At 37.6% G+C, this 288358-nt stretch overlaps 2 protein-coding genes across 3 annotated transcripts; both read left to right on the top strand.

The window, feature by feature from the left end:
- The first annotated feature begins 76333 nt into the window (after positions 1-76333).
- On the top strand, positions 76334-261543 carry LEKR1 (leucine, glutamate and lysine rich 1). Of its 2 annotated transcripts, XM_043595049.1 has the most exons (13): positions 76334-76408; positions 80256-80345; positions 93704-93918; positions 149120-149239; positions 154187-154362; positions 163214-163399; positions 198561-198642; positions 207523-207600; positions 207936-208139; positions 229121-229214; positions 241630-241794; positions 244689-244988; positions 258888-261543. In XM_043595049.1, the coding sequence occupies exons 2-13, from the start codon at positions 80298-80300 to the stop codon at positions 259299-259301; spliced, it is 2082 nt and encodes a 693-aa protein (XP_043450984.1). In that variant the 5' UTR covers positions 76334-76408; positions 80256-80297; the 3' UTR covers positions 259302-261543. The 2 variants fall into 2 exon arrangements, with proteins under 2 accessions (XP_043450984.1, XP_043450983.1); XM_043595048.1 differs by lacking the exon at positions 93704-93918.
- On the top strand, positions 156668-157172 carry LOC122491812 (H/ACA ribonucleoprotein complex subunit 3-like). Its single transcript, XM_043595050.1, has one exon. The coding sequence runs from the start codon at positions 156735-156737 to the stop codon at positions 156927-156929; it is 195 nt and encodes a 64-aa protein (XP_043450985.1). The 5' UTR covers positions 156668-156734; the 3' UTR covers positions 156930-157172.
- Positions 261544-288358: the final 26815 nt, after the last annotated feature.

Genomic DNA, 288358 nt, shown 5'->3' with positions numbered 1-288358 from the left:
CTTTAGAAACTAGAAAAAGAAAAGTACACTCAAGTTACGCATAAGCTAAGGAAAGAAAATAATAAACATTAAAACAGAAATCAGTAAACTTAAAACAGAAAAACAATAGGGAAACATTAATAAAACCAAAAGCTGATTCTTTGAGAAGACTGATAAAATTGATAAACCTCTAGCCAAACTGACCAAGGAAAAAAGCGAACAGATGTAAATTACCAATGTCAGGGACAAAAGAAGGGATATCATTATAGACCCCTAAAATATTAACAAGATTATAAGAGTATATTATTAACAGCTCTATACCCAGAAATTTGATAATTTATATGAAATGGATTCCTTGAAAGAAACAAATTACTAAAGCTCACTCAAGAAGAAACAGATAAACTGATAGTCCAATATCTATCAAAGAAATTTAATTTGTACTTTAAAAACTTTCCACAAAGAAATCTCCAAGCCCCAAAATTTTTACTGTTGAATCCCACCAAACTTTGAACAAAGAAATAGTATCAATTAAACACAACTATCTTCGAAAATAGAAGAGGAGGAAATCTTCTCAATTCATTATATGATACCAGATTACTCTAATACCAAAGCCAGACATGGCCATCACGAGGGAAAAAAAAAAAAAAACTACAGAACAATATCCCCCCATTAACATAGGTGGAAAATGCCCTTAAACCCTTTACCAAAACATTAGCCAATTTAAAGCAGCATATAAAAAAGATATTCATTACCAAGTGGCATTGGTCTCAGATATGTGAAACTGGTTCAACATTTGAAAATCAATCAATGGAAGTCACCAAATTAACAAACTAAAGAAGAAAATGGATGCAGACCAAGCATTAACAAAATTCTAGCCTCATTCATGATTAAAACTCTCAGCAAAGCAGTAGCAGAAACTTCCTTAACCTAACAAGAGACATCTACAAGAAACCTATAGCTAATATCATACTTAATAGTAAAAGACTGAATCCTTTTCCCCTAAGACAGGGGAGAAGGCAGGGATATTTATTCTCTTTCAACATAATACTGGAAGTCCTAGCCATTACAATAGGACAAGACAGAAATAAAAGGCTCTCTTCATAGATGACTTAATTGTCCATGTAGATATTCCTAGAGAATCCATACAAAAGTACTAATAAATCTAATAAAGTCTCAGGAGATGATCTAAAGGTAGTGCATACAAATCAATGATAGTACTATATGCCAGCACTGAACAATTGAAATTCAAAATTAAAATAACAATAGTATTTACAATAGCACCAAAAAATGCCCAACTTAGGTATTACTCAAAAAAAAAAAAAAAGATGAAGAAGAAAAGAAAAGATAAAGATGTGGGAGGCTGCAAAGAACAAAACACTAAAGAAAAAAAAATCTAGGAAGACCCAAATAAATGGAGAGATAGACTATGTTAATGGATTAGAAGATTCAGTATTATCAAGATGTTAAGTATCCCCAATTTATTGCATAGATTCAATGAAGTTCCAGTCAAAATTTCATCAGGCTTATGTATACATATTGCATCTAAGCCTGTATCTCATATCTCATATAAAAACTAACTCAAGGGGCACCTGGGTGGCTCAGTCGGTTAAGCGTCCGGCTTCGGCTCAGGTCATGATCTCACGGTCTGTGAGTTCAAGCCCCGCGTCGGGCTCTGTGCTGACAGCTCAGAGCCTGGAGCCTGCTTTGGATTCTGTGTCTCCCTCTCTCTCTGACCCTCCCCCGTTCATTCTCTGTCTCTCTCTCTCTCAAAAATAAACATTAAAAAAAAATTAAAAAAAAAAAACTAACTCAAAGTGGATCATAGATCTAAAATCTTAAACACAAAACCATAAAATTTCTCAAAGAAAAAGTAGTAGAAAAATGACATGCATGACTTTGGGTTAGGCCAGTGATTCTGAACAAAGTTATCTTTATACCCCAGGGAACGTTTGACAATGTCTGAAACATTTTTGGTTGTTATGAAATGGAGTGGAGGTGGGGCTAGTAGGTAGAGGCCAGGGATGTTGCTAAACATTCTAAAATGCACAGGACAGTCCCCGTCCCAATGAAGAATTATTCAGTCCAAAATGCCAATAGTGCTGACATCAAGAAATCCTGAGTTAGACAAAGTTTTTAGATGTGACAACAAAATCACAACCCATGAATGAAAAAATTGATAAACTGAACTGTATTAAAATTTTATTTTATTTTATTTTATTTTATTTTATTTTATTTTATTTTATTCTATTCTATTTTTTTTGACCATATTAAAAGTTTTACAAATGAGGGACACCCGGCTGTCTCACTCAGTAGAACATGCAACTCTTGATCTCAGGGTTGTGAGTTCAAGCCCCACATTGGTCAAAGAGCTTACTTAAAAAAGTTTTTTTTTCCCCCTCTGTAAAAACTTCTGCCTTTTTGATTAAAAGAAAGAAAAGAAAAGCAAACTGGGAGGAGGTATTTTTAAATCACATCTGACAAGGAACTTGTAACCAGAATATACAAAGAACTCATAAAAGTCAACAGTCAGAAAACAACCCAATGTTTAAAAACAGGGAAAAGATCTGAACAGATATCTACCAAAGAACATATTCAGACACAAAACAAGCATAAGAAAAAATGTTCCACATCATTAATCATTAGGGAAATATAAATTAAAACCACAGTAAGATAACACAATATGCCAATTTGAACACTTGAAATGTAAAAACCTGGCAATACCAACTGCTGGTAAAGCTGTGGAGCAGCTGGAACTCTCGCATATTGCTGGGGCAGATGCAAAATGGTGAAAAAGCAGAATGGTCCAGCCACTTTGGGAAACAGTTTGGCCATTTCTTATAAACACGTACCTACCATAGGACCCACTCTGAGGCATGTAGAAAAAAAAAAAAAAGGAAAAGAAAAGAAAGCATGGTCACGCAGAAATCTATTAGTAAATATTCATAGCCACTGTAAAAATTGGAAACAACCGGGGGCACTCTGGTGTCTCGGTCGTTTCAGCATCCAACTTCGGCTCGGGTCACGATCTCACGGTTTGTGGGTTAAAGCCCTGTGTTGGGCTCTGTGCTGACAGCTCAGAGCCTGGAGCCTGCTTCAGATTCTGTGTCTCCCTCTCTCTCTGCCCCACCCTTTCTGGCACTCTGTCTCTCAAAAATGAATAAATGTTAAAAAAAATTTAAAAAAAAAAAAATTTTTTTTTTAACATTTATTTATTTTTGAGACAGAGAGAGACACAGCATGAAAGGGGGAGGGGCAGAGAGAGAGGGAGACACAGAATTGGAAACAGGCTCCAGGCTCTGAGCCATCAGGCCAGAGCCCGACGCGGGGCTCGAACTCACGGACCGCGAGATCGTGACCTGGCTGAAGTCGGACGCTTAACCGACTGCGCCACCCAGGCGCCCCCAAAAAAATTTTTTTTAATTGGAAACAACCCAGATGCACCACAAATTGTAGTGCAACCATTTAATAGAATGCTAACCAGCAATAAAATAGAATGGACGATTGATTCTCCAAACAACATGCATTTTGCAAAGTGAAAGAAGCCTGACCCAGAATGGTTTGATTCTATTCACATGACACTCTGAAAAGGGCAAAATCATAGAGAAGAAAGCAGGTGAGTAGTTGACAGATCGGGGTGGGGGGGTGGGGGGTGGGGGATGGGTTGTCTATAAAGGAGTAGCAGGGGAACTTTGGGGTAATGGAATTGTTGTGTATAGGGCTGTGGTTCATAATACCACTCTATGCATTTGTCAAAACTGATAGAACTGTACACCACAAAAAGTGAATTTTACTACATGTGGGAAAAAAAACCCTACCAGGATGTGGGAGAAAAGATGGAATGCAGATGGTGACAGATACGTTTAACTTATTACAAATTAATCACATGAGCGCACTGAAGGGATGGAGAAGAAAAGAGCTGACCTAAGTAACTTTGGAAAACAGCATTTTGATTTGATATAGAGCTGAATTAGCAAACATAGATACGGCACTTCTCTTGTTTCTCATGGGGGGATGGGTTAGAATTTCTGACACTACTTATTTTGTATACTTGGATTAAACAAAAAACTAAATATATTGTAGATAGCGACAGCCAGGTTTGTCACTGTTGCAGGAAGAAGTTACACAGGACTCCTGTGGTGCTCAGTTGGATTCAGAGATATTCAAACAAACACATGTTTTAGATGTTAAATTAAAAAAAATAAGTATATACAGATAAATTAGTACAGAATTACAGGCAAGTGTGTATGCATGAGTTAGTTATCTACACACACACACACACACACGCACACACACACACGTCCTAGCTCTATCCACTGAGAGGGGTTAGAAACAGTAAGAAATAGAACACCTAACTCCCAATGGTATTGGTTTCTAAATACTACCTTCTAGTAAAAAGAATCACAGATCCTTACAGAACTGTTTTATTCCAGGGTGGGGCAGTGGACATAAACATAAGCCTAAGTGTAAGCATTTTGTGATGTTTGAACGTAAGGAAACACTTAAAAAAGAAAAGGAATATTAAAAATGCACGGGGAATCTGAAAAAGCTGGCAGTAATCAAAGCTGGAAAAATTTGAGCATCAAAATAAAAAGCAATAGTACAATATTAGATTATAACAACAAGAATAAAATAAATGTCCGTGAGTCCACATAGATAAAAATAAATGATTATATAGATAAATGGGAGAGAAGGGACAGCTCTTCTTTAGAGAAGAATACCAATTAATAAACATAGACAGCATGAGGGAAATAGAAAATTCCTAATATGACAGACACCACAGTAATAATTACAGGCAGGATCCACCAATGTATTCTAAAAAGAGAGGGCAAATGTTTAAATACAGCCAAGATATTTGCATACCATCCAAGTATCTTTGTGCTCGTTTTTCAACTCTTCTTTGACTCCAAAATTATTTTGGAATAAAAATTTGAAAAAATTAGGGGACATAAAAATATTTAGTCACATGGAAAGATGATTATGAGGTATTAAATTTTAAAAAGCAGTTCCAAGTTAGTGTGCCCCCAAACACACACACACACACAACCAAAATTTGAGACATAGCTATCTCTTGGTGGTGGCAATGGAAGTGATTTCAGTTTAATGTTGTTGTTATTAGTATTATTACCATTTGTCAGTATTTTATAAAAATTTCTACAATGACCATGCATCAATATTAGAATAAAAAATATTTAAAACGGTTTTTGAGGGATGTATTACATATCTTCTGTATTTTACATTGTGTTGAAAACAATAGTGGATGCTGTCCAAGTGAATTCTTGAATTGAAGCACGGTCTTGCTGTTTATTCCCTCTTGCAAAACAGATAACTATCTCCTTAATTTATATTCATATACAGCACCTTAATGCTTTGCACAAAATACTCAGTAACAGTTGAATTTTAATTTTTTTATTATGTTTATTTATTTTGAGAAAGAGACAGGGTGTGGGTGGGGGAGGGGCAGAGAGGGAGAGGGAGACACAGAATCTGAAGCAGGCTCTGGGCTCTGAAGTCGGACACCCAACTGCCTGAGCCACCCGGGGGCCCCGGTAATAGTTCAATTTTAAATATAGGTTCTGCCGTATTTCAATGAGTATAAAACGGAGTACACCTGAAAAAATAAATTATATATACATACCATTTGATACACAGAAATAACAGAAACCATTTAGAGCTGAGTATGTAACAGCGTTTGGTATGCTAGGCGCTATTCTAAGCACTTTACAGGTATGAACTTATGTAGTCCTCACTACAACGCAAAGGTGGCGGGGGGGGGGTACTCTCATCCCCATTTTACAGATAAAGAAACCAAGGCATAGAGATTAAGTAATTTGAACAAAATCATGCTGCTGACATGTAGCAGGCAGCAATATAAAATAATTCTATATTCATTATCATTTTACTTACAGTAACTCATTGAGTCAGGTATCATTACCTCAAATATCAGATACAGACCCTGAGCTCAGAGAAGCGATTAGTGCCAGCTAAAAGTGACAGAACGAGGACCCTTGATCACAAACCTCATGCCTTGTCAGCAATAGCATGCTGCTTCATGCATTAACATAAAGTGGGCAAACCCAAACAGGAAATTACTAGAGAACTGTCAAAACAAATCCCCAGTGGAGAATTCCAAACGTGGATTAGTTCTTTCTCAAGTCTGCTTAAATTTCACACCATCCACCTGCATGGTTTTTTCTTCCCTACCAGCGGAGAATGGTGACATGGCTTATTCTCTGGTTCAGATCAGAGAAGTTTGGAGCACCATAATCCCCAGCGAAGCTACATATTCATTTGCAGAGATTTTCTTCTTCTCCTTTAGATTAAAGAGGCAGTGAATGGTACAATCTTGCCTCTCTTCCTAGGACTCTGAGAAAGTCATTGTGGGCATTCTCAGGCAAAAAGAAAGTAACTTCATTTTTTAGAAAGTAATGCTGTGTTGACAAGTTGGCAGGACTAGCCTTGTTTGGAGAAGAATGTGCAGAAAACCTGAAAGATAATTAGTGTGTGGTAACCTAACAACACACAGCAGGGCTGTAGTGTGCCTGACAGAGGCAGATGTGGCCACACAATTCATTAACATTGTACAGGTTATGTTTCTGATTCTGTGTCTCCCTCTCTCTCTGCCCCTCCCCCGTTCATGCTCTGTCTCTCTCTGTCCCAAAAATAAATAAACGTTGAAAAAAAAAATTAAAAAAAAAAAAAGAAAAAAAAAGAAAAAACATTGTACAGGTTAATTCCAGTGGGACAATCAGAGAAGGCTCTAGAACCTGGATAGAACTCAAACTCAGACTCTGATCTCAGCAACAGTGCAATAGATCTAAGCCACCACCTTGGGCTTGGGGATTAGACAAGAATTCCTCATAAATCTATTTTCTTTTCTTTGACAATCATCTATATTGCCCATTGTGATGGAGGAGAGTAATGACACAGATAGTCAAAATAAAGGAGAACCTTTTTTAAAGGATTTTATTTTTAAGTAATGTCTACACCCAACATGGGGCTTGAACTCAATCCTGAGATGAAGAGTTGCATGTTCGACCAACCGAGCCAGCCAGGAGCTCCTAAAGGAGAATTTTAACACTAGCTTTACAATGCACCATACAATGATTCCATCATGAAGCTTACCTTTTAACTTATATTTTGCTTAAGTGTCAGTTAAAATCACAGGTGTTTCCAATTTTACAGAGTGAATAAATTTTAGTAAATTGCTTATGAAGTGGCTATTAATGTAATTCCATTCTGCTAATGATTTCTTTTAATAAAATTAAAGTTACATTTCACTGGAGGGAGTAGGACTGATATTTTTGTATTTTAAAATGCTTTATAGCACTTTAAAAATGTTCATTACTCTCCTATCCCTATTTTCTCCCATCCCCGCTTTCTTTGTTCTCCCTTCCATGCTTCAGCCCAAGGAACTCCTTTGGTAGATCTCTTTCTGCTATTTATAGTTTCCAATAGAGCTAGGATGCATTATCACACATAGCCAATAGGTGCTGTTCTAAAATATGAGGGGCCCCAACCTGGGATATCCATTTACTGATTCTCTAGCTCAAATAGGTGCTGCATTCAATAAGTCCACGGGTTTTGAGAATCAGATGAATTTGTTTATAATGCGACACTGTAGTGTGTATTCTCTGATCCTAGCAACTGATGGCGAGGGAAGCAATTGAGCATTATGCTAAGCAAACAGGGAAAGCCAAGCTGTTGCTAAATATTTTCCAAAAGTCTCTTTCTATGTGGCTAATCAGCCAACAGATAAACAAGTGACTTTGAATCTTTTTTAAAAAATTAAACAAGGGGCGCCTGGGTGGCTTGGTCGGTTAATCGTCCGACTTCGGCTCAGGTCATGTTCTCACGGTCTGTGAGTTCGAGCCCCGTGTCGGGCTCTGTGCTGACAGCTCAGAGCCTGGAGCCTGTTTCCGATTCTGTGTCTCCCTCTCTCTCTGCTCCTCCCCTGTTCATGCTCTGTCTCTGTCTCAAAAATAAATAAACGTTAAAAAAAAAATTAAACAAGAACAGAATTTTTCCTAGATTGCATGCCTAGCCCGTCAGAGCAACACGGAGCTACTTGCTAAATGTCTGTAGCCCCTGTCTTTAGCGGAAGGAAGAGAACAACTGAAACTTCTGTTTATTGCTGTGGGCCAGAGTGGGGTGTCACTGAACTGATCAATGCCACTGTGTGCCTTGGATAGAACTCCAGCCTTCCAGCAAAGGATTGCTGTATCTTGCCAGGATTTTGTGTTGAGCCATGATGTGCTTTTTCTTTCTACCTGCCTTCTCCTGACTATCAGAATGGAGTAAGCTGGCTTAAGTAACTCCTTTACACTCCTACATCTCTTATTTTCTGGACCAAGGCACAATCATTGTGAGCCCTCTCTCCTACCCTTCCAGAGAAAAAGGAACGAAAATCCCCAACATAAAGCTTATTACTGGTTCCTGCCCAACATGGCTTCTTGTCCCTAGTGAACTTGGGTAGCTCAGTGAGAATGAGACATTGCCCAAAGCCGACTCCATTCAGCAAATGGCGTAGGCTTCCTGGCTTCATTTCCTCAGCTCTGGAGCTCATCACGCCATAAACCACAGGGACTTTGTAGGCATGTTATTGTATTAGCAGCATATGGAGAATACTCATGGAACTCACATGCAGAACGTGTGATGTCAGAGCAGTTTACATGAGTCCAAATTTTGTGCAGCTGTTAGACTCAGATGTTTCATTTCATTTTTTATGTCAGCACCATCCCAATAAATCCACTGATCCCGAGACTGAAAAGTAAAGAGAGTTCTGTGTGCTCACATGTGTTTCGGAGCTGCAGAACTCTGCACCCCATGTGCATGGACCTGGTCTCGCTACCAGGGGTCGCATCAGAGCCTCTGCTCCTGTTCTCCTAACTGCAGGGCAAGCATGGCTGTGGAAATCAACAGAAAAGCAAATACAAAAGGGCAGCAGGCTTCACAGAAATGAGAAACTACTCCCTAGGATCGGATGTGTTCTTAAAAATAGATTCTTGCAAAGGGAAATTTCAGGAAAGACATTGCAGTTTCTTTAGAAGGCACTTGATAGAAACCATGCACCCAAACTAATTAGTTTCTGACAAGGAAATGTGTTTGCTAACAAGTGTCCCTGACTCTACCTCTTAGAGAATCAGCAAGCCTGTCTTGGGTTTGCCTTAGTCAGAGTAAGATGAATCACTGTCTTTCACCAGTAAAGGAAAACCTTCAAAGGTTGCCACCCAAATAATACTGATCTTCAAAAATAAGTAGTTCTCAACATTTCCTTGGAATTAAGCATAGAAGACTACACGTATTTTTTTAAATGCCTGGATTTTTAGATTTATATATGCTATTTATGACTCCTCATAATATGACTACATGTGTTATTTAAAAATAAATGCTGAGAACTGTGGATTTCCTGTGATTCATTTTGGATAAGTTGTGGCTCTTCATGGTTTGGTGAAAAAACAGAACTTCGAAGATTAAAAAAAAGAGAGAGAGAGCAAGAACTCTCTGCTTTTCTGGACTGGCGCAGGCACAGTTTCTGGGCCTAAGTTAAGAACTGATATAAGGTCTATTTTTCCTCTTTGCCCCATCCTCATCACTCTGCTTTAAGGTTTTTCACAGCCTCATCTCCATGCCTTGTGACGTGACAGAGAAAAGCTTTGCAAAAGCTTAGTGGCCCGTGGGAAAGTGGCTCTTGCCTAAGAAACATTGTGGACTTGCTCGTTTGACGTCTCTCCCCTACTCATCGTGTTCTGCTGTCTGGATTTTTTACGAATTCAGAAAAAAATAAATCAAAACTATTCTATCTTCTGAAGAAGGGAGAACACATTCAGCTGCAACACGCTGCGAACATTTTAGGGCCTGCGTCTCATTCCAGATGCATGGCGTGCCTAGCTACTTGAGACTTAAACTCCCCTGCCGTGCTCCCTAAGCAGGCACAGAGAGCAGATTTCGTGAGCTCCTGGGCACAGTTTAGACCCTAGCTCTTAATGCTCAGTCATTAAAATTGCTATAGGGGATATAACTCTATTGGGTGTTATTTGGGAAGATCACACTGAGCGGCATCTTCCTAAATATGGTTTGGAGAAGGACTGGATTTCAATTCAGCAACAAGGATAGGGGGTCTCTGGAGTGAGGCTTAATCAGTTTGGTTTGGAAGACGCTGCCCTTTGAGCAGAAAGCTTTGCTCCGTTGCACCATCAGCTTCAATGATTCCCGAAACTCTCTAGACCTGGAGAGAGATGCTAAAGGGTTCATGATCCTTTCTGAAATTCAGGGCTGGCTAGGGGCACTTGGGTGGCTCAGTGAGTTAAGCGTCCAACTTCGGCTCAGGTCACGATCTCACTTTTTGTGAGTTCAAGCCCCATATCAGGCTCTATGCTGACAGCTCAGAGCCTGGACCTTGCTTCGGATTTTGCGTCTCCCTCTCTCTCTGCCCTTCCCCTGCTCATGCTCTGTCTGTCTCTCTCTCTCTCAGAAATAAACATTAAAAAAAAAAAAAAAAAGAAGAAGAAATTCAGTGATGGCTAGATGTTTTATATTAACCAGGCTAGGTGAATCGTGTAGCAGCCCATGGCAGACAAGCAATTGCTGGAAATTCTCATGTAGGAAGATCAGAAGATTTGCATGAAGGCCTGGTGACAATTGTAGCAACTATACAAACTGCTCAAGTGTGAAAGTTAAACTCTGTGAAAGGTTCAACTCTTGGTGAATGAGACCCTTCTGAATTTTTGGCTCATTTTTTTATGACTCATGCCTCGTAAGACTAAGCTGTCATCGTTCTCTTAACAGTCATATTGTTTTCCATGTGATAAATATATATTCATTTAATGAAGACATGTAAGAATTTGCAGCATAAAAAATCTGCATGTATGCCTGATTTCTGGAGGTGGTTTTATTCCTATATTATTGCTTTGTTCTTGTATCTCTCACTCTCAAACCCTCATGCCCTTAAAAGATCACTCATCTTTGAGTTGAATTAATCCACTAACTCTTTCCTTACAGAAAACCTCCAGGCTGTTCCAACCCAGGGAATAAGAGACTCAATACCTGATATTAAACATACATAATAGCACATAAAAGTTATAGGTGGACTAATCGACCTCCTTTTTAAAGCCACCATTGACTAAATGTGCAGCTTATATGGTAATCTAACTTACAATAGCGATTTCAAGTACTTGATGTGTTCTTCCTTAAAATTATATACTCAGTTGTCAGTTTTCAAGTACCAAGTTTTGGTTTAGAAATATGGTCACTGAAGACCTAGGACCTTCCTGTTTTGTTTTAAATCTTTTTATTTATTTATTTTTTTAGAGAGGGAGAGAGTGTGCATGTGAGATGGTGTGGGGGTGCTGCTGAGGGGGTGGAATAGAGGGAGAGGGAGAGACAGAGAATCCCAAGCGGGCTCCATGGGAACCTGATGTGGGGCACGATCTCATGATCTCGAGATCATGACCTGAGCCCAAATCAAGAGTCAGATGCTTAACCGACTGAGCCACCCAGGCTCCCCCTTCCTATTTTGTTTTAAAATTGGTTAAAAATGCACTGTGGAACCAAGAGGGGACATTTAAGTTGGAAAAAGAGTTGATTGATTTCTTCATTCCAGAAACATAGGAAGCCATGACTGCATTTGCTGAAATGGTGAACAAAGGTAGCATGTGTGAAACCAAGGTAGGTGCTTTTGGTAGGTGCAATATCCAAAGGTGAATCCCAAGGCCAGCAGACAGAAAGACTTTTATGAGTTCAATGAGCAGCACATGGAATAGTTAAAGTTATAAATGAAGAGGTGGCCCAGGCTCAGGTAGCTTATTGGCAAGTTCTAGCAAGGCTTCAAGATACAGACAATTCTTACATTACATGATCTGTTTAGGAGCATAGAAAAAGATGGAAAGACTCTAAAGATGGCTAAGTACTCCACCCAAAATCTCATTGAAATGACACAAAAAATATAAAAAGTAAAAATAATTGACAACAGAGCTAAGAAAACAAAGGTACCATTAGGAGGCTCAGAACAGTGAGAAATTCTTGAAAAGTATAGGAGATAAGGGTGCCTGAGTAGCTCAGTTGGTTAAGCGTCTGACTTCAGCTCAGGTCATGATCTTGCAGTCTGTGGGTTCGAGCCCCACGTCGGGCTCTGTGCTGACAGCTCAGAGCCTGGAGCTGCTTTGGATTCTGTGTCTCCCTCTCTCTCTGTTCCTCCTCCAGTCACACTCTGTCTCTCTCTCAAAAATAAATAAAAAATTTTAAAAAAGGAAAGTATATGAGATAAAGCTGGCAGACAACCTCCCCAAACAGGAAAAAACCCTAAAGCTCAGGAGATGAAAAGAAGACATTTAAAAAAAAAATGTTTTTAAGAGAGAGAGAGAGAGAGAGCGCCAGTGAGCCAAGGGCAGAGAGAGAGATTCTCAGGAGAGGCAGAAGGAGAGGAAGGGGAGGAGAGAGAGAGAAGCAGGGCTCACCTGAAGCGGGGCACGAGCTCACTGATGTGGGACTCACCTGCTGTGGGACCTGAGCCGAAGTCAGATGCTTAAGGACTGAACCACCCAGGAACTCAAAGAAAACATTTTCTAAAGGTGAGTTTTTTTTAGCAGAACTCCAATAGAAGCCCAAGATTAGGTGTAGCAGATGCTCAAAAAAAGAATGGACCATAAGCGGGGACAGGTAATTATTTAAATTTTACAAATGAACTTCATCTGAATCTCCATCTCAGGAGAGTTGCCTGGTGTTTGTCGCTAGGGTCAAGCCAGCAATATAGCTTTCTAGATGGAAGTGGGGGCTTTCATGTAGAAAATTCTCAGAGTGGATCCTCAGACCAGAGAAGTAGATGAAGGCTCTAGATAATCTAGAGTTAAGATCAGTGAATGAAGCCCTGCATCCAGATGGCAATTTACTTGTAGACCTTAAATGAAAGTTCACCTGATCCCACACCTACCTCCTTCCCAGCCATTATCCCTATAATCAGAATCTGCCTTTCAAGTGGTGGAGGAATAGGGATTCTACCGTCAGTTGGAGAACTAACCACCAATGAAACAGAAGGTTTTTAGAAATAGGTAATAATAATTTTAAGATAAGTTTAGTTAAGATTCTCTAAGAGATCCAAAAATATTGAATTCATTAAGCAACAACAAAACAGACTATTATGAAAGATAATTGGTTCCTAAAAACTAAGTAAGACATTATTTTTTATTATAATTTTTTTAAGCTTTATTTATGTATTTTGAGAGCAAGGGAAGCAGCAGGGGAGGGGCAGAGAGAAAGAGAGAAAGACTCCCAGGCAGGCTCCCTGTTGTCAGCGCAAAGCCTGATGTGGGGCTTGAACTCATAAACCATGAGATCATGACCTGAGCCGAAATCAAGAGTTGGATTCTTAACCAACTGAGCTACCCAGGTGCCCCAGACCCAAGTTTTTTAAAAGAAAAATTGAAAATAAGTATTTATTTAAAGAATCTAATAAAAATAAAAATAGTAAACATTTTGAAAATGCAAAAGAAAATGAGAAATCATACAAAATAAAAGCAGAAATTAATTGAAAAACTAGCAAAAATTAAGCTAACATGAAAATTCCATAGAATACAAAGCTGATTCCTTGGAAAGCAAAATGCAAGGTAAACTTTTGGGTAATTCCAATAAAAAAATAGCACAAATAACTAATATTAGTAATGAAAAAAGGAGAATTAATTATAGATAGAGATTTAGCAAGTCAAAATATATTGGAAGAATAAAATACTATAACTAATTTGTGTTTACCTAAGAATGCTATAATGGCTTAATAAATGTTGGGAAATCTGTTACGCATTTATAAAATAAAAGAGAAAATCCATATGATCATCCTGATAGACACCATAAAAGCATATTAAAAATGAATGCCTATATCTTTTGAAAAGTGTTAGCAAGTTAAGACTAGAAGGAAAACTTTCTTACTTGATATCAGATACTACAGGAAATATTATCTGTTATGGTAAAACATTAGAAGCAATCCCATTAAATTCAAATTAAAAAAAACCCCACAAAGATATTTGTAATTATCGTTACTATTTAAGAATGTATAGAGTTAGGGCACCTGGGTGATTCAGTCGGTTAAGTGTCTGACTCTTGATTTAGGCTTAAGTCATGATCTCATGGTTTGTGAGATAGAGCCCTACACTGGGCTCTTCACTGATAGTCTGACAGCATGGAACCTGCTTGGGATTCTGTCTCCCTCTCTCTGTGTCCCTCCCCCACTCACACAAGCACACGTGCTCTCTCTCTCTCTCTTTCTCTCTCAAAACAAAAAACATTTTAAAACTCTTTTAAAATAAAAAAAAATGTATAGAGTCAATATAATAAGGCAAGAAAAAGATTAGATATAAGTGGTAAAAATAAAAATAAAAACTATTATTATTTGTAGTTATAAAAATCTGCTTAGGAAATCCAAGATAACTAATTGGAAAAAAATAGAACGAATGAGTAAAAATTTACTAAAGTGGACAGATATTAGATCAACATAGAAAAAACAAAATGCTTTCCTATAATTGGTCACCAATGACCAATTAGAAGATATAATGGAAATAAGTGCAACTATAATAGTAATAAAACACTGTATAGATGACCTCCCATAGAAGAGAATAAACCTAACAAGAACTATGCAGGGCCCACATTCAGAAAACTATAAAATTGAACCCAAGAGGACATTCGAATGATGGCAGAAATGCCCATGTTATTGGATGGACAGACTCGAGATTATAAAGCTATTGATTGTTTATTGATTTAATAAATGCTAATCAAAACCTTTAGTATTTTTTAAAATGAAACTTGACATGCTCATTTAAAGAAAACCTAGAAGGCAAATGGTAGGAATAGCTAAGAGAGAGTTGAAAAAGAACAAGAGAAGATAACTTGACTCACCGAGTAGAGCTTTCCAAACATAAATATAAAGCTGTAGTAAACATAAAACGTGGTTTTAGCACGGAAATAAATCAACAGTTCAATAACATGGAATGGAAGGTCTGAAAATAATTTGTCATAAATAGGTAGGTGAAGGACAGGTTTTTCAGTATATGTATAGTTTAATAACAAAGGTGGCATTTTAATGGGAGGAAAAGTAGATTATTTGCTAATTGGTATTAGAAAATACTATTCAATTAGAAGAAAGTAAAGTATATTTTACCCCACACAATAATGAATTTCATATTCATTGAGTTGAATATAAAAAGTATTCAAAGTAAAAAAAAAAGAATGTTTCTATAATTTGGGGGAGTAGAAGGATATCTTTAAACAATATATAAAAGTAAAAATTGGGGCTCCTGGCTGGCTCAGTCAGTTAAGCTTCTGACTTTTTACTTCTGCTCAGGTCATGATCTCAGTTTTTGATTTCAAGCCCCATATCAGGCTCTGTGCTGACAGTGCAGAGCCTACTTGGGATTCTGTCTCCTTCTCTCTCTGCCCCTCTTTTGCTTGTTCTCTGTCTCTGTCTCAAAATTAATAAAAATAAACTTTAAAAAAACCCTACAAATCAAGAAGGACAAAGATTGACAAAATTGATCACAGACATTTTTAATATATCAGTATGGTTAAAGACTCTGTAGATATAGTTATGGGAGAAAATACTTACCACGTACATAAGAGACAAAGGATTACTACATATATGAAATATTCCTGTAAGTTGGTAAGAAAAATATTCAAGGATTATGAGCAGATAATTTAGAGAAAAAATACAAATTGCCAAGATTCCAAGCTAGTAATGAAAGAGATGCAAAGTCAAATGCCTAGGTTTGGGGATGTTTTGTTTTGTTTTGTTTTGTTTTTTGTGATCTATTATTATTATTATTATTATTATCATTATTATTATTGTATTTATCTTGCTTAGTGTTCTCTGAGCCTCCTGAATCTGTCAGTGGTTGGGGGGTGGGGGTTGCTGTCTGTAACTCATTTTGGAAAATTCTTAGGCATTATTTTTCAAATATTTCTTCTGCCCTATTGTCTTTTCCTTGCAGGATTCTAATCACACATGTTAACTCTTTAAAAAAATTTTTTTTTAATGTTTTTTTTCAACGTTTGTTTATTTTTGGGACAGAGAGAGACAGAGCATGAACGGGGGAGGGGCAGAGAGAGAGGGAGACACAGAATCGGAAACAGGCTCCAGGCTCCGAGCCATCAGCCCAGAGCCTGACGCGGGGCTCAAACTCACAGACCGCGAGATCGTGACCTGGCTGAAGTCGGACACTTAACCGACTGCGCCACCCAGGCGCCCCTTAAAATTTTTTTTAATGTTTATTTATTTTTGAGACAGAGGGAGACAGAGCGTGAGTGGGGGAGGGGCAGAGAGAGAGGGAGACACAGAATCTGAAGCAGGCTCCAGGCTCTGAGCTGTCAGCACAGAGCCTAATGCGGGCCTTGAACCCACGAACCGCGAGATCATGACCTGAGCCGAAGTTGGACGCTCAACCAACTGAGCCACCCAAGCGCCCACACATGTTAACTCTTTTGATATTGTCCACAGTTATCAAATGTTCTGTTTTTGAAAATTCTGTTTTCTCTTTGCATTTCGGTTTGGGAAGTTTCTATTGAGCTACCTTCAAATTCACCAATTCTTTCCTCACTATGTCCAGTAGACAAGCCCACTGAAGACATTCTTCATTTCCATGACAGTTTTTCATTTTTAGTATTTCCCTTTGATTCATATAGTTTTCACCTCTTTGCTGACATTACTCATTTGGTCTTACATGCTATCTATTTTTCTTTTCTTTTATCTTTTCTTTTCTCTTCTTTTCAAGTTTATTTATTTATTTTGAGAGAGAGAGAGAGAGAGAGCGTATGAGCAGGGGAGGGACAGAGAGAGAAGGAGAGAGAGAGAATCCCAAGTAGGCTCTACACTGTCAGTGTGGAGCCCAACACGGGGCTCGAAGTCACTAATGGTGAGATCATGATCTGAGCAGAAACCAAGAATTTGAGGCTTAACGAACTGAGCTACTCAGGTATCCTCTATTTTTCTATTAGAACTTTTAACATATTGGTCATAGTTATTTTAAATTCCTTGTCTGATAATTCTATCATCTGTGTCATATCTAAATTGATTGTGATGCTTGTTTTGTCTCTTTAGACGGTTTCTTCTTGTCTTTTATTATTTATTTATTTATTATTTTTTTTTTTTAATTTTTTTTTTTAACGTTTATTTATTTTTGGGACAGAGAGAGACAGAGCATGAATGGGGGAGGGGCAGAGAGAGAGGGAGACACAGAATTGGAAACAGGCTCCAGGCTCTGAGCCATCAGCCCAGAGCCTGACACGGGGCTCGAACTCACGGACCGCGAGATCGTGACCTGGCTGAAGTCGGACACTTAACCGACTGCGCCACCCAGGCGCCCCTCTTCTTGTCTTTTAATATGCCTTGTAATTTTTTTGTTGAAGCCAGATATGTTGTATTAGTAATAGGTACTGAGGTAAATAGGCCTTAAAATGAGGATTTATGTTAATCTGGCTTAGAGTAGGCTATATTTAATGTTTGTTGTAGTTATAAGTTCCAAATTCCTCTAGTGTAGTTATTTTCATGTCTTCTCTTCGTTCTAGGGGTTCCCTTTGTTCTCAGAGAGTCTGGGTCTTGTGATTCTCTCAGTTGTAATCCACTGGGGGCTTACTGGTATGGTGGTAAGATGTGGGGGAGGGGAAGTGTTCGATAATCTTCTGATTAAATCTCAGTCTTTTGGTGGGCCTGTGTCTTGGAAGTTTGGCCTTCATAGGTGTTTCTGGCTCTCTCTTAGGATCCTCCTCCCTTAAATTCCATTCCTATTGGCTGGTTAACTATGTTTTTTGGGGTTTGTTGTTGGTGAAACTGAAAGCCTAGGTGCTGGAGGAGGGTGGAAATCCTGGCCTCCAGGTGGGACAAGCTCTCTGTAATGTCCCAGGAGGGTAGACCTGTCTTATAGAGAAGGACCCAGGAAGGTTGTACCATTGCTACCTTTCCCATCCCCCTGTCAAGGCCAACAGGGGACTTTCCTCAGATCCTCACCATGAGGATCCTAGGGAGGAAAGACCTCAACATTGCAGGGCCCCCACATGATTAAGGCCCCAGACGTTTCTCACTGTCACGCTAGTCCCCGCTCAGCCTCCAGCAATTCATCACAATTACTCGTGAAGTGAAGTGGTCTCACCCTTATCACTCCAGTGGCTTTTGTTGAATCTCTCGGGATACACTTGTCTCTCCTGATTTCAGAGTATGGTTTGAGTTGAAACTTCAATTCTCTGATGGATCGAAAAAAAGTCACTGATTTTCAGTTTGTCCAGCTTTCTTTGTTATGAGGACGGGAAGGGTGGCTTCTAAGCTTTTTACATGTCAGAGTGAAAACCAAGAGTCTGCAAACTGAAACGAAATCCCATTTTTTTGCCTACCAGATTGACAAACTTAAAGAATGATTATATTCAGTAGTAGAGAGAGAGGAAGGAAGTGAGCATTCTCCTATGGTGCTGATAGGAATCTGAATCAGGTGTCATCTTTCTTTTCTTTTTAAAAAATATTTTTAATGATTTATTTTAATTTTTGAGAGACAGAGCACGAGCAGGGGAGGGGCAGAGAGAGAGGGAGACTCAGAATCCAAAGGCAGGCTCCAGGGTCTGAGCTGTCAGCAGAGTCTGATGCGGGGCTCAAAACCACAAATGCGAAATCGTGTCCTGAGCTGAGGCTGGACGATCAACGAACTGAGCCACTCAGGCGCCCTGGGTGTCATCTTTCTCAAAGGCGATTTCACATTATCAAAGTTTACGATGCACAACCCCTTTGACCTAGCAGTTCTACTTTCAGGATTCTATTCGACAGATAAGCACACACAAATGTGAAAATACATATGTACGAGAACGTTTATGAAATAATTGCCCTTAATAGCCATAAATTGTATAACCCACTAAAAACATAGGTAGATTAATATAGTAAAATGATAGCACATCCATGACACATTGCTACCTGAAAAATATCAAGTAGCAGAATAGTATGTGAATACGTTATTATCTTTGTAAAAACAAAACAAGCGAAACATTGGCGCCAGGGTGGGTGTGCATAAACATGTATTTGTGTATGCTTAGAAAAGAGTCTGGAAGTATAGACATCAAATTCCAGAGTTCAATAGCTTCTCCTCTAGCAAGGAGGAGAAGTTTCCCGTTTTAGGCCAGAGTTAACACGTTCTGAAGCAAACATGTGTTACTTTTATAATTAAAAACGCAAACACAAAGGAAGCAGACCCTGCTCCTCAATTAAAGAGAAAGCCGTCTGGGAAAAGATGGCAATAACCTTTAGTCCATATTTCTAAACAATTCTAGGAATCTTAAACAAGTTACATTTTTGTCTGAGTAAAAAACCTCTTGGGAATGTCGTAGGGAAGGAAAGCCACTTCTCTGCCAGTGGAATGGGCTGGTTAACCTTAGCCTGTTCAAGAGTGAGTGCAGGCACTGTGTCCATCTTACTTGTCATGGTCACTCCAGCATCTACTCTATGTCAAGCACTTAACAGGGTCTCAGTATATATTAGTCGAGTTAATAAATTAAACAAACAAAGACAACTCTTCTGTGACAAATTACTATACCATACACAATTGGGAAATCTGGCAAGCAGTTGATTAGAAGTTTTTCCTGTTCTTACCGAGTTTAGATACTAGACTCAAATTCTAGAATTTAAATAGGAAGTTATTAGCACCATAGCAATGTTGAGGAAATTAGCCAGACTGAAAAAGAGTGCTGCTCATTGACTGAGAATCTTTCTCATATTGAAATAGCCGTAGAAGTTGCCAAGGTAATTTTCCCTCTGCCAGCTCGCCAAAAGGATCACCAACTCAGGAAATGACCTAAATGTTTAACATTTTAGTTTTAATTTTTACATTCAAAAAGTAATGTAGCCAATGGGGCCAGAGTCTGGAGGACCTGGGGTTTCTGTGGGTTAGAGTGTGTCACCACAGGCTCTGGGATAAAAAGAGAGAGGGGAGACCAAGGCTTATTGAACACCTCCTAACTACTCACTGAGGCACTGGATTAGTCACTCAGCACATGCTACCTCATTAAATGTCACAACAAGCTTGTGAAGTGTTGTCATCATTTTATAGATGAGGAAACTGGGACGTGGAGAACTTGGGTAACCCATCTCAGGGCACACAGGCAGAAAATGGCTGAGCTGGGATTTGAATATAGTTGGGCCTGGCTCCAAAGCCCATGGTCACCTCTGGAGCCACTGGACTCTGTCCTGGTTGGTGTTGGCATGGCTCGCCTATCATGTTAATATGAGAGCAGTCCCCAGAAGACTCCTAAAGGCTTGGTTACTGAGAACTGACTAGATTGGACCATCACCTTCGTGGAACTAATCCAGAGATTTTACACACAGATGTAAGATCCCCACCCCATCTTTAAATTCTAGAAGCTAAGGGGAAATGACTCAGTATTGCCAAACAGGACTCTCCACATGGTAAATAAACACAGGTGTGTGCTGTATATTCCCCCAAATTTGTCCCAGGATATAGAGCAGCACCCACCCCCCCCCACCCCCCACTGAGACAAGTCACAGTTCCCGAAGAACTGCTTACAAGGGTGTCAGTGATGCGGAGACAGTCACTTGTTATAAATACCCTCATGGAATAAAGATCCTCATTTACTTTTCCATAATATTTGCTAACTCAGATGAAATGCTTTTCATCTTTATTTTCACCACAGCGGAAAGTTGACATATCAGAGTGCTGCAGTTTTCAGCATGTTTATGCCACCTTAGATTCTTTCCCTAATGTATTTCATGTCCAGTGTTTGGCCTCCCTTTACAGCATGTTAGGTACTATCTCTGTTTCCATGACATGCTGCCCTGACCCTCGAATGTTAGAGTGCATCATGGCCTGGTCCTGGGCTTCCTACTTTTCTCTCCTCCCATAGCTTTACATATTTTTCACAAGCTGATCACATATTTTATTTCACATGAAATAAAATACTTTCATCTCCCCAGCTCTCATGCCTCCAGTCCGACATCCAACAGAAATCTCCCATATAAGAGAGCTACAAAGAGTTCTCGCTTCCTACCTTCACCTCAAGCCTATTCCTCCCCTCCACCCTGAATCCAATTCCCTATCCCATGATGCTACCATCCACTCCATTGTTCAAACCTTAGCGTTTTCCTGGTTTCCCACCTTTCCCTCGCCCCATATCTAAGTCTTCAGCAAGTTTGGAAGTTCTGCCTCCAGAATATCTCAAATCCATCCACTTTATTTCATGTCACTGCCGGTATTAAGCCACCAATCTCTTGCCTCAACTACTCTAAGCTGGTCTCCTTGCTTATTATTATTATTGCAGAATAATAACTTTAAAACATGAATAATATGAACGTATTGCCTGAAATCTTGAAATGTTTTCCAGTTTTACTTTACCATGGCCTACAGGACTTGCCTTATCCAGCCTCTACCTACCTATACAACTTCATGTCCTGTATCTCTTTTAAGTCACAGCCCTGCAGTCCCATTACCCTTCTTCCTATTCCTTGAACCATGCCAAGCATTTCCCTTGGGTTTCCCTGGATGCTCCTCAGATTTTCCCCCCAGACTCTCCATGGATGGGACTTCCTCATTATTCAGGTCTCAGTTTACATGTTACCTCCTCAATGGTTCTGCCATGATCACCTTAAAGTAGTTAGCCTTTACTTTGCCGGTCATTCCCTCTCACACATCCTATTTTGGTTTTTTTAATAGCAATTATAATTATCTACAATTATTTTTTCAAGTACCTGTTTATTGTTTGCTTCCCCCTGTAGAAAGACCCCCCCCCCCTCCCCACATGAGCAGGGATTGTTTCTTGTTCAGGGCTATATCTCTAGGACTAAGACTCTGTCTTTTACTGTAATAGTATAAGTTGCCAGGGCAATTTTCTTGTCTGCCAGCCTACAGAATATTAGATCACTGACTCAGGACATGACTTAAATAATAATATTTAACTTCTAATGTTTGCATGAAAAATAATGTAGTAAATGGGGCCTGAGTTAAGATTCTAAATCGGAATCAGATTCGCAGAGAATAGGTGTTCAAGAAGCGTGTTGACTGTTAAAGGCACTATTGCTTGAATGTAAATCCAAAGGAGTGAAATGCTGCCCTTTACTAACCTGAGGCTATAATACCAATGAAAGAACACTGTACTCATTTTACAACATTCTAATTAAATAAAGAATTCTAGCTTGTATTTAAAACACATTGCACTATGTCACGACTTACTGTCACATCCGTTGAAAACTGCAAAACACTGACCGCTTGAATTCATCCAAAGAAGAAGAATATGGGGCAAATCTGCCTTCCTAATAGTGACCAGCTGCCCTTACCGAACCTTCCTGCTTGATTCTCATCACTTTGAATGTCTAGCATCACTTCTAAAAGCTGAGATGGCCAAATATGGGCTTCCCTAATTAGGGACCTCCCCCTCACCTTGAAACAGTGCCTCCCGGTTAGCTAAACCGGACTGTGGTAGTCCTGGCTCCTAGCTAATAAGCTGGCAGTAAAGAGGGCTGGTTGCCTTTTGAACAATGCCTTTCCTAAGCAGAGGCCCATGGTGAGAACTCATCCCTCTTGGTAGGGGTGGAAGCATTGATTTTGCTCTTTTATTCCCCCTCACGAACAGTACTATATTATTTATTCTTGTTACTCACTTGTTATCACTTGTTATCTAAAAGCAAAGATGCAAAATGCTGAAACACCACAGAAGCCTGAGGTTTCCTTCTGCCTCCGAAGGAGGACTTCTAAATAGAGGCATTTTATAAACAGCTGCATGTTCTTTTGGAGAGGAAATTGGAGGAGCTGGCTGGCTGAAAAAATGAACCTCAGAGCTGTATGATGTCTTTTCTCCTGATAAGTTATGGGTAAACCTGAAGGAGCAGAGGAGACAAGTGGCCTTTTATTATCTGCAAACTAAGCCCAGGGAATGTGGGATGGCCTGGAGCAACTTCTCCAAATTGAAGTGGATCTTCTCTAACTTTAGGTTAAAAAACAACAATATAAAATTAAAAACGGTCTGGATAAGTTGTAAGGAGGAGCCATTCATTTCCGTTAGATTTCTCCTGATTAGGTCTGTGGATCAGCTAAATTGGGGAGAGTTGTCTTTTGCAGGGTGGAAGAGATTTATTTCAGAATTCTACGTCACCAAAGAGTGCAAAATGAGTTCAAGTCAGATTCCACATAGATCTGGAGGAAGGAGAACATACAAATCATAATGAATGAAGTAGAGAAAGATTTCCTGAGGAGTCACAGCAGTTACATTCTTTGGGCTATTTTTTTTTTTTAAATCTGGATAGGGGGATGCAAGATGAGTTACACCTGCAAGGGAGTTAGGCTCTGCTGTTTGTTCTTGAGACTGAGAGAAGCCAAAAACGAATCTGAGTTTAGTTGAGGTTTCTGCACATTATCAGAACGAAAACACATAAGGTCATAGAAATTCAGAGTTAGAGAAGGCTTTGAAGATATGCTACCCAATTTATAAATGAGGATACAAGTCCAGCTTTTGGCATGGAAACTGACCATCCCCAAACTAGAAGTCAAGTCACTTTTAGGTTCACATCACTTTTCCCTTAATCTCTTTTCTGTCTACCTCTCTCTTCTTTAAGTTGGAAATTCTCAACCTACTTGAGACTAAATTGGTCTGATTTAGCTTAGGAAAGGATCTGGTTGGACTTCATGTTCTAGTTGGAGACACATCCACAATTACAAAATGTAAAACCAATTAGGAAAGCAAAGTTCAATAGAGGGGACTTGTACTTAGATTTTCATGAGTGTTTCTGTTTTGTGTGTTAAGGGATTTCTTTATTTCTGGGACATTTCCAGATAGAATGAAAAGAACTCTGGTATGATTCAGTGGTGATGGTTTCAATTGATTTCAATTTCTATCAACAGGCTCATTATATATTATTCTGTTCCTCAAACCCCAACCAGCCCATCTTCAAAGTCAAATGCCACCTATTTGTTTCCTGCCTCTGTATACTCAATGAGAAGCTGGAGACAATGAAGTTTCAGGCATACAGGTCCACTGAGTCTGGAATACTTGGATTTTAACGTCTTGATTTGCAGGTCATTAGGGAAATATTTAAAATTATTGTGAGTCAAATTATTTCTAAAGACATGACGACCCCAAAACCATCCCCTAGAAGTCAGGCCCACCATCATTGAAGCCAACTGAGAAAAATGAAAATTCCTTTTTTTTTGCTAACTCGTACTCTACCTTTCTCTAAGAAAAAGAAAAAAATAACTATCTTTAACAAGAAAACAAGCGCTTTCCTCAAAAAAGTGCTCTACTGCATTACTCGTAATAATGAACATTGGAAACTATCTTAAAGTCCAATAATAAAGTAGTGATTAGGTAAATCATGGCATATAACCTACATAAAGTATTGTGCACAAGTCCAAGTTGATAATTAGGGAAACTACAGCAATATGGAAATATTTATTCAATTATTATGCGTTGCCTATCTACTATATTCTAAAACTCTTCTGGGCAGTGGAAATAAAGGAGTACCTCAAATAGCTTACATTGTAGTAGAGGAATCAGACATGGACAAGCATTTCAAAAAGAAAGGACTGTGAAGACTGAGGGTGAGATGTGTGTTCTGAGGGCTATAAGCCATTCAGTACTGCTGGGAAGACGGAGGTGGGGGTGGGGTACAGAGGGTACAGGGTGGGAGAGCGGAGCCAGAGAGGAAGACATGGGCCAGATTGAGGGGGTCTTGGGGTTTATTCTGTAGATAAAGAAGTGTTATTGTAAGTTTTAGCAGGATAAAATGCATGCTACTATAGTCATGTATTCATTCATTCATTCATTCATTCACTTGATTATTTGTTAATTCAAGGATCACTTGTTGAGTGCATTCATTGTGATAAACACAGGTATTATAAGGATGAATAAAACATGATCTCTACCTCTGAGAGGCTAACAACCTTAGAGGTGGGACACTCTCATACAGGAAAATCATTGTAATCCTGTGATAATCAGCACTTCAAAGGAGCCACCCACAAGGTGCTATGGACGCACAAAAGTAAATGCTGTGATGGGGAGGGGGTGGATGAAATGGTCCCAAGAGTCTCTGTAAGGGAGGAAAAACTGGCTTCCCTCTACCCATTTGGGTTTATTGGCTGATGCTCTGTAAATGAGATTGAGAGAAAAAATTTTATTAGTGCATGTATTGCCAATGTGCACAGGAGTGCTCTGTGATGAATAACTCAAAGGGGGGTGGTTAGAACTTGGCCCTCATAGAATTTTTAACAAAAGCACATAATTTTTTAAAAAATATTTATCAGCTTTATTGAGATATAATTCACATGATAAAGTTCCACCTTTTATTTTATTTTTTTAACGTTTATTTTTGAGACAGAGAGAGAGCATGAATGGGGGAGGGGCAGAGAGAGAGGGAGACACAGAATCCAAAACAGGCTCCAGGCTCTGAGCTGTCAGCATAGAGCCTGACGCGGGGCTTGAACTCACTGACTGTGAGATCATGACCTGAGCTGAAGTTGGACGCTTAACTGACTGAGCCACCCAGGTGACCCAGTTCCACCTTTTAAAGTGTATAATTCAATGGTTTTTAGTATATCCACAGAGTTGTGTAACCATTGCCATCACCTCAAAAAGAAACGACTCACACCCTGGCATTCACTGCCCATTCTGCTGCCCCCTGACCCCTGGCAATCATTAATCCACTTTCTGACTCTAGGAATTTACCTATTCTGGACATTTCATATAAATGGAATCATACGATATGTGGTCTTTTTGTCTGGCTTCTTTCACTTAGCATGATGTTTTCAAAGTTCATCCATATTATAGCGTGTATCAGTACTCCAGTCCTTTTTGTGGTCAAATAATATTCCACTGTAAAAACTGTACCATATCTTGTTTATCCAAAGCACAATAACTTTTTAAGAAAGTGACAAGATGAAGGAAAAGGACTAACAGATAACAAAGGATAGGTAGAAAAGTTTGTTACATAGGGGTGCCTGGGTGGCTCAGTTGGTTAGGCAACCAGCTTCAGCTCAGGTCATGATCTTGCAGTCTGTGAGTTCGAGCCACACGTCAGGCTCTGTGCTGACAGCTCAAACCCCTTCGGATTCTGGGTGTCCCTCCCCTGCGCATGCTCTATCTGTCTCTCAAAAATAAAGATTAAAAAAATTTTTTTTTAATTAAAAAAAAAAGTTTGTTATGTAGATTCCTCTAGGTGGTTAACTTCTGTCCTTCCCCTTAGAGAGGGGCAAGGGGGACACCCTAACAAATTTGTATTTTGCTTTTAGGCAAATAGGTGGAGGGTGGAGACCTTTTTTCCTATCTGTTTCTTCTCAGTTGCCTTCAGCTCAAAATAATCCTTACATCAAATATTTTGGGGTGGCATATTCTGCTACCCATCACTTAACTGGGACAAATCAGTCAGGAAAACAAAGCAAAACAAACAACCAAACAAAAACAACCAAACAAAAAACACATTAAGAATGTCAATAGAGACAGTTTAATATAGGGAATCAGTTAACCAGATCTTAGAGAGAATTGAAAATACAAAAAGGAAACACTGAGGTTTCATAGAGATAGTAACTTCAGGAAGCAACAACCACCTCCTAGGTCTGAGCAAACAAGGAAGACACTGGGGTTATAGGTTCAGAAGCTTAGCGATGTACCACAGAGAGAGGGGACCCAGGCCTCAGAGGAGGGGATACTGGCCAGCTGGGGCTGGCACAGTGACAGCACAGGAAAAGCAAGCAAATAGGAAAGAACAGGTCTATTCAACTTCCTTGTGCCTTCTGGCTCCCGTTAGCACCCCCTATTGATGAAACCAAAAGGAATTCGGCTGACAAAAGAATAAGGTGGTTTGTGTAGTTTCAACTCCAACATCACAAAAGAGGGAAGAGAAAGGTAGGTTTGGAGCTGACAGAAAATAGCTTAGTCTCCAGTGTAAGGGTTGAAATCTTATAAAGTGAGGAAGCCAGCTTAAAGGGAGGGCACTGCAGGTAGAAAGAAACCACATGTGCTGAGGCATGATGCCATCAAAGGGCTTGGCACTCTTGGGAATTACAAGTACTGATAGCCATTGTCGTTGGAATGCAGAATGCATTGGGAAAGTATTGAGCAGGGCAACTGGAGTGATTGAAAGGGACCATAGGTAGTCTAAAGGGCAGGGAATCGCATGCTAAAAAGCAACGCAGGATAATATTTTTAAAATATCTCTTGCTATATTTTTCCCTTTCAGTCATTCAGGTTTTTTCTTGTTTTTTATTTTTGTTGTTTTTAACCCTCATAGTCACTAAGAATAACCTTCAATCTGAGGCTTTTGGTCGTAGGGAAGGGAAGTACTTGATATAGCACAGAACACATGGGTCATTGCCTACATTTTTGAATTTCAGAATAGTTGTTTTTAAGTCCCTAAGGAAACAAAATAGCCTGAGGACAAGCCCTTTTGATTTGCAAAAGTATGCCTTTTTGCAAAGAGAAAAAGGTTGACTCAAAACTCCAAAAGCTCTATCAAGAGACAAGAAACCAGAGTTTCTTCTAAGTAGGCATAGAGTAGAATACACAGGATAGGATATAAGGCAAGTTTGTGTTCCACGGGACAAAAGAAAAGCCTTCACCAGCAGAGAGGAGGAACCGACCGCAATGTCAGATTCCAGTGTTCTTGCTGTGTTCATTCCTCACCCCCCACGTCTGGGTCAGATCTGGGCAGGGCAGTGTGTGTGTGTGTGTGTGTGTGTGTGTGTGTGTGAACTTCCTGAGACATTTAACATTTAACTCTAAGTCCCAGAACAAAAAGTCTATTCCTCATTTCCCCACCTCCAGCCTGTTCAACTGCTCCACACAGAAGCCTGGTATTAGCCTGGGGCCGTGAAGGTACCTTAAGATGGGTCTGGGATAGTATATCCCCAAACAATATAACGAATGGTTTTCTTGCTTATGAGCTTTACAAAATGGTAGAGACTCTGTGTGTGGAACTTAAGTTTTCCATATTATTTCATGCAGCTGCAGTGCATTCACTTACATTTAAATGTAGTGAATTGTGAGACTATTCTATAATTTGTTAATCCATTTTCTGGTCAATGGATATTTGTGTCCTTTCTTGTTCTTACTCTTAGGGACAGTGAGGCTATGAACATGGCATCCACCTCATTAGGGTTTATTCCCCGGGTGGAACTGCAGGGCTCTAGGCTATATGATTGTTCAGTTTTGTAAGATAATGATAAGTTTTCCAAGTTAGTTACACCAATTTGAATTCTCAGCAGTATTTTTAAGAGTTTCTGTTGACTACATTCTTTCCACTACCCAGTATTTTCTGATTTCTTAATTTTGTCAGTCTAGTGAATGTAAAATGTTATCCCATTATCATCTTAATTTCCATTTTCTTAAGTATTAAGGTCAAACATCTTTTCATGTGTCTATTTGCCAATAGGGATTTCTCTTCTGTGAACTTCCTTTGTACATCTTTTGCCTTTTCTATCAAGTCACTTGTCTTTTGATATTGATTGGTAGGAGATCTGTAGATATTCTGGATTCTAATCCTTTGCTAGTTACAGTTCTTGCGAACACCCTTCCTATCTTAGTTTGTGGCGTGAGTTTTCACTTTCTTAATAGTGTCTTTTGAGAAACAGATGTTCTTAATTTTAATTTGGTCAAATTTATCAGACTTTTCCTTTTCTTTAATGGTTAAAACTTTATATCTCTTATTTAAGAAATTCTTCTCTACTCTGAGGTTATAGAATTTTCTCCTAAAAGTTTTTAAATTGTGCCATTTATTTTACATTCTCAATCCACCTATAAATTCGTATTTCAGAATGGTGTGGCATAGGGATTGAATTTTACTCTTTCTGTATGGATGATCAATTATTCCATTTATTGAATAATCTGCCATGCATGGCTATGCATATCCATATATCAGTGTTCCATAACTACTTTTGAATTGTAACATGTCTTGATATGTAAAAAACTTGATTTGGTCTTAAAGAGTAATTTGGCCATTCTTGGCCCTTTGCTTTTCTATATGCTTTTTAGAGTCAGTTTGTTAATTTTTAAGAAATAATCTGTTTGGATTTTTACTGGAATTGCATTGAATCCATTCAATCTTGACTCACTCCATTCTGGCTTCAGTCTCCAGGACTCCACTGCAATGATCTTGCCAAAATCACTGAAACTGTCCATATTACCAATCCAATGGATTTTTCTTCATTATCATTTTACTTGGCCTATGAATGGTAGTCAGATAAGAACTCTTTCCTTTTTTGAATCAGTTTATGCGCCGGGCTTCAGAAACATTACACTGTCCTGATTTTCCTCCCTGATTTTCAGTTTTTATAGTTGGCTTTTTGCCTTTCTTGACATCTGAAAGTTGGAGTGTCACTGGGCCTGGTTTTCAATTCTCCCTCCTTACTTCTCTTCTGGCCCTTTGGCTTTCAATCTATCTGCTGATATATATGGCTTTTTACTATCTGCTGATACATAACTGACCTGAGCTTCAGACTCATGGACCCAGTTGCATAACTGACTTTTCCAGTTGAACTCCAAATAGGTATTGTACACTAAATGTACATGAAAGTGAACTCCTAACTAATGTTCCTATCCCACTCTAAGTAAATACCTCTATCATACACCCAATTGCTTAACCGCCAAAATAAGGATCCCAATCATTCTGGGGTCCTCTTTCTCTCATCCTCTGTATCTAATTCATCAGCAAGTTTGCAGGTGCTACTTCCAGAATGCATTTTGAATCCATCCACTTTACGCCATCATCCGAGCCTACATCACCATCCTCTCTGTTTTTCACCACTGCAATAGCCTACTAATGGGTCTCTATCCTTCTGTTCTTGTCCCATCTTAATTTGCTCTTCACTAAGCTGTAAGAGTAACCTAAGGGTTACGTCGGAACACGTCCTGTCTCTGCTTAAAGTCCTCCAAAGTCTTCCTGTTGCACGTAAAATAAAATCCAAACTCCTCACCATGGCCTGCAAGGCCTCACGAAGCTGACTCCTGCCTACCTCTTAGGCCCCTGCTGGCGCATCTCATTCTCATAGGCCTCTGTTAGCCTCTGCAGATGTTCGAAGCTCTTCCTCATGGCAGGGCTTTTGCATGTGCTGCACCTGATGCCTTCAGCTCATTGCATGGCTCTTACCACCTCATCGTTCTTCTCTCAGCTCAAATATCCCAGAGGCAACTTCTCCTATCCCAAAACGTCTGGAATGATTTTGTTAATGTATTGGTTTATATATTTATTTCTGATTAGCATTAAGTTCTTTGAGGACTGGGGCCTTGTCTGTCTTGTTCATCATTATATTCCCGGCACCTGGAGCAGCACTTGACACGTGGGAGGTATTCGATAAATATTTACTGAATGGGTAAAAGCTTCTCCCAGAGGGAGTGTGTGGGGTGAGAAGGGAAGAGGGCAGATGACTGAGGCTTATAGACCAGTTTACCTTTTTTTCCCCCAACCACTATGCAAAAAAAAAAAAAAAAAAAAAAAGGGCAGGCAGGCAAATGGACTTGGTATAGAAAGAAGCAAAGAAAATTATAAACAACTGATGTGTTAAGGTGTGTTAATGGTATTTCCTTCCTTCTATTATTGCTGGTATGCTATTTGTGTAATAAATCCAAATTCGCAGAGAATATTAACTTCTTTGAGTTCATATATTCTTATAATGAGATGGGCTGTAGTCAGCTTATTAAACCACTTTATATTTATGATTTTGGAAGAAGAAATGAAACCTATAAGAAAGTGTTCATCTGGATGTTCTCTTTCACCTTGTCTGACAGTCTAATTTGTGTCCCAAATACTGAACTTACACATTTGTTGCAAAATCCAAAATACTACCTTATGTTAAGAATGCAGTTCTTTAACTTATACATTTCATGTCTAATCTATGTTGGAGAAGGAGGGGTTGAAACAATTGTCAATACGTTATTTTTCTTTCAGTTTTAATTATTGTCTTAGTAATGTTTTGGTTGGGTGTATAATGAAAATGTACTATGGCTACTATAACATTCTGTCCAACAATTAGAATATGCTGGAAGAGTCATAAATGATAATAAATACGTACTTGTAGTTTTTACTTATTTATTTAACAAATCCATACATAGTGCTTACCATGTCCCACGCACTGTTCTAAATTCTTTTTTTTTAAGTTTTTAAAAATTTATTTATTTTTGAGAGAGAGCAAGCATGTGCACAAAAGTGGGGGGGGCACAGGAAGAGAGGGAGAGACCCAGAATTCGAAGTGGGTTCCAGGATCTGAGCTGTCAGCACAGAGCCTGACGTAGGACTCAAACTCATGAACCATGAGATCATGACATGAGCTGAAGTTGGATGCTTAGCCGACACCTAGTTAAATATGAAATTCTTTAAATGTGAAACCATTTAATTCAATTCTTATAAAAACCTTATGACATAGGTACTATTATTATCCCCATTTTATACATTGAGGAAACTGATACACAAAGAGATTAAGTGGCATTCCCAAAGCTTGCATAGCTAGTAATAGATGCCAAAGCTGAGATTAAAATCCAGGCAGTTTCTTGCTACTGGATGTTCACTATAACTGGATGTTATGGTGATTGAAAGTTGGTTAGTAAATGAAAATGTTTTCTTTGTCCAATTGAAGTGATTTCCACATGCTTGCCATATGCTTCCTCTCTTGAATAGTTGCTTGTTCTGAAATATCATGAGAAGAGCTGGTACCACAGGCAGCTGCTGAAGTATCATTTAACACCATGGGACTCTGAAGGATATGGCTAATACCCCCATGGTTAGGGCCACTGTGGACCATTTTGGAGCCTGTGCTGTGTACCACTCCCAAGGCATGACCCATATAGACTTGATATGATTGGCACCTCTTAGAGTTGTTTAGGGTCTCGCCATCTGCAGTGACCTGTGAGCGGCCTAAAGATTTATTAGCTTTCTCAGAGTAAGACTTCCAACTGGGAGACCCTTCTCTCTACCTGGTCCATTTTTAGTTTCCACCCATCCAAATTTATTACTAAGAGAATGTATTAAAATGCCACTCTGTGTACTGGCTACTTGTCATATCTCTTCCATTTTCAGCTCACTAGAAAGAAAAAGTGCCTACATGTTTAAATATGTCTCCATATATGGTGCACTATGGAGATTTTTTTTTTCCCATGTAAAATGTGATGATTTTAAATGCCTTTCTGGGTACTTTCAGAGATGGCAACAAATCTAAGCCAAGATTCTGTGAAAGGCCACATCCTTTCCTTAGTCTACTTGCCTTTAGATAATTTTGAAAACAACCTATTAAATTCTCAATTTAGTTTATTGGCATTGAGCTGGTTTGGTACTCCTGGTCCTCTGAGCTTAACCCCCAAAAGTAGGTGCTTTCTCTCCCAGAATGATTAGAACTGGAGGAGTCAGGAGTACCTGGGATCTGAGTGGTTCTCTGGCCTGATTTATCCTTAGACTGATAAACAGCCTGAGGCTCACAGGTTGGTAGTTCACACACACACAGCTGGCTGGTGGCAGGAATGACACTTGAATCTCAGATTCCAAACTCTTACTTTTGTTTTTCCTGTTACATCTCATTATATTCTATATTCTTGTAGAAAACACAGACTTTATCTTGTGTGAATACCTTAAACTACTATGTCCCAACTTTGTTATTTGCCCTTGTCCATATTCACCAGGACAATCAGTAGGGTCCTTTGAGCATTAAATGTGATCTACTCCATCTTTAGGAAGAAAAATCCATTACTACCTCAGAAATATAGACTGGTGGTTTATTGGTCATGATTCAGGAGTCGGGGCTCCACCCCTAATTTTGTGAATTAATTAATTGGCCAATTAACTTTCATGGGCTTTCCCCAGTTATGAAATGAGAGGGTTGGACAAGTGACCTGCCATGCACTCTCCAGCTCTTGTATTCCATGTTTCTGTGAACTCTCCTTGCAATTTCCCATTATCTTGTCCTTAAGGTGCATTTGGAACATACTACACTCCTTTTAGGTCTTGATTAAATGAGATCATGTTTTTTAGTAGCCTAGTCAATTTTGCTACCTTATTTTTCTCATGCTGCTTTCTGTGCTTAGTACCCTAGCCCTCTAATATTCTGTTCTTTTCTTGTAAATTACCACTAGATCTACAGTGACCTGTCATTCTGCTCTGGCTAGTCTAGACTCACTTTTTGTTTTTGTCTTTTTGGGGAAAGGATTGTTGCTAAAATGAGCAGAAGAGGAAATTTCCCAGGTGGATTCTTCAGAGTCTCAAGGACCTGCCAAGGGTTGCTGTCCTTACGACTTCATGGCTGCTTTATTCAGAGGTTGGTACCTGGTCTATAGGGAACTCATGGGACGCCTGTCTGAGAGACAAACCCAAAATCGATGCTTGGGACGAGACACTTCCCAACAGACTCAAATAGATCCTCTCTTGGAGCCTGAGAAGCAGAAATAATGAGGTACTAGAAGCTATGAAGTAGGGGAAAAGTTAGAAAGGAAGGAAAATGAATGAAGGTAGATAGTAGCTGAGTCACAATAACAGTGGACTCACTAGAGCAAGAATAAATAAACAAGCCTGAGGCAATGACCAGATGACCTGATGACCAGAGCTCTTGTTGTATCCTGAGGGCATCAGAAGCTCTTGTTGCATGCTACACAGTGTTCTAATTCTCTGTAAGACCTGGCCAGCTAAAAGCTGCTTCTAGTAGCTCCGTGTTCCCACTATCTTTCTAATAATTTCCATCTCCTGCACCTTGCCATTTGAAAGAGCCTAAATAACATACCATCTTTGTTGAAGTGCCTGGACACTGCGTAGGGCCGTCATACAGGAAGCACTCAGTAGTGTTTACTGAGTGAAGTGTTGAGATTCACTTTGGAATTACTTTGGGAGTAACTGAGTCCATGTTAGGCTGGTGAAGGAGGAGTTCTGTACCAGGATCAAGGTGTATCCAAAGCTATCTGAGTAGGTGAAGGAAGACGGGGTTTATGTAGCAAGATAACTAGGAAGGACCCCTACCCAAAGTGTTTTTGCCTCCAATTTGCCACACTGCCTGAAATTCACAGTGGGAGATTAACTTCTTCAGTGGAAGTCACTGTCTCTCCAAGCACTCACTTATAAAGTGTTTATGTTCAGAGATAGAATTAACACCTAAAGTTATCAGTATTTCACATTTTAGTGTGCATTCGTTCAGAAAACCCCCTCCTTGGGGCGCCTGGGTGGCTCAGTCGGTTAAGCGGCGGACGTCGGCTCAGGTCGCGATCTCGCGGTCCGTGAGTTCGAGCCCCGTGTCGGGCTCTGTGCTGACAGCTCGGAGCCTGGAGCCTGCTTTGGATTCTGTGTCTCCCTCTCTCTCTGCCCCTTCCCCAATTTGTGCACTCTCTCTGCCTTTCAAAAATGAATAAATGTTATGGGGTGCCTGGGTGGCTCAGTCGGTTAAGTGTCCGACTTCAGCTCAGGTCATGATCTCACACTCCGTGAGTTCAAGCCCCGCGTCAGGCTCTGTGCTGACAGCTCAGAGCCTGGAGCCTGCTTCAGATTCTTTGTCTCCCTCTCTCTCTGCTGCTCCCCTGCTCATGTTCTGTCTCTCTGTGTCTCAAAAATAAATAAAAAACATTAAAAAAAATGAATAAATGTTAAAAAAAATTAAAAAAAAAAAAGAAAACCCCTTCCTTGTAGTTTGTTGTCTTCAGGGACCGAGGAAATGGGAGTTTTGATAGTCAAGGAAGGTAGAAAGGTGATAGTTTAAGAGCATGGGACACTGCTGAAAGAAATTATGGGGACTGTGTCAACAAAATCAACTCTGGCTACTGTTGGTGAAGGAAAGAGTAGGGATGAAGCCAGATGTCGCATATCTCCAGGCTTCACTCTAGATGGCCCCAACTACCAAATATAACATGAAAAGACGATCTTCAAGGATATATGTTGTAGGACAAATATTATAGGCTTTGGAATAGGAAGACCTGAGCTCTGATTCTATTCTCCATTGCTTGTTTCCTGTACATGTAACTTGGGGTTTCTGGGCCACAGTTTCTCCATGTATAAAATGGGACATAATTATAATATATATTCTTCAGAGGGAGGTGGCAAGGACCAATAGAGAGGACGGAGGTCAAACGACTCTGATAATTGCAGACTGCATATGTTGCTGAATAGCTCAATCTGAGAGCTGAAGGAAAGGGAGTAAATAAGAATGGCTTTGGCTGAGGGTAGACCATTCCTGCTGCTAAGTCCCTACCCCACCTCCCGCTCTGCCTGGGCCTAGGGGGAAGTACATGGATTGGTTTTTCTCCCACCCCACAGTGCTGTGGTAGTTACTTATCATTTGGAGACATTTTTTTTCCTCATGCTTTTCTCAATAGCAATCACTTCTTTCTTCCTTAATGGTCCTGCTTTTCTATCATTAGTTACGAAACTGACCTTAAAAGTAGACCATTCGAATATCTCCTTGTCTGCTTACCTTTTTTTTATAAATGTTTTCTAACAGATGGACATGACAATTAGGAGGCTTTGGTTGAAATTACAAAACACTCGAATCAAGCTAGTTTAAGCAATATAGGGGATTTCGTGGTTTATATTACTAAATGGTGCAGAGATAGATCTTTAGGCAAAGCTTGATCCAGCAGTAAAGTGATGGCCTAGTTTTTTTTTAGCTTCTCTAGTCTGCCCTCCATGGTATTTGCTTTTTTTGAGAAAATTCGGTTAGTCCCCATTATGACCCTAAGGTGACTGCCAACTGCCTCAGTGGTCTTGTCCACCAGGAAAAAGTGAATGACGTTTTCCTAGCAAAAGCCTCAAGATTCACTTTGATTGGATAAGCTTAGATCACATGCCTCTGAACAAATCTCTGTGTCTAGGAGAGATAATGCATTGAATACTTTAACTTAAGTCACATCCTCTATTCCTAGGACTGGAAGTAGATTAAGTTCTTCCAGAGTCTCATGGATCCCAAAATAGTTTCTGGGATGGTAAGAAAGTGAAAAGGGAAAAACAATGTCCTCCCCAGGAGAACACTAACCAAAGACCACGGTAACAGGTTAGAAAAAGAGGCCATCCTTATATGAAAAGCTGCAGCGGCCATATGCTTAAAGGTTTTCCATTTGAGAACTAGAAAACATGCTGTTTAAACTAAATATGATGTGTCTATTGTAATATGGATTGACTTTCACCAACAGGCATGAAGAACAAATTAACCTTTGAATTTTGTGATTTCATAAAGCCCTGATTTCTATACTTCAGTGCTCTTATGAGGGAAGCTTTTTGTTTATGTATTTTAGCCATTCTCAACATGCCCTAAATTGAAACAGAGAATGCATTTTTTTTCCTTCTAGTGTAAAATCGAATAAGCTACGTACAGCACACTGCAGGAAGTCAGTCTAGCCACAGCAAATCTGTACTTGTTTTTGTGAGAGAGGATGGGAAGAATGAATATTTGCCCTGTGGCATCAATTTCCTGTTTAATGTTCTCCAAGAGGCGTTTGGAAAATGCCCAGCAACCCAGATGTACATAAATACCATACATAATTTGTTTTCGTGAGTGGCAAGAGGAGTCTGTAAAATTATGATGAGGCTAGCTTACCCTCACCTGATGGTAGTTGGTGAATCATTCTGACTCTAACTTAGTGATTTGGAGGCAGGACCATTCCAGAGTTTGACATTGGAAGGAGAAGCAATGCACAAATAACATGGCATTTAGCTTCTTAGCCCAAGTTCTTACTCATTTAAGGCTACTTTCATGCCAACATTTGCTTGTGCCTGCTGGCAGTTGCCTTCAGGTTGCCTGTAAGGAGCACACACCTACCAGGATGGTTTTCTAAAGAAATGAACAAACAAACCATCCCCAAAACAGAAACCCATGTGTAAGACTTGCAGACACAAATTTGTTTTCAAACCACAGAAAAACATATGCACATACCACAGAGCATCTCATAAGGTGTGAGCAGATGTGTTCTCAGTTCTGTCGATCATAACACCCCAGACGACTCGCACACCACTTTTGGACATCTTATTTAAAAGGTCATGGCTTGGTTGGAGAATCAAACTCTTATTTATTTATTTATTTATTTTTCAGCAATTAGTCTCTAGGGCTACTTCATGATTTAAAAGTTGACATAGAAAAGAAGACTCAAACTAAAGAATCCATTCCCTCACTTAGCCTTCCGAGCCACTTCCTCGCATAATGCAAGATGAGAAATAATAGCTACGATCTGTTACCCCTACTAAGGTGCTTAGGAAGGAATGTGCAAAAAAGACTTTTATATATCTCGTAGCTAATCTTCATAATACCCCACGATTTGTCCATATCTTCCTAACTTACAGATGAAAAAAATGGGACCTAGAGAAGTTAAATACAGCCCAAGATCACCCCAGAAACTGGTGGAGCCAGCATTTGAACGCATATCTGTCTGGCCCTAAGGTCCATGCTCTTTTTTCAAAGTTAGAAATTATTAATTTAGGATGCATGATAGGCTTCAAAAGATTCACAAGAACCTAAAATGGAGTGCAAGTACATAAGTGTGTTCATATATGCTTTTTTTCTGCAGAGAGGGTCTAAAACTTTCATCAGATTTATCAGGTGTATTTCTAGAGCCCGGCAGAGTCTTGATGTAGCAGATAAATCATAAATACTGGTTCAGTGAGCAATATGGGCCCATGACATAAAAAAGGATCAGTGCCACTGCTTTTATCACATGCCTCTGTATTATTATAGATTGTCCCAGTATCTGTCCTATGATTTAATAGATTTGAGTTTCCATCACAATGGGCTTTGTTTTGGATACATAAATGCATCCTTCTTAAAAGTTAAAAATACAACATTTAGCTGATAATTCGTTTGAAACTAGTTGATATTTGTATAAAAATACTAAACATTTTTAGATGGTATTGTCTAAGGACATGTTTTTTCTTGAATAGAGCACATTCATGCAACGGCCTGGAAACCATTTAGACTGCTAAAGAACACAAACATAATGTGAGCTACAAATGCAAGCCACATTTGTAATTTTAAACTTTCCAGTAGCCACGTTCAAAAAGGATTTTTTTAAAAAGCAGGTAGGGGCGCCTGGGTGGCTCAGTCGGTTAAGCATCCGACTTCAGCTCAGGTCACAAGCTCACGATCTCGCAGTCCGGTGAGTTCGAGCCCCGCGTCGGGCTCTGGGCTGATGGCTCAGAGCCTGGAGCCTGCTTCCGATTCTGTGTCTCCCTCTCTCTCTGCTCCTCCCCTGTTCATGCTCTGTCTCTCTCTCTGTCTCAAAAATAAATAAACGTTAAAAAAATTTTTTTTTTTAAATAGAAAAAAGGGGCGCCTGGGTGGCGCAGTCGGTTGAGCGTCCGACTTCAGCCAGGTCACGATCTCGTGGTCCGGGAGTTCGAGCCCCGCGTCAGGCTCTGGGCTGATGGCTCAGAGCCTGGAGCCTATTTCCGATTCTGTGTCTCCCTCTCTCTCTGCCCCTCGCCCGTTCATGCTCTGTCTCTCTCTGTCCCAAAAATAAATAAACGTTGAAAAAAATAAATAAAAATTAAAAAAAATTAAAAAGCAGGTAAAATTAATTATAATGGCATATTTTAGTCAACTCAGTATGTCCAAAATATTCTCATTTCAACCTGCAAGCAATATTAAAAGTTGTTAAGGGGATATTTTACATTCTTTTTCTCACGCTAGGTCTTGGAAATCCAGCGTGTATTTCACACTTACTTCAGACTGGCACTGTAGCCTGCTCAAGGGCCACACTGGCTCCTGGCTGCTGTATCGGGTGGTGCACACAAAGACTCAGGTGGCTGAAAGAGGGCTATGCTGGTGACGCATGGGGGAAAGTGGGAAGAGAGTGTGGCAGGCTCGGGCACGCGGGGAGACACCTCAATAAACCAAGACACGGTGACGTTGGGTTAGGCCGCCAGCTCATATCTGCCAAATTGTAGCTTTGCAGGTGATTATTAAGACAGGCTCTAGAAAACAGCATAAAAGCCAGCATTTCGGCAGAACTTCTCCACGTATCCTCAGTGGCGTTCTTTTCTTGGTAACAGATGTGCAGACCTAGGACACACATTTAGGGGAAGATGTGATGCCGAGTGACTACAGGTACGCCCAGTAATTATAATGATTTTGTTCTTTTAACCACACCTAGAGCGAAGGATCTGTGAGTTTTATAGTGTGCCGCTCAGGAAGTCTCCGGCCCCCGGGGGAAAAAAGCGGAGCAGAGGTCCTGGAGTTGCATTCCTCCATTTTACAGATACAGGAAGGAGGCTGCAGGGTGCCTGAGGTCATCGGCTGCAAGAACAGACAGAGCCATAAAAGAGCCCAGGAAACTGCCCTGCACCCTGCCCAGACTTCCCTCAGTCCTTTCCGGGCTTCTTGAGGCCACACCAAGGCTTTTCCACGTGCCGTAGTCCCATGCTCCTCTGTGGCCTGCCTCCCCTAAATCCTGAGATTGAGCACACTTAAAAAACCCTGCTCCTGGGCAGGGCAGCCTCGTGATCTACAAACACAACTAGAAATACTTTGTTGATGTAAAGTATCGTGCAAAATTACGTTTCTTCTTTTAAATTTTTCAGTTCTTCAACATGACAGGTATATTATTGTCATTCTCCGTAAGCAACTGCTAATCCATTTGGGAGCTTACAGTTTGGTCAGCATAGGTGTCACATGTAGATTTCCAAGAAGGGAGGAGTTATCTGAATCCATTTAACAGGGCTTCCTTTTATCCCTGGGTCTTGAGTTAAAAGCATTTGCTTTAGGCAAATGGTAGAAGGTGTTTTAAATTTTATTTTATTTTTAAAAAATGTTTATTTATTTTGCAAGAGAGAGAGAAAGAGACAGAGAGACAGAGAATCCCAAGCAAGCAGGCTCCATGCTGTCAGCACAGAGCCCAGCTGGGGCTCAATCTCATGAACCTCGAGATCATGACCTGAGTCAAGATCAAGAGTCGGATGCTTACCCCACTGAACCACCCAGGTGCCCCAGATGTTTTAAATTTTAAAGGGAAAAAATGACAACAATACATGTGAAGATCTATCCCACTTGAGGAAAATGGAGATAAATTAAGAAACGTTGACAAAATAAGTTCAAATTGTCAGAGTAGAATGAAATCGTACCAATACTCATACCAATATTTGGCTGGGTGAGGTGCCAACGTGATCAAACAAAATCTTTCCATCACCACTGTTATCACCGCTGACGTTACAACCACCACCACCACTGTCACCACCACATCCATATGCTTCTTCTTCCATCAACCAGGTAGTCAAGCAAAGGACCCAGGGAAGCCATGTTTTATGAGAACTTTCCTCTGCACTCCGGACCATGTCCTCCCACAATTACTGGGTCATAGGGTGGTATAAACTGGCAAGTGCCAAATTTATAAACCATTCCACAAGCCAAACAATTTCTCGCTCCTCTATAATGATGTGAAGTTATTTGCTGAGGTAGACATCGCCTAGCCTAAGAGAAGACTCTAAGAAAGCAATTAACTAGGTGGGTGAAAATATAAGTCAGAGATGGCCGTGGCTGAACACCCTTGGGGAGTAATGAGACAGGAATTCTTAGGACTTAATTCATAAAGGAGAGCAGTAGAGTGTGGAGGAGTGGATGGGTAGGTGATGACTCAAGTTCCTGCACAGGGTACAACCTCCAAATAGTGAGGCTGATCCTACAAAGTGTATATGAAAACCAGTCTCAGAACTGCAGTCACTAGTCATAGATGATCACTGACTCTAATTTCTAAGATTGCTTTTGTAGAAAAATAGTGCCGTGCCCAGAGCCAGTTTACAAGCAGAAACAGGAAGATGGTTCCTTAACATGTCTGATCTGGGACAAGTTTCTTAATTCTCTGAGCCTCAGTGGCTTTCTCTACAAAATAGGGATAATGCAGTGTAAATAAGAAAATGTATAATTAATTACGTAGGATCTTTGACACATATTAGGAAAGATGATATAGATTTTGTTTACTAAGAGAATGCTTGCTTGTTCTCTATTATTCTCCCTTTCATCCTCATTTTTTTATTAAAAAAATTTTTTTTACTGTTTATTTTGGGGGGGGGGGGCGTAGAGAGAGACAGCTTGAGTGGGGGAGTGGCAGAGAAACAGAGGGAGACACAGAATCCGAAGCAGGCTCCAGGCTCTGAGCTGCCAGCAGAGAACCCGATGCGGGGCTCAAACCCATCAACTGTGAGATCATGACCTGAGCTGAAGTCTGACGCTTAACTGACTGAGCCACCCAGGAGCCCACCTTCATCCCCGTTTTATAAATGAGAAAACCGAGGCTCTGCAAGGTTAAGATCCCACAGCTTGCAGAAAGATGTCTTCTACCTAGTTTTCACTGTTAGTCATGACTAGATTTCCTTAATATGCAAACTGTGTAATTCGCAGTGGGTTAGACATCAGTGGAAGATGATTATTCAAACCCAAAATGTAAATACATATTAAAAAATTCACTAATCTGGAAAACTGGGCCATTTCAAAGGACATGCAGCTTTATTACTTTCAAGTACATACAGTAACCAGAAAAATGACTAATAAGTACTGGCAGTTCAGGCCCAGATTCAGTAAACAGATAAAAATGATTAGCATATTTAAGAAGTTCTGGTCTTGCCTACACTTTGAATAGAGTGTTTTATAAATAAAAGAAATCTCAAGTGTTGGAAAACAAATTATTTTCTTTGGTAAGTAAATGCTTCCTTTCAAATATTATTTATACTATTCATTTACTTACTAAACCACTTTTTTCATAGATAATACACAAGTACATTTCAGCTCAGTCCCTGCACACGTTATAAAAAAAAATTAGAAATTGAAACTGTCTAAATTAAACATTAAAATATTTTAATCAGATTAACTTCTTTGCCCTTTAATTCTTTAGAATATAATGTTCCAAAGAAATACAAAGTTGTAGAATGTTTTTCAAGTATTACGGTTATCCAAACTTCATTAAAAAGATTTATTCTAGTATTAATATGAATGGCATAATATCAGCTATGTCCTCTGTTAGTGTAGAAAGTTTTTGAGGAGTGCAATCTTTTCTCACATAAAATATTTATGTCATTTATGAGTACTCTTTATAGTAGAAAATGGAAAAATGGAGAAGAAATTGTTCAGACTATAGTCTTTGTCACCAGTGGTACTAAATCTGCCCTGGGTTATATAGGTCTGTGACCTCCATTCGCTTTGGCATACCAGGCATGGCCCAACCTGGGTGTGGAATCTATTAGCTATTGCTGTTAATCCATGGAAAACATTTTAGTGTGATGTGTTCTCCTTAAGAGGTAATTAATTGTTGCAAAATCTCTAATGGGATTTCTTAAATATGGTGGTCCTGAACTTGCCAAATAGTTTGTGGTTTTGTGGGAATATAGCAAAGGTAGTTATTGGTATTGTAATAAATGAGGGTCTCAGCAAGTTCCAGCTTGCCTGAACATATGATCATTATTAAGGAGGACAAATGGCAATATTTTTCATCTGCAGAGTACATTCTGCTATTGATATGCCTGCATGACTACAATGAACCATCAGTGGGAGGTACACACAGAGAAAAGAGACCGAGGAACTACATTTCTTTTCTGCTGCCCAAATGAAACTTCATCTGGTTGATATCTGTCCAGAGTTAAATTTTCCATATCACATAAACTCTGTGTTCGCTATTTTAATTCCATTTTGATAGGAGTCTTTCTTGATAAAAGCCAACCATGCAATACATTTTTAATTAGGTAGAACATGGTTTTCACCACATATTTTTGTGTAACTAAATTTAATGTTCAACAAACAGCTTTAAAGCATCTGCTTTATGCCTGACAGTATAAACTGCAAAAGCAGAAGAAAAGCACCAGGCACTGCCCTTCTAGAATTTAAGTCTGGGTAGAGAGATAAAATGTATTTGTCCAGAATCATAGATATGTAGAGTTAGAAGGGACGCAGAAATGATGCAGTCTTGGGAGTACATATTCAAACTCCAACAAAGAATTAACATAAACAAGTGAAGAGTGCAGGCTACTTGGGCATCATGTCACAACAGAGGGTCCCTACCCCACATTAGAAGACAATTGCTTTCCTTCTCAGTGGATCTATCGCCATGCAGAAATGTAGGTCTCTCTCTCTCTCTCTCTCTCTTTTTTTTTTTCCAGAGAGGGTAGATTTCCAAGCTTTCCAAAAATTTCCCAATTTTTAAACATTGCCCACTAATGTGAGTTTCACGGAGGCCAAGTGAGACACATCTGTGGGCCTTATTCAACGTGAGGGCTGTCATTTTGCAACGTGCAGTCTAGACTAAGTCTTCCATTTTACAGATGTGGGAAACAGCCTCTCCTCAGTCTGGAATTGTTCTCCCGGACTCTAAGCCCCAAAGCTTTTGTCACTTAACTACACCTTCTCTCAACAAGAAAATAATTAGATGACTCAATAAGAAAAAAATGTAGTTATAGAGCAATTTGTTAAAATTTTTTTTTTAAAGCACAAAGTAATATCATGAAAACAATGGGGCAAATCTCATGGGGAGGAGAAGTAGAAGAATGCTCATGGTAGGAAGAATTCGAGAAGGTTTTACAAGTGGCATTTGAGCTAGATTTTGAAGGAAGTGACTAATACAAGTTGATAAAAAAAATAACAGTAAAGGGAATTAGGGGAGAAAAGAATGAAGAAAACACATAGCCAAGAAGTTGCAAATGGACATGTAAGACAATGTCGAGAATGGCTTGGCTTAATCAGGCAGTAAAAATTATGTCGCTATAATTCATTCAGCAAATATTTCTTAGGCCGTATCTGTGTGCCTGGCACTATTCTAGGCCCCACAGATATAACAGTGAACAAGAAAGCCGGGTCTGGGTTTTAGAGAACTTTTTTTTTTCCTGGTGGCACAGATAAAAAACAAGTGAAAAACAATATAAAGTATCATGAATAAAACTAAGAGATGTGAGAGTAGTATATGTGAAAGCACATAGACAGGATAGTTAGGGAAGAGCTTTCTGAAGAGATAGCATTTGCACTAAGTCTCAAATGATGAGAAGAAGCCATTGATCTGGACTAAGAACTTTCAAGGCAGAGGAGGAAGCTAGTACAATGGGCCTTGGGTGGGAAGGAACAGAAAGAAATATTGAGATGTATCAAGGATGATAGGAAAAAAGGTCAGAAAGATTGGCAGACACTTATTAGCCTTTGGTAAGGAGTCTGGAATGAAATGAGGTTTCCCACAGGGAAGCTGCATAATTTCATTATAAATAGGCTGGTTCTGAAAAGCAAGTAGCATAATTTCATAACAAAAGGAGGTAGATAATGGAAGTTCTTGAATGGAAGCTGAATTCACAAAATACAGTTAATCTTGGGGAAATGCTGTAGATTCCAGTGGGTAGAAGAACAGTGATAAAAATGGTGGATGAGAGTCTATTCTGTCTGCTGAATGCAGAATAGGGTGAGAGCAGGAGCTCTGCATAAAGGCTGTTGTTCAAGTCCAGGTATAAGGGGGGATTAGGATTCAGTCAGGAACAGGAATGATGGAAATGGAGAACAAGTATCATGAACACTAAACCGAATGAGTTGATGTAAGGCAGAACAACCAGAGAGGAAAACTGTTGTGAAGAACTCTCAAGTTTCAGAGTTGGAGGCCACTTTGGAAGCAGCCTTGATAACTTAGATAGGAGAGAATTCTATCAAGACATCAACTCTCGGTGGATTATATGATATACATTATAAGCAATTAGAAATACAAGATTAGAGAGGCCTTGGGGGTGACAGTTCAGGGCAGGAGAGAGATTTAGAACTACTCTTCGTATCAATGGAACTTGAGGAAAACAGAGAAGCAGAATTCATAGAAAGTAATGGAAAGAAGAGAAACAGGTAAAAAAACTGAACCCTGATTACATCCACAGCAAGGCTGAAAGTACAGGGTACCTAGGTGTTTGCTCTGTTTTGCTTTTTTTTTTTTAAGTTTATTTATTTATTTTGAGAGAGACCGAGGCAGCATGAGCCAGGAGGGATAGAGAGAGAGGGAGAGAGAAAGAGAGAGAATCCCAAGCAGGCTCTGCACTGTCAACCCAGAGCCTGACATGGGGCTCGAACTCACATGGGGCTTGAACTGTGAGATCATGACCTGAGCCTAAACCAAGAGTCTGAGGCATAACTGACTGGGCCATCCAGGTGCCCCTGTTTTGCTTTTTAAATTGATCTGTTCATGCAAAGAAACAAAGAACATAGACCCTTTGTCAACTCGAGTAAAAAAAAAACTACGTGTCATAAGCAGGCAGTTGGGGCGCCAGGTGGCTCAATAGGTTAGTGTCTGACTCTTGAGTTTGGCTCAGGTCATGATCCCAGGGTGGTGGGATTGAGCCCCACGTTAGCTCCACACTCAGCATGGAGCCTGCTTATGATTCTTTCTCTTTCACCCTCCGCCCCTCTCCCCAGCTGGCGGTCTCTAAAATAAAATAATTTAAAAAGAAGCAGACGGTTTTTCTACCAAAATGTAATAAATACTAATATGTTTTACTATAAGAAAGTTGTTATTTGAAGCAAAACTTAAAGACATAAAACTTAGACTTGCTTGGGAGCCTTCTAATTTTTACTTACTATTGATGATTACATAATATTTGAATGTAAACCTGAGTGTTTTCCTAGAATCTGCAGCCTCTATATAGTCTAGAAAGGCTGATGGTCTTGAACTTGAAAGCTCTGAATCTCAAAACAAAACAAAATTTCAGGCAGAGTTTTAAACGAACCCTTTATTCTTTATGTAGCAAAGCATTAATTTTATCTTTCAACAAAAATTTAAAAAAATTTTCATATGCACACATATTTATGGAGTGCCTGTGCACAAGAATGAAGATATGGTCCCTGCTCTCATGGAGCTTTCAATTTCATCAACAAATATAGAATTTGGTAAGATCTCCAATAGTAGAAGAATAACTATTTTAGTAGAGCACAGAGTAGGGATCAAAGAATAGGCAGTTGGTTTTTTTGTGGGAGACCCTTGGCCATTGTCAGTTCCTTTTAGAAAGAAAAATCAAGCCGAGTTAGAGAAAACGATCAGGGACCAAGTCAGCCATTCAAAATGCCAAACGGTACCTTCCTTGAGGAAATTTCTGAGAAAATTAGGCCATTTAGAAAAATTTGAAAGGATTTCTTTCAATTATTTTTAAAAGGTGTCCAGATTTTGTTGTCGTTTTGAGGAAAATTGCCATTGCTTTTGTAAACACTAAACGTGTACATCAATGCTCATCATGAAACATTCAAGCCACACACACAGTGCAAATATGAACATGAAGAAAAAGCATCTCATTTTCTACCACTTCATAATGATATTATCATCATTAAGAGTAGGAGAGCATTATCTGGATACTTTCTTTGCATATGCACACATAGATAGAAGGGTAAAAAAGGAGCAGGGAAATAGAGAAATACTGTCATAAAAGTCAAGTTCTGTGGTGCTATTTTTAACAAAATATATTACATTTAACTGTATCTTAATTTCAATAGAAAAGGAAAAAGGCAAAAATAGAAGGGAAAAAAGATGGATTAAAGTGTCAGAAAACACTCGAAGCCATTGGACTTTGGCCTCTTGTGCCATGCTATTGTATAGTAGGTGTACTAGTCTTAATGATTTAGTAGGTGTTTATTAGCTTTGTTTATGTTATGCTAAGATACATGTCTAAAACACTTCATTTGAGGTGTTACTTTTGTTAACCTTCTATGTTTAATGCAATTCACTTATAATAGATACGATAGCTTTCTATCATGAGGACATATTTTCTATGAATACATTGCTAAAAACTAACAAAGATAATGTAGGATAGGCAGTCCGGTGCATGGCCCTAATGTGCATGAGTTTCAGTCACTACATTGTAGTTAAATACCGCAAGCGCCCCAATAACACAGTTCAAATTTTCGTTACCATGCTATATGGTCTCTTTACTGTTATTTGCATAAAGTATAAACTTTGATCCTAGCACTTCAGTCCACAAACCACTATGTAAATAACAGATGTGAATCGTGATCCATGACCAATCACTTCCTTGAAAGTCACCTCGCATCTGTTCTTTAGTTCACCCCGCAGACAGCAAAGTGTGCGGTTGCCTCCTTGTCTCCCAGTGAGGCACCTCTGTGCCATTTTACAGAAACGGTTAATCAAAGGAGGGAACTGACCAACAAAGATGAAAGTGCAGCAGAGAAATGAAAAGTGAAACACCGGAAGCCAAATCTCAACGCAATGTAAATGGAGGGAGAGAAGAAATTGTTGCTCATGGCTGTGCTGACACCGGTACAGCGTGAGCCCCTCTGTTTATGCCGCCAGGCGCCTGGCAAAGGCAGACGTATTGACCTCAGTGGGGGAAGTGGCTGTGAGGAAAAGGATGACGGCGTCCCCAAGGAAGTGACTCCGGGAAAATACTTCACATTAAAGAAACTCTTGGAGATATTTCATGACACTGAATGTGGAGAGGATACAGTGTCGCAAGTGAATCCAGATTTAGAAAGGAATATGACGATTTTGCCGAGGCATAGAAAAGATGTGTAGTAAGTTATATGGTGAGAAGAAAGCAAGTCCTGTTGGAACTCTTCTTGATGTTTTTTCACACGGAACTAAAATACTTTAATTCTCAATTTTTTAAATGTATTAAATTTTAGCTTACTGACTGTTAGTTTTTACTATTTTTTTTCATTTCCCAGTATATTTATAACTGACCTTAAGAGAATCTTGAATGTTTTCACAAAAGTGTTTAAAGCTCTTGGAATAATCCTAATTTTCCCTATTGATTATTAAGATTACTTTGTGTGGCTTTAGCTTGCATAGGTCATTTTTATGGTCCCACATTGCCATGCAAAATGAGGTCTGCCTGTACTTAATTACATCATGCAGATTAGCCCTGACGTGCATTTTGTCCCCATTTTGTATATTTCGACTCCAACTGGATTTTAAACTGCTTAATTACAGAAATAAGGCAAGGCAAATCCCTTACTTCTATATTGCCTACTCCATCTAGCATAGCACTGAATGTTTGCCAAAGGCTTAAATGGTACTTCTTGGTTCACTACTTAGCTACTCTTATGGGGAATGATAGGGTTTTTATTAAGTGTCAAGTCATAATAATGAATGTTATTCCTTTCATTAGAATGTAAGCTTTACTCATTTTACTTTCCACTGTAAGGGCAACAAAGTATGACTCACAGATTGTATCCTACTGGCTTCAGGTTGCATTGTTCCTTCAGATGATGATACAAATGGCGGCCTGTGGATTTGCTTTGTGCACAACCTGTACCATCCTACAGGCAGCCCTGATGTCCACCCCCGGCACCTAGAACAATGCCTACCGTGCCAAAGGCACATGATAAATATTTATGGAATTAATTTAATTCATAATAATTACTAAGACTGTACACTGCATATTATTTTGTACCAGAAGTTTTATGTACATGATTTTATTTTATCTTTACAACAACCCCATGACCCCCGTTTTGTAGATGAGAAAAGTTTGGGGGAGATTAAGTGACTCACTGAGCCAGGGCATGCTAGAGCTGGAATTTGAATCCGGGGCTGTTTGACCCTAGTATGCCTCGACCACTACACTGATAATAAACGGACATCAGTGACACCAAATGGTGTGCAAATGGATTAGAGAGAAAAAGATGATGCCATTAAAAATCTCTTCAAATTCATTTCCTGTCTATCACAGACCTACTTTGACAAGGGGAGTACTTCTCATCAAATTTATTTTTGCATTACTTTACATTTATAATTTCCCTCATGGTATTCCTTTTTTTAAATACCAATTTTTTAAAAAGGAGTCACACACAAAAAAAACATTTCCTGTAATATTAGCTTGAATCAGAAATGGCCCCAAATCGTATTATGATTATTTCAAATAATCTAAATTTACAAACCCCTTCATGAAGCTCTCTTGGTATATAAAAGAATGTGTGTGTGAGTGTGTGAGGATATGTGCCACCTCTTACATTTTAAGAAGTTTGTGTTTTAAAAAATCATTTAGTTTTCTGTTTTGGCATTTGCCTACAATAACACTTTATTTGTACTTCTTGGCTAATAAGCTGTTGATTGCAGGGGAGAGTATACTGTCGCACTGCACACACTGGAAAGTTCTTACTCTGGTAGCAGCACATCAGACCCACCACAGCAAACTTTTCATGGGAAAGGTCATGTAGCACATGAGACCGGGAGAGGTCATCATGGCCAGCAGAGGCTGTGATGTCACTGGCAAACCCACTGTTGTTGGAGGGTTGTTACCACTGTCACGTTGGCAAATGTCTCCACACTTGGTTTTCTTCTCCCTGTATATAATAAAATACTCTTTTGACTACTCTTCTCCCCAGTGAATGTGTGTGCGTGTATACACACACACACACACACACACACACACACATCATTTGGTGGAGTTAGTTTGAATCCACTGCTTAGCAGAATATAGCTTATAATCTAATGTCTCTTGGTCCCTGTCTCTCTCTGTGTCTCTGCATCTCTTGTTTTCTATCCATGACCCCCACTCTTCTATCCATTTTCTCTCCCCAGGATTCTGCTAAAACTGCTTTTTAAAACCAGGCATTTAGGATTTGATATCTGCTCTACATTTAGACTTCTTGCTGTGTGCTATTCACAATGCCCTTTTATGGTAGTTTATTTTTCCTTTCTTTAAATCTTCATACTTTTCTTCCTTTCTCTTTAAACTGGAAGATCTGTTACCTTCAATTGCATTTAAGAAATGCCCAGTTAAGGTGGTACTGTGTGTGGGACCTGAAACAAATAATTCTATCAATGGTGGTCAGTTAAGGAGGCTTCTCTGTTGACATTGTCTCAGATACCTTGCTCTCCCTGGGGCTTTAACTACATTGCCTCTGGGCAGATTCAGTTGCTCAGCAAATATTTACTGAGGACTGACTCTGTGCCAGGCCTGTAGATATGGTGGTGAATAGGACAAATACTCTTCTTAGCTTTACTGAGTTTACATTTTAGAGTGGGGGACATTTTATTTATTTATTTATATTTTTAATTAATTTGTTTTTTTGTTTATTTATTTTTGAGAGAGAGAGAAAGAGAGAGAGAGAGAGAGAGAACAATCAGGGAAGGGGCAGAGAGAGTGAGACACAGAATCTGAAGCTGGCTCCAGGCTCTGAGCTATTAGCACAGAGCCCAACACAGGGCTCAAACCCATGAACCAGGAGATCATGACCTGAGCTGAAATCGGATGCTTAACCGACTGAGCCACCCAGGCACCCCAAGCAGAGGGCATTTTAAAAAATGGTAAATAGGGGCGCCTGGGTGGCTCAGTTGGTTAAGCATCTGACTTGGGCTCAGGTCAAGATCTCACAGTTGGTGGGTTTGAGTCCACGTGGGGCTCTGTACTGACAGCTCAGAGCCTGCAGCCTGCTTCATATTCTGTGTCTCCCTCTCTCTCTACCCCTCCCCTGCTCATGATCTGTCTCTCTCTGTCTCTCAGCAATAAATAAATGTTTTGAAAAAATTTTTTAAATAAAATAAAAAATGGTAAATAAAAGGATACACAATATAAATTTTGATAGGTAAGTGACAGTGTAGGGAAAGAAAAGTTTCTCTCTAACTCTTATTTCTGTCGCTAGGACTTGCAAATTAAGCTGAAAGATGAAAGATTAAAGAGGAAGAAAGTAGGGTGGTTGGGTGGCTCAGTCCGTTAAGCGTCCAACTTTGGTTCAGGTCATGATCTTGCGATCCGTGGGTTCGAGCCCTGGGTCAGGCTCTGTGCTGACAGCTCAGAGCCTGGAGCCTGCTCTGGATTTTGTGTCTCCCTTTCTCTCTGCCCCACCTCCCTCTCGCACTCTCTCTCTCTCTCTCTCTCTCTCTCTCAAGAATAAATAAACTTTAAAAAAAATTCAAAGAGGAGAAAAGTGTATGCATTTTATTTGATGTTAGTATTTTTACACGGAACAAGGGACTTCACAGGAAAGAGGTAAAAAACCCTTTGAAGAAGTAATTAGATGTGGGGGCTTTTATGCCATTCTAACAAAAGGTGATAAATTGTGAAAAAGTCGTTAGATGAAGGGAGGAGGTTTGGGCCTCTAGTGGTGGTAAATTTTGGGAAAGTGACTAGGAAATGTATGGGGGAAACAAATGGAAGATAAAGGTTATTTTAGTAACATTTGTTTGTGCAGGCTCAACTTGGCATCAACTCCCATCTCCAATGATAAGAATTTTCTATTCTTTTTGGTACAGGGGACATCTTTCTTATAGGAAATTTACACCCTGCTTTTAGGTAGAAAGGGGAAAGGGCAGAGGACCTTTCCTGTGTCTGCTCAAATCAGTATGCCAAAACAGCATATTTGGGGTGCCTTTTCTGATCCCCTATGAAGGCAATAAATGGTACTATGATGGGGTGAGGCTATATACTAGTTTAAATAGAGTGGTTAGGGAAGATATTTCTTAGGAAATGCATTTGCTCTGAGAACTAACAGATGATATCTTGGACAGTCAATTCAAGATCCCAAGAAAGCAGTTTGTAGGCAGAGGGAATAGCATTGCTACCCTTCGGCAGCAATGAGCCAGCCTGTCCTGCTAAAGAACAGAAAGAAGGCTAGAGGGAGTGCGGAGAGGTGAGCCAGGGTAAGTGAAGGAGCTGAGCCCAGGGATTAGTCAGGGTCTGGCTCCTCTGGGGCTTCTGTGGGCCCTAGGAAGGAATTTGGATCTTATTCTAAATGTAATGGGGAATTACTGGAGGACTTAAACAGGAGAGTGACATAGCCAGTGTATTTTTAAAAGCTCATTCAGAATATGTGTGGAGAACAGATCTTAGGAGGTGAGATGGTAAATACAGTAAGTCTGGTTGGGAGGTGAATACGGTAGTCCGTGAGAGGTGATGGCAGCTTGGCCTAGATGGTACCAGAAGTGGGAAAAAGTGAACCGACTTGGAATACAATTTGGAAGGACAACTACCAGGACTTACTGACAAAGTCAAGTAGATAGATATGGGAGAAAGAGGAAAGGAAGGAATAAGAAATGGCTCTTCAGATTTTGGATTGAGCAGGGGCGCCTGGGTGGCTCAGTCGGTTGAGCGTCAGACTTCGGCTCAGGTCATGATCTTGCAGCTTGTGAGTTCGAGCCCCCGTGTCGGGCTCTGTGCTGACAGCTCTGAGCCTGGAGCCTACTTCAGATTCTGTGTCTCCCTCTCTCTCTGCCCCTAACCCACTCGCGTTCTGTCTCTGTCTCTCTCAAAATAAACATTAAAAAAAAAAAGATTTTGGCTTGAGCACGGTGGTGTGTCCCCTGAGATAGGGAAGGCCAGGGGAGGAGTGGGCTGTGGATGAGGAATGAATGCTACCGGCACGTGCCCAATGAGAGATGCCTGTGAGATACCCCAGCAGAGGTGTGCAGGGCTTGGAGTTCAGGGAGGTCCCCATCTCTTGGCGCTAGGTTTGGAGAAGAGTTTAAAGAGCAAATGGGGGGCGCCTGGGTGGCGCAGTCGGTTAAGCGTCTGACTTCAGCCAGGTCACGATCTCGCGGTCCGTGAGTTCGGGCCCCGCTTCCGGCTCTGGGCGGATGGCTCAGAGCCTGGAGCCTGTTTCCGATTCTGTGTCTCCCTCTCTCTCTGCCCCAACCCTGTTCATGCTCTCTCTCTGTCCCCAAAATAAATAAAAACGTTGAAAAAAAATTAAAAAAAAAGAGCAAATCGTTTAAGGGAAATAACAATACATCTATCTTGAAATTAGAATTACACTTTCATTTTATAATGTTCGGATCAACTGCCTCAGTTTGGAAAGCAAGTGACTAGTGGCAGCAGGTTGACATGAGGGGACCCTTTTGACACGTGCTGTCAAATCAAGTCAAATTTTTCTCAGCAGGATTCTCAAACCGTGTATCTGGGAATGTTGCAAACAATTTCCCAGTGGATTCTGAAGTTAGACTGACTGGATTTCAATCCCAACTCTGTCACTTACTAATTTTATGATTACGACAAGTTATTTAAGTCTCTCATCAGGTTTCTCGTGTGTAAAGTGGAGATAATACCAACCTCACAGGGTGGATTTCATCAGTAGCCTCTTTTGTCTCACACGGACCTTCTGTGAAGGGAGACGGTGGAGGTTTATTCGTCTGTGGCTCCCGAAGCTGGCCTGGATCTGAGCTGGCTTGGCCAAGAGGTGCTGCTGCAGGTGCTCAATCTGGCACCACAAGAAGGCCTGAAGCCTTCTCATTGCCTCTTCCACTTTGAGATGTGCTGTGAAGATAGGGAGCCCTGCTGGCAACTGGAGTGGATGATCATTTAATAAACTAAGAGGAGGGTGTGGAGTTGATCCTTAGCCTAGGGTTAAGACATGCCTTGAGAAAGAGACACATATTTGTTGTTCACAGATGCCCCTCATGCAGTGATTCTCAAATTGAAGCGTGCCTCAGAATCCCCTGGAGGGCTTGTTGAAGCACAGATTGCTTGCTGGGCCCGGCTCCCAGAATTTTGGTTCAGTAGGTGTTGGATAAGGCCCAAGACTTTGCATTCTAGCATGTTTCCAGGTGATGCTGATGCTTCAAGGACCACTCTTCGAGGTAACCACTGGCCTCATGCATCCCCAAGACCTAGGCAGTACGTGTGACTCTGACCTCATACTCTGCACCTGGCACAGACAAGGAGTCATCCGTATCTGGAACAATGTGAATGATGAAGACAACATGCTCAACCTGTGGGGAAAACCCACCTCTAATTACAACTTCTCTCAGCTCCAGAGAGAAGATTAAAATCGTGGCTTTCAACATCAATTGGATCCAAAGCACAGATAAAACAAAGAATATAGAAAAGTAGGAAATTGCCCTAAAAACACCTCCCCTTGAGCTCTGTGCCAGCCCAGGGCCTCGTTTCCTTAGATGGGATTCTGCATCATCCCTAGATTGAGTCTAATCATAGGAGTCAGCCCAGGCAGGAGGCGGGACCTGGATTACCACAATATCCACGCGCTCTCTAAAACAGTACCTTCTTCATGGAGATGTGTGTGGGATACCTTAGGAATTCCATCCGAAGCTTTCCATCATACTGCAGGCAGTCAGACTTGGCCCAGAGGAAAGAAAAATATTGGCTTTTCTTAGTCCTCCCCACACCCAATACTATTTCATTTCTACTCTATAGACAACTAAGAATAAGGTACTTTTGTTCTTTAATTCAGTCTCAGTTGTGTCCCTTTTCTCCCCTCCCATTTCCTGAAAGAATCCTTGTGTAAGTTTCTCCTGATCCTGACTCTTCTTGTCAGAGCTTGTATTGTTCCCTTTGGAGGTTTTGTTGACATTTGAATGGCTCCTTAAATCTCCTGTGTCATTGTGCCACAATACCCACTCTTTCCTTTCTCCCAAACATCTCTACTGCTGCTCTCATTCTCTCTCTGCTTTCTGGAATTAACTGGCTTTATCAGTCAGGTCAAGCTACAATATGCTGCGATAACAAGTGAACCTGAAATGTTAGAGGTTTAGAACAACAAAAGTTGTTTTCTGATTTATTTTCTCACTCATGTTAATGACTGATCAGCTTCTGTTCCATGGCATCTTTATTTTGGGACTTGGACTGAAGGAGCAATCCCCACCTGTGACGCATTGGTCCTTTTATAACAGAGAGAAAAGCAATGGCAGAACCATGCAATGGTTTTTAAAGCTTCTAGAAGTGTCACATGTCTTTCTACTCATGTTTCCTTAGCCAAAGCAAATCAGAAGCCCAGACCTAATATTGGTGTGTGGGAAGTGTAGTCTCTTAATACAATCTCTTCTACAAATCATCCTCCCTTGTTGGGAGGGGCTGCTAGAGAGGAGCTGGATTCCTATTTGTTTTTGCAAACTGATACAAATTAAACTCTAACTCAATGGGCATCTGGGAGCTCCAAATTAGTAGTGATCTTCTCCACTTTTCTCTTTTCACTTTTGCAGCCTTCCTGTTTTCTTTGGCCCCTCTACCCATTTTCTTCCTGTCATTCAAGCCATAATCAGCTTCTTTGGACTCTATAAATGATCTTAAGCCATCTTTGATTGAGAGATTGAGAAAAGGAAGAAAAGAAGTGAAACAAGGAGAAGGAGGACAATAAGTTACTTTATTTAAGGACTTTAAAACAATGTGCTTCCATAGATTTGAACAAAACTATATTCCAGAGGAAATGTTCCTCTGTCCTGTTTGGCATTGATTAATGAATGATATTACCAGCTGTTGGTGGTGGCCGTTTTTAGTCACTGGCCATGTTTGCTGTGACTGTGCACAGATTTGGGGGTACTTTAGGCATACTCTTGCCTCCTTGGTGTCCCAGAAAGTACAAGGGCTGTGAGGCTGTTGGAAGAGCTAATAAGAAGACACATATGGCTATGATGGAAACAAAAGTGGAGAGAGTAAACATTTTAAATGAGGAGAAAAGGATGAGAGTTGCATGTGTGTAAGGGATGAATTGTTTCACAGAAGGAATAGTTCTGAAGGACAAAGAGAATCAGGCAGCAATTGAAGAGCTGGGCTTTTGCAATCAAGAGTAATCAGCAAGAGATGAGGCAAAGTGATTAACAAAATGGAAAGCGTGGCCCACGGAGTTAGAGAATCACAATCAACACAGATGTCCTTTAGCCCGTGTTAATTCAGGAGAAGGCCAAGGGTTTGTTTGCGAACTTAAAGGTTCAAATATGTTTGTGGTAGACCAAGGCCAAGCCAGCCTGCAAAATAAGTGGAAACTCCTACACCCTGCCGCCCAGGTGTAGATAAGGAGAGACTGCCCCAGGCTGGGCACAGCAACCATTTCAAGGTCTGAAATATGGACATTATTCAGCTTGCTGAATAACTACATTTTTGCCTTATATGGTAGCATAAATTGTTTCTTGTTGCTGATGTGGCTGGAGGTATGAAAGATAGTGAGCTCGTACTTCTGGGCTCCTCTGACCTCCCAGACATCTCACTCTCTTCAAGCTGCCAAGATCACCAAATTTATGTGTCTCTGTGAAGAATAAAGGAGGCAACGGGCAGCCGTGTCTGCCTTACCTCATGTCTATCCTTTGCACTGCTTACATGCTGCTTTGGACATAAATCAAAGTGCAGCATCTTTGAACTGAACTCAGAATGTCATTCTTGACCATTCTCTCACCTAGACCAGATTCCATGATCTGACTCTCATGGAGTAGAAGTGTATTCGGGAAAGCTCTTGTTAAAAGCCACAAGTGGTCCATTAGTTCAAGGCCTAACCCCATCTGCACTGTCAAATGAGTGCTAAATCCAGATGCTATATCTGCTGAGGTCAAGGGATTACCACCTCAAGAGATTTTCAGTGATCTATTTTGGTGGAGAAAATGCCCAACAGTACTTATATGTCATTAGAGAGGAGACAAGTGCATCTGACTTAAAAGTTTTGAGAAACATCTAACTCCCATTAGATAGAAATGTGTTCATTATTATAAGCTTAATCTCCTCTTAGTCACATTAGACAGTGGTAATGGGGTGCAAATCCCACCTGCTTGGCCTTCTCTTTTCCTCCAAAAGTCTCTCCTCAGTCACCTTTATAAATCCAAGGGCTCCTTACAATACAGCATGAACAGCACTGCCCTACCTTAGCCACTGTTAGCATGTTGTACTCCAAATTGGGACGCTTTTGAGCATGAAAGCATGAAAGGGAGCATTATTGGTAATTATGCCAGACAACAGACATAACCTGGGGCCATCCTGGGAAAACTGAAATTCTAGTCACCCTATACATATCCTAATCTCAGTGCTTGCCTGCCGAGGCCCCTCCGAAGGGATCCTGTTCTGTCCATAGCCCCCACTAGAGAGGCAGTCCCGGGCTCTTCAGGCTGATCCCACGCCACTAGCCTGAAATCCAGTTGAGCATGTGACCCCAGAGTGATAAATAGTCCTAGGTTGGTGACTCCAGGAGACCTTGATGAGGCCTGGCTGGACATGACAAACCTAGTCAAGCAGATTCTTTCATGAATTGGAAATACTGACCAAAAGAAGCCAGGGGTAATGATTCTATTTCTTCTGTCACCGCACTATTAACGTGTTGAATACACACTGTCATTGTCAGTAAGTAACATCTGTTCATTACACTACAATTCTCAACTACTAGGGAGTGGGGAGGGGAAACAGTAATATAAAAATCTCCAGCAATGTCTGCTAAAACCACAAATGTACACACCCCTGACCAAGTAATTCCAAGTCTAGAAACTTATCAGACTGGTATGCTTGTACACTTGCAAAATGATATATTCATTGCAGTAATATTTTACTAGCAAAACCCTGGCCCCCTAAAACCACTAAATGTTGATCAACAGAGAACTTATTAAAGTTACATATCCACATATAAGCGTATATAAATAGTATGCTACAATTTGTGTAAAAGGTACGCAGAGGAAACGTGTGTGTGTGTGTGTGTGTGTGTGTTTGCTTGTATATGCATAAAATAATAAGGATACTAAAGATTGCCTCCAGGGAGAGAAATTGGATGGCTGGGGAGTGAATTAGAGCATTTTTCATTGTACACTCTTTTATACTTGTTGAATTTTGAACCATGTGGGTTTATGACCTATTTTGAAAATTAGTAAATATAATTAAAGAACTGGGATGTATGACAAGCTCTTAGGTAGGGGCTTAGAAATATTATTTCTCTCTTTGGCCACAGGGCCCCCTACGATCCCTTTGGGCACAGTGGACTCAGGGACATTGGGATTTGGAGACTGGAAGTTTTGGGAATGGGTGGCAAAGTCCCGGCTATTCAGCAAACATGTGCTATGCAGTATGGGAATTACAGACATTAATGAAATAATTTACAGTTGCACAAAATGTGAATATACTTAACACTACTGAACTGTACACTTAAAAATGGTTAAGATGGCAAATTTTATGTGACGTGTTTTTTGGCCACAATTTAAAAAACAAGGAAATCATAAATAAGAACAAAACAAAACAAAAAATTACAGTCTACTTAGAGCCTGAATATAATTCAGTGTTTTACCCACAGATGATGCTCAACAAATGTTTAATAAATGGAATAGAATTGGCAGAAGAGAGAATGAAACTAACAAATTAAAACAAAATGGAGTGAGGGGCTCCTGGCTGGCTTAGTCAGTAGAACACGTGACTCTTGATCTCTGGGTTGCAAGCCCAAGTCCCATGTTGGGTGTAGAGATTACTTAAAGAAATAAAATCTTAAAACAAAACAAAACAAAACAAAATGCAGTGAAAAAGCTGTTATGATAAAGGGATAAGCTAAGTGCTGAAAGAGAGTGGAAGAAGGGCCCATTAATTCTGATAGAGAGGATCAGGGTCATATGCATTGTGATACGAAGGAACAAAAATGAAGGCTTTTGGATCTTATAGTCCTAGGGTCTAATCCTGGCTTGACTCTTTTTCTGGATAATTGACTTAATTCTTCATTGCCTCCTTGTGTGAAGGATTGATAATATCCACCTTTCAGGGCTACTGCTCCTTATAAATGATGCAGCTCAAATAAGTCACCTAACAAGATGCTGGGCATTTGGTATATGCTTTACAAATGCTGGTTCTTTTTTTTTTTTTTAATGTTTTTATTTATTTTTGAGACAGAGAGAGACAGAGCATGAGCAGGGAAGGGGCAGAGAGAGAGGTAGACACAGAATCGGAAGCAGGCTCCAGGCTCTGAGACATCAGCACAGAGCCCGATGCGGGGCTTGAACCCACAGACTGTGAGATCATGACCTGAGCCGAAGTCGGATGCTTAACCGACTGAACCACCCAGGCGCCCCTATGCTGGTTCTCCAGTGAGATACAGTGAGAGCCTTGAAGATGAACAGAAATTTGATAGTCTTGAAAAAGTCTGAAAAAAAAAGGTATTTCAACTCAAAGGACAATTACAATTGGGCGAGTCAAGCAAGAGAAGCCTTGGGATTTTCATGAACACCATTCAGGGGACTTAAGGAACTCTTGAATGTGGCTATAGGTTGGTGCAAAGACCTAAGTCTCTTTCCTTTTTCTTTTTGTAGCTCTTCATCTTCTACTTTGGACTTCTTATCGATTTGTTTTTAATCCCTCTTCTTTCCTTCCTCTTCCTGTTTTTTCCTTTTTCTTTTATTTTCTTTCTTCTTTTTTTAATGTCAGAAGATAGATTATATTCTGAAAACCATCATTTTTCCAGGTAGTCTTAGGAATATTACATAACTTTTCTGAAACGGCATAGTTACATAGGAGTTAGGACCTGGAAGGAGCATGATTTCAAATTTAAATCAGGAAGAACCAAGTTATTTGCCCCACTGAGACATTATTAACAAAGGAAAAATGATAACGTCTACTGTGTACTGAGTGCCTATTAGGTGCTTCCCATGCAGTATTGTGGTTTTTCACAACTGTAAGGCCCATTTTACAGATGAGAAAAATCAAATCCTAGATTTAGTGGAACTGGGATTCCAGCGCAAGTCTCAGTTCAAAGACTGGTCTTTTCTCTGTACTATCTTCCCTCTCTAAACCTCTTGATTTTCTTTGGTCTCCCATCTCTAGCCTTGTAATAATGCTTATTTATGATCTTCAGTTCTAGAAGCAGTAGTCATGTTTGATAGGGAAGAGTAAGTAGATAGGTCATCTATATAAACAAGAAACATGGCAATAGTATTCCTATGTCTTTATTGTTTCTGAGGGTGGGATTTTATTTAATAGATGCCAGTTATTAATAGTTTATTGAAGTACATGAAAGACACAGAAAGTGCCTTTCCACCAGATTCTGAATGATTAATACTGAATTGATGAATCCCTCTCCCCAAATTTTTCTGTTTTTCTTTTAATGCCTGAGGTCATATGACTGACCTCTTTCTGTTATTCTTTTGCTTAATCCTACTTACACAGTAAACAGAATTAGCACCATGCAGAAAAACATGGGGAATCTGTTCTCCACACACAGGAAAAAAATGTATCGTTTCGCGAATTTAACAACTATTCATTTGTTCTCTTAGTGACTTAGAGCAATTATCAAGAAGCCTGTCTGCTTTTAGGCTGGTGGCCTGCTTTAAATGCCAGTATGTATTCTTTAATCTTTCAAGTATGATTTGTAAGGCCCAACAGTTTTTTAACTGAACTGTGAATGTGTCTGAATACAACTATAATTGGAACAACTTCTTGGGGGAGTTTCTTTGCTTATAAGAGAAATGGTTACAATTTCCTAACTGTATGGAGTACAATTGCCTAATTTCTGTTTTAATTTTCATGAAATGCTTCTCTCTGGCCTATGGTGTTCTAACTTTACCGTTGATGTCTACACACATATGCAAACACACAGACATACAGACACACAGACACACACAACCTGCTTCTTCACACATTTCTAAGATAATCCCCACCACCACCCTAGAAGATACGATTTAAATTTTTTTTCTCATTTTATCTATTTTTGAAAGACAGAGAGAGAGAGAGTGTGAGCAGGAGAGGGGCAGAGAGAGAGGGAGACACAGAATCAGAAGCAGGCTCCAGGCTCCAAGCTGTCAGCACAGAGCCCAACGCAGGGCTTGAACCCACGAACTGGGAGATCATGACCTAAGCCAAAGTCTGACGCTTAACCGACTGAGCCACCCAGGCGCCCCGGAAAGATATGATTTAAATGTTGAAAGAGGAGGAAATTCACAGGCTCTTTGCTAGAATTACAGAATATTTGTTGTGGAAATGACTTTAGAGAATATTTATCCAAAGCTTTCATTTTACAGATAAGGAAAATGAGACCCAGGGAGGCAAAGTCACATACCCAAGGTCACACAGCTGGATGGTCAGAGACACAGGGCTGAAATCCATTTTTTTCAGGTTGAGATAGTGTTGACGGATCAGAGGGAGCAAACCTTAAAATAACTTACGGAAAAGGTGCCACATTGACACAATGTTCCCTTGTTCCTGGCTACCTTCTGCTCCCTCCTCAGTTTCTTTATCAGAACTTTTGGTTGAAAAGCCTAGACTCTTCTATGCCTTTCACCTGCCTTCAGCCTCTCTATCATCCTCCCTACCTTGACCCCACTTCTCACATTTGCTGCTGCTTTTTCTTAGTGGAAAAGCATTTTATAATCCTGCTCAGAATTCACAGGTCATTGAGAGAGGTATCATCTAGGGCCGAAGATTAATGGCAAAAATGTAGACAGCAATGGAAGAGAGGTTTTTATTTTTTAATTATACTAAGTAAGTAATGTTGGTTGGGAGAGGGGAGAGCTTAGTTGGTGAAGTGGTTCTTAGCCTTTAAATAATAACCACCTAGGCCACTATCAGCCACCCAACCATACAAACATCTTTGTACAAAGTCAAGCTTAAAACCTATCGTTAACATGAGAACTATTATCTAGAGTCTGTATCTTTAAGTCTGTAAAACAACTGACATTTTTATCTTTCTTTACAATTTACAAAGCCCTTGCACATGCATTTTCCTCTGTGGGCCTCAAACAACTATGTAAGCTCATTAAGGCAATCTGTGTTGTTATTTAGAGGCAAAAACAGAGGTTCAAAGTTAGAGAGACTTACTCAGGGTGGACTCAAATCTGGGTCTTCCAATTCTATAAATCCCCAGCTCTTTTCATCTTACCACTTTGTCTCCTAAGAAGCCCAACAGCAAACACAGTTTTAGAATTTGGGAAAACTGGACCAAATCTGTCTAGAAGGTATGATGGTTAATTATGTGCCATCCGGAACAGGTCCAGCCTGCTGTGCAAGCTTCTCAGTGCTTGGGCATATGATCCCAGAAGGCTATATTGAAATTATTTTAAGATGCTACTTCCTCAGTGCTGTAGCAGGTGGGGTCAGGATGTGAGGTACAGACATGCACACCGGATAGAATTTGGCTGGTTTTGGATGATTCAGATATGATAGTACGCACTTGCTTATTTGCTCTTTTATTTTTACAAAATGCTTCTCTCTTGCATACACACACACACACACACACACACACAGATTTTATTGATGAGAAAGCTGATATCTATGGGAAAGTGGGCTTCCTAATATAAAACCCCACTATGGGACTTATCTCCCCACTCATAAGACCTGAAGAGGCCTCTTTCGGCCTTGTTCCTCTTTGGGCCCAAAAGAGCAAAGAACAAATATTCCCTTTAGGCACCTCTGTCCTAAGAGAAGAGAAGGGGCTGGGCTACTCATGCACCGTTACTCTTTCCAAACTCAGATGTCACTTAATCTCCCCTTGGGCAGAGTAAATAAGGCAGGGAGAGAAGCCAGGATTATTGCGTTAATGGAGCTCCCTTCACAGGGAAGGAGACGTCAGCAGTGGGAAGACAAGCTCCACCCTACTGTAAATTAGTGAAGATTACGTGACTTAATGTAGGTGAAACACTTAGGGCCTGGTCTAGAGTCAGTACTTGATTAATGGAAGCTCTTTTAATTAGAAACCCACAGACTCATTTCTGGTGCTAGCTCCTCCATTAACTAAGTGATTCAGGGCAGGAGACCACATCTGTCTTGTTCACTGCTGGATTCCCAGAACAGATGTGGGTGCCTTGAGTGGCACCTGTAAAGATGATGATGATAATGACAGTAATAATGTTTTTAATATGAGAATATGCTTTCTCATCTATAAAATGAGGAATTTGACCTTGACATTTAAATTTCTTCCTTATTCTAATGATCCAATTCTATAACAAAGAATCTTGGCAAATCTGATATACCTCTGAGGTGTTTTTTTTTTTAAACGACAACAAAAGGATTTGCTGCCAGCATTCTCATTTAGTTTTTTGCATTTTGAATTCCAATATTCACAAAAGGCAGTTTGCTAAGAATAGCAACATATGTATAATTCTCTAATAATGTTAGGGCTAATTAATTTTTCTCCATCCCCCAAAATATCCTGATCAATTTTAATAATAGTGCCAGCATTTTCTTGCGTTCCTTGTAATTTTCTAAAAACTTCATTTTGGGTTGATGAAAAGCTGATCTCTATTAGTCAAGTGTCTATAGCTAGCTATGCTATTATCAGTTCTTCTCAATTTAAATGTTTAGGATTTTATGGAACAAATCCAATGTTGCCAAGTATTCCAATCACTGTTTTAGAAAATCTCTCCCTTGTTCCCTGAGCCAAAAACAAAATACCATTCTTCAGCTGTTACATTATAGAGAGAGGAGGGGTACCTGGTTGGCTCAGTCTTCTCAGGGTTCATGAGACTGAGCCCAGGGTGGGCTCTGCGCTGATAAGAGGAAGCCTGCTTGGGATTCTCTGTCACCTGACCCCTCTTTGCTTCTCCACCTCTTACACATCCTCTCTCTTTCTTTCTCTCTTCCTCGCAAAATAAATAAATAAACTTAAAAAAAGAGAGAGAGATGAGAAAATAGGCTCAGGTAGTAATATGACCAGGGCATAAAAATAGAAAATGGCTGAGCTTAGTTCTGAGCATTTTTTAAAGTGTCTTTGTGTTTTATTAGTATCTTATTAAGCAATTGGTACTTACGACCATGTGCTCCACCGTCCGCTGTGCAGCTAAAAAGCTAATGTGCTCAGGAAGAGGGCATGCACAGAACAGAATAGAATTTAGCACTTTTCATTAAAAAGTTTAAAATTTATTATTTACATTTGAACAGATCAGCTAACACAGGCACATATCATAAATCTAGTGAACAGCCTCAAAAGGCACAGTGGAAAATATCAGAGTAGATGAATGAATTCAGCAACTCTAAAAACAAAGTCTCTTCAAGATTCAGATCTTTATGCACTGCTATTCCAGTTTGGAGGCTAAAAGACTATCTATCTACTTTGTATCTGACTTATTTTCCTGTCAGACAGGAATTGGAATTTGAACTTTGCTCTCCAAAAGCCAAAGGCCAACTAATTTAGAAGGAGACTCTCAAAATCAATGATGGTTTCTTTTAGTTTCATTAGCTTTGTCTAAAGTGATTAAAGGATTTGATTCCCAGGTAACTATGATCTTTATTGCTATTTTTACAAATCATATTAATTTCTGTACTTAGTTCTGATCACTTGCGGCATTCCTGAGGCAAGTCTGGATTCATGCAGCATTCCGATCCTGAGGGCCTTTTCAAGTTTCCAACAGAACCCTGTGCTGGTGAGTGATGATACCTTTATTGTAGTAGCCCCAAGGTGTGGAAGTTGTTTCCTGTGGCCTAGACTCAGCTCAACCCCTGCACTTGTTGAAACATCTGCAAATACTTTTTTTCATTTCAGAGGCATCTGACCACAGCTAGCCTCCCATCTGGATTGCTTCCTTTTTCCTGATTGCTCAAGTAAAGCATCAATGATCTGGGAAGGCACTGAGCAAGAGAGAAACTGGGAGAGTCTAGGGATTCGAATGGAGTGCTTGGAGGTCAGTTCTTAGGGGTTTTCTCTCATACTCGTTCATTAATTGATTCATTCAATCATCATCGATTGCAGGGTACTAGCAATGTAAATATCGACAAGTGGCAGTATCTGTTCTCAAACAGAAAACAATCTACGACATGCAACATTTATTATTGCAAGAGTGGGAATTACATTAATCGGTTTATAGCAATAAACTACATTTACCAGGTGTGCTCTGCGTGTAAAGTTCCACAATTGCTTTAATTCTTATCTTTGGTGGGTATAGGATTCATGGCATGTTTTACTTAATCTCTTTGTTTCCCCAACTTGAAAACTGAAAAGCAATATTCTTGATTTCAATAAAATTCAAAGCAATATTCTCCCAAGGCTTTTGAAACAATAATCATTAATCAATTTAAGAAATACCCTAGGAATCTTTACTTGCTAAATAAAATGATAAATTGTGCAGTATAAAGCAATCATATTCCTTCATATGTTACATTTGCTTTAGCCTGTGTGTTAAGCCACAAATCTAACTGCTTAACTACTGCCAGAAAGAGAATATATTGTAAAAAGGTGTTAATGCAGTTGGGTCATTTTCATGTTCTCGTATAATACTAATTCCAAGTTTTAAAATATATTTTTATTACGCCCACATTTGCACATTTTAATAAGTTACATTTAAACTTTTATCATCATCAAATCATATAAAGAACTAATTTACTCCGTCCTGGGAGTTGTTGAGCAACGATTATACCTTCAGAGCACCAAGAGATTTAAGGTGTACACGGGGCGTGGCCCATCCACCCAGGATTTCAAAACGACATGGTTCTTCAGGTCCTGTTGGGGCTCATCTATTTGCCCGTCTCCCCTGCAGGAGTTTGGACTAATCAGGTCACTACATCCTGACACTGCAGTCTCTACCACTCATTGTTTGCAACATGACGTAATGTCAACAGACCACAGAGAAGTTAGCAACGGCAAAAGGAAAACACTTTAATACCCAAAGCCATCCCTAGGGTTCAGCAGGACGTCTATCCTATATCAAATCACCTGGTATCAAATCCCACAAATGAGCTCTGCCAAAAGGTTGAGCCGTGTGGTCCGACTGTATCATGTTCTTCAGCTGCAATGCAATACTGAGGCAACCTGTTGTGAGTTGACAGTTCTTCCAGTTTGCTAAAACTGAAAAGGCAGTTTTGTTGCTCTACCATTGCTTCCTTTTTGCTGCAGAACATTTCACACAGCATCATGCCTCAGCTAGTTTTCATTTATCTGATTATTATTTAAATATCTTAAAAGCTGATAGGGGTTGTTGGTTCATTTCTTCAGCCTTGGCTTCTCCCCATCCCCCAATGTTCCCTGTCTTGCAGCTCAGAGCAGTGCTATTCAACATAACATGAAAATACATGTCAAGGGGCAGATGGGAACTAGCTGCCTGAGAACTCTGAAGAACCAAGAGAGCCACTGTGGCCCTACAGTGCTATGATCAAATTAGAAAAAGAGGGGTGCCTGGGTGGCTCAATCGGTTAAGCATCTGACTCTTGATTCCGGCTCAGGTCACAATCTCCTGGTTGTGAGATTGAGCCGCACATCGGGCTCCGTGCTGGGCATAGAGCCTGCTTAAGATTCTCTCTGTCTCTCTCTCTCTCTCTCTCTCTCTGCCCCTCCCCCACCCTCTCTTTCTAAAAAAAAAAATGAAACAAAACAAAAGCTAGAAAAGGAGACTCCTTCGTCAGGTGGATACGATACACGTCTTAGCAGGTAAAGGTAGGGGCTGGAATTCAATGCCTACCCACCTCCTCTGCAAGGCACCATCATACAGTCAACAAACTGCACAAGTGTGTGGTGCCTTGGCAACAAGGGCAAGCCTTCAAATGATGGCAGAGGGTATTAAGAAAGATGAGGGAACTTTGATATGCAGGATGATGGAAAATAGCAGTATTGTTTTGTATGGTTTTGATTTTTCCTTTTCCTCTCTAGAGATGTCTTGTAAAAGCTGAGACCAGGAACAAGTTTTACATTGACACAAAGATATGTGTCATGTATTACTATTTCTAAGGTGATCTGCATTTACCTAGAGATCGAAAACACTGAAATATTAGGTAATCCTTCAGTTTTGTCTGTTTACTGCTCTATCCCTAACCCCTAGCACCATGTCTGACATGCAGTAGGTCCCTTAATATGTTGAGTAAATCTCTAATCCAAGACAGTCAGTCATTGAGCAATAGGAAATTAAACCAAGAAGATCTCTCATCTTCAAAATTCCGCGGATCAAATTAGGAAGAGTCATCAAAAATTAGTTTTCTCCTAGGCACTTCACAGGCCAGAAGTCTCAGGTTTCGTATAAAAAAACCATCACCACAAATACAACTCAATGCGTATTTAAAACTTTCCTTGCACATACTTGTTAACTGACAGGGAAACATCTATAAGCCAACTAGTTCATGTAAGGGTGAAGCCTCCCACACTGTAGCTCAGTACTTGATGAACTAAGTACAAAGCAAAATTGGTGGCATAGTTGTATTCAAACATTATTTTATACTCTTGTAATTTTACATATGGGTTGTCATAACAGCAGTGTATTATTTATAATAACTGAATGTATCACCTTCCTCCAAAGATCTCAAAGCACCTTTTGTAAGGAACACTCCTCCCCACACCTCTGGTGAGGTACCTATGCTGTAAGCATTATTTCCATCATAGGAGGATCACGGATGAGTCATGAAGCAGAGGTAGGGCTGCCATTACTCATGACACTTTAGTTCACAGCTCTATCAGAGAGTACCGCCTATATGTTCATTCATTCACTCATTTCTTCCTTCCTTGAACATATTCATTTAATGCAGCTTCCTAAGCACTTAGGGTCAAGTCCCTATTTCCTTACTGAACTCACACTGTATAAACATTACAATCTTTAAAAAAATCTCATAACGGATGTTTAAATTCAGAGCCGAGATTTTTCTACACATTGTGATTAATCCTAATCGTTTCATAGTGACATACCTACCATTGACTCACTAAGGAAATGACTGAAATACAAAAAAATTTAAAGATCTACTTCTCCACGTTATGGATGTCAATCACGTATCTATAACACAGGACTTAAAAAGTTTGCCTGGTACAGCTAAATAGTTGCGTTTTCTGTGTCTAATTAGAAGTTTCCATCGCGGACTATGGTTGAGTTGGTACAAGATGTTCAAAACCATGAAAAGATGAATGTAATGGCTTCCTTGTGTCATGGTCTGAATTTTTTTTTTTTCAGTTCATTTATCCTTTTAAGTAATCTGTGCCCTCTCTAACCGAATTTGCAATTATTCCTCTTGCCAAACCATGCCTACAGACTTGACTCTATAAATTAAATTTTACGCACGCATTTGCAAGCCATGTGCACTGCCTGTTAAACGAAGTAATATAAACAAATTAAAGGCACATTTTAATGACGCTTGAGTTCCGTCTTGTAGTGGTTTTTAGACAGTTACCTACTGGGCACTTGTAAGACACCGATTCACAGAGGTTATTTTCAGTGTGCCAACAGGGCTGTTCGGAGTCCAGCACCCTAGACTGCGCAAGTTGCATTTCGCACGGTTTTCTTCTCGGTCTCCCCACCCCCTTGCCGCCTCCGGGAATAGTTCTGACGCTTCCCGCGCGACCGCCTGGAGGGGGCTGATTCACCCCCAGCTCCCTCTGCCGGAGCCGACTCGAGGGGCGGCCGCAGCCACGGCCACCAGGGCAGAGCCGCGTCTGGGCCCGGCAGCGGCTGCGTGACAGCCTGCACTCGCCAGCCCCGACGCTGTGGTAATGCAAACTGATCTCATCGCCGGTCGTCACGACACGCGCTTCCTCGCTTGCACGCGGCGTAGCGTGAGAGGCCCCGGGGGCAGCCGGCTTGCTCACCCCTGAGTCTTCAGGGAGACGCGCCCCGGTGGCCCCTTCGAGGCCCGCGATGCAGGAAGTCCCTACTACTTCTAGTAACGCCACCATTCTCTTTCCAGAAAATGGTCCCCGGACGTCCACAAATAACTTAACCTCCCAAGCGTTGGCCTTCGCCCTTTTAAGCCTCAGCGGGCCCTGCCCCTCACCGCCCCCTGAGGCACAGCTGCCACCCACTGGAGTTCTGGAGTAGGCGCCAGGTCGCCGGGGTCAGTCGCCCGGCAACGCAGCTCGCCTCCCGCGCGCCCCGGGCGTCAGCGCGCGCCGGGTTCCCGGCAGTCGGGGCGCCGTGGGGGCCCCTTCTCGGGTCTCCCTGCCCTGGGCGGGCCGCCCGACTCCTTTCTGCGCAATATGGGCAGGGCGGGAGCCACCCCCCCACCCCCACCCCCACCCCCATGCGGCTGTGACCCGAGACCCCCCACCACGGAGCCGCCAAGCTTGGAAGGCGCCGAGCAGGCGCCACTCCTGCTAAGGAAACCGAGAGGGGTCCGCGGGGCGAGACCGATTCCTCGCCGGCGTTGCTCTTCTCCTTCCCTCCGCCGCCTGAGGTGTTTGCTTTCCAGCAGCGGAGATGGAAACTTTCTGTCTTTAAGTTGAGGGCATCACCCTCTCGGGCTAAAGTCGGCGGAGGGCGCGGTGTGCCGAGAGCCAGGCGGAATCAGGGATTCCTTGCCGGATTACTCGGCCGGGTCGGCACGCAAGGAGGACTCGATGCCCGCCAGGAAGCCCTGAGCGAGCACGGAAGCGCCGAGAGCAGGCGGCGGGGGCGGGGCCGCCGCCGCCGGGGTTGCGTGACCTGCCGGCCGGCGGCCGCACGCACTTCGTGCCGGTGGCTGCCCTCTGCAGCCTGGCCGGTCGCCGCCGCCGCGGGGCGGGAGACGCAGGTGCCGGAGGGCGGCGCCGGGTTTCCACTTTTACCACCCCAGCCGGGAGTGGAGTCACGCTATATTTCTGGGGAAGGGAGTGAGTTCACCGGGGAGGACACGCGTCTCCTTGTTATCAGAACGTCGGTAACATTCGGTAATAAAACCCGCTCACACAGGATGTTATTAGACAAACTGGGAACCAGAGCTGCTTAATCAATAAGCAATCACGCCGAGGAAACTTTACAAAGAAAACTTTAAGAGGCAGGGCGCACAGGTGCGGTTCGTGTGACATGCTTACACAGAAAGGAACAAAGCAAGGATGGCGGCTTTAGGAGGCAATTTTGTCCACTCTGCACAAAAATGAAATAACATAGTCGGGATTCTGTGCACGCTGTCATTCCTCCTAAAAGTGTTCTTTCCAGCGTTTTTTTTTTGTTGTTGTTGTTGTTTGTTTGTTTGTTTTGTTTTGTTTTGTTTTGTTTTTTTAAATCAGAAGTACCTGATTTCCCTGGCAGACTGACTGGAGAGACCTCTTGTGTACGGGGACTCAAGAGTCCCAAGAGCATTTAAAAATGAAAAGAAAAGGTTACAGACATAATAAGATGCCTTGTCAAGATCATGTAATCAAAAGTGTTTTTTGCTCATATCTATTTATTGTTACTTGTATGTTTGTAGATTTCCAGATAAATCAAGTTTGGAGGGCAAATCAAACCTATTAACACCAAAACATTTTAACACACAAAACCATTCCCCTGGACTAAAAGTTTTTCAAATTCAACATTAGCTTATTTGCTATTAATTAAACTTTAATTTGGTGGATCTAAGCTCTCATTTATTTCCCTATTACTATTACCCTTAGACCTAAAGTGCCTAGTTACACACACACACACACACACACACACACATTTATTTTTGTTATACAGGTAACATACTATTATTGAAGAAGGGATTCTGCTGGGTTAGGATACCTACCATAAAGTCCTAGGAAGTATTTTTCAAAATACACATATTTACCTCCCCACTTCTCTCTTACTTAGAGAGAGCGAAAGTCACCGTTTAGTTTTAGAATGTTTTCCCAGCTAATTCTTAAGTGTATGTGGGGATGTTTATTTTGTATGCCCAGCACTCATCTGCTACAGAACTGCCCCTCTATTCTTCTAGGCCTATAATTAGAAAGGGAGGTTCATCATGTGTGGCTTTGCCTACATGATCCTCACAACTGGTCAGGAAGCATGTACCTGATACCTCCTAGCTTCAGCAGTTTGATCAAGGGATTCTTGTATAACTTAAGGTGTGCCAGAGTCACTTCCTGGCATTTTTCTAACTGGAGGTCGGGAACAGAAACCTCCTCTTTTCCTCTTGGTGACAAAACCAGACTGTCAGCCATGTGCAGAGACTGTAAGAGAATGGACCAACCATCATTAAGTGGTAGATTTAAAGGGCTGAGACTCCATGACTTTTTATAGTTCAAGAGTTCATATCTGAAGTTCTCAAAGCAGGCTTATTTCCTGCTTTCTTGAAGCTTGGTTATTCAGCTCTTCTGTTGATTCTGTGAAGTGCTCTGGTATCCTAAAATATATATTTATAGACATAAATAACAAAATGTATATTTAGAATGCTATTTGGAATACTTTTTGGGGGGATTTATAATATTATTTTTAACTTGCTTGGGACATTAATCACCAAAGAACTATATCATCATTTCTAACAGGTGCACAATCTTGATATTTGATATATCTATTTATTTCATGTTTTGGCTTTTCCAACTTTTAAACATTATTTATAAAGGAGACTGTCATGAACACTAAATATATGTACTAATAAGAAATAAGCCTCCCAAAAGCTTCTAGCAGGCTTCTCTTGGGGCCTGTTTGATCAGAATTGGGTCATAGGCCCATTTCTGATTTAAACCACTGGTTAAGGGGAAGGGGCTAGCAGAATTGACCTAATCTGAGCTGATTCCTGGAGTTGGGCTGATTCACTTGTGCTTGAGGGGAGGGGAAGGGGACGGTGAAGAGGTTTGGATTGTTGAACAAAAGGAAGAAGGGGGCTCAAATGTTTACTACAATAGTTTTGAATATTTCAGGTTGTTTACAACATAATAAATGTATTACCCTAAAATTTTTGACCCTAAAAGCAATGTTTAAGAATGCTATTGTTCTAAACCCTTGCAAACCAGGGCTACTATGAGTGTTTTAATCTTTTTCTTCTGTTTTATAGGTTTGGTAATATTATTTGATATATTTTTTATCAATAATTCATAAGAAAATATCTTTAAGATGATTCACAACTCCTTATTTAATAGAATCAAATCATTCTGTTAATAGAGATATAACGAAATGACAAGAAAGTTGCTATAATTTGATTCATATAAATTCCACTGTTACCTAAAATTATAGGTACCAAAACATGAATTTCATCTTTACAAAGGTAGAATGAAATCACTTCTGCCAATCACTTATCAAAACACATATGAATTAGACTCTCAGATGCTTCATTAGACTCCTATGGAAATCTCAGAAATGAGCTATAATTTCATTAAACAAGCAAATTCTACAAAAGCTGTTTTTTAAATATATAAGGCAGTTCTCAATTTTCAGTCTTTGAATTCATTAACATTTATTATAGGCTGTGTATTGGACGCTAAGAGTTTAAAGAACTATCAGTGCCATATATTTGAGTATCAAATTCATTACAAGAGTTTTAAGTCAGTGCCATGAGAGCTTTATTCTTTTTGTTTTTAAATATGTTCATGAGAGTAAATGTATCCTTGAGATGTAATGTACAGCATAGTGACTGTATCGTATATTTGAAAAGTTGCTAAGAAGATAGATCCTAAAAGCTATCATCACAAGAAAAAAATTTGTAATTATGTGTGGTGATGAATGTTAACTAGGCTTACTGTAGTGATTATTTCACAATATATATAAATATTGACTCATTATGTTGTATACCTGGAACTAATATAATGTGCTATATCAATTATGTCTCAAAAAGAAATATATTCATGTAACAAATATTAAACTATATTTGGCAAACAGTACATTTTTGGCTAAAACTCTTATCAGTAGTGAACCACAAGAGACCACAAGAGACCACAAGACCACAAGAGAGTACATTTATAATCATTAAAGGTTTCACTGTAGTGTCTGACTTACTTTTAATATTTGAGAGTTGACATTTATCACTTAAAGGCCTGATGTCTCATTGGGAATTTTGCTCAACAATTACATTCTTAGGGCTAAAAAGAATTCAGTATAGAACTTAACTATTGCACAGATCACAACACATTTGAACTCCTAGAGAGAGATGCTAAACAGTGTGACATTCATTTTATTACATACTTAAAGTTTATACTACACATGGGATGGATTCAAAAATATACAGAGCAACACCCCACAAATAGTATTTTGTGGCCAAAGCCACCTTTAGATTGGTTATTTGGAATTCAAAATATGCAAAGTAGGGGAGTCTGGGTGGCTTGGTCGGTTAAGCTTCTGCCTCTTGTCATGGCTCAGGTCATGGGCCTGCTTGGGATTCTCTCCCTCTCTCTCTCTTCCCCTCCCCCCACTTGTGCTCTCTCCCTCCCTCTTTCTCTCTCTTTCTCAACATAAATAAAAATAAAACATTAAAAAAACAAAACAAAAAATCCAAAATATACAAAGTAGCTTTACAAAGGAGTCTACAACTTTAAATGTTGATTAGCAGTTAAAAAAACAGTATTATGAAAAAAATCTAATCCACATCTTGGTGAGAATAAAATGTGTTGGGGTGAGTAAAACAAAGCAAATCGTCACTTGTAGCTGACCACTTTTTTGAAAACTGGAAGCTGTAACAGAAAAGTTTGGAAAATGGTAAGTCTAAAACAAAGTTAAGTTTCCAGAATTCAATGCTTTTTGAGTATTTACATATGTTACTAATCTACAGTAGGCCGATGCCTTTTGGTCACTGACTGGCTGGCAGAGTCAACTGACATAATACATGAGGCCCAGGTGCTTCTGCTTATACTTTCAGTCCAAGTACACTTCAGTGCTCATGTGTTGTTGGGCCATGCCCTTGGCCACTTCCATCATTTGGGTAAAAGTAAACAATAAGTACGATCTGACCGAGTTATGTTTGGAAGCGTTCTCAATAAATGAGATATTGTGTATGCGGTGTTTGGCAAACAGAAAGAGCCCAATAAATGTTAGCTTTTTAAAAATTCTGTAGTTGAATGGGATAGAACTCAGAAATAGCAGCGAAGGCCGTGGTTGCTTCCAACCCGGGAGGCCTGTCTGCAACCATTTTATTCAAACTTTTGAGGGAATAGTGTGGTACTATGTTCTGGTTCACAGGATAAAAATAAAGTTGGGCTAAGTATAATTTTGCCATGCTCCCTTGGTACAGTTCTGAACTCACTTTGAAATTAGCAATTTTGGGTAGACTTCCTGATATTTTCATCAGACTTGCTAACAAAGTACGCATTTTTCCACATGCCTCTTATGGGGGGAGGCGGAAGGGAAGGGGAAGGGGAAGGGAAATAATATTACTTACCAAAATGAATGGGATGAGTGACAACACCCTGCTGGATCAATATCTTAGGTAAATTCATAACAGAAACAAAAGCGCAGACACTGTGTTCTCATAAATGTTAATACTACAACACAAAGGTCTGCAGACATTGTGGAAAGCCCTCATTTAGTCACTTTACAGAGGTTGTTCTCCCAAAACTAGGGACTATACTTTTTCTTTCAGGGGTCATTGACCCACAGGGGAAAAAGAATAATAAAAGGCCACAGAGGAGGTGAAAAGGAACTTAATTTGGTTACCACCAGATTACTTTTAAAAGTCACAGTAAAAAGTGAAACTTAGCTGATTTAAAATTTAATAACAAGGGGCACCTGGGGGGCTCAGTCAGTTGAGCATGATCAGACTCTTGATTTTGGCTCAGGTCATGATCCCAGGGTGGTGGGATTGAGCCCTGTGTTGGGCTCCTCACTGAGCATGGAGCCTGCTTGGGATTCTCTCTCTCTCTCTCTCTCTCTCTCTCTCTCTCTCTCTCTCTCTCCCTCTGCCCCTCTCCCATGCTTTCTCTTTCTCTAAAAGAAAAAAAATTAAATTTAATAACTGAATAACACAAAACTTTATTCAATATGGCCAATGATGGGAACATTTTAAATTCTATATAAGTTCCAGTATGGCCAGTAATGGGGCGAGTTAGAGTAGTGGAAAAACAAAAAAGACAAGGAAAGAGCCCAGAGAGAGGGAGGGAGAGAAGGAGAGATTGAGATCATGAAAAGCCAAGAATAAACACACAAGAACCCGGGGAGAAGGTTTATAGGATTACTTTTTTAAAAAATCTATTTCATAACACCCTGTCACAACTCTTCATCTGTGCTGTGGTCCTCAGGAATAACACCTTTCACTGCTACTTTTTAACAAAAGCTATTCCTCGCAATCTATCAATGCTCTTTATCCTTGAAATTCTTACTGGGCCTGCAACTGTTCAGTAGAATTTTCTCTGATGAGGAGAATGTTCTATATATGGGCTGTGTGATGCCGTGGCAACATGTGACTACTGAGAACTTCAAATGTGGCTAGTGCAATAAAGGAATGGAATTTTTTATTTTGTTTTAACTAAATTGTACAGTCACATGTGGCTATCTTATTGGGCAGTGCAGGTCTAAGGGACATTTATGGTGTGGACATTTATGGTGGAAGGAAAATTGGTCTCAAGGCCAATGTAGAGATGACTAAGGACAGATGAAATTAACTCAGAATGAATTAACAGCCTTTCTGCGGTATTTTCTCCTATCCTTGAAGTGTTTTCTTTCCTTATATACACTAAATAATAAATATTAATGCTAATAATCACACTACTAGCCAAACTAGACTAAGAATCATCTTGCTTTAGATGTGCAATTTCTGTTCCAGATAAAGCACTCAGTCGATCGAGATGAACTGCTTTTTTGTGTGTGTGACCTATGTCTAAACTCCCCATTGTTAAGAACAGTCCTATTTTCATTGTCCCTCAAAGAAACATACTGAACGTGAATAGTTGTGAAAGTTCTTTATGCTTCTCATAAGCATGCTGTCCCTGACCACTTCATTGGCTCCCCTCTCCTAATCCTCTCTTCAATCCTGTAATTGTCGTTTATCTTTCTCAGATGAAGAAAAATGCTCTTTGAGGGGTGGAAACTGAAAGTCGTTGGCAGGCGGGCAAAATATCAGCTAGGGTACAGGTACAGGGTACATCTATCTCCAAGACTTTCAGTGCTTTGAGGACGAGGCTTTTAGGAGTGGTCAGTACTTCGTCCTGTCATTTTCATTAACAAACAGCTATCATCAGCAGTTTGACTACTGTTTCAGCACTGCTCTGCATCATTCGATCACCTCTAAATCTATAGGTTTTAATTAATTTTCTTTGTACTTCATTCAATGGTAACAAGTTTCTTTCCCTGCTGGTAAGCCATTGATAGTTTTTTCGTATAAGAGCTGCATTTTCTTTTCTTTTTTTAATGTTTATTTATTTTGAGAGAGAGACAGAACATGCACAAGCAGGGGAGGGGCAAGGAGAAAGGGAGGCGGGGGGGGGGGAGGGAGAGAGAGAGAGAGAGAGAGAGAGAGAGAGAATGAATCTCAAGGCTCCACCCTCAGCACAAAGCCCCAGGTGGGGCTTGATCCCATGACGGTGATACCATGACCTGAGCCCAAATGAAGAGTTGGCGCTTAACCGACTGAGCCACCCAGTCGCCCCAGAGCTGCATTTTTGACTTCATGTATTCAGGAGAGATTGGGGTTATTAATGAGTCACTTGAAAATCATACCAATAGCTGCCCCTACCTGGGTTAGTTACAGAGCATCACCCCATTCTGGTATGCAGTGCTCATCTCTTAGTAGTATGTCAGTAAATACTTGCTTTATGAATGAAGGAAAGTAAGTCACTTGCAAACGTGACCAGCCTTCTATAAATAAACAACTTGTGAGTAGGCGGTCTCAAGATACCTTCTGAACTAAGCCCTTACATCTTGACTACTTTGGGGCTAGAATGAAAATTTTAACGCCTTCTCAATTGCCTTCGCTGCAATGCCCAGCGCTTCCCTTTACACCCAGAGAAGCTCTACAGGCTTCTCTTCTTTCCGCTCAAGAACAATGATTGCCCACTGCTGTCTCCGCCACACGGGCTCTAGAGCCTGGGGTCAGAGGTTCACGGACTTGGGCCTCCACCGCAGGCAGTGTCTCTCTCTCTAATCTAGTCTTGGGGCTAGGGACATCTCCCTCCTTCCCAGCGGCCTCTACCGCGACTCCAGCCCGCCCTCCTCTGCCTTGCCCTTTGCGACCCTCCCTTCTCTCACACAGCGCTCAGCAAAAAACAAGCCTTTCCCTCTCAACCCCACCGCCAGCTTTCCCGCTTCCGCCCGGCGCGTGTGGCCCGGGGCGGGGCAAGGGAGGCCCCTCCGCGTTGGCGAGGGGCGTGGGCCGTGACGTCACCGCGCCCTGACGTCGGGCAGACGGGTAGCATGGTCTCCCGGGAGACCGGGAAAGCCGTTCGCACTCGGAGTCGAGGTCTAGGTGAGAGACAATGAATGACTTCCTTGAGTCCCCCGCCTACCCAGCCCCCCGGGACGCAGTTCCGGAGCGGAGGCGTGCTGGCACCGGGGGAGAGGGCAGGAAAGCTGAGTCGAGGCGCCGCGGCGAGGGGCTGGGGCTTCCGAGCGTCCCCTCCGCCCCTCTCTGCGGCCCCGGCACAGCTTCCGCCAGCCCGCCAGTCCTCTACTCTCCCTGAGAGCGCCGCTCAGCCTCACCCCCACACCCTTCTCCTCCTCTTCCTGCCACAGCAGGTCCCCAGGGAGCGGGGTTAGGAAGGGACGGGTTTCAAAACACTTCCAAGCAGTTTTGGCTGGCCTTGCAGTTGGTTTCTATTCGGAAAATCCCGCCTCTTCAGGAATGTCTTAGAGCGTGAACTCCGTTTCACCTGACGCTGATCTGCTCTTTTGCGGGTGATTCACGCCAGGGGAATAGTTCTTTACGGAAGGGCCTGAAAGCTGGACGTGAGTTAATGGCCCAACGTGACACTGCTGTGAGGGAAGGGAATCGGAAGTGAACAGTCAAGGACGTTTCTGTATTTTCGACATCTTCTTCACGATCCTGTTAAGAGAGCAGGTTCACAAATACTTACGTGGCTGCTGCCAGTTTCACCGCACTTCTCGCTGAAGGGCAGTCTACATGTATGTAATGTGAACGAATAAAAGAAACTAGTTTGATAAAACATACAAAATAATGTAAGAGTAAAGTAAAAAAATCAAAAATTTTTCCACCTACGTGTTGCCGTGGGTGAACGACTTTTTTCTTTCCTTTTCTTGAGAAATTCCGTAAATTTGTGAATGCCTCTATTCCTTTAATACGTATGCAAATCTTTTTAAAGACCCAGAATGTTTTTCTTGAGGACGTGGGAACCATCTCTTTAAAATGTAAACATCAAGGAAGACGGCGTCCCTATTTCCTTATCACCTTTGGGAGTTTCTCCCTCGACTCCTTCCTTTAGAAACCACGGATTCTTTTTTTTTTTTTCTTTCAACGTTTATTTATTTTTGGGACAGAGAGAGACAGAGCATGAACGGGGGAAGGGCAGAGAGAGAGGGAGACACAGAATCGGAAACAGGCTCCAGGCTCTGAGCCATTAGCCCAGAGCCTGACGCGGGGCTCGAACTCACGGACCGTGAGATCGTGACCTGGCTGAAGTCGGACGCTTAACCGACTGCGCCACCCAGGCGCCTCTAGAAACCACGGATTCTATCACAGGGATTTGTATTCCTTAGAACAATCGCAATTAACCAGTGCAGATAGCTACTTCAATCACTAGGTGAATTGGAAACGAACTATGAAAGTGTATAGCCCACTGTGTTGAGGACGAGTTACCTTTTCTCTTGAGAACGTATATGTAATGGATTGTATCTACATGGCTGTATAAAAAAAAAAAAAAGTGAGCTTTCTGTCTTTGTAGTCTCCTTAGCAGATTGGCTCTGATGTGCATCACAGTATAGTTAAATGCTTACTCAATAATAAAATTGTTTTCTTTCTGCATTGTAGAGAGATTTTCTGGGTTGGCAATATTTTCTTCAATCAGAACCTGCCAAATTTTCCTACTTGCTATATAAGAAGGACCCAAAGTTGGAATACCTTTACAGATAAAGAAGCTACTAAACAAATATGTTCCACTGGTCCTTTGTTTATGCTGTCACTAGATCCATGCTCTCAAATAATTTTGTGGGTGGAATTTAAAAAGGAGATTTAGTTGGCAATTTTAGGAAAAATTGTACTCCCAGTAGAGTTTAATTAAGATAATGCCATCTTATTTACTGATGGTAAGTCCATTGTAAAATGGCAGAAGAGAGAATAATGAGCCTTCTGTGAATAACGAGCTCTTGCCATATCACAGTCTGCCAAACGTCAGATTATTATGTACTTGGCTGTGTGGGCCTATGTTAGCTATGGCAGTTAACTTTACCCCCATAGTTAACTCTAGTTGACTTTACCAAACATACATATTATGTTTATATGGGAAGACAGCTCATTAGTTATTTGTTCTAAACAGCAGCTCATTAAAACAACAGGCTTTGTGCTAACACAAGGGGATGGGGAATTTCCTTTCCACCAATGGTTGCACGACTTAAAAAAAAAAACCAAAAACTGCCGCTCCAGGAACTTTTGTTAACTACAATTTCCCTGACACCTCGCTGTGCCTGGGTTGCTGTATCTGATAGAGTACTGTGCCTCTTTAGTCTATCTTTGTGTCAAAATCCTGCTCTGCTCAAAAGCAAATAGCTTCAGGAAGCCTTCCCTAATTCGCCTCTCCCACCAGAAAGATAAGACATCTTTCTTTGCTGAACTCCTCGGTTGTTCCTAGTCTACCACTCCCAGCCCTCAGACTTTCTTCATTGCTATGGAATTGTGCCTGTATCATCTCTGCTGCCTCCTTTCTGCCCCTCAAGTCCTTAGATGAATATATAAGCATCTCTCATGAAACTGGACTGTGTATTCTTTCTCCATATTTGGGAAAGATAAACAAACAAACAAACAAAAAACACAAATCAGGGGTGCCTGGGTGGCTCAGTTGGTTTCTGACTCTTGATTTCAGCTCAGGTCATGATCTCCTGGTTCTTGAGTTCGAGCCCCGCATCAGGCTCCACACTGACCGTGCGAAGCCTACTTGGGATTTTCTCTCCCTTCCTCTCTCTCTGCCCCTTCCCCGTTCTCATGCCCTCTCTCTCTCTCTCTCTCAAAATAAATAAATAAGCTTTAAAAAAAAGAACCAAAAGTGCTCCCTCCATTCATCTTGTGTGGTTTTATGAAAGTAGTAATAGGATTTTATGTTGAATTGTTATATTAGAAATGAAAATTTATTTAGGTAAAATATCTGCGTAAAATTATATAAGTGTTCATCTTGAGTAAAATTAGCACGTCTCACGGTTTCATGACTTTTCAGTGTCTGCATATCATATTTAATCTGATAACTCTATTTTTTGTACTTCATCCTTTAAACCAGCATTCATGTCACAATTGTTTTTCTTATCTGCTGAACTAAAATACTATATTTAGATATTTTTCTTTTTTTTTTTTAACGTTTTATTTATTTTTGAGACAGGGAGAGACAGAGCACGAACAGGGGAGGGTCAGAGAGAGGGAGACACAGAATCCGAAACAGGCTCCAAGCTCTGAGCGGTCAGCACAGAGCCCGACGCGGGGCTCGAACTCACGGACCGCGAGATCATGACCTGAGCCCAAGTCGGCCGCTTCACTGACTGAGCCACCCAGGAGCCCCTAGATATTTTTCTATTAGCTTTTTGGAAAAAACCCTTTAAAAAAAAGAAAACAGAAATAAATGAATCTGTTTAAAATTTTAAGTGACATTTAGGGGTGCCTGGGAGGCTCAGTCGGTTAAGTGTCCAACTTCAGCTCAGGTCATGATCTCGCGGTTGGTGAGTTCAAACCCGGCGTCAGGCTCTGGGGCTGACAACTTGGAGCCTGCTTTGAATTCTGTGTCTCCTTTCTCTGCCCCTCCTACACTCACACTCTGTCTCTCTCAAAAATAAATGAACATTAACAACAATTTAAAAAAATTAACATTTATTCTGTATTTGCAAAACAAATAATTAGTAATAAACCACCATAGAAATTACAATTAGACTATAAAGTTCTAAAGGAAGAAAATATTTCTTACTTAGTCATCTGTTATCTTTCCTGTTCTATTGGCGTAATAGCTAATTGAAAAGGTCCAGTTGTACCTTTTAATACTGAGTTGATGAAATAACTGTTAAAAGTTATCACCATTTATCTCTGATTACTCCAAGAATTTATAGCTTTTAATTTGAATTTTATTCATAATTTCAATTCTGACCATTGCCATCAATGTTTTTAGATTATTTTACTTCAGAACTCCCTCTGCATATTTTGAGAAATTATGGATCGTCACATCCCCATGCACGCGTTACCTGAAGAAATCCAAAAGGTATGGTATTATATTGTGTTATTACAGCATAACATTGAGAGCATTTTAAGGTAGATAGTAATATCTCCCCCTCTCTCTGCCCCTCCCCTGCTCATGCTCTGCCTGTCTCTGTCTCAAAAATAAATAAAAAACATTTAAAAAATTTATATATAAAAAAAGGTAGATAGTAACAAAACCTGGGGGAGTGATTTCAGAGGTTTTATATTTATTTTGGCCAGGGGATCTGCAATTACTTCATGGAGTGTAAGGGGAACAATCATAATGGCCAGATTGTAGAATTCAATTCAGTGCAAAGAATGTTTGACCTGTGAAGGAAGACATCTATAATTTCAGCACAGTATTTGACCAGCTGTTTGTGGAGCTCTTGTGAAAAGAGGGCCTCAGGAATGTCCAAATACTATAGTTAGATATATATATTTTTGGCAGCTTTTCAGAAACAAAAAACTTGCTTGAAAAATGGAAATAAATGGGTCTGTTTAAAATTTTAAACGATCCCCCTATTTGCAAAAACAAATAATTAGTAGCAAATAATTAGTAGTAAAACATTATAGCAGCTACAGTTTGTAACATTTTGTGATATGCTAAATTTTTGTGTCTCTCTCCGTATAACGGGCTGTTTCAATTTCACCTCAATTCTTCCCACTTATCATGTACCAGGCACTGTTTTAAACCCTTTCATGTATATCAACTCATTGAATCTGGTTAAAAATTTTTCAGTTTCTATCCTGCTCTCCTCCCTGTGAGTTCATATCTGTCCTCAGGCAGAAGCATTTATCCTGTATTTAGTTTGGCAATGCATACATTGTTAACAGTATAATGTTTAAAACGTCTCTTTGAAACTGATTGACAGATTGTGAATTAAAACCTCAAACATTAACTATCATTAATCATTGAGGGTTTTCAGTAAATCTACAGTCAACTCTTAATTAACCACCAATCCGTTACTTTTTAATTAAAAATTGTAGTCATCCCTCAGATATGCTTTTATCCTTTGTGCATGTTGCTTTGGGCTGCCTGTTAGCATTAATCATGCCATTGATTTAACTTAATGCTTAATGTTACTGCATGTCCTTCAGATTTATGTAAAATGCAACCTAGCAGGCACTGGAAAGGAAAAGCCCAGAAAAGACCTTTTAAACCATTGCATTTAATTTGCTTCGCCTTTTAAATTGAACGTAAGAGATAGTAAGCACAGAGAGAGCTTAACTATGCTATGCTTATCTGAGAAATGGTGCTTATATGTGTTTGAAGACATGGAATATCCTTCCTCTCTCCCTCAACTGAGTTCCTTGCAAATACTAAGCTGGTATGGTAGAGATTAAAAGACACAAAACAAAACAGTCTGGAAGAAACAATATCCATACTGCAGATCCCAAGGAAGAGGCTATATAATGACACGAAAAAATAACTCTAAAAAACAGGGGCGCCTGGGTGGCTCAGTTGGTTGAGCGTCCGACTTCGGCTCAGGTCATGATCTCACAGTCTGTGAGTTTGAGCCCCGCATCGGGCTCTGTGCTGACAGCTCAGAGCCTGGAGCCTCTTTCAGATTCTGTGTTTCCCTCTCTCTCTACCCCTCCCCTGCTCACATTCTGTCTGTCTGTCTCTCAAAAATAAACATTAAAAAAATTAAAAAAATAACTGTAAAAAACAGTATATGATTTAAATATCATATAAGGTAGTATCTTCTTTGATATGGACAGGTAGGGGAGGATGGTCAATGGAGGAGCTTTATGTGGGTGACAGAATTGGGATTGGCCCTTGAAAGCTGAGTATTTCTATATACAGATGGGGAATAGGGCATCCTAGGCCAACGTAACAGAAACTTACTGGTGAAAAAAAGCTGGCCAAGTTAGGTATGTATTTATTTGGACAAGATTTTTATGAGAATTGTAAAATGCCTTTTTCTCATGTTTAAGGTGCTATATAAGTAAATCGTTTAAAAATGATAAAAACCAAACCTTTCACGAATCTACAGTTCTATTCTCAAGGCAGGAATGGCAGGCAGTTGTCCATACAGTGCAGAGGAGGGACATCAGGAGAAACTCAGCTGCCTAAGTCCCTGGACAATTATGCTGATTGTAGCCCTGGTCCTGCTGAATGTTTAGAATGTAAAATGCAGCTCTGCACTTTTTCAGACTCCAGTTAGATACATTTATACCACAAATATTTATCAAGTGCATATTATGTGCTAGGCACTGTTTTGGGCTTGATTATAAAGCAACAAAAATGTGTACACGTAGCCACAGCCTATTAAAGCACAGTCCAAGAATAAGTCAGTTATTTCTTTTTCACAACTTCTTACCTATGTTTGATTCATCTAGATTGTCCATTATGTAACTTGTTAAATTGCTTACTGATCAGGCAGTATATCTATTTAGTCAACTTGCATACATCATTTCATACAGAATCATGTTAAATAGGTATATAGCTTATAATGCTAATAGGAATACCTCAGATTAGAACCATTGCATTATTAAGATAAAGAAAACAAATCATTTTTTCCCACATGGCTTTGAAATTTTGCTCATTTCTCTATTGGATGAACAAATAACTGAGGTGTGTGGGTCAGTAGGTGGTGACAGGTCTTTCAAAGGCTTTTTTTTTTTAATTGTTCTTCTGTTAACTTTTTATATTAGTTCTTATGTGGCTCTTCTTTCTAGAAAAGCTTCTGCTGTGTTTCTTTCTTTTCTTTTTTCTTTTTTCTTTTCTGTGTCTAGGCAAGGAAAGTTAGTGTAGAAGAGAAGGTGAGCCTTTCCTGTTTATTTCTTTCTATACTTTTGCTGTATGATCTGGAAATAGATGGTCAATAAATCACATGAAAGATACATGGTAAGGAATGTGAAGGTGTATTACACTCTATTATTAATAGCAAAACAGGTAGTAATAGAGTTGCAAGAAAAAGTAAAGGTGGTGGGGAAAGTAGGGAGAAGAATGCTGATGACATTCAGTTATATTGAAAGAATCCATTGCCTGATTAGAAGCCTAATGTTAAATTACTTCCCCCTGGTCTCATTTCTTAGGAAATCTTAGAGAAGAAAGAATAAAGTAATCTTTTGACTCTCATTCTTAAATCTTTTTGCTTTTTGTCACAGTTTCTGACCAAGCATGAGACATGCCTCAGACGTCGATATCCCTAAGTGGCAGAAAATATAAAACAGGCTTATGTACTGGAGAGCAGGACCACACTTGCCCGCTTTGTCTGCTGCTAGACTCTACAGTTCACGTCTGTGTGTACTTAGACTATATCTCTGAATCTACTCTCTCAAGACTGAACTAACTCTTACTTGTCTCTGGCCTCCAATATCCAACAGCTTTGCTAGAATTGTCATGCAACATTCTGGAAGCAGAATGAACTTGTTCTAAGTTTAGGACTTTATTGCCATGATTTAAAACTTGAACAGTACTTATAGATCAGCAAAGTAATAATTCTATATTTATTCCCCTCCTGAATGTCAACTGATATTATAGACATACGGAGTTCTCTTTTTAGAAAAAAAGCAACGAACAACTTTCCTTTTGCTGTTTTCACCAGGGGACATATGCAGAAGTCAAAACAACTCCAACAAACTATGGAAAAAACTAGTTATTTTGCAAAAAGTAAAACTGATCTCTTGTTTTTTTTTTTAAAATGGTGACAAAATGAACACTTGTAATAGGATTTTTAGCTTCAGGAGATATTTATTACCACAGAACACAAAGTAAAATAAAGAGACCAGAGTTGTTTATTTTACAAAACACAAGTGGTGGTGCAGGCTGGAGTGCACACTGTTCTTTCTGGGATAACAATCCCTTTCCCTAGCAGTAACAGCTCATTTCGTCCTGTTTCAGTAAAGTAATTTTAGTACTTTGGAACTTTGAAATTTATTCAGAATAACAGTTTTATATTTCCAAGCACAGATTGTCATTGCCAGAAAAAATAAACGTAATTTTCCAGGTCATTTTGGGCCACTGTGGCTAGGGTCAGATTTTGTGTTGAGTTAAAGGAAAAAGAAAGAGAATATGGTCATAGAAATGTTAGCACTAGCATCCTGGAAAAGTAGTGATATTTATGTGTGGGCGTGGGTATGTGTGTTGTGTTTTGAAGCAATTTTAGTCTTAAAGCCTAATGACAAAAGGAATAGGAAGCTATGTAATTTTTGGAGAAACTATTCTGTTAATATTGTGACCTAAAATCTTGAAAAATCTGCAGTTGTCAATTTGTAGTCCAAAATCCTTTTCTTTTTTTTTTTTTTTTTTGAGTCTAAAATACTTCTGTTGGCAGGCCACAGAGGGTCATGGAGTCTACTAAGGTGAGGTTTCCCAGTGGAAAAATAGGTATTGAAGGAAATACACTTTAGAAACATATTTATATAAACATAAGTGTGTCATATATAATTTATGTCTGAAGCCAACATTTCTTAACATTGTTCAATAAAATTTCTTTATGGATTAATCTCTGTATTTTAGTCCCAGATTGATTTATTTTTATTTTTACCGTTTTACAAGTAAACTTCTTATTTCAAGATTATTGTAGATTCACATGAAGTAGCAAGAAATCATACTAAGAGATGCCAGCTTCTTCTTCCCCATCTTCCCCATCTTCCCCGTCTTCCCCCATGGCCTCCAGTGGTAACATCTGGCAAAACCATACTATGCTCTCACAACCAGGATATTGACATTGATACAGTCAGGATGTAGAACAGTTCTATCACAACAAGAATTGCTCATGTTTCCCTTTTATAGTCGCATTTACCTCAACCTACCTCTTCACATACCTCCATTACCCCACCTCCCATCCCCAATTCATGACCCTTGGGAACCATCAATCTCCAGTAATTATGTCATTTCAAGATGTTATCTAAATTGAATAATGCAATATATAACCCTTTGGGATTAGATTTTTCACTCAGTGTAATTCTCTGGAGCTTTATTCAGGTTGTTGCATGTATCAGTAGTTTTTTTCTTTCTGTTGCTGAGAGGTATTCCACAATCTAAAGGTACTGCACAGTTTGTTTAACCTATTGAGGGACATCTGGTTTTTTTCCAGTTTTTGCCTATTATGTATAAAGCTGCTGTAAGTGTTCATGTGTATGTTTTTATGCGAACATATGTTTTCATTTTCCTGGAATAAATGCCCAAGAGTCCAATTGCTAGGTTGTACAGTAGTTGCATTGCATGTTTAGTTTTTTAAGACACTGTCAAACTTTTCCAGTTTGGGCTGTCCCATTTTACATTCTCGCCAGCGATGCATGAGTGAGCCAGCTTCTCTGCATCTTTACCAGAATTTGATGTTGTCATTAGTGTTTATGTTAGCTTTTCTGATAGGTATATGGTGATAACTCATTTTGGTGTTAACTTGCATTTTCCTAATGGCTAACAATGAATATCTTTTCAAGTGCTTATTTGGAATCTGTATCCTCTTAGGTGAAATGTTTCTTCATGTCTTTCGACCATGTGTTTTCTTTTTTTTAATTAAAACAATTTTTTTAGTGTTTATTTTATTTTTTGAGAGAGAGTGAGAGAGAGAGAGCGCAGTTGTTTGTGAAAGTGTGTGTGGCACCAGCAGCGGAGGGGCAGAGAGAGAGAGAGACAGAGGATCCGAAGAGGGCTGCTCTGACAGCAGAGCCCGATGGGGGCTCAAGCTAATGAACCATTGAGATCATGACCTGAGCCCAAGTCAGACGCTTAACTGACTGAGCCACCCAGGCGCCCCTTGACCATGTGTTTTCTAATTGGATTTCCTTAAATCATTGAGTTTTGAGAGTTCTTTGTGTAATCTAGATAATAGTCCTTTGTCAGATACGGGTTTGTAAATATTTTTTTCCCAATCTGTAGCTTGTATTTTTCTCCTCTTCACAGGGTCCTTTTCAGAGCACAAGTTTCACATTTTGATGAAATCCAACTTATCAATTTTTCCATTTATGGATCATGCTTTTGGTATCAAGTATAAGAACTCTTTGCCTAGAAAATCCTGAAGATAATCTCCTAGGTTTTTTTTTGCCTTCTAAAATCATATTTTTATGTTTTACATTTAAGTCCATAATCATTTTGAGTTAATTTTTGTATAGGGTATGAGGTTTAGTTTAAGGTCCTTCCTTCTATCCCTCCTTCCCTTCTTCCTTTTAACCTATGGGTATCCAATTGTTCCAGCACCATTTATTGAAAAGACAATCTTTCCTTCACTGAATTGCTTTTGCATCATTGCAGAAAATCAATTTGGCATATTTATGCAGATCTTTTTCTGGGTTCATTGTTCTATTCCATTGATCTCTGCGTCTGTCCCTTTGTTAATACCACACAGTCTTATTACTATAGCAATACAGTATGTATTGAAATCAGGTAAAATGATTCTTTCCACTTTATTTTTTTCCAGATTGTTCTGGTTCTTCTAGTTTCTTTGCCTTTCCATATAAATTTGAGAATCCTGTCTAAAGAAAAAATCTTGCTGAAATTTTGATAAGAATTACAGTAAGCCTATAAATTTGGGGATAATTGCTATCTTTAATATTTTGAGTCTTCAGTATGTCTCTCTGCTTATTTAGATCTTTGATTTTTTCATCAGCATTTTATAGTTTTTAGGATACAACTACTGTACATGTTTTGTTAGATTTAAGCCTAAGCATTTCATTTTTTTGAGCAATCATTATTGGTGTTGTATTTTTAATTTCACTGTCCATGTGTTCACTGGCAGTGTATACAAATACAATTGGTTTTTTTATGTTTATCTTCAATCATTGACCTTGCTGAACTTATTTGTTCTAGGAGTCTTATTGTAGATTCTTCAGGATTTTCTATGTAGGCTACCGTGTCGGCTCATATTAGGGACAGTTTCCTTCCTTCCTTCATTCCATCCTCCTTCCCTCCTTTTCTTTTCTCTTTTCTTTTCTTTTCTTTTCTTTTCTTTTCTTTTCTTTTCTTTTCTTTTCTTTTCTCTCTTGGCATTTACTTCTTGCCTTCTTGCTCTGGCTAGAACTTGCAGCATTATGATGAATATGAGCAGAGAGAATAAATATATATCCTTGCCTTGTTCCTGATATTAGGTGAAAAAAACACTCATTTTTTCACTATTGCTCCTATGTTGCTATAGGGGTTTTTGTAGATGTTCTATACAAAATTGATCTTTAAATTGGTTGTATAGCACATTGACTTATTGATAAGGAAGGGTCCTGATGGCCTTATGAAATGGTCAGGTGGCCTGTATAACTAGTGATTCAAAAGTTCCACTGTTCTGTCTTAAAATGTTTCTCCCAAACCAAATGAAATTCACTGGCTAGACCCTCTTTGCATCTTTTTAAGTGGAGAACCTCTTAGAAGGGGTCACATTTTATACTGTGTTATGGAATAGTTTATCTGTTTCTTTCCTCCTTATCCAAGTACAAAAAGCATGGGATGGGTGGGAGAAGAAAGGAGGAACAGTTTTAGAGCAGAGAATAGTGCAGTTGGGCTGCAGGAAGTTACTGGAGTGCCTTTTCTAGTTCAAGCACAGACAGGAGCTTTGAAAAGGATTCGAAGCCTAATTTAACCTTTTAAAAAATTTGCATCACTTCTGTATTAAATACAGTAAAACCTTGGTTTGCAAGCATAAGTCATTTCAGAAACATGCTTGTAATCCAAAGCACTTGTATATCAAAGCAAATTTCCCAATAAAAAATAATGGAAACTCAGATGATTCATTCTGCAACCCAAAAATATTCATATAAAAATGATTACAGTATGGTAATATAATGCAAAATAATAAATAAAATACAAAATATAAAGAAAAATAAATTAACCCGTACTTACCTTTGAAAACCTTCATGGCTGGTGTGAGGGAGACAAGAGAGAGGAGGGTTATTGTGTAGGACAACTTCCAGTATCACTAAGGGAATCACTGCTATCTATTGGCTCAATGGAATCTTTTTCTTTTTGTGCAATTTTAACAAGGAACCTATCCAATGACACTTGCTCTTGCTTCCTTTCGAGGATTTCGCAGAAATGTGACATTGCATTGTCATTGAACAATTTCATTGCTTGCACTGCTATAGCCTTATTTGAGTGGTGCTTTTCTACAAAATTTTACACTATTTCCCAGATTTTACACATCTCCCTAATCTCATTTGAAGTGAGGGATTCCTCTGCCTTTTTTCTTCTCTGTAGATGAGATGCAGACATACACTGCTTACAAAATGTTGTAATTTTGGCCACTTGCATACCTTGTTCATACTTCTCGATGATTTCCTTCTTAACTTCCAGTGCAATTAACTCCTTCTTACCACCTTTCTTTTCAACCTTTCTCTACGTGGGGTGCCATTGTATACGCTGGCACAGATGTTGACTACAGTATGGCATTAATAAACTCTTGTCATATACTGTATTTAATGTAACTGGTAATAAGGCCACAGAGGAAAGGGTCTCTATCTGCAGACAGCCTGACTTAGAATGAAGCAAAGCCTTCCTAAGCTTATTCTTGTGTAGAAAAGCAAAAGACTGTCCATAGGTGCTTTGAAGTGACAAAAAATACACTGATGCCAGTTGTGGGCACCTTCCAACGTTTTGAAAAAAATCACTGGTTTGTGCCAAACAGTGTGGCCTGAGACTGAGCATCTGAGCATGGGAGATGATCACCTGCAATCCCGCAGTGACAGAGAGAGAGAACCATTGGCTCAGTTGTGATCATACGATGTTCGGCATCACGTACTACTCATATTGTAAGACATCACTCGTTTATCAAGTTAAAATTTATTAGAAATGTTTGCCTGTTTGCAGAACACGTTACTCACAATCTAAGGTGTTACTGTAACTATAATTTTAAAAGTACAAATACCACATTTGAGAAGTTTATAATTTTTAAAATTAAAACATGTTTATTTGGGAGAGAAAAAGAGAGTGCAAGTGGGGGAGGGACAGAGAGAGAGAGAGAGAGAGGGAGAAAGAGAATCCCAAGCAGGCTTTGCACTGACAGTGCAGAAATGGGGCTTGATCTCACAAACCATGAGCCATGACCTGAACCAAAATCAAGAGTCAGATACTTAACTGACTGGTCTACCCAGACACCCCTGTAATTTATTTTTAAATGACTCTACATTTGTTTAATATATTGCATTTGTTGATGCCTCCTCCAAAGCATGTCTTGTAGAAAGCAAAAATATCCTGCTCATGATATAGGTCTTTTGTCAAGAATGACAGCATGTCATTATTTTACTTAGAAAATGATGACATAATGCCAAGTTATAAGAGTGAAGCACAAATTATATTTCACAAAAAACAGGTACTTACTTACTTCATGTGGGAATATAATTATAGTATTTCATAATTTTTCAAGCTTCACAGAAATATCCTAAGTAATTAGCCCATACAAACAGTAAGAATTTGAAAGTGTTATTGCATTTTTTTTCTGTTGTATTTTTGCTTATGGAAAATTGTTTACAAGTTAATAATACTGAAAACTTTTGTTCCATATACTTATCTAACATAGATCATTCAGTAATTTAGATCGTACTAGGTGAATTCTGGAGACTCTTCTTATGGACTTATTCTTTTGTAATTTGATTGTCTTGTTTTCTAGCTCATGGTATCATTTTTTGGGTATTCTTTGCTGAACTTCTAGAATACCTATTCTATAAAATGTATTACTTTATGTATTTCTGCTCTACCTGCCCCTGCCTTGATTGCTGTTTAGAATATTAGAATAACATTCTAATAGCTTTTGTAGCTGTGAAGTTTATACTGTTTCTGTTTTGTACATCAGGCTGCAGATGAGCTCCACCTAGCAAGAGTTTTCTTTAGAATGAAGATAAAGCATTTTGCCAGAATCTGGGCAAGAACTGTGATTAATAGGCATAAGGTTAGGAATGAAAGTGCCTTCAAGTAAGCAATATAATTTTCAAATTGATGAGAAGGAACCAAAACTCACAAGAGCAAAGGGATTATAAGAAAATACCCATCTGTTCTGAATTAGTTCAGGTCTCTTGACCTAGATAAGTTATATTCCCAGGGACTGATAGTACCTTTGAATGGGATTGTGGAGCTACTTACTCTTGGTGATCTTTGAGAAGACATAGAGAGTAAGAGGATAACATACAAATGCCATGCCAGGTATAAAATGGCCATAAATTATAACCAGGGAACTCAATTTCAGTTCCAGACAATATACTAGAACATATTTATTAAAAGATGGTTTGTGAGGATATACTAGAGAAAACAGTAACCCTTGAGCCAATTTTATGTTTATTAAGAGAATCAGCATGTGGATGTTGTGTACAGTTACTAGGTCCAGGACCTATAGTAGCTATAGAATGTATAGACTTTATGAAGACATTTGACTGAGTTTGCCATAATATTCCTGAAGACAATATGGGTAAATATAGGCTGATTATAAAAATAATTGGATAGATTAATAATCAGTTGAAAAGTTGTACCTTCAACTCTTCAAATGTGCTGAGTAATAGATCAGTATCAACCAAGTAGATATGACATGCTATGGAGTTCTTTCCTCAGTTTTGTCATATTCAACACTTTAAATCAATGAATTAGATGGATAAAACAGCTTATAAGGATCAATTTTCAAAGAGACACAAAGCTTAGAATTTCCTGCACACCAAGTCAATACATAAAGGGAGTCTAACACATACATATCTTTAAGATACATGTGTGTCAGAGGCACCTGGGTGGCTCATTTGGTCAAGTTTCCGACTTCAGCTCAGGTCATGATCTTGTGGTTCATAGGTTCGAGCCCACTTTGGGCTCTACTGACAGCTCACAGCCTGGAGCCTGCTTTGGATTCTGTATCTCCCTCTCTCTCTGCCCCATCCCCACTCTCTCTCTCTCTCTCAAAATAAAAATAAAACTTAAAAAAAAAGAAAAAGATATATGTGTCTAAGATATGTATGTACAGATATATATGTTATTAATTTACTTACATTATAATTATAATTTAATTTTCTGCACTTCAATGTGAAAAACCAGATACACAATAGAATGGGGGTTATTGGTTGCAAGAAATAGGTAGCATAAGGAGGAAAGAGAATAGTGCAGGAAGATTGGGCATGGATCCCAAAGGACAGGTAGGGAAGCTAGGTTGCACGAGTAACTGAAGTGAGGAATTTGAAGGTCGTTGGTTCCTTTTTTCCTCTCTTACTTTGGATCCAGATTATCTTTGTCTCATCTTGTCTGTGTATGTCTGCTCACCCTTCTCTCTCATTCCAGTAATGTGGCTAACTCTGTGTGGAAGATCCGCCTCCATTCAGGCTGCCCTAAAGGTGTCCCAAATACCAGGGTCTTCAACACTTACAAGTCTGGTTGGCTCATCCCAGCCTAGGGCTTCGTTCTTCTAGGTCTGATATCCAGTCCTCATCCCCCAGTCAGCCATGGCTACGGTTGATGGGTGGAGGGAGATTTAGTCACATTACCAGAGCAGCCAGGACTGTAGAAGGTGAATTCTCTAAAAAAGCAAACATAGGTGAGAAGGAATAGATTGGTATATTTAATATAATGAAAGATGGTTTCACACTGAAGCATTTTTTTTAATAGGGGCTTTATTTAACACAAAAGCAAGTAATATATAATATCAACATATAAAAAATAGAAAAGACTGTTGTGAACGAAGGTTGCATTAGAAGATACTACCAATGATATTACCTATGAGATACTAGAATGAGGGAAGTTTGAGCCCTCTCTTACTCTGTTTTAGTGAGACCAACCATGCTGGAGTATTAAATTCTGGGGACCAAACTTTGAAACATGTATAGAACACTGGAACAGGTTCAGAGAAAATTATTCAGAATAAGGAAGAAATTCAAAACCATGTCATATGGGAAACAGCTGAAGGAATTGGAAGTCTTGACCTGGAGAAGAGAAGATATGGAGTGCTCCTGATAGCTGTCTTTAAATATTAGAACGAGGTCTAGGGTTGTTCCACATGGTTACTGGGAGATTTAGGGCCAGTGCACTTACCAGGGAGGCAGATTTGGGGTCAGCATGAGAAGCTGTCAGAGGATAGAACAGGCTGCTTTACAAACTAGTTTCCCATCATTTGGGAGGTTGAAATAGAATCTGGATAACTTTTTATCCAGGTTAGAATAGATTGTATGAACCCGTCCAGAGCTTGCGCCAAGTTACTTTTATGATTTGTTTCAAACTTGTTGTTTTACAAATCTGTAAATTTGGTATCTCTGGCAGTTAGATGGTTGATGTGGTCATTCACCTGTATCCCACAGTATTGCAGTTTTTAATTTGAAATTTTTGTTATTGAACTTTAGATGAACAAAATGATACTATGTAAAGATTTGTTATTTGTTTCAACTGACTCTTGTGTAATGGCATTGACAGGTGGGGGAAGTGTGTCACTCTTAGTTGTGGGAGCAGTTTCTACAGTCTTAAGGGAGTTTTCATTAAGAGTAAGTACCCCTCGAATACAAGTGTTGCTTTCATTTTAGCGCCCTGGGGCAAATATTTAATGAAGCCATCTCTTAGCCTTTGTGAATAGCAGGACGAGTAGAGTCTACTTGAGGAATATTTATATACTTGAGACAGAAAAAAGAATTACCTCTCTCTTCACTTTGCTGGAATTCCATTTTTCACTGCCCTTATGCTGGCCAGAGATATATGAACTTCTTATTTATTTAAGAAGTAAGAGGGTTAAGCTGACACACCCATAGCAGAAAAATATGACACAAATGGTTACAGGGGGTAGGTTTTAGATAGACCTGGGTTTAATCCCAATGTCTCCATATACCAACTGGTTGTTTAACTTCAGTGGTTTCCATTTCCTTATCTATAAAATGGGTATAACCGTACCTACCTGAAGGGAAAAGAACAGAGTTAGAAGAGATTGGGTTTAAAATGTTCTTGCTATTTATGGTTATATGAGAGAATTCTGTTGTAAATTCTGTAAAAATCATAAAATATTAAAACTGAACAGGAACTTAAGAGTTCATTTGGTCCAATGCCATAATTTTATAAATGAGGAAAAATAAGATCTGAAAAAGCCAAGAGGCATCTCCAGGATCACAGTGCAGCTGGCAGTGAAAGGCCAGCGATTTCTCTCCACTTCATGGAAAAACTCATCTTAAAACAAGAATTATAAAGATGTTTTCATCATTTTTTGTTTTATTTTATGGAAAATATTTCAAGAGTAAATCTTTCTTAGAGATACTATGGAGAAGCAATCACTCTGAAAGACCCTTTTTTAATTCCAAGATTCTGTGTCAGAGTCAATGTCATGCCAGTTTTTAAAATTTTATCCAGATGTCAGCAACATCATAATTATTACTCCATGGCATAGTCCAGTGTGCATTTACTTCATTTGACCAGCGTGGTTGCAATAACATCCTCAGTGGAACTTTGCCAGAAATTTAAAAATATCATTTCAATGTATGTATGTATATATGTCTATTTTCTAGATGTCCCCTGAAGAAAAAGTTTGTAAGTACTGTGGAGTCAGCTATCTAATTCTTCACGAGTTTAAAGCTATGGAAGAAAAAATGAAAGCGATGGAAAAAGAGATGAAATTTTATCAAGGAAGTGTAGATCGTGAAAAGAGACTTCAAGAAAAGCTACGGTCTCTTAGTCAAGATTTTGAACAGTACAAAATTGACAATGAATCCAAAACAGAAAGGTATATTATTCTTTTCTGTCATTTATTTAGTTTGAAAGGAAAGTACAGGAAATAAATAGACTTTGAATGTTTTTTCTGGAATTTCTCTATATCAGGTATAACTTACACTTTAATACACCTATGTTTGTTCATTAATTATTACTAACTGTTAAACCTAATTATTATAGTTTGAGCATTTCTTTTGAGGCATAATATTTACTGTTTGAATAATTAGAAACTAGTTCATTCAGTAGTCATAGTTGGGATGGGTCAAGTTATATTTTTCCCCAGATATATATCTTAATTTATCATTAGAAAGATTTGTCTATCAAAATCAGGTGAATTTTGGTTGTTTTGTGACTTAACATTTGTTTTTAAATGGCCTTGAATATTTAGATTTATAGCATAAGGTTTTCATGTTTTGAAAGGATGCCAAAACATTAAAATTGGTACATGATTCTAAGTCACTGAAATTGGAATAAAATTAAAGATTGGGTTCCTAATTGCTGCTGAATCTAATCAGCAATTTAGTCTGCCTAAAGACACTTCAGTATGTTTATACAGACACTTCTATAGAAGGGTTTTTGCTGGTATTTTATGGCCTTTCCTTTTTCCTATAAGTGAATATTTCTCCATTTAAAATATCGACAGTTGATGTTAGTAAACTTTGAATGAATGAATTTAGTGAATATCATGTCTTTGTAAAAGTAGGAACTTTGTTAAATCTCCTAGAATTAAGTGCTTCTATTACATTTTGTTATAAGCTTTTATAATTACATTAAATCTCAGTTGAACCTGATATTTCTTAGACCTTTACTAAGAAAATTTTGTTACAGTGTCTTTAATTTCAAATTTGAATAATAAAGTATTTCATAATGTTCTAGTAGAAAAATAAGAAGCTTGAAGTATTCAGCTTAAAATTTTAGATTTGGAGGGTTTTGCCTGTCAGAGCAGAGATTCTTTTGTTTGGGGTATTCACATTTTACTTTCTTTAATAGAATATCGCATTATATAAGTCATATGAACACACAAAAGAAGTAAACAGAAGTAAAGGCAAAGAATTCCCTTTTTATTCTGATTACTTTCTTCTTACTGGAGAGAAAACCGCTTTTAATGGTTTGGTGTATATCTTTCTAGATCCTTTATTGTGCCTTTTCTTTTATTATAGATATATTTCTTTAAAATATCTAATATATCATATATGAGCCACTTAATTACATACATTGGAAATTGTTCCGTGTTAGTGTGTATAGATCAATCTTGTTTTTAACTGTTACACTTTCCTTCTTAAGAATATGCCGTAATTTACTTATTTTTCTTTTCAACATTTAGATTATTTCCAATACTTCTTATTACAGGTAGTATTTTTTTTACAGATAGTATTTATATTTATATTCTTGTGTACATGTGTTTTCATGGGATAAATTCCTAGAAGTGAAATTGCTGAAAGAAAGGAAATGCCAGCTTAAAATTCTGATAAATGGGGTGCCTGGGTAGCTCAGTCAGTCAGCTATGTATCCGACTCTTGATTTAGTCTCGGATCATGGTCTCCCGGTTCATGAGATTGAGCCTAGTGTTGGGCTTTGTGCTGACAGTGTGGAGCCTGCTTGGGCTTCTTTACCTCTCTCTGCCCTGTCCCCCCTTCAAAATAAATAAATAAACATTAAAAAAAAAATAAAATTCTGATAAATGTATACCAAATTGTCCTTTGAGAAGATAGTGTTAATTTGACGAATAGTTTATAAGACCATTTTCCTACATGTTCATATTAGCGTTTTTCAATTTTTTTCGAATATTTACTTTTTTCTTGAGTTTTCATTGTTGTTTAATTTGTGTTTCTTTGTTGCTAATGAGGCCGAACATTTTTTTCATGTTTATTAGACATTTCTGTGTTTTCCTCTACTAAGTACTTGTTCATATCTGTTGTCAAAATTTCTATTGGGTTATTTGTTTATTTTTGTTTATTTATAGGAGTTTTTAATAAAATATGGACATTATTTTTGGTTTATATATGTGGCTAATATTTCCTCATGTTTGCCTATCTTTTTGTTTATTGTGTTTTTCTGTGTTGATTTTTTATTTTTTTAACATTTCATGCCAAATTCTGGTCCAGGTTCTGTGTCAAGTTCTTTTGATTGCAAACAACAGAAACTCACTCTGGCTAACACTAACCTAGATTCAGGCAGGTTGAAAACACAACATATGTCTAAAACTTTTATAGTACTGCTGTTTTAGTTAACTTTTTAATCTATTTGGAATTAATTTTGTCTGGTGGATTTATAATTTCATATTTATTCTTTTTGAAATGTATGGCTTGTCTCAATATCATTCATTAAATTTTCATTCTTTCTCTTTTGATTTGAAATGCCACCTAGTAATTTCTATGCTAGTCTATTTCTGGACTCTCTGTTTTATGCTATTGATCTATTGCTTATCAGTGGGTGTCTTAGTCCATTTGGGCTGCTATAACAAAGTACCATAGACTGGGTGGTTATAAACATTATTTATTTGTTTCTGACAGTTTTGCAGGCTGGGAAGTCCCACGGTGCTGGCATATTTGGAAGGGTTCCTCCCTCCTACTCTTTCCTGGTTTGGTGTTTTTGCTATGTCCTCACATGGTGGAAGAAGCAAGGGAGCTCTTCCAGGTTTCTTTTATAGGTACACTAATCTCATTCTTGAGGATAAAAATCCTATGTGCTATGCCTATTCATCTTTTCGTCCCTTTTAAAGACTGGCAACCACTGATCCATTTGTTGTCTTCATAGTTTTGTTTTATCCAGAATGTTGTATAGTTGGAATCACATAATATGTAGCTTTTTCAAGTTCTTTTACTCAGTAATATGCATTTGAGTTTTTTGCATGTCTTTTCATGGCTTGATAGCTTACTTCTTTTTAGCATTGAATAATATTCCATTGCCTGGATGTTCCACAGTTTATCCATTCATCTACTGAAGAGCACCTTGATTGTTTCCACGTTTTGGTAGTTATGAATAAAGCTGCCATAAGTATTCATGTGCAGGTTTTTGTATGCAGATACATTTTCACCTCCTTTAGATAAATGTCCAAGTGTGATTGCTGGATCATACAGTAAGAGTATGGATAATTTCGTAAGAAACCTCCAAGTTGTCTTCCAAAGTGGCTCTATCATTTTGCATTCCTGGCAACAATGAATGAGTGAGAGTTCCTGTTACCACATACTCACCAGAATTTGGTGTTGTTGGTATTTTGGATTTTGGCCATTCTTATAAGTGTGTATTGGTATCTTGTTGTTTTAATTTTCATTTCCCTGATGACATATGATGTTGAACATCTTTTCATATGCTTGGTATCTGTATATCTTTGCTGAAGTGTTTATTCAGATGTTTTGCCTATTTTAAAATCAGATTGATTATTTTCTTATTGTTGAGATTTAAGAATTCTTTGTATATTTTGGATAATAGTCCTTTATTGGATGTGTCTTTTGCACATACCTAATTTTTCTCCTGTTATTTTCTAGGAATTTTATACTTTTGCATTTTATATTTATATCCATGATACATTTGAGTTAATTTTTGTGAAGATTGTAAACTCTGTACTTATATTCTTTTTTTTTTCTTTTTTCTTTACTTTTTTTTTTTTTTTGCACTTGGATGTCTTATAGTTGCTCCCAGCGTGATATGTTAAATAGATCATCTTTGCTCAATTGTATTGCCTTTGCTCCTTTGTTGAAGAGCAGTTGACTGTAGTATTTATGTGGATCTATTTCTTTTTTCTTAAAGTTTATTTATTTATTTTGAGAGAGAGGCAGTGTGAGTCGGGGAGGAACAGAGTGAGAATCCCAAGCAGGCTCCGCACTGTTAGCACAGAGCTTGAGGAAGGGCTCAAACTCCCGAAACCGCGAGATCATGACCTGAGCTGAAGCCAGAGGCTCAAACGACTGAGCCACCCAGGAGCCCTCATGTGGATCTATTTCTGGACTCTGTATTCTGTTCCATTAGTATCTTTGTCTGTTTTGTTTTGTTTTTGTTTTTGTTTTTTTTTTACTGGTACTACATTATCTTGATTATTGTAGTTTTGTAGTAAGTCTTGAAGCCAGGTAGTGTCAGTCCTCCAAATTTGTTTTTCTCCTTCAATATTGAGTCGGCTATTCTGGGTCTTTTGTCTCTCCATATAAACTTCAGAATCTGTGTGTTCATATCCACAAAATAACTTGTGGGATTTTGATTGATACTGAATTAAATCTATACATCAAGTTGGGAAGAATTGGTATCTTGACAATATTGAGCCTTCCTATCCACACACGGAGTAACTCTCAATTTATTTAATTGTTCTTTGTTTTCTTTCATCTACATTTCATTTTCTTATATAGATCTTATATATATTTTGTTAAGAGTTTTTCACGGTTATACCTACGTATTTAATTTTTTGGGGGGGGTTGCTAATGTAAATGGTAATCTGTTTTTAATTTCAAATTCCATGTAGTTATAGTGTATAGGAAATTTATTGACTTTTGTATGTTATGTATTTTGTTATGTATTTTCTACATAGGTGATCATATAGATTTGCATACTATACATTTCAATAAGTTGTATTTTCATTTTCATTTAGTTCAAAGTATTTTTAAACTTCTCTTGTGACTTCTTCTTTGACCCATATGTTATTCAGAAGTGTCTTTTTTTATTTCCCAGTATTTGGGGATTTCTCAGCTCTTCTGTTTCATTTGTAGTTTAATTTCCTCATGGAATCAGACATTGTATGATTTTAATTTTTTAAAATTGTTAGGGTGTATTTTATGGCCCTGAATGTGGCCTAACTTGGTGAATGTTCCATGTGAGCTTGAGAAAAATGTATGTTCTGCTATTCTTGGGTGAAGTAGTCCATAGATGTCAATTATATCAATTGATTAATGATACTGTTGAGTTCAACTATGACCTTACTGATTTTCCACCTGCTGTATCTGTCCATTTTTGTATCAAAGTCTTCATGCTAGTGGATTTATTTATTTCTCCTTGTAATTCTATAAGCTTTTGCCTCACATATTTTGATGCTCTGTTGTTAGGCTCTGTTGTTAAGGATTATTATGTCTTCTTGGAGTATTGACTCCTTTATCATTACATAATACCCCTTTTCAACTCTGATAACTGTCGTTGCTCTAAAGTCTTCTCTGTCTGAAATGAATACAGACATTCTCACTTCTTTTGATTAGTGTTAGCATGATATATCTTTCTCCACTGCTTTATTTTTAATCTACATGTGTCTTTATATTTAAAATGGGTTTCTTCCAGACAACATATACTTGGGTCTCATTTTTCATACACTCTGTTAATGATTTCAATCATTAACATTCAAAGTACAGTAAAACCTTGGATTGTGAGTCACTTGTTCTGTGACTGTTCCACAAGACAAGCAAGCATTTCTAATACATTTGAACTTGATAAATGAACGATGTCTTGAAATATGAGTAGTACGTGATTCCTAATGTCACATGATCACAACTGAGCCAATAGTTCTTGAAATTCCCTTTGATATTTGGGTGCTTTGGATTACAAGCATGTTTTCAGAACAAATTATGCTCACAAATCAAAGTTTTACTGTAAAGATTGATGTAGTTGGATCACTATCACCATTTTTATTACTGTTTTCTATTTGTTGCCCTTGTTCTTATTTTTATTCTTATGTTTGTCTTTCACACTTTTTCTGCCTTTTGTGTATTTGAGCGTTTTAAATAATTACATTTTCTCTTTCTTAGAATATCAGTTCTACTTGTTTTTTACTTTTTTTTTTTTTTAGTTGTTGCTGTATAATTTGCATTATATATTTATAGCTAACCCAAGTCTACTTTCAAATAACACTGTGCTGCTTCCTGGGTAGTGTAAGTACCTTATAATAACAAAATATTCCTGATTCTTTCCTCCTATTTCTTGTACCATTGCTGTCATTCTTTTCACTTTAAGTAAGTGTACGTAAATATTCACCATCAGGATTTGCATGATGTGTTTCTTTAGTCATGATTTTCTGTAGTTTAAAGATGGTATACCTAACTGTGGGGTTTTTTGCAGGGCAGGGTGGTATTCATCTTGCTTGGTATTCTCTGAGGTTTCTGGATCTGTGGTTTGGTGTCTGACATTAATTTAGAGGAAATTCTCAATCGTTTCAAATACTATTTCTTTTCTTTCTTCTTTTGGTATTCTTGTTATACATATGTTGCACCCTTTATAGTTGTCCCAAAGTTCTTAGAGTCTCTCCCTCTCTCTCTCTTTTTTTCATTTTTTCCCTTTGCTTTTCAGTTTTAGCAGCTTTTCAATTCTATTGTCATATCCTCAAGCTCAGAGAATTCTTTCCTCAATGATGTCTTGTCTACTAATAAACCCATTAAAGGCATTCTTCATCTTGTTATAGTGTTTTTGATCTCTAGCATTTATTTTTGATTCTTTATTAGAAGTTTCATATCTCTGCTTACTTACCCATGTATTTTTGAATATTGTCTACTTTTTCCATTAAAGCTCTTTTCATACTAATCGCAAATTCCTAGTCTGATAATTCTGACATTCCTGCCATATCTGCCTCTGGTTCTGATGTTTGTTTAGTCATTTCAAACTGGGTTTTTGTTTTTGTTTTTTGCCTTTTAGTGTGCCTTCCAATTTTTTGGAAGGAGAACATGATGTTCTAGGTGAAAGGAATTGCAGTTAATGGGTCTTTAGTAATGCAGTGTAATGTGGTGGGTGGGAGTGTAGGAGAGGTATTCAGTAGTCCTGGGATTGGGTCCCAGTCTTGCAGTGAGCCTGTGCCTCTAGACTGTGAACTTCACAGATGTTTCTCAGTTGCCAGCCTCTTACCCCTCCCCACTCCCACCCTAGGTAGGACAGGATGGCTGGGGTGGGCTGAAGTTGGGTATTTCCCTTTGCCAGGTCAGTTGGGCCCTGATAAAACCCCAGTAGTTTAAACTCTGATAAGATAGTTTTTCTTGAGAGCAGGCCTCTTAAACAGAATAGAAAGCTCTGGTACATTTCATCATATTTGAAATATGTTTCCCCTCTCCTTGTCAGAAGCACAAGTGGATTTTTCTCTAATCTTTACTGTGAAGACCTGGTAAGGCTCCTGGATATAAAACTCACAAAAGTGTGGTTTCCCTCTCCCCCTATAGTTTTTATCTCTCAGATTGATGTCCACAGTGAGCTTCCAGTCATTTGCCTATTACAATTCAGGTTTTTCTTTCCATGCATTGGTTCCCATGAAGGTTTCTCTTGTGGGTTTCTGCTCTGAGAAGTTCTGATTCTCTGTATCCACCTTATCTGTCTCTAATTTAGGGGGCAGTGGTTTGCCCTGTGACCTTACTTCTCTAACAGATCTAGCAAGAGTTGTTCATTTTTCACTTTGTTCATCTTTTTAACCTATTGTTAGGATAGCATAGTGACTTCTAAAGCTCCTTACACATCTGATTGGAAACCAGAAGTCTTATGCTGACATTTAAAAGAATGACTTAATACTTTAAACATTTTTATTTTTTTCATGTGCTATAAGTGTTTATAACTGTACTCACTAAGCCTCATGAAACCTGAATCAAAGTATAGATAGCCCAAGAGAAAGAATAGAACATGGTGGACAAAGGAAATAAACAGAAAAATATGAGTGCCTAAAACTTAAAGAAAGAATGGATTTCAAATAACATTTTCTTTCTTTATTTTTATTTTTATTTTTATTTTCAATGTTTATTTATTTTTGGGACAGAGAGAGACAGAGCATGAACGGGGGAGGGGCAGAGAGAGAGGGAGATACAGAATCGGAAACAGGCTCCAGGCTCCGAGCCATCAGCCCAGAGCCCGACGCGGGGCTCGAACTCACGGACCGTGAGATCGTGACCTGGCTGAAGTCGGACGCTTAACCGACTGCGCCACCCAGGCGCCCCATCTTTATTTTTTTATTAAAAATTTTTTAATGTTTATTTTTTGAGAGAGACAGGCAGACAGACAGAGCACGAGCGGGGGAGGGGCAGAGAGAGAGGGAAGTAGGCTCCAGGCTCTGAGCTGTCAGCATAGAGCCCAACGCAGGGCTCACATCCACAGACTGTGAGATCATGACCTGAGCTAAAGTCGGATGCTTAACCGACTAAACCACCCAGGCACCCTCAAATAACATTTTCTAACCTTGACTTTCTCGTTATAATAGGTTAGTGTTACTACTTCTATATCAATTCCTTTGGTGTCTGTCATAGACTAGTATTGAGCTGCGAACTTGACATTGTGGCAGAAGTATCTTTTTGGGCTCCTTGGGAGGTCTACTCCAGAGTTCCTCTGGAAAGGACTTCATTTGAGTAGCCACAAGGAAATTCTATGTTTGCAGGTAGATTGATACTGTATAGATAAATATATCATTATTATAGCTACTAGAGTGTTCTATTGATATAAGCTTATTGAAACTCTTAGTTTAAGCTTATGATGCTCACCAGCTGGTCAGAATGACATATAGAAAATTTTACCTTTTATAAAAGTCATAACAGAGTAGTACACTGATCACAGCTGGGTGTTTACTTCAGAGAATTCAAGAACCATAATGGCAGATTATTGGTCAGAAATATTTGCATTTAGAATTGAATGGAATTTTTACATTAAACTTTAATTTTGAGGTAATTATAGACACATGCAGTGTAAGAAATAATGGAGATCCTGTGTACTATTTACCCAGTTTCCCCTGTTGGTAACAGCTTGTAAAACTGTAGTATAATATCATAGTGAGGATATTGACATTGATATAGTCAAGATGCAGAACAGTTTCATTACCACAGGATTACTCATGTTGCTCTTTATAGTCACAGTTACCCTCTCCCTCCTCCAATCATGACCCCTGGCAACCACCATTTCTATAATTTTGTCCTTTCAAGAATGTCATATAGATGGAATCATAGAATATTAGTCTTTTTGGGATAGGCTTCTCATCCAGCATAATTCTTTGGAGATGCATTCAAGTAGTGTGTATTAATAGTTCATTCTTTTTTATTACTGAATAGTATTACATTGTATTCATTGTATTGATGTACCATATTTTGTTTAATCATTTATATTAATCATTCACAGAAGGGCATGTTGGTTGTTTTCAGCTTTCCCTATTGCAAAGGAAGCTGCTATGAATGTTTATATACAGGTTGTGTTTGAACATGAGTTTTGTTTCACTTCTACGAATGTTCGGAGTGCAGTTGCTGGATTTTAGGGTAACTGCATGTTTGATTTTATAAGAAACTTCCAAATAGTGTTGCAATGTGGTTATAGCCTTTTGCATTTTCACCAGGAATATATGAGTCATCCAGTTTTTCCACATCCTCACCAGCATTTGATGTTGTTGACTATTTTTTAATTTAGCTGTTCTGATAGGTGTGTAGTGGTACCTTATCATGATTTTACTTTGCATCCTAATGACTCATGATGTTAAACCTCTTTTCATGTGTGTATTAGTTTACTGGGGCTGCCATAACAAAATACTACAGACTGAATGGCTTAAACAACAGAAATTTATTTTCTCACAGTTTTGGAGGCTAGACGTCCAAGTTCAAGGTGCTTGATTTCTGACATGTTTGTATGTTTGAAGAGAGAGAGATCTCCGAGTCTCCTCATTCTCTTTTGTGGATACCAGTGCTGTGGGATGAGGGCCTCACCCTCATAATGTGTTTTAACCTTGATTACCTCCTGAAAGGCCCTGTATTCAAATACAGTCACATTGGGGGTTAGGGCTTCAACATTTGGAGTTTGAAGGCACATATTCAGCCCTTAACAGTGTGCTCATTTGTTTTCTGTATATTCTCTGCTGTGAAATGTCTACTCATATCTTTTGCCCATTTTCTAATTGAAATATTGACTTTTTTTACTGTTGAGTTTTTAGAATTTTTTTTATATACTCTCAACACTAAGCCTTTTTTGATTTGTAAATATTATCTCCCAGTCCTCTTTACAAGGTCTCTTGCAGACCAAAACTTTTTTTTTTTTTACATTTGATGAAATTTAATTTATTGGTTTATCTTTCTATAGATCATACTTTTGCTAAGTCTAAGAACTCTTTGCCTAGCCATAGATCCTGAAGATTTTCCACTGTCATTTTTCTAGAAGTTTTTATGTTTTGTACTTAAGACATATTTCAGTTTGTCTTAATTTTTTAAATAAGGCGTACGACTTAGGTCAAAGTTCATTTCTTGCCTGTAAATGTTCAACTGCTCCAGCACCATTTATTTAAAAGACTACCTCCCCTTCATAGAATTGCTTCTGCACATTTGTCAAAAATCAGTTGAGCACATTTGTATTGGTTTATTTGGGGGTTCTGTATTCTGTTCCATTTATCTATGTGTCTGTTTTTCCACCAGTCCCACACAGTTTCGATTACTGTAGTAAATTGGTAGACCTTTATGTTAAAGGTAGAGTGATTCCTCCTATTTTATTCTTCTTTTTATTTTTAATTTTTTTTTCAACTTTTATTTATTTTTGGGACAGAGAGAGACAGAGCATGAACGGGGGAGGGGCAGAGAGAGAGGGAGACACGGAATCGGAAGCAGGCTCCAGGCTCTGAGCCATCAGCCCAGAGCCCGACGTGGGGCTCCATCTCCCAGACCGCGAGATCGTGACCTGGCTGAAGTCGGATGCTTAACCGACTGCGCCACCCAGGCGCCCCTTATTCTTCCTTTTAAAGATTGTTTTAGTTTAGTTTCTTTACCTTGCCATAAAAAATTAAGAATTGGTTTGTGTCTACAAAACATCTTGCTCGGATTTTGATAGCAATTACATTAACCTGTGTATCAGTTTGGGGAAAATTGACATCTTTACTATGTTGAGTCTTCGAATCCATGAACACAATATACCTTTCCATTTATTTAGATCTTATTTGATTTCTTTCATCAGCATTTTGTAATTATCAGCATACAGAGCTTGTACATGTTTTGTTAATTTATACTCAAGTATTTTATTTTCTTTGGAGTGTTTGTAAATGGTATTGTGTTTTTAATTTTGGTTTCCACATGCTTGTTTTTAGTATATACAAATGCATTGTTAGCATATAGAAATGAAGACAATGGTGTCTGCAAATATGGATAGTTTTCTTTTTCTTTGCTATTTATATCTTTTTTTTTTTTTTTTTTTTTTTTGCTTTGCTACAGTGACTAGAACTTCCAGTAATATGTTGATTAAATACTGTGAGAGTGTACATCCTTGCCTTGTTCCCAGTCTTAGGGGGAAAACATTCACTCTTTCACTGCATTAGTGTGATGTCAGCTATAGGTTTTTTGTAGATGTTCTATCAAGTTGAAGAAGTCCACTTCTCTTCATAGTTGGCTGAGTTTTTATCATGAATAAATGATGGATCTTGTTAAATGGTTTTTCTTTGTCCTTTGATATAATCATATAATTGCTCCCCTTAATCCTGTGGATATGGTGAAATATATCGATTAATTTAAAAATATTGAACCAGACTTGTATCCCTAGAATAAATTCCACTTGGTCATGGTGTATTGTATACATATACTGGATCTGATTTGCTAATATTTTGTTGAGGGTTTTTGTGTCTAAATTATTGAGAGATAATGGTGTGCAGTTTCATTTTTTTATGATGTTTTTGTCTGGTGTTAGTATTATGTTGATGGAATCTTCTGAAAGAGATTGATTAATTCATCTTTAAATGTCTGGTAGAATTCTCCAGTGAAACCATCTGAACCTGGAGACTTTTTTGTCGTTGGTTGCATTTTTTAAAATGTTTATTCATTTTTTGTCAGGAGGAAGGGCAGAGAGAGAGGGAGACAAAGATTCTGGAACAGGCTCCAGACTCTGAGCTGTCAGCACAGAGCCTGACATGGGGCTTGAACCCATGAACCATGAGATCATGGCCTGAGCTGAAGTCAGACGCTTAACTGACTGAGCCACTGGATTGCCCCTTGCTGATAGCTTTTAAATCACAGATCCATGTCTTTAATGGTTATAAGAGTACTCAGATTATTTATTTCATCTTGGTTGAGTTTTGGTAGTTCATGGTTTTCAAGCAATTCTATCCCAAGTTGTCAAATTTTTTAGAGTGTTGTTTATAGTCATATCTTACTATCCTTTTTATTTATTTATTTATTTTTTTAATTTTTTTTTTCAAAGTTTATTTATTTTTGGGACAGAGCGAGACAGAGCATGAACGGGGGAGGGGCAGAGAGAGAGGGAGACACAGAATCGGAAACAGGCTCCAGGCTCTGAGCCATCAGCCCAGAGCCTGACGCGGGGCTCGAACTCTCAGACGGCGAGATCGTGACCTGGCTGAAGTGGGACGCTTAACCGACTGCGCCACCCAGGCGCCCCAACTATCCTTTTGATGACTACAGGATCTGCAGTGATATGCCCTCTTTCATTCCTGATGTTGTTGATCTTTGTCTCTTTTTATTCTTTTAATTTTTCTTGTAGATTTATAAATTTTGTTGATGTTTTTAAAGAGTCAGGTTTTCGTTTCATTGATTTTCTCTATTATTTTCCTGTTTTCAATTTAATTGATTTCTTCTTTTATCTTTGGTATTTTTTTTCTTTTGCTTGCTTTGGGTTTATTTTACCATTCTTTTTCTAATTTCTTGAGGTAGGAGCTTAGATTTTTAAAAAAAATTTTATTTACATTCCAGTTAGTTAACATACAGTATAATGTTAGTTTCAGGTATACAAAGTAGCAAGTCTTAGATTATTTATTTGAAAACTCCCTTTTTTGGTGGAAGCACTTATCTCTTTTCTAATGGAAGCACTTAATGTTTTACTCATAAATGTAACTCTCTTCACTACTTTAGTTGCGTTTCACGTATTCTGATATGCTGTACTTTCATCTTCATTTCAGTTCTCTATGTGTGGGCTTGTGTGTATGTATAATTTAGAAAATTTCTTTTGAGACTTCTTCTTTGACATATGCATTGTTTATTATTTTTTTATTAAAAAAATTTTTTTTAATGTTTTTATTTATTTTTGAGACAGAGAGAGACAGAACATGAGCAGGGGAGGGGCAGAGAGAGGCGGAGACACAGAATCTGAAGCGGGCTCCAGGCTCTGAGCTGTCAGCACAGAGCCCAACACAGGGCTCAAACTCACGGAATGTGAGATCATGACCTGAGCTGAAGTTGGACGTTCAACCAACTGAGCCACCCAGGCGCCCCTGACATAATGCATGCATTATGTGACATAGGCATTGTTTAGAAGTTTGCTGTTTGGTTTCCAAGTGTTTGTAGATTTTCTTGTCATCTTTGTTATTGATTTCTAGCTTGATTCCATTGCGCTCAGAGAATATATTTTGTATAATTTCAACTTCTAAAAATTTGTTGAAATTGATTTTATGGCCTAGTATAAGCTCTGTCTTGATGACTGTTACGTGGGTGCTTGAAAAAGAAATGTGTATACTTCTATTGTTGGGTGGAATTTTTTAATATATGGCAATTAAAATCTGATGGTTAGTAGCTTTGTTGAGTTCTTTCATTTCCTTGCTGATTTTCTGTCTAATTCTGTCTGTTTCCTGGAAGTGTAATTCTGAAAGTCCCCAATTCTAGTTGTAGATTTGTCTGTTATTCTTTGAGTTCTATAATTTTGGCTTCACATATTTTGTGGTTCTGTTGTTTGACATGTATACCTTTAGGACTGTTATGTCTTCCTGGTGGATTGATCCATTTATCATTATGTGATGTCCTTATTTCTCTATAGTAATTTTATTTGCTGGGAAGTCTACTTTATCTGATAATATAGACACTACTGTTTTTTTTAAATGATTTACATGGTATATTGTTTCTATTCTTTTGCTCTTAATCTACCTATGTTATATTTTAAGTGAGTTTTGTAGACAGCATATTGTTGAACCATGTAGTTTTTTTTTTAATCCACTCTGCCAACCTCTTTTAATTCATGTATTTAGACTATTTACACTTAAGGTAATTATTGGTATGCCATTTTATTATTTGTGTTCAGTTTGTTTCCTCTGGTTCTCTTTTCTTTGTTTCTCTTTTCTTACCTTTCTGTTGGTTTCTTGAACATTTTAAGGATTATATCCTGATATGTTTATAGTGATATATGTATACTGCTCTGCATGGGTTTCTTAGTGGATGCTCTAGTTATTGCAGTGTAGACACATGACTTATAGTCTGTGGTCTAATTATGATATGTCTTACATGGACTTCTTTGAGTTTATTCTATTTGGGTAGAATAAGATCTTCCCTACATCTTGTTGAATCTATAGGTTTATATGTCTTGCCATATTTAGAAAGTTTTCAGCCATTATTTCTTTGAATATTATTTAGCCCTACTTTCTGACTTTCTTCTTAGATTCTAATCATGAATGTTAGCTCTTTTGCTATTGTCTTACATGTCTCTGAGACTTTGTTAGTTATTTTCCCCCCATTTTCTCTCTGTTCAGATTGGGTGAATACTGTTGATCTATCCTAAAGTTTATTGATTCTGTCTTCTGCCCATCTAGTGAGTTTTTTCTTTCAGTTATTATATTTTTTCATTTCTGTAATTTCTATTTGGTTATTTTTTTGTAACTTCTATTTATTTGTTGAGATTCTTTATTTTTTATTTCAATAGAATTTTAAATTGCTTTTAAAATAATTTTTATTCTGGCTGCTTTATAATCCTTGTCAGATAATTCCAACAATTGATTTATCTCAGTGTTGGGTCTATTGTTTATCTTTTCTTGTTAATGTTATGATTTTCCTCCTTCTGGCATGATAAGTGATTTTCCATCGAGTCCTGGTTATTTTTGAGGTTATACTGTGAGGCTCTGGATCCTATTTCATCTTTTTTTTTTTTTTAAGCAGGCACTCCCCCTGTTGAGGTATAGCATGAAAGCCAGATGGGCATATTTGTTCAGCTTCCTGCTGAGTTCACTGACACCACTCCAGTAAAAATGGGTTTTGACTCATACTGTATCAGTCTGGTAGAGTGGAACTTCACCTACCCTCTTTGGTCCCCTTCACACTTTTCTGGCTAAAGTGGGTCACCAACTTGCACTGCCTTGTATCTCTGCTTGGGTTATAACGTTAGCTCCCTGCTGCTGAAGTCACTGTCACCAGAGAGTGTGAATCAGAGGGCTGACACACACTGCTTCGTTGCAGCAGGAGGCAGAAGCTTGGCTCCACTTTGTGCCCCACTGACACCAAGGGATGGGAGAAGTAGAGTGCCACCCAGCCCTGGTTCCCATCACTTGATTCTGCCTTGTTGATGGCAGCTGGGAGGGAGGCTCAGCAACCTGGTCCCACTGGCATCAGAGGAAAGGAAGCGGAGTGTTGACTAGTTGGTCTCATACTACCTTATTCTACCTCATTGGTGTTGAGTGGGGCTGGAGGCTCCTAATTGGGACCCCGTGACATGGAATCTGGATGGGGAGCAAGAGCAGGAGTGCTGCTAGTAGTGTTTTTAACTGCTTCATTCGATCTCTTTACTGTTGCTTGATACGGAGGTTTAGTTTCCCACTAGGCCTCACTGACACCAGGAGTAGAAGGGAAGTGAAGTGGTCACTACTACGGACTTACACTTTGTTCAGACTTGGTGCAGGGTGGGAGTGGAGGCTCAGCTTTCCCCTGGCCCTGCTGTTACTGCCCTGGTGGGGGAGTTAGAGCATATCTTAGCTTCTGCAAGAGGGAAATGGAAGATCAACTCCCAGATCATCCCATTGACACTGCACCTGTCAGGTGAATTGGAATACACTACCTGCCTCTATGGGGGTAGGGATGGCGTGGTGTGAAAGATCAAGTTTCTACTTGATCCCAGGCCTACTGAAATTCTGGGGTAGGGAGGTACAGTTGTACAGTTGATGTCTAGTTTGAGAGGGTGGATATTGCCAAGAATGTTTTTGTTGTTTAGTGACCCTATTCCTCATCAGTTAAGTAGATCAGATTTTTCTTCAAGGTTTTTTTTTCTTTTTCTTTTTTGGTTTGTGATTGTTGGTGATTCTGGGTTGGAGATTTCAGCACCCTGTCTGGGATATATGGATATAATAAGGAAACTCAGCGATCTCATTGCCTTGGTATTTCTCAAGTTCTGAGATTTCTAGCCCATCTGCCTTCTTTCCACCTTTCAGAGTCTTCTTATACTTGTGTGTGTTATGATCAGGGTTTTTTAATTATAAGAGGGAGGACCTGAGAGCAACAGGTTGTGATCTTGGTTGTGATCTTGGATTGATATTTTAGCCAAATTAAATATTGCTTTGAATAACTAAAAACTTTTTTTAAGTCATGGATTAAATTGTCACACTAGTCACAAAGTAGCTAGTCAATAAATAGTCACAAAATAGCTAGTCAATAGCTTGTTCACAAAAGTCAGTAGTTTTATAAATGTGTTTTCTATGTGTCTGCTAAACATTTCTTCTTTGACTTCTCTTCTGCTCATGCTAGGTTAAGACTCTGGCATGAAGATTTAAGCAGCTATACAATAGGCCTGTGTATGAGGAACCAGACTTAAGAGTTCTATTGAGCATAGTTGGCTGTTCTCACCAGTCAGGTGAGCCATATAAGTAAAAGCCTAAAGCAGTCAGCCAGAGAAATGGGCACAGGTAGTAGGTACCAAGGGTTCAGAGAGCCAGACTGAGCTCATAGTTTGGGATCAAAATTGGGGCACCTGGGTAGCTCAGTCGGTTAAGCGTGCCAGTTTGGCTCAGGTCCTGATCTCACAGTTTGTGAGTTTGAGCCTGGCGTCGGGCTCTGTGCTGACAGCTTAGAGCCTGGAGCCCACTTCAGATTCTGTGTCTCCCTCTCTCTCTGCCCCTCCCCCACTCATGCTCTGTCTCTTTCTCTCTCTCTCTCAAGAATAAACATTAAAAAAATTTAAAAAACTAATACAGAGAGTATCTCCGAGTTTATAAATGGGAGAATGGGAGGAAATAGGTGTACCTGGCTAGAGTGGAGCGTGATGGGAACAACGAGGCAGATTTTGTGAATTATCTTCCCCTGCCAAATCTACCTTCCACATAGACTAGTTATATCAGTTAGGAATGCATTCTGCAGCAAGTGGCTTTAATTTGTTTCTTGAATCAAGAATAAGGGGTATAGGCAGCTCAGCAATGTCACCAGGGAGCTAGCCCCTTTCCATCTCTCACTCTTTCTCAGTGAGTAGAGAGCCTCATGCTGGTCTTCTTGTGATCTCAAGATGGCTTCTACATTGCCAGACATCATGTTCATTTCTAGGCAGGAATATGAGGGGTAAAGCACTAAGGGGAAATGCCTATATTAGAAGATCAAAAGCTTCCCTATAACTGCAGGGGTTCTGGCAACTGACTGCAGGGAGTTGGCTCATTGCTTGTTGAAATATCAAGTTCTGTTGTAAGGAAGAAGACACAAGCAGGGCCTGCCTCACTGTACTGTTGCATCTTCCTCCAGAAAGTAATGTGTGCATGTTTACTTTAGTTCCTTGGGTGGGAGAAAAATAGTATCTCAAGGAAAGAAATATATCCAGAATTCCCTTTTTAAAAAGATCTTGTCTTCTGTACATGTCTTGTTGAGGCTCTGCTTTTTCTACTTTTGCAGTATTCTCTGGGGTTTGTGGAAGTAGTGTTAAGAGACATACATTAAAAATGTGTGTGACAACTGATTTTGAATAATTAAGATTTTATAGAAGTACTGATCAGTATCAAGTACTGATGCACAACTATAGTTCTCATGGGGTAGGGCACTTCCTAGGGAATCACTTCAAATCTCTGGGACTTTTCAAACCTTCATTTCTCTTCTAAGATCCTGATTTGTCCCTTGGGGGCAGAGTGAGATTATCTGCAGTGAAATAAGAGCTAGTATTGATGGGAGGGTGGTTGGGTATATGAACATGGGGAAGGCAGGAAAAATCAGGTTGAATTCCATTGGATATTTATTCTTTTTCAGGCACTGAAAAATGGCTCTTAAATAGACACAGTGCCATTAACAAATAATTTAAACTTAGAAGTTCATATCATTTTTTGTCTAGGTATATAGATATGAATTTATTATATTAATATTTGTACTATGCATTACTTAAACTTTCAGAAACCTAAACAAATTTTATTCACATCATTTAGTTCTAAGACCAGCTAATCCTTTTGTTGTCTTTTCATTGTTCACCACTACTAGATTGTGTTCCCGACCAAAATCCTTGGGTATGCAGTCTACTGTTTTCCTTTATTCCTTCTCTCTGTGGACATGTGCAAACAGTAAATAGAAGTTGACAGGTGTTTTTACTATTGGTATAAATAATGCCTACATGGGTTTCTTGTTACTAGATCTGGCAAGGTTATGGAGATTGATATTTATTCAACAATGTTGCTAGACCTATGTATACATGTATATCTTTTATAACCACTATAACTTTGAAAGCTCTTCTGTGTACCATTGTGTTATCATTATAACAATGTAGTTACCAAAATAAGGTACATTTTTCTGCTTTGTTTTTTTAAAGGAGGTCTCTTTTTCCCCAAGCTTTTTAATCAGCAGTGTAGAATTTTGGTTCTAGACATTCAGTATTCTTTCTATTTATTTTTTCCCCTTGAATTTCCCTTGCTTAAATTAGTTATTTATCATTATAAAATGCAATTTTTATTGGACTAAAGCCTAGTGGGAGTTATAAGAATGAATGAAGAGAAACCATGTATTAGATGGTGTAAACAGTAAAGGCTCTGCTATTTCCTAGCCCCATGACCTTGCCTTGTAATCTTTTCTTACTTTGGTTTCTTCATCTAGAAAATGGTCAAAGAACCAGCTACTTCATAGGAATGATGTACACTTTACTCTGTGCCTGGCAGGAATTCAGTTATGTCTCACTCCTCTCATCTTCCTTTTTTTCCTTTCCTTGTTTTTTTTTTTTAAACTCAGGTTCATAGCATACAGTTATTCCTCCGTAGATATCATCTCATTCCCACCTACCGTGGATATCTGAACGTTACCTAATATAAGGGAAGTTCTTACGTCAGGAAATATCTCAATCTCAGCTATACTAAAACAATTAATTCCTTTTTAAATGGTGACTTAAAATGCCTAGCCCAACTTTGAGATTTTGTAGAAACCATGACTTTAGAACTTAATTGTTACTTTCATTTATTATACTCTTTTATTTCCAAATGCATAGTGAGGTGTTATAAAAAGACATAATAAAATTAACAACTTGCCAGAAAAAAAGAGAGGAAGGTGTTGTACAAAAACTAAGAAACAAAGTAAGTAAACCCTGAGGGTCAGCAGTTGAGTGTAGCTTTCCTGCAAATCCTTTTACCTGAGTTTCAGGGATCTTACATAGTCTTTTTGTAGGAAAAAGAGTAGAGTAGGGATTGGAGAAGTGGTTTTTATTTACTTAATTAATTAATTTATTTAAGCAAGGCTGACTTAGCACTGGAAGAAATCTATAAGAAGACCACAGGAAATAACTAGGAGGGCAGTTAGACCCTAGTGAGAACCTACACCATCTGTGTAACTTGAAGCCAGTCCTGGTAGTGACAGGTGGCTGCCTTACTAATGCTCCTGTTCACTAAGGAGGCAGCAAAACTTTTCTAAAGAATGCAGTCCCAGTTTACCTTTCTGTTAGCTTTCTTTAGCTCTTCATCTCTCTACCCAACTCCTACTGCTTCAGTTACCACCAGGCCTGAACACACAAGTCAGATCATGTTATTTTAGCTTAGGAATAGGCTGGTTTTTATTTGTTACAGATTTGAATTAATGTATCTTCCAAAAAGTGTGCAATTGGATTTCTTCTAAGATCCTTTATTTTACATTTTTCTAAAGAGGAACAGTTTGAAATTAGTGAACAATGAATTAACTCATTGAGTGAGGTATGATCAACAACTCCTATTATATCCATTTTGAGGATGGATAAACAAATAAAAAGATTAAATAATAGTGTCACACAGCAGATTAACTACTTTGTCTTTTCTGTATTACCATTTGGATTAGTTGAAGAAACCAAAAAAATATAGATATGGCAAACGATAGGATGAAGATACTGTCATTGGAGACTTGTTTTGAAGGCACAGGGCACACCAGTTCTTGAGTCTTGCCTTGTTGTACTAAAGAAACCCACTGTATAGAAAGCCATCCAGTATTAGCAAGAAATGGGTTGGTTGAGTTGGTAGATCTATTAGGAAAGCTGTCCCTGGAAACAATGTGAAGAACTCAACAAGGAATCTTCATGTATTACATGCCTTTTTAAAAAGTAAACTGAAAATGTGATGAAAATTGAAAATGCTTTTATTAGCCAGAGTGACTCCACATCTGAAATGACTAATTTGGACATCCATTCTTTGTTTATAGTGTCTTCACCTTCCAACGTGGTCAGTTTCATTGAGGTCTGAGGTCTATTGCTATCTCTACCTTCTCTGTCTCTTTATGTTATCCCATTTTTCCTATTCAGCTTAGCTTCCATAGTCTGTGGTGTCAGCTGTTCCTCTGACAATAAGTTAAAGTCCATTGTCCCATTATCCTTATATCAGCCTGGAAAACCCCTACTGTGGATGACTCCAGCTACCACACACTGGTACCCTAGCTGCCGGGAACCCGATACTACCTATTATTTCCTCTTTCTAGAGTACTTTTTACTTTCTCTTTTTCTACAAACTCCTTCCTTTCCAGCAGCATTCCTTAGGACTCTCCAAACAAAGGAAAACTTCACTCAGTCTGAGGCTTCTTCCAGCAACTGCCTTAGCCCCTTCTTCCTTTTAATGCTAGTCTTATTGAATAAATTATCTGAACTTACTGTCTCCATTTTCTTATTTCCACACACACCTTGGCTTACCATAACCTGGCTTCACCTGGCACCATTTCAAAGAATATGTTCTAATTCAGGAACCAGTTACTTCTATGTTACTAAATCTAAAAGATTATGCTAGTTCATAATTTTTCTGGACTTGCTAGCCAGCATTGACACAGTATTTGACTTGTTCTATTCAAAATACTCTTCTTTTACTTCCATGATATCATATTCTTTTGGTTTTTATGTTGCTTCTTGTAACTGTTACTTCTCATTATCCTTTCCTGGCCTCTTCACTTCTTCCTGTTCTGGAAGATTTTCAGGGCTTTGTCCATAGCTCTCTTCTATTTTTATTCTATATTCTCTCTTTACTTTCCAGTTTATCTTATCCCATCCCAACACCTCAATTACCCTCTTTGGGTTGTAGGTTTATGAATCCCTACTTCCACTTCTAACTTTTCCTCTGAGCTCCAGATTAGTCTATTCAACTTTTCATTCAACATCTCCACTTGGAGGCATCACAGCTTCAACAGTGCCCCAAAGTGAGCTGGTCAATACACTTGAGTTTCTAAGTTAAGAAAATGTTACCCTCATTATCACCATGCAGCATTAATATTGTTCAGAGTCTGTGTCCTACAGTCAGACTGACTGCCTGGGTTTGAATCTTGGCACCCCACGTTATGAGTGGTGTGGACTTGGGTAAATTGCTTAAATAAAATACTCTTTGTCTTAGCTTCCTGCTCTTTAAAATGAGAGTAATAATGCTGCCCATATCGCAGGATTATTCTGAGTATTAAGTAGGGTTTTGTAAGGTATATGTATATATGTAAATTTATAAAATACATGAATTACTTATATAACAAACTATAATTGTGTTTATCATCAATCCTAGGCATCATTCTTAGCTTAATTCTTCCTATTTTATTACCTTATTCCTGAGTATCTCTTGAATCTGCCCCTATTCCTCTCAAACCATATAGCCACCATCCTGGTCCATTCTCTGTTTGGACATCTGCATTAGTCTCCCTACATGACCTATTGCCTCTTTCCAATCCATTCTTTACTCTGAAACCTAGGTCAGATACATACCTCACCATTGCACTTTACCACTGTACCTGCCATGGGTTTGTACTGTTTTTAGAATAAAGTCTAAAATCCTCTTTATGGTTTGAGACTTTGTGTGATCTCTGGCTCTTGCTTATCCCTCTAGCCTCACTATCTATGTTCTAGTCACCTTAGACTTTTTCTTTCTTTTTTTCTTTTCTTCTTTTCTTTTTTTCTTTTGCAGTTCCTAAAAGGTACCATGCTCTCACCTCTGACCCTTTAAATGTACTGTAACATCTGCTGGGGATTCCTCTCCCTTCCACCATCTTTTCTCTCCCCTTTTTTGCTAGTCTTAGATAACATGTCAAATCCTCAGGAAGGTATTCCATGATCCCTGATGGGGGTTCCATGACATTCTTCCCCCCTCCCCCCCATACTATAATGTTCTTCACACTTACAATTATTTAATGTTTGTATTTCTGGCTGTCATGTAAATTCCATGGAAACCAGTCTTATTCTTTGCTTGATCTATCCCAAGCACCTAACACAGGGTCTGTCATATAGTAATGTTGCAAAATATTTGTTGGATTGATTAATTTATAAGCAAATATGAGGAATGTATATGGTGGCTTCTTTGAGAAATTTTCCACTCTTTGATTCTTGTAAGCAGTACAAGGCCTTTCCCTGTAGATGTTGAAAAGGCCAGACACTTACTTGCTCAGCCTTATTTGCAATTAAGGATGACTTTCTCTGGCAGTTCTATCAAATTAGATGTAGGTAAAATTCTGATGGGGCTTGTGGGAAATTTTGCATCACTCCTCTTATTGCTTCCTTCTTATTCTTTCTATATGAAATTCAGAGGACAGAGTTGAGGCAGATCAGCATTTTTTGCAATGTTGAGTTTCTTGTGAGGATGAACATGACATTCTTTTTTTTTTAATTTAAATTTTAGTTAGTTAACATACAGTACAATATTGGTTTCAGGAGTAGAATTCAGTGATTCATCACTTACATACAATACCCAGTGCCCTATTTAATACCTGCCACACATCTAGCCCATCTCCCACCCACCTCCCTTCATTAACCCTCAGTTCATTCTCCATCATTAAGAGTCTCTTGTGGTTTGTTTCCCTCTCTCTTTCCCTGCCCCATATGTTCATCTGTTTGTTTCTTAAATTCCAAGTATGAGTGAAACCATTATGGTATTTGTCTTTCTCTGACTTATTTCCCTTAGCATAATACATTCTAGTTCCATCCACATCATTGCAAATGGCAAGATTTCATTCTTTTTGATGGATGAGTAATATTCAATTGCATATATATACCACATCTTCTTTATTAGTTGATGGACATTTGTGCTGTCTCTATAGTTTGGCTCTTGTTGATAATGCTGCTGTAAATATTTTGGTGCATGTATCCCTTCAAATCTATATTTTTGTATCCTTTGGGTAAATACCTAATAGTATAATTGCTGGATCATAGGGTTCTATTTTTAGTATTTTGAGGAACCCCCATACTGTTCTCCAGAGTAGCTGCACCAGTTTGCATTTCCACCAACAGTGCAAGAGGGTCCCCCTTTGTCCACATCCTTGCCAACACCTATTGTTTCTTGTGTTGATAATTGTAGCCATTCTGACAGGTGTAAGGTGGTATCCCATTGTGGTTTTGATTTGTATTTCCCTCATAATGAATGATATTGAGCATCTTTTCATGTGTCTATTAGCCATCTGGATGTCTTTGGAAAAATGTCTATTCATGTCTTCTGCCAATTCATAACTGGATTATTTGTGTTTTGGGTGTTGAGTTTGATAAGTTCTTTACAGATTTCGAATACTAGCTGTTTATCAGATATGCCATTTGCAAATGTCTCCTCCCATTCCGTAGGCTGCCTGTTAGTTTTATTGTTTCCTTTGCTGTGCAGAAGCATTTTATCTTGATGAAGTCCCAATAGTTCATGTTTGCTTTTGTTTTCCTTGCTTTTGGTGACATGTCAAGTAAGAAGTTGCTCCAGCTGAGGTCCAAGAGGTTGCTGCATTCTCCTCTAGGATTTTGATGGCTTCCTGTCTCACATTTAGGTCTTTAATCAATTTTGAATTTATTTTTGTGTACGGTGTAAGAAAGTGGTTCAGTTTCATTCTTCATGTTGCCATCCAGTTTTCCTAGCACCATTTGTTAAAGAGACTGTCTTTTTTCCACTGGATATTTTTTTCCTACTTTTGAACATGACATTCTAAGACAGAAGAAGCCTGGGTCATTGATAACATCTTGGTGCCCTTCTACCAGCCCTGAAATGTTTCTCTCAAGACTTGTTGTTATGTTAGAATAATTAACCTCTGTATAGTTAATATATACTGTTGTCTGGTTTGTGTTATATGTAACCAGATAAAATTCCTGATACATAAACTTAATAACCTACGTCACTTATTTAGTACCTAGCATGAGCTATTTTATGATAGTGGGTGGATGGATGAATGGATGGATAGATGGATGGGTGGGGTAGGGGCGTAGTTCAGATGGGTGAATGAGTAGCAACCACTAGATTATAAACTACTAGAGCATTAAGACCACATTATCTATATTTGTATCACCCCTTCCTCACCCAGCTCTATCCACCCTCAGCACTATCCTGCATATCCTAGATGCCCAACAAATACTTATTGACAATGATACTGATTATAGATTGAAGACATTATTTCATTAAAGAAGGCTCTGAGTTATAGGTTTAATTTGGATTCTAAAAATGAAATCCCCTAAGAGGGTAGCTTCTGGACTTTCACAATCTAGAGTCTCATACACATTTGGATTAATCTTCGGTATGTCCCTGATAATTTAGAAAACCAAGTATATTTATAAAAGTTAGAATCAAGACATCTTGGCAGATGTCCTCAAAGGTATTTAAAACAAAACAACCTTTATTAAGTGGAAGGATATCAAGTCTCATAATTCTCTACAAAGATTGCACATTATGAATAAGATGACCATAATATTTGTAGTCCATATTGGGAACTTTTTGAGAGTAAAAGGAGGTGTTATTAAGAATTATTCTTTTTAAAGACGTTTTAAGAACAATTTTAGGTTTATAACAAAATTAAAAAGGAGGTATCAAGATTTTCTATATCCTCCCTGCCACCACACATGCATTGCTTGCCCCTTACCAACATCACTCACCTGAAGTAGACATTTTTTTAATCAAGGATGAACCTACCTTGACAAATCATGGTCACCTAAAGTCCCTGGTTTACCTTAAGGTTCCTTTTTATTGTTATATTTTATAGGTTTGGAAAAATGTATTGTGACATGTTTCCATTTCTTGTATCATACAGAATAGTTACACTGTCCTAAAAATCCTCTGTGTTATGCCTCTTCATCTCTCCACCCCCAAACCACTGATATTTCAATTGTCTCCATAGTTTTACTGTTTCCAGAATGTCCTATGGTTGGAATCATACAATATGTAGCCTTATCAGATTGCCTTTTTTTCTTACTTAATAACATGTATTTAAGGTTCTTCCAAGTCTTTTTATGACTTGATAGCTCATTTCTTTTTAGTGCCAATTAATATCCTATTGTCTGTATATACCACAGTTTATCTATTTCTTTACTGAAGGACATCTTGGTTGCTTCCAAGTTTTGACAATTATGAATTACGCTGTTCTAAATATCCACATGCAAGTTTTTGTGGACATAGGTTTTCAACTCCTTTGGGTAAATACCAAGGAACAGGATTGCTGGGTCATATGGTAAGAGTATATTTGGTTTTGTAAGAACTGCCAAACTGTCTTCCAAAGTAGCTGTCTTTTATGCATATCTACCAGCAATGCAAGATAGTTCCTATTGCTCCACATCCTTCCCAGCATTTGGTGTTGTCAGTGATTCGACTTTTGGCCATGCAGATAGGAGTATAGTGGTATTTCATTGTTGTTTTGGTTTGTATTTACCTGATGACATATGCTGTGGAACATATTTTTATTTGCTTACTTGCCTTGTATATCTTCTTTGGCGAACTATTGAGATGTTTGGTACATTTTTTAAAAATTGTCTTTAATATTTTTTATTTTTGAGAGAGAGAGAGAGAGAGAGAGAGAGAGAGAGCGAGAGCGAGCATGAGCAGGGGAGGGGCAGAGAGAGAGGGAGGCACAGAATCTGAAGCAGGCTCCAGGCTCTGAGCTGTTAGCACAGGGCCCGATGTGGGGCTTTGAACTCACAAACTGCAAGATCATGACCTGAGACGAAGTCAGACGCTCAACTGACTGAGCCACCCAGGCGACCTGTGTGGTCCATTTTTTAAATGTGTCCTTTGTATTCTTATTGTTGGGTTTTAAGAGTTCTTCATTTATTTTCTTTTATTTGTAAAATGTTTATTTATTTTGAAAGAGAGCGCAGAAGCGAGAGAGGAGAGAAAATCCCAAGCAGGCTCCTTGCTGTCAGTGTAGAGCCCAACACAGGGCTCAATCCCACAAACCATGAGATCATGACCTGAGCTGAAATTTTTAAGAGTCAGATGCTCAACCAACAGAGCCACCCAGGTGTCCCAAGAGTTCTTCATATATTTTAAGTAATAGTCCTTTATCAGATGTGTCTTTTGCAAATTTTTTCTTCTAGTCTGGATTGTCTTCTAATTCTCTTAGTATTGTTTTTTGCAGAGCAGAAGCTTTTTAATTTTGATAAAGTTTAGCTTATCAATTATTTCTTTCATGGATCATGTCTTTGGTGTATCTAAAAATGCATCACCATACCCAAGGTCATCTAGGTTTTCTCCTGCATTATCTTGAAGGAGTTTTATAGTTTTGTACTTTGCATTTAGGTTTATGATCCATTTTGAATTAATTTTTGTAAGGACTATAAGGTCTGTGTCTAGATTCTTTTTTTTTTTTTCATGTGGATGTCTAATTGTCCAGCAATATTTATATGGGTCTATTTTTGGACTTTCTCTTCTTTCCATTAATTTCTTTGTTCTTTCACCAATACCACACTATCTTGACAACTGTGGTTTTCAAGTAAAGTCAGGTAGCATCAGTCTTCCAACTTTGTTCTTTCATTTGTGTTGGCTCTTCTGGCTCTTTTGCCTTTCTATATAAACTTCAGAATCAGTTTATCAATATCCATTAAATAAGTTGTGGGGTTTTCATTGGCATTGAATTGAGTCTGTAGATCAACTTGGGAAAAACTGACATTTTGACAATATTGAGTCTTCCTATCTATAAAGATGGAATATCCTTCAGTTTATTTAGTAAATGAATCTTGTATAGATCTTGTATATATTTGTTAGGTTTATACATAAGTATTTCATTTTGAGGGATGCTAAGGTAAATGCTAATGTGTTTTTTTAATTTAAAATTTCATGTGTTCATTGCTGGTACATATATAGGAAAGTGATTTACTTTTTGTATATTAACCTTGTGTCCTGCAACATTGCTTTGACTGCTTATTAGTTCCAGAAGTGTTTTTGTTGATTCGTTCAAATTTTCTGCATAGATAATCATGTCACCTGGGAACAAAGACAGTTTTATGTCTTCCTTCCCAATCTATATACTTTTTATTTCCTTTTCTTGCCTTATTGCATTACAAGGACTTCTTGTACAATGTTGAAAAAGAGTGGTGGGAGGGGATATCCTTAACTTGTGCCTGATATTAGTAGGAAAGCTTTGATTTTTCACCATTAAGTATGTTTCTAGTTTACTTTTTTTTAAAAAAGATAGTCTTTATTAAGTTGTGAAAGTTCCATTTTATTGCTAGTTTACTGTGAGATTTTATTCATGAATGGATATTAGATTCTGTCAAGTGCTTTTTTTTTTGCATTTGTTCATATGATCTTGTAATTTTTCTTTCTGATACTGTCAATGTGATGGATTATATTACTTAAGTTTTGAATGTTGCACCAGCCTTGCACACCTGGGTTAGATCCCACTTAGTAAGGGTATATAAATCTTTCAAAAAAATGTTTGTGGATATGATATGCTAATATTTGGCTGACAATTTTTGCATCTATCCTCATAAGAGATAATAATCTGAGTTTTCTTGTCTTGTAATGACTTTGTCTGGCTTTGCAATTAGGGAAATGCCTCTGTCATTGAATGAATTAGGAAGTATTCCTTATGTTTCTACTCTTTGAAAGAGAGTGTAGAGAATTGGTATAACTTAACCTTAAATGTTAGAATTCACCAATGAACTCATTTGGGTTTGGCTTCCTGTTTGGAAGGTTATTAATGATTTATGCAATCTTTAAAATAAATATAATCTGATTCAGATTGTCTATTCCTGTGTGAGTTCTTTCAAGAAATTGGTCCATTTTATCTAAGTTATCAAATTTGTGGGCATAGAGTTGTTCACAGCATTCCTTTCTTATCCTTTTATTGTTCATCGTATTTGTAGTGATGTCTTTCCTCTTTCATTTATGTTGTTAATAATGTGTGTCCCCTCTCTCTTTTTCTAGATAGCCTGGTTAGAAAATTTTCCATTTTATTGATTTTTTTTCAAAGGAACAGCTTTTGGTTTTGTTGATTTTCTCAATGGATTTCCTGTTTTATGTTTCATTGATTTATGCTCTAATTCTTGTTTCTTTTCTTCTGCTTACTTTGTATTTAATTTGCTCTGCTTTTTCTAGTTTTCTAAGTTAGCTTAGATTATTGATAATTTATCTTTATTCTTTTCTAATCTGTGCATTCGATACTATGACTTCTCTAAACACTGTATTTTTTCCTGCATCCCACAAATTTTGGTAAGTTTTATGTTTTCATTTTCATTTAGTTCAAATATCCTTTAGTTTCTTTTGAGAATTCTTCTCTGACTCATGTATTATTTAGAAGTATGTTATTTTGGGGGATTTTCCAGATATCTTTCTATTATTGATTTCTAGTTTAATTCCATTGTGATCTGAGAGAGCAAATAGTGGATGATTTCTGTTCTTTTAAATTTGTTAAGATGTGTTTAATGACCCACAAGGTAGTCTTTCTTGGTGAATGTTCCATGTGAGCTTTAGAAGAATGTATATTCTGCTCTTGTTGGTTGTGGTCTATCGATGTCAGTTATATCAGCTGTAGTGGTATTATTGAGTTCAAATATGTCCTTACTGATTTTCTCCCTACTGTATCTGTCCATTTATTATACAGGGGTGTTGAAGTTTCCAGCTATAGTGTGGATGCATGTATTTCTCCTTGCTGTTCTATCAATTTTTGTTGCAGGTTGTTTGACTTCTTATATCTTCTTGGAGAATTGACCACTTTATCATTAAATAATTCCCTTCCTTGTCCCTGATAACTTTTCTTCCTTTAAAGTTTGTTCTGTCTATGGGGCGTCTGGGTGGCTCAGTTGGTTGAGCGTCCATCTTTAGCTCAGGTCATGATCTTGCAGTCCGTGAGTTCGAGCCCTGCATCGGGCTCTGTGCTGACAGCTCAGAGCCTGGAGCCTGTTTCAGATTCTGTGTCTCCCTCTCTCTCTGCCCTTCCCCCACTCATGCTCTGTTTGTCTCTCTCTGTCAAAAATTAATAAACATTAAAAAGTTTGTTCTGTCTGAAGTTAATATGGTTATTCCTGTTTTCTTTTGATTATTGTTAGTTAATCAAAATGTTTTTTTTTCCTCTTTATTTACTTTTGGTCTATATGTGTCTTTATATTTAAAGTGGGTTTCTAGCAGACAATATAGAGTTGGTTTGTGTTTTTGAATTCACTCTGATAATCTCTTTTAACTGGTGCACTAAGACCTTTGACACTTAAAATGATATTGATATAGTTGGATTAATATCTACCATACTTCATACTGTTTTCTATTTATTACCCTTGGTTTTGTTCTTACTTTTGTCTTTTACCCTTTCTCTGTCTTTTGTAGTTGAGCATTTTATATGATTCTGCTTTCTCTCCTTTATTAGCATGTCAATTATACTTTTTTTTTCTTTTTTAGTGATTACCCTAGAGTTTGTAATAGACATTTACAACTAATCCAAGTTCACTTTCATATAACACTAGACACATCACAGGTAATATTGTGTGTATCTTATAATAACAAAATAATCCATGTTCCTTTCTCTTGTCCCTTGTGTCATTGCTGTCATTCATTTCACTTATGTAAAAGCATACATGGGGCACCTGGATGGCTCAGTCAGTTAAGTGTCTTGACTTTGGCTCAGGTCGTGATCTTGTGGTTCATGAGCTTGAGCCCCGCATCAGGCTCTGTGCTGACAGCCCAGAGCCTGGGGCCTGCTTCAGATTCTGTGTCTCCCTCTCTCTTTGTTCATCCCCTGCTTGGACTCTGTCTCTCTATCAAAAATTAATAAAAATTAAAAAAAATAACGAAATCATATATAAGTATACATATACATAAGAATAAATAAGTACATTGCTGCTATGATGAATTAAGAATAAGAAAAATTGGGGCACCTGGGTGGCTCAGTCAGTTGAGCGTCCGACTTCGGCTCAGGTCATGATCTCACAGCTTGTGAGTTCGAGCCCTGCATCGGGCTCTGTGCCGACAGCTCAGAGCCTGGAGCCTGCTTTGGATTCTCAGTCTCCCTCTCTCTCTACCCCTCCTCTACTCATGCTCTGTCTCTCTCTGTCTAAAAAATAAATAAACATTAAAAAAATTTTTTTTAAAAGAATAAGAAAAATAAAAGTTTTTTTTTTTTTACTTCCACTTATTCCTTCTTTGATGCTCTTTTCTTCTTTAAATAGATCCATGTTTATGACTGGTTTTCCTTCTCTCTAAAGAACTTCTTTAATATTTCTTATTAGGCAGGTGTACTAAATAGTATACTATATATACTATATATTGGCAACAAATTCCATCAATTTTTATTAGTCTGAGGAAATCTTTATTTCTTCTTCACTTTTAAAGGATAATTTTGCAGCATACAGGATTCTAGGTTGGTGTGGTTTTTTCTTACACTAAACACTTTGAATATTTCACCACACTCTCTTCTTGTTTGCTTGGTTTTTGAGGAAAAGTCAGATGTAGTTCTTATCTTTGTTCTTGTATAGGTAAAGTGTTTTTGCCCTCTGAATTTTTTCTTTATCTTTGATTTTCTTAGTTTGGTGATATGCCTAAGTGTGGTTTTGGGGGGCATTTATCTTGCTTGGTGTTTTCTGAGGTTCCTGGGTCTGTGCTTTAGTGTCTGACATTAATTTGGGAAATTCTCGGTCATTATTTCCAATATTTCCTCTGTTCCTTCTCTTTTTCTTCTTCTGGTATTCCCAATATGCATGTGTTACACCTTTTGTAGTTGTCCCATAATACTTGGATATTATGTTCTGTTTTTTTAAGTCTTCTCTTTGATTTTTTAGATTTCAAAGATTCTATTAATATATCCTCTAGCTCAGAGATCCTTTTCTTAGCCATGTTGTCTACCAAGCCCAGTAAAGGCATTCTTTATTCTGTAACAGTGTTTCTGATCTCTGGCATTTCTTTTTGGTTCTTTCTTAGGATTTCCATCTTTCTGCCTACATTGCCCATCTGTTCTTGCATGTTCTCTACTTTATCCATTAGTGCCCTTAGTATATTAATCATAGTTGTTGTAAATTCACTGTCTGATAATTCCCACATTGCTGGCATATCTGTTCTGATGCTTGTTCTATCCCTTCAGATTGTGTTTTTTGCCTTTTGGTATGCCTTGTAATTTTTTCCTGATAGCCAGGCATGATTTACTGTGTAAAGGGAACTGCTGTCAACGGCCTTCAGTAATACGGTAGTGAGGGGTAGGGGAACAGGAAGCAATCTGTAGTCCTGTGATTAAGTCTCAGTCCTGTAGGGAGCCTCTGGACTGTGAACTTCATAAGATTCTTAGTTCTGCCTCTGCCCATCCCCACCCCCTCTGCCTCCAGCCCTTAGGTAAGACAGGATGGCTGGAGTAGATTGGAACTGGGTATTTCCCTTTGCCAGGCCAGTTAGTATCTAATAATACTTATGCAGCTAGCTCTGGTTAACTAGTTTCCCTGGAGAGCAGGCCTTTTGTTAAGAGAACAGAGTGATCTGGCATATTCCTTTTGCCTTCCTCCTTCTGGAATCATAAGGGGATTTTTCTTTGATATTTGCTATGGGAACCTGGTCAAGTTACTAAAGGTAAATGTCACAATATTGTGGACACTGCGCTATGACTGGGTTCTCCTGCAGTTTTTAACTCTTATAGTTATCCACAGTGAGTCTCCAGCAATTTATCAATTACAGTTCAGGTTTTCTTACCCTCAATAACTATTCTTGAATAATAAGCTTAAACTGGAACTGCCCTAGGACTTATGACTAATTTTGAGAAAATAATTCATTTATATATGTTAAAAAATCAATGATTTTGATATAGATTTGAGTTAGCATAAAACTATGAGGCCATTCTCACTTCAATGTGTTTGCACATGTTTTTCCCCTGGCCAAAACAAATTACCCGTTTTATTATTTTCTTTATGGTTAGATTATTTGGATTCTTCAAGATCCTTCTTTTTTATGGTGTTACCTACAGTTACTCTAGCCCATAATGATCTCTTTTGATACCATATAGCACTTATATTTTTAAACAAACCGTTTGGCAGTTGAGTATGTGCTCTCTTGTTGGGTGGTTTTTTTGTTTGTTTGTTTGTTTGTTTGTTTGTTTTGGTGCTTGTTCTTCAGTCTTGCCTTTTTTGCATGTCAAAATCCTTGAGAACAGTAACTGTCTTTATTTTCCTTTGTAATACCCATGGGACCTAGCACAATGGTGGGTACATGATAATAGGTATTTGCTAATTTGCCCAGTGATTGGAATGTATGAAATGAATCACGAAGCTAAGGTTTTCATATTACATTTCATTTTGATTTTACCACTCTACAAAACCTGGGAATGTTTACACATCTCCTGAAATGCACTCAAGCTAATGTGTTGTTGTCCTGTATTGTAAATGATATCCATGCCAAGAAGGGATTGATATGGAACAGTATATCTCTTGCTGCCACTTCTGTTTTCTATTAACATTAAATGCATGTAGGCCTATAGATGGCTCTCTGCCATGAATTGCATCATTTACATTGGCTTTTAATATGCCTCCTGGCATTTCAGTTTCTGTTCTCAGCAGGCAGCCTCACTCATGCTGAATTTTCTAATATTTGTATCCAGATAAATGCTTAGAGAGCTGTGAAAGATATTCTTTCTTTGCTTCTACATGGTTTCCGATGAATGTCAGTGACACATTGGAAAGTGTATCATTCAGATATAATTTAAAATATTGAATCATCATAATTTCCTAGAATTTATATTCTGTTTCTTCTTTTAATGGACATGAGTTTTTATATTGAGTTTTGTTACCCATATATGATTACTCCTGGGTTTTGTCATCGTCTGCCCTCAAAAGAAGAGGGTTTTTTTTTTTCATCTGCTGCCAGCCAGCAGGCACCGTGCGCAGTGTCTGTGCCTGAGCTTAGAAAGGGGAGCAGAGAAACAGAGAGAGGGGAAAAATGGAAAATGCTTTACAACATTTTCTTTGCCCATGTTAGGGGTAGCGTATGGCAGAGAGGCTGGGAAGAAGGATAATGCATACTTAAAAGTGGTATTAGCTTCTAGTTAATCAAGGCTCAGAAGAGAAAAAAATTTACTTTGTAATAATTATACATTTTTGTGTCAATAATTACGTAGATGAGCTTAACAAATATTTTTAAAGCTTTTTTTCCCCTTCAGAACCCTTTGTGTTCAAGAGAGTCATACTGTACACAAGATAAGGATAAAATAAATTACATTTTTTTTCACAAAGTACTTTTTTTTCACAATTTTTTATTAGTAAAATAATTGTTTTTTTTCAGGGAACAAGACTTCATTCATACTTAGAAACATGTTCATAAATATTATGGATCTTTTTAATATTTTATGCAGCCATCAGAATAGTAGTTTTCAATTCTAAATTCTCTGTTGAAAAATATTTGAATGATTAGTTTATACATTCTGCTTTATTGGTATATTAGTGGAGGTCCCCTGGTAATTGCTCAGGAAAGAGCAATCAAACAGCAACTCCTATCACTATATGAGTTTTAATCCTATTATTTATCTAATTTAGAATTATTTTTTTTAGAAATTAAAAAACTTAAAAATGGGACATAATTATTGTGCTGGGATCAGGGTAATCCTTCTGCTGCCGCTCCGCCCCCCCTCCTTCCCCAACTGTCTGCCATTTGTAAAAATCCTATAGACAAAGATTTAGGTTAACTCATTCATTCATTCATTTATTCATGAATGACTACCATTTTCTAATTTTTTCCAGATGGTATATCTTGAGAAGGACATTTGAATGATCATTTGTATGTGTTTTGCATCATTCTGTTATTATTTTGACAATCTCAAGAGAGTAGTTTAGTCCAAATTCTATCATTAACATGCAAATAAAGTTGTGATGACAATAAACATGATGATATAATCAGGGAATGGAAAGAATGTCCCTGTTTTCAATATGTAATTCTGTCAAGTGTGTGGTCACAGTTCACATACCTCTTCGCTATGTCTAATGAAACTATCTAGTTTAATGTGACTGCATAAGAGATGGTCAAAGAAGGTGGGAGAGTTAGGAGTGGGAACAGGATCTGGATAGGGAAGAAACAAAAAAAGTAAAACAAAGCAGTTGGTCAATACTTCTGTTAAAAAGCAAATGTAGAGTAGGGAAACATGGTAGTATTTATGACCAATCTAAACAGCAGGATATCTCAAGACTCAAGCTTAGACTGGAAGTGTAGCATTGCCAAGTAGAAGAGCTAAGGCCAAATTCACAACACTCTCTCACTAAGCCATTCATAGCTCTGTGATTTAAGTTTTCCTTATCCTTTTGTTAATAACTGTGTTTTTGCAAAATAATTTTGTGAAATGAAGTTAATGCTCTTCTAATATTAAACCAGAAGATTTTGGAGAGGCACAGAATGAGAAACAAAAATTAAAGATTGAAAATGCCTGGTAAGAATGTCCAGCAAATTTGAGGGGCTGCTAATCCAAGGAAAGAGAATGGCTTAAGTTTCTTTCCTTTTTCTCTAACCTTTTGCTTTTAGCCTGTCTTTATTTTTGTAAATTGTGTCTGTGAAAAGCAGCATTTTCTGGGAATATTTATCACCATTGTTCTGTGTTAGATTTTGTCCAATGTTCTTAGATCTCTCTCACCAGCATTGCAGTCCAAACACAAGCCTGTCTTTTTTTTCTTTAACTTAATGTAAAACTAATTAGAGCATGAGCTGAAAACATATTATGTTTATGCCTTTGAAAATTAACTTTAGCGTAACCTGTTTTATAGCTCTTATTTTCTAAAAAGGAAAGTTTTATTTTCTTGTAAATGCTAAATCATAGACTTCTTTTTAATTTTATTTTCTTTGACTAGACATTTTATTCATTCATATCTTTGTATCTAGAAGAATAGGTTATAATTTTCTCCATTTCCTATCCTCTTTTAAAGGGAAGAAGAGTTGGCTATTGAAGTAAAACTCAAAATTGTCAGCGAGCTATAAGCCAGTCATTTAGTACCTCATTTACACTATTATATTGGCCTGGCATTTTATGCGATGAGGGAAGGAAGACTACAATTACAGGGCTTTCTAGGGTTGATAAGAATTATACTAAAAAATTATATTTCACATAATTATAAACCTGTCTTGTTTGTCGCAGTGGAAAATATATGAACAACAACCACCACCCCTGTGCCTCTTTCCTCCAATGCTTTTCTTTCTTTTACACAAATCTGAAGTCAGTTTGGAGGCGGCTAGAAGAAGATGAAAGCGATTTGCTGTGGAAGCTAGAATATTAAGTGCTTTGGCAAGCATTTAGATTTCTCTCTCAGGAAGAAAGGAGTAGCATGCCAAATTCTTACCATGCAGAAGGACAGAGACTAACTAGGATTGATTCTGAAAACATTTTATGCCCATGAAAACAAATGTCTGTGGAAATTACCACTGAACTCTTTCCCTCTGTCAACCTCTGGGTTTCACAAGGGGATTTTAAAAAGACGTACTTTTGGAAATACGTGTAAATTTAACCTTGTGCTTAACTTTTTTTCATGTGCATAACATTTGTGGTTCTTAGCTGTTGCTCACTTTCCTTTTTTGGTAATGCCATTTCCCACTCATTAGTTCCTGTCAATTGTTAGTAAGTATTAATTTAATTAAAGCAGAATGCAAAGTACAGTATGCAAAAAAAAAATCCATTTTCTAAAATGATATGCAAAGCACCAATCAAAAGTACAAAATCAGGGCAAAGTACAGTCCACTGTATATTAGTAGCAGGATAAGAGCCAGGCTGCGTGGGTTCAAATCCCAGCTTGGTCACTTGCTGGTTGTGTGCCCTATTGCAGCTTTGCTTATCTCTCTGCCTCTCCATTTCCTTATCTGTCAAGTGGGGCTGATAGTGGATCTACCTCATAGGAGTATTGTGATGTTTGAATATGATAGCTGATGGGAACTTTAAGTGCAATATCTGGCACTTGGTAAGTGCTCAGTAGTGTCCTTTATTATTTGTTTTTATTTTTATCCTTATTACGAATATTTACCTTACTGTAGGAAAATATGATTTTGAAAAATAAACATTTTGATATCAATAATATGCCCGCATTTAAAGCAGCATGCTTAACTAACTCATTTACTTGAATGCCAAAATGAAGAGAAGTGAAATCTGAGAAGTTACAACATAACTAGCCCAATATATAATGTGTGACCTCACCATTCAGATGTTTGCCAAGAGCAATCCAAATTAGTAAATATCTAAATGATGCAATATTTTATAAGTGCTCAGTTTTAATTCATCTGAGTACATGTAACTGATAAAAGCAGGACAACAAAGTACTGTGTGATTTAATACTTCATTGATGAGCTTTAGTAATCCCCCAAACCTAATGTTACAATTTTTACTTATTTCTAAATATCAGCAGTTCATATTTAAGTATTTTTTCTGAAGTTTAAAAGCAGGTATTATGTTAATATGTCCATCTTAAATAATGCAGACAAACTTCAGCCCAGCCTTTTGTTCGAACTATCAGAAATTGCCTGTTTATTTGGAATCAAATTGTAATTTAGCATTACATTTACAGAGCAACTCTAAGGCCTCTCTGTGCTGTTAACTGAGATCAGCACTGTGAGATTACTCCAAAGTGACACTCTGCCAGCCTTACTTGACAGAAGGGTGGGTGAGAAAAGAGGCTGCAACTTGGGTATAGGTGGCTATTTTTTAACAGCCATGCTTCTTTTTAACAGAGAGGATTAAAGTATTTATGGGAAGCCAGAGAAGCAATTTTCTGTTTGTTTGCACTGTTAGACTCCAGAAGAATTTTAATTTGGGGAAATGCAATCCAAGATTACTTAAGCGTGAGAGAAAAGTATATACATTTTCCTCTTGAGGTTACATGATTCCATACTTAATAAATTATTAGTACTATAGGGAAGGCCCAATACTGTCTCATTTCTGGACAGAGTGGAATAATTGAAGGGATTATGAACTTTTTAATCTAAATAAGGGAGAGAAAGGCTTAATGGGCTAGTGAGGGAGAAGCATAAGGTGATTTTTTTATGGCATGCAACATAAGATTGGGTGTCAGTGAGGATCATCTAAGGGGCCAGGTTATCATCTCAGTGAACAGTTAAAATAAATGGTATTTGTCACCTCCCTGAACTCAACTGAGCTTGGCTCAGTTTCTTAAGACAAATATATAGCTTACTAGAAGGGGGTGGGACCTATCCATTGGCTATATCAGGGGCTAAGGAAGACAACCTTAGCCTTATTATGCACTGTATAGGTCTTCCACTGCCACATACACACCCTCCTTGAATTTCTAGGAGGGTTGATGTATCTGGATATGCAGTTGACGAGAGAAGTTCAAGGCAAAGTACTAATAGCTACTAGCTTGCCCCAACAAATAGCAGGGCTCATGCTGATAAATCCAAAAGTCTGATCACTCAGTCAGTGATAGAGAAGCTGAATTGCCAAATTGTGGTCCTGGCCTGGAAAGAGAATCATTAAGGATCTAGGCTTAAGTGAGGTTACCAGTAAATAGAAGACAAGATTACAAGAAAGTGAGATACAAGCCTATTTATTAAAGGAGGATAAAGGAATGAGCAACAAGAATGAATAGGTGTGGAGAGGTGGGCAGGGCTGTTGAACTTAGGTCTGAAGTCAGAATTGGTCCTAACAAGCAGGAAAGAAGGGAGGAGAAGGAAAAAGGCATGAAGGCAGGAGGTTGAGACTCTTAAGTGGGGAAATCATATGGCAGCAGCTGTGATCACAATAAAATAAAAGCTGACTGATGTTATCAATCAACAAGACCATGTATAAATTGAGCTTTATAGGAGAAATAAGATACTGGAGAGGAGGGGGAGGTTGAATGAAACAAATATACACCTATGTCTCAGTGACATTTTCTTAGGTAATTTCTGGTAGAGCCATCTTTCAAAAATGCAAATCTGACTCCTGCTTCAAATCCTCTAGGGGCCCCATAGTACTGAGGGAAAAGTGCAAATTCCATAACATGGTTCACATGATCTTTAATTTGCCTTCAATTCTTGTCACTCCATGTGAACCACTAAGAATTAACCAGAATATGCCATCTTCTCTCAAACTTCTGTGCTTTGGCTAATGACCTGGAACTCCTTGCTTGTTACGCCTTCCCTGCTTCACACTGACCCAAACTCATCCTTTACCACTCAGCTTTCTTGACCAACTTCCTATGAGCTCACATAAAACTCTGTGCATGCCTGCTGTTATAGTACTTAACCTTTAGTGCTGGTTGACCAACCAACCAGTCTTCTGCATTAACTGAAATTCTTCAGTGAATGAATAAATGTATGACTCAGATGAAACTTTGAGTGGAGAGAATTATTGCTAAGATTTAGTCCAGTTTGATGGTTAGTTTGTTTGAAGTACCTCAGACCTACTAATGATAGCTTCCTATTTACAGTGAAGGAGCCATCCAAAAACTTGTAAGATATCTTCCTTAGCTGGCTTCTGTTTCTCAATAGAGCCTTTTGTAGGATACTGGTGCCTTACAAGGTCAGGATATATAGGAGAATCTCTGCTATTGAGGGCCTCTGGAATTCTAGTTATGATTTTGCTGTCATGGGAAGTTTTAGGTTCTATATTTTGGAGAGTAGAGAAACCTAAAAGAAATATCATTTCTGTCTTTAAGATCCTGGTGGAGAAATGGCACTGGAAAGATCTTTCCTAGCTATAATTTTTATCCCTGGCTTTTAAAGTCCATGGTGTAGGCTATTTGGCAAATATCTGAAGATCAAATAGGTCAGACTCTTTGCTTGTTTGGCCTTTTGACAAACTGTGAGTATAAGAAAACACTGCTCTCATTAGCTCCCTTCATGTGTCTTTTAGATTGGCCTTACTGATCTTTAAGAAGGAAAATGCTAACATTCACTTTTACCAAGATGATAGGAACAGCATCTTTAGGTATGCTACTATCAATCTTCTCCCATAGTCAAAGAAAGTGTCTGAGTCTGGGGTAGAAAATTGGTTTGGGGTTAGTTAACATGCCCCAACTACCCCTTCCAGGGTGGGCAAAGGATCAGGTACATTGGGATGTCCAAGGAGTCTTCCAAGTTGAAAGCAGTGGGCCAAGGGGGAACTGAGAGGGACAGAAGTAAAAGGTTAGGAGCTGTAAACCAGTTTGATGATTCAAGTAAGTTTGTAGGGCAGAACTTGAGACAACGCCTGAAATTGTGTGAGAAGGAGTCTTTGATGGAGCCAGCTCCATTCTGGACAGGAATCCCCATAAAGGGAATAGCTCATTTGGCCAGGTAGAGCCTCTGCAAGATTCACTAGGAAAAGAGGAACCTCTATTCTTGTTGGAAGTACCTGCCATCTGCTCAGCTTTCTGCCTTCTGCTGATACTTTCTGATACCATATTGAAATGAACACCACTTTAAATAAAAGTAATTACATAGAATGATTATAAGATTAATACTAAAAATAGAACATTGCTCCTCAAAGTGTGTTCCAAGGGATTTGTAAGAAATGTTATTGAAAAACTATCCTATGGTCAAATTTTAAGTTTGGAACATACTCATCTATCTTCTCTTGGTGATTCACTTTACATATTAGCACAGTAAAAACCCTAAGAAGTTTTACAGTATAAAAAACCTGTTATTTCCAATTTTATTTTACTATGAAACCATTTTTTGGAGTGCGCTAGGGCTTACTGTGGAACATAGTTTGACAACACTAAAATAAGGGTTAATAAAACATTTGATATGAAAAAGAAACTGTTAAAAATCAGGCAAAAATCCCTTAACTGGGACCAAAAGGAAATTGAGAAACTGGAGCTAGGATTCCCCAAAAGGTTTAAATGAGAAAACACCTGTAACTTATGTTGCATTGGACCTTTTGCATGGTTGGTGCTGGGTCATTTATTGCTGCTGTTGTCTTTTGCTGTTGTTGTTTGTTGTTTGTTTGTTGTTGTTTAATGGGAAATGAGATAGAAAAGGTTTATTCTTGCCAGTTTTGTGAGAGACAAGTTGCTGTCGATAGGGTAGGTATCAGTCAATCTTTAAACTAAGGATCCCACTGCAACTTTGGAGCGAACAGTCATGATTTCTCCTTGCCTTCAAGTCTTAGTATCTTGGTAGCTGTCAGTATAAATTCGGATTTTTCTCTATGGTTTTACCATTCTCTTTCTTTTTCTGTTTCTCTGTCTCTGCCTCTGTCTCTCTCTGTATTTTTTTTATTATGCAAAATAAAAATGGAATTAATTTAATTTATAGAATTCCCCAAGTAAATGGTAGGCAACCAACTTATGTAATTTTCAGAGAAAAAATATTTGAGGTAGCCAAAGCTCATTTGGATGGGCTTTAAATGGCTTATAAAAACATTTAAAATCCATCTAGTGAATCTCTGGAATTAGAATTTAGAATGGCAAACTTAAATGCCTATGGGGCAAAGCAGGTATCCAAAACTCACTGATTGTGAGTTTGTTTCAGCGAGTGAAACAGGCTAGGTGTGAACTACAGGAAACCAGAAAATGCATGCTCATTAAAGGAGACAGCAGGTATAAGAGATTGTTTGGGGGGGGGGGGGGATGTGGGCCTGTTGTTTCTGAATTACTTTATTTTTATTTTTATTTTTTTATTTTTTATTTTTTTAACGTTTATTTATTTTTGAGACAGAGAGAGACAGAGCATGAACGGGGGAGGGTCAGAGAGAGTGGGAGACACAGAATCTGAAACAGGCTCCAGGCTCTGAGCAGTCAGCACAGAGCCCTACACGGGGCTCAAACTCACCTACCGCAAGATCGTGACCTGAGCCGAAGTCAGACGCTTAACCGACTGAGCCACCCAGGTGCCCCTGAATTACTTGATTTTTAAAGAAAAGTAGGTAATCTGGATCTTTATGTAAAATCCCTGAAATTTTAAATGGTGGTACTCATGAAAAGTCAAGTCAAATAAAGAGTGTTCACGGACTGATTTGCAGCTTCAAAACTGGACAAATGTAAGACTGCACACAGAGGAACCTGAGTGAGTCATCATACCAGCTCGGCTCTGGGTCCTGCTTATCACTGAACCCCTACCAAGAAATAGTATCATGATTCTCATGTCACCCTCTAACAGAGGTGTTTTCTGTGACCCCTATAAACATCTGCTTTAAATTAATTTGAGAGCACAGTACCATTATTTGATGATTTATAAAAGTCACATTACCTTTCCTAAGGCATTGCAATTAGAAACTTACAGTGTACGCGTATAGGATTTGAGTTAGAAAATATTTAGTAAAACACCGATAGCAGAAAAAATGTCCAAAAATAAAATAGGTTTCTTAACTGTAAGAATATTTGGCTTTAATATTTTTATGTGTTTTAACAATTTGTAGTTGGAGAAAATTTCATAGCTTTATTTCCTCAGAATATGGCAGGCAATAAGTTGAATTTTGAACAATATTACTACATTTCTTTTTCTTATTCTCTTTGAATAGTAAAATGAAGTGTACGTAATATCTTGTCAGAAAGATTCTTTGGGCATTTTTAAATGTCACTACAGTATTAATGAAACTCTTTGAATGGTCTTTCATTTGGAAGTAGCCATAATAACTCATAGCTTTTTCTGTAATTATTAAACTTTTGTTTATTTATTTATTTTGAAAGAGAGGGAGAGAGAGAGAGTCGAGGAAGGAAGAGAGAGAGGAAAAGAGAGAGAATCCCAAGCAGGCTCCAGGCTGTCAGCACATAGCCTGACGCAGGGCTCCATGAACCACAACATCATGACCTGAGCTGAAGTTGGACACGAGCAACTGAGCCACCCAGGCGCCCCTAAATATTTTGAAAAGGACTTCCTAATAAATTTTCTTTTCTTCCCTCCATTACATCTGGGCAGCCTCTTTCCTCTTTTATTCTTCTTTTCCTCCTTGCCAGTTTTCAACAGTACTCCTGATCAGTCAGAGCATTCTCTAATCTTCATATTTTCAAGGACACACAAAGAGAAGCTGGTTACTTTCCTCTCTGCCTTCTCTCACTGCCTTCTTCCTTTAACCATCTGCATCACACTGTAATGTAGCTCTTCACTTTTATTCTCTCCCACATCTAACTCAGAGTCACCAGAAGACAGATACTATTCCTTTATTTCCCAATCTTTAATGGTGCTGGGTGTGGTACCATGTACATAGTGGGCACGTCATACATATTTTTGAGTGAATGGTTTCTATTTTTGTTTTTCCTCTCTAGTGTAATTACAGTTTTATCACAAGATTAAAAAATAGTGACCTGAAGCTGTCACATATACTCTTTTCCTTTGATTGAACCAGATTTACTTTTGCTTCAAACCTAAAAATGGGAAGAAAGGAAGCCTCAAATTTTAATGATTCTTTGAATATCTTACAATTCTATGCATTATTTCTAGAAGCTCACATATAGCTCTCTTGAACCTTTTTAAAGAACAGATGTATAAGTTAGTGTTTAAAACAATTAATCTAATGACATTTTGGGGTGCATTAGTAAATGGGCTATCATATTGGGTTTCAAGTGCACTAATTTTTTATTGCTTCAAACATTAATTTATAAATTATTTGCTATTATCTATTTTTTTTCACAGAAATTAAGTCTCTTATTTTTACTGTGCACATTATGGAATATTTGAAAAGTAGAAAGTTTGATGAAAAAGATTGCCTTTAATATCACTTTCTGAGATAACTGATATTTACTTTTTGGTGTCAGTCTCTTCTTTATAAAAAAAATTTTTTTTAAGTTTATTTATTTATTTTGAGAGAGAAAGAGAGAGAGAGCACAAGCAGGGGAGGATTAGAGAGAAGGAGAGAGAATCCAGAGCAGGCTCTGCACCATCAGCACAGCACCCGACTCAGGACTTAAACTCATTAACAGTGAGATCATGACCTGAGCCGAGATCAAGAGTTGGACGTTTAACCAACTGCACTACTCAGGCACCCTCCAGTCTCTTCTTTTAAAATGTATTCGTTTTAGGGGCACCTGGGTGGCTCAGTCGGTTAAGTGTCCAACTTCAGCTCAGGTCATGATCTTGTATTCTGTGAGTGGTCTGTGAGTTCGAGCCCCATGTCGACTCAGTGCTGACAGCTCAGAGCCTGGAGCCTGCTTCTGTGTCTCCCTCTCTCTCTGCCCCTCCTCCTGCCCTCTTTCTCAAAAATAAATAAACGTTAAAAAAATTTTCACATGTGTTCATTTTATTACCCTAAGAGCCTCAAAAATCACATTTTAAAAAGTATTTTTAATGAGAAAAAGAGATTAGAAGCTGTTTCACAATCAAAATAAGTTACTTTTTCTATAAAAATGTTAATAAAAGTTTTTTTTTTAAAGAATAATCCTATATAGCTATTTTACTACTACAGGGTAAAAGGAATAAAAATACATGTAGTTTAGCTAAAAGGGCAAACGTATATCCAAAATATCACTGAGGAGTTCCTGAACAACATGTAAGACTGTACTAAAATTGGGTTTCTAGAAATTATTATACATGTCGTAACCACCAAGAGTAAAAACACAGACCCAAGGTCAGCTGAGCAGGGAGCCCCTTACATGGGATAGCTAGTGTTCTCACATTTGGAGAACAATGGCTTTTGTCCCTTTACTTAAGGTGCTAGCACTTTCACAGAGATCAGCTTTTCACTAACAACAGTGCAGTCTTTAGAATGCAGATCATGTTCCCTATTAACCTATTGAACGATATCTAGCTTATATTCATAAAAATTTTACTCAGAATATTGCTTTTCTCCGAATTGCCTATTTATTGTCATGAGCTTATTTCACTAAATGTTTTCCATTTTTTAAGGATTATTAGAAAGCATTATATCTTCAAACTAACCTTAGAGGTTAATTTTAAGTTTGCTGTATGATGGATCCTGGGTCATACACTGTTAGTTAAAACTCTTAATTGTAAGTGACTAAAATCTAGCTTGAACTAGCTTGGACACAAAATTTAAAAAATTTAATGGATCTCAGATTTCAAAGAAAAAATTGAACCATGGGAGGTCTATGAAGCTAGGCCTCAGGAATAACCTGAACAAAGGACATGACCACCCCTAAGATTTTCTTTTTGTCTGTCATCTTCGCTTTTTGTTGCATACTGGCTTTATTCTCTTAAGCTGCAGATTTACTTTCTCCTTTTAGAAGGAAAAGCAGTTGCCTACAATGCCTAAATTTTAGTTCCTAGATCTACTGCCACCTGAGAAGAACTGCCTGCTCTTTTCTCTTGTTTCAAGGGGAAAAAAAATCCTAGAGAAGAGCTCTGGTTGACCTAGTTTGGGGCAGGTGTTTCATCCACTGAGCCAGTGGAGTTTGAGTCCTAGAACATGGAAACTTCTGTGGCAGTAGTCATATGAATGGTTGGATCTTTAAGGTTCGGGTGGAAAAAATAAATCTTTGCATAAAGAGTTGATTTCACATAAAGGGAATCGTACTGGGTGGACAAAACAGTAGCTAACCATTACATGAAAAAGAATATCCAAGGATTTTATATGCTTTCCATTCTTTAGAGTTAATCAAAAGAATATTCATCAATGCCTTCTATGTTACCAAAACTGGGACAGAACAATTAGGGAAGTAAGAATCGTAAATTCTTGCACTAGAGAATAAATAATGTAATTGTTAAGAGTACTTTGGGGCACCTGGGTGGCTCAGTCGGTTAAGCGTCAAACTCCTGATTTTGGCTCAGGTCATGGTCTCACGGTTTTTTGAGTTCAAGTGTTGGACTCTGCTGAAGGTGCAGAGCCTGCTGGGGAATTCTCTCTCTCCCTCTCTCTTTGTCCCTCCCTTGCTTACATTCTCTGTGTCTCTCTCAAAATAAATAAATAAATAACTTAACAAAAGTTAAAAGGTAACTTAGAATGATGGTAGCAATATTTAAAACAGTTTTTTTTATAACAATGTGATTTTATTAAGAGCACTTTAAAACAATGGAAATTTCCATTTTTCTCCAAATTATCTTCCATCTATCCCCTTGCCTTCAAGGAAAATACAGCAAAACTTTCACCTCCATTTTGTGAAAATATACATCAAACCTACAATACAGAATTATGTGTTTGGTTATTTAAGTCAAGGTTAAGATTTTTAACTTCTGTTTCTGTACTAGTAAAGCTTAAGAGTATCATATTTAGTCAAAGGAAGATTTAGTAGATTCTCTACATTAAAGAAACCAGGGGAATTTTTTGATTACTGATTCAATTTCACTGCTGGTGTTCAGTCTGTTCAAATTTTCTATTTCTTCCTGCTTCAGTTTTGGGAGGTTGTATGTTCTAGGTACTTATCCATTAAAAAAATTAAAGAGACCCAGGGAAAAATCAGGGACTGAATAAAGCTCAAATGACACCAATTAAATGAAGTTCATTTAAAAAGCAGTGTTGATTCAGTCCAATGGAAAGTACCATTCTCATATTGTTGGGAAAGGGTGGGGAGAGACAGAGGAGAGAAGAGAGAGAAGAGGTGAAGGAATGAAAATGAATGTGTGGTATCAAAGTCAAGACAATGGCTTACCATTGTTCGACTTTTGAGACCTCTACATGTTAGAACCTTCCGTCAATAGGGCAATCACTGTTTAGAAGGAGTCAAACTATTAAGGAGTACATTTGTTAACAATACACTGAAAGTACATTGATACTGTATACAATAATGACTGGGATAAAATTAACTACCTCAGAAAAGGATATGTTTTAATAACTAAGCTAGAACTTTTGTAGGAAGATATAAATAAGTATCATAATAATTTTATAAATAAAAGCAATAGGATATCACTCAAAATGAAATTGTTTGCATTCACAAATAATTTTGTTATAAATATTGCTATTATTCTATGCACTTGTATGTTAGTGACATTTCTGGTCCTGGGCATTCTCCAGTTGACATTTTTGAGGTTGCCATACTCCTGATAATAGGTAAAGAAGTTTGGTTTCTATCTCCAGAGTTTCACAAAGTGCTTATGACTTTTCTCTGCAAAATAAGAATTCTTTCTGGTTTTATTGAGTCCTGAATGATTTATCTACCTATATACTTGGGCTTCCCACCTCACACTCCCTACTTTCTTGAAAGGTAATTTAATTTTCTGGATGCATTTAGGCCGTGGTTAATTCCAGAGAAGCCACATTTTGTGATTGGCAGTTAGTTGCATGTTAATTTCTGAAATCTGTTTCCCAAGAATTCTTGAAGCACTAACTTGTTTTGATTGATTTCTTTGTTGCAGTCCTAATTTACCCCTTGATAATTGGATGCCTTTGCCTGCCATGATAGGCCACAGTCCTGAAAATCTGCCACCTAATTTCTGTGGACCCTGAACTTCCACCTATCATCTTAGATTGCTATAAAACCAGTTTGAAGGAAAGACTAAAAATAAAGGAATCTTTAGAGCCAGGAGCTGGACATAAAAGAATATAGGTTACAGGTGGTAGAATCCCTAGGGATATGATTAGCTTCCTTACTGTGTTTTCTGAAGTGTTTGATTATAGACTGGAGGGAAGCTAAAGGGGTGTTTTTAAAGTATTTTCAATTTAAGAATATTTTCATTATGAGTAATATTAGTAGATGATCCGAATGAAAATAATTAAGAGACTATAATACCTTTCCCAACTTTGTTTTACAACTCTGTGATTCTCACACGATTCATTTTAATCAAGTTAGCTAAGAGAAAAGCTGGGAAGTATGTAAGAGTAATAAATGTGTTGTTCTCACGGGTGCATTGGCAAGAGGTTTATAATACAAATCATCTAACTTCCAGCACAGGACTCTCTCCACTAGAACATGCTGTTAGTCCCTATTTTCAGGAACACCCTCTCGCTAGACAACAACATGTCCTCATATCAACATAGTATTCAACTTTAATGCAGAATTATGACCGTTAGAGAAGAATATGTGCTTGCACAGTACATACTTTATTGCAATATTATGTGAATTGTTTATTTCATAAAGTTGATAAAATATGTAAAAGTGAACATTAGTGCCTTTCCAGGCATGACATTTATAACCTTATCAGTTTGATTTGAAAGAAGTGAAGTCAACTTACACAGCCAGAACAGATTGAAATAATGTGGCCTAACTTCTCAAGGAGTATTAAAGGGCTTGAGATGCTATTTATATGTAACATTCAGCTGGGGAGTGTATTAAAAGAATTAAAGTTGGAAAGTGTTTTCATGTGTATTTTTTTTAATTATGAAAAGGAAAATAATTTGTAAAAATACAAGCTTCGAATTCTTTTCTGGGTAAATCTTAATAGTTGGAGTGGGCTATAATTAAGGAATGTTTAATAAAAAAGCCATTTAATCCAGCAGTATAAACTTAACTTTTCTTTAAGTGTAGCTTAAATTTTCTTCTAATATTTCTGGATTTTTCCACATTTATCAATCTCTATATGCTTACATACAAGTAATAAGCTGTCTAGGTGTTTAATTTTAAGTTTATTTTCATAAATTTTTATTGAAGTATAATATAGAGAAGAATGCATAAATATGTACAGCTAAATTAAATTTCACACAGTGAATTTCCCATGTAATCAGCACCCAGATCATGAAACAGAGTACAACATCCTTCCAGAAGCTCTCTTTACCTCTTTTATTATCACCCATCCAGAGGAATTTACTTACTATCTTGGCTTATAACACCATAGATTAATGTTGCCTTTTTTTGAACTTTATGTAAATGGAATCATATACTGTATATTCTCTTGTCTGGTTTCCTGATGTTTGTGAGATGCATCTATGTTGTTTTGGGTGGCAGCTTTTTGTTCATTCCTGTTGCTCTTCAGTTTTCCATGGTCTGAATATGCCACAGTGGATTTATCTACTCTGCTATGGATGGGCATTTGGGCTGTTTTCAATTCAGGGCTATTATAATCAGCGGTGCCATGAGCATTCATGTGCATGTCTTTGGTGAATATATGAGCACATTTCTGTTGGATATGTACTAGGTATGGAAGTTCTGGGTCTTGGCCTTATACATATGGCCTGGTTTATAGATCCAATTATTTATTCAAAGTAGTTGTGTTAATTTGCATTCCTACTAGGCATGTTTGAAAACTTTTACTCATCTGTAAATTACAGCTTTTCTTTTTTCTCGATAATTGGTCTTGGTATTCTTTCTATGCCAGGACATAGAGATCTATTTCATTCTTTTTTTATTTTTTGTATAGTATTGCATAGGAATATAGGTTGTTTAAAGTTCCTGTACTATTGACCATGAAGGTTTTTTCCTTTTATTTTTGCTATTAAAAATATTTTATAACCTCCAAAATTTAAGATGCACCCACCTTTTTTTTAATGTTTATTTTTGAGAGAGAGAGAGAGAGAGAGAGAGAGAGAGAGAGCACATGTGTGGGGAAGGGGCAGAGAGGAAGGCAGTCACAGAATCCGAGGCAGGCTCCAGGCTCTGAGCTGTCAGCACAGAGCTGAAGTCAGACACTTAACCGATTGAGACGCCCCGGTGCCCCTAAAAAGCACTCACCTTTTTACATAATTTATACTACAGATATATTTGACATGTACAAATTACTCATTGTATATGTACAAGTGATTTTTAAGAACTTTTAATTTTGAAATAATTTTAGACTTATAGAAAGTTGCAAAAAATAAAAAATAGTACAGTTTCCATATGCCTAGCTTCTCCTGATGTTAACACCTTACATAACTATGGACAGTTAAAAAAACCCCAAAAAACTAAGAAATTAACATTGGTATTGTATCAATTTTTCCACTAGCATCTTCTTTTCCAGTTCAGGCTTCAATCTTGAATCACAGATTGCATTTAGAGCTTATACTGCCCTAGTCTTCTTTGGTCTGTGACAGTTCCTTAATCTTAGCCTTTCATGACCCAAGGCTTTTCAAGAGTACTGTTCAGTTATTTGTAGAATATCCCTTAATTTGGGTTTGTCTGATGTTTACTCATAATTATGTTGAGATTATTCTTTTTTCGCAAGAATACCACAGAAGTGATATGTCCTTATTAGTGTATCATGATGTTAATATGTCTTCTTACAGATGATGTTTACCTTGATCACTTGGCTAAGGTGGGGTTTGCCAGGTTCCTCCATTGTAAAATTATTTTTCCCTTTACAATTATACATATTTTGTTGTAAATACTTTTCTTATTCCTTCTACATTTATTAATTGGAATTTCTTTGTGAGGGAAGGACTGTTCCTTCTCTTCCATTTATTTATTCAGTTACTTATTAGTATCAGTATGTAATCATTCATTTTTATTTTGTGGGTTATACTCAAATACTATAGTTATTCTTTTTGTTTATCAGTGGTTCCAGTTTTGGTTATTAGGAGTTGTCAGGTGGCACCTGTGCCCTTTCAACGTGCCCTATCTTCCTTGAGCTCTTCCTTACTTTCTGGCACCACAAAATATTCTAGGCTCACCTTAGATTTTACCTGCCTCACCCCTGGAATCAACCAGTTCTCTAAGATGCTTTGGTTTATTTTATTGGAAAATAGTATTTAGAAACCAAGATGTAAGAATTGGGTGTGCTCATTGCTACTGGGGTACCCTTATTTCTGAGAATAGATTTTTTTTGTCATTTATACTTTCTCTTAGATCATGACATTCAGAATGCCCATTCATTGTTACTTTTTAATAAGTGCATTATCATTTGTTTCTAAATAGTTGATAATTTTTATTTTTACTTCCTTTTTGACTCAAAGTTCATTAGATGTATGTTTAAGTTTCCATATATGTAGATTTTTAGTGGACTTTTTGTTGTAAATGTTTTGTGTTATTTTACTGTAGACAATGAATGTGGGTATATGATTTTCTTTTTAAGAACATATTAAAATTTTGCAACCCCTATGAAAATATCACCAGTATTCTTCACAGAGCTAGAACAGGCAATCCTAAAATTTGTATGGAACCAGAAAAGACCATGAATAGCCAAAGCAATGGTGAAAAAGAAAACCAGAGGCATCACAATCCTGGATTTCAAGCTGTATTACAAAGCTGTAATCATCAAGACAGTATGGTACTGGCACAAAAACAGACACTTAGATCAATGGAACAGAATAGGAAACTTAGAAATGGACCCACAAATGTATGGCCAACTAATCTTTGACAAAGCAGGAAAGAATATCCAATGGAATAAAGACAGTCTCTTCAGCAAATGGTGTTGGGAAAACTGGACAATGACATGAACCTGGACCAGTTGCTTACACCATACAAAAAAATAAAATAGATGAAAGACCTAAACGTAAGACAGGAAGCCATCAAAATCTTACAGGAGAAAGCAGGCAAAACCTCTTTGACTTCAGCCACAGCAACTTCTTACTCAACGCGTCTCCAGGGCCAAGGGAAACAAAAGCAAAAATGAACTATTGGGACTACATGAAAAAATGCTCAACATCACTTGTCATCAGGGAAATAGAAATCAAAACCATGATGAGATACCACCTCACACCAGTCAGAATGGCTAAAATTAACCACCCAGGCAATAACAGAAGTTGGCAAGGATGCAGAGAAAGGGAAACTCTTTTGCACTCCTGGTGGGAATGCAAACTGGTTAAGCCACTCTGGGAAACAGTATGGAGGTTCCTCAAAAAATTAAAAATAGAACTACCCTATGACCCAGCAATTGCACTACTATATATTTATCTAAAGGATACAAAAGTGCTGATTGGAAAAGGCACATGCACCCCAATGTTTATAGCAGTGTTATCAACAATAGCCTAAGTATGGAAAGAGCCCAAATGTCCGTCGACAGATGAATGGTTAAAGATGTAGTGTGTATATATATATGTATGTATGTATATATATATATACACACACACACACACATACATACACATACATACATATCCAGTGGAGTACTACTCGGCAATCAAAAAGAATGAAATCTTGCCATTTGCAACAATGTGGATGGCACTAGAGTGTATTATACTAAGTCAGAAAAAGCTAACTATCATATGACTTCACGCATATGTGGAATTTAAGATATAAAACAGATGAACATAAGGGAAGAGAAGCAAAAATAATATAAAAACAGGGAGGAGGACAAAACATAAGAGACTCTTAAATATAGAGGACAAACTAAGGGTTGCTGGAGGGGTTTTGGTTGGGGGATGGCTAAATGGGCAAGGGGCATTAAAGAAGACACTTGTTGGGATGAGCACTGGGTGTTATATGTAGGGGATGAATCATTGGATTCTCCTGAAATCATGATTGCCCTATATGCTAACTACCTTGGATGTAATTTTTTTTAAAAAGAAAAGAAAAGGAAGGAAGGAAGGGAGGGAGGGATGTAAATTAAAATAAATAAATAACAATGAAAAAAAAGAATAGATTAAAATTTCAATCGTGGCTGATTACGTGGTCAGTTTTTGTGATTATACCACATATTTGGAAGAATGATTATTAGATATATCCTCTAATTATATCCATGCATCAAGTTTATTAATTATGTTATTCATATCCTCAATATCTTTACTATTTTTCATGTCATTGTGACCATTCCATTCCTGTGAGAAATGTGTTCCTACCTCCCATTATGATTAGTAATTTATTCTCATTTGATTTTTAACAGATATTTCTTTATATTTTGGGTATGTAAAAGTTCATGATTATTATTTTTCTTGGTGGATTAGACTTTTATCAAAACTGAAGGTTGTTCCCTTTATTAGTAGTTATTAATATTAATATATATCTTTTGTCATTTTTAAAGCATCTGGTATATATTTTTCTAACCTTTTATTTTCTACATTTCTTTAATTTTTTTTTTTTAAATGTGACTCCTGAAAACATTTGGCTAATTTCTTTCTCTCAGTATGCCAAGAGAAATACTTGTCAGGGTACAAAGTGAGGCTGAAAATAGGAGAATTTATGAAAAATATTTTAAAAGTGCATTTAGGCTTTCAGAACCTCTCTCCCACTCTGTCTCCTCAAAGGCTTTTAATTACCTTGCCCTGACTCTGGCAGATGGCATAGGTACTATCAAAATAGCTGATTCCCCATGTGATCTCCGCACAGTTGAAGGCCATCATTTAATAATTCCTGCACACACCACAGAACCTTAAGACAGAATTTCACTGCCTCGTTTGTTAGGTTTTTTTTCTAGGTGAAAATAGTATAATATACATTAACACAGATTCAAAAATTACCACAATTTTGGCTTATGTGTTTCATCTGTCCCATTTTTTTTTTGTTGAAGCAATTTAAGGAAAATACAAGACTGCATGCTAGTTTTACCTCCATTTACTTCAGTGTGATATGCCATTTTCTTATACAACAACAGTATTATTATTCCCAAATTAGCAATAGTTCCTTAGTATTTTCTAATTCCCAGTTCATAATCAAATTTCCTCAATATTAAAAAAAATTGTAGTTTATTTGTTTGAATCTGGTTCTACACAAGGTCTACATGTCACATTTGATTGTCACTTTTGTTACTTCTCTTTTATCTAGAAAAGCCACTCCCTCTTTTCTCCATCATTAGTAACTTATAGAAATGGGACCAATTGTCCTCATTTGTAAATATGAATAGATAACAAAGGATCTCCAGACTTGTAAGGAAGGCTTCAAATGTGAAAGAAGGGAAGCAAAACAAAGAAAAAATTTAAAAAGCCAGAGGAACAGAAGCTATGAAGTAAGCTGAAGAAAACTTTAAAATACACCATAATTGAGGTCCCTGGGTGGCTTAGTTGGTTAATCATCCGACTTCAGCTCAGGTCACGATCTCACCGTTTGTGAGTTCAAGCCCTGCATTGGGCTCTGTGCTGACAGCTCAGAGCCTGGAGCCTGTTTCAGATTCTGTGTCTCCCTCTCTCCCTCTTCCCCTCGTCTGCTCACACTCTCTCTCTTTCTCAAAAATAATAAATTTAAAAAATAAAAAATAAACGGTAAAACACACAGTAATTGATACCTTCAAAAAATAAGAAAAGAAATTGTAATCATGAAATAAGAACAAGAAAGAATTCTTGTAGACTTTTGAAGAATAAGAAAGAATTCTTGGTAATTAAAATATAACAGAAATTAAAAATTTTATAGACAGGATGGAAGATAAACAAAATGTCCAAAGTAGTAAGATGGCAAAAAATTTAAGAAAATTAGAAAATCTCTTCAGAAGGTCCCACATCTAAATAGAAAGATGTTCCAGAAAAGAAAAGAAAAAAAAAAAACATAGAAAATGAAGGGGAAAGAATCATTTTCCTTAGGGTAAAATTCCTGGAACTAAAGAACACCAGTTTTCAAAACATCAGGTGCCCAGCAAAGAGAATGACAAAAGACTGATACAATAATATATTGTGATGAAATTTAAGAATACTAAGTGAAAAGAGAAAATCTTAAAGCTTCTGAACCAGGGCAGGGGCAGAGTGAGGAGAACCTACCATGTATCATACAAAGAAGTAGAAATTAGACCGGCATTGGACTTTTCAGAAACAGCACCATATGTTAGGAAACAGAGGAAAAGTGCCCTAATTTTCAGATGAAGAATATTTTTTCTCATCTATGATTCTATATTTAGCTAAACTGTCCAGTCTGAGATATAATACATTTTCACATTTCAAGTTCTTAAAATTACCTCTCACGTACAAAACAAAAAAACAAAAAACAAAAAACAAACTCCTGGAGGATCTATTCCACCAAAACGAGAACACCAAGAAGGAGGAAGACTTTAGAGCCAGGGTACAGGGTACAGACATGAAAGAGAGCTAAGGACAGTTCCTGAAATGGTAAGAAAGGCAAGTCACAGGATGACAGTTGTTTAGTCAAACCGGAGAATACCCAGACAGGAGCATGGGAATAGAGAGCTCTGGGAAGGATGTTTCTTGGAAAAGAAATGATATGGAAGAGTTTTCTGCTGTGTCTAAAGATATTGAGAAAGCAGAATTAGACCTCGGTCAGATTTGGAAGATGTATCAAAGATAGGTACACAGAAAACTAAGAAGAAAAGGAGATGGGTTTTCAATCCAGGGACACCAAAAAGTTGTACAAGAAAAGAAATGTGATAATAACATAACAGATATCTCACTAGTGAAGAATAATGTAAGTACTGAATAAAAAGATTGATGTAACTAAACTGGGAGGGTAAGATGGGGAGGGTGGTGTGTTTGTACGTTTAAGAGTATAGGTATGTGTAGGAGGGTCAGTTCTTACTAGGATTGTGATAGAGACTGCTAGTTACCTACTATAACACCATTCTTCCTTCTTTGTTAGTAATAGAACTGTGGATATACCTGGGAGCTAATCTTTTCAATTAAAAGACTACGTTTCCCAGCTTTACTTACAGTAGGTACAGCCATGTGTCTAACTTCAGCAGAAGTAGTTAGTGGTACTTCTAGGAAGTTTCCTTATAAGAGACAGAGTGAGCCATTATTCTCCTCTTGTTGCTAGTCTGGAATGGGAAAAGAATTGTTGCAGTTTCTGCCATTATCATGGTCAATGAAAATAAAAGATATATACCAAAGATAGTAGACCAGAGAGTTGGAAGTATCCTGGGGACCTGATGACTCTATAAAGCTATTACATCAGCATTAGATTGGCTAATAATACATTTGTTTTATGCAATATAATATACTCTTGTATATTTAAGCTATCATATTCAGGTCTCAGTTATATGTAGCAGAATCAGATCTTAACTATAATTTGTAATTTACTAGGTAATATCTATACTGAAATATTAAGGAATAATAATATAAGCATGTTATTTAGTAATATAGAAGTAAATACTAGAGGAATCAGGAAAAACGTTGAAAGTTGTTTTGGACAGTGGGAATTGAAGTAAAAGAAAATGATTTCTGTTTTTTTTCTTATAACTCTTTTAGTAATATTTGACATTTGAAATTTTATACACATATTACTTTAATAAAAATTAAATTGATGTTTTTAAGTTATATTTTAATTAATAATTGAAGTAAAAAAATGTTTATTGTAAAAATTTGAACAATACAAAAGATACAGAGAAAAAGTTTTGCCTCCCTTCAGTGCCCTTCCTTGCCTTTCCCCTGCCAATTGGTTCCACTCTCCTTCCCAGTGTTAATGGTGTTTGATTTGTGTCTCGCCATACTTTTTCTGTACATTCATTTAGCATATATAAAGATGCATAGTTTTTTAGAATTTATTTTTATTAAAAGTGTATTTAAATGTTAATTTAATAAGGCTCCCATGAAGGATTATTTAAACTTGTAATGGATGTTTTTTGTTTATATTTTTAGAATTTGGGATGTAAGTATGCAGTTAAAAAGTCAACAAAATGAATTGAAGAGAGTACAGAAAGAATTGAGTCATTTGCAACATGAATTAAATATTAAACAGAGACAATCACAAGCATTCAGGTAAGATTATTTTTAAAGAATTGAAAATCATGAAGATTGAAAAAGTACATTTAAAACTAACTTTATAAACATTCAAACACGTTTTAGTAATATAGTTTCTATATTCAGTGTGGTTGAAACAATGAAAACAACTTTACTTATTTTCTTTTTAAATCATTATTTCAACTGAATAATTTTACCAATAACATTTAAATCAGGCAAACACCTTGCTTTTATTTTGCAGTAACATTTAGAATGAAAGAATATTAGCTAATTCATTTTTCTCTTGATGAGTATTTCTTGGTGTATTTGATTCCCTGCCAGATAGTCCAATGATACAAAAAGTCATAGAATAGGGTACATTTCTAAATGATAGTAATAGACCTTCTAAATTTAGAAATCTCCAACAAAAATGGTGTTAATTCTGCTTTTATATCATCTTTGGAGGGTTTATCATACCTGAAGGTAAAAACCCCAGTGTTCTACAGAAACAAGGAAGTTCATTTTTTTAAAATAAAATTGGAATTGAATTATTGAGAATATCAGAAAAAAATGATTCTTTTCAAAACTGAGTAATTTAGCTGCTAGAAAAGGGAAATAAGTTAAATGAGCATTACAAATAGACACGGATTCTGGGTGACTTAAAAAAAATATGTTGGATGAATATTTTGAATGTTAGGTTTCTTTCTTTTCTTTTTCTTTTCCTTTTTTTCCAATCTACTAGTTGTTGCCAGAAACATTGTTCTGTTAAAAATATTGCCTGGGTGGGATGCCTGGGTGGTTCAGTCACATAAGTGTCCAACTCTTGATTTTGGCTCAGGTCAGGATCTTATGGTTCATGGGATCGAGCTCCACATTGGTCTCTGTGCTGACAGAGGCGGAGCCTGCTTGGGATTCTCTCTCTCCTTCTCTCTCTGCACCTCCCTCTCTCTCTGCTCTCTCAGAAAGAAATAAATAAACTTAAAAGAAATTTCCTAGGCTAACAAGTTTTTAATATACTAGCTGGTGATCACATGTTGGCCAAGTACCTTTCATAAATGCCTTGCACATAACTGATGCTCAGTAAATAATTTTTGAATGAATGAAGGAGTCTACTGATAAAACAGATGATAATTTTTATCAGAAATCCTTGCCCTTTCCTAGAAATCTGGTATTGAACCAGCAGGTGATTTCAGTTCTCCACTTTGATCATCCCCACTAGTGTTCAAGCTTGGCTTTTCCAATAGCTTTGGCTCAGGTCTGCTAAGGAAGTCCCATTTGTTTCATCCATTAATGCCATCATGAGTGGTAGGATTGATTAAATTTTAAGGTTAGACCAGGACTAGGGGCACCTGGGTGGCTCAGTCGGTTAGGTGTCCAACTTGGGCCCAGGTCATGATCTTGTGGTCAGTTCATTTGAGCCCTTGTCCAGCTCTGTGCTGACAGCTCAGGGCCTGGAGCCTGCTTTGGATTCTGTGTCTCCCTCTCTCTCTCTGCCCCTCCCCTGCTCATGCTCTGTCTCTATCTTTCAAGAATAAATAAACATTAAAAAAAACATTAGACCATGGGGTGCCTGGGTGGCTCAGTAAGTTAAGTGTCTGACTTAGCTCACGTCATGATCTCACGGTCTGTGATTTTGAGCCCCGCATCAGGCTCTGTGCTGACAGCTCAGAGCCTGGAGCCTGCTTCAAATCCTCTCTGACCCTTCCCTGCTCGTGCTCATGCTCGTGCTCTCTCTCAAAAATAAATAAACATTTAAAAAATTTTTAAAAAGTAGACCAGGACTAGCTTAAATAATTAATGCTGCTTCAGGATATTATGGACTGATACGGTCAATTTTCACTATTCACATTTTGCATGTGATTTGTAGCATTGTAAATTATTGAAAAAACTGAGGCATATTTGTACTATTTATTGTCTAGCAGAAGTAAGATGGTTTAATTGTAACTGATTAATATTCTTTCTTTTTCTAGTCTGGTTTCCTCTTTCTTTAATGTTTGTTTATTTTTGAGAGAGAGAGAGACAGAGAGACAGAGTGTGTGTGAGGGAGGGGAAGAGAGGGAGACACCGAATCTGAAGCAGGCTCCAGGCTCTGAGCTGTCAGCACAGAGCCCAATGCGGCGCTCAAACCCATAAACCATGAGATCATGACCTGAGCCGAAATTGGATGCTTAACCCATGGAGCCACCCAGGCACTGGTTTCCCCTCTCTTAAACTTCTGATGTTGCTATGCTATTGGAGTAGTCACAAGCATTTGTGGAATCCGAGTAAGGGAAAATTGAGTTGGGAATACACGATTATAACTAACATTTGGGAAAACATTGTAGAATGCTTCAATAATACAAGTAAGGATTGCAAACTAAAAATTTGAATGTGTATGAATTTTTAAAAATTAATGGAATAAAAACAATAAATATCAATTTAAGCAATATAAATTATTCTAGCATAAAAAAATTATAACTCTTTTTTCAGATTATATTACAAGTGAATTCATTAAGAGAAAGATATATTTTCAAAAAAAAGCTCTTGGATTATGAAATAATCCATTCAATGAAGTAGAGTAAATTATTTAAATACATCAGAGAAAGATTTAAATGTTTTGCCAATTTACAAAAGCTACTAACATCACTGAATACAACATAAAAATCACACCACTTCAAGGACATTTAAGATAAACCGTTTTATGAGTTTCATCATTTCAAAGACAATTTAAGTCTAGTCATTTTCCAAGAAAACTTGAAATGCTCCAATTCTTATAATCATATAAGAAAACTAGAAAAGTGTTTTTCCAAATTGGACAATGTGTAATATTTACACAGTGTTATCAATAATGAATCATAAAGCTGAAAGAATATTTTGAAACTACCAATAATAAAAAACTAATGGCCATGTTAGATGAAAGACTATATAATTTTTATATTCTCTCCACATAATGCATTATTATAAAATGGTTCTCATATGCAGAAGTGGTTGAAGAACATGTGGACAAAAATTACAAGCAAAAAAAAATATTGTAGAGCCGTTACTATTAGCAAGTTACATTATTTTCCTATATTTTGTGATATTGGTGGAATTTATCAACTTTACAATTTTCATTTGTAATGATTTTTCTCATTCTATAGATAAGCACACACTTTTAAACCTAATTTTGTGGACATCATTTTTGTGTTCCTTTTTCTTTTTTTTTCCAAGAAAGTCTTCCTCTCACTCACCACTAATAATATAAGATTTAGGCCCCACAAAGCATGGATCTGGTCTTGGCTAACAAGCTTGAATTTTCTATTTCCTGCCTTTCTCCCTAAAGAAGCACCTGAATCCACATCCAGTCTTTTTTTCCTGTTAAATATCCTTCTATACCCTGACCCCTTTGTACATGGTTTATTCCCGGCAGCTGCCTTACACCAAAATCATTAGCCCCTTGACCTTGACTTAGTTCATAGCTCTGATCTCCCTTTCTTACCACCAGTTCTGGTTCCACATTCAGACTTCTCATCCTTACTTTTGGCCCCCTTGATTTAGTGATCTATTTGGACTCTTTCTCTGCTTTTTGAAATTAGCATCTCTCTTAGCTCCTACCTCTGCATGCTGTTTGAGGTATCCTCTGTGGCTTCTGGTCACTCAAGTGGACATTAGTTACCATATAGAATGTCATCACCCTTTTTCCTGGCAAAGGCTAATCTTTTAGCCTCTGGCCTATATCTGGCCTTTCTAGGACTTTGCACAAGAAATTGACTGTATCTCTTGTCTGTGTTTTTAGCCTCTGACTGTGCTCGTATTGTTGCTCAGCTGTGTGCACATTCAGGTGTCTCCTTTCTCAACAAACCATTCTACTCTGCATATTCCTCTTCCTCTCCTTGCTATTTAAGTCAAGGTTCTTGACTGCTAGTATCACTTCTGCTTTACTACTCTGTCCTTTCCTACCTAATGCCTCTCTCTCAGATCTTCAGAGGCCTCCGTAATACCAGATGCAGTGGACTCTGTTCAGCCTTTAACTGAGGCCTTAAACACTGACCACTATTTTTTGTTTACATTTCCTATTTCCTGGATTTCTGATATTATTCTTTTGGCTCGCTGGTCTTTTTTTTGAGGGATTATTTTCTGTTATAGTCCTATAAATGTTAGTGTTATCCAGTGTTTTATCCCCAGCACTTCTCACTTCTTCAGTCCTCCCAACTGGGTGATCTATTATTTTTACTCATTCATTTATTTGTCAGTATTTAAGCATATATACTATGTGATAGGTACTATGCTAGGTGCTTGGGAAACTGTGATGAATAAGACAGATATAGTCTCTGCATCATAGATCTAGTCTATCCAGGAAGATATATATTAACCAATTACACACTTCCATGGCTTCAGTCATTACTTACTTACTTATTTATTTTGCTGATAACTTTCAGATCTTGTCTAATTATTGGGTAAATTATAGGCAGGACATCTGAAGTAATAAATCACTGAGATTGTAAAAAATGTGTGATTTCTTTGAACTGTGTCACTTGATGAAGCAAAAGCACTACATCATTCACTTTAAAAGGTATTCTTTATTATTACCTTGGGTTTTACACTGTCTGGAGAAGCATGGTATGTAGCAAGAATACTGTCTAAGAATCCGAGATTCCCATTTTGGTCTATGATTAAGTCACTGTGACCTAATTTTCTTCACTGTTTACTGTTGAATTAATTTAAAAGGTTAGTAGAATAAATATGTATGAAAAAATTAGCTCTATTTCTTTATAGTTAAAATAATATAATGAAAATGAGTTGGGCTGACCATACACTTCAGTGTTCCTGGGATATTCCTAGTTTATATCTGTCATCTCAGCAAAATACAAATATCACCTCCTTTTACTTTCAAAATTGTCTCCATTTAGACAGTAGATTATATGGTCATTCTCAAACCATTTTTCAAAGAAAACCATTTTTTTCAAAGAAATATATGTTATTATGCTTGCTACTTTTAAAATCCTAATTTTTAAAACTATTTTACAGTCAAAGATTGGTGGAGTACAAATATTTGTGGAATAAGACTCTTTCATTACTTACTTTTACTAAAAGGGAGCTAACCAGTATTAAAAATGAAGTATATGACAATTTTCAAAACTGGACTTCACTGAAAGGAGAAGTTTTTCTACAAATTAAATCCATAAGTGAAACAGCCTTGACAGGTTTGTTATGTATATTTAGAATGTAATCATCTTTTTCCTTTTGGTATATCGTACATAATAAGTAATGAAATAATGATATTTGATGTGATAAGACGTATGACTAACTTTTAAAATTATTGTTTGTTGGTAAACTAGGTGGCCATTATGACCTATTTGAACCCTGAAATTCAATAATTTGAACCCTGAAATTCAATAATCTGAAATTAACCATGACACATCTATCTAAAGCTGTGACCAGAAGTCTGTTTATTACTGTTAAGTGTGCCAATTTGACTTTTTAAACTTTTTTTCTGTTAATGACTGAGTATCTCATGTTGCATCAGCCTTCCACAGATAACTGATAATTTCTAGACAAAGTAACTACCTAAAAACACCTGGAGAGTGACCAAAATCAAGCACATAGCAGAGAGAATGTCCAAAAATTGAAAAAAGACATATTACTAAGTGAAAGAAGCCAGACTGAAAGGCTACATACTATATGATTCCAACTAAATGATATTCTGAAAAGGGCAAAACTATGGATATAGTAAAAAAAAAAAGTCTTTGTTTGCCGGGGGGGGGGGTGGGGGAAGGATGAATAGATTGGGCATGAAGGATTTTTAAGGCAATGAAAATACTTTGTATGATACTAGAATGGTGGATACATGTCATTATACATTTGTCAAAGCTCAGAATGTAAGCACCAAGAGTGAATCCTAATATAAACTAAGGATTTGGGGGTGTTTGTGATGTGTGAGTGTAGGTTTATTGATTTTAAGAAATGTCGCACTCTGGTGTAGGATGTTGATGATGGGAGAGGCTATGCATGTGTGCAGGAAGAAGTTATATGGGAATCTCTGTACTTCCTGCTTAATTTTCCTATGAGCCTAAAACTGATATTTTTTAAAGCCTATTTTTTTTTAAGTAAAGGAAGAAAATGGCACTGGGTGAATTCCCTGGGGTTTTGTTTTTATTTTTGTTTGTTTAAGGCTAATGGGTTGAGGGCAGAGTATAGTGTGTTCTCTGCAGGGAAGCTAAAACTCTGAAGAAATCTATAGTCTTTTTGGCTTGAAGACTGGAGGACATAGATCAAGGCAGCCTCTGAGAAATAAGAGAATATCCCAGAAAAGAGATATTCAGCGAGGGAGAGTTCAGAGTTTGCATATAAGCTTTTTCCAAATCTCTGTCCTACTTCTAAAATGCACGGGTGCACAGGGAAGACTTTAAACAGCCCACCAAAGGCCGAAATAACTGATATTTTAGCTGTCACCCAAGGGTAGACATATTTTACAGTTTGAGTTCAGACAAGTTAGCTGCTTATTAAAATAAAACAATACCAAAAATCACACCTTTTGGAGGAATATAACAGAATTCAAAGTTTCCTTAGCATAACATCCCCAATGTTCAAGATACAATCCCCAATTCCTTGAACTGGGAAGAAACAGGAAAGTATGGATCATACTCAAGAGAACAGACAACAGAGACCAATGCTGAGTTGATCCAGATGATATAATTAACTAACCAGGATTTCAAATTAGCTGTTAACTATGTTCAATGACATAAAAGAAAATAAGCTAGTAATGAATGAAAAGAGATAGACTATCTCAGCAAGAAACTATTAAAAATTGGGTAGCCAAGATTAGAAAAATACAGTATCTGAAATAAAAATTTACTGGATGGACTTCTATAGCATATTGTGATTATAGAAAAAAGAATCAGTGAACTTTATTCATTTTGAAGAAGAAAACTAAATAACATTGAAAAAAGATGAACAGAATCCCAGGACTCTAAAAGGATGTAAAAATGATGTATAATTCATAGAGCAACCACTAAAAAATAAATACAAAATGATAAAGCTACAGAGGTAATAAATAAACTAAAAAAATAACTCTTTTAAAAGTATCCAAACAATGGAGAATTACTATCACCTGTCTCTAAGATTTATTATGTATTATGGCATATGGATCATCAATAGATAAATGGAACAATAGCCTGGTAAATGATCCCTATTTGTATGATTATTTCACTTTTCACAAATGTGCCAAAACAATCAAATGGGAAACAAGAAAGTCTTTCAACAAATTGTGCTAGAACAGTAGAATACCCATATGGGAAAATATACCTCAAGTCCTACATTACATTGTACATGTAAATCATAGAACTAAATATAAAAGCTAAAACTATCAAGAAATAGAGGAAAATATCTTCATGAATTGGTAGTAAATGAAGTTTTTTGGATAGAAAAAGACCCAAAAATTGATGTGTTAGACTTTATCAAAATTAAAAATTTCTGTTCATCAAGAGATGCTATTAAGAAAATGAATAGGTGGTGAGACTGGCGGCGGTTAGGAAGAGGTACAGACGAAATTGGAACTTCTGGCTTTGGTGTGGTCATGTTTCTCCAGTATTACCTCAACGATCAGGGAGACCGGGTCTATACACTGAAGAAGCTTGACCCTATGGGACAGCAGACCTGCTCAGCTCATCCTGCTCGGTTCTCCCCAGATGACAAATACTCTCGACACCGAATCACCATCAAGAAACGCTTCAAGGTGCTCATGACCCAGCAACTGTGCCCTGTCCTCTGAGGGCCCCTTAAATTTCATGTCTCCTCTGCTACCCCTCAAGAGACTTTCTGAAACCAAGCTCTTCAGTGTGTGAGCCTAGAAGCCTTCTTATCATCCTTGCTCTTTGGAATCGGTTTCATCGTTGCCATTGTTCATGCTTGTGTGAAACAGTCATGGTAGCATACCTCTTAAGGGAACAAGTTTGAATCTTTCCATATTTTGAATTGCTGCCAGGTTATTAAATTGATTTGAAAGAAAAAAAAAGAAAGAAAGAAAATGAATAGGTAAGCCACAGACAGAGAAAATATTTAAAAAAAAAAAGTTTAAAAAACAAAGAATTGCTGTCTGGATTACATAAAGAGCACCAACAAGTCAGTAATGAAAGGACAAACAATCCAGTCAACAATGGCTAAAAGATTTGAGCAGACACTTTACAAGGAAACATATACAGTTGACCAATACGATATGAAAAAGTGCTGAACATTATTGGTCAAAAGGGAAATGCAAATGTCAACAGTACATACCCACTATACTTGTTAAAATGAAAAACATTGACAACAGCAAATGTTAGTGAGGAAGAAAAGCAACTGGAATTCTTATGCAAATTGGTGAGAGTATAAAATGCTACAACCACTTTGAAAAAAGATCTGACAGTTGTTGTTGTTGTTGTTGTTTAACAAAACTAAAGATACACCTACCCAATGACCCTGAAATTCTTCTTTGGTATTTATGTGCTCTCCCTGCCATGAAAAACATATGTCCATACATATATCCTAAAGAAGTGTTCATTGTGTCAGGCTAGTACCCTTAAATAAGGGAGCAAAATTAATGCTCTTATAGCTTAAATATATTTATTAATATATAACTAATATATTAAATATATATAAAAATGTAGACCCACGTAAATATGCAGAACTGATTTTTGACAAGGGTGAACAAGCAGTTCAATGGAAGGATAGGCTAGCCTTTTTATTGTTGTTGTTTTTTAACAAACTGAAAATAATAATGGAGGCAATGGAGTGACTGGAGTAACTGGTTACCCATAGGCATAAAAAATAAATAAAAAGAACCTTGACCAAAACCTTGCACCTTATGCAAAAATTAATTCATAATGGATCATAGACCTAAATGGAAAATAGAAAACTAGAAAATCTTTGGGACTTAGGATTCTCAGACTTGAACTAAAAGCATGATACATAAAAGGAAAACTTGATAAATAAGAACCTCAACAAAATTAAGAACTTTTATTCTGTGAAAGACCCTGTTAAGAGGATGAAAAGACAAATTACAGATTAGGAGAAAGTATTTGTGGACCACACAAAGGACTTTTATCTGGAATAGATGAAAAACTCTCAAGACTCTACGTTTTAAATAAACAGTTTAATTAGGAAATGGGCAAAATATGTGAGCAAAAATTTCACCTAGAGGTTATGCAGATGGAATAATAAAGCATATGAAAAATTGTTCAACATTAGCCAATTAGGGAAATGCAAATTATAACTGTAATGAAATACTACTACACATCTATTAGAATGTCTAAAATTGTAAAGATTTCCTAGAGACATAATTTTAAGTCCATATGATTAAGCTAATAAGACTAAGAACAACAGAAAAATCTTATTAAGATAAAGAAATTATGTAAGATTAATACTAATAATTGTATTTACATTAGCTAGCATTATATGATACTTATTCTAACGGCTAAAAAAAAGCTGTATTAGCTATAAACTTTAACAATATTATAAACATTTTAAATGACAAATACTTTTTCAATACCAGCTTTTATTTATGATCTATGTGGATATATTCTTAGGGTGTGAGTTGATTCTGCATGACACAGTTCTTCAATTGAAAAGTTGATATAAGGGGCTCCTGGGTGGCTCAGTCGGTTAACTGTCTGACTTTGGCTCAGGTCATGATCTCACAGTCTGTGGGTTCGAGCCCTGCGTTGGACTCTGTACTGACAGCTCAGAGCCTGGAGCCTGCTTTGGATTCTGTCTCCTTCTCTGTCTGCCCCTCCCCACTTGTGCTCTCTCTGTTTCTCAAAAATAATGAAATAAATGAAAATGAAATGAAAATAAATGAAATGAAAATAAATGGAAAAAAAAAGTTAAACTAGAAAAGTTGATATAAGAAGAACAATGGAAACATTTTTATAAGAAGTAAAACAAACCCGTAATTCCTTTATCCTAACATAGTTGTTTTCATTTTCCCATATTATCTTCTAGTCCAACACATGCTCATCTATTTTTTTCCATATTTATAATCACAGTGTAAATGCCAGTAAATGTTCTAAAATATGTTATTGGCTGAATTATGTCACTGCACCCCCCCATTCATATGTTAAAGTTCCAATCCCCAGCACCTCAGAATATATCTGTATTTGGAGTGAGGGTTCTTTTTTCTTAATTTTTTTTTTAATGTTTCATTTATTATTGAGAGACAGAGCGAGACGGAGCATGAGCATGGGAGGGACAGACAGAAGAGGAGACACAGAATTTGAAGCAGGCTCCAGGCTCTGAGCTGTCAGCACAGAGCCCTACGTGGGGCTTGAACCCACCAACTGTGAGATCATGACCTGAGCCGAAGTCGGACTCCCAACCGACTGAGCCACCTAGGCGCCCCTAGGGTTTTTAAAGAAATAAATTTAAATGGGTGGGCTCTAATCTGATTGGTGTTCCTTATAAAAACAGAGGAAACAGAAACATACAGAAGAAAGAGTCTTGAAGACACAGGAAGAAGATGGCCTTTTATAAGCCAAGTAGAGAGGCCTGGAACAGATCTGTCCTTCATGGCCCTTGAAAGAAACCAATCTAGCTGATACCTTAATCTCAGACTTCTTAGCCTCCAGAATTGTGAAAAAATCAATCTCTGCCCCTTAAGCTACCCGGTCTCTGCTACTTTGTTACAGCAGCCCTAGCAAACTCATAATATAGTGAACCCCATACAAATTCACAACATTATTTGAGATACTTTAAAAGTTTTGCACATTAAAATTTAGGCTTAAAATCAAAGTCCAGAACAGAAACAACATTCCTAGAAAAGGCTTTGCTTAATATTTTCTTGCTGGCAAGAATGTTGATTATTGAATAGCGGATATGAGTAAAATATTTCCTACCCCTCTAATGAGTGGCTATCTCTTTATATAATCAATGTTTTTAAGCTCAAATATTCATAGATTAGGTTTTCTTTTTTTTCTTGTATTACTTTTTAAAAATTTTTTTTGAGGTTTATTTATTTTTTGATAGAGAGAGAGACAGAGTGCAAGGGGGGAGGGAGGAGGGGCAGAGAGGGAGACACAGAACCCAAAGCAGACTCCAGGCTCTGAGCTGTCAGCACAGAGCCCAATGCAGGGCTCGAACTCAGTCTGTGAGATCATGACCTGAGCTGAAGTTGGACGCTCAACCGACTGAACCACCCAGGCACCCATTTTTTTAAAAGTTTTTTTGAGGTTTATTTATTTTTTGAGAGAGAGAGAGAAAGAGCTAGCATAGATTAGGTTTCATTAAAGCAGAGCATACCTATTTTGATAAAAGAAATTCCAGGAAAAAATATTTTTACCAAGGTAGATTATTTTAACTGTAGAATCAGTTTGTTTCCACTCTCAAAATAACTATTGGATAGCTCCTGAATTTTTAAAATTCAAGTTCCAAATTAGGCTTGGAAATGTAGTCCACATATTTTCATAAAATTGAAGAAATTAGGGATGAAATAGGCCTATTTTCTCATCCTATTAAAAATGTTAGCTGCTTTTGCATGTATGTTTTTACTACCTTACCTAGCCTAACATTAAAGAATCTGTGACTCAAAATGCTTGCCTCTGAAGTGAAGGGCAAGATAAGACAAAAAATATTCAGGATACTGTATTCAACTAGTATATCAGAAACTATTTAGAAGTTTTGCTCAATAAAGCCTTTACTCATTTGGTAGGTATGTATTGAGCTCCTGTTATTTCTAGGACATCATGGTAAAAATTGTGGGTGGAATAAAAAATGACTAATATATGATCTCTGGCCTAAGTAACTTACAGTCCAATAATAGATCACATGTATACATATTATCAGTGCAGTAAAAATGGTGTAAATTGGTATGAGTTCTAGGAAGATCCAGGTCACTTCCAGATTGGGTCAGAAAAGATTGCCAGGCCATGGTAGCATATGAGCAATAGCAAGCCAAATGAATGAAGTTAGAAGGACCTTCTTCATAGGGGGTGCTGAGATAAGGGAAACCAAGGTGGGTACAACAACCAGAATAGGTTAACCTGGTGGAAATCATAACTTCTGAACTCCAAATTGGAACACGTGACTGACAGATATGATGCTGTAGAATGATGAAGATAGGACCCAGTATTTGACATCAGGATTGCCGTAGGTACAGGGAATGTGTCATTTGTCGAGGGTGAGTTAATTCCCCTTCATTGAGTTTTAGTCTTCTAATTTCACATTAGAAATATAGCTCCTATTAGTTTGGAAATCTTGCTGTACTTTTCCATGTATTAGAATATATTTCACAACTGAATTTGTATTGCAGATTCTTATTCTTCTAATGTCAGATAGAAAGTCATGTTGACATGAGTAGTTATTTTAGAGACAGATAGCAGTGTACACTTACAGAGTCAGCCTGCTAACCTAAGCAGCATCATTCTGGCAAATGAAAAATAGGTGACAGCATGTGCGGATTCCTCTGCACTGTCATTCTGACTTAAACACAGATATGATTAGGATATGATACAGTTTATTCAGCAGAAGGAGCCACCTTTATGGATACAGAAATACTAGAGAAAAATTGGGCCTAAAGAAAAACTGCAACCTCCATATTTTTTAAACTCTATTCTTTTAAAATTTTACACACTAGTGTGTTAGCAGTTTTCTTTACACAAATGGGTGCATATCCGTAAGTATTTAGAAGCATATAGTTATTCTTAGGAAAAATATTCCCATTTAAGTAATTGTTTGAATATGGTAGAACCTCACTTACTTGGTCCCTGCCAATTTATTTCTCCAGGTTTTCCATTTTGAGCAACAATTAGAAGTGAAGTAGGTGCCAGACTCCTTGTGGTCACCCCTAAATCTGTCTTAACGGTCACATTTTCTTTCAGACATGCTCATCGCCCGCAGAAAGACATTTTACTTTCTCTCCTTGGACCACATTCCTAATTCTATTCTTCACCATCCTTTAAGGCATGTTCTCTTCTCTGTGCTCTGTCTAGCCAACCGCTTTACTTCTCTTTAACCACTTACCAGCCCTATTGCCTCTGATGCCATGTCTGTCTTCTGGCTCTCTGCTTCAGGTCTTCACTAGCCTATCTGGTGCTGTGGTGCCCCCAAGACCAAGCCAGTCTCCTCTGATCCCCAATCACATGCTACACCCATCACATGGCCCAGGATAAGCTAAACAAGAAAGAGGATGCCAAGTGAACTATCTGGAAAAGCAGACTGTCCAGATTTTCACATAGATCACCTCCTCATCAATTCAAATTAATTGCGGTTGTACAAATTTTATAGTATTTTATCATTATTGTGTGTGTATTTTTATATTTTAGTGGTGGTTTAAGACTGCTGAAGAGACTGCTTAAGGGAGAGCTTGATGATTATTCTGAAGGATAATATGTTCCATGCATTTCTCACAAAATTATATAAAATTAGCACATTTAAATCTACATAATGCTGTGAAGGCATATTTTTATTAAACTTAATCTAAGTAGATAGAATAATGACAAGTGATTGCTATGATAAAATTCTGGTCTCATTTTGAGTGGACAAAGTATTATTAGAATCATTAAGCTCTATTAACTAATACTTTCTGCCCATAAATTTATTAGTTTTAGACACTGAATCCTTTTATTCCTCTCCACCCCTACTGTCTTTCTTCATAATTTGTATAGAATGTACCCTAATTACTCTCCTAGAAATGTCACCCAACCAGCTCACGCTAGCACATTTAAATGTACTTTTCTGAATCATGTTGCCAAGAAAACAATTTAATTTCAATAAAACTCAGAACATTATGCAGATATTGTGTTATTCATTTATGTGAGCATTTAAAAAGCAAGATGGATTGCCATTTAATACAATTTAAAGGCTAACCTACTAAAACTTTTCATGCATCATTTAGCAATGCAATCCTTCTTCTTTCTTTTTCAGAATAACTACTAAATTTAAATTTTTTGGTTAGGTGTCATTCTACTGACACAAAAGTTATCTTGACTTTCAACTATTGATTTTCTAGAAGAAAATAATCATTCTACAGGGAAATGATTTATGATTCAATTTTGTCTATTTGCAAACTTTGACTTTTCTATACAGAAATAGAGATACTAAAGAAAAGTTTGACAGTGTCCCAGAGAAATAAGATGTGCCTTGAAGAGGAAATGAAAAATCTGAAATTGTTGTCAGATGCAGCCATACTGAGGTCTCAGCAGATTCAGACATCCCAACAACAGGAAGCAAACTTGCAAACCAGATGCCATGACTTGGAAAAAGAAGTACTAGGTAAAAGAGAATGATTTTATTTGCTGTTGTTAGCAACTGGCCATAACAAAGAGGTATTTACATTTTTATTTCTTTTATAATCACAACAAAATCTTGTTTTAATTAGTGTTGCAAATATGGCTAATTACTAGTAACTAAATCAATAACTGTGTCTGTGATCAATATTATACTATCATCCCTTCTGATTCTGCCATTGAGAGTGAATGCCATTCACACTTAAGTGAATATATTCCTTCATTTTCCCAAAGGAAAAATTAAAAACTGTGTTTGGTGGGGCGCCTGGGTGGCTCAGTCGGTTAAGCGTCCGACCTCGGCTCAGGTCATGATCTCGTGGTTGGTGGGTTCGAGCCCCGCGTTGGGCTCTGTGCTGACAGCTCAGAGCCTGGAGCCTGTTTCAGATTCTGTGTCTCCCTCTTTCTCTGACCCTCCCCGGTTCATGCTCTCTCTCTCTGTCTCAAAAATAAACAAATGTTAAAAAAAAATTTAGAAAAAAACCTGTGTTTGGGGCACTATGGGCAAAGGTTTTAAATTTCTACCTGAGAGGAATGAGTGTCTTGGCACCATGGAATTTGTACTTTTCCCTAAAGGCAATAGGAATCCTTGAAAATTCATAATCAATTTTCATTCAAGGAGAACACTATAATACAAGCAGTGTTTTAGCAAAATTAAGTTATTACAATGATTGGGGGTGTTCCAGATAATCAAGAAATTGGAGCTAGGTAGCCATTTAAAAAATATCTTTGCTGGTAACCCAGGCCCGAGACTAACTGTAACAAACTGAAGTAGGAAGGGAACTACATTTTTTGGGTCCTAATATGTACTGTATGTAAATTACTTCTGTCAATTGCCACAGGGATCATGAAAAACAGGTATAATTGTCCCATCTTGCAGAGAAGAGAATCAAAGCCTAGAAAGGTAACAAGCCTGTTTTCACATAGCTGGTAAATGGTAGGGAGTGAAAGAGTTCAGATTCCAAGACTCGTGCTCATCGCACTGTGTCTCCTTGGTCATTTCCGTGGCCACAATGGGAAAACCAAGATAGAATCAAGATTGAGCAGACTACCCAGGATTAGAGAGGTGAACATCTGGCTAAGTAGACAGGGAGAGAAGGAAGTCACAGAGGACTCTGAATCTCTTTTCTTGAGAGTATTTAATGATGGGAGCACACCACAGACTAGGAAATCTGGAGAGAAAGTGGTGCTGGAATGGAAAATAAGGACTCGTTACGTGAAGTTGGAGCAGATATCAAATATTTTAATTTTCCCTTCTGTGAATTACCTATTTATAGATTTTGCCAATTTTCTATTGCATTATTGGAATTTTCCTTGATAATTTTTAAGAGCAGTTTGTATAATGTAGTAATTATAATCTATATTCGTTTTTTTTCTAATGTATAATTTGTTGACTTTTTATGGTAAATTTTACTACCAAAATTTTTCATTTTGATGTGATCAAATGATGTGTCTTGTATTGTTTTTGGTTAGTTTTGGTTAAAACATTCTTAAATTGTACAGATAGTCTCGAGGTTTCTTTTTACACTTAAGTCATTAATCCATGTAAGATTTATTTTTTATATGGTATGAGATATGGGGGATTAGTTTTATTCTTTCAAAATGGATAACCAGTTGTATCAGTATTGTATATTAAATAATCCATCCTTTTACACTGAATAGAACTATTTGTCATATGTTAAAATTTTATATATGTTAGCATTGATTACTGTGTTCTCTTATGTTCCACAAATTTATTTGATATACCATTCATATGTATTCATTTGAATATAGTGACTTAATAGCATAATCTCATAGCTGGTAAATCCTTTCTCTTTCTACTGTTCTTACTTTTTAAATATATACGTGGAGGAGTTAGTCTTCAATTTGAATTTTTTAAGATCCTGTATTTACTTCTAATCCAAAGACTAATTGATACTTAGCAAAGTTTTTCTCCTCCAGTCTTTATACTTTTCTTACATATTTATATTTACAAGAAGTTATTCTTCCACATGAAATTAAGGTAATTTCATTTAATTCTAATCCCAACAGAGATTCTAGCTGGAATTGCATTAGATTTACATATTAAATTTTGGAGAATTGGCATTTTTAGTGATATTAAGTCTCAATATTGTAAAAGTCTTCTCATTCAAGAATATAGTATGTCCTTTCATTTCTTTAAGCTTTTTTTGTTTTTGATTATGATTTCTTAGTTTTATTTGGCTGTTACTTTTTCCTTCTTGTTAAATTTATGACTGTCATGTTTTTGCATCTACTATAAGTGGACTTTCTTCACTATTTCAGTCTCTTGGTATTTTGTTTTTGTTTTGGTGCCAAAACGTGCTTTTATTATAGCACAGAGACAGGACAAGTAGGCAGAAAGAGTTGCACTGGGATTGTGAGGAGTAATTGGTTATATAGTTTTTAGTTAGTGGGGGTTAGGGATAAGGTAAGTCTCTAAGGAATTTGAGCATGTTAAAAAGGAAGGTCTCCAGGATCTTGGAGGGCTGTTGTTAAGATAAGGTTGCTTTTAGTCTTTAATGAAACATCAACAGTAAAATAGCCATGAATTCCTTGAGGAATGTCACACTCTGCATGTCTCAGGAATTTATAAGTGGGGGGTTGCAAGTTGTAAAGAGATGATTTTAGCCCCATTTCTCTTACCTTTGTTCTCTTCATCATTTGCCCCCTGAATTACTTGACCCTTAAATCTTTAAGGTTGCTGAGGGTGAAAGGTCTTATCTTCTGTAACTTTTTGCTGCTGAATAGGGGCATTGGTCATTTGGGGTTATAGGAATTGTTAAAAGCAGAGGCAGCCAAATCCAAGGTAGACAACATATATGAATCTCCTTGAGTAGAAAAGATTATCTGTCCACTTGAAGTTATGCCACTGAGGGAGTCTGGGCACCAGGTGGAGAGACATTTAAAAGACAGCAAAACACGATTGAAATTATTATGAGAAAAAGAAGCCCAATAAAGAGACCTTTGATAGTTGACCAAAATCCTCCAGTTCAGGAGTTTAACCAATTATTAAAGGAGAGGGAGAGATTGTTTAAAGTGGCAATTTGAGGGGCACCTGGGTGGGTCAGTCGGTTGGGCATCTGGCTTTGGCTCAGGTAGTGATCTCACAGTTCGTGGGTTTAAGCCTTGCGTTGGGCTCTGTGCTGACAGCTCGGGGCTTGGAGTCTACTTCAGATTCTGTGTTTTACTCTCTCTCCACCCTTCCCTCTCTCTCTCTTTCTCAAAAAAATAAATAAAACATTGGGGTGCTTGGGTGGTTCAGTCGATTAGGTTGCCGACTTCAGCTCAGGTCATGATCTATAGGCCTGTGAGTTCGAGCCCCACATCAGGCTCTGTGCTGGCAGCTGGGAGCCTGGAGTCGGCTTCGAATTCTGTGACTCCCTAGCTCTCTGCCCCTCCCCTGTGCGCTCTCTCTCTCTCAAAAGTAAACATTAAAAAAATTTTTTTTAAATAAAACATTAAAAAAATTTTAAGAAGTGTCAATTTGAGCACAATTAGCAATCCTGTTACATTTTGGTGATAATCTGGAATATATATGTAGCATTCAGTGTTTATGATGGCATATGTTCCACCCATGCTGCAGTTAAAACATCTAATACCATTTTATTTTGTAGAACTGCTTTATGAATGAGTTATTTCAGTGTTTAATATTGTAATGCTATTTGAGAGTCACGTAAGGACTTAATCGTGTAGCAGGTGGTGTTAGCCATGATATAGACTCTGTTTTGTTTAGCAAGCAATCAGGTAATTAATAAGAGACACTTCTACAGAAACAAAAGAAAAATATAGGTTAATGGTTGGAGCAAATTACAAACCCAGTGTCTGGGTCTTGAGTGCTCCTAGTGAAAGATTTTCAGATGTCAGGCTTGAAGCATTCTCATATGGTGTGGGAACAGGCAGCAGGAATCAGATGAGTCTTTCTGGTTTGTAATTTAAGTGTCTCTGGTGATCATTTTGACCCATAGAGCAGGCACAAAGATTGTCTATACACAAGTTTTGTGGCAATTTCTCTAAAGCTGAACTCAAGTTGTCCAGCATCAGTTTTCAGTGTTTTAGGAAAAAGGACAGTTTTAGTTAAAAGAATGGAAGAAAATTGAAATCTTCATATTTGTTGATAGAATAAGGAAAGGTTATTGATTTTTGTGTATTTGTCTTATACCCATCAACTTTATAAAATCCTCATATTCTAGTAGTTTTTTTACTAGTATCTCTTGGATTATCTAGTTTTACAATTGTATCACCTACTCAATACCCGCCCAAAAAGAGTTCATCTATTTTTTTCCAGTGTTTATATCTGTTATTTTATTTTCTTATCTTGTTAATATCTTATGAAGTTCATTTGAACCCCTCAGACTTTGTTAAATAATAATGACATTGAACATCCATATCTACTTACTGATTTTAATTGAAATTATTTGGTGCTTTGCCACTTGGAATTATGTTTGATGTTTTTGGTAAATATTTATTTTTAATTAACTATTTTACTTGTATTCCAATTTTAGTTAGATGTTTTAAATGAAATGCTGTTGGATTTTGTTAAGTGCCTCTCAGCATCTATTGATATAATAGTGTTTTTTCTCCTTTAACCAACTGGTAAAATGGACTAGTATTATTGAATTTCTTGATGTTGAAGTGTCTTTGCTTTCATGGAATAAGCCATGCATCATTTACTTTTTGAATATATCATTTGCTACATGTATATATTTTATTTGTAAATTTTGTGCATATATATTAATAAATGAGATTGGTTTATAAGGTTTTTTTTACTAGCAAGTACTAATTTTATTAGAGCTTTGCATTAAAATTAAGTGAACATCATAAATAAACAGGTTTAATCACATGAATTATCCGTTTTTTAAAGTTAGATAAAACTTGACCTGAACCACATATCATTAGGTAAAATTCAATTATGAACTCCTTTGATTTCAGTACGTCTTTGAATGGTATTTAGTATTTTCAGAGTTGTCTGTGGTAATTGACTATTTGAATATTCAGTTCTTCTCACATCAGTTTTGATTCTTTATATTTGGATGGTAAATTATTCAATTTTCTCTAAGATTTCAAATTTATATCCATAATATGGAATGCAATACTCTTATTTTAAAATATTCCCTCTGGGGGCGCCTGGGTGGCGCAGTCGGTTAAGCGTCCGACTTCAGCCAGGTCACGATCTCCTGGTCCGTGAGTTCGAGCCCCGCGTCGGGCTCTGTGCTGATGGCTCAGAGCCCGGAGCCTGTTTCCGATTCTGTGTCTCCCTCTCTCTCTGCCCCTCCCCCGTTCATGCTCTGTCTCTCTCTGTCCCAAAAATAAATAAAAAAAAAAACGTTGAAAAAAAAAAAATATTCCCTCTGTCTGTGATTAGGCCTGATATCTGATTTTTAATCTTGTCTATTTTTCGTTTATCTTTTATTATTTATCAGGCTTGCAAGGCCTTCATTTTTTAGTCTTTTCAAAGAACTAGCCTTTGTATTTTTTATGCTATTACTTTTATTTTCTATAACATTACTTTCCATCTCTATATTTATTAATTTCCTATTCCTAGTTTCTTTTTATTTTTTGTTTTTATTTTTCAGACTTCTGAAGGGAATACTTCGTTCTTTTATTTCTCATCTTTTTTTGTTCAATGATAGAGGCATTTGAAGGAATGAATTTTCCTATGAGTAAAATTTTATCTATGTCTCATATATTCAATATGAATTATTCTTCTTTTCAATACTGTCTAAGTACTGTGTAATTTCTAATTTTTTCTTTGGTGAAAGGGTTATCTAGGAGTATATTTCTGAATTTCTAAGTATGTAGTTAATTATTTGGGGAAGGAGTTACTTTCTTATTATTTATTTAACTTGAGAGTGTTCTGACTAAATAATGTGACTTACAATACCTTTTTGAATTTGTGGAGCTCTCCTGTATGTTGAATACATGATCTAGTGCTATAGATATTCCTTAAAAATACAAAATGTAATTCTCAGCTTCATGGTTATAATGGTATCTCAGCTGATTATAGGATTCTTGAGTTCTTTTCTCTTAGTACACTGTGGATGTTCTTCTAGCTTTCAGTGTTGCAAATGTTACTGCAGCTCTGATTCTTTTTCCTTTAAAGGTACTTCATTCTTTAGCCTGAAAACTTGTTAGATTTTTATTTCTCTTGTTTTTTTTTTTTCTCTTTTTCTTCACTGGGCTTCAGTTGGATCACTCATAATCCTTGGTTCATGACACATATGTACTGGCTGGGACTTCATGTACAATCTTGAATATAATAATAATAGTGGGCATCCTTATCTCATTCACAGTTTAAAAAAATACACTGCTGAATAACTTTTGGTTTTAAGCAGAAATTATAATGAATGTAAAATATCTAGAGAATGATATTAAAAGCACTATATATCAACACTTGTGGAATACAGCCAAAGAAGTGTTTTCAGGGAGATGTATAGCTTTAGGAGTCATATAAGAAGGAAAGGACAGGGACACCTGAATGGCTCAGTTGGTTGAGCATCGACTCGATTTCAGCTCAGGTTGTGATTTGGAGTCTGCTTAAGATTCTCTCTTTCTCTCCCCCCCATGCCGCCCCCCTCTCCCTCTGCCCCCCCCCCACATGCTCTCTCACTCTCTCTAAAATTTAAAAAAAAAAAAAAGAAAAAAGGAAAGAACAAACTCAAATAACAGAAGAAAAAATAATAAAAATAATACCAGCAGTGAGTGAAATGGAAAAGAGATGATAAAGAAGACCAGAAAAACAAAGCATTGATATTTTTTTAAAAAACCAACAAAGTAGACCTTTGGCAAGTTTAATCAGAAGATGAGAGAAAATACAAATGTAAAATGTGAGTAGTGAAAGAGGGGCAGTTACTACAGATAAAGGGTAAAAAAATAATAATAAAAGTGGATGCTGTCAACAATCTTATGCCAACAACTGTGAAGCCTTAGATGAAATGGATATACTATTAGAAAACTATATCTTACCAAGACTTACTCAAAAAAATTAAATGGCCCTATAACTATTAAAGAGATTGGAGCAATGTCTTCTCACAAAGAAAAAACAAATTTTTTAACAAGCAATCTACCAACTTTCAGGGAACAAAAGTCTTTTTTTTTTAAATATATGAAATTTATTGTCAGATTGGTTTCCATACAACACCCGGTGCTCATCCCAAAAGGTGCCCTCCTCAATACCCATCACCCACCCTCTCCTCCCTCCCACCCCCCATCAACCCTCAGTTTGTTCTCAGTTTTTAACAGTCTCTTATGCTTTGGCTCTCTCCCACTCTAACCTCTTTTTTTTTTTTTTTTTTACAAAAGTCTTAACGTTATACAGTATTTTCTTTCCTTTTTTTAAAATTTTTAATTAATTAATTTTTTTTTTAATTTTTTTTTTTCAACGTTTATTTATTTTTGGGACAGAGAGAGACAGAGCATGAACGGGGGAGGGTCAGAGAGAGAGGGAGACACAGAATCGGAAACAGGCTCCAGGCTCTGAGCCGTCAGCCCAGAGCCCGACGCGGGGCTCGAACTCACGGACCGCGAGATCGTGACCTGGCTGAAGTCGGACGCTTAACCGACTGCACCACCCAGGCGCCCCTAATTAATTTTTTTAATTTACATCCAAATTAGTTAGCATATAGTGCAACAATGATTTCAGGAGTAGATTCCTTAGTGCCCCTTACCCATTTAGCCCATCCCTTCTCCCAGAACCCCTCCAGTAACCCTGTTTGTTCTCCATATTTATGAGTCTCTTATGTTTTGTCCCCCTCCCTGTTTTTATGTTATTTTTGCTTCCCTTCCCTTATGTTCATCTGTTTTGTCTCTTAAAGTCCTCATGTGAGTGAAGTAATATGGTATTTGTCTTTCTCTGACTGATTAATTTCACTTAGCATAATACCCTCTAGTTCCATGCACGTAGTTACAAATGGCAAGATTTCATTCTTTTTGATTGCCGAGTAATACTCCATTGTATATATATATACCGCCTCTTCTTTATCCATTCATCCATTGATGGACATTTGGGCTCTTTCCATACTTTGGCTATTGTTAATAGTGCTGCTATAGACATTGGGATGCATGTGTCCCTTCGAAACAGCATACCTGTATCCCTTGGATAAATACCTAGTAGTGCCATTGCTGGGTTGTAGGGTAGTTCTATTTTTAGTTTTTTGAGGAACCTCCATACTGTTTTCCAGAGTGGCTGCACCAGCTTGCATTGCAACCAAGAATGCAAGAGATCCTCTTTCTCCTCATCCTCGCCAACATCTGTTGTTGCCTGAGTTGTTAATGTTAGCCGTTCCAACAGGTATAAGGTGGTATCTCGTTGTGGTTTTGATTTGTATTGCCCTGAGGATGAGTGATGTTGAACATTTTTTCATGTGTTGGTTGGCCATCTGGATGTCTTCTTTGGAAAAGTGTCTATTCATGTCTTTTGCCCATTTCTTCACTGGATTATTTGTTTTTTGGGTGTTGAGTTTGAGAAGTTCTTATAGATGTTGGATACTAACCCTTTGTCTGATATGTCACTTGCAAATATCTTCTCCCATTCCATCGGTTGCCTTTTAGTTTTGCTGATTGTTTCCTTTGCTGTGCAGAAGCTTTTTATTTTGATGAGGTCCCAATAGTTCATTTTTGCTTTTGTTTCCCATGCCTCCGGAGACATGTTGAGTAAGAAGTTGCTGTGGCCAAGATAAAAGAGGTTTTTGCCTTCTTTCTCCTTGAGGAATTTGATGGCTTCCTGTCTTACATTTAGGTCTTTCATCCATTTTGAGTTTATTTTTGTGTATGGTGTAAGAAAGTGGTCCAGGTTCATTATTCTGCATGTCTCTGTCCAGTTTTCACAGCACCACTTGCTGAAGAGACTGTCTTTATTCCATAGGATATTCTTTCTTGCTTTGTCAAAGATTAGTTGGCCATATGTTTGTGGGTCCCTTTCTGGGTTCTCTATTCTATTCCATTGATCTGAGTGTCTGTTCTTGTGCCAGTACCATACTATCTTGATGATTACAGCTTTGTAGTATAGCCAAAGTCCGGGATTGTGATGCCTCCTGCTTTGGTTTTCTTTTTCAAAATTGCTTTGGCTATTCGGGATCTTTTCTGGATCCATACAATTTTTAGGATTATTTGTGCTAGCTCTCTGAAGAATGCTGATTTTTTTTTGATAGGGATTGCATTGACTGTGTAGATTTCTTTGGGTAGTATCAACATTTTAACAATATTTGTTCTTCCTATCCAGAAGCATGGAATATTGTTCCTTTTTTTGTGTGTGTTTTCTTCAATTTCTTTCATAAGCTTTCTATAGTTTACAGTGTATAGATTTTTCACCTCTTTGGTTAGATTTATTCCTAGGTATTTTATGGTTTTGGTGCAATTGTAAATGGGATCGATTCCTTGATTTCTCTTTCTGTTGCTTCATTGTTGGTGAATAGGAATGCAACCGATTTCTGTGAGTTGATTTTATATACTGCTGCTTTGCTGAATTCATGAATCAGTTCTAGCAGTTTTTTGGTGGAATCTTTAGGGTTTTACATATAGAGTATCAGGTCATCTGTGAAGAGTGAAAGTTTGACCTCTTTCTGGCTGATTTGGATACCTTTTATTTTTTGTGTTGTCTGATTGCTGAGGCTAAGACTTCCAATATTCTGTTGAATAACAGTGGTGAGAGTGGACATCCCTGTATTGCTCCTGACCTTAGGGGGAAAGCTCTCAGTTTTTCCCCATTGAGGATGATATTAACATTGGGTCGTTCATATATGGCTTTTTTTTTTTAAGTTTTTATTTATTTTTGGGACAGAGAGAGACAGAGCATGAATGGGGGAGGGGCAGAGAGAGAGGGAGACACAGAATCGGAAACAGGCTCCAGGCTCCGAGCCATCAGCCCAGAGCCTGACGCGGGGCTCGAACTCACGGACCGCGAGATCGTGACCTGGCTGAAGTCGGACGCTTAACCGACTGCGCCACCCAGGCGCCCCCATATATGGCTTTTATGATCTCAAGGTGTGATCCTTCTATGCCTACTTTCTTGAGGGTTTTTGTCAAGAAAGGATGCTGTATTTTGTCAAATGCTTTCTCTGCATCTATTGAGAGGATCATATGGTTCTTTTCCTTTCTTTTATTGATGTGATGAATCACATTAATTGTTTTGCGGATATTGAACCAGCCCTGCATCCCAGGTATAAATCCTGCTTGATCGTGGTGAATAATTTTTTTAATGTATTGTTGGATCTGTTTGGCTAATATCTTGTTGAGAATTTTTGCATCCATGTTCATCAGGGAAATTGGTCTAATAGAAGTTCTCCTTTTTAGTGGGGTCTCTGGTTTTGGAATCAAGGTAATCCTGGCTTCATAGAGTTTGGAAGTTTTCCTTCCATTTCTATTTTTTGGAACTGCTTCAAGAGAATAGGTGCTAACTCTTCCTTAAATGTTTGGTAGAATTCCCTTGGAAAGCCATCTGGCCCTGGACCCTTGTTTTTTGGGAGATTTTTGATTACTAATTCAATTTCCTTACTGGTGATGGGTCTGTTCAAACTTTCTATTTCTTCCTGTTTCGGTTTTGGTAGTATATATGTTTCTAGGAATTTGTCCATTTCTTCCAGATTGCCCATTTTATTGGCATATAATTGCTGATAATATTCTCTTATTATTGTTTTTATTTCTGCTGTGTTGGTTATGATCTCTCCTCTTTCATTTTTTATTTTATTTATTTGGGTCCTTTCCTTTTTCTTTTTGATCAAACTGGCTAGTGGTTTTATCAATTTTGTTAATTCTTTCAAAGAACCAGCTTCTGGGTTCATTGATCTGTTCTACTGGTTTGTTTTTGTTTTTGTTTTTGTTTTTTGTTTTGTTTTGATAGCATTAATTTGTGCTCTGATCTTTATTATTTCCTGTCTTCTGCTGGTTTAGGGTTTTATTTGCTGGTTTTTTTCAAGCTCTTCAAGGTGTAAGGTTAGGTTGTATATCTGAGATCTTTCTTCCTTCTTTAGGAAGGCCTGGATTGGTATATGCTTTCCTCTTATGACCACCTTTGCTGTGTCCCCAAGGTTTTGGGTTGTGGTGTTATCATTTTCATTGGCTTCCATATACTTTCTAATTTCCTCTTTAACTTCTCGGTTAGCCCATTCATTCTTTAGTAGGATGTTTTTCAGTTTCCAAGTATTTGTTACCTTTCCAAATTTTTTCTTGTGGTTGATTTCAAGTTTCATAGCATTGTGGTCTGAAAATATGCACAGTATGATCTTGATCTTTTTGTACTTGCTGAGAGCTGATTTGTGTCCCAGTATGTGGTCTATTCTGGAGAATGTTCCATGTGCACTGGAGAAGAATGTATATTCTGCTGCTTTAGGATGAAATGTTCTGAATATATCTGTTAAGTCCACCTGGTCCAGTGTGTCATTTAAAGCCATTATTTCCTTGTTGATTTTTTGATCAGATGATCTGACCATTGCTGTGAGTGTGGTTTTGAAATCTCCTACTATTATGATATTTTCAATGAATTTCTTTATGTTTGTGATTAATTGATTTATATATTTAGGTTCTTCCACATTTGGTGCATCAGTGTTTACAATTGTTAGGTCTTGGTGGATAGACCCCTTGATTATGATATAATGCCCTTCTGCATCTCTTGACACAGTCTTTATTTTAAAGTATGGATTGTCTGGTATAAGTGTGGCTACTCTGGCTTTCTTTTGTTGACCATTAGCATGATAGATGGTTCTCCATCCCCTTTCTTTCAATCTGAAGGTGTCTTTAGGTCTCAAGTGGGTCTCTTGTAAGCAGCATACAGATGGATCTTGTTTTCTTATCCATTCTGTTACCCTGTGTCTTTTGATTGGAGCATTGAGTCCATTGACATTTATAATGAGTACTGAAAGATACGAATTTATTGCCATTATGTTGTTTGTAGAGTTGGAGTTTCTGGTGGTGTTCTCTGGCCCTTTCTAATCTTTGTTGCTTTTGGTCTTTATTTATTTTATATTTTCCTCTTTTCTCCCCTCAGAGAGTCCCCCTTAAAATTTCTTGCAGGGCTGGTTTAGTGGTCACAGACTCCTTTAATTTTTGTTTGGGAAACTTTATCTCACCTTCTATTTTGAATGATGGCCTTGCTGGGTAAAGAATTCTTGGCTGCATATTTTTCTAATTCAGCACATTGAATATATCCTGCCATTCCCTTCTGACCTGCCAAGTTTCTGTGGATAGGTCTGCTGCAAACCTGATCTGTCTTCCCTTGTAGGTTAAGGACTTTTTTTTCCTTGCTGCTTTCATGATTCTCTCCTTGCCTGAGTCTTTTGTGAATTTGACTATGATATGCCTTGTTGATGGTCAGTTTTTGTTGAATCTAATGGGGGTCCTCTGTGCTTCCTGGATTTTGATGTCTGTGTCTTTCCCCAGGTTAGGAAAGTTTTCGGCTATGATTTGCTCACAGTTCACTGATTTCTCTAATTCTTAAATCATGCTCTTTTGCCTTAATGTCCCTCTTTTTTTCTGTTTCATTATTCTCCATCAGTTTGTCCTCTGTATCGCTAATTCTCTGTTCTGCCTCATCCATCCTTGCCGCCGTGGCATCAATCCGTGATTGCAGCTCAGTTATAGCATTTTTTATTTCATCCTGACTAGTTTTACTTCTTTAATCTCCACAGAAAGGGATTCTAACCTATTTTCCACTCCAGCTAGTATTCTTATTATCATGATTCTAAATTCTGGTTCAGACATCTTGCTTGTGTCTGTTTGGTTAAATCCCTGGCTGTCATTTCTTCCTGCTCTTTCTTTTGGGGTGAATTCCTTCGTTTCATCATTTTGAAGGGAGAAAAGGAATTAATTAAGTAGAAAAAATTAAAATTAAAAAAATATTAAAAGTAAAACATTAAACACACACACACACAAATCGAATAAATGATGCTAGATCCTAGGTGTGTTTTGGTCTGGGTGTTGAAAGTGCCTTGATAGATTAGAGAAAAAAAGGGGGGGGTGGAAAAAGGAAATTGTTTGCAAATTTGAAAAATGAATACACTGAATTAGACTAAAATGAAATGATGGAAGTAAACTAGAATTTGAAAATTTACACAAAAGTAAAGAATATAGTAGAAAAAATTTAAAAGTATTTCTAATGAAAATTAAAAATGAAAAATGAATTTTTTTCTTTCTATATTCAAGAAAAAGAAAAGAAATGAAAAAGAAAAAAAAAGGAAATTGTTTGGGGTGCCTGGGTGGCTCAGTCAGTTAAGTGTTGACTTTGGTTCAGGTCATGATCTCACATCTTGTGAGTTCAAGCCCCGTGTTGGGCTCTGTGCTGACAGCTCAGAGCCTGGAGCCTGTTTCGGATTTTGTGTCTCCCTCTCTGTCTGCTCCTCCCCTACTCGTGCTCTCTCTCTCTCTCTCTCTCTCTCTCAAAAATAAATATTAAAAAAAGAGGAAATCGTTTGAAAATTTGAAACAGTGAATACACTTTAGTAGACTAAAATAAAATGATGGAAGTAAAATAGAATTTGAAAAATTTACATGAAAGTAAAAAATATAGTAAAAAATTAAAGAAAAATATTTTTAATAAAAATTGAGAATAAGAATGAATTTTTTCTCTTTCTGTATTCAAGAAAGAGAAAAGAAATGAAAAAGAAAAAAGAAAAAAAAAAGGAAATCATTTAAAAATTTGAAAAAGTGGATACACTGAAGTATACAAATGATGGAAGTAAAATAGAATTTGAAAAAATTTACACAAAAGTAAAAAATATAGTAAAAAATATTAAAGAAAAATATTTTTAATAAAAATTGAAAATAAAAACGATTTTTTTCTCTTTCTGCTGAATTCTTTGGTTCAGGTTGTACAGATTGTTGTGTTAATCCTCAGATAAGTTTTCTAGGTGTGCAGGATGGCTTAGTTTTGGTCTGGCTGTATTTCATGGACTTGAGACACACAAAAAACTTCCATGCTGTTCTGCCATCTTGGCTCCCTCTTACAGTGTTTTTTAAGCAGTTGAAAACTGGGGACTGTTTCCAGACTCAGTCTATAAGTCCAAGGCAACTCTGTTACCAAAATCAGACAAAGATATTAAAAGGAATATTATAGGTCTATTTATATTATGAATATCAATGTAAGAATGTTAATGTATGTTTGATATTTTTAGAAATATTTTGATCCACCTGAGTGTATTACCTATTTAGAAAATTAAATAAAGTTATAAATAAAACTAGGGATGCCAAGCTATTTATTTTAGACTCAGGAGGACAAATTTAAAACAGCTTTGCTAAAATATGCACTTCACACTTATAAATGACTTTCTTCAAAATGCAAGTTTTCCTTTAAAACAAAGATTATCATTCTGGTTTCTCTAATATTTCATTCTTTTAATATGGCTTAGAAAAAATGAAGTTTCAGGAGCACCTGTGTGGCTCAGTTGGTTGGGCGTCTGACTTCAGCTCAGGTTATGATCTCACAGTTTGTGAGTTCAAGCCCCGTGTCGGGCTCTGTGCTGATAGCTCAGAACCTGGAGCTTGCTTCAGATTCTGTGTCTCCCTCTCTCTGCCCCTCCCCTTCTCATGCTCTGTCTCTGTCTCAAAAATAAATAAAAACATTAAAAATTTTTTTAATTAAAAAAAATTTAAAAAGCAGTTTCTTTGAATATTATGGTTTCCTAGAAAAACAGTAAAACATTGGAGAACATGATATCTTATATTATTTTAAGAAACTATAATATATATAATATTCCCTGATCCCCCTAACTCCTCCTCTGGTCCTGAATACTGGTTGGTGTTGGCATGAATTCGTGACTGCTTTTTTTTTTTTTTTAATGTTTTATTTTTTTTTTTGAGAGAGAGAGAGTGAGCATGAGCAGGGGTGGGGCAGAAAGAGAAAGGGAGTCACAGAATCTGAAGCAGGCTCCAGCTCTGAGCTGTCAGCACAGAGCCTGACACGGGGCTTGAACTCAAAAGATGTGAGATCATGACCTGAGCCAAAGTTGACACTTAACCGACTGAGCCACCCAGGTGCCCCAGATTTGTGACTTCTTCTTTTGCTTGGTGTTGTTCTTTGGTCATATCTTGGGGAAAATATATTTTAAAAATAGTCTGAAAAGTAAGAAACATGTTTGGCAACCTAGCCCTAGCGTATTTAGAATATGTTATTATAGGGGTGTGTTGCAGTTGTAAAAAATGGCAATGTATATGTTTAGAACTGAATACAAATTCCAAAGGTGAATCAGATTTTAAAGTAAGGATCTCTAACAAATGGAAGAAAGCAAAATTATGTGACAAGTGATGTTCAGATTACTAAAACAAAATGTATCAAATACTCTAAAATAAACCTCAAATTAAGTAAGAAAAAATAACAGGAAAACTAGTACAATAAGGGAGACAGAACTTATCCTAATCATGGAGGGATAAAGCAGCACTTTAAAAATTACAAAGCGTAGGATGGATTTTGCCTATAAAATATAGAATCTCTGGCTTTAAAAACTGCCAAATAACCTAAAAATAGAAGATGGACAAAAACATGTATATCATCTATCATAAGCAAAAGGTTACTATCCATACAATATAAAGATTTTATTCAACTATGTGTGAAACTTGCCAAGATCCCAAGCAGGCAAATGGTTGAAAAACAAAAAACAGGTAACACAGGAAATATAATAATAAACAAGGCCAGAGTGCTTCATCACTAATAATTAAATAATAAAAACAATTCATCTCCTTAGTAAATTAGTACAAAGATTTCAATAATTTCCCCTTCATTTGATGATTAAAATTATTGTATTTTTCTAACCCATAGAAATGTTTGTGATCAAGTAACCTCTTTCTTGGGAATCGATGCTGGGGAAATAGCAGAAGATGAAAAATTATTTATATGTCACGGTCATATTCTGAATAGTGAATGATTAGAAGTAATTTATCCCCAGCATTAATGATATGGGTAATAAATCAATATATACCATCACCTGGAACATTATTCAGCCTTTAAAATGGCAATATGAACATGGACAATCAACATGGAAAAATACTATAATTGTAATATTACATAGTAAAAGAACTCACAAAATTGTATGTACCTTACAATTACAATTATGTCCAGACACATATATTTATGAATAGGAACCAGAAGGCAACATGAAAATATGCAAATGAGTTTTAGGGTGATAGAGATATGAGTGATTTTTTCCCTCTTTCAAAATTTTTTCTGGTGTTATTTTGATAAACTTTCTTTAAAAAAGAAAAAAAAGTGTTACACATTTAAGATTTAGCTCACATTCCACTTCCTATAATAAAAAACCTCACCAAAACTCCGTAGTACTAATTAGTCACAGTTTTTATACTCATTAAGATCTCACCTTTATTAAGTATAGCTATATTGAAATCAAAAGTGCAGCTGGAGACTCTGATCTATTCAGCACTTTATATAGAGGCTGTATAGTTATAAATGCAATATAGACTCATCCAAAGGACAGTGTAATTGGCACATAATTTCAAGACTAAATTAGGGTTTCAGTTTTGCTGCTGCTGTTGAATAGGTTCACTCCATGGGTAACACCCAAACTATGTTAACACAGAGAGAAAGCATTTTAAAAGGCTGTTAAATTTCTCTTGGTTGGCAGAAAGTCAGTATGAACAGGATCATTAAAGCCAGTGATGGCACCAGTGATCTCAACTAGTGATGACAAATAGCACTTCCTATGAACCTAGCTATGAAGGGTACTGGGTTTGGGGCGGGGTGGGGGTGGGGGTGTTGTTTGTTTGTTTGTTTTTACGCCACAACAATCTTATACCCATGTTAGGGTCTCAGTATGGAAATTGACAGAACATTTAGAAAAATGTTCATAAATGTACCTCTTGCTTTATCCACAAATATCCTCCTGGTGAACTGATTGCACTAATGTATCCTTTCTAATTCATTTCACCAAGATGGTTACAGTGGTTTCGGAAAACTAGAAGTGCAGGAGAGACAGCAGAGTTTCTGTCTCAGGTGTTAGCAGTGTTAGCAGTGTTAGCAGTGTTGTATCCCAAATTTGGTATACTTTCATCTCCCCTGTGGGATCTGCAGATTTTCTCAGGTGTTCCCACCTCCAGTGGTCCACACCTGCCCTTCTACTCCCTTCCTTGCACTACCTGTTTTCAACTTCTTATAATCTACTTTTACTTCTGCCCACTGTCCATGAACCCAGTCATTAGCCTCTTCCCTCATCTGTTCCTATCTGTTGGCTCTGGGCTGACCAGGCCCTGAGTTTAACTTCATTTTTTCAACAAGTGTTTATTGGACATTGACCACATGTGGCCAACTGGCCTCATCTGTGCTTTGACTTCTGGTGTTCATATGTTCTCCAGCTCTTCATGGGTGGTCATAGGACTTCTGACAGCCTAGCTCCACACTGTTGTATGTGCTGACACTCTTAACTTTAACCATTCTTGACTGATATTTTTGTCCTCTCTATTAAAAATAGTCTGCAAATTTCCTTAGCTCCAATTTTGTTGTCATTCAAATTATTTTTAGTTGCGCTTTTTCTGCCATCACATGACATTTGCTTTCATAATTTTCATGAACTTCAACACTCTTACTTTTTATTCTGCTTTATTTTAAATGTATGCCTAATATTTCTATTACTAACCAATTAATGTCCTTAAGATTTTCTGCTGTCTTGATCATCATCATCTGTAGCTTTTCCAACGTATTAATGTCTTTTCAGAAATCATGTCAAAAAAAGAAATCATGTCAACCGTTTGAGAAGAGAAACAAACCAATATATCACAGTGAATATCTTCTCCCCAGGTAAATGACTGGGTCAACATAATTGGGCATAGCATTTTAGATTTTCTTTGGGCAAATAAGAATAAGGGCAGACCAATATACCACTCATAACTTTTTCTGTACCTTATTTTTAAGAAACATAATTATTTGCTCAAAGAACACAATAGATAGTGTTTTTAATTCATTTTTCACCTGAGTTTTGTTAATGGTTTATTATCATTTATAATCTTAAATCCAGTTCTAAGCGCTTGCATGGTCTATACCCCTTCCTATGAACCATTTTACCAGGTTCTCCATAGTTGCAGAACCAGCATTAAGTGATAAGAATCACAATAAGGCTTATTTTCTAAAACTAGTTGAACAACTTCCCTTCTGTTTTCCTTGCCTAGTTCTCTGCCTTACTGTCTGCCTCTCATTATTTCCTTCAGAGCATTCATTCAAGCACTATACTATATATTCTCAGTTATTCGGAACCTGCTTGTTATTATCCATGCTCTTAATTGTTTCTTATTCTCTCTTAGATTCTCTTAGTAAATGAGTTAACATGTTATACAGTTGACATTTGAACAACAGGTTTGAACTCCATGGGTACAGATTTTTTTTTCAGCAAATATTTTGGACACATTTTTGGAGATTTGTGCCAATTTGAAAAAACTCAGACAAACTGTGTAGCCTAGAAATATTGCAAAAAAATAAGAAAAAGATATGTCACGAATGCATAATATATATGTAGATATATATGTAGTTACTAGTTAATTTTATTACTACCATAAAATATACACAAATCTATTATAAAAGTTAAAATTTATCACACTTGCACATACAAATACTTACAGACCATATTCTTTTCATTTTTGATGTCTAGTCTTAGTAACATGTAATGTCTATGGTGTTTTGTATCATATAAGAAAATATTGAGGTGGGTACTGACAAATGATTCATCTTGTAAACTGATAATGTAAACTTATGGTTTCAGTAAGTATAGTACAGTATTATAAATGTATTTTCTCTTATGATTTCCTTACTATTTTTTTCTCTAGTTTACTTGATTGTAAGAATACTGTATATAGGGGTGCGTGGGTGGCTCAGTCAGTTAAGCGTCCAACTTCGGCTCAGGTCATGATCTCACAGTTAGTGAGTTCAAGCCACGCATCGGGCTCTGTGCTGAAAGCTCAGAGACCGGAACCTGCTTTAGATTCTGTGTCTCCCTTCCTCTCTGCCCCTCCCCCATTCATGCTCTGTCTCTGTCTCTCTCTCTCTCTCTTTCTCTCTCTCTCTCTCTCTCAAAAATAAATAAATGTTAAAAAAAAATTAAAGAATACTACATATAATATATATAATATACAAAATATGTGTTAATTGCCTGTTTATGTTATTAATATGTCTTCTGTTCAGCGATAGACTATTAGTAATTAAATTTTGGGGAGTCAAAAGTTATATGTGGATTTTCAACTGAGCAGGAGGTTGGCACTTATAACCCTCACGTTGTTCAAGGGTCAATTGTACTTTTTTGACTGACTAAATATATTTATGTATTTGAATATATTTTAGATTCTACACATAAGTGAAGTCATACATTATTTGTCTTTCTCTGTATGATTCATTTCACTTAGCATGATGCCCTTAAGGTCTATCCATGGAAAGATTAAGATTTCATTCTTTTTTTTATGACCAAATGATATCACAGTATATATATGTATGTATGTGTGTATATATGTGTGTATACATATATATATACACACACATATATGTACATACCACATTTTCTTTATCCAATCATCCATGAATGGATACTTAGGTTGCTTCCATATCTTAGCTATTATAAATAATGCTGCAGTGAACATTGGAGTGCATATATTTTTTCACGTTAGTGTTCTTATTTCCTTCAGATAAATACCTAGAAGTGGAATTGCTGGGCCATGTGATGGTTCTATTCTTAAATGTTTCATGAATGTCCGTACTGTTTTCCATAGTAGCTGTACCACTTTACATTCCCATCAACAGTGCACAAGGGTTCCCTTTTCTCTGTATTCTCACCAACACTTGTTATCTCTTGTCTTTTGATAATAACCATTTAACAGGTGTGAAGTGATAACAGTGCCATTTTGATTTGCATTTCCCTAATGATTAGTGATGTTGAGCACTTTTTCATGTACTTGTTGCCCATCTGTATTTCTTCTTTGGAAAAATGTCTATTCGGATCTTCTATCCATTGTTTTAATCTGATTGTTTTATGGCTATTGAGTTGTATGAGTTCTCTATATATTTTAGGTATTAGTCCCTTATCAGATATATGATTGCAGTATTTTCTCCCACTTGGTAGGTTGCTTTTAAATTTTGTTGATGGTTTCCTTTGCTGTGCAGAAAGATGTAGTCCCACTTGTTGATTTTTTGCTTTTATTGCCTTTGTGTTTGGTATCAAATAAAAAACATCATCATCAAAACTGATGATTAAAGTGTTCAAAGGTTCAAAGAAACCTTCTAGGAGTGTTATGGTTGCAGGTCTCACATTGAAGTCTTTAATCCATTTTGAGTTAATTTTTGTGTATGGTGGAAGGTAGTGGTCCAGTTTCATTCTTTTGCATGTAGCTATCCAGTTTTCCAAGCACCATTTATTGAAGAGACTGTCCTTTCCCTATTGTATATTCTTGGTTCTTTTGTTATAAATTAATTGACCGTAGTGTGTGGGTTTATTTCTGGGCTCTTGTTTCTGTTTGTTTTTATGTCAGTACAATACTGTTTTGATTACTATAGCTCTGTAAGAAATTTTGAAATTAGAGAGCATGATGCTTCCAGCTTTGTTCCTCTTTCTCAAGATTACTTTGGCTATTCAGAATCTTTTATGGTTCCATATAAATTTTAGGTTATTTGTTCTATATGTGTGAAAAATATCATTGGAATTTTAATAGGGATTGCATTGATGCAGTTTTTTGGGGGTAGTATGGGCATTTTAACAATATTAATTCTCCCAATCCATGAACACAGAATATCTTTTCATTTATTTGTGTCTCCTTCAGTTTCTTTCATTAACACTGTACAGTTTTCAGTGTACACGTCTTTTTCCTCCTTGGTCCAATTTATTCCTAGGTATTTTTTTTAATGCAATTGCAAATTAGATTGTCTTCCTAATTTCTCTTTCTGATAGTTTGTTACTAGTGAGAAACACAACAGATTGTTGTTTATTGATTTTATGTCCTGCAACTTTACTGATTTCATTTATTCTAAAAGTTTTTCGGTCTAGGGTTTCCTATATATAATATGTCATCTGCATATAGTAACAGTTTTACTTTTCCTTTTCAATTTGGATTCCTATTTCTTTTTCTTGCCTAATTGCTCTGGTTAGGACATCCAATACTATGCTGAATAAAAGTAGCAGCAATAGGCATCTTTGTCTTGTTCCTGATCTTAGAAGAAAAACTTTGAGTGTTTCATCATTAAGTGTCATGTTCACTGTGGTCATATATGGGTTTATTGTGTTGAGGTACTTTCCCACTAAACCCACTTTATTGAGAATTTTTATCATAAATAGATGTTGAATTGTGTCAAATGCTGTTTCTGTATTTTCTGAGATGATCATATGATTTTCATCTTTTATTTTGTTAATATGATATCTCATACTGATTGATTTGTGGATTATTGAACCATCCTTGCATCCCTGGACTAAATCCCACTTGATTGGGGCATATGATCCTTTTTAATGTATTGTTGAATTTGGTTTGCTGATAATTTTATTGAGGATTTTTGCATCTATGTTCATCAGGGATATTGGCCTGTAACTTTCTTTTTTCATAATGTCCTTGTCTGGTTGATGTTAGGGTAATGCTGGCCTAATAAGAGGAATTTAGAGAAATACATTTCTTTATACTTGCAACTTTAGACTTAGGCCTCACTACTATGTCATTATTGTGTTTCCTTAAAAATACATTCTAAAATCATTCTAATACTTTATATTCCCAATTCTCTTATTTTTAGAATTCACCTTTAGAACAAACTTACCTTTCTCCATTTTTAGCTATATAACTATCTCTTTGTTGTGTCTGTCTACCTACCCTCCACCCAACATTCCCTAGTAATGTGATATTAAACAAAAGCATTGAAGGCTAAGAATCAGATGATGACTGTCCATACATTAGCCAGGTGACTCTGAAATGCCATTTCTCCCTGATGAGTATGTGTCCACATCTAGGCAGTGGATGCGTTGGACTAAAGCCTTAGAGGTTCCTATGGGCTATAGTGTGCTGTAATCTGATTCCAACTCTGGCGCCATTTGCTTGTTTCCAAAGTTAAATAAATGTTCTTATTTTTACATTTTGATTTTTTTTCTTTATTTTTAAACATTTTATTGATTTAAGTAATCTCTACACCCCATGTGGGGCTTGAACTCATGACCCTGAGGTCCTCTGACTCTTCTCTTCTGAGACTCCTTTCTTTCCTTTGAGATAGCTGTAATTTTTTTCTTTTAAATCACCATTAAACAATTTCAACCTTGATTCACATATATAGTTTTTTATGATCATTATTTTTCTACATAAAAACTTGTTTTTTCCACATTTTCCCTTTGTCTTTTAAAATATAGACATTCAAAAATTTAAATTCCAGTGATAGCTCTGATCCATATAGTTTAACAGTGGCTAAAGAATAAAGAATAAGCTGTTAATAGCAGCCTAATTCTTAATGACAATTTAGCTTTTTCATTGGAAAGCAATCATAGAAAAATTTGAAGACTAAATTCTTGGTTCTTTTTGTAAAGATTTATTAACATAACTTTTGTAATTTTCTGTTTAGCTTACACTAATATAACCTTCAAATGCACAATTTATCTCAATTGATAATACTCCTTTCAGAGGTCATTGTGACCTACAAATCAGTCCACTTAAATAATTTTCCTTTCACCTGGCAGAATAAAGTGTCCTTTACTTTTTGTCAGTAGTCACAAATATTGGAAGACAGAGTTCAGATAAATCATGTTAGCATTAATGTCTTTGCTAAAATTTATTTGACCAAATTTCAAATGTATTCCAAGTAAAAAAAAAAAACTTAAAAATTTTTAGTGAGCTTGTGATACTACAAATAATACAGAAATATTTTAATAAAATTATTTTTCATATATTTTAATATCTTTGTTGCATTTTTTAAAAATAGCTGTATTGAGAAATAATTTAAATATCATAAAATTCACCCATTCTAAGAGTACACTTTCTTTGTTTTTAGGGTATTTGTAGAGGTATACAACCACCACCACAATCTAGAGCATTTCCATCACCTCGAAAAGAAACATCACGGTCATTAACTGCCACTCCCCTCACCTTTCTGCCCTTCCCCCATCAATCATTAGTCTGCTTTCTGTCTCTGTAGATTTCCCTGTTCTTGACATTTCATTTAAATAGAACCATATAATATGCAATCTTTCATGTCTGACTTCTTTGACTTAACATAATATTTTTGACTTTCATCCATTTTGTACCATATATAAGAACTACATTCCTTAATTGGTAAATTCTCTATTAAAGTAAAAAATAATCAAATGAGCAGTGCAGTTTAGTTGAAAAAAAAATAGTGATTCAACAGTCAAATACTTCTACGTTCTGGCTCTCTTTGTGCCTTTTATGGCCTTTGGACAAGTTATTAGTTTCTTTGACTCAATTACTTTATCTGTGAAATGGACATATGATAGTGTTTCTTACCCATCTTAGAGCATTAGCAAAATTAACAAAATCAACTGTAGAAACCCTTAAAGACTATACAAGTATAGAATAGTAAATTGCATTTTAAATTGGTTTTCCTGGTATAATAGCAAACCAAATTATTCTATTTGGGATAAAGTATTAGAATTTAAAAAATACTCCTTTAATAACAAAGGGAAACTATAAATTTTAATTCCTATTTGCCCAAAGGTACATTTGCCTCCACTAATTTATCTTCTAGTCAGCCTTGGTTAGCTTTAACAGTAATGCAACAGGTTGCTGAAGAAGGAAGTGGCTACAATTAATTCAAGAGTCAACTGTTGTATCGTGGATGGAAGAGTCAATGAACAGAATTCCACTGTGACCTTTCCTGCAAGGTTTGATGTTCAAAGGACACTCACAATGGTGAATTGACCAGCCTTTATGATTCCTTTGAACCCTTGGATTCCATTATGAATAATGCACCCTTGGCTTCCAATAAAAGGGGAGAAATACTGATTTTACAAACAGAAAACCAAGGTTTATGGTGACCCTTCGTTATAACTAAATCTAACAGATTCTGAAAGAGACCAGCTTGATATTGGGATACTGTGGGCTACTTGTATACCCCAAAGCAGAGGGAAACACAAAATACTGTTTTCCTAGGGTCTGTACACAAGTTCAAGCCAGATAGTCCTCACTGGAACCCAGAGAGGTTTTGTTGGTTGGTTGGTTGGTTGGTTGGTTGGTTGGTTTTTTACTGAACCAGGTCACCACTGGAATGTGAAGTCTAATAAAGGGGTCTTCTGTGGAAGCCACTTGATTTTTGATCAGTGGAGTCTTAAAAAATTGTTTTTTATTTGTTCCTAACTTTGAACTTTCAAATAAAGTTATCTCTACATATTATTTCTGTTTTACAAATGTTTGAATCCTAGAGGAATTTTCAACAATGACCTTAGGCAGCCACAACTTAGGATGGATGTCTCTCCTCTGAGACTCCTTTCTTTCCTTTGAGATAGCTGTAATTCTGGTTTATTCTCTAGTCATTTTTTCACCTATGCCATTGCTTCTTCATTCTTTCAATCCAGCATGGTTTTCCTCTTTTAATGTTAGTAGACTTGCTACTTTCTCTGCCTTTTCTTTGACTGCACCATCCACCTCAAGACTTTAGGGTAAATTTTAGACTTTATCTTTTCTTCTGTTTTTTAATCTGATGGGCTTATTTGCCCCTTTAATTCTTTCTTCCATTCTATATACTTGTGGCCTAATGTGACTGTGTTCCCCTCCCCCCCCCAATGTAAGTTCTCTTCTGCCCATTCAGTCACCAATCACCAATTAATTTGGTCATTTAGTACTATTAATTAGGTACCTATCATGTGACAAAATCTAGGCTTAGTCAGGAACAGATCTGTGTCATATACATGACTTCTACTTGAAGGATGCTAAATCTTCAGGACAACTCCACCCAAGCAATGGAGAGAAAGAGGGTTCATCTACCATGTCCCTAACACCCATATGGACACACTCCTGCCTATACTCACAACGAGTCACTTTTTCATATATGGACTCACTCAGGCACACAACACACTTACTGTTCATCTACATCTGCATTTCTGGGCCGATTGCATGAGTAATGACAACACTATCTGAATGAGAAAAAAGTGACCACCCCATGTGCCCTGTGTCCAATGTCTCTCATCTCTTACCAGCATCTCTCTCCTACTTGCTAACCACTAATACTATTCCTGACATCATTAAAAAAAAATAATAATAATTCCCATGAGTTCAGGTAGCTTTCCCATTGAAGCCTAAATAACAGCTAACATTCACCAAGTGTTAACCGTACGCCAGGCACAATGTAGTCATGGTGTACTCACTTTTTACCCTCCTGTCGTCCTAGATTAATCACTTTTATTATCTCTAGTTTACAGATGAGATTACTGTGGTTTAGGGAATTAAGTCATTTGCCCAAAGCTACATGGCTACTAATCAGCAGAATTGGAACCTGTGTCCAGAATTGGGCTGCCAAAATTGGGGCTCTTAACCCTTAAACTCCAGTGCCTGGGAGCATTAAAACATATATATTATAATCATTAATTTAAACTTCAGGAGAGCTACTGTGCCAGACCACTTCCAGTACTGGTAGTAAGCACAAGTTTCCATAAGGGGAAGGCAGGAGAGATCTGGAGGACAGTAGACATCTGGTGACAAGTTATGGGAACTACTGATGGGTTATGGGATGGGTTATGAGATGGGTAGGGGTATAATGGAATAATAGAATTTTATCATCTCCAACCCCCCATTTCCCCTTTATGAAATTTTTCCATGTCAAAAATATTCATAGTTTTTTTCATTTAGTGTGAATCATTATTTCATTGCATCCCAGGTTTGGACAATTGTTTTCACTTTTTTTTCTGTTAAAATTATATTGTGATAAACTTCCTCCTAGCTAAATCTTTTCACATATCTGTTAGTGTTGCCTTATGATCTCTTTAGTCTTCAAATTATATATTTTTTTGTTTTTTTGCTTGACACCTTTAAATTATATAATTGTGTGGTATAATTTTTAGTGCAATTAGCACAAAGTAATTTTGTAGCATGAAAACAAACTTTTGAAGAAATTATTGACCTTCACCTATTTTACTGCCATCCTAGCACAACAAGGGGAAAGGGAAAAATCAGAACTCTCTGTGGCTAAAGATGCACTTCATCTCCTTCACGGTTTTGCATAAAGTTATTCTGTATATAGGAATCTCTGCAAGCATTCTGATTATAAAATACACTAAGTTAGGGGCATCTGGGTGTCTCAGTCGGTTAAGCATCCGTCTTCAGCCTAGGTCATGATCTTGGTGTTCCCAAGTTTGAGCCCCGTGTGGGGCTTTGTGCTGACAGTTCAGAGCCTGGAGCCTGTTTTGATTCTGTGTCTCTCTTCCACTCTGCCCTTTCCCCACTCACGCTCAGTCCCCCCCCCCCTCAAAAATAAATAAACATTTAAAAAATTTTAAAAACACAGTAACTTATTAAAGAAACTGATGTTTGTATGATTATGTGACTTTATTTGAAAATATCTTAAACATTTTTAGATCTAAACTTCTCTATCTTCCATTTATTCATTTACTTTATTATTAACCCTAAGTATTTTTCTTTTTATCCCACAAATGTTTTTAGCTAATACTCTGTTCGTTATAGGTCCCTGTCCATATCCATTACTAGTATTTTTCAGTCTTGAAAAATCTCATTATAATATATATGTGTATGGCTTGTGAATTTATTTATATGTACAAATTTGTCAGAAAATAAAGTACTGTTCTAAAGTATTCAGAAGTTTCTAAAGCCATCAGGATTGTTCCTATGATATAGATGATGTATTATTTCTGTTTGCCAGTTGAGAAAGAGTAGTTTTAACTATACTAATAAAAAATTGAATTTAAGGCTCCTTGTGTCTTATCTATCCATAATTTGTAATATTTCATAAGCCCCACCATAAGTTACAATTATATTCATGTTATATTGGGTTGGTTTAATGTTCAGAATAAACTCCAGTGAACGTTTAGAAGCTTTTTTTTTTGTTTTTTGTTTTTGTTTTTTTTCATTCTGGAGTAAATTCTTGATTCTTAATATCAGAATATAATTGGGGCACCTGGGTGGCTCAGTCGGTTAAGCAACCAACTTCGGCTCAGGTCATGATCTCATAGTTCGTGAATTCGGGCTCTGTCCTGACAGTTCAGAGCCTGGAACCTGCTTAGGATTCTGTGTCTCCCTCTGTGTCTACCCCTCCCCTGCTCATGCTTTGTCTGTCTCTCTCAAAAATAAACATTAAAAAAATTTTTTTTAAATATCAATATAATTCACTCCCAAATTTTAAATATCTCATTATCTCCTTAGCTTGATTTAATGAATATCCCTACTCCCCCTTCCCCACACATACCTAGCTAAATAACTTTCTGGTCTTAATATAACTACATCTGGACTGAACTGCAATTTTTTGCTGTATATCCACACCTGTTCTAGCATCTGATGTATTAAAATCTCCAAATGTTATTTCAGTCCTTTCTGGCATTATGTGGAAAATGTTAATGTACTTCAAGTATGCTTGTTTCAAAATAGATGTGAATCAAACCTCTGAAATATAAACCATAAAATGAAATGAATTTTCCAAGTGGCTATATAACCATCTGAGCTTTGTAAAATGTTTGTTAAAGTTAAAATATGTTAATTTGCAATTGATATAGTTGAATACTCATTATAGAACTTTCTTCTATTATTTGCATATATTCTTACATCTGCAAAGGTTTCTTCTGTTAATGCTCATTTAAAAAAATTAAGTGAAACATTACTTTTGTAAAGATCTAAGCTCATCAAACTGTGATATAATATATACATATAAATGTTATCTGAATGCAGCATACTGATTGTGTTCATTCACATCACTTATATCTGATCAGAAATCCCACAATTTCAGCCACATAATTAACTATCTACCTAAATATAATCATTTAAAATATTGGAAAAATAGAACAGGTTTAAGTTTAAAGGAGTTGATTTGTTATTTAAAACCTAAGTCATCATTCTTGAAGGCAAAATGAGGAACTTGGTTATAATTTCTCTAGTGACAAGGGAGTATATCTTATTGATATTTATACACTGATTCCAGTTTGCATGGACCCTACCTAAAACAGAGTAGACACTCAATAAGTGCCTATTGAAGTAGAGTGACCTATTAATAAGAAAGTTGCATTTCAATGCCAAGATACATATTAGGTATTATCAATGAAACATGTACAACTCTTTCTGTTCCATGTCTTTTAATCTTAGGGTACATAATTTTAGACATTTGCTAGCATCCTTATTTCCATTATCTACAAAATTTCATTCATTCATTCAACAATTATTTTTTTGAGTACTTTCCATGTCTCAAACACTGTGAATATAACATAAGGCTTCTGCTGTCATGGAATTTACATTCTATGTAGTTTACCTTGTGAAGATTAAATTACTATAATGCAGTCAGAATATAGTGCTTGGTACATAGTAAGGACTCAACACTTATTAGTTGTGATAATGATGATGGAAGACACCTTTATATATATGCTATTCAAAGCCATGAGACTAGATGAGATCTGCTAGAGAGAAAATGCAGGTAGATAAAAGGGCTATGAACTGAACTCTGGTGCTTCCTAATATTTAGAGTGTATCTAAGAATAAGGACCATCAATAGAGACTGAGAAAACAATAGCCAATGAGGTAGGAGGAAACCAGAGAATATAGTGTAATGGACACAAGAAGCGTGTTTCAAAGAGGAAGCAAACAATTGTGTCAAATGCTGCTAGAAGTTTCAATTATGTAACAGCAGAGAATTGAATTTTGGAATTGCCAGGGTAGCATGTCATTCATAATTTTAAAAATAGCTATTCCTGTGGAAGAGTGAAGAAGAAAACTTGATTAGAGTAGATAGAAAAGAGACTGGGGAAAAGGCAAATCTTGAAAAAGGAGACAGGAATGACTAAGATGTGTAAGATGAGATGATTAGCTTCAGTAGTAAGCAGAGAACTGCAGATTAAGCCAACACTGAGACACTACTTTGCACCCTGTGGATTGGCAAAAAACAATTGTAAATAGTTCCTTTTTTTAACATTTTATTTTTGAGACAGAGTGTGAGTGGGGGATGGGCAGAGAGAGAGGGAGTCACAGAATCTGAAGCAGACCCCAGGCTCTGAGCTGTCAGCACAAAGCCCAACGCGGGGCTTGAACTCACGAACCAGTGAGATCATGACTTGAGCCTAAGTCAGCCACTTAACTGACTGAGCCACCCAGGTGCTCCTAAATAGCTCTTTTTAATAAGGATAGGAAAGCAGGGCCCTTCATTTAGTGAGGTAGTAGTATACATTGGTGCTCCATCCTGGGAACCATTTGGCATTAGTGATGTATGTGTATGCCTGTGACCTCTTACTGCAGAAAAATTTCCCTGTAAGTACACAGGAAAATGGGTAAAAAGCTTTTGTTGCAGGATTACTTGTGGTGACACAAAGTTGCAAGCAAGTAGGTTCCATCACTATGGGAGTAGATCAGTAAAATATGTATGTGCACGCATTAGACATATGACAGAAAGGAGTGAATCATATCTGTGTGTGGCTACATGGGTAGATCTCAAAAACAATGTGTAGTGAAGACAAGTAAGAATTAAAATGAGATTTATAGCTTAACACCACTTGTGTAGTTTTTAAAAACACCTGCAAAGAGTACAATTTTTCCACACATAAGGAGCAAGTTAGAAAGCATACATTAAATTCACAAGCACTATAGAATGGTTCCCTTTAGAATGGATTATTCCCAAATCCAAATAATATATCCAAATATCTTTTAAAAAATTTTTTTATGTTTATTTTTGAGAGAGAGAGACAGAGTGTGAACAGGCGAGGGGCAGAGAGAGAGAGGGAGACACAGAATCGAAGTAGGCTCCAGACTCTGAGCTGTCAGCACAGAACCCAACGTGGTGTTTGAACCCACAAACTGTGAGATCATGATCTGAGTTGAAGTCAGACACTTAACTGACTCAGCCACCCAGGTGCCCCAATCCAAATATCTTTAAAGAAAATGAAATTAACAACCCCCTTGTTACTATATATCCCTCCAGCTATTCAAAGAATCCAATGAGTTGTCTTTAGTTTCAACCTCATCCCCCACTTCCATATCAAGATCTCTAATCTTCATTTTCTTTCCTACCTTGAACACCCAGAACTGAGTTGATTAGACTCCTTCGTACAGAGCATGCTATCATCCTTGACCATACAGGCAAGACCTGTCTCTAAACTATATATGCAGCACTATATATATATATATATATATATATATATATATATAGACATTACATATATAAATGACATTATGTATGTCAAACAGAAAAAAACAGAATAATATAACAGCACTATATAGATTATATATATATATTTATATTTATACAAATATTTAAATGTTATATATTTAAAATATTTAAATTATATATTTATATGTATAAATAACATTACATATGTCAAACAAAAATACAGAGAATAATATAACAAATGTGAGTGAATCTGTCACCCACATTTAACAAGTTTTAACATATGGCCGTAGTAACTCTGTAGGTTGTTATAAAACTTTCATTTTTACCCTTCTCCATCCAAGGATAAGCACTGATGACACCTGCAAGGACAAGGTCCTCAAGGTGAAAAGTGATGAGATTCAGAGTGGAAGTGAGGTTGGGGGCCAGATGGTCTCACTGGTACCACCAATGGTAAGAGATAGCAGTTCAGGAGTGCTCACTATGTGCCTGCTACTGTTCTCCTGTTTACATATATTAATTAAGTCTTAATTCTCACTCCTGTGCTGCAGTAACTGTTTTCTAGGTAAGGAAACTAAAGTACCTAAAATCACACAGCTCATAGAAACAGAGCCAGGATTTGAAAATAGGCAGTCTGGCTTTAGAGGTCATGCTCTACACTTTTATGTTACCCTATCAAAAGAGTGTATAAACAATGATAAACTTCTGTTTTTCCTTTCCTTCAGTTATCTCTACCATTTAAAAAAAAAATTACACAGCCTTCAATTTCTCATTAAGAAAAATTCCCCTAGATCTGGATCTCTGGGGGCCAATTCTTCTGCTTATTTGTTTTTTCATTTTTCTTCTTCTTTTTTCTCTTCCTCTTCTTCTTTTCTTCATTTATTTATTTTTGAGAGACAGAGAGAGACAGAACACAGTGGGGGAGGGGCAGAGAGAGAAGGAGATACAGAATCCGAAGCAGGCTCCAAGCTCCAGGCTCCAAGCTGTCAGCACAGAGCCCATCTCAGGGCTTGAACCCACAAACCGTGAGATCACGACCTGAGCCAAAGTTGGATGCTTAACTGGCTGAGCCACCCAGGCACCATGTCATTCTGCTTCTTGAACCTAAACTCAGTTTCCTCCACTTTGAACCAGATTTTTTTTTTGTATTTATCCAGAAAGCTTTAAACTTGAAATATCTTTCCACTATGAAGTTTCTATTTATTGTTTTCTCAAACATTATACTGAATATACTCTCCCAAGTGACTGTAATGTTTTCTATCCTTCTATAAAATAACTATGAATACCTTTTGTATTTGTAGTTTCTAGAAACCTTTTGGAATAACAGCATTCTCTTAAATGACTAATTACCCCAAATCTGATGCCTGTGTAATGCTATCCAGCAAGCAGCTGGCTTCGTATGAAGAGAGGCTAAGAGCTCTTTTTTGTCTTGTTCATTTAAAATCATTTGCTTCTTATTTAATATCTCTAAAGAACGCAGTCACATCATAGTAGAATTTGCTGTTGTAAATTTTGGATTGTTTCCATGGGTTCCGCCTTACATCTGCATGGTGTTTAAAGCCAATGCTTCCTTTCTTTTTGTAGGCATTTAGGGCCTTTTGCCTCATAATCCAATGTCATGCTGAATGACAGAAAATTGAAGTTGAATTTATTTCACTATAGAGAAGGACTGCACAGAACAATACACTTATTTAAGAACTCCTTGCCTCAGGAACTGAAGGAGCGGTCTTGTGCAGGTGGCTTAATGTTTCTGGTTCTTATCCTAACTGTGCTCCTTTATTAAGGACAGGAACTGGGGACTCTGCTTCCAAAAACAAAACAACCCTACTAGTCTACCAGAACCAATAATAAACTAATAGTATGTTTATTTCTCATTCGGAACAGTGAAGACAGGTTCTGTGCGTTTTCAAAATTATTCTTAGAACTTCTTTATTAGAGAAAATGTAACCAAAAGTAAAAACCAAGCAACAACAATAACAACAAAAAACATCCATGAAAATATATTAACTCTTAATTATACACCGCTGGTCTGTTTACATTATGGATTATCCATAATGAATCCTTTTCTTTCCTCAATTCTATGTGTATCTTCTCTGTTTATATAAAGTGATTTCTTTGTTGACACTACTTGTATTTTCTGTTACTACTTACTTCACATGGCAACCTTCTATAGTTTCTGTGTTGTAGAGTAAAATGTTTATTTCTTTTCCCTGTTTTGACTCAAAGATGCTGTAAATACATAGTAAATTGTCTAAAGGAAGTGGCTTCTTTGCTCATCAGGCACTGTGAATTAGACTAAGCTGTCAATGCTTATCTTGAAACAGGGAGAAAGGGAGATTCGGGTGGGTATGCAGAGAAAATAATACTGGAAAGTATAGTGGGTCATGACTGTAGTTTATTTTCCCTTAAACTTAGTAAATTCTGGAACTATGATGCACAAGTATATTCAAATGTAATCTTAAGAATACTTTCCAGTGCTGTAAACATGCTGTCATTTTTGTTATCTACTGTTCTACTAATTAGCAGGTAATTGAGAACTGGATAAAATTCACATATCTATACCAATTACCTGGAGTTTGTTTTCAAGATAATCAATTCTTCCTCTTAATAATAGCTGTACTTAGGAGTGATAGCATGAAGTTTATTAGATGGGCTCAGACCTATGCTTTATCTAGTTTATATCCTGACAGAAGCACCAAAGGACATTAATAAGAAGGCATAATAGTTCTCTCTGGTGTCAGACACATAAAATTGGTCACAATGATACCATATTTGTCTTAATATCTTTCATTAATTATATTAAATTTTGAATTTTCAAAAATTAAATCTGGGGCGCCTGGGTGGCTCAGTCGGTTAAGCGTCCGACTTCAGCTTAGATCACGATCTCACGGTCCGTGAGTTCGAGCCCCGCGTCGGGCTCTGGGCTGACCGGCTCAGAGCCTGGAGCCTGCTTCCGATTCTGTGTCTCCCTCTCTCTCTGCCCCTCCCCCGTTCATGCTCTGTGTCTCTCTGTCTCAAAAATAAATAAACGTTAAAAAAAATTAAAAAAAAATTAAATCTAAACCACCTCCTGGGGTTAGATATTCTACTAATTTACTATGTATTTTATGCAAAATAATACTTTTCATTTGTTAAGTATCTCTCTTGGAAGATTCTTAGATATGTTAAATAGATCTATAGCTACACTAGCCATACTTTCATGAACAAATATCATATCCCCTTGCAGCTTTTATAGTTTGAGAGTCCATGTAGGAGAGTTAGAAAGATAAGGACTTTGGGATGAGTTCAACCTGAGTTTGAATCACAGGATCACTTCTAACTAGTTATGTGACCTTTGATAAGTTAGTTACTCAGGTCCTTAGAGTCTTCACTGGTAAAAATAAAATGCGTACCTGTTTTTCATGGTAGCTGTGACTATGAATGAAATGATATGGGAGAAAGCATTTTTTCCTAGTGCCACATAGTGCGTATCAACAAACATTAACCTCCCTCCCTCCTTATTCTTCAGAGGATTTGGTTGAAATCTTTTGGCTGTGTCATTGTGAATAGAACCTCTCTGCAAATCCATATGGACTTAATAACAAAGCAATACATTGTGTAACATTCATGAGAAATTGCTTTGTTCCAGAAGGTTGTACTCAAAAATAAATTATCTGTATGTTATCTTTTCCTTCATATAATCACTCAATCACTGGGAAAGATGTACCCCACAAATATTATCTACCATGTAAGTCCATATTAAATCTTACTTCGAGGGGTTATCCTCTCAAATTGATCACTTAGGCTGAGTTAAAAACCTTCAGTCTAAACTGTTGGCTAATGCATTTATTCATTGGCAGATACCAGGTAAGAGATTCAGAGAAGCTCTCCTTTTATTCTCATTTGAAAAATGGGGCTTATTGCATCAGAGAGAAGTTTGAGAGATAAAATTAAATAATGTATGTGAAAGTACTGGATAAACATAAAGATTTATACTCATGTCTGGAAAATACTTAATTAAAACATTCATTTAGCGTGAATTTGTTTTCTGCTTTAAGCTTTTCTTCATAAAACAAAGTTAAGAAGGCAGATTGAGGATATATAGAGAAATGTATGGATGCATAAAGATTTTAAAGTTTACTATTAAAAATATGTTATTAAAACATCTGAGCAGCTATAACATAGAAATTTTATAATTCCAGTGTGCTAAATTATCTTCTCCATAGAAACCAGTTAGTCCATTTGTGTCAGTGTGTTTTCTACCCTACTCAAAAAGAGTGCCGACAAGGGCTGTCATTGCATTGGGGGTTCAGATCATAGTTCCCACACACAGGCTAATGGCAAGACCCACTTCATGCAAGCCATTTATTCTTTCTGCTTTAGTTTCAGTTCTGCATCCACACACGTTAGACACCGCTGTGTGAATAATCTTCCTCAAACGCTGCTTGAATTCCCCAGACTATGGAAGCCAATTTCCTGCTTGTATATCTTGGCTTTGAAAGTCATTAAAATGCCTATTAGATGCTACCCAGAGTTAACAAATTCTTTACCGGGAGCAATGCACATGGTTTGGCTATTTCAGTTCTGCCAGGAGGCCTCAGCGATACTTCTCAGTTCCAGACCACAAAAGCAAGCTCAGGCAGTCAGGTGTTTCAGAGATGAGCCACATGATCACATCAACATATGTGTGTCAGCTACATACATTTCCTTTCAAAACATCAGTAAAATTTAGGCCATTGGGTGTTTGAAAATTAGCAAGATGATGGGGGCAGAAAGAGGCCAATAAATTGGCTCTGTCAAAAACTATTAATTCTGTGGGGTTTCAGAGAAGAGATGAGCTGCATACCCAGGCAAAGTGGAGTAAACAGCGGCAGTATGCTGCAGGAGCTGAGTGGCAATTCTCAAAGAGTATGGTTTACAATATGAAAATATCTGGACATTTAGAATGTGCTAATCAGATGAATATATTGTGTCATTTCAGGTTTACAATGTCAAGTAGAGGCACTTGGTCTAAAACATCAGAAGGCAGTGACAGAGATTGACAACTATAAAGAAAAGCTCATGTAAGATGAACATTGAACAACCTGTAAAATTTTTAGAAAGATCCTCCCCCACACCTACCACGTGTTCTCTGTGACTCTTTGGCAGTAATTTAGTTGTGTGAGTGTGGTCTCCTGCTTTTCTCAGGTACTTTTCTGGCGTATGTTGTATATTAAAGGATCTGTAAATATTTTTAAATACATGAAATGTTTCTTTCCCTCAGTAAGAGACTTAACTTATTCTTGTATTAAAGGTTTCCCTGGTTGTTCAAACGTAACTTAATGTGAAATATTCTCTAACTTTTGTCTCTTCACATTCTCTCTCTCTTATCTATCCAGAAGAAACAACTTTTAAGTTGTTTCTTAAAATTACCAATTTTAAGTTCAAAAAGATAGTATCTTGTGAAGAAGTATCTTTGAGTATCTTTGAAATGCTGGAGTACTTACACTTTATATAAATGAGAAAGAAAATATTGGAAAACAACTGATAAGAAAATGCCCTTGTAAAATATCCAGAGAACTAACTTTTTTAGAACAGAAGTTTCAAAAATTACTTTATGGTATAAATATCATACATCTATAATTATAGCACTAAGATAGAATTTGTGTAATCTTTGAAAAATAGATTTTGTTTTCTTTGTGGTATATAATCTGATAGCTCTGGTTTTCAGTTCCTATATTTTGGAAGAATGAATCTCGTAAGAAATATAAATATTTAGAATGCTTAGCAACCAACTGTTGTGTTCACTATGAACTACTCCTAAGAACAATGTGTTTAATAAAATTCTTAGCAGCACAAGGAAGAACAAATTCGAAAATACCCTACCAAAGTGATGTATATGTGAATTATTTGTAGCAAAATAATTTGGTTTTGAAAAACAAGAAGAATCAAATATTCAAGCTTTATAACACTGTGATTAATAGTACAGTAAATATAGTAGTTCTGCCATCTGTATATGATGGCTAGGGTTGAAGGAATGAGTGACAGGAGGTCCTTGGATGACTCACTGAGCCCAGGAAGCAACTTTCTGGATGAGAGCAAGCATAAAAAAGAGAAGCAAGATGGTGATTGCAAAAAAAAAAAAAAAAAAAAAAAAGAAAGAAAGAAAGAAAGAAAGAAAAAATCATTCTTCCCCACCCTCTAGTAACATTAGGAAGGGCTTTGGCCATATGGATGCCTCATGTGGAGGACAACCTACTCAGGCCACAGCTACTGTGTGACTTTGGCTTCTTGTAGCTCAGTAAGTGACGAAGTCACATTCCAGGAATAGAAAAGTTGGGCTCGTACCTAACTAAATTAAAAGGGAATTTATGGACCCATCAAGACTCAGCATATGGAACGGAGTCCTGGCAAGTTGGGAGAGAAGCTAACTACAGAAATAAGCATACTGAGGAAAAAGAATAAAGCTCATGGGTTGTGACATGAATTGATTTTTACTGGATAAATTGGCACAGAATTTTCTATATATATAAGGAACATTCCCATTTAATATTGACACATGCTTTGTGGTTTTTTTTATTAATTATATTTTTAACATAATTTATAATGTAAGTGCTGAGAAATAAGAGTCAGAGTAGATTGGAGTTGGAGTGAGAAATACCACCTCACTAAAGTCCATCAAATAAATTACCCGGAGGAAATCACTATACAATTGCAGAAATGCTGATACTTTTGTTTCAGTTTCTAAAACTGATGCTTCCTGGTGATATAAGAACTTTTTTGTTTTAATTTGAGAGACAGAGAGGGAGAATGAGAGAGAGCACACAAGCAGGGGAGAGAGGCAGAAGGAGAGAGGGAAAGAATCTCAGGCTCCACTCTTAGCGTGGAGCCTGACACGAGACTTGATCCCACAACCCTGGGATCATGACCCAAGCAGAAACCAAGAGTCAGATGTTCAACCGATTAAGCCACCCAGGTGCCCCTATAAGAGCTTCTTAAAATTAGAAAATGGGCAGAGTATCCATTTTTTAAAAATTGAGTTATGAAAGAACTGCTTAAATGGCCCCAGTTGCGGGAGACCTTTCTTTATGCTGACTGTATCTGGCTTTTCCATCTCTATTCCATCTACCCTCCTTTACTATGAGGATAGAGTCGGGTGGGCATGTAGGATCAGAGCTAAGACTGTTCAGCTCAGAGCTCAGGAGGTGTCCAGAAGTCAAAAGAATTCACTCAAAATTTTCCATGTACAATTTGTTAATAAATTGGAGATTTACTATCTATATCCAAACCTTTTTGAACTTCCAAAAATTGGAGGTGCTGTGAAATAAAGTTTCTTTAAATTTTTAATCCTCTCCTTTGTGGGGGCTAGAAGTGGAGATCATTTTCACCTATCCAACTTAGGATAGTTTTTTTGTTTCAAGATTTTTAAATGTTTGGATATCAGTTTTGTGGATTTTTACTTAAGGGAAAGAGGCAGTTTTTAAATGGATGAACTTACAAGTTCTTTTTTTCCTAAGATTTATAAGAAAATATTTTCCAAGGTTTGTAAGAACTTGTTATATATTTGAAAACAGATTTAATCAGTAAAGATGTTGAGCTACAAGTAACAAGAGGTAGAGTGGTTTCAGGTTTAGTTGATTGAATGGCTAAATCATCTTGGATCTTGATGTTCTTTCTGTCTCCATCCTGCTGTCGTTAGCACTGGCTTCACTTCAAGCCTAAGTCCCTTGTGATTATGAGATGACTGCAGTTCCAGGTACCACATCCAAATGTAACCAGCCCAGAGGCAGGAAGGGCCTGTTTTTCTGGTGTCTCCTTAGAAGTGAGAAAAAAATTTTCCCAGAAGCCATCAAACAGCCCTCTCTTTACAGCTCTTTGGCTGAACCCTTTGCATACTCTCTCCTAAATAATCACTGGCAAGGGGAACAAGACTACCACAATTAGTTTAGACCAAGCAAGATTTATCCTGAAAGAAGATGATAATGGGCTCTATGGCCAGGAAGAAAACTGTAGTCATGTCCAGAAGGTAGTCAGTAATGCTTGCTAAAGTGATAGAGTGTTAATGAAGCTTTAAAAGCTGATGACATGAGGAAGGCCAGGTGAACTTGATGACCAAGTTCAAGACATGAGGAAGGCCAGTTGTGGTGGACAGAATAATGGCTCCCAAAGATTTTCATGTCCTCATCTGTGAGCATGTTACTCTACATGACAAAAGGAACTTTGCACCTGTGATTAAATTAAGGCTTTTGAGAGAGGGAGATTATCCTAGATTATTCAGGCAAGCCAGATGTCATTGCAAAAGTCCTTATAAGAGGAAAACAAGATGGTCAAAGTCACAAAAGTAGATGTGAAGATGGAAGCAATATTTGAAATGTTGTGATTTGCAGGTAGGTAGACAAAGGGAGCAGAAGCCAAGGAAGTATGGTGGTGTCTAGAAGCTAGAAAAGTCAAAGACACAAATGTTCCCTTAAAACCACCAGAAGGAACACAGCCCTTGTGATGTCTTGATGTTAGGACTTCTTACCTGAAAACTGTAAGATAATCAGTTTGTGTTGTTTTAAACCACTAAGGTTGTGGCAATTTGTTACAGCAACAATAAGAAAATAATACACCAGTGTGTTCAGAGCCTAGTGAGGATTTTGGATTTATGTGGAGGGCAATGGGAAACTATTAGAAGATGTTTGGCAGGAGAGTGAACTGATGTGATTTGTTTTAAAAGGTGGACATGGCAGCTACCTGGAGAGAGGACTGGAGTGGGGGTACAAAAGTAATCAGTGAGACTAGGTGGGATGGCGCACGTTCACGCAAGTGAGAAGTGACTGGTTGACTGTAAGGCTATAGTGTGGAGATGGGGAGAAATATATGCCGGCTTAATCTGCCAGGATTTATTGGTGGAGTGAATGTGACTGGGGAGCAAGAGGACTGGGAAGGAAAGAATAAAGGGTGAGATTTGGGGATTTTTCAACATTAGGGTAGACAATTGAGAGACAGTAGAGTGTAGTAACTAAGAGCCTAGACTCTGGATCCAGACTGCTTCCAGCATCACTACCTAGTAGTTATGTTACTTTGGGCATGTTATTTCTCTCTCTCGTCTCTTTTCTCAACTGTAACGAAGTAAGGGCTGCCTTGAGGTAGCATGAGCTACATAAGTGCTACCCTTTTAATATCATTATTGTGTTGGTATCGTTTGTTGAAGTGGAATAATCTGTAAAAGAAATAGATATGGGGTGAGGGAGATAAGAAAAACTATGCTTTTGATGTATTAGATTTGGAATGCTTTTTGGACAGCAAAGTGCAAGTATCAAGGAAACAGTTTGAGAATGGCTGTTTCATATGAAGCAGTGGAATGGTATGGAAACTTGCCTTTCAAATCAAGAAAAATATACAATAATTTCACCTTATTTCCTTTACGATGATTGACAGGGGTAGCAGAAACCTTTCTAAAGGCTTATTCAAAGCAGTTTAAGAGAAAGGATTAACAGAAGGAATGCAGTGTTTAAAGAGATGTAGGCTTTCTTTCTATTCCCTCCAATTCTCCCTCTCCTCATCCTAATGAGATGAAGAGAACAATTATGTTGTGAAGGATGGACCGTAGAAAGAATGGTTTAACTGGCATGGGGGTGAGAGCTGATCATGGTGAGGGGAGTCCTTGGTATGGTAGGCTCCCTAGATTAATTGTCCACAGAGTTAGCAAAATAACCATTGAAAGAACTGCTATCCTTGCCTCTGGATTTGAAAAATTGTACGTGAGTCTGAACATAGAGTGAATCTCATGGTGGGGCTGCTGAACCTCAAAGAATTTTTTAAAGTTTTAATTTTAATTCCAATTAGTTAACATAGAGTGTTACATTAGTTTCAGGTGTAGATACGGTGATTCAGCACTTCCATACATTACCTTGTGCGCAAAGCATTTTTTAAAGAAACATTTTTGTTTTATTTCAAAGCAAATATATAAAACTTGGAAAAGACAGGAATATACAAAAACGAAAATCATAGTTGTATTTTGATAAATCCTTATAGTCCTTTTTTCTAAGGACTTTTTCTTAAAGTCTACTTTTTCTAAGTAATGTATATTTTTAACATGTTTTCATTTAGTGATATACCCATGTCATTACACAATACATTTGTAGAGAACTATTTTTTTTTTATAATTTTTCATTTATTTATTTGTTTATTTATTTATTTATTTAGAGAGAGCGCACGTGTGAGCAGGGGAGGGGCAGAGAGAGAGAAGGAGAGAGAGAATCCTAAGCAGGCTCGGTGCTGTCAGCACAGAGCCCAACATGGGGCTCCATCTCCCAAACCATCGTGACCTGAGCCAAAATCAAGAGTTGGGCACTTAACCAACTGAGCGACCCAGGCACCCCACTTTTATAGATAACTATGAAATGGCTGTATAGTATTCCAATCTATGGATGAATTATAACTTGCTTACTAAGCTTTTGTTTTTTAGAATTTCTAATTTTTTCATTTTTATAAATAGGGTACTTTGAAATTCATATAGGTAAATCTTTCTACTCACATGTATTTCCTTTGGATAATTTTGCTTGAATCAAACTTAAATAATGTTAAGGCTTTTAATGCATAATGATTCATTGCCTTCCAATAAGATTATACTAATTTTATTCTCAGCAGTGTTTGTAAATAACCATTTCATACCCACTAGCTCATAGTGGGTATAATCACTTTAAAAAATACTAGTTTGATGAAAAATTGTACTCCTGCATATTCTACTCTGTGTTCTTTCCTTTGTGACTCACCTGGTCATAATCTTTGCCCACTTTCTAATGGCATGTCAATCTTTTCCTTATTCTTTCTTTTCTAATGTTTTACTCAGAAATAACTTCAAACTTAACAAAAAGTTATAAACATAATGGTATTACAAAGAGGACCCAAATGACCTTTATCCAGATTAACATTTTAACCCATTTGCTTTCTTCCTCACCTTTCCTTGCCCCCCTTCCTTCTCTCTCTCTCTCCACACACACACACACACACACACACACACACAGTTGTCTTTCCTGAACCATTTGAGGATAAATTACATACAACATGACCCTTTACCTCTAAATACTTCAGTCTGCCTTTCCAGCCTCACTTTCAGTGATACTTTACATAAGGACAGTTATCCTGTGTCATAAATTTACATACTTTAATCTACCACCCATATTCTAATTTTATTAGTTGGTCTTTATAGCATTTTCTCCTCTAGTACAAGACCAGGTAGAGTTAACCTATTTGGCATGTCTCTTGAACCTCCTTAATTCTGGAATATTTCTAGTCTATCTTTGTCTTTTTATGACACTGACATTTTTTTTGAAGAATGCAGAACCTGTCAAACTTTTTTTAAATAAAAAATTTTCATTTACATTGGTGTAATGTTTCCTCTTGATTGTATTAAAAATATGTACTCTCAGCCAGAAAACGACATATGTGGGGAGGTGTCCTTCTCAGGGTATGAACGTCTGCCTGCTCCTCATTTGGTGATGTTAATTTTGATCACCTGGTGAAGGTATTGTTCACTTTGTTCAGTGTATTATTCCTGGTTTTTTTTTGTTCCCTTCCAGTTAGTAAGTGTCTATAAGAGACATCTTAAATACATATACTCTCCTCCTCACCAAAATGTATCCCTAGATGTAGCATCCATTAATGACTTTTGCCTTATCTAAACTTTACCACAGTGATTTCTAAATGATGATTTTTCTGACTCCAGCCATCCCTCTCCATTTATTAGTCCTCAGCATCCTATTTTAAACAAGAGCCTCTCTTCTTATTATTAATATATTTATTTATTCATTCATTCATTTTTTTCAATGGTTTATAATTTATTACTGTACTTAATTATTTTGATACACACATTGTCTAGGCTTAGCCAGTAGGAGCCCCTTCAAGCTGCCTCCTGTGACAATGGAACCTGGTTTCATCATCTTTTATGAGCACTTCCTTATCTTGTGGCATAACAAGATATTTCAGATATACTTACTCTGCTCCAGCCTTGGAATCAGCCATTCTCTGAGTAGCCCTGTTTCCTTTGTATAGGAATGGCCTTAGAGACCAAGATGTAAGTTCTGAGTATGCTCATATGCTCATGTGCTGCTTGATTCTGGTAACGGTTTCATGGCCTTAACACATATGTCAGACATATCAAAGTATATGCACTTAATTGTATGTCAATACAATACCTTAATCTAGTTTTCAAAAAACAGATAATAAAGGAAATAAAATGTTTTAAAAAGACATTTTTACAAAAGAAAAAGTAAAACTAAAATATAGTGCTCAAAGATAAAACTTGGGTAATAAAACTCTAAAGAAAATCAAAGTGATTACCACAAAATTCATGAAAATGGATATTTTGGAGAGGAGGGAGTTAGCTATGATTGGGACCAGGGACATGAAGCTTCTAGGGTAGCTGGTCAGGTTTTATGTTTTTACATGAATGGTAGTTATAGGAGTTTTCTCCTTATAACAATTCATTATGTAATTATTTCATGCAGTTCTCTATTGCTTATAATTTTATCATATTTATAATAAAAGGGGTTTAAAAATAAATTAATGTTGTTCATGTTCATGATACAAACAATTACTTACTAGAAATTAAAGTCACTCTGCAAGTAGGGCAAACTTATTGACAATCTAACAAACATACTTCATTGTACAGTTTATAGGCTATTTTAAGGTACATTCAGATAATGACTTATTAATAAGCAGCCTACACAAACTTAAACTGGGATATTACTTTTTCTTAATATATTAACTTTTTGAGTATTGTTATAAAAGCCAATTATATAAAATGAAGACATATGTTTATTTCCGTTTTGGAATTTCCATTTGGTTCATTTTAATGGTTTGTTTTTCTGCTGAGATTTATCATCTTTTCACTAATTAGAGTGGATTTTTCTTTATGTCTTTAAGCAGAGTTGTGGCTGCTCTTTGAAAAATCCCTGCCTGCTAATTTCAGTATCTGGGTCATCTCAGAGGTAGTCCCTATTAACTGTCTTTTCTCCTGGGAATAGGTCATGCTTTTCTATTTCTTCCTGCATTGAGTAATTTTCATTATATTCGGGGCATTCTGAATATTATGTTATAGAAATTCTAGATTCTGTTATATTTCTCCAAATACTATTATTGGTGGGAGTAGGAGTAGTGTTGCTTTAAGCAGGCAGTTAATTTGATTGGCTTTAGACTGTAAACTCTGTCTCTAGGGCAACAGCTCAAATCTCTAATTTTTTTTTATCTTAGGCTGCTTGGAGTCTGCCCTGTGCATTTTTAGTTCAGGGCGCAGCCAGATGTGTGGGTAGCGTCTTTATGCAGTATTGGGACTCTCTGTCTTTGGCTCTCTCCTATTTTGATTCACTCCTAACTTTCTAGCAATTATGGTTGACCCTAACACTGTACTCTCCTTCTTTAGGCCAGATTGAGTGTGTTTTCTATCAGAATGTCAGTTCCTCTGCATGGTGCAGACTGGGGACTCAGGTTTGAAAATCTGACCCCCATGCTGTCACCTCATTCAAGGTGTCAACTTCCCTCCAGAATCTTCTTGCTTTTGTTCACTTTTCAATGCTTTCAAATAGGGGCTTTTCTTTTTAATGTTGTCCAAAGCTTAGACTTTTTATTTATGTGCAGATCAGTCTGATAGGAGCCTACTTAGCAATTATAGCAGTGGCCTGAATGTTTATTTCTTTAAAGAAATAATAATATAAATATGCTAAGGAATTTATTTTTACGGATAAATAAAATGATATAGAAAAACACATTGTTGGACTACAAGTAATTTTTTTGGCAAAGAAAAAAAAACCCTTAACTATATACTTCTAACTTCAAGGAAGTATGCATATATAACCACAAATAGGATATAAAGATAATAAGAAAAGTAATAAAGGAAAAACATGTTTTTTAAAAAGGGAAACATTTATACTTGAACTATTTTGAAATAAAATATTTGAACTTCTTTCATATTATTTTAGGAATAAATCTAATGAAGCTGATGACTGTCAAAGAGAACTTAGAAAACTGAAGTTTGAATCCATTATTTCTGAGTCACGGTATACACTGCAAATTTTAAATTAATATTTTTAGTAATTAAATTTGAAATCATGTTTTAAATAACATTTTATTTGAAATGTACTTAGTTTTTCTTATTGTATTATTTACACATTGAGTACCTAATTTAAGTTTATAATATCTTGAAGTTCATTGATTTTGCCTCTTTCTAGATGGGAAAGTTTTAATCACACAGAACTCTCCATTTTCTTAGTTTGAAAAAAAAATTTTTAAGTTAAAATTATAGTCTTTAGTTTCAAATGAGATTTTCATATATCTTTGATAAACATAGAAATATAGTGTCTAATGTGTATTTTTTTTTCCTATTCCATTTTAGGCATACCAGATTGCTTAAAGAGAAAGAGGATTCTTTAATGGCTTGTCAACAAATATATAAAACTTTACAGGAAGAACTGACTGCGAAAGAAAGACAAGAAGAAGACATAAAAAGAAGAATTAACTTTGCAGAAAATGAACTACAGATAACCAAAACTCTTCTGCATCAGACAAAGGAAGAGGTTGTAACGCTGAAAAGTGAAAGGTGCAGTCAACAATAATTTCTTCCAAAAATAATTTGTTTAAGTCAGTGTTCCACATATATTTGAAATATCAAAGTCTTACATATACTAATAACAGTAGAATCACAGGATTAAAGAAATATTTCACATGAAAGGCCATCACATCCAACCACCTCCTTTAGTGATTAAACTAAAGCCCCAATTGGTTAAAGAACATGCTTAAAGTCATATAGCTAGTGAAAATAGAGATGGAATCCACATTGTATTTAGTGTTAGATTTTTATTGAAAAGAATCAATGTGTGAAAAGACCACGTATGATACTTATACTACCGAATTTCACCTGGACCAATAATTGCTGGATTCTATCACTTTGCGACAGAGAAACATCTTTTTGTATCACTTTTTCCTTTTATTAGCTCCTACTTTTCTTCTCTGTTATTTACCAGTACCTCTTCTTGAGGGCTCTCCACAAAGATAACTCTGGTGTTCAAGTAGTGAAGGGATAGTAAAAAGCATGTTCATTTAGTCATCCTAGATATTGTTGCTCAGTTAATTTGTCTTTAAATTAACCTTATTTGTATTTCGTATCTCAACCCTGCTTTCTTTCTCTCTTTTTGTTTTTATTTGCCTGGTATGTCTGTACTCATTCTTTTTGAATTCTTTTGTTTTAAATGTATATCTGATAATATAACATACATTTTGGGGCTTTATTTTATTAGGTTTTATCAAATATGGAAGTCTAATGGGAGGTATTATCCCATTTACATTTATTGATATAACTATCATATTCCAAAAGAACACAAGTTCCATAAGGGCGAGAATTTTTGTCTTGTATTATTCTCTGTGCACAAAAGGCAAAATTGGCTGTTTGTTTTCCATTCTTCCTATAATTTTTTTGGTTTATTTTTTGTTTTGCTAATTTCATTTTATGCATATTGGGTTTCTAACTTAGAAGATTTATAATTTTGTTGTTGTTGTTGTTCTTTACAAGGATAGCTATTTGCCCCCAGAGGAAGAGTCTGGGAGTGGCTAGCCAGCAGCTTAGAATTAAGTTAATTGTCTCAGAACTTTCTCATTAACTCTTTGCCCTGGGTCCTATCTGTCTCTACTTCAGGCTAGGAGGAGTCTGTCCAGTTCACAGGGGAATAATTCTTATCTCTGGTCCATCCCAGGATAAGATGAACACCTGCAGTGCTGATTGCTACCCAGCATTTCTTCCTGATTCAACCATACCAATAATCTGCTTCTTGCAAATATCATATACCTTATAGTTAAATGACTCTTCATTCCACCCCACCACCTCTACCATTTCACAATTACATAGTTGCTCAGCCCATAGCATATTAGAAGCAGCAATTTCATAAGCAGGGAATTTGTAAGAGCCAGGTTTACTAATAACAAGAAGGAATGGCAGCTGAAAGATTGACCATGCATAGAAGAGAAAAAAACTATAAATGCAAACTAAAACTTTAAAAGCATTGCAATTTGACCCAATATACGATAGAAACAACCCTACACACATTTGTAACTGTTTCTATATTTATACATGGGTTTATAACTGATGACCATCGTGATAACCGTGAGTGATAAAGATAAAAATCAGCCATATATTCTACTTAAAAAGTACAGAATCATATATCCTAAGATACCATGAAATAAATAAAAAATGTTTAAATCTTCTGTTCATAACTTTGGTTATCTGAATAATTTTCTTATATCGCTGTATCATCTAAAATACCCCATTTCTGGGGCGCCTGGGTGGCGCAGTCGGTTAAGCGTCCGACTTCAGCCAGGTCACGATCTTGCGGTCCGTGAGTTTGAGCCCCACGTCGGGCTCTGGGCTGATGGCTCAGAGCCTGGAGCCTGTTTCTGATTCTGTGTCTCCCTCTCTCTCTGCCCCTCCCCCGTACATGCTCTGTCTCTCTCTGTCCCAAAAATAAATAAACGTTGAAAAAAATAAATAAATAAAAATAAAATACCCCATTTCTAATGATGTCCGATTAATTAGATTTCATTGTTTATCTGAATGACTGCTATCTTCTTTATAGTGGTCATTGAAAAGTCCCTGTCTTTGTTCAGACGTCTCTGGAACACTTTTCTGAGGATTGACTTAAGTGCAAATATTTTAGAATATTCTCTGTATGATATATCTTTGCCCTTTAGGGATGAATTTGATTTTTTAAAACCATATCAGTAGGTTCAGTGAAAGCAAGTTGAGTGACTATGGAGGGAAAATCTGGGAAATACCATGTAGGATCAAAATTAAATTTTTTTTCTATGCTTACTAAATTATCTCTGGCTACAATTTGAAGACGGCAGTCTTATGAATGTTTTGAGGATTGACGGCATCATTAGACTAAATATATAACTTTCTTGGGGGATTGCTTTGAAATACACAATCACCTGGATATATATAGGTTTTTCTGTGTTTTAAAAACAGAAATAAAAATGTGCTTATAGACCAGTAAGTTAACATATTATCATAGGATTACTCCTAGACATAAATGTCCTTTTTCTTTGTCAAATTTTGTCTTCCTTGTCCTCCGTTGTATCCTCAGAGTATGACACATATCCACTCGATAAATAGAATGAATGGCTTGCTTTGGGTAATTTAGTCAACAGTTGTTTGTTGAGCATTGACTATATGCCAGGTACTATGTACTCTGGGGATATAACAATAAATCTGAAACATCCCTGTCCTCAAGAAGCTTGCATTCTAATGAGACACATAGTAAAAGAAAAAGTGAAGTGCTAACTAGAATAAGTACAGATTGTGACAATGGATATAAAGGAAAAGGGTATTGTAGCTGAGACTGATAGAAAAAGGGCCTGATTTGTAAAGGGAAGTCATAAAAGTGACTTCTGAGATGATATATAAAGGAAGCCAAGTGAAAGTTACCAGGCCAAAAGCCAGGAAGAGCTTTATAAGCAAAGAACAAGCTTGGTGAGTTCTCAGAAATGGCAGTATGACTGGAGGCCTAGCAAGTGTGAGTGAGGCAGGTGAGAGCCAAATCAGGCAGAATCTCTCTGGCCTTTATGGATTTGGGTATTATTTACAATGCAATGAAAAGAAACCATTGAAGGGATTTAAGCAGAGGAGTGACACTGTGGAAAGGTCATTCGGGTCCTGAGTGGAGGTGTGGCAATTGAGCAGTGGGAGCCAGTCAGGTAATTTACTGTTTTTATATTAATAAAAGGATTTTATGTATAGTTAAACCTAACAGACATGAGAAAAATGAAAGCCTTCAGCTCCCACACCCTGCTAGCTTCTGCTGGGTTATTTAAATGTCTGTACCAAATGGATGATGGCAAAACAGCCAGAGCTTACTCTGTGTTGAGCCAAAGGGTAGACACATGAAAGCCCCGTGAAGAGCCTATCTTGAAGAAAAATGACCTTTTGAAAGCTTTTGACACTGCTGTCCAAACCTGCCTTGAAACTTGGTCTTCCTTTGACTGCAGGGCCAACCTGTTAACCTGCCCCTTTTCTGTCTCTGTTTTGGTTCTTTCCCATTCCCTCCTCTGATCCCCTGACAGCAGATATTCCTTAAGGTTCATGTATGAACTTGGCTTTCCACTGTCCACTTTCTTCCCTTCAGTAGTAAACTGTCTCTCAGCTGAGCACATTTTCTCTTAAAGCTTTGATTTGAAGTGCCAGTGGGACCTCTATATAGAGGTGTCCCTAAGCAGTTGGAGATGTGAAAGTCCTTCCAAAACAAGAAGCTGGGCTCGGGAAAAACTTTTAAAATAGAAGCACTTGATAACACTCACAGAGCTTCTTGTTCAGTAGTACTGGGCGGTGTCTGGAAATGGACTGCACAGCAACGTCCCAAACCACCGTCATGGAAGGACTGCAGCCAACCAGGCTGCCAGATGTGCTCTCCGAAGGCCAAAGCCCAGGCTGCTCCCAGTGACAGAGTGTGCTTCCGTAGACTCAGGCGGTCTCACGTATGCGCTACCCCTCCTCCCTCACCCCACTGATATCAGAACCTCTGCCAGAACTCCCCTAGGACCACTATGAAAAACGTGCAATTCAGAAGCTATGTAGCTTCAGCAGAGGAGAAAAGGAAGGGGTAAAAAGCCAAAACTGACCCTAGAAAAAAATTGGTAGAACTGAATTTGAGACAAGAAAGGAGTTGGTGACTAGGAAATAGTTGATGGATAGGACAAATCTATTTAATGAGGTACTGCTTTCTTCCCCTTCCCTCCACTCAGCTGAGGAGGCTTTGTTAGGAGAAGAGCCTCCGCTGGAAGGAAGAGAAGTGGGTGCTTCAAGATCACAGATGCTGAGGGTAGAGGTCTGGCCAGCTTGGTTACAGACACACTGAGGCTGGAGAGAGAGGTCTCCTTTGTGGAAGAGGAAGAAGGCAGCAAGGCACAGTGGGCAGCACCAGAGAAAAGTACAGCTATTTTCTAAATTCTGTACAAAGGCAGCTCTGTGCTCTCATGCTTCTAGGTTACAAGGTCTTATCAGCCAGACCCAGAACTCTGCCCAGAGCCATCCATTTGTGACACTGCCTCGGGACCATAGTGGATCAAGTAGGGTTCTGTGGGCCGGCCTGTAGGCCTAATTCCATTTTATAGAATTTTATTTTATTTCTACAGTAAAATGTGTTTGGAATTCCCTATAACCAGCTTACAGATACGTTCTATAAGGACATATGTGTTTAAGCTTGGAGACTGCCCACATATAACACTTAGAAAAATTTATGCACTAACATGTGGGCTACAACCATACTGCCGAAACTCGCAGCTGTCTGTAACAGCTCTCTGTGCAGTCCCAAGAGCTGTATTAGCACCATCTTGGTAAGTTCCAAGAGCAAAAATAGAAAAATACTTCCTGTGATTGACTTGCCAGTAACAGGATGGGATTAGTGAACAACATTGTTGGAGGAAAAGCTTAGTTTCAACCAAAGTTAGGTGGAGGTTGCTTACGTGTAAATTCTTCCGTGAAATAAATAGGTCTGTATCTCTTTATCTAGCTCTTTATCTATTTTAAGCGAAGTTTATTTAAGTGTTCCTTGTTCCTCCAGACAGGTACCTTTTAGGCTATAGGGAAGGGTTTTATTCCCCCTCCCCCCCACACGTAACCTTAACTTCTTTACAATTCCTGGGTTCTCTCCTTTCTCTCTTTGTCTTTGGTGTTTGTTTGTTCATTTTTAATTGAAAGCTAGAAACCCTCTCCCCAGAAGAGTATACACAAAATCTAGTACATTTTGGAGGGGGGGAGTTTCATGGAGTTTCTGACTTTTCTATAAATGACTGACCCCATGATTAAACATGGATGCTGCCTCATGTTCTTTCTCCCCTCTCTCCTCCTTTTCTTCCTCTCCCCGTCCTGTCCTCTCCCTTTCTCCCTCTCAAACTCTCTCACACACAATCCACAATTATCACAGTTGTGGGGAGCCCTCTAAGGGCTTCTATTATCATGTCCTGAGCGAGATGCTGTGCAGTGTTACGTGGCACTCCGTGGAAGGAGTAAGGGATCTGAAAACCAATCTGAACTCTGCTGTCCTAGCCACTTGCCACAGGGGAAGGAGCTCAGCTTTTTCGCGTAAGTAAGTATGCCATTCCCCTCTCCCCTTACCAAGCCTTCAGTCTCTAGGTCTGTCCCCACCCAGAGGGAGTATGGTTTCCAATTTACCTCTAATTCCCAGAGGGGAGGTCATTTCCAAATTTGCCCAAAGGCACTGGCTGGCAGCGCTGGGCCTTCACCTGTGAAGCAGGTGTCATTTTCCACAGTTTCCATATGAGGAAAGAGTAAGCAAGGCTTTATCTCTCACTCAGGGTCACATAATTGGCAAAGACAGAAATCAAGCTCATTGTGTCTCACCTTATTAACCACCTCCACTATACTTCCCGTAGTTCCCTCAGCATCTGTCTTGAAGGGCTGTTTTGTCACTTCTCTCTGTTTGACTTCTTTCTCATGTTATAACACTGAGCCTTCAGGGGACTCCCAGCCTTGCAGAAAGCAGGAGAACCCAGAGTGCTCCCTTTGTGTCTCCTCACCCCCTCTCCTCACTTACCCCACCCTCCAATCTTTCAGGATTCTTCCAATCACTCAGTAAATATTAGATGGTGACTTTTGTCTTCTATTCTCTAGTGTCTTGGCAAAATCAGAAGTGGAGCTGTATCTTCAAAATGAAAATAGAATAGTAACATCTCACAACACATTTTAGAAGACAAGAAACTTAGTGTTTACTTAATGAGTCTTGTCATATTTTCATGAAGGTTAAAAAAATGAGAAGTATAGAATATAAAAAAAGGATTCAGGAGCAGTGAGTGTTTAAAGGGTCTGTTACTTCATGGTACTGTGGCTTACTATAAAAGAATGGACTTTAGAATTAGGCAAACTTAGGTTTAAATCTCAACTTTACCAGTGACAAGTTTGGACAGCTTAGCCACTTTAAGGCTTTTTCTTTACCTGTAAAATGAGGATAGTAATGATAACCGTCTTCTCATGAAGATTGAAGCATCTCGTATTATAGCTGGTGGGTTGTAAGGGCTCAGAAAACGATTTCCCTCTCTTTCATTCTTCCTGATGTTGATAACCCGTTAAAGCATCATATCTTATTAATGTTTATACCCTGCACCAGTGATGTAGGTATTTATTAAATGTCTATTGAATTCAATATTATCTGCTTTACTCTTCAAGTTGTAAAGATTAGTCCATGGAGTGATTCAATTTGGATGCTAGCCTATTAGTTTAAAGTATTATGAAACAAAATGTTTTAAGTAATAACATTCTAAAATAATAAACCTTGTCATGCTTTTCTCCCGAGATTCCCCTCTTTCTCTGATTTCTTATCGGCAGCTCTTAGAACAAGAGGCTTGCCAAACTTTTTATGATACCACAGACTTAACTGCTTTTAACTAAGGCAAGAGTTGTGGCAAAATCAAAATTATCTCTTTGATTGACAATGTGAAGACATCTCTAAAAGAACAACTTGTGAAATAGAATTTAAAGCTGTCGTTTGGCATTATGGTTTGACATTTGTTTGCAGTTACGTTTTTAACTGCAATTAAGGGAATCTAGATTTTTGCATGTATGTATGAAATTAGATTCTCATTTTCTTTTGGGTCTAAGAATTTTAAAGTTAAAATTTTAAAAATAAATGCTCTTAATTGCTAGAGATCCTAATTTGCCTATTGTGCCAACTCCGGAGATGTTATTTTTAAACAATATTTCATGAAATTGCAGGGTAGAATGCTACAGATAGCCACAACTCTCTCTCCAATATGAAGAGCAAAGGCAGCATAACACACTGCAGGGAGCTCAAGGCTGGTATGAGCTTGAGCTGGCATTGCCTCTTGTGATTTGTGTCACTTTAGATAGTCACTTACTACTTCAGGATCTTGTTTCTTCTAAAACTTAGGGAATTGCCTTCATGTATTATCAAAAAATGGCAAGAAAGAACCACTGCTTCACCAGAGACTAAAACAGTGCCTGATATATAATAGGCACTCAATAAATATTTGCTGGATAGATGGATGTATGGATGAGAATTAATTTAACCCCAACTAAACCACTGATTGCTGGATTTTTTTCTAAGTTTATGTATTTATTTTGAGAAAGTAAGAGAATATGTGTGCAAGCAGGGAAGGGACAGAGAGAGAGAGAGGGAGAGAGAGAATCCCAAGCAGGCTCCTCGCTGTCAGCACAGAGCCTGACACAGGGCTCGAACTCACAAACTGTGAGATCATCACCTGAGCCAAAATCAAGAGTCGGATGCTTAACTAACTGAGCCCCTGACTGCAGGATTTAAAGCCCAAAAGCACCCAGTGTTTCTCTCAGGTCCAGAGAACTTCTGACTTCTCAAAAATCAGAGGTGGGAATACAATCCAAACAGCTGGGTTCTAGTGATAATCTTCTTTATTGGATTCTTAGTAAAATCTAAATTTAGGACCTAAATCTGCATTGTTTCCTGTAACTCTAAAGTATCTTTATCTCTAGAACTGGTTCTGAAGAAGAAATTAGATGGCTACACATTTGCAGCTTTTTATAACATGGGAAAATATGGAATATGCATCTAACAATATTTTATTTCTTATCATTCCACTAGTTTTCTAGCAAAAAAGCTCATGAGAGTCAAAGTTGATCCTTTTTAGTTTCTTTCAACACAAGCTTGTCTTTTCCTCATCAGTGTCTTAAAATGGGTTTGTATTCCTAAACAATGTATAAGCTCTTCCATGTATACCACATAATTGTGGTTTTTATTTTTGGAATCAGGATTATCTTTTTCACGCATGTAATCATCTCCATATACATTAGTCAGTGCCTGTTTCATGCTAACCAAGGGCAGTAAGTGTTTGTACAGTCATATATGATTATTCTTTCTGCCTTGTCCCACTAAAGAATCATACAAGGGTTGTTAGAGTCTGGATCAGAGGCTCAGCAGGAATCAAAGAGATCTGAAAGTATTTCTCATTCCTATAGCCATAAATATCAAACAAACTTACCACTTCAGACTTTAAGTTCATAATTTTTATAAGAGTTCACTGAAAACATCTTGTATTTTCTGGAAATGTCATAGGGAACTTCATAACTATGAAAATTCAGTGAATAATTATCACTTCATTAACATTGTTTAAACCTTGGCCTATTATTTTTTAGCGTCTGTAATTTACCAGACTTTCTCAGTTTTTGTTCTAAAAGGAAACATAACAGCACCGGTGTTTTGTACTGGGTCCATCAGAGGAATGTATATGGAATGGATTCTACTTTTGGTGGTATCTAAATTATAAGTGTCTCCAGAGAGACTGAAATCTGAGCATCTCAAATACTCAGCACCACCCATTTTACAATAAAGGTAACTTCTAGTGTACTAACAGGCACCCATCTGGAAATGCTCATTGGAATTTTCTAATCAGTAAGACCTCTTTTCAAATGGGAAACATGGCTTAAGAAATAAAATGGAGTGAATTGTCAAGACTGTGCTGTCTGCTACTTCTAACAAGTGCATGGCCAGCCACATCCATTCTGTATACTGGCATTTTGAAAACCAGGTCAAGTACTGCTTCAGTTTCCTTTGCTGCTGCTCCTTATTTGATTAAGTTTACTATTATCAGATTCTAATCTCATACCTAAACTTGTATAATATCACTTGAAGGTAGACTATGGCATTGGTTTTCTATTGCCGCTATAACAACCTCCAATTTAGTGGCTTAAAACATCACAAACTTATTATCTTACAGTCAGAAGTCCAAATGAGTGTTAAGGAACTAAAATCAAGGTGTCACTAGGGTTGGTTCTTTCTGGAGGCTCGAGGGGAGACCCCATTCCTTGCCTCTTCCAGCTTTTAGAGGCTGCTGGCATTCTTTGGATCCTAGCCTCATGAATCTAATCTCTGCTTCCTTTGTCACATCATCACCTTCCCCCATGTTAGTGATCTTGCCTTTCTCTTATAAAGACCTTGGTAATTACATTTAGGGCACAACCAGATAATCCAGGATAATCTCCCCATCGCAAGACCCTTAATTTAATCACATCTGCAAAGTCCCTCTTGGCATATAAAGTAACGTGTTTACAGACTCTGTGGATCAGGATTGAAAGCAGTTTTCAGTCTACTACAACTGTGGTAAGTTAAAGATGGCTATTTTAACCCCTTAGGAGCCACTAAAATAAACCTAAACAAAAATTTATAGCTAATAAGACAAAAAAAGTAGATAAAATAGAATCCTAAGACATACACAAAATCCACAAGAAGGCAGAAATGGAAGGAAAAGGACACAGCAGATGAGACAAATAGGAAACAAAGAGCAAGGCAATAGATATAAGCATATCAACAACTCAATTAAATGTAAATTGTCTAAACAATCCAATTAAAAGCCAAAGATTATCAGATTGTATTTAAAAAAGTAAGATTCAACTATAAACTGCCTATAGGAAATTTCTTTTAGATGTAAAGACACAAGTTAAAAATAAAAGAATGAAAAAAATATACACCAGGCTGACACTAATCTAAAGAAAGTTGAAATGCTTTAATATCATATGAAGTAGATTTTAGAACAAAGAATATTACCAGGAATAAAGAAATTCATTTCATAATGGTAAGTTAATCAATCCATCAGGAGGCCATAACAATCCTAAATGTTTATGCATACAATAACAGAGCTTAAAAATACATGCAGCAAAAACTGATAGAACTGAAAGGAGTAGACAAGTTCATGATCATTGTTAGATATTCCAATAGCCTCTCACAACAATAGATAAAACAAGTAGAAAAATCAGTAAGGCTATAGAATACTTAAGCTTTGCAATCAACTTAATCTAATTGACATGTATGCAACATCCCACCCAACAACAGCAGAATATATATATTTTTTCCCCAAAGGCATACAGATATTCACCAAGATATGGTTGAGCAATGAAGCAAAACTAAAGAAGTTTAAAAGAAATCAAATCATACAGAATGTGTTCTCTGGTCACAATGTAGTTAACTTAGAAATAAATAACAGAGGGGTACCTGGGTGACTCAGTCAGTTAAGCATCTGACTGTTGATACCGGTTCAGGTTGTGATCTCAAAGTCCTGAGATCAATCCCTCCATCCAGCTCCATGCTGACCATGGACCCTGCTTGGAATTCTTCTCCCACTCTCTTTCTATCCTTCTCTCTGCTTGGAATTCTCTCTCTTCCTCTCTTTCTACCCTTCTCCCACCCTGTCTCTCTCTCTCAAAATAAACACTAAAAAAAAAAGGAAAGAACAGAAAAGTGTCTGGGAAATCCCCCAAATGTTTGTACACTTTATAACACAATTCTAAATAAGACATAGGAAAAGAAAATATTGGAAGGGAAATTACAAAGCATTTTAAACTAAATGGAAATATCAACATTTGTAGGATGTCACTAAAGCAAAACTTTGGGGAGCAAATTTATAGCAATAAATGTGAAAAAAGAAAAAAAAGTCTCAGCTCCCACCTAAGAAACTGCAAAAAGAAGAGCAAACAAAATCCAAAGTAAGAAAGTTAAATAATAAAGATCAGAGCAGAAATCAATGACCTAGAAAACAAAAACAATATAGAATATAAAAAATTAGTTCCTTTGAAATCTATAAACTTAAAAAATCTCAATCCAGATTGATCAGGAAAAAACCAGAATTTACTGGTATGAGGAATGGAGAGGCAACATTACCATATATTCTTCATATATTAATATAATAATAAAAGAATATTAGAAAGGAATTTATGCCACTACTTTTGACAACTCTGGTGAAACAGAAGATTTTTAAACATAAACTACCAATGTTCACTGAAGAAGAAATAGATAACCTGAATTTATAGTTTAAAATTTTCCCACAAAGAAAACTTCTAGCCCAGAAAGCTTCATTGGTGAATTTTACCAAGCATTAATGAAGAAATAATACTACTTCTAAAACTCTTCCAGAAAATCGAAAGGGAAAGAATAGTTCTTAATATATTTTATGAGGCCAATATTACCCTGATAATAAAACCTAACAAAAACGTTACAGGAAAACTAATAAGCCAATATCCTTCATGAGCATAAATGCAAAAATTCTAAACAAAATTTTAGTAAATTTAATCCAGCAATGTATAAAAAGGAAAAAAAATTGTGAATGTGTGGGGATTATCCGAGGAATTCAAGATTGGTTTAACAATCAAAACTCAAATCACTGTTATTTAATATATTATACTAAAAAAGAAAAATTATTATGCCAATAGAAGCAAAAAATAAAAGAACAATTGACAACACACTTATTCCTGATTTTTTTTTTAAATCTCAGCAAAGTGATACAAGGCATCTAAAAAAACCTACAGATAACATCATACTTAATGGTGAAAGACTAAATGCTCTCTTAAGATCAGGATCAAGAAAAATATCCACTGTTAGCACTTCTATTCAAGATTGTGCTGAAGGTTCTAATCAGTACAATCAAGTAAGAAAAAAAAAAGGCATCAGACTGGAAAGAAAGAATAAAACTGTCTATTCACAGATGACGTGCTCACTAACATTAAAAAAAAAACAAACCTATGAAATCTACAAAAGAAGTCACTAGAACTGGTAAGTGAGCTTAGTAAGGTTTCAAGAAAAAAGACAAATACCCAAAGTCAAGTTAATTTCCATATATTTGCAGATAACAATTGAAATTAAAAAGCAATATCTACAAAAATAATTCAAAACACATGAAATACTCAGGGATGAATCCAACAAGAGATGGGCAAGACCTGTACACTGAAAACTACAAACACTGCTGAGGGAAATTAAAGAGGACCTAAATAAATGGAGAGATATATAATGTTCATGGAACAGAAGACTCCAATATTATTAAAAGGGTAGTTATCACCAAATTAATTTATAGACTCAATACAATCACAATAAAAACACTAGCAGAACTTTTTGTAGAAACTAACAAGCTAATTCTAAAATTCACATGGAAATGCACCAACATTCACATGGAATAACCAAATCAACTTTGAAAAAAAAAACTGAATAGTCAAAAGATCAAAGTCAGTGTCTGACTTCAAGACTTCTTGAAAAGCTACAAATATACTCAAGACAGTGTGGTATTAGTCTTAAGAAAGACAAATACATCAGTGGAACAGAATAGAGAACCCAGAAATAGGCACACATATATGGTTAATTGGTTTACTACATGGCTACCAAAACAGTTCATTGGAGAAAGGATAGTATTTTGAAACTGTTGGTGCTGGAACAATTGTAAATGCATGTACAAAAAAATGAAATTTGCTTCATACTATGAAATATGTATAAATCTGAAATATATCATAGATCTAAATTTAAAATCTAAAATTGTGGTGTATCAATACAATAAAATACTATTCAGCAGTAGAACCACCATCTAAGAAGGGATATGCCCCACCTCCAGGGTAGAGATCCTCACAGTGACTTCCAGGGGGATTTCCGAGTTGTGATGGAGAGGCTCTACTCCGTGTGCACCTCCCAGTGGGAGGTCTATACTATCCACGCCTGACTGCCACCAGACTTGGCCACTTAACTTGTTTTTGCCACTGATATGTGAGAGAATACACCAATTCTGAGTAGACGACTTAACAAATCCAATGTTTTGGAGATTTTTCTTTTCCATCTGCCACGAAAAATAGCATTCCTGGGTTAAGAGTTGCTCCTTGCGCTATATCCTGGAACAAACCATGTGGAGCAGAGTAGCAGATGACACATAACATGAGCAAAAAATATACTCTAGTACTTTAAGCCTCTGAGTTACAGATATGTTTGAGATGTCTCTGAAATATAGAGTAGTCAGATGGTGAGTTGGATTCATGAGTCAGATACTCAGAGAATAGATCTGAGCAACAGATAAAATTTGGGAATTGTCAGCATCTAGACTGCATTTCAAGCATACGAATGGATAAGATCATGTAGGGAAAGAATTGAGAGGAAAAAGTGCTGAGAAACACGAACATTTAAATGACAAGTACAGGAAGATGAGTCTGTAAGGGAGACAGGAATGTCCACATATTTGGAAGAAAGCCACAAATGAGCTGGTTTTTTTGTTTTTTTAGCTTTCCAGAGATTTTATTTATTTTTTTAAAATATGATTTATTGTCAAATTGGTTTCCATACACCACCTCACAGTGCTCATCCCAACAAGTGCTCTCCTCAATTCCCATCACCAAAAAAAAAAAAAAAAAAAAAGGTACAGAGAGGGAGGCAAACCATAAGAGACTCTTAAGGACTGAGAACAAATGACCTTTTTAATGTAATCTTTTGCTGTCCTCATTCTTTGTTTCTTCTGCTTCAGCTTAGAGATTGCTAAGCAAGCATCAGAATCTTCTGGGTGCACCCCACACTTTGAAAGATAAATCTTCCTTTTACATTACTGGATTTTGAGCACCATTTGGACAGGGATCCTGCCTTCCTAATTCACCTCTGTCCCTGTCCCTAGTGTGCATAGCTGATAGTAAACCTCACCCTACTAGTCACCTGCCCGTTCCTTCACCTTAGTCTTTCCCTTTGATTCCTTTTCCTCTGCATACTGAGTCTACGCTGTGCTCAGGCTTTATCACTAATAGTGTTTTTATAAATATTGAGTAGCTACAAAGAAGGTTAACATAGGTATAAAGTATAAAGAAGTAATACAATGAACATCTATGTATCAACCACTCACAGTTTAGGAAAAAGAACCTTACCATTAGCTTTGAAGTCCCTTTGTGCTTCTCCCCAATTCCACTTACAGTGCCCCATTCCCCAGAGGAAAACACCAACTTAGATTTTGTGGTTTTCAACAAACTAGGCATAGAAAGGAACTTCCTCAAATGGATAAAGAACATCTATAAACACCTACAGATCAAACCTGATGTTTCTTTGCTTCACTTTATACTTTTACCAAGTAACATAGTATGTTTATATTCCTTTAAAAAGTTAGACTTTGCATATATTTTATCTTCATAGAAATAAAATGTATTACCCAATTTTTTTTTCTTTGTGCTCAAGATTATGTTTCTAGGATTTGTCCATTATGGTACATGTAGTTGAAAAGCATTCATTTCTGCATCTGTATTCTAAAGTATACCACAGTATCCTTCCTGTTTTATCTGTATTCTGTAAGTTCTGATATATAGCAATTTCATTATTGTCCAATTCTAAGTATTTTGAAATGCCAGTTATGATTTTTTACTTGACCCATGAGTAATTCAGAAATACATTTTTTAATTGCCAAATACGTGGACATATTTTACATATATTTTATTATGGGGTTTTTTTTTCTGAGAATATGGATTGTAACAGTGCTGTTCAGTAGTATAAAGTGAAACACATATGTAATTTAAAACTTTTTAATTGCCACATTAAAGGAAAAACAGGTAAAATCTATCTTAATATATTTTACTTAGCTCACTATATCCAAATTATAGTTTAAATATGTAATCATCTTTAAAAATTATCACAGATATCATAGATTTCAAATCTGGTGTGCATTTTAAATTTAGGTACATCCTTATTTGAACCAGTTACACTTTAAGTGCTTAGAAGCTACATCTCGGGGCGCCTGGGTGGCGCAGTCGGTTAAGCGTCCGACTTCAGCCAGGTCACGATCTCGGTCCGTGAGTTCGAGTCCCGTGTCAGGCTCTGGGCTGATGGCTCCGAGCCTGGAGCCTGTTTCGGATTCTGTGTCTCCCTCTCTCTCTGCCCCTCGCCCGTTCATGCTCTGTCTCTCTCTGTCCCAAAAATAAATAAACGTTGAAAAAAAAAATTTAAAAAAGAAGCTACATCTGGCAAGTGGCTACCATATTGGACTATATCAGGTTAATCGGGCAACAGTTGTTTGAAATTTGCTGCAATTTACTTTCTGGCCTAGGATGTAATCAATTCCATGTGAGCTGGAAAATAATTGTGTGTTTTTCTACTAATTGGGTTTATATATATATATGTGTATATATATATATATACACATATATATATACACACACATATATATGTGTATATATATATACACATATATATGTGTGTGTATATATATATGTATACGTATATATATATACACACCTTAAACCAATTATATATATATATATATAAAACCAATCTATATATAAACAATTTATATATATATATATATATATATACACACACACACACCTTAAACCAATCTTATTTGCATTGTTAAAATCCTCTATTTTTATTGAATTATTTTTCTGCTTGACCTTGGGTTGCTGCATTACACATTACAGGAAGACCACTCACATAATAGCCTGGAGTTGTGTGGTATACATTTCCGTGGCTTTTTATGATGGTCCCAGAGACAGACTTACAGTCTGATGGACCTGTATTGAAATCTACCACTATAGTATGGTTTTGACAATTTCTCCTTACAGTCCTATAAATTTTGCTTTATATATTTTGAGGTTGTTTTAACAGGTGCATATAAATTTAGACTATTTATGGTGAATTAACCTGTTATTATTATAAGCCCAGAATGATTTTGTCTTAAAGTTTACCCTGTCTGATGTCAATATAATTGCATACTTCTTTTCTTTTAATATTTCCCTGTTACATCTTTTCCAAAACAATAATAATAATAATAAGGAAATCTTTCCATGTCCTTATGTTTTAGGAATGTCTCTTATAAAGAACATATAGCTCAGGTTTGTTTGTTGATCAAGTCTGTTTCTCTTTTTTAACTTATGAGTTTAATTTATTTACCATTACTATCATTGTTACTTTAAACTTTCATTTTTTCACTTTTTTTTCTACTGTTTCTACCTTTGGGGCCTTTGGATGGAGGGGTATTGTTGGAATTTTATTTTCTTTGTGCTTTTCATCTAATGGTATATTCTATTTCTATTCTTTTAGTGTTTACTTTTGAAATTGTACCATACATACTTAATAAAGTCTAAAATTAATATCTCAAACTCCCCTTGAATCATGCAAAGACCAAAGAACACTTGAGTTCTCACTGTTGGAATCCTGACATACAGTATGTAGTCTTGTCTAGTGTTCTAATTCTATCCTTTTGTTAGCCCCACTAATTATACATATTCAAAACTATTATTTTTATATAGATATTTGCTTATAATTACCTACACGCAGGGCTGGCTACATAATTTTCAGGACCCAGTACAAAATGAAAATGTGGGGCTCTTGTTCAAAAAGCTACAAAGAAGCTTTGTCCCTGCCTTCACAGTCTCTCTTTCAATCTGACATGGTGTTTTCTTGATGACTATTGAATGTTGTGCTCCCATGGGCATGGGGAAATCGTGGAGTGGATGCAGGCTTTCATAAGCACCCTGTGCCCAGGGTGGCCAACCCCCACTCTCCCTATACCAGTGCCTCAGCCTGGGCCCACACTCAAAGCAGAGGAAGGCAGCAGATTCTGGGCAAAGGCTGAGGAGCAGGGGCTGGAGAACCATCCCGGAGAGGCAGGGAGGTGGCAGGAGGTACAACTATATGTGAGCCAAAGCTCCATGACCTTGGTACATGCTCAGTTGTCCCATCAGACCTCACATAAAACACAAATTTAAAGATAAAATTATTAAGAATTTCTTGAGAGTGACCATAAAGCATTAAATCCGAAGCACAGGACCCCCTTCTGAAATTGGGCCCTGTACAACCGTCTTGATCACGTGCCCAAGAAGTCTTCCTTGCATCTGAGTTTGCCAGTTTCTTTGCTTACCATCTCTTCTTGCATACCTCACCTTCCTTCTGAGATCTTATCTCTTCCTGTAAAGCATATTCTTTAGAAGGTTCTTTAGTTAAAAGTCCTTTAGCTGGTAGTAAACCCTCCAATTTTGTCTGAGCATATTTTATTTCAGTCTCATTCTGAAAGATAGCTTTGCTGGGTACCCAACTTTAGTTGGTGGTTCTTTTCTCATAAGATTTTGAACATATTATTTTGCTGTCTGACTTCCTTTGTTTGTGTTGGAGAATGGGCTCCTTTGAAGATAATGGATTTTTTTTCTGTTGCTTCTTTTAAGATCTCTTTAACTTTGATGTTCTTCAAGTGCACTACCAGATGCCCAGATGGGAGAGTTATTTTTATTTATCTTGCTTGGAATCCATTGAGTTTCCTAGATTTGTGTGTTAGTGTTTTTCATCAATCTGGAATATTCCTCTCAAAAATTGCTTCTTCCCCCTTTTCTCTTTTTCTGAATAATGAATAGATATATATTAGATCTTTCACTCTATCCACCATATATCAACTTCTCTTTTATATTTTCCACTTCCTGTACTGCACTCTATATAATTTCTTTAAATCTCCCTTTTAGTGTATTACTTCATTTTTTTAGCTGTGAATAATCTGCTACAGGACCATGCACTGTTTTTCATTTTGATTATTATATTTTTAATTTCTTCAAGTTGGATTGGGTTCTTTTTCATATTTCATTAGTCTTTTAAATCAATCCTTTATTTCTTTGAACATCTGATTTTATAGTCTGTATCTGAAAATTCAAAACTTTAGAAAGTATGAGTTTAATTATGCTGTCATTATGTCTTACTCTTTCTCTTACTGGCTTTTTTTTTTCTTTTACAGTTTTGTAATTTAAAAAAAAAATTATGATCTCATAGATTTTGACTATCTGTAGAAAATCTTTGAGTCCCAGATTGAAGATAGATTGCTCCTGAAAATATCAGTATTTTTCCTACCTGTTTTTCCTACCAGGCATCTGGAGGCAAAGTTAACCTATTACCACTATAAAATATCTTTTCAACGTGAAGCTCTTTGAGCCACTCAGGTAGTATGAATTCACAATACAAACCTGCATTAGGGTTAGTTTGTGTTTACAGATTCTTGTGAGAGATATATATCTTTCCCTCTACCTAGCACCCATATTCAAAACCAGTAATTTTCCTTTTGTACCTTGAGAGATGTTATTTGAATTTTACACATGCTAGGTGTGAATTTCACACATATGTTACACATGCAGCTCTTTGAGATGCAGCTTTATGCAGGTGAGTTTACTGGTAGACTCTTCTCTCTTGAGCCCTTCATGGCTGTGAAATTTAAAGCTCAAATTCATCAGATTTGGAAAGTACCTTCAAGGTGAGAGTTGCTTTCAATGCTCTACTTATAGTTGGGGGTTCTTCCTTTTGCTTCACTTTTTTAAGGTTTAGTTTGGAATAGTTTTATATTTATATAAAAGTTACAAAGACAGTACAGAGAGGGTTTATGTTTCTCCTTGGCCCATTTTTTATAACCATGACACATCTGTAAAAACTAAGAAACTAACATTGGTGTAATACATTTAGCTAATTGTTGATAATTAACTACAGTTTATTCATATTTCAATAGGTTTCTACTCATATCCTTCTGTTCTTTCACTTGAGTTTTGTTCTCCGCATCCTTCCCACATTTTGTCCGGCTCACTGATGAATTTAAAGATTTTTTCAGAAGTTAAAAAATGTTTAATTGGGCGCCTGGGTGGCTCAGTCGGTTAAGCATCGGACTTCAGCTCAGGTCATGATCTCACAGTTGTGAGTTTGAGTCCTGCATCGGGTGAGCTTGGGCCCTGCTTCAGGTGAACACAAGCCCTACTTTGGGTGAGCACGAGCCCTGTTTCAGGAAAAAAAAAAACCATGAGCCCCATTTTGGGTGAACCCCGCTTCTCTCTCTCTCTCCCCCCTGCTTTCCATGCCCCTTGTGGGATTCTCCCTCTGCCTCTCATGGGATTCTCTCTCTGCCCCCTCACCCACTTGTGCCCCCCCACCTCAAAAAATGTTTACTTATTTTAAGTAGGAAAGTTGTCAAGGTACCTAGTCCAACATACTTCTGGAAAGAGAAGTCTGGGAGCTTTTTTTTTTTTTCAATCTGCTTCCCTTAAATGATACTCATTATCCTGGTTACCAAGTCAAACATGTCTTCTTATGCTTGTGTCCTTAAAATTTTCTAGCCTAGAAATGTAGGCACTATTTTTATTATGGTAAAAAACATGTGATAATATTGTAAGAGTGAGACTAGAAAAGAAAACAAGACATAGATTGAAGGTCTGTAATAATACTATAGGTGAGAGATAAAGTCAAGAACCTTAACAAGGCAGTTGTTGGTGGGAAAGGAAGAGAAGAAATAGTTTGAGGTGCACTCAGGAAGTAAAATATAGAATTTGGTCTTGAATGGATGTAGTAGAACATGGAGAAGCAAGAGTCAGAGAGAACTCAGAGATTTCAAACCAAAGATTTGGACTCCTGAAGATTTTCAGAAGTCAAAAAGAAAAGCAAGATTGCAGCAGGTGATGGTGAATTTGTTTTTTTGATGTATCTGGTTGTTAATGGATCATTAGTGTGGCGATGTCCAACAGGTAGTAATAAATGAAAGTCACAGTTTTGAGAAAGGAGTCAGAACTAAAAGGAACAGGGTGATGATGGAAAACAAAGAGATTAGAAAGAGGAATAAGCAATGGAGAAGAATCATCTGTATGGAAACTAAGGAAGGTCATGATTCTAGAAAAGGGAAGGAACCCTAATCAACAGGTGCAGTTTTGCCACCAGTGATATCCAAAGACTTAATTTCAGTGCCCCTCCCTGTGAAATGCTCTTATGGGGCACCTGGGTGGCTCAGTCAGTTAAGCGTCCAACTTCAGCTCAGGTCATGGTCTCATGGTTCCTGGGTTTGAGCCCCACATCAAGCTTTGTGCTGACAGCTCAGAGCCTGGAGCCTGCTTCCAGTTCTGTGTCTCCCTCTCTCTCTGCCCCTCCTCTGCTCATATTCTGTCTCTTTCTCAATAATAAACATTAAAAAAAAAAAAGCTCTTATGAATCTTTTGCTCTTACCTCCAACCAGAGGATTATGAACTAAGCTTTAAGATCCATTCATATGGGGGCGCCTAGGTGGCTCAGTTGGTTAAGTGTACAACTCTTGGTTTCCACTTGGGTCATGATCTCATGGTTCATGGGTTCAGTCCCCACGTTGGGCTTTGTGCTGACAGCATGGAGCCTGCTTGGGATTCTCTGTCTCCCTCTCTCTCTCTGCCACCTTCTCTGCTTGCTCACTCTCTCTCTAAAAAAAATTTTTTTAAAAGGTCCATTTATATGGATTAAAATATTAAAATGTTTTTTGTTTCCAATTTTCTAATATGTTTTGTACTATACCATTTCTCAAACACTACCCTCTCCTTAATTTGGTTTGTTCCTATCAGTACTTGAGACAGGTAAAAGAAAAATAAATCTAGCAAGAACTACCAACATGTGTTGATTTTATGGCATATCCCAACATATTTTCTTTTTTTAAGGAAACAAAATATCGTCTAGTGTTAGAATTTAGTCGTAAACTTTGGAACCATGATGTGTGATGTTTTATTATATTTATGACTCCACATATGTTGTTACTATTTCATGCAAAAATAATAACATAACTTATTAAGCAAAAATTAGGAGAAAAATACTGATGAAATACTTACCTTGTATGCAGTGTTTGTAAATTTCTGTGAATGGTTAAAATATTATCTAATGGTAGTATTTATAATTGTTAAAGAGAATAAACAGACTAAGTTGTGAAATAGTATTCTCTGAGCCAGGAACTGCAATTTAGGAAGAGTGTCAGGGGGAGTCTTGATTCATTTGTTGGGTTTATGGTTTTCAGGGAATTAATGCTGATTTCACATCAGAAAAGCATCGAGCAGCTGCAGGAAACCCTTAGACAGAAGCTGCTGAATGATGATAACTGGAGAGAGAAGGTAACAATAATGTAACTTTCATCAGCATGTGTCTTATTTGCTTTTTCAAAATTCTGTTTGCCAGGAGACTATTCCGGATATCTTTGCTTCTATGCACATTTTGATTCCTTCTGGAATTTCCTAGGCCAAACATACTTATAATGTGTGTCTTTTCCATAATACTAGACAACATAATAGGAAATAAAAAGGTAAGAACAGAATTTTAAAACTTGTAAAATTAAGATGGCCCCTAGTTCTCATGTAAAAGTTTAATTTTTATTTTTAAATATTTTACCTTTTTCCTGTAAAGTGACAGAATCTGCCTTTGACCACATCCTTAAAAGCAGGGGAATATTAATTCATTCTTGTAATTTCTCTGCTTTTAAGAAGATAATGTAAGAGAATGGAAAATGACAAGATTACTCAGTTATGAACTTTTGGCAAAGTAAAAGGAAAGTATTTAGCTCACTCTTTTTAAGGAAAATATTTTCTCTTAGAGGATTGAAAAATGCATTGATTGTTGGCTTTGGACTTCTCTAAATTTTTCAAAGTTTCAGTCATAAATATGTATTACTTTAATAATTTTAAGGAATTCAAATAATATTCTAAAAATTGTTGGTCCCTATCTTCTCAGGCCATGTACAACTCTAGTCATTGAGACTATAACCATGATATCCCTGTCACAAACTTCTGATACTCCTTGATTGATCCCTGGACCTTATCCTGAACAATGTCCTGAAGCCTTTCCAACTCTTTCTCTTGACCAACTGATACCTATCCCTAGCACTAGCCTTCATCCATGGTTTTTTGATACCATTATAAATTTGCATCTAGTACTAGAGCTAGCTAGTGAAATTCAGATTGCTTGACTTAAGCCCCGACAACCTGTTTGGTTATATCAGATTCTTCTCCTTGGTGACCAGACCCTATAACTTGTAACTTCAAGCAATAAGCAGTGACTACATTCAAACTAACATCTCCACCTGGACTCTTCACTCTACCATCCACCAAACTTAGACCCTTTAGATATCATTGCTGGCTCAGATGAGATCTAAATTTTTCACTTTCATTTCCAGTATTTACTCAGTTGGCCATACACAGGCATTACTGGCCCTCTACATATGAATCTCACTTCGCTTGTCCCTCAGGGATAGCACACTCAGGCTGTAAGAGAAATGATCACTAGAACAACAGTTCTATAGAGGCAACAATTAAAACTTAAGAATGGACTAACGGTTGCTCTAAGTGGCTCATTCTTATTTTGAAGTATGGGCTTTTTCTTTTCCATCTCCTAAAGCCCACATTTTTTGAATTTTTATTAGTCTTGGGGTACTCAATTGGCTATTCTTAGTCACTTACTCCATCCTTACCAACCCATGTTTAAAAATACAAAAAAGATGATCAACCTAACCAGCAATCCAAAAAAGGCAAATTAAAACAATGAGAGATTATTTTTTACCCATCCAGTTGACAGAGTGGTTTTGGCATTGTGGTAAAGTCTAGTAAGGTAATCTTTCATACTCACTGTTCAACGGGCTGAAAGTTACAGCAACCCTTTGGGAGCAATTTGGCAGTATGTATGAAGAGATATTGTAAACATCTCATCTTTTGATGCAGAACTTTCACTGACGGAATTAGTGTGAATAGAGAGTCACAGATTCTTCCCTTCCCTCAAATGCCTGAGCTCCTCTTAGACTGATAGAGTGAACCTTCCAGCCTTTGCTTGTATAGAAGTTCTTTATCTCCTTGGTCACACCCCTGAAGGACTTTCAAATACAATATACCGTAGAAGTCTCTGCATTTATGATCTCTTCATATACTGCTTCTTACTGTACCCTGTCCATGAGGTGCTAACACAAGTAGACCAAGTTAGTGTTAGCATCTGATCATATAAAAAAGTATTATGATCTTGCTTCATGCTGTTAATTTGATGATGCAAATAAACCTATGTAAGATTTTCTAAGTTCCTACTGAGACCATGATATCATTCTCATAAATTAATTGTATCATAGACATATTTTGGCATGTATAATTTTCTATGATATAAATGGGCATTTCATTTTGTTGAGAGGACATGACTTCTTATTAATAAATCTTATAATTTAGCTTGGCAGTAAATCCAGATCCAGACCAGTAAAGCCAAGGAATGATAATTAAGTCTTGGCTGTGTTAGTTATTGAGACTATGAATAAAAAGTTCCCTAAAAGTCCTCTCATGAGAAAGGAGAATCACTACTATGACACTGTCATCTCTTTCTTGGGTCACTGTGCCTTTGTGTAGGAATGAAATGTTCCCTTTACAAATATATAATACACATATTAGAATAAACTTCATAACTTAAGTGCTTTTAGCATTCAAAAAGAGTAGATAGCAATTTGTGCCTCTGCTTAATTATTTTAGAGTATGTAAAAAGCACATAATAGAATCAATAGTTGCTATGCAACAAAGATGGCACATTTTAAAATAACTGTATATTTACCAATTGCCATAGATTTTTGTTTATTTCAAGTATTCTTTGATGTGAAGAAAATAAATTATTGTGTATGGTGAACATTTAAAATTGGTTCCAAGTTAACAGTGTTGTTACGTTTCAGTTAAAACTTTTGTAATTAAGAAATTTCCTATAGCCAGAGTGCTGACATTAAGTGATAGTCATGTATTGACTATTACTTTGTAGTGCAATAAACAAATTCCAACCAAATATTTTCTTAGATTATTACTAAGATATCATCACATTTAGGAACATTTTAGAATTGTATTACCATTGACCTCATTTTAAATAGTACATAAAGCATTTAAAACCCAATATTTTATGATAAGTTCATCCCTGTACATTTTGTTATTTTATAAGCTATCCTTTTAAATTTCATTCATAGTACACTAAAACACATTAGGAATTATTCAGCCATTTGGCTCGTCTATTTTGAAGAAGAATTTGATATAACCCAATAGTTAAAACAAACAAACAAACAAACAGAACCTTACCTCCTGGCTGAGCAACTGGATTAATAGTGAAAACCCAAGGGAGGGGGGTAGTTTACCTCAAGAAGTAGGCAATTCCAGCATCAAAGGAGGCAAACCAAAAAAATATCAAGTTCTTCAAATAGAAGAGCCAAATGGCTGAATAATTCCTAATGTGTTTTTGTGTACTATTAATGAAATTTAAAAGGATCGCTTATAAAATAACAAAAGTACAGGGATGAACTTGTCATAAAAATATCAGTTTTCATTTATGCGTTATAAATATATGACTAAAAACAATAGTGAGAGCACACTTTAATTTTTAAAATTATACCATGTAATTTTCAAAATTGAATTAATGAAATCATAGAATTTTAGATCTGGAATAGCCTGCAAATATCATATGACTTAAACCTTTAATCAGGATAATAAAAATAGTCTCCATTAATTAGAGTGTTTACTATATGCTAGGCCTGGTGCTCAATGCTTTCCATAAATGTAATTTTAATTATTATAAAATTATTATTCCCATTTGCACATGGAAAAAAATAAGGCTCAGAGAATTTATGTAAGTTGCCAAGGTTATATAGCCAGGAAATGAGAACCGATACAAACCTGGGCAGGGTGGGGGATGAGAGCTAAATACAAAATGCAAAAACTTCTGCATTTGACCTATATGAACTAGCAGGAACCAGATTTACCCTCCCTCCTAAACAAGTAAACCATTGGGAAAAAGATAGAAAACAATGGTTTGAAGACACTAGATATCAAACAATGATTCTTATAGATGAGAGACAAATGAGGTGAAATCTGTGATTGCCCAGACTTCGTTCCTTGAAAGAAATTTAAGGCCACAATACAGGAAGTGTGAATCTAGGTAGTTTGGCAGATTCTTCGAATTGAAGAGACCTGACAGATCAAGGTGGCTAGAATTCACAGGGTAGTGTTCTCAGGGGAAAGCTGCACACAGAAATAATGCTGGAGATCTACGAAGAGTTCCCATAAAGTATATCCATGGTTAATGCATATGTGTGGGGAAACTACTCAAAGGCAGAGAAAGACCCATGAAAAGACTAAAGGGCAGTACCAAATGCTCACACATGGCCAGACTGGGAAACTTATAATTTATAGGGCACTGGGTAAAGTTCTCAGAAGAGTTTTGCATCAGCAGTAAGGAAAAATTAGCCCTAGACTAAATGCTGAGCTGATCCTGCCTAACAATTTTCAAAGGAAGAACTAAAAAACTCACGGTGATTCCAATAAACTTAACTGCATCCCACAACAGAGTTCAATAATATTCATAGGAATACAGAAATATTCAGCATCTAATGAGGTAAAATTTACAATGCCTGGCATTCAATCAAAAGTTGCCATTCAAAACAAAACAAAACAAACAAAACAGGAAAACTCATAATGAGAGTAACTCATAATGAGAGAAAAATCAATTAATAAAAACTGACTTAGAAAGGCACAGGTATTAGAATTAGCAGACAAAGACATTAAAACAGTTATGATAACAGGATTCCATTTGTCCAAAATCTGGGGGAAAAATTGATCATGTTAAGTAGAGATATGGGAGATATAAAAAAGATCTAAAATGAACTTCTAGAGATGAAAAGAACAATATCTAAGATGAAAAGTACACTAGATGGGATTAATATCAGATTAGACCTTTCAAAAGAAAAGTTTAGTGAAATTGAACACACAGCAATTGAAACAAAAATAGAAAACTCAAAACAAACAAACAAGAACATCAGGGAGCTATGAGACAAATTTAAATGGACTAATATATGCATATTTGGAATCCCCAAAGGACAAGAAAGAGAAGAAAGGACAGAAAAAATATTTAAAGAAATAATGGCTGAAAAATTTAAGAGTTAATGAAAACTATAGACCCACACATGCAAGAAGCTCAACAAACCTCAAGCACACCAAGGAACATTATAATCTAATTGCTCAAAATAGTGATAAAAAGAAAATCTTAAAAACAACCAGAGAATAATAGACATATTATATAGAGAGGAACAAAGGTGAGGATGACAACAGTTTTTTCATCAAAGACAACATAAGCAAGAGGAAGGTGGGATTGAAAGTACTGGAAGAATGAGGGGCCTGGGGGTGCATGCTGCCAATCTAGAATTCCAAACAAAGTGAAAATATCTTTCAAATATGAGGATGAAATAGACATTCAGAAATGAAAAAGCTGAGCACATATATCACCAGCACACCCACACTATGAGAAATGTTAAAAGAAGGCCTTTGGTCAAAAGAAAAATTATACCACATGGAAATATGGATCCACACAAAGGAATGTAGTATATCAGAAACGGTATTGATGGCAGATTGGACCTTCTAATGTGGATAAATATATGAGTCTTTTAATTATATTAATTTCTTTAAAATATAGTTAACTTTGAAACAAAAATATTAACAACCTTATGTGAGAGTTATAACACGTAGAAGCAACATATATTATAAAAATAACACAATGTCTAAGAAGGGAAAAATGGAAGTATACTGTTGTGAGATTCTTAATTCAATACATGACATGATAAATCACTAGAAGATAGACTGCTTTAAGTTAAAGATGTATTCTATAAATTCTAAAGCAACCACAGAAGTAGAAAAAGAATTATAGCTAACAAACCAGCAAAGGAAATAAAATTGAATTAAAAAAAAAAAAAAAAACCTTAAGTCAGAAGAAGACAAAAAAAAAAAAAAAGGAAAAGGAAAAGGAAAAGGAAAAGAGATGAGATGGGCCAAACAGCATATAACAAAATAGATTTAAAGCTAATCATATCAATAATCAAGTTAAATGTAAGTCATCTAAACTGGGAGCAAACTTTTTCTATAAAGGACTGGTTAATAAATATCTTTGCTTTGTGGGGCATAGGCTGTCTGTTGCGACCGCTCAACTCTGCCCATTGTTGCTTAAAAACAGCCATAGACAATATACAAATGAATGGGCATGGCTGAATTTAGTCAGTGGGCCATAGTTTGCAGAGCCCTGGCCTAACTATCCCCATTAAATGATAGGATTGTCATGTTTGATAAAAATGCAAGACTCTACTGTATTTTCCCTCCAACAAAATACACTTTAATACAAAGAAATGTCTTAACAAGTAAGTTAAAATAAAGGATGCATAACACAAATAAAATATATGCTAACACAAATCAAAAGAAAGCTAGAACTATGTTTATATTTATGTATCTGCTTATATTTATTTATGTATATTACATATATGTAAATACATGTATTATATTTATGAAGTAAATTTCAAAGCAAAGATATTAGAATATTTTGAATATTAGCAGGGATTGTGAAGTTGATTTCATATTATTAAAGAGATCATCAGTTCACCAAGAGGATATAATAATCCCAGATATTTATTCACCTAATAATTTTTAAATTAATTTTAAAATTAAGAAAAATTTGACAGAACAGCAAGGAGAAATAGACAAATCCAAAATTAGATAAGAGATGTCAATGATAGCCCTCTCTCAATAATAATTGATATAAAAATATCTAGAAAATTAGTAAAGATATATAGTATGTAAAGTAGTATAATAATTTTTATAATTATTTATTTTTAAGAGATATATTGAACAGCACTTTTAATAAACATGACCTAATTGATTTTTATAAAATTCTCCACTTAACAACAGAATACATATTCTTCTCCAGTGCACATAGGGCATTTATTAAAATAGATCATATTCTGGAGCATAAATAACTCTCAGTAACTTTAAAAAGATTCAAAACATACAAAGTATTTTTTCTGACCACAGTGGAATTAAATTAGAATTTATTAACAAAAAGTTATCTGGAAAGATCACCAAATATTTCAAAACTAAATAAATACCAAGTCCATTCCCTTTATCACTACGCTATGTAGATGTGTGGGGAGACAGGCTACATGGAAAAACAAAACATGCTGAACCATGGGGTCTACCAGAAATAAATAAGTGTGCATACCTCTCCACCTTTGTAGTAGCTCTATGATCTTGGTGATGGTTCTTAACCTCTCTGAATCTATTTTGTAATCTAGATAGTGGGAATAATAATTATTATGTTATTATTATTATATGTTGTAAGAATTAAATGAGCTAATATAAGTAGCCATCCTACCTTGTATTGGTGCTAAGAGAATATTCTCTCCTTTCATCCTGGGTTTACAGTTTCTGACAGGCTTCAATATATATTCTATTCCTTAGCATTGTTTTTTTACTGCAAAGTCTGGGCATTTGAATAATCATCTACTTTTACAATATATTTATTCAGTAGTCAGTTCATAAATAATGAGTTATTAGTTTTCAACCAGCATTTGTTTTAACTTTTAGAACATAGTAAAATTTATTTATAGGAGATATATTTTTAAAAATTATGTAGATACATCAAATATAAACAAATGACCTAATTTCTCCTTTGGCATCTGAAATTCCCTTGCTTTTATAGGGATTGTCAGTAATGAGTGATTATGTTACAATATGCTATTTGGCTCCATTGACGGAAAATTATCTCAGAATCAACCAGAAATAACTCACTTGGAAAATAGTGAAAAGATGGTATTTTGAACATCAGTATTAGACACAGGTGTTATACTAATAATGCATATCAACACAAATACAAAAGGAATTTAAAAACAACATACTCAGAATGGAATCATCGGGAAGCCCCTGGAATCATCAGGAAGCCTTCACCAAGGAGATAGAGTTTGAGCTAACGGGGGATATGGATAAATAAAAAGCAGAAAAATTCAAACCTGTAATGTGTACACAGCAATTTATTTTCTTTGTGTAACTCTTGAGCTCATATATTACTCATGCTTTTGTTTTATTTTATCTTTTTATATAATTTATTGTCAAATTGGTTTCCATACAACACCCAGTGCTCATCCCAACAGGTGCCCTCCTCAATGCCCATCACCCACTTTCCCCTCTCCCCCACCCCCATCAACCCTCAGTTTGTTCTCAGTATTTAAGAGTCTCCTATGGTTTGCCTCCTTCCCTCTCTGTAACTTTTTTTTCCCCCTTCCCCTCCCCCTCTGGCCTTCTGTTAATTTTCTCAGGATCCACATATGAGTGAAAACATATGGTATCTGTCTTTCTCTAACTGACTTATTTCACTTAGCATAATACTCTCCAGTTCCATCCATGTTGCTACAAATGGCCAGATCTCATTGCCAAGTAGTATTCCATTGTATATATAAACCACATCTTCTTTATCCATTCGTAAGTTGATGGACATTTAGGCTCTTCCCATAATTTGGCTATTTTTGAAAGTGCTGCTATATACATTGGGGTGCAAGTGCCCCTACGCATCAGCACTCCTGTATCCCTTGAGTGAATCCCCAGCAGTGCTATTGTTTTAGAAATCAGAATTTCCCTGTGATTATGAAAATTACTATTAGTTATTATATAAAGTAGTTTGTATTTTATATAAGCACCATCACCAAATTCATTTATTTTGTATAAGCATAAGTTCTTTCATCAAAGAGATTTTATTTATTTATTTATTTATTTATTTATTTATTTATTTTTATTTAGTTATTTTCATCTAGGATATTTTAATTTTTTTAATGTTTATTATTTTTGAGAGAGAGAGAGAGAGAGAGAGAGAGAAAGAGAGACAGAGATAGAGCATGAGTGGGGAGAGGGCAGAGTGAGAGGAAGACACAGAATCTGAAACAGGCTCTAGGCTCTGAGCTGTCAGCACAGAGCCTGACGTGGGGCCTGAACTCAGGCACAGTGAGATCATGACCTGAGCTGAAGTCTGACACTCAACCGACTGAGCCACCCAGGAACCTCTCATCTAGGATATTTTAAACAGCTTCTATCAATATGTAAAAAACATAAACGTGATAATTTGGCATGAATTCATCTTCTCAATGACAATATACTGGCTTAAGAAAATCCTTGTGTTTGTGGGCTTCTCATTTTGTTCAAATTATTCAGATTATGAAGGAACCAATAGTATCATCTCTCTATGCTACAGGGTCAACACTTTCAGATGGCCTTGAAGCTTCCTTAAACGTTTAGAAATCCCTCCTGAAGCTCGTCACTGTGCTTCTCTTTCTCTGGTTGTGCAAACTAAAAATCAAATCAGTGATAGTAAAATCACTCTGCCCTCTTCTATCTTCATGCTCTTTCTTTCCCTTCTTCCTTTCTCTCTCCCTCTCTCTCTCTTTCTCTTTACCGATAAGTATTCATTCCAAGGAATAGTTCAGGAGCAAGAAGATCTCCGTGCTACCTGCCTCAGAACAGAACATTCTACTCATTCAATCCACCAGCTGCCTTCTTTTCTTCCCTGAGTACTTAATGCTCCATCTTCATCAAGGAACTCTACTGGTTTCCTAAATGACCTCTTCCCCATAATTAATTTAAATATTTTTTTTAAAAGTCCTTCTAAAGTCTTTCTGTCATCTAATTCATAGTTTGTCCTGTCCCACCTAGTCTGGATATCTTTTTGTTCTCTTAATTTGAGCAATCAGTCCTTATTTTGAAAGATGTCTTTTTGTCCTAAAATAACAATTCAACTCTACCAATTAGCCACACAAGGAATTTTTTGAACACTTGCTATTTTAGTACCTTGGCACACATTTTTCTTCAGCTTCTCAAAACGTGTTTATTTAGTTGTTTTTTTTTTAATAGTATCAAGGCATCTTGTGAGCTATTAACTCTTAAAGTTACACCTTGCGAGTTTTTCAAATGTTTTGCACTTGATATCCTCCTTTCATGTGCTCTTGACTCATCTATTCCAACATGGTTGGAACACGGGGCTGTGATCAAATGGGGAAAGTGAAAGTCAGGTTGGAGAAGTTCAGGGCTGCCATAAACAGTGTTTGCCTTGTGCCCAGCACAGTAGTACAGGCCAAGGGAGAGAAGAGAGCTGGAATCCAGCCAGTGCTCTGCTCACCACGTGCTCTGCTCAGCATGAGGCTGTGTTCCTCTGAGGAAGGGGTGCTTTGTCAATTCACAAAAAAGTGTTGCATGCACTGGTGGTGGCCCAGTGGAAAATCATGTATAGGAGTTTTGATTTTATAGTAATGCATTGAGAAACCACTAAAAGGGAATAAAATAATCCAGTTTATAGTTTGTAAAGAACACCCTGCTGTGTGTGTCATAGATTGGAGAGAGGCAGGAGTGGCAGTAAGGAAGCCAGCAAAGAGGTGATAGTGGCCAGAACTAGAGCGTCGGGAGTGTAAATGAAAAGAAATGAATGAATTCAAGGCATCTTTTGGAGGTGAATAGGACTTGGTGTCGAGTTAGGTGTGAAAGATAAAAATGATGCCCCAGTTACTGACCTGAATAACTAGATGGATTGTGGTTACTGTGTTCGGACTGGGGAAGAAACGGGGGCAGGGGGAGACAGTTGTATTAAGGTTTCTGCTTCAGATGGCCCTTTGTAGCAATGTGGATGGAACTGGAGAGTGTGATGCTAAGTGAAATAAGCCATACAGAGAAAGACAGATACCATATGGTTTCACTTTTATGTGGATCCTGAGAAACTTAACAGAAACCCATGGGGGAGGGGAAAGAAAATTAAAAGGTTAGAGTGGGAGAGAGACAAATCATAAGAGACTCTTAAAAACTGAGAAAAAACTGAGGGTTGATGGGGGGTGGGGGGGAGGTAGGTGATGGGTATTGAAGAGGGCATCTTTTGGGATGAGCACTGGGTGTTGTATGGAAACCAATTTGAGAATAAATTTCATATATTAAAAAAAAGGTTTCTGCTTCAGTTTATTTGAGACACCTCTGGTATATATCTCATTGAGATATTGGCTAGCAGGAGGCAGGTGGATGTAAGTACCTGGAATTCAGAAAAACATCTGTTCTTTTTTTGAGAGACTCTGAGGCTTTCCTTGTCTTTAGAAGTGTGAACACAACACAAATGAGCAATTCTATCACGTTCCTAAATGATCTTTAGCATCCTTTTCCCCAAACAACCCACAAACTTACTTTGAGAGAACCAGAATAACTCCTTGCATTGAATATAAACATAATTGTTTTTCCTTAAAGGAAATGCTCATCCCTCTAACCAGTGCAATAAACTCAACTGACCCCACACTGGGGCTAGTCTTCTATCTGCATTTTGTTTAATTTAAAGGACTTTCTGTTAACTTCCTTAGCAAATTTTCTGTTTCCTGGTACCCGGGTTTCAGTATTTCCCTGAGAAATTCATGTTGACCTCTGTCTTCCTTGTATAGTGGTCTGAATCACAGAGTCACAGTAAGTCAGATTTGACAGTTTTTCTCCCAAGTTATCTGGCATTTACTCGTTCTAAGAATTTATAATCATGGCACAATGTAAATCTAGAGCCAGCCTGTCACTGGAATTCTCTAATCTCACTAGATGAACGACTAGGCCAGAATGACTCCAGTACTCATAGATTTGTTCTCTCTCTTGCTCCAGTAGGCAGAGCCAAAACCAATGGTTAAAAACCACAGGGAGAGAGATGTTGGCTCAACTAAAGGAAAAACTGCCTAATGCTTAGTGCTGTCTGAAAATGGAAATGCTTGCTGGGAAGGAGTGAGTTATGGTTTCTAGGGGTGTTGAGGCACAGAGCAGACAATGGTTAGTGTAGATTCTGTGATAGAGATTGAAGGGTCACAGCACAGGAGTAATCTTCACTGACTATTTAATCCCTGCTCATGCTAGAACTTTACACAGATGTTTTGTCCCATTTAATCTTCATAATGATTCCCAAGGGAACTGGTTGTAAGTCCACCAGGAGAGGTTACAGTCACAATTTAAGATTATACAGCTAGAAAGTGGCAGAGCCAAGGGTTTAGAGCCAGGATTTAAACTCAGTTCCATCTGAATCCAAAACCCTTGCTGATTCTTTCCACAATTCATGGAAGCTTGAGAAATGGAACCAGGGGATTTCTACGGTCCCTTCCAGTGCTATGGTTCTATCTGGGTCCAATATGGATACAGTCATCACTGACTTGACTGTGTTTTACCTTAATCATCCTTCTGGCCTCAGTCACATTAAAATGATAATCTGTGACTACAGAACTTTCTGGGGTCTCATCAAGAAAAGATCATTTAAAAACTCAACATTTCTATTTTATATCTCCTCTGAGCTTTCAGTAGACCTCAGTCTGAAGGGCTCAAAATCTTTTTATTTTTTTCTTATAGGGTTTCTGGCAAGGACTGGGTTTATAATACAAAGGTACAGAACACTAAGCTTTAGTATTTCTGAAAACTGTCAGAATATATTGTTTTAACTTCTCTACTCATTTTAAAAGCTTAGAAGGTCTTAGAAGATCTTGAAATATTTGACCCAAGGTCATTTTTTTTTCTGGGTTAAGTTCTGAGTCAGATTCTTTTTAAATATTAGAATTAAAAAATTCAATTAATGAAACAATTAATATTAGAATTAAAAATTGTTTAATTAATGTCTGAAAATAAGCTTAATTTCCTTTTCTTAAGGTCAAATGGTTTTAAATGTGTGGTAAATACTATTTTCTAGATTGAAGCTGAACTTGCCAAGGAAAGAGCCCAGCATTTAGTTGAGTTTGAGGAGCAAGCTCTGCTTTTTAAAGCAGAAGCTAAACTGGAACTTGATATTGAAAAGGAAAAACATCAAGAAATAATCTGTAAATATAAGAAAGAACAAGAGGAACTAAAAATGAAGGTCTGTCGTTATGATGTTCATTATTATCTAATGGGTTTCAAACTATAGATGTTGGTTATTTCCTTGTAAGAACTCTGTACAATATTTATAACTCAAGTAGCTTTCCTCATAGTCACTGTGCCTTGGTTTTAGCTACATGGGTAGAATGGTTTGGCTATTTTCCAGAATAAGTAGCTGAAATAAATCATATCAGCATACAATAAACTTATTTTTTAGGCAGCATAAATTTATAACTAATAATTAGCATGAGTAAATATTCCAACACTTCAAATATCCAACATTAAATGATAAGGAGATGTTTTACGTAATTAATATTTTCCCAACAACTAAAGCCTATCTCCTTTAATTGCAAATATTTTCAATTCTAGACATTTTGAATGAAGGGAAATATTTAAAAATGTAATCTACCTCCATAATTTCTGAAGCAGTGTGTGCTAAACATAATTTTTTTGAAGATTTTATTTTTAAGTAACCTCTACACCTAGTGTGGTGCTTGAACTCATAATCTCACATCAAGAGTCGCATCTTTTCTGACTGAGCCAGCCAGGTGCCCCCTAAACATAATTTAAGGTTTTGTTAAGGTTGTCCTGTTATTATAAGACCTGAGCACCATATATATATACATGTGTTTGTGTATATATGTATGTGTTCGTGTGTATGTATATGTGTGTGTATATTAACCAAGACCCAGTGGGGAAACCATACTTTGAATAAACTCATTAACAGTCTGTGTAAATTAGGCATCAAATGAGACTTAATGGCCTCTACTTCAGTGAACAGGAGATATGGTACAGCCTTTTCAAGAGCGCTGTGAACAATAGGCAGGGCCAACTACGTGAGTATATGACAAGTCCAGTGTCACAGGGCCCACACTCAGAAATGCCTCATACCTCTTGGGTTTAATGCTCTCCAAATGTTGTCTTGAAACTCTTAATAACTTTATCTTTGAATTTGTGTTTTGTAAGTGAAATCCTGTTGGGACAATGGTGCACTTGAGAGATTCCAAGCTGATAGCTGAAAGCTTAGAATCTCAGCTCACCCAAGTTTCTACCTCTCCTATACTAGTTTTCTTCCAGAAGAAGCCTATTAAGGCAGGCCCCAACTTGCCAAGAGTTATAGTTTTTTAAAAGAAGTCATAAATCCAGATTTTCTAATTCTCTTGATTTGTAAATGCTGACTCCTGTTTTGAAAAAATCAAAATATATTTGTGGCTTTGTGAGTCTCCTGTCCCAAAGATAACCTGCTCTTTTTCAGTGTCAGTTCTCCTTTGGATGATGGAAACGACTGCTCAGACCTAGCAATGATCCTCTTCCTTCCTGGATTAATTGAATATAATGGAATATTAATTTAATTTTTCAAGTTACTAAGTGTGAATAGATTTCTTGCAAAAGTTATTCTTAATGTAAATTTAACATTTGAAACAAATTTTGGATGCATTACTCGTAAATAATAGTTCACAGAATCCTTGGAACTTTGGTCTATGAATGTTTTCCAGATTCTTCATGGACTGGTTTCTTGTACTAATATTTATAATGTGACAATATCTGTAGCACAAATAATAAGGATATGTTTCATCAGAAGCAACTTTCCTCTTCCTGGTTTGTTTTCTGCTCTTTGTTTTTTAAGGAGAAAGAAAACAAGCAGTCTTTTCCCTTCTAAAGACTTCCATGACTCTAAGGAAAAGCTCCTCATCTTCTCTCTTTATCTCTCATTCTCTCATCTCTTTATCTAGAAGTACCACCTGAGAGATAGTATATTTGCAAAGTATTCTGGTATTCTCTAGAACTGTACAATCTAATATGTTAGCCATATGTGGCTACTTAAATTTCAAGTAATTAAAATTTAAATTTAAAATTCAGTTCCTCAGCCACATTAGCCACATTCTAAATGCTCACTAGCCAGTACTGGCAAGCCAGAGCCTTTTTGTTGGCCTCTCTTCCCAACTCAGCAATTGGTTATGTCACCTTGGTACCTTGGAATTGGCCGTGGTGAGAGTATTTACACCCAGTCCACACGGAGTCTACATGGAGACTAGATACAAATCTGGCTTTTTGTGTGTGTGTGTGCATCAGTTGCTAAACATTTACTGACATACTACTGTCAGTAGGTACAGGTGGCTAGTGGCTACCATATTGGACATCACAGACTATTTCTGTCATCACAGAGAGTTCTACTGGGCAGTGCTGATCTAGAGGTATAGTACCTGAGGGCATCTCCAGTCATCATATATGAGAAAGAAAAAATATATGTCAAAACAAAACTTACTGTAATTATAGCATGAATAGAATATAACTGTGGTGCTCCTCTATGTGCATCCCCAAACATCAGGCATTTCTAGGTCCCAAAGCCACCCCACACTGAATCCAGACAGGTACATGGATCAAGACTTGAGCTGTCCTTGGTAGCTCAATCCGGACACAAAGATTTATATATTTCCAAGGATGCCCAAGTGATTAATGCAATTCCACTTAAGGTGGTAAAAATAGGTTTTAGTCTTAACTTTTAAAAAGAAAATTTTGGAAACCTACATAGTGTCATAGGATTTGTTTTCATTTGATAAGAAGAGCACACTGGTTGTTTAGAATAAACCTCCTAGGGGCACCTGGGTGGCGTAGTCGGTTAAGCGTCCAGCTTCAGCCAGGTCACGATCTCGCTGTCTGTGAGTTTGAGCCCCGCGTCGGGCTCTGGGCTGATGGCTCAGAGCCTGGAGCCTGTTTCGGATTCTGTGTCTCCCTCTCTCTCTGCCCCTCCCCCGTTCATGCTCTGTCTCTCTCTGTCCCAAAAATAAATAAACGTTGAAAAAAAAAAATTTAGAATAAACCTCCTAAAGCCATAAGGACTCTTTGGTTGCCTAGAGATATTGCCTACAAACTAATACAAGATTTATCTTACAGATACCTGATTTAATCGCAAGTGCTACTAGAGATCTAAAGCTGGAAGTGGCCACCCTTGAAGAAAAACTCCATGAATCTTGTATCCGACATACTGAAGATTCTGAATCAAAGGAGAAAGAAATTGAAAACCTTAAAAATTTGGTTGCAGAATTTGAAGCCCGCCTGAAGAAAGAAACTGACAGTAACGATTCCATTTCAGAGGACTTGAGGAAGGAAATGAAGCTGAAGTCAGATGAGCTAGATAGAGTAATGCTGGCACAAACACAACTGATGCAGCAGTTTAACCAGTCCCAGGAACAGGTAGGAAGCAGACGATGGTGCCTCTGTGATTAGTGAAAGAGCACACACTCTTTCAAAAAGTAAACAAACAAACAAACATCAAAGGTAGCTTGGTGTCATGCAGTTGAGGACTGTTAGTCAGGAACCTGGAATTACGTCCTGGCTGTGTCCTTAACTAGGCAGTCACTTAACCTCTCTTCACCTGGCTTCCTTTTCTGTAAAATGAAATTCACTGAACTACAAGATCTCTATGGTTTCCTCAGCACCCAGTTCTACTGTGTTGCAAAAAACATTTAAAACTTCTAAGACTAGAAATCTTTGCGTATTTATGTCTTACTGGTTTTGACATTCAGTCTTTGCCAAAGAAACTTTTAGAGCACTTGCTGCTTACGTTCAAAAAATAATTTGGACAATATATTCTGAAAGTAATTTCTCTTTAGGGCTTTATCTTTCTGTCAACCTAAACTATAGCATAATGTACATGAGTTGGTCTTCTTTCTTATGTATGCATGATTATTTCAGCAATGTTTTTGTTTAAACTGGAATAGAATTATTTTGATTTGAAATTGTTCTCTAATGAATTCTTATTTCAGAACTGCAAAGCAGTTGAGGTCACACAGCATGGCAGAGCCAAGATTCTATTTGAATCTCCATGATATGATGTTTCCTGTTTCAGGAAACCTGAGTTCTAGTGATTCTGCTTCTAAGTTTCAAAGTGACCCTCAGGCTTAGCACTCAACATTGCCAGGCTTCATTTCCTTCCTTCCCTCCTTTGTTCTTTCTTTTTCTTTCTTTCTTTCTTTCTTTCTTTCTTTCTTTCTTTCTTTCTTTCTTTCTTTCTTTCTTTCTTTTGCTCTTTCTTTCTTTTGCTCTTCTTTCTTTCTTTCTTTCTTTCTTTCTTTCTTTCTTTCTTTCAAAATACCAATAAACATGCTACTTGCTTCTCCAGATGTTTAGGGAGTCAGCTGATTGAGCATCTCCTGCCAACACACAATAGCATAGCCTCCCTCATCAAGGTTGCTGCTTCCACCAGTCCTGGCATGAGTGGGAAAGGACAGCACACATGGACTTGGTTCTGCTGGAGAAACCCAAAGGAGAGAGGCGATACAGAGTTGCTTCAAATGAGACAGCAGTGTTGAAGTTCTAAAGGAGGGTCAACTGGTTAAAGGAAAGAGAGATCAAGGCAGTTAGACTGGCAGGTTTTCTAACTCTTAAATATCCAAAGACATGGCAATATGGAAACTGAGGAGTAACCTATACACTAGGACATGTAAAAAAAAAAAAAAAAAAGAAGTGTTGAATGCAATAAATATATATTGAGCATCTATCCAGGGGCCAGGTGCTAGGCCCTATATATGCAATTAGGAACAAGACTGACAGCTGCCATTACCTGCTCTCAAAGAAGAATTTAAAGAAAATCTTTTTTTTTCAATATATGAAGTTTATTGTCAAATTGGTTTCCATACAACACCCAGTGCTCATCCCAAAAGGTGCCCTCCTCAATACCCATCACCCACCCTCCCCTCCCTCCCTCTCCCCATCAACCCTCAGTTCATTCTCAGTTTTTAAAAAAAATTTTTTTTTCAACGTTTATTTATTTTTGGGACAGAGAGAGACAGAGCATGAACGGGGGAGGGGCAGAGAGAGAGGGAGACACAGTATCGGAAACAGGCTCCAGGCTCTGAGCCATCAGCCCAGAGCCCGACGCAGGGCTCGAACTCACGGACCGCGAGATCGTGACCTGGCTGAAGTCAGACGCTTAACCGACTGCGCCACCCAGGCGCCCCTGTTCTCAGTTTTTAAGAATCTCTTATGCTTTGGCTCTCTTCCACTCTAACCTCTTTTTTTTCTCCTTCCCCTCCCCCATGGGTTTCTGTTAAGTTTCTCAGGATCCACATAAGAGTGAAACCATATGGTATCTATTTTTCTCTGTATGGCTTATTTCACTTAGCATCACACTCTCCAGTTCCATCCATGTTGCTACAAAGGGCCATATTTCATTCTTTCTCATTGCCACATAGTACTCCATTGTGTATATAAACCACAATTTTTTTATCCATTCATCAGTTGATGGACATTTAGGCTCTTTCCATAATTTGGCTATTGTTGAGAGTGCTGCTATAAACATTGGGGTACAAGTGCCCCTATGCATCAGTACTCCGGTATCCCTTGGGTAAATTCCTAGCAGTGCTATTGCTGGGTCATAGGGTAGGTCTATTTTTAATTTTCTGAGGAACCTCCACACTGTTTTCCAGAGTGGCTGCACCAATTTGCATTCCTACCAACAGTGCAAGAGGGTTCCCGTTTCTCCACATCCCCTCTAGCATCTATAATCTCCTGATTTGTTCATTTTGGCTACTCTGACTGGCGTGAGGTGATATCTGAGTGTGGTTTTGATTTGTATTTCCCTGATGAGGAGCGACATTGAGCATCTTTTCATGCGCGTGTTGGCCATCCGGATGTCTTCTTTAGAGAAGTGTCTATTCATGTTTTCTGCCCATTTCTTCACTGGGTTATTTGTTTTTCGGGTGTGGAGTTTGGTGAGCTCTTTATAGATTTTGGATACTAGCCCTTTGTCTGATATGTCATTTGCAAATATCTTTTCCCATTCTGTTGGTTGCCTTTTAGTTTTGTTGATTGTTTCCTTTGCTGTGAAGAAGCTTTTTATCTTCATAAGGTCCCAGTAGTTCATTTTTGCTTTTAATTCCCTTGCCTTCGGGGATGTGTCAAGTAAGAAATTGCTGCGGCTGAGGTCAGAGAGGTCTTTTCCTGCTTTCTCCTCTAGGGTTTTGATGGTTTCCTGTCTCACATTCAGGTCCTTTATCCATTTTGAGTTTATTTTTGTGAATGGTGTGAGAAAGTGGTCTAGTTTCAATCTTCTGCATGTTGCTGTCCAGTTCTCCCAGCACCATTTGTTAAAGAGACTGTCTTTTTTCCATTGGATGTTCTTTCCTGCTTTGTCAAAGATGAGTTGGCCATACGTTTGTGGGTCTAGTTCTGGGGTTTCTATTCTATTCCATTGGCCTATGTGTCTGTTTTTGTGCCATAAGAAAATCTTATATGAGTAATTACACTGACATCCAGAGGAAAGAATGACCTAAACAGAAACTTATATATGTTTTGTTTTTGTTTTTGTTTTTGTTTTATTTTTGAGACAGAGAGAGACAGAGCATGAGCAGGGGAGGGGCAGAGAGAGAGGGAGACAAAGAATCCAAAGCAGGCTCCAGGCTCTGAGCTGTCAGCACAGAGCCCGACGTGGGGCTAGAACTCACGGAGTGTGAGATCATGACCTGAGCTGAAGTCGGACGCTCAACCAACTGAGCCACCCAGGTGCCCCTAAACAGAAACTTATATAAAAAGCATAGACTGAAATCTTTAAAAATTGGGTTTAAGGGCCTATTGGCTATCCCTTGTTGAACAATCCACTATTCTCAAATTCAGTGTTCTCAAACAACAAGCATTTACTATCTCACAGTTTCTGTGGGCCAGGGCTCTGAATTTGACTTAGCTAGGTACTTTTGGCTTAAGACCTCTTGTGAGGTTGGTGTCAGGGAGTCAGGCATACAGTTTTGTCTAAAGGCTCAACTAGAGGAAGATTTGTTTTCAGACTCACTTTGTGGTTGTTAGCAGGAGTTATTTTATTATGGCTGTTGGGCTGACAGCCTTAGCACCTTGCTGGCTGTTGGTCGCAGGACTCCCTTAGTTCCTTACAACAAGGACTTCTACGTAGAACAACAACAGCTGGGTTGGCTCAGAGCACCAAGTGAGGAAGAATGAGAGTGCAAGAGAGGTGTCTAATATAGAAGCTACAGTCTTTGTAACATAATCTCAGAAGTGACATCCCATTGCTTCTGCTAAATTCTATTCATTATAAATGAGTCAGTAAGTCCAGCTCACATTCAAAGCAAAGAGATTGCACAAGGATGTGAATAAGCAAGAGGGCGGGGATAACTGGGGGCCATCCTAGAGGCTGCCAGTCTCAGGGCCAGGCCACTAGAGGTAATTTTGGCAAGAGACCCTAGATTAAAAGTGAAGAATGAATTTCTTTTTCAGCCAAAGGAGCTACATGTGGAGCTCTTTCTGCTCAGTAGTTGTAAAAGGAAACTACTTAGAGATGAAGTTTTATTTTTTCTTTAATGTAGACTTTTGAGATATACAAAACACTGGGTTGGCACTTAAATGATCATTGATGAGTACTGGGGAATAGAAAAGGATCATTCCAAAAGTAAAGTTACCTAAGGACACGCCTAGGGACAGACTTCCTTTAGCTGGGGTGGAAGGAGGGGAGGTAGATTAGATTTTCCTTTCGAAGTTAAATAATTGACACTGAACTATAAGAATAAATAATTAAGGCTGCTTCTCTGGTTAAGCATACCAAAATCCAGAATATTCCTATAAAAATAGGGAATGAGACAATAAAAGGGGTAGGATTTATGAGCCAGAAAGAATAGGGGCTGTAGCTTATACAGTGAAAAACACTATTATTTTGATCACACATTTCAGATACTTGAAATTTGTCAGGTTCTGGAGAAAAAAGGACAAAGTGAAGGACAAATTGTCATTAGAATGAAGATAAATTTTTGGTCTAATAAAGAAGCTAATTAAAGACAGGAAAGCCCTGCTCTCTTTCACGAGGCCAGAGAATGGGTGGACTTTGTTTTTAATTGTATAAAGAATGTTCTTAAGGATAGGAGGAAAGCCAGAGTCTCTAAAGGGCAAATGGGCATTCCTGCATGGAGCCGGATTATTGGAGAGCATCCAGAGGAACACCAGGATCAAGAAGGTTTAGCAACAAAAGATGCAGGTGAAAGGGGAGAAAATGGAAAGTAGAGCTGTATGGGAAATGTGAATGTTGAAAGGGGGCCCGTGAAAATCCTTCATAGGGAAAAGACACACCTAAAAAAAGGGAATATTTTTTTAAAAGAAGAAAGAATTCAAAAAGAAATATAGTATGTTAGGGAATAGAACATCATTTAAAAACAGATTAAAATAGTCACATGCTTCTTGCTGCCAGTTTTCCTTCCTACTAGCTTCATGTGAGTCCTGTCAAGACAGCGTGGCCCAGCCGCACTGACAGAGAATTACATGTTGTAATTCAGTAATTCAGAGGAAGAATGTGGTAAATCCAAAAGGAACCCAAAACAAAAACAGAAAGGAACTACCAAAGGAAGTTCAATATTTTTGTTGTCTTAAGATTATCAGTAAGGAAAACAATGGGACAGAAATTTTAAAATATCAGTTTCTGTAGCCATCTAATGAAGATGAAAGACATTCAAAAAGAAAAAACAATGCTCCTGGGGCACCTGGGTGGCTCAGAGGGTTGAGCGTCTGACTTTGGCCCAGGTCATAATCTCACATTTTGTGAATTTGAGCCTCGCGTTGGCTCTGTACTGTCAGCTCAGAGCCTGGAGCGTGCTTTGGATTCTGTGTCTGCCTCTCTGCCCCTCTCCTGCTTGCACTCTGTCTCTCTCTCTCTCTCTCTGTCTCAAAAATAAATAAAAACAGTAAAAATAATAATAATAATAATAATAATAATAATAATGCTCTTGGTTAAATATGGAGAATTGAATACATATGTTTATCTATGTAATCCCAAAACATCACTAAAATTACAGTAAATTAATAAAAAGTGAATATATCCATAAGGAAAAGAGAACAGGAGAGGAAGGAGTTGACACTAGATGAAAGAGACATTGATCAAATTTTGAAAATTTAGAAAGCAGTGTTGAGAGGTAATTAGTAGATTGTAGGATATTGAAACCTGATGCCTGTGGGGATTGGGGAAGTGAGGTGGAACCCTAAAAGGAGCAAATCCAATTATGTGACACAATGCTGGAAAGACTCAGTGATTGGAGACACCAGATACTTCTGAAAGAGGGAGAGGAGTGGATCTGAAAACAGGATTGTTTGAATAATTGCGAAAGGAACAGACAGATCCTCAGATGCCCTCACTAACCCCTAAGCAACCTCACCCACCATCCTGGCAGTATACCAAAGGTTTATACTCTAGAAAAACCTGAATGTAAGAGACTTTGGACCTGAGGATACAGAAGAGCAGATTGTGGGATAAGGCTAGAATGAAAGTCTGTACCTCAGAGTGAGACCTCTTGAACCACTTTACCCACTTACTTCCCAGAATAGACAACTAGGTTTATATATCAACAGCTAGGAAATTGGAAGAATCTTCTCTGGAGAAATGCAGGAAGAGAAAAGAGAAGAGGAGAGGAGAGGAGAGGAGAGGAGAGGAGAGGGGAATGGGAGGGGAGGGGAGGGGATGGGAGGGGAGAGAGGAGGAGAGGAGAGGAAAAAGATCTATGGATATTGACAATTGGGGTCTCCCAGTGAAATGGCAATAGTCATGTCTAATCTACCCATTAAGAAGTATACCAATCATTAAGCCCTCACCTAGACACACAGAGCTTCCAGTAACATTTAGGAGACTCCTTTTTAAACGTCAACAGCCAAAGATCATCAAATGTTTTAGAAACACCTCAAATATGAGACAGAAACTAGGATCAAAGTAAAACTCAGAAGGAAAAAAAAGCAACTCAGAAGAAAAAGATACAAAATAATGCATGCAGGGAGCTTCAAAAAAGAGTACAATTAATGTCCTGAGAGAGAAAAGAAAAGATATTGCATCCATGGAACATAAGCAGAGGCTAATGAATAAAGAACAAGAATAAATATTAAAATATAAGAACTAAAGTAAAAAATTCAATATTTGGGTTAGATGGTAAAGATGAATAAATCTCCCAGAAAATAGAAGAGAAAAACAAAGAGATGGAGAGAAGAAAAGAAAATTAGAGGAGTTCTGGAAAGAGAGAACAGAGAAAGTGGAGGAAAGATTAGTGCAGAAACTAATCAAGAACATTTCTAAGTACTGAAGGACATACACTTCTATATTGGAAGAAGGGTCCACTCAGCATAATGAATGGTAAAGCCATTCCACCAAAGCATTTCATCATGAAATATCTATACCTTAAGGATAAACATAAGTTCTTAGGAAGTTTTCAGGTCAGAGAGGGAGAAAGGATGAAATCTCAGAATTACAGCAGGGCAACAGATTTAGAGAACAACCAGGCTGGGTTCAGCAGAATGGAGGGTTTTTAGAAGTATTTCTTCAATATAAGAGAAGCTGATAGATTACATGGAGTGTTCGAACATGCTGAAAGGATATTTACACTTATATAAGTAGATTTGGTGAAAAATAAGTAATCAACAACCCAGAAACCTAAGCAGATAAATAGTGGGACAATAATTAACTGTGAAAGGAAGCCATGCCAGAAAGGAAATGTAATCATAGTACACTGCATGGCTCAGGTCTACATAATATTATATACTATAATCATATAAAGCAAAATAAAAATTGTGATGGAAATTGGGAAGATTTTTCAACAAAATTGTGATAGAAATTTCTCCCAGGGAACAGGAATATCTGCTCATGGGAAAAAGAGAAACACCTGCTAGGAGTTGGAATGGGAAGCTGAATCCTCATCTTCTATCCTATGAAGCCATTAGATAATGACTTCAAAATTGAAAAACCATGAGATAACTGCATAATGTTATTACATAGAAATATGGAAATAAATATCGCAAGAAACAGCTTAAAAACCTGAAAATAGTTATTCCCTGGAGGTAGAACTTGGAAGTGTGAAGGAGTACATTTTTTTTTTTTTTTCATCTCAAGCAGGCTCCATGCTCATAGCAGAGCCCAATGTGGGGCTAATATTTTTCAAATGTAAAATCTATTTAAGAAAAAAAAAAGAAAACCCATTTATTTAGGAAAGCTTACTAATAAATCTGGCAAGGATGGATTTGTGTGAAGTCAAAGATTAAATTTGAGGAAGATACGGTGTTTGCAAAGAGCTTTTTTTTTTTTTTTGGCAGGAGGGATTTGCTTAGTTTTAGGATATGCATTTTGTAAAAATTTTTTATTTTTTATTTTTGAGAGAGAGACAGAGCACAAGCAGAAGAAGGGCAGAGAGAAAAGGAGATACAGAATCTAAAGCAGGCTCCAGGCTCTCAGCTGTTAGCACAGAGCCCGATGCGGGGCTTGAACCCACAAACCATGAGATCATGACCTGAGCCAAAGTCAGTCACTTAACCACTGAGCCACTCCAAGGATATGCATTTTCTATATTTACATATTTAATTGATATAGATAAAATGGCACACATTTCTCTGGTAATTCCATTTATGAGAAAACAAAGCACCGGTTAGTAAATTAAGTTAGTTAATTAGTGGAACCACTTACTTCTCAATTTAGGGACCAAATAAAATTAGAACATATGAATCTCTTCTCTAACCTCTGGCTCCACAGGGAGCAGAGAGAGAACTGGGAAAGCTTTTAGTGACCATGGGCTACTCCTAGGGTTGGTTGGCAGGGAGGATGGGTGAACAAACAACCTGAGAACCTTAACCATGAGGCATGGGGCAGACAGGAGTGAGGCAGTCAGACTGAGAGGCTTCAGCAGTGCAGAGGGAGAGCTAAGCAAGACCGCCTTTTACATGTTGGAGACAGTTTGCCCGGATGCAGAGTATAGATGCCAGAAAATTGACAGAATGAGAAAAAATAGGGAGAAATTGTTTCCATTGTATTTAATTAATACTAATTAAATCTTAGATTATTGACTTAGACAATTGAATCCTGAACACTGTGCCTTCAAGGGCTCTTCCTCCCCATTCTGAAAATCTGCTCTTGAGGCATATTAGTCCTAGGGGTTGTTTATATTTCCCCATTTCTACTTCTGTTTCAGTATATCTGCAGTAGTTATTTCACAGTGTCCATTAAGTCTGTGAGCACAGAAATACAATTTTAGAACAGCCTGCCTACCATCCATCTTACTTCTTTCCTGGAAATCTATTCAGGTTCTCATTGCTGTCTTATCAAAGGGCCATCTCTTCTGTTTTTCCGCAGTGTTTTGGGCTGATCAGATTAGTTGAACAGAAGCCATAAATGGAAGTTTGGGCACATCCTTTGCTAGCTCCTACTCATCTTTCTGGTTTCCACACCTTTTCCAGTTTCCCTTTGCCTTGGCTCCCCACCCAGTTGTCCAGTCATCTACTCACCCTGGGATATATCTCGTGTGGGTGGGTAGAAACTATAATCTGATCATTCCATGACTGGTTCAGACCTCATTGGACGTAAAGCATAAAAAAGACAGCCATCTGTGGTTATTCTTCACTGAGGACTTGCTTTCCTGGCATGTTCCCCCCAAATTGCCAAATTCAAGTGATTGCCATCACAAATGGGATTTTCATCTTCAGAATGATCAGGTTACCCAGCAAAGCCTTCTCCTGCTTCTTCCACTGTCTTTGGAATTGAAAACAATCCAGCTGTCTCTAAGGAAAAAAAATGAAAACAAACACAAAAATAAACTACTTTTACATTGTAAAGAGTGGGGGAAATTGGCCATTTTTTTAATATTAGAAATTTCAAACAGATGGAAAGCTAATTTATATTTTCATTTTGACATTTACTTACCCAGTGGGAGTGTGATTAAGCCATATTTTAAGCCCAAAGTGGCCTTCATCTGAAAATGTTATAGACATATTCTACTGGTAATGCTCTTCACCATCAACAGAACTTTAGGACCCAGAAACACTAATTCTCCTGTGCCCAGACCACCCTAATCAAGGGGTGCAGGGGATAGGAACCTCCTCTGTGAAAATGTTGCTCTCTTACGATCCTCCCTGTTTCTTTTCTTGCCCCACTTGGGGCCATTTTCCATAGAGCTGGCAAAGGGATCTTCCTTCAATGCAGATTTGACCATGCCAGCCCCATGCTTGAAATAAACCTTTCAACGACTCCATATGACCCTCATAATTAAGTTAAAACTCTAATATTTAGCATGTTATTACAGTCATCTTCGATCAGACCCTGCTCACTCTTCCCTGCCTGTTCATTCTGCATCCAAGTCATACTAAGCCATGTGTCATCCCAAGATGTGCCTCTCCCACTGTCACTACCAGCCATTTGCACTCGCTGCCCATTTGGCCTGGAAAACCCCACTGCCCCTTCTTTACCATTTTACCATGCTAAAATATGACCAAAGATAATTTTACCTGAAACGTTTAGAATGCTAGGGCTTCACTGATTAGTCTCATGTTTGCCCAGGATTTTCAATCTTACTGAATTTCCATCTTACACATTTTCCTACGTTGTTCAGTGAAAACACACATTAAAATTCTTCCAAAAAAACAAACTTCAAAAAAAAAACAGCCCCAAAAGATAGATATTTTGCCTAAATCACTGAAAGCAATCTAGTCACAAGTGAGTGATTCTTTTCCACACATGATGGAATTTTCCCTTACTGGCTCTGGCCACATCCATGTGTGCTCTTGTCATGCCCTGTCACACACACCCCACCCTCGAAATAGCAATCCTCTACACTTGATGTGTTCTATTTCCATTTTGATACTCCATGGTTGAATAAATTATAACATCTGAATTGCCTGTTGTACAAAACTGAGTTATAATCTCAATTTTAAAACAGGAGGTAATGGTAGCAGAGGATATGCAGATATTGTGAGATTCACCTGAGATTTCACAGTGTTTATGGCAAATACAAAAATAGAAGTCCTAATTCTGGAGCCTGTTTTCAGTTCAGAGGTCCTCCTGATTTGAAATAACAGAAGAAAGAGAAATAGTCCTTTGTACTGGAAGCTAATAGCTTGAAAAAGGATGAGTTCCAGAGCAGTGGGCCCCAGACCAAGATGATCAGCAGCCCTTCCAAAGTCTAGTCTGGAGTTGGCCGGCACTTTGTTCCCATTATACTTGCTATGGGGACATCTTTGAGTTCACTCCACCTTTTCATTTCCTCCTTTAGTGCAATGTCACTTGCCTAAAATAGCTTTTAGGTGACTTGCTTTACGGATGTTTTCCATAGAACACCACTCCTTTCCTTTCAGACGTGAATTTAATTTTAGTGAATGGATTGAATTTTATTTTTATTTTAATGAGAGCCCTTGTCATCACATCACCCATTACATTATCCTTCCATATTGGTGCACCTGTTATTCATGTCAGCAATTTATTGACCTCATCAGTTAACTGCTATCCATTCTTTTCTTTTATATATTCAAATAAACTTAACTCTTTCTCATAACTTTCTTAATCAAGGGAATTTTTTATACTAAGTAATTGAAAGCCCCTTGAATCTAATCACTTCAACATATTTTGCCAGCTAACTCTATTAATAGGAAATAATGCATTGATGGTGTGCCACTTAAAATAAAGTTTAGATTAAGTTTAGGAAACTTGGGCAAAGATAGATGAAGTGTCTTATTTTTTTTTAATTGCTTCTGTGTCCAGAAACAAATCGGTCCCTGCATGCTTGGTATAATTAGACAATTCATTTAGGCATGGGCAGCTGGGAGCAGGACCTACCACTTCAGGGCTGGGCTGCTTTCGGCAGGTCAAATAAGCAGTAGGGCTTCACGGTTTTTCTTTGTCAGAACAGGGGATGAGATGACATCTAACAGAGCAACTTACTAATATTCTTCCCTGGCCCTTCCTCTCTTGCCTTTTCAACAAGTATTTCAGATAGGATTAATGAAAACCAGATGATAAAGCCACAAACACCATCCTTGGTCTCCAGTTTCTCAAAACAAAAACAAAAACAATAACAAAAAAACAAAAGCACCTAACTAGAAGCAAGTACTTAACCCTCATTATTTAAAAAAATATATATGCTTATATGGACCCATGTGTATGTTAATAATATATGAAAGTGACGAAGCTTTGTTTGACCCAGACGTGCTGCTGATTTTATAGAAAATTACAGAACAACTGTCAATCTGGAATTGTGCCATATTCTTCAATTCTGACCAAATTTGGAATTGAATAGAGTTCTGATCATAATTACAAGAAACTCAAATACAGGAAGATGCTACTTTCTCTGATGCTTTGTTACTTAGTTCCACTGACAGCAGGTTATTCAGGAAAAGCCTTGGGAAGATACTTCCCACTGACAGATTTGGCAATGCCTTGGGTAGTTTTACAAACTAACCTGATGGAAATTCATTTTTAGTCAGAGAATCCTATAGCACAATCATCTTATTTTATTTTATTTTATTTTATTTTATTTTATTTTATTTCAATGTATGAAGTTTATTGTCAAATTGGTTTCCATACAACACCCAGTGCTCATCCCAAAAGGTGCCCTCCTCAATACCCATCACCCACCCCCCATCAACCCTCAGTTTGTTCTCAGTTTTTAAGAGTGTCTTATGCTTTGGCTCTCTTCCACTCTAACCTCTTTTTTTCCTTCCCCTCCCCCATGGGTTTCTGTTAAGTTTCTCAGGATCCACATAAGAGTGAAACCATATGGTATCTGTCTTTCTCTGTATGGCTTATTTCACTTAGCATCACACTCTCCAGTTCCATCCATGTTGCTACAAAGGGCCATATTTCATTCTTTCTCATTGCCACGTAGTACTCCATTGTGTATATAAGCCACAATTTTTTTATCCATTCATCAGTTGATGGGCATTTAGGCTCTTTCCATAATTTGGCAATTGTTGAGAGTGCTGCTATAAACATTGGGGTACAAGTGCCCCTATGCATCAGTACTCCGGTATCCCTTGGGTAAATTCCTAGCAGTGCTATTGCTGGCTCTAGCACAATCATTTTAATTGTTTCCTTATTTGTTTACTACTTTGAATTGTTTGCTTTTCAACCTCTTTTTTGACATTCTACAGACATGTCAGGAGGTTAGAAAGATCCAAGAGCTAATTCTTACCATGGACCTTGAAATAATTTGGATGAATTCCATAGACGAAAGATGAGTAACTTCTTTAACTAAAACTATAGTCTTGGAATTTGAAGGGACCTTAGTGATATCTAGTTCAGTCACCCATTTGAAGTTTAAGTTTGCTCCAGTCCATCCCAGTCAAGTGAGATTTAACCCTTCAGGGTATCCTCCAGACAGCTCTGGCTTTTAAAAAGTTCTTCCTTATCTTCAACTACATAACTTCTACCCTTGGTTCCAAATCCTGTTGGAGACATAAAAAACAGCTCTGCTCAAACTCATGAGGCTGCAAACTTATTGAGGGCAGGTATTGTATCCACTACAGCTTCTGGCGACTTGATACATGATTGTCAAATGGAGTTAAAAGCAAATAACGTTCTTCTTTATTTTGATATATATCTTACAAAGTAACAAACGATCAGTATATTTAAGTCCCGTTGAGAAAGCATCATATAAAGTAGCTGATTCTATTGTTTAAGCGCTGTTCCTGATATGTTTTATTCTTTCAATCTTATAATTCAAGCAATTTTACCTGTCTTGTGTATTGCAGCTTACCTTCGTTATAAACTAACATACTTGTGGGGGCCTGGGTGGCGCAGTCGGTTAAGCGTCCGACTTCAGCCAGGTCACGATCTCGCGGTCCGGGAGTTCGAGCCCCGCGTTAGGCTCTGGGCTGATGGCTCAGAGCCTGGAGCCTGTTTCCGATTCTGTGTCTCCCTCTCTCTCTGCCCCTCCCCCGTTCATGCTCTGTCTCTCTCTGTCCCAAAAATACATAAACGTTGAAAAAAAAATAAACTAACATACTTGCCCCTGCAGATGTTAACTGTTAGGCATCACATGTGCCAACGAGCTGAAACCCCACTAAAGTAAGCATTAGAAGTTCTGGGTTCCAGCATCAGCCCCTCACTACCCATCTGAGTGATACTGGCTCTTGGTTCCTATTCTGCAAACTGCAAGGGTTGAACCAAATGTCCTCTCAAAGTTCTTTCCAGCTTCACAAATCATTTGCGTTTTTGACTTGTCTGTCCCATGTGGTAGAGTAGCCACAAAGACAGTCAAAGACGGACCTCTGGTTTCCATTTCAGTTCTCCATTTATATTGCCAATTACCATCCAAATGCACAGTTTAAAGCTAGGGATGCTTCTCCCCCCACCTTTTCTCATTTCAGAACACTTTTCTTCAGGAAACAGTGCGCAGGGAGTGTGAAGAACGCTTTGAACTGACACAGGCTTTGAGCCAAGCCAGAGAACAGCTTCTGGAGCTCAGGAAGCTCAGTGGAAGTTTACCTTTGTCACCGTGTTCCCTTAACCAGGGCAGCCTAACCTCCTCTGCTGCAGTGGTCAGCAGCCGGGGAGAGAGAAGCCTTGCAAGACTGAACTCTGGAAAAGGAATCAAAATCCCCAGCCTGCATGGAGTGTCAAAACCCACCACTGCCCCAACCTCAGTTCAACCCAAGAGGGTCAGCAGCTCAGGTTTGCCTACTTTCCCCCAGCCCCATCCTCCCAGGGGTCGAGCATCTTCCGTAAATGAGACCAGACAAAGACTGACTGCCATTCTGAGGAGGAGACTAAATCAGCAGTGACTAATCCAGCCAGGAGCAGCTCCAAGCAGGACACTTGGTACTTTCCAGACCAAGTCTAACTGAGGATGACAGAGGTCAAATTATTATCACAGATCAAGAATGCACGGTTATAGATATTTTTAATAGGATAGTTGGAAAAACTAGGAATTGTGAAGCCATATTTTCCAAGAGGCCTTTGAAGTTGCAACAGATAATGAAGTTGGTGGTATTCCAGAGGGCCAATTTCTATGTGTCTATATTGGATGTTTAGATGTGTTCTCTGAATATTCCCTTTTTGAGATCCCAGGTAAAATTTTTCACCCATAGCATCTTTGCTATTTTTTTTTTTGTACCTTTACAAGCAGATATATTTCCACCAAAAATAGATTGTGTTGGTTTTGTTGGTGTTTGTTCATTTGTTTGTTGAGCTGAATAGGTTAAATAGATGTGATTAGTATTCCAAATAGAAAATAGAAGTACGTTAGTCCTAAATTTGATAATTTCCAAAATATTTAGTTCAAATATTCACAGAATTCAACATCATCATAGAAACCTTCTCTTTTCATCTTGCAATTTAATTGGTTAATACAATTTCTTTTTAGGCCAGAAGTAATGATAGGTACCCTTCAAGAAGACAGTCTTTCCTGTGAACCTGGGACCTTCTAGAAAAAGGGACACCAACTCCAATTCAAGGACAAGGGGGTTTACTTTTCAAACTTTAGAGATTATTTTTAAAAACAGTCTGGCTGACCATGTAAATATTACTTGGTAGAGGTAGTTTTTCTACATTGAATGGTTTTTAGTAATCACGATTAGATTTTGATTTGAGCCATTGGGAAAAGAACTAATTCAAGACAGTCTCATAGAGGCACGTAGTGCTAATTTGGGGGTTCACGTTTTATTACCTCTTAAAATGGCCAATTGGTTAACATATTTTCTATTTTCACAGTGAAAAATTAAAACCAGAAACCAAACTAGCTATTTTAAGTTATAAAGCTTCAGGCTTCTCCTGTTTCTTAAAACATAAGTCTTTACCTTAAGCTAGTGATTGTCCATCTTTTTTCCCCTTCAAGTTGAACTGCATTTTTTTTTTCCAACACTGACTTTACTTAAATGCTTCATATGACTGTATCAGGGACACCCAAGCTTTTTAATCCCAGATGAGAATGTTAGTAACACATGTCAAATATGGCACATAAAACTCTCCTCTGTCTGGCTATTATGTTCATGAGAGAATCCAAAGGTACTTGGAATCCCTCCCATGTGCAAAAAAAAAAAAAAAAAAAAAAAAAAAGTAAAGCTGCTAAGTAAATTCAAGTTTATCTCTAATCTTTAAAAGGATTAGTCTAATCTACCAATCGTGTGTTTTAACTTCAAAAAAAAAAAAAATTCCACATTAGGTCTGCCGATTTCCCTGACTAGTTTAAGTGAGCACATCTTGTGTTAAGGCTTAGAATGCTTAGTTTCACTTTACAGAGATCAATGTTCCTTATAATGGCATTTGACAAGAGAACAAAACAGAATGGTGGTGCTGCAGTGAACCTTAGAGGTCACCCCAACCATTTCTTTACAAATAAGGAATAGATACCCAAAGAAGCCCGACTTGCTAAAGAGGTACAGCTAGTGACAGAGCTAAAACCAGACCGTTAACCGACCCCAACCACTCCACTCACTTTCCCACTCATCAGAGTTTCCCCAGCCTCCATCAGGACTTTTGTCAGAAGCCCCACATAGTATTTACCTAATATTTTCTTTAAATGCCCTCGCTTTTTAAACTTAAAGTTATGTAAAAAGAAAGCTTGGCCCAAGAAAGAATAATTGTAGAGTAACGAGTTTGATTTGCTAGGTATATTTTTGCTAATACTTGAAAATCAACATGTATCTGTTAAAATTACAAAATGTTGGTTGGTGTACCCCCTAAATTCATCGTGTACAATGACAGTAGTACCCGTGCCACCCTCTGGGAACTACTGGACCAGACCTCGATGTTTCTGACCTGGTATTTGGATGTTTAAATTACAAGTACTCGTGACGTGAGGTAGATGGAAGAAGCTAGAGAAAACTTTAATAAAAGCCTACAGGAAAATTCAGGGCAGCGGTTCTTTGCCATCATATGATACACGCTTTTCCACAGTCTCCCAATTTCAGCTCTCTCTTCAGGAACCATGGGGATACATTTTTTTCCTAAATTATGAACACATTTAAATTTGTAAAGAAGGTCACGTGTAAGCTTTTCTAAAGTGATAAAGACTATCAGTGCAAATCTGGTTTCTTGGTTTGTTGTTATACTCTCACTTTATAATATAACAAGTCATTATGTAAATAATCTCTCTGAGAATACAATCACGGTAAGACTGTGTTATATTCCACAAGTATATTAGAGAGGTTATTCCGTGGATACACAACAGAGACAATATTGACATTTGTATCAAGCTAGACCACTTGAATGGCGGCATCTAAGCTATGTGCTGGGATTTTTTAGAGGAAGACACTTAAAGAAAAGAGAATCGCACTAGAGTATGTAACCTGGGGGTTAAGAACATAAACTTCCCTTGATTTTCTCACTGATGAGCTAACTCCTGGCATGAAACAGTATCATATCAAGAGTGTTAGGGAGGCAGTGAATACTATGGCAAAAGAGAGCTCTCAAATGCATATAATGGATATTAATTTAAATCTATTAGTTTTAATTTCTCTATATACATCTGTTTTCCATGACCTCAGTGGAAGGATTGATAGGTGCAAAAAGAAAAGAATATCACAGAAAATATTCCTCAAATAATTATAACCCTGGGTTTTTTTTTCTTCTCAATTTAATATTGGTAGACAAAGATGGGAGAATTCTATAGTTAACAAAGATTTTTCAAGTGATTTTTTCAAAGTCTTTTTGAATGCAATTACTGTATTTATAGTTAGTCAGAATTACTTAAAAGTTATATTTTCTGGCAATGGAATTGACTGGAAGAGATGTTAATGTTGAAAATTATGCAGGGGCACCTGGGTGTCTCAGTTGGTTGAGGCTCCAACTTCAGCTCAGGTCATGATATCATGGTTCATGAGTTTGAGCTCCATGTCAGGCTCTGTGCTGACAGCTCAGAGCCTAGAGCCTGTTTCAGATTTCTCTCTCTCTCTCTCTCTCTCTCTCTCTCTCTCTGCTCTCCCCCACTCATGCTCTCTTTCAAAAAGAAACTTTAAAAAAAGGAAATTATGTAAAGCTAAGATTTTTTTAAATGTTCTATTAGTCCCAAAAGTTTTTGTAGTATTACAGATCAATTATAGCTAATTGCTTTGATTGTGGAACAAGTTTTCTCAAGCTGCATCTTTTAAGGTTCTTAAAATTGCAGTATTGCACTGATAAAGCAACCTAGTATCCTGAAAGGGTTAATGCACTGGAGCTCAAAATTCCTGACCATCATTTTGTATCTTATGGAGCACAGGAAATCAATTTAATATGTGTCCAAAGTTCACAAATCCTACAATGATTATAGATATATATTTTTTACTTTTCCACTTTCATGGTTTATTTTTTTAATTTATTTATTCTGAGAGAGAGAAAGTGCATGAGCAGGGGAGGGGCAGAGAGAGAAGGAATGAGTGAATCCCAAGCAGGCTGTGCTCTGTCAGCACAGAGCCCAACAACACAGGGTTAGAACTATGAACCATGAGATCATGACCTGAGCCTAAACCAAGAGCTGGACACTTAACTGACTGAGCCACTCAGGTGCTCCTTCACTTACATGTTTTAGTAAAATAATATATCTTGTTCAGAACACCTTTAATGGTCCTCAAGCCATGATAGACAATAATGGTCGCATTCCTAAGGTGTTGTCTATGGTATCTTAAGGAAGAAATTCTACTTTTCCTTTTGAAAATATTAACCCATATAGTAATAAATTGTGAAGCCAATATAGTTGGGTTGCCTCTTTAAAATCTTAAATGTAAATTATGTCATCTTTGTATAATGTTGTTCACACATAAAATTTTCTTCATAACACTGTAGTTGAATCTGAAACACACATTTCCTATGACAATATTTACCATGATCCAGAAAGTCAAAATATTTCCTTCTTCTCCAGCATTTATACAGCATGATGTTTTATAACCATTGAGTAAAAAAATTTACTAGACATCCCTTACCTCCAGCCCAAAATATACAAGAGGATACTGTGTCACAGAGATTAAGTTACCTGGAAATGAATACTGATTAAGACCAAGGAATAATTTTTAAACTTCTGCAGTTTCTGAGCATCTTGATCTGTAGAACAGTGAAGCTATATTATACATTCACTCATTTCTTCAACAGATACAGAGAATTGAAAAAGCACTGTGAGAGCTATAAAAATGAAGACATACTACAGTTTCCCGAGAATTGTATAGTAGAGAGCAAGAGGATGTATATACAGAAATTATAATGTCAGGTAATAGATGCTGAGGAGAGAATCAAAAGCAAAGTGTTACACGAGTTCATCTTCTTGCTGGAAAAATCAGGGAGCATTTTTAGCAAGAACTTGCATTTATAATAGATCTTAAAAAATTGGTAGGGTTTTATAGAAGAAGGTATACCAGATGGAAGAGATGTATAAAGAGGTATAGGCATGGAAAGTGTAGAAAATACTTGGTGAAGGGAAGTAGTGGGAACCTGACCCCATAGCATGGAGGTGTTGAATAAAGGCCATTGCAGCATTTTGACTAAAAGAGGCATGCATTTTGTTGAAATCTGGCAGAGGTTTATAGGAATAATTATGGGGTGGAAAGGCTGGAGGATGGAACACAAGTTGGTAGATTAGTACAGTAGTCCAGACAAGAGTTATATGAAGTTCTGAATAAAGATGTTGACGACGGAAATAAACAGGAAGGAGCTGACTCGAATTCTATTCAGAGAAGGGAAAGAATTTGTTCCCTATTAAATATATTTTAAAACTGTTACTAGTTATTGCCACTTAGCAGGGGTGCCGTGTATGAGATCGGTCCAATTAAAGGATCACCCTTCTATTTAAGAATATTACAGCTTGTCTGAAAAATGTGAAATCATGGGAACTACATTTCATTTGGGAAACAGGTAAACTAATCCCACAGACTCAGGACTTATAAGAATTCTTAAAGTTAAAAAAAATACAAATCTGAATCGTGTTCTAAGAATTATGGAGGAGGAAGATGGAAATTGACATTTAAAAAATAGCTATCATCTTGGCCTCAAAGAATGCAAAGCACAACTCAGTGGTGACCTTAGGGACTAATACAGCACAATAAACTATTTATGAGGGAAAGTAAAGGAGATAGTAGCCAAAATACGATAAGGGTTATCTTAAAATCCTTAAATTTTATAGTTCTGAAATGACTTGATACATCACCTGGTCCAGACCTATAATTTTACAGAAGGAAATAATAGTTCCCTTTGAGGTTAAATAATCTTTTAAATTCTTATAACTGCTTGACAGCTGACTTGATGAGAAAGCCGTGGCCTCCAAATCTTGGCCAAACATTTCATTTGTAGGCTGGAAGAATAGTATCAGTGCTCTAAATTCTTGCTACTCAGTGATCCAGCAGGATCAATGTCTCCCGGGAGCTTATTAGAAATGCAGACTATCAGTCCTCACACCCAAACCTACTGAATAAAATCTGATTTTAATGAGATCCACAGGTGATCCTTATACATGTTAAAGCCCTGGCATATTTCACCTCTAAGAGCTATACATTAGTATTAAACGGAAATAATCTTGCTAGACTCAGTTCCCTCATGCCTATCTGAAACAAATGGCTCTCTGAGACCACCCATCCCCATGTTCAATACCGCAGCTTCCAATGCACTCAAATTCTTTTTTCTTTTCATCAATTGATTGTGAACCTTGAAAACTCTCCAGAAAAACTAGTGAGTAAAAGGAAATCAATATCTAATCAATATTCATAAAATCTTATGTCACGATCCAAGTTTCTGAGCCTGCAAAGAACTGAAGATTTGTTATTAACAAAAAAACCCAATAGAAATGCTTTCATTTTGATCATTGGCAACTCATTGAATAATCTTTTTTTTTTTTTAATGTTAACTCATTTATTTTGAGAGAGAGTGTGTGTGTGTATAAGTTGGGGAGGGGCAGAGACAGAGGGAGAAAGAGAATCCCAAGCAGGATCTGCGCTGTCAGCACAGAGCCCTACACAGGGCTTGATCCCATGCACCATGAGATTATGACCTAAGTCAAAATCAAGAGTCGGTCACTTAACTGACTGAGCCACCCAGGTGCCCCTCATTGAATAATCTTAAATTTTAATCTCATAATGGTACCTATTTGGTTTAATCTCATAATCTCATAATAGTACCTCATAATGGTAATCTCAAATTTAATCTCATAATGGTACCTATTTCCCCAAAGGAAATCTGGTATTGTTGGTTGTCTTTGAGGCTTGTGAAACATAGAATACTTAGATAATTTATTGGAATCATGAGAAGAGATACTGGAATACCATTATTTCCCCTGAAAGTAGTTCTTAACCACTTAAGTATAAAACTATAACTTGCAATATACACCTAGATCAATTTATTTTAAAGGTAGAACAGCATTGAATAAGAATTTGATTCATATTTAAAATTTCAAAATCTGGGGGCGCCTGGGTGGCTTAGTCAGTTAAGCATCTGCCTATTGATTTTGACTCAGGTCATGATCCCAGGGTTGTGGGATCAAGCCCCGCATCAGGCTCTGTGCTGAGCTTGGAGCCTGCTTAAGATTCTCTCTCCCTCCCTCCTCCCCCAACTCATACTCACTCTCTCTCTCTCAAATTAAAAAAAAAAATTAAAAAGAATTATGAAATTTCAAAATCTGTACTTGACACAATAGGGCATTATGCTCACTTGACTGTGAATATTAAATCAGCTTATGTCATTATATAACAGGATGGCTACATTCTTTAACCTTTGAATTTAGAAAATAATGAAAGGATGGACTTCATTTGCCATTAAAAAGTTTTTAATATCTTTTATTAACATTCTTACTGCTGATATTCAGCTTCTATGGTTGTTATTGTCATTAATCTCATAAATAATAATAATTCAAGCCCGAGAATTAGACATATAATTTAAAATATTGAAGCATTTAAAAATAGACGTTTTATAAGACTTAACACTGGAAATATACTTTTTCTGGAAAGTATGAACATCTGGTTTTACATTGTGCACCATTGTCAGATATATCCAACTTTCTCCCAAGTGAGCTTGATACAGTCTAACACATTAATCTAAAGAGATGCCTTCTGTCTTCTGTCTTCTTAGACTGAATGAGTTCTACAGTTGTAATTTTCTATCTGGAACCTTAAATTTCTAGGGAATTAAGGTTACTGCCAAGATTGAATTAACTACTTTTCACTGATATAAAGCAGAATTTCCTAAAACTCGGGATGGCCAAATTTCCATTCTCTATTACTACACTTTTCAAATGGTTGAGGTTTTAGCTGGAATCTCATAGCATCTCAAAACCAGAATCATTTTTATTTTACCAAGAGGTGTACAGTACTCAGTAAAGAACTGAGGTGAATGAGAAAAGATGAAGTTAGGGAGAAAAGAATCCACTACCTTATTTCAGAGAAGTGATGAAGTAAAGACCTAATCCACAGATTCATTCCCTCCAGGATTTTAAGTCAGTGTTTTCAGCTATGTACCCTGAAAATGTGATTTTAAAATACTATAGGGGTGCCTGGGTGGCTCAGTTGGTTAAGCGCCCCGTTCTTGGTTCTGGCTTAGGTCATGATCTCAGTTTCATTGGTTCAAGCCCCATGTTGGGCTCTGTGCTGGCAGCATGGAACCTGCTTGGGATTTTCTCTCTATCTCTTTCTCTCTCTCTGCCCCTCCCCCCCAACTTGTACTGTCTCTGTTTCTCTCCAAATAAACTTAAAAAAAAAATTAAAAAAACTATTTATTGTACATTTGTAAGTTGACATCTAAAATATTTCATTATAAGTTTAAATAGTTGCAAAGGATGTTGTAAAGATAATCAGCATATTATAAATATAGACATTTAAAAATAAAACTGTTACTTTCAGATACCTTTATGATTACAAAAGGTATTTTTATTGATCTCCCATGTTATTAAATTACTATCAAAACATATATATAACTTTATAATATTCTTATGGATTAATGTTATTAATTATTAATATACTAGTATTTATTTTTAATATTTCTCTTATTACCTTTTTATTTACTTTTTTATTTTAAGTTTTTATTTTAATTCCAGTTAGTTAACATAGAGTATTTTATTAGTTTCAGGTACACAAAATAGTAATATAACACTTCTATACATCACCATGTGGTCATCACAGTAAGTGCCCTCTTTAATCCCCAACACCTATTTAACCTATCCCCACACCACCCTCCCCTCTGGTAACCATCAGATTTTTCTCTATAATTGGACTCTGCTTCTTGATTTCTCTCATTTTTCCCTTTGCTTGTTTTATTTCTTAAATTACACATATGAGTGAAATCATATGGTATTTGTCTTTCTCTGATTGACTTATTTTGCTTAGCATTATACTCTAGCTCCATCCATGTTTTGTAAATGACAAGGTTGCATTCTTTTTTATGGCTGAGTAATATTCCATTATATATATTATATATATATATAATGTATGTATATGTAATATATATGTACATTATGTATATATATGTACATATATATTATGTATATGTTATATATGTACACTATATATACACATGTATATACATATATATTATATATTATGTATATATGTATCTCATGTCTTTATCCATTCACCAATCGATGGACACTTGGGATGCTTCCATATCTTGGCTATTGCAAATAATGCCACTATAAACATAGGGGTGCTTGTATCCCTTTGAATTAGTGTTCTTGTATTATTTGGACAAATACCCAATAGTGTTATTACTGGATAATAAGGTAGTTTTACTTTTAACTTTTTGAGGAAACCCCGTGCCATTTTCCAGAGTGGCTGCACCAGTTTGCATTCCTACCAACAGCATGCAAGTGTTTCTTCCCCCACATCTTTGCCAACACCTGTTGTTTCTTGTGTTATTGATTTTAGCCATTCTGACAGGCATGAGGTGATAGCTCATGGTAGTTTTCATTTGCGTTTGCATTCATTTGCACAAAAAGAAGTGATGATGAAGATCTTTTCATGTGTCTGTTGGCCATCTGTATGTCTTCTTTGGAGAAATGTCTGCTCATATCTTCTGCCCATTTTTTATTGGATTATTTAGGGGTGTTGAATCGTAGGATACTAAACTTTTATGAGGTATGTCATTTGCAAATATCTTCTCCCATTCCCTAGGATGCCTTTTATGTTGATTGTTTCCTTCACTGTGCAGAAGCTTTTTATTTTCATATAGTCCCAATAATTTATTTTCTCTTTTGTTTCCCGTGCCTTAGGAGACATATCTAGAAAGAAGTTGCTATGGCCAGTGTCAAGGAAATTACTTCCTGTGCTGTCTTCCAAGATTTGTACGGTTTCAGGTCCCATATTTAGGTCTTTAATCCATTTTTTTTTAATTGTTAATGTTTATTTTTCGAGAAAGAGACAGAGCATGAGTGGGAGAGGGGCAGAGAGAGAGGGAGACACAGAATCTGAAGCAGACTCAAGGCTCTGAGCTGTCAGCACAGAGCCCGAGATGGGGCTTGAACACACAGACGGTCAGATCATGACCTGAGCCGAAGTTGGACATTCAGCCTACTGAGCCACCCAGGCATCCCTTTGTCTTCCTGCTTTAAATGTTTTTTTTTTTTCTTTATCCAATGTTTTGCAAATTCAGTTACAATATGTGATGGTGTGGGTTTCCTTTTGTTGATTTGGTGAGGGTTCCCTGTGTCTCCTAGATCTGGATATATATTTTCTTCCCCAGATTAAGGAAATTTTCAGCTACTATTTCTTCAATAAATTTTCTTCCCCCTTTTCTCTCTCCTTCTGGGACTCCTATAATACAAATCTTATTACGTTTGATAGAGTCTGAGTTTGAATGAGCCTGAGTTCTCATTTTGCATAATTCTTTTGTCTCTCCCTTGTTCAACTTGATTACTTTCCATTGCTCTTTCTTCTAATTCGAGTAATTCATTTCTCTGGTTCTTCCATCCTGCTGTTCATTCTATCAAATGTGTTTTTAATTTTGTTTATTGAGCCCTTTATTTCTGCTATGTTATTCCTTATCTCTGTGTTAAGGGTCTTATTCATTTCTTCCACCCTTTTCTTAAGTCCAGTGAGTATCCTTGGGATCAGTGTTTAAATTCTCTATCAGGTATGTTACTTAGTGAAACTATCTGTTTCACTTAGGTGTCTGGCTGTGGTCTTGTCCTGTTCTTTAAATTGGGGTAAATTTCTCTGTCTCCTAATTTTGTCTGCCTCTCTGTGTCTGTTTCTCTGTGTTAAGAAAGTCAGCTGTGCCTTCTGCTCTTGAAAGTAGTAACTTTATGATGAAGAGGTGCTGGAGAACCCACAGTGCAATGTCCCCTGTGCACCAGAACCTGGCACTTCAGGAGAGCATCCTGTGTGTGTTGCTTATGCCCTGCTATTGTGTCTGAGTTACTTTTCCTTTCAGTGCAGTCATCTGCCTGTTGTGGACTGTGCTTGCTCCCTGTGGTGTTAGTGGGACCCAGACAGGCCAGCTCTGAGTGGATATGCCCACTAGTGAACCTGAGAGTGGGGCAACGGTGTTAACAGAATTTGTGCTGGGCCACTGGTCCTATGCCGGATCCCCCTGAAGCATTGCCGTGGCTGGGGGCACGTGGCTGGGCCTGGGGCAGTGCACGTGTGTACCACGCATAGGCAGCTGTGCACCTGGTGGCTGCATGGGATGCACTCGTGACTTTACCAAAATTTGCCCTGAGCCCAGGACTGAGGCTAGCAGGCTTAGAAGGGGCAAGTCCTCAGGAGAACTTGTAGACATGGTGCACTGGTAGCAGGTTAGGTAGCAAGTCTCTGTGCAGCGCCACCTCCCACAGGCACTTCTGTGTTTATGCTTGGGGACAGGGGAGAAAAATGGTACCTGCTAGCTCCCTCGTTTTCTGAGAAGTCCCCCAACATACTCGGAAATCACTGTGAACAGATCTGTGTCCCATTTGCCCCTGGCATTGTGTAAGCTGCCATTTTTATGTTGCCGCTCCACACAGGCTGCGGTCTCTTTAAGGGCGGCAACCCAGCTATGGCCCTTCCAGCTCACCTGGTGCTGAGGCAGCTGAGTTTTAAAGCTCCTGGCTCCAGTCCCACTGGTTTTACAAACTCATGGAATTCAGCCCCTCTGGTTTTGAAAGTCAAACGTTATGGGGATTAGTCTTCCCCATGTGAGCTCCCTGGTGCAAGGGCCCATTTCTCTGCCCTCTCTGCATGTGCAGCTGCCTTCCTCCTGCAGGCAGCCTCCCTCCACCTTTCTGACCTTTCTAACCTTTCAGATGCAACTTCTTCTCTATCAGTAGCCTTGGAGTTTGTTTTGCCTGTCTTCGTTCTGATCGCTCTCCTGTTTATTGACTTGGATATGGATGATATCTAGTTGGAAATGTGGGACAGGTGAGCTCAGTATCCTCTTACTCTGCTACCTACCCAAGATCCTTCCAGGATCTATTATTAATATGTTAACATAGGGGTGCCTGGGTGGCTTAGTCGGTTAAGTGTCTGACTCTTGATTTCGGCTCAGGTCATGATCTCACAGTTTTGTGAGTTTGAGCCCTGCATTGGGCTCTGCACTGACAGTGAGGAGCCTACTTGGGATTCTCTCTCCCTGTCTCTCTGCCCTTCCCCTGCTCTCTCTCTCTGTCAAAATAAATAAATAAACTTTAAAAAAATGCAAAAAGTAAACAACATAAACATATTACAAATTTTGTTAAATAATTATTAAGCATGAAAGTTCAATTTTATTGACAATGCATTTCTTGATGAGGTGAATCCATAATGTTTCCTTTTACATTTAAAAAATAAAGTAGGTGATGTTAAAAGAATTTGTACATAGGATATCGTTTGCTTTTTATTAACAGGAGGTAGAAAACACTAAACATTTTATGATGAAAGAAGATGAGGATTATACCGTATTGCAATCCACATTTCAAGCAGTATTTAATAAAAATTGTTTTAACTACTTGGTTGAAGAATAAGTGCCAAGCAGAAAGATCTCGTAGAACTTTAGTATATCTTGAAAAGGTTAATAGTCTGAGAAAACATTCTAATTACATTTGAAAATATTAGGGACACTCACCTATACTGCTTTGCTATATAAGGTCTGGAGTTTTTTTCTAGCAAATAATGTTTCTGAGGGATAAATATTGAGAAGAGCTGAAAAGAGCTGCTTATATTTAAATGCATTGCAGGAGGGGGCATTTTCAATAATCAACCTTTCTTACTCAACATTAGTTAACATTATTTTTGCCTTGCTTTCATGAAACCATCCCTCACATGGATATTTGACAAATCCAGGGCACAGAAGAAGAGAATCATTAGTCCAAAATTGCCTAACTCCCATCTCTGCAATCTACCAGAAAATCCCAACGTGTGCTAAAATATTACATTTCTAGCATGACGCTTGAATAGCAATATTTATAAGTCAAGGAAATAGGAGAATCTTAGGTTCACAACATCTATGAATTTAAGACCATCAAACCTTTGAAATACCCCTGGGGTGTAAGTTCTCCATGTTAAAGGCCACTGTTCTAAGTTAGCAAATCAAATCAACCAGAATCCTGTCTGCATCAGAACATTACACCTTCTGGGCAAAATTGAGTAGAATACCTCAGATCAGAGGGTTGGGCTCCCAGACTTCTGATCCAAGACAGAGGTTGTGCCCCGTTCCCTCTGTCTGCCTCCACCCAGGGTACAGAGTGTCAGGGAGAGGACCCTGAGAGCCAATTCATACTTCTTCTGGCTTTGGGCCCAGATCACAGCAGAGGGAAATTTCTGAGTGCAGTATGTATGGGTGCTGTCCCTGTGGTTCTCTGTGACCGTGTCCAAATGGAACTCTTTATAACACTCTTAACCAAAGGAACCCCACAACTGACCAACCCTATTCACCTTATGCAGTCTAAGGCAATCTCCAGGAAGAAAGTTCTTTAATTTTCCAGTCCCTGGCAATAATAGAAGAAGTAGTAAAGAGGAATATGAGCCATTAAGATCAAGTTTGGGGCTTAAATTTTCTGTAAATAACATGGTTGGAATTCTGCTCCACTAATTATTTAATGTCATCAAATTCTTGGTATCTGCATGACTCATGTGGAAGTGGAGAAAGAGCTTATTTTTACCATTTGTGCCCTGGACATAGTATGCTGGTAGGGAGAGATGTCCCTGTTGGATGGAAAGAGATGTTTTTCCATGTTTTGATGTTATTATCCATGAGTCAGATATAATTATACAACCAATATCAGAGTTTGTTTTGCTTGTGTATTAAAGGCCTTAAAAATGTTTGTCAAATTGTCTGTAATTTCGTGCTTTAAATTGGGCTTGATGCATCTCAGTAGCATATGTGTGTAGAGTCTCTATCGCTGTTCTTATTTTAGTTACAATGTCCTAAATGTTTCTAATGCTTACTTCATAGGTACATTCTTAACTCTCAATGGCCCCCAGATACCCAGAGTTTCTGCAACCATTCCCACCCCTCCAGAATTAGGACAGCTCTCGAAGGACACAGGGAAAGGTAGGTGTCCAACTGGGCCTGAGGGCATGTGACCTGATTGAGTGTATGATCCCGATTGTATTTCAACCACAAGAACTTTATGAGCTGTTCATTTATTTGTTGTTATTATGTATGCCTCTTCTGGCCTTTCTCACTGTAAAAGCAGCCAAATTTTTAATGAAGAAACTGTGGACTCATACATTATTGAAACTCAGTCACGACAGGTGACTTATACAAACCTCATTCCAAATGTAATGCCACGGGTTTCAGTACACAGATCTTCTCATAAAGGTTCTGCATTTTCCTGGGAACATGATCAGGATACTGTCTTAGCAGTTTTCCTAGGCCATCTTTACATTTAGTCTTAGCACTCCTGAGAAAATTTAACCTCGGATCTTCTAACTTACCTAAATGTGTGTAAAAAGGGATCTATTACACTCCCTTATCCATCTCAGGTTAAAATCAAGGTCTCACTGCAGGTCAGAGAGATTTTCTTGCATTACTGAAAAAGCATGAATAAAAAAGGCATGGACACCTTGCCTGCTGAAAGGGCCGTCTACACAAACATCAGGCTGTGCCTTCACTTTGTGTTCCATTTAAAAGCAGGGAACTAGATATCTGGTGTAAGATGGTGTGATACCTGGCCAGCAGGCATTGATGCAGTCCCTTCCAGTGTCCCGTTAAAAACCGTGATGGAAAAGAAAAGCACACAGGCAACAGAATCACAAGAACCTGCCCCCCGCCCCCCACCACTGCTGGGCCACATGGGTGCCGCCCTTCAAAGCACCTGGGCCACTTTGTAGGGAACATTCTGAGATGCAAACTCCTGGGGGGAAAAAAAAGGCTAAAGAAGCAGCTTGTGTGAGTGGCGGTAGGGAGGGAGAGATGGGCAGCGGTGCATTAGATCTCAGAAAGGGGAATTCTCTCCCGTACAGCCATGGGTCAGCACACGGGACACTCAGCACAGGTGGAAGAGTGTGCCCTGTCAGAAGAGCGTGGTTGCCTACAGAGCAGGTAGTGGTAGCGGTAACAGCAACAGTATGGCAGGAGTAACAATGATAATGCTAGTTATATTTGTTGTTTATGATGGGCAGTCCATAGTGCCAAGAGCTTTGAAAGTATTTCATTTAATTCTCCTAAGAACTCTGGGAAGTTGGTATATTTATCAACTTCCTTTCACAGGGGAGAAAACTAAGGCACAGAGAGGTTAAGCAGCTCACCCAAAGTCACACAGCTTATAAGTGGCAAAGTCTGGATTGACAAATAGACAATGTAAACTGGGAATTGGACTGGGGACCAAGCACATTGTCTTGACTCCATTTGTGTCTCTGAAAAGGGATGGGACCCTCACTTCAGAGCAAACTTGGGTGATGTCTCTATACTCTGTTGACATAACAGTCTAGCCTCATTTGAGGGTGAGCATTCAAGAAGCAAGAGAGAGAGAGAAGAGAGACAGAAAAAAAAAAAAGAAAACAGAGAAGGTACTTAGAAATTATGGGAAAAAATTATAAAACAAGGGAAAACCATATAGGAAAAAAAGAAGACAAAACAGATCTATGAAAAAGATCTATTGCAGAATCTTATAAGGACCCTTTAGGAAGCTATTTAGCATCCTGTAGAAACAGAATATTATAGGTCTCACATTCCTTTTTTAAAATGTGTCATTGTCTATATTAGGTCTTTAGGTCCTGTGCTTTCTGATTTATTTCTAGAATATGATGTCCTAGCTATAGCCTTAAAAAAAGCAGGTCCTTCTAAATACAGACAAAGGAGAAAAAGAGTGTTAAAACTGGTACAAAAGGAGAGAGATATAACAAATTATATAGCTGTTCACAAGAAAAACTCTCCAGATAAAGTCAAAGGCCAAAATTTATAAGAATAAAAACATGTTCTAAAATTAGTAATCAGAAGAGTGCTCATAAAAATTGTCTATGAAAGTCCATTTTTGTGGCACAGGTCTTCAGAAGTTAAAGTTTCTTTTGTAGAATAAAGCCTTTTATTCTCAAAGGTCATTTATGCTCATTTTTCATTGTTAATCACAGTATGAAATTAACACCCATCATTGTAGAGTGTGTATAAACTTCCACTGTTTTGATTTGGGGCAAAGGATCTTGAGACTGTCTTTGCTCTTCTTCCTTTGATTTATTTCTATCATCTTATCATGTGCCATCCATTTCTCTCTCTTTTTTCCTTTCTTGCCATCTTCTGAATAGGTTTTCTTTTTTCTTTTCATCTTTTGCTATTACCACCCCACCCCCTACCTCCCTTTTGGAATTAATTATCTCTATATCTATTTTTAGGAGTTACCCTAGACATTTGAACACACTTACTTCATTTCTGGATGCTCTGCCCAAACAATGCAAGAATCTTAGATTATTTGAACTATAGTTTTCCACCCCATTCCAATCTATATTATACTTTGACCAGTATTTGAATTCTATCTTGTTTGTTTAACCTCACAAATTAGACATTATGATGATGACAATGATGATGATGATGATGATGTCAGTGTTTATTTCAATATACCTAACATACTTACCACTTTCTTTGCTCACTGTTTCTTCTTGCAGACCTTCCTCCATTTGGTCTCATAATCTTTCTGCATAAAGCAGTTTTTCATTTTGGAAAATTTTATTCAATTCTTCATCAGTCTGTTTGATTGTGTTTTTAAAAAGCCATCTCCTCAGTCAGTTAAGCATCAGACTTGATTTCAGCTCACGTCATGATCTCATGGTTCGTCAGTTTGAGCCTCAAGTCAGCCTCTGTACTGACAGCACAGAGCCCACTTAGGATTCTCTCTCACCCTCTCTCTCTGCCCCTCCCCAACTTGCGTACAGACACACACACACACACACACACACACACACACATACACACTCTTTGTGTGTCTCTCTCTCTCAAAATAAATTAAGTAACCTTTAAAAAAAAATAAAAAGCCATCTCTTATTCCTTTCTCACAGAATATTTATTTCTTCACCATACCAAACATGGTTATTTTATATTCTGTGTCTTATCATCTTTACAGATCTGATTTTGCTGCCTGTGTCTGCTCGTTCTCATTCACGGTGCTTTATTCTCCTGCAGGGGAGGAGAGAAGGCAGAGTATACCTATGTGTGGTTTTATTTGAGCTTATGTTCTTTGGAATTCTATCTATAGGAATTCTTCGAGGCCTCAGTTGAGATTGCATTCTTCCAGAAAATATTTACATTTGCTCCTCCCAGTTGATTATACAAACATTCTGAGAGTGCTTTAATTAAAATTCTCCTCTTTCAGTTTTTCAGATACAGGTGGTATAACATAAATTCATGCAAAAAGCCACGTGAGGGCCAAGCTGTAGTTCTAAATTCCCAAGTGAGATTTCCTACCACTCTCCCCCAGCATAAAAATAGAATCAGATGTGGTTTGTCCCCTTCTGTGTAGCAGTTCATTTTTTACTCACCCTTAATTGAAGGTAAAGCCCTTTGAGATTCCTGCTTCATGTAGGGGTCTTCTATAAGATTTCAAATGTTGTGGCAGGGGTGGTGGTGGTGAAATAGATAAAGAGGATTAAGGGCACTGAGTATGTATAGAATTGTTAAATCATATTGTAGCAAAAAAAAAAAAAAAAGATTTCCAATTTTGTGTGGGCCTAACACAAAGAGAGCTGGCTTTGGTTCTCTTCTCCCAAAGTTGTTACTTTTATCTTGTTTTTGATCTCTGCTGATGCTTTACTTTTGTGCCATCTCAGTGATGTCTTTTTTTTTTTTTATGTTTATTTATTTTTGAGAGAGAGAGAGAGAGCGAGGGAGGGACAGAGAGAGACAGGGACAGAAGATCCAACGCAGGCTCTGCACTGACAGCAGAGAGCCCCATGCAGGGCTTGAATTAACGATCCATGAGATCGTGACCTGAGTCGAAGTCGGACACTTAACCGACTAAGCCACCAAGGTGCCCCTCAGTGATCTCTTTTAAAAGTGTTTTCTTCGTTATTTTATCTGACATTTTGGTTATTTTTTTTGGGTAAACCTTTTAGCATATCTAGTTCAACCAAATCCTCCAGAGTGCAGTGTATATGCTGAATTGATGACCTATGGAAAGCACTGTGTTGGAAGCAAACAGATGTCTGGGAACCAAAGGGTGGACACAGAAGTGGCCCCACTTACCGTCATTCCAGTGGCCCACTGACATAAGTTTTCCATCTCGTTTCTACAACTGTGGGCCCTGCAGAGTCAACAGTCCCAGTCTCCAGAGGGTGTGCACTCTCACCCCAAGACACATGGAGAGTCCCACCGAATTACAAGCTACAGCTGTCACCAGGCTCTTTGGGTTCCTTTGTGCTCCCTGTACCCAGGTAGCAGGAGGTGAGAAAAGGTGTCGCCATGTTGGCAACCACAAAGACTAGCAGAGATGATAGCAGGTGACTGGGGAAATTTGGAATGGACAGTGGAGGAGAGTGATGATGAGTACCAGTTGTGACCCTAAAACTAACTGCTGTGGCAGGGGCTTTAGTTTGTCCCACTTACTTCCCTTTTCTGAGTTTGTCCTCAGGAAGAGAAGTTCATGGGAACTGCAGTAGCCTGCTCCCAAGACAGCCCCCAACGATCCCTGCCTCTTGATATTCATACCCTTGTGTGGTCCCTCCCACATTGGATCAAGGTTGGTCTGTGCAGCCAATAGAATATGATGGAATGGATGGTATGTAACTTCCAAAATTAGGTTATAAAAGACTACACCTTCTGTTTTAGTGTCTCTCTCACATCACTTGCCAACTTGCTACCTACAATTGGTCATGAGACACACAGGCAGCTTTCAGAGAGGCCCATGTGAAGAAGAATGGAGACCTCAGGCCAATAGCCAGCAAGAAACTGAGGCCAGCCAACAATTACATGAGTTCAGAACCAGATTCTTTAGCCCCAGCAAGTTTTGTGATGACTCCAGCTCTGGCCAACATCTTGACTACAACTTCATGGGAGACCTTGAACCAGAACCATGCAGCTAAGTTACTCCCAGATTCCTGGCTCTTAGAAACTGAATGACATAATTGTGTTCTTTAAGTTGCTAAGTTTGGGGATAACTTGTTACGCAGCAGTAGATAACAAATACAGGAACCCTGGCAGATCTGTGCCCCAAATGTATAAAGCAAGTAAACCCATGTGGCACAAGGAGCAAACTGTGGCAGCCACATTAGAATGTTATTCACATCTCCAATTAAGTACCTGCTCCAATGGGTAAGAGTTCACTAACAGCCTTCAGCTATTGGAGCCTTCAAGATCTGCCTTGGTTTCCAAGCTGAAGCCATATGCTTCCAGGAAGACCCTGGGCAATAACTGAGAATTGTTGTAATTTCTGGCCAGTGCAGGACTGCTCAGTGGGGACTCCCAGTTGACTGCCTGAGACTTACTCAGCTCTGTACCACCAAAGCTCCTTACTGCCTTCTCTTGCTCACAGATGCCTCACCTGCACTGTAGTCTGAAGGTTTTCCCTGCTTTTTCTCTCTTTTAAGGAGTTTGCCTCAATAAACTACACATACTTCTAGTTCTGTCTTGTGTCTAGTTCCCAGGAGACCTAAATTTTAGTTTTATTATTACCTTTCTTTTATTTATTTTGTTTTTAAATTTTCTTCCCATTGCTGCTTGTGAAGGTACAAGTTTAGCATAATTATTTTAAATATATATTTTTCTAATATAAGAATTCAAAGCTAGAGAATTCCTTTAGTCATCTGTTTCTGGGAGAAGCAAATTTATAGAGTGTTTAATGAAAAAAATATTTTTCTGTTTGGAAGAAACCCAGGATATATGTCTTATTTATTTTGATTCTTTGGTTAATTTTAGTCCATAGTAAATGATAACAAACATTGCTATCTAAAATTAATCCTGAAGAATAATGCTGATTTTTAAACAAAATCGTTGTCGGTAATTTTTAATTTTGTATCAGTGTCTGTTCATTTATTTATTCCTTGAACAAACATTTATGAAGCTCTTTGTTCCAGTCATTATGCTCAGGTAGTGAATTAAGAAACATCTTTACCAGATGGTTAATTTTCCTTTACTAAATACTGTAAAAAAAAAAATTTAGGGAGATAAAAACCCTGTTTTTCTACAGATCACAATTCAGTATTTGACCATAAAATGTTTCTTGGCCTGGTTTCAGATTGTTCCTAAATAATTCTCCAGTTGAATGAATCCCAGGTGCTCCATCGACCTTGTCATTAATAAACTGTTGACCTCATAATTATTTTGTAAAGAAATAGATGAAATAAGAAATTTCTTCAAGAGATGAAGAACATATTGCCTGTTCAACCAATAATTCACTAATTCATTCAGTGTTGATTCATGGCTTCAAGAAAAGGAAAGGAATATAAAAAAATGACATTAATCAAAAAAGCCTAAGTAAACAGGACAAAAAGTTTTATCTGTATCCGAGCTCTTTGCATTTTACTTACTGTCATCATTGGCCAAGGGCACATACCACACGGCCTCTGCTCTGTTTGCTTTTCCCCACTATGCACAGGCAGAGGCCTGGAAATGTTACCTGTGCTTTGGGCAGGGTGCAAGGCTTGGGAGAGCTCTCCCTGCAGTACCCCAGGTGATAAGGAACTGTGCAGCATACATTTCTTGTTGAAAGTAAATTTCAAGTTAGTCTTGTACGGAGACACCCTTTGATGTTGCTGGGGAAGCATGACAAAGTGGAGAGAGTCGACCCTCTGTCTTTTGTTTGGCATCAGGATCAAGCACTCCGTCTATCATCTGCACAACAATAATATTTTGACCTTTATCTCTTTATACAACATTTAGTCAAAAAATGGACTGTAAAGATTTTTTATCACACCCTACCCCTCCCTGAGCTAGATAATTTTTATGCCATGCTATCCGTTTTACTTACTTACAATTATTCTTTAATTTTTATGCCCATTATATACTCAAATATGTTGAGTCTCCTTCCACAGTTGGCACTGACTGAATTCCATACCTAATGCATAAGTAACTACCTGGGGTGTGTTTTTAGGAAACAGCTCTGAACTGCCTGTATCTGCCACTTTGCCATGCCTGGGAGAAACAGACTCTCCCTTATTAATCTATGAACAATTTAGAAGGAATGAAAATCAGAGTTTATCAAGTTCATGTTACTATCTTTATGTATTGGCATTTGGAAATGTCTCTAGTCATTGTTTTTCATTATCACACTCTGGCTTTTAAAGCCTCCAAAATAGTCATTTTGGCAAAGGAGCAAATACCAGCAACTGCGCAAAAACAATGGGCCTCCCTTTGTAATGTGATGTGGGGAAAATATTTTTTTTAATTTTCTAACAGGTGCTGGGCTATGAGTCTGACTCATAAAGAGAGTAATTATACCTCTTTTCTGAAGTGAACCAGGAGAGAGAGAGCATACTGAAATTAATAAGGAAAGCATGACTTGGCTTCACTCTCTCCCTCTGGAGAATTCCTGATCCTGAGAGGTTTTTTTGGTTTTTTTTGTTTTGTTTTGTTTTAAATGAATCATTGCTTCGTGAAGTAGCACAGGAGTGCGTATTTGTCTTTGTGTCAAAAACAAGGACTCTTAGCAAATTGAATCTCATCCTACCTGTAGGCAATTCAAGAAAGATAAAATCTTGAGAGCTTGATAGTGTAGAGCAAGGATAAAGCCTTCTTACAGATTGGAACAAAATTCTTACCAGCGTCAATGGGCAGATAAAATGCATTTCAGAACCAACGTTCACATAAAGAACTTTTTAGTATTCCAGCCCTCCATACAGGCAGGGTGGTAACTGTGTAAACATGCCGCATTGTGTGAAAATGAGAGCCCATTGATTCTTGTGGAGCTTTAGTGATAGTGTGAATCAGAACAAAAACCACCTTCTCATTCCTTAAGTGGTGAAAGGAAGGTGGGCCAGGCCTGAGGAATGACAATGAGGTAGTGTGACAAAGACCAGCTGAAAACAAGGGTGAAATGGCCAGATAGGTGCACTTTAATTTGAATTGCAAAGGGTAAATGTGTGATGTTGAATATTCAGCACCTGTAGTTCACAGAGGGATATAAAATTGTCCCAAATCCAGTTCAACTCAGAGAAGATTGTGTTCTCACTCTCTTCTCTCTCTCTCACTCACTTTTGGAATATGATATAAAACAATAAAAAAAAAGGGGGGGGGGGCTGACCAAAAAGGAAATTGCATGGAATTAATTTAAGAAGAAAAATTCCAAAAAGTAGTTGCTAGTCACTATAGCTCCTGGCGTTCCTGCATTTCCTTAAATCCTTCTCGGATCACTCTCAGCAGTTTCTTTCCCCAGCCTCTTCACTGATGCACTTTATTCAACTTCAGTGAACTGACAGGGTGGCAACGGAAGGACACCCACTTACACACAGCAGAGTGTGGGGGATGCCTTCGCAATCTGCGCTGTTTTGCGGCTGACAGTGATACTGAAGATTTGTTGGAGGTTCCCTTGGGCATCAAACAAAATTACAAGCAAATAAATAAAACCTCCATGAAATCAAATCTTGTCACTGGACGTGGAGAAGGACAAGTTAGCATAGACAGCTATCACCTCAACAGATCATTATTTGAAAGGGTATGAGAGTAAGCATGGTATAAGCCTGGAACTTAAAACCAGGAAAGTGTTTATGGATCAAGTTTGGATCCATGAGTTCATTATTTCTTTTCAGTGACACCTACAACTACAGGGAGTGCAAATAAAACTAAGAATCCATTTATCCTTTGGTGTTATGGCTGAATTGCATACCTCTCAAGTTCATATGTTGAAGCCCTACTTCCTCCTATGACTGTATTTGGAGATAGAACCTTTTAAGAGGTAAAGTTAAGTGAGGTCCTAAGGATGAGACCCTAAATGCAATAGAATTGGTGTCCTTATGAGAAGAGGAAGAGACACCAGTGGTTTGTATGCATAGAGGAAAGACCATGTGAGGCCACAGAAGGCAGCAGTCTGCAAGCCAAGGAGAGAGACCTCAGAGAGACCAAGTCTGCCAAGACCTTGATCTTGAACTTGCAGCCTTTAGAGCTGTGAAAAAATAAGTTCCTGTGGTTTAAGCCACCCAGTCTGTGGTATTTTGTTATGGCAGCCCAAATAAACTAAGACATTGGGACACTTTACAGATATAATGCCATCCCACTATGGTATTGAGTTGTAGCCCCGGATCAAGGAAAAGGCCAGAATTCCATGGAAGTCTGACATACACACCAAAATTGACCTCTCTGTCAATTTCCATCTCTCTTGTGCATTATACTAACAGCACAAGGCATAAAAGAACCATCCATTAAATTCAGGCTGTTAGGTGCTCTGAAAAGGCAAAAGTGACTCACAGAGCTTCTGCCCTTAACTCTCATCATCTGGAGAAAGACAAGATGAGTCAGTACTCTGATACAGGTTATAAGAAAGGGCTTTTGGAGACAAGAATGAATAGTTTAATTTGGGGGTCAGAATTGTGGGAAGGACAGAAAGGAGCAGGGAAGGTTTCAGAAAGAGGGAGAAGTTTGAGGAAAACTGTTTTGGTATCTATCGGTGTCTAACAAAGCACCCCAGACTACTGGCATGAAAAACCACCAATTTATGCCACTCAGAGAGTCTGTGGGTCAGGAATTTGGATAGAACACAATGTGGGCAGTCTCTTCTCCATACTGTCGGAACCCCAGTTGGCTGGGAGTGACTCAAACAACAGAGTGCTGGAAGCATCCACTTCTAGGATGGCTTCATGTGCCGCATACCTGGAATGAAGGACAGGTTCAGCTAGAATGTCAACCATAGTACCCCCAGATGACCTCTCCAGTGCTGCAGCCTCAGGGTGGTTGACCTCTTACACTGAGGTCCAGGGCTTCCATATCTGGTGCTCCTAGCACACAAGGCAGAAACTGCGTGGCCTTTTATGGCCTTCCCTCAGAAATCACATAGGAACATTTCCGCTGCGCTCATTGGTGGAAGCAGTTTCATTTAAAAGGACAGGATACAGACTCCACCTCTCTGTGGAAGGAATAATCAAACATTGTTGCCACATTTTAAAACTGTCACGACTTCGAAGCATGACCAGGATTTCAACAAACCTCATGTACCAAAATTTTATTGGCTAAAATTTTTTTCTGATTTCACATGGCATGCACTTTCACTATTTAAAAGAAAAGAGGGGCACAAATGTCCATCAACAAATAAATGGATAAAGAAGATGTGGCACACACACACACACACACACACACACACACACACCGGAATATTACTCTGCAGTCAAAAAGAATGAAATCTTGCCATTTGCAACAATGTGGATGGAACTAGAGGGTATTATGTTAAGCAAGATTAGAGAAAGACAAATATCATATGACTTAACTCATATGTGGAATTTAAGACACAAAACAGATGAACCTAAGGGAAGGGAAGCAAAAATAATATAAAAACAGGGGAGAGGACAAAACATAAGAGACTCTTAAATATAGAGAACAAACTGAGGGTTGCTGGAGGGGTTTTGAGTGGGGGGATAGGCTAAATGGGCAAGGAGCATTAAGGAAGACACTTGTTGGGATCAGCACTGGGTGTTCTATGTGGGGGATGAATCACTGGATTCTACTCCTGAAATCAGATTGCACTATATGTTAACTACCTTGGATGTAAATTTTTTAGAAAAGAAAAGGAAGGAAGACAAGACAAGACAAGAAAAAAAGAAAGAAAGAGGAAGAAAGAAAGAAAGAAAGAAAGAAAGAAAGAAAGAAAGAAAGAAGAAAAGAGGGGCACCTGGGTGGCTCAGTTGGTTAAGCGTCCAAATTCAGCACAGGTCATGATCTCATGGTTCATGAGTTCAAGCCCTGTGTTGGGCTCTGTGCTGACAGCTCAGAGCCTGGAGCCCACTTCAGATTCTGTGTTTCCCTCTCTCTCTGCCCCTCCCCCACTGGTTCTCTGTCTCTGTCTCTCTCTCTCTCTCTCTCTTTCTCAAAAATAAATAAACATTAAGAAAAGAAAAGAAAACCATGGAAAAATATAAGGAAACTCATTTATTATTTCGACAGGCAAGCTATGTGCCTGAGGTCGGTAGAAATTAGAGCTATAATAAGAAATAAGAAATAATCCCTACTCTCAAAGAGTTTACAGCCTACTAAGCCAAACATACTCACCCCATCAAGAGGTATCACAACTAATATGTTGGTGCAATCCTTCCCAATTTGAATAAAACAAATTGAGATTATCCTGCACATACATTTTTGTGTCCTGGTTTGTTTGTTTCCCCCTGATACACAAGATAGTATGGGAATTTTCCTCGTGGTATTAAATATTCTGCAAAACTGTGATTGATCCTGAATGAACGTAGCATGTATCATATGAATAGACCATTGTTTATTTAACCATTTCTCTGCTGCTGGACATTCAGGTTGTCTTCAAGTTTTTGCTACTGCAAAATAATACCGTAATAAACATGCTTACTCATCTTTATGATCCTCTGATAACTTTCATAGGATAAATCTCAAAATTAGTTGAATTACTATTTCAGAAAGAAGGTTTTAGAAGCTCTTGACTATAGTTTTCCAATTGGGTTTGCAAAAATGCTGTCCTGGTTTACATTTCCCTAGCATAAGTTGGAGGAGCGTCAAGCAGAAGACCATGTGGAAAGCAAGCCTGTTCTCTAGGTATGGGGTAGAGAGATTTGGCCCGGTCTGAATTAAACTAAAAAATACTGAAAGAAACCAGAGGCGGGTTATAAACCACAGTCAACTAATAAGTAGCATGGGCTTGGCAGCTAAGAAGATAAATTCTGGGAAATGATTACTGCAGAGTCAGGGTAAATGTAAAGGCTTCATCAGCTTCTAGCACAGCTTTGGGGTGATGTTCTGAAACCAAGTGTGACTTCAGGGACACTCAGAAACCTAGGTTCATTGTGGGTGTGAGTTAGGTCTCTTTAGGAGGCAAGTGACAGAAGCCAACCCTGGCTAAGCTAAACCCAAAGGGAATTTACTGGAAAAACAGTTGATTTCTCAATGACTGGGAAATCAGGCTCAGAAACCGGAACATAATGGACAGGAACTGGGAAACTCAGTGGGCAGGAAGCAGCATAAAATCGAGGGTCTAAGACACATGACCTCTTAGCAGGGTCACCTGGGTACACTGCTGTGAATAATGAATAAGCTCCAATTGGTTTCCGTCTTTTTGATGACTTGGCTCAAATTTCAGATTCCAGGGAAGGCAAATCCAACCAACCTCACCAGGTTCAAGCGCTTGCCCTGGGGCCAGGGACAGGAAGGCACCTTGACTAAACAGCTTCCCATGTGTGGGAGAGGTAATTACCAGAGGTAAATCAGGGCACAGCTAGCCCAAACCAAAAACTATCTACCATACCATGTTACCTGGTGGGGAGGAACACCAATACCAAACCCTGAACCCAAATACATTTCCCACCTCTGCCTTCCTACTCCACTCCACCCCACCACACCGAAGTAGGAATCTGTGGGAATGACAAGAGACCCAGGGACTATTAGACTTTGATTAAGGGTCAAACGGGAAGTTGTAAGTATGAGCCATAATGCATGGTGCTTGATGGCAGGATGAATAAATAATTAAAACAAATAATCCTGTTCTACCTTGAGAGGCTACCAGAGTATTAGCCTATTCCCCTCCCCACTTCTTTTTTGTTTGTTAATCAGTCTTTGCCTGATTAAAGGCAACCAGGAAACAAGCAGACTGGAAGCAGTCTCAACAGAGGGCCAGAACCAGGCCCTGCACACTGCCTTCGGCTAGGCTAGAGATCCCCTTCTGCCTGGTAAGCCCTATGCAGAAGAGAGAAGCCAAAAGAGATTGTCACCTAGCTTTGTTTGAGGGGGATGCCAAACATGGATCAGGACATGGTGTCATGTTAGGAGGCTGGCTATCCCCAAGAGGACACCCCTTAGGGCAATATCTCCCAGTCTTGTTATTCCTGCTAGCTAACAGGGGATAAAAATGAGGCCATCGGCCCTGAAGTTACCTCTGGTATTTGGGAACAGGAAGAAGAGACCAGATTCCTTCCGCAGATACCTCCATCATCAAGCCAGGCAGTGACAGCATGACAAAGGGGACAGGTAAGTTTTAAGGACAGAAGTAAAGTAACACAAGTCTGATTGCACTTGGGGGATATGAAAAGTCAGGGTCAGGGAGGAGTTCCTAGGATGGGAGAGTGTCATAAAGGGGAAGAGGTACCCATGAAGAAAGGAGGATGGTCAGGAAATGGCAGAGTCCACTCTTTCTGGAAAGAGGCCAAGAGCCTTGCTTGGTCTCAGATCCCCATTGCTTCCCTTACTGGGGGAATCATCTTAGGGTGTGACAGATCAGATTTCTTAAAATATTCCCTTTGCATCATCAGGAAGGTAGATAATTAGCTGCTCCCTTGACATGGGTATTAGGGTACAAGGTGGGGAGAGTGGTCCTATACTGGTTGCCAGAGTCAACTTCTATGTTCAAAAGCATATTTAAAAAAACAAAAACAAAACTATAGGATCTTTACATCTGCAGGGCAGTGGCAAGATCTCAAGAGTTCCCAAGAAAACCCTTTCAGCCCCTTTGAGGAGAGTGGAGAGATGTCATTTGTGGGACGGCCTTGCTGATTTGGGGAGGGGTGGCCTAGTCAGTCAGTGGGACCAGGGTCACAGCAGGACCAGAGGGAGCCCTGGGGATAGAAGGGGTTATGGTGGCCCTGCCATGTGGAGAATTTAGAAACTGCCACACCATAAGATAAGTGCAAAGACATTTAGGTTCTGATTTTTCTCATGAGGAACACTTCAGTATTTTTTTCTGAAATGCCAAGTTATCTCTAATTTTTTTTCTCCATGTTCCAGTGTTTTATTTACTTTGTGTGTTTGGGGTAACTAAGTGCTGGCCCCATGAGGCCTGACCAGTGGGACTTTGCTAACTGTGAGGAGGCAGCCTGGATATATCACAGCACGAAGTAAGTCTAGACATGAAGTGTTTCCTGCCTGGCACCTGTGAGTCACCAGGATATCTCCCCAGGGAAGAAAATGTCCATCCTGGACAGGCTCTGTGTCCCCCATGGGGATTCTCCAGGGGAAGCCCTCAGCCCCTTCTGAGGAGGCAAAGGCTGAAGGACCAAGAACTGGCTAGATATCTGAAGAGGCATCTGGGATAGACTATCACCCAGAACCTCTGCCCTGAGACCCTTAGTCCCGCTTAAGGGGGCCCCACGGCCAGAGTGTTCTATACTCACCCTTCAAGCTCTGGGGCCTGGGCTCTCCTGGGGCCAGCCTTCCTCCATGGAGGCCCTTCTCTGCCTTTGTCTGAGCCCAACCCTGCCCTCCTTCCTGCCCAGACCATTCCCACTTCTGAATTTATGTGGCACTTAAGTTCTTCCGACCTCTCAGCTGCTTTGCTGGTAGTTACCTTTTCTTTTTGATTTTTCATGTTTTAGTCTTCTGTCCAAAATCTGTCATATGTTCCATGAGGCCAGGAATCATGTTTTCTTACTTCTCTGTGTGTCCCCCACACACCCTGACACAGAGTAGGTGCTCCTCTGTGTCCCTTTCTCCTCCAAAACCTTTGCTGATAACAGTTATATATCACGTTCACGCATTATCCAGACCAATGGTTCTAATCTTTCCAGGGTAATCATATTTCTTGAGAATATTGTGAAAGCGGTGACTCTCTCCCCAGGAAGATGCACATAATCATGTAGAAGCAAAATGCTCGTGCTAGTAATTTCAGGGCTTTGCAGCCCCACTGAAACCTGCCCAGCAGTTGACTAAGCTAAGAGCTGCTGTTTGGGGGCACCTGGGTGGCTTGGTCGGTTAACCATATGACTTCGGCTCAGGTCATGATCTCACGGTTCGTGGGTTCAAGCCCCGCATTGGGTTCTGTGCTAACAGCTCAGAGCCTGGAGCCTGCTTCAGATTCTGTGTGTGTCTCTCTCTGCCCCTTCCCTGCTCATGCTGTGTCTCTCTCCTCTCTCAAAAGTAAATAAACATTAAAAAACAAAACAAAACAAGAGCCTCTGTTTAAACTGGTTCTTTCAACCATGCTGCAAGGCAGCTGCCATGGGCATTATGACCTGTGCCTTGCAGGTGGGAAAAGTGAAGGTGGGAGAGAGATTCCTTCAGTCTCTCTGCTCTGAGTGCAGAGTGCGTGCCTCCTCGCCTGGGGTCCCCATCTCCTTTGATATCTGTTTGGCAGATTTGCCCTCAGAAGTGCAAAGCCAACATGAGAAATACCTCTTCAGTCAGTATCTGTGCGTCAGCGCAGAAACTTTCATTCCTGTCATTCTTGCTTTTGTTAGGATGTCTGGCTTCTAATGGAACAGTGCCTTGCAAAGGCCAGCTGCGTCCCTTGCCAGTGAGTTTCTCTCCTGGTGTCAGAGAGGAGGGTGGGATATCAACAAGCTGCTTGTTGCCTTGAATCTTTGACTTGCTTATCAGAGGTCCCCGGCCGGCTCCCCCAAGCCAAATGCAGTACGTCAAATGTGAGAGCAGCCAGGGGCTATTCCTGTGGCAGGCAGACCTTCTCATCTCTGGGCCTGAGATGCCCCGC

Source organism: Prionailurus bengalensis, chromosome C2, assembly GCF_016509475.1.
Source record: "Prionailurus bengalensis isolate Pbe53 chromosome C2, Fcat_Pben_1.1_paternal_pri, whole genome shotgun sequence".
NCBI lineage: Eukaryota > Metazoa > Chordata > Mammalia > Carnivora > Felidae > Prionailurus > Prionailurus bengalensis.
This window is presented reverse-complemented; position numbering and strand designations above follow the sequence as displayed.

Coding starts and splice junctions, on each gene's coding strand:
- LOC122491812 (XM_043595050.1), top strand. CDS start 156,735: ATGTTTCTCCAGTATTACCTCAACGATCAGGGAGACCGGGTCTATACA.
- LEKR1 (XM_043595049.1), top strand. CDS start 80,298: ATGGATCGTCACATCCCCATGCACGCGTTACCTGAAGAAATCCAAAAG. Junction 149,240..154,186: donor AGACAATCACAAGCATTCAG/GTAAGATTATTT, acceptor ACTATTTTACAG/TCAAAGATTGGTGGAGTACA. Junction 208,140..229,120: donor GTAACGCTGAAAAGTGAAAG/GTGCAGTCAACA, acceptor TATGGTTTTCAG/GGAATTAATGCTGATTTCAC.